This window comes from Lacerta agilis, chromosome 9 (genome assembly GCF_009819535.1).
Source record: "Lacerta agilis isolate rLacAgi1 chromosome 9, rLacAgi1.pri, whole genome shotgun sequence".
Taxonomy (NCBI): Eukaryota; Metazoa; Chordata; class Lepidosauria; order Squamata; family Lacertidae; genus Lacerta; species Lacerta agilis.
The window spans coordinates 73,517,004-73,796,602 of NC_046320.1; the positions used below are offsets into that span (position 1 = coordinate 73,517,004).

The 279,599-nt window shown below is 50.5% G+C and overlaps 2 protein-coding genes across 3 annotated transcripts; both read right to left on the bottom strand.

The window, feature by feature from the left end:
* Positions 1-8,088: 8,088 nt before the first annotated feature.
* EXOC6B (exocyst complex component 6B) lies at positions 8,089-232,053 on the bottom strand. 2 transcript variants are annotated; one of them, XM_033161125.1, is made up of 23 exons: positions 231,941-232,053; positions 203,433-203,598; positions 201,899-201,946; positions 201,114-201,204; positions 200,956-201,001; positions 197,086-197,290; positions 117,218-117,391; positions 113,875-113,943; positions 100,937-101,020; positions 100,753-100,799; positions 98,674-98,794; positions 98,246-98,317; positions 97,197-97,294; positions 96,557-96,662; positions 95,070-95,179; positions 92,269-92,380; positions 89,801-89,935; positions 84,573-84,752; positions 59,792-59,933; positions 52,257-52,330; positions 12,412-12,524; positions 11,278-11,289; positions 8,089-8,521 (listed from the first exon to the last, which is right to left on the bottom strand). In XM_033161125.1, the coding sequence occupies exons 1-23, from the start codon at positions 232,036-232,038 to the stop codon at positions 8,395-8,397; spliced, it is 2,430 nt and encodes an 809-aa protein (XP_033017016.1). In that variant the 5' UTR covers positions 232,039-232,053; the 3' UTR covers positions 8,089-8,394. The 2 variants fall into 2 exon arrangements, with proteins under 2 accessions (XP_033017016.1, XP_033017017.1); XM_033161126.1 differs by lacking the exon at positions 11,278-11,289 and having other exon boundaries at positions 8,090-8,521.
* A 4,913-nt stretch (positions 232,054-236,966) lies between these two features.
* On the bottom strand, positions 236,967-241,166 carry SPR (sepiapterin reductase). The gene is made up of 3 exons (XM_033161127.1): positions 240,842-241,166; positions 238,348-238,638; positions 236,967-238,152 (listed from the first exon to the last, which is right to left on the bottom strand). Exons 1-3 carry the CDS (start codon positions 241,164-241,166, stop codon positions 237,962-237,964), a joined length of 807 nt encoding a protein of 268 aa, XP_033017018.1. The 3' UTR covers positions 236,967-237,961.
* Positions 241,167-279,599: the final 38,433 nt, after the last annotated feature.

Consider the following 279,599-nt stretch of genomic DNA (forward strand, 5'->3'; position numbering starts at 1 on the left):
AATAATTGGTTTTGGGGCTTCGTGAGCAGCCGAGGCTGCAAGGGAGAAAGGCATATTGCTAATTCCTCCTTTATTTCTCATGGGGAAGCAGCCATCCTTGCAGCAAAGGCCACCAAAAGTTTTGCGAATCCCCACACGGGGAAGTTAAGACAGGGTTGCCATATTTCAGCAAACTTCTCCAGCCGTATGGCGAACCTGAGTTAAGATTCCCCCTGGAAGTGGAAGCGCAGCCCAAACACTCTGGGAAAAGCAGTGGCAGCCCTAATGGAAACAAATGGGGCTGAGCTGCCCCTCTGTGGGGTCATTAACACTTCCCTTTGTCACAGCGACGTTGAGCAATAACGCCGCCCGGTCCCAACCGTGGCAAGATCCAATAACCTGTCCCGTCGGCAGAGAGACAGATGAGCATCTAGGAGGGGATGGCGGGACGACAATTTGTCATCCCTGGTGCGGCTTCACCTTGGGCGGAGGAAATGTGATCAGAGCCCAGCGGCCCCTGCCCACCATCCGCTGCGGCCCCCCGTGGCACAACGGGGAGAGTGGCAGTGATTTACAGCCCCGTCGCCCTAATTGCCTCCTGCCCGGCAGGGTAATGGATGGCCTCGTCGTGCTGATGGATGGCTCTCGCGGAGCTTCATTCAGTTAGGGGGCCTAATAAGTGTGGCTCCTTGAGGAGGGAAGGGAAGATGGAGAGCATGTCAGAAAGGAGGGGACCTGTCTAGACCAGGCGAGGCAGGGCGAGAAGTTAGGAGGAGGTCCAGAGGTTGGCCGCAGGACGTGGCGGGGAAGCTGCTGGGCTAGATGGGCAACTCTGAAGGCAGGTGCTCAAGAGGGTTTGATGGTTTTGACCCTCAAGTCAAACTTCATGGGGCTCTTCACCTGGCAGGGCTCTCCAGAGCACACCTTGAGGTCTTGCCACTGGAGACTGAAACCAGAGCAAGTTTCTGCATGAGAAACAGGTGATCTGCCCATAAGCCAGGGTCCCAGATCTTCCATTCCTTGGTGGGGGGGGGGGAGTGAAGGTGGTGGTACACATCATCTTGACTAGACCTCTTCTTCATGAAAGCCCATCACTCTTTGGAGAAGCTCAAGACACCTCTTGACACACAGCTAAAACCATGCTCAAGTTAGAGGACAACGTGTCAAAAATTGCCTAACTACAAACCTAACAATAGTGGTCACAAAAAGGACACGGCTGAATTAAACTTTGTGGTGTTAAATGGTGTGAGGCAGGCAATCGAACACCAGGAAGAAGGCCTTGTCCGCAGTGGCCCCTGCTCCACGGAGGGAACAGCCGTCAACTAGGTGGCCGTTTTGGTGCCAAGTGATGACCCTTTTCTCCCCCCAGGCCTTCCAAATCACCCAGATGCTCTGGGTCTTGGCTTCTTACACAGAGGGTGCCACAAGTTCTGGTCTGTTGCATTTCTGTAGAGTTGTTATTCCCATGCGTTTTAATAGTTTTGTTTCATCTCCTCTTCCATTTGGTTCTTTCATTGCAATAAGTATATGATGGCTACTAGCCATGACGGTCATGTTCCCCCTCTGACTCTGAATACCTGGGAATCGCAGGTGGGCAGAGGGCTGCTGGGCTCACCCCCCCCCCTCAAAGCAGCTGGCTGGCTACTGCGAGATAAGGAGGCTGGCGTCTTAACCCCTCTGCAGTGCCACAAATCCAACTCAATGGTGTAACGTTGGAAAATGTTGATCACTTCTCCTACCTGGGCAGTTATCTTTCCACAAGGGCCGACATTGATGCCAAAATCCAGCATCGCCTGAGCTCTGCAAGTGCAGAGTGTTTGAGGACTGGAACATTTGCAGGGAAACCAAAATCCTTGTTTACAAAGCAATTGTACTACCAACCTTACTATATGCTTGTGAAACATGGACCACTTATAAACGCCATCTCCAACTCCTTGAAAAATTCCATCAACGGTGTCTCTGAAAAGTTTTACACTGGAAGAAGCAAAGATCACCAGTGTCGAAGCAATGCTTCTTCAACATCAACTTCGTTGGACTGGTCATGTTGTGCGGAGGCCTGATTCTCATCTTCCAAAGCAGCTGCTCTATTCTGAATTTGAAAATGGAAAGCGTAATGCTGGTGGTCAACAAAAGAGGTTGAAAGACTCTCTCAAGGCAAACCTTAAAAAGTGTAGCACAAACACCAACAATTGGGAAACACTGGCCTGCGAGCGCTCCAGGTGGAGAACAGCCTTAACCAAAGGTGTCATGGGTGTAGAAAGAACGGAGAAGAAGAAGAAGAAGAAGAAAAAGAAGAAGAAGAAGATGATGATGAAGAAGAAGATGATGAAGATGATGATGAAGAAGAGGAGGAGGAGTTTGGATTTGATATCCCGCTTTTCACTACCCGAAGGAGTCTCCAAGCGGCTCACATTCTCCTTTCCCTTCCTCCCCCGCAACAAACACTCTGTGAGGTGAGTGGGGCTGAGAGACTTCAAAGAAGTGTGACTAGCCCAAGGTCACCCAGCAGCTGCATGTGGAGGAGCGGAGACACGAACCCGGTTCACCAGATTACAAGTCAACCACTCTTAACCACTACACCACACTGGAGCCGACATGGGAGTTGGGGTGCGAGTGAGCTGTGGAGGAGCAAGCTGATGGCTAGCTTAGCAGAGGCTGTTTTTATTCACAAGATATGCAAAACCAGCAAGATACATTCAGGGCTTTGCCCTTTACACTTCTCCAATCCCGAACCCCCAGGTGTTGCCTAGTTATCAACGCAACTTGCTCCACTACGTCATGTTCCCATTACAGGGGGAAATGAGCAATACCTTTGCAAAGGAGGTGAAGGTCAGGACACGGAACACTGCTGAGGAGACAAAAGGTCAAGAAGTGGGCATGGCGGATAGACAGCTGCGGCTTGTCTTATGATGCAGGGGAGGGTGTGCCCCCACCCTGCGACGCCATCCCTACAATGGGCTTTGAAGACACTCAAACTCAGGCCGCAAGGGAGAAACGTGCTAAGAGGAAGGCACGCTTGGCAAACCCTCACCAGGATCAACTCCTGCCTGGAAACCAATGTCCCCACTGTGGAAGGATGTGTGGGTCCAGAATTGGCCTCCACAGTCTCTTACAGACTCATTGTTAAAGCTGTGTTTATGGAAGACAATCTTACGCAGCTACGAGGGATCGCCAAAGAAAGACTGTTGTAGATACTATGTATTTTTGCCATCTTTATTTTTAGAGCTTCTTATGATTTATGAGTTTGGCCAAACTGCGGGAGGCAGTGGAAGACAGGAGGGCCTGGCGTGCTCTGGTCCATGGGGTCACGAAGAGTCGGACACGACTGAACGACTGAACAACAACAATGATTTATGTGAAAATTGTTCAACAACAACATGCTGTAGTATTCTTTACTTCCAATTATGGGTGAAGTGGTGAGGACAGGAGAGGGGAGCCCTGAACCCAGGACTAGACTCAGTTTTATCCAGAGAGGCTGGCAGGGATCCACAAGGGAGGGGCTCTCCCCATCACCTCTCGTTGTTAAGATGTTTGCACACAACTCAGCAAAGGGCAGGCAATGTGCTGGAATACTGTCTCCTACCGGAATGACTGTGATGCATTTTGTGCGGGGGACGTTGATGTTCTGCAAGTTATCGATTACATGTGGGTTGTTCTTTTGTATCTGCAGCATCTCTTATTTCCGCCTCTGAATGACAGGTATTCAAAATATGTGCTATCAGTTCGATTGATTCAGAATTCATACACCAGAGGCGTTTGCTGGGATTATCAAACTACTCTCTGCCCGGATCTTCACACCTTGCCTTGCTCCTACTTTAAGTGAGCTGTTTTTGTTGCTGCCCATCGATTCCACTGGCAGACCCTTGGCCAGGTGGGGGAAAGGGTGGGGTATCTGGAAAGGGGAAGATGGTGACGCTAACTTTTTGCCTTCGTGTTCTTACCTTTTAAAATAACTAATTTGGTTTGCACATGAAGGTACAAATTATTACTCAAATAAAACAAGTGGAAGGGGGGAATAGTTTCTTTAAGAGAGCCACAGGATTTCTCCTGACTATAAAAGCCAGATCCAAGAGGTGGATTTTGTGAGTGAGTGAGAGAGACTTGCGGGCGACCCAGCGAGAGGTGCTCAGACAAAAGCGCACACTCACACTCTTGGATGACATGGTTTTAATAAAAATTACGACAGAATAATAAATGTACAGTTCAAATCAACATGCTAAAATATCTAATGCCATTCAGACAGCAGCCCCATGCAGCCCCCGCTTCCCCTCTTCTTAAGATCAGTAGCCCTCTCCGACAGAAATCCCTTTAAAGTTAAAACTTAAAATGTACTAAACATTTCACCCTTTTTGTGCAATGACTTGTGCAAAAAAGCTGTTTTCCACCACATTAGTTTACAAAATACTCCCCTCAAAATAAAAAACGGAAGACACCCAGAAAATAAAAAAAGCACACAGATAAATGAGCAATTAATAAACGTACTACCGAGAAGCTCGTGTGCTGGGTGTGGTTGTGGTCGTTTCGGGGCCACGAAGTGGTGGTCTGACTGCTTCTAAGACGTGCTATGTGGTTGAGACCCAACGCCTGGTGCAAGCCACTTTTCAAACGATTTCCAGGTTTGTGGCGAATTATGCCGTCGCGGTTGCAGCGCTCAGAAGGCGGCTCCACCAAAAATGGGCCATGAGAGCTGGCTCTTGCGATGGTCTGTGTGTCAAACCAAAAGGACGGGCACTATTTGCTTCCAGAGGCCCCATCGAAACCAGGAGGCCCCAGGAGAGCAGAGGCCAGACTCTCAGATGGTGGCACTAAAGCATTTCTTCGAGATCCACCAGCTTGCTTCCTTACAACCACCCCAGTACAGTCACATTTGCAAGCCCTTAATGGAAACGGTTTCTGCAGGAACAAAGAGCCTGGCTTTTAAAAAAAAAACCAATAACAATTAAAAAATACCTACCTACAAAAGGAATATTTAAAAACAAAAACAAAAAACACGAACAGCAACAATACAATGGAGAGGTTTTTTTTTTCTTTTTTCCCTTGTGAGTTTGAAAAGTGGGGTCAGATTTAACCCAAGTGCAAAAACAGCAAAGAACTTTTGCTTTGATCTCCAGCAAAGTGTCGACAGGAAGGATGTGGGCAGGAGAGGTCCCTGCGAAGGAGGGGGCTGCGGAGGAAAGCCCCCCCCCCCTCTAGAGCAGCTACAAGCCCCTGCAGGCGGCCCAGGGCACTTGCATTTCGCCAGTCCTGAGCAGCCTGGACCAAGGCGCCTTTGCCCCCCTGAGGGGCTGCATGGCAGACTCCAAGAGGGCTGCCCCAGGACCCCCCCCCACCTGCAATTCTGCAGGGAATGCCTGGGCACCACCCTCTAATCCCCCCCCCCCCGGCAGGTTTCTGCTCGGACTGCCTGGGTGGCCAAAGGCTGGCGGCTGTTCTCCACACCCAGCCCTTATTCTCCTATTAATAATGATACTTCTCACCTGTCTCTCTCTCGGTATCAGACAATGAACTGCGGGGGGGGGGGGGCAATTCATTCATGGGAATTTCCTTTTTAAAAAACCAGAAAACGTCCCCCCACTTTGCTTTTTCTAAAGGAAGTCGACACACTCTCGCTCACTCTGCCGCAATGATTAATTCCCTTTTGAAGGGGTGGGACTGCACTGCTTGGAACAAAACGCTAATTGGGAGCAGAGCACCAAAATTCCATTTCTCATCCCCATTATGTGATGGGCGGTTTGGAGAATGGACCCTCCTGAAAGCGGACACTCAGAACAAATATCTCTCCCTGCCCCCCTCATGCCAACCAGCCTTTTCTCCGGACCAGGGCCAGGAGGGGTTCAGTTTGGACTGCTCTGCAGATCCGGCAACCCTCTTTCAATCGAGTACCGTAGAGGCTGGAAGGCGGGCCTGGTCGGAGGTTGCAGGATGTTTGTGGCTGGCTGGGGTCTCCAGCGGGGTCTCCCTTCTGGCTTCTTCTCAGGAAAGCAAAAGGAATGATGGGTTGGCTCCTGGCACAAACCAAGGCCTCACCTGGAAGCAGCCAGCTTGGGAACTGGGAAGCCTTCGAATCACAGGCCTGCCTGCTGTCCGGCTCTCCCCCTTTTCAGTGCTGTAACTACACCCAGGACAGGAGCCCCAGCCACCCCCAGCCCAGGTGAGCTGGTGTCAGTTTTGCAGAGATCTGCTTCACACACCCCCTTGCTCCTCCCATCCCCTGTCGCCGGCTTCACCCCACCCCATGCCAAAGAGACCTGGGCAGAAGTTCACAATGGAACGGAACGAAGACTCAACAATGGAGGGACAAATCTACCTGCACCAAATCAGCTGGAGGGAAAGATGCTCTCGCCGAGATGAGTCCCTTTCGTGCCCCCAAATGTAAGAGGGCGTGGAACACCTGCGGCTGCTGCGTCCAAAAGGAACTTGAGCCGGAAATGGCCATCAAATTCTCCCCCACAGGTGATGTCTGGCTAGAGGGGGGAGTTTCCGGGGGATGCGGGAGAAACATCCAAGTCAAAAACATCGGCTGGACCCAAAGCCACCCCCCCAACCTCTCCTGCCTTTGGCAGTGGAAAGAGCACAGGGACAGCAGCGGACAAGGCAAAATGGTGGTGGGGATTCACGTGGCCCTCTAGCCAGGGAGGTTTTTTGGCATCCACTCCGTCTACAGACATCATCTCACAGCATGCACACAAACAAACGCCTGCTTCTGTTGGGCTTTTGTCTTCCATTGGTGTCCTGACTGACTCCGATGCCTGCAAGGATTGTGCAGAAATTTGGGACCACCAGATATTTTACTTCAGGAGGCCCAGTAAGAAGGCCCCCCCACCCCTTTGAGGGCTCAAGGGAGCTCAGGGCAGGGAGCAACCCCCCCCCCCATGCCACTAGGAACATTTCCTGCATGAGTGTAACTGGATAGGACAGGAATGGTGCCCTGCAATGGGGGGGAGCCCCCCTTCCCATTTTTTCCAACGGGCGCTGCCCCCCTGTGCCACCCATGGCTGGACAAGCTGCCTATTGGCACTCGGCTGGCAACCCACCTTTCCTAGCCTGGTGTAAGCAGAGCTGCCCAGTGGCTCATGCCCCCCAGTTTCCCACTGGGGCCACAAGCTTGGCACAAACCAGCCATCCCCTTTCCCAGGCAGGGAAAGAGAGGGCTCAGGGGGCTGGGAAGGGCCCCTCCTTCTGGCTGTGAGATTTTGCTAGGGTAAGGTTTTATTTTAAAGGAATATTCTTCCACCTCATTCCCACAAGCCCCGTGGCTGCCCCTCCGTAGCTGCAGGCAGCATGGAAGGAAAATGTAGTTTCAAGGCAGACCTGCTTACAAAGTGGGGCTCAGGCACCCCTAATGCAGACAAACCCTTAAAAATGCACCCCTAGGGGACGCTGCTGAACTCACAGGCAAATAAACATTTAAAAATAGGGTCAGGACAAAAGGCCAGGGGAAGCCATTGCCCCGGGTAAGATGGGCAAGGCAGCGGAAGGAAAACAGCACAGCCCCCCAATCTGGGGGCCAGTCTGAGCCACAAAAGCTATATGGGGAAGGGGTTGATCTCAGCAGATCCCCTTGCTTGCAAACAGAGCCTGCACCGAAATTACACTGCTCAAATATCTCCATTCCCCATTCTTAATGAACTGACTGTAGGCCTGCAGTGAGAAGAGAATTGAAATTCAATTTGCAAACAGCCAGAGTTGAAAGGGTGTGTGTGTGTGTGTGTAAGGTGTGTGTCTCTCTGCTCTCCCAGGAAGTGTAAGGGCCAATTCACTCAGCTGTTTCCCTCTGGAGAAGTGACCGCCCCACCCCAGCTGTCAGTAGTGATGTCACAAAGGGATGCTCTGAACATCCCAATGCGCTGCTTTCTGGAAAATACAAAGCAGGCTGTTGGGGGCACAGGTGATGCCAGCTGCCTTGCCAAGATGCCCAGCAATGGAGGCTTCGCGATGCAAACATACCCCATTCACCACCAGCCAGCCATGGGAAGGGACCCTTAGCCGATCCTCCTGCCACAGCCACTCCCCAAACAACCAATTCCACACTGCAGGCAAATTAAACGTCTCTTTGCTGAGGCACGTTTGGAACCCCAACCCTTAAAAAAAAAACAAAGAACGACGCTGTCAGCAAACACCAGACCAATGGACCCACTGGTATTTGGCTCCTGGAAGGAGTTTACGGGGCTTTGGGCTCCTGGATCATGTCCCAGTCTTGACGAAGAGGCCTCAAATCCTGGAAAGGGGACGATGACGCAGGAACAGTTGGTGCCTCGCAGGCCCTTGCCTCTCCTTCCCCTCCAGCGGCCACGTTTGTCCACGAGGAAGGGCTCCACGAGGAGGGCGGGCAGTGCCAGGACAAGCCTCCTCTCCTCTGTGTGCCGCTGGGCATGCCCCACCCAGGCAGCCACGTGGCCCTGCCCGACCCCCACCTCATGAGTGGTGGGTGTTGATGAGGCCTCGCAGCTGCTTGGCCACCGTGTCGATCAGCTTCTGCTTGTCCCGCTCGTTCTTCCGGAACTGCGCAAAGACATTGTTCTTGCGGCTCGTGTCCTTCATCCTGCGCAGGGAGGGAAAGCAAGAGCATCACGGCCTTGCAGGCAGAAAGGCTGCCCAGGTGTCTGGCCTCCAGGGCTCCCACTGCCCAGAGCAATGCCACCTGGTGCCCCTGCTGCATGCCCCTTCTGCTGCTGGGGAAGGGGCACCTGAGAGAGACAGAGTCCCCTTCACCCAGGAAGGGACCATCCAGGTGCCAAAGGGGTCCTATTCTTCTCCCTCCCTCCAAACGTGGGGCCCTGCCACCCATAAAGCTACAGGATTGCCTTTCGCCACGTGCGCCCAATCGACCGCAGATCTGGCTCTGCCACAGGTGCCACAAACACCTGTTCTGCATTTGTAAGAACTCTGTTTTAATAGAAATTTGGAACTCCCTGCCTGTGGACACCAGGCGGGTGCCTTCACTGTGGGATGTGATACATAAGTAGCAGTCAAAGACAACATTCCTTGTTTTCCTAGAGTGGACATGCAAGGGGATGTTTGGTCCAGTCAGTGAAAAACTTCCTGTTTCCTCCTGGACTGGGACATAGTTCCTCTTGCATGTGACTAGAGGTGGGCGTGACCTTATCTGTGCAGGTAACAAAAGCACAAGGCACACAGCCGACCTCCCTTCTTTTCCATCTTCCTTTTGTTGTGTGAACGGCAGTGACTGCCAGTCTACAGCCACTGGGATGAGATCCACATGTATATACTTTGTAACTAAGTCTGCCTTCTGGGATCCAACTGTGAACAGAATGTGAGTAAACTACTTTTATATACTTTACACAAGGTTGTGGCGTGTTTGTTCTTTTAAGAGGGATATAAGGGAACTTACCAGGTCACTAATATTGAGAGGCTTAAACAAGCCTGCAACCAGCCAACCGCTGTGCGTTTAAAAGGGGAATGTTAAAACTTTGCTAAGTTATGGAACTTGCTAGCACAAGTTAGGAAGAATATTAATAAATAATATATCTTCTCCTGCCTCCCTGAACATTCCCACATTCACTGTACTCTTTCTGGCGCCTGCTAAAAGCCTTTCCATTTAAAAAAGCCTACACAGACATTTAGAAAGCTGGTGGAAATATTAATCTGTTTTTAGTGAATCATTATTCTAAATTCCTGAAAGTCATAAATTATTGTTGGTTTTCCTACGGGATAATGCTACAGCTTTACATTTTCTGTAAACCACCGCAAGCTTTTTTTTTTTAAATCAAATGCTGTATAAGTTTTATGAAATAACAATAACACTTCTAATGGACAAAGCAAATCAGGGTCTGCCCCTGTTTCCAGACAGGGGGCTATTCCTGCCCCTGAGGATTCAGCCCTCAGCTCTCTGCACTGCCCAGGACGGGCGGGTGATTTGTGAGGACCTGAGGGTGCAACTGGGTTGTGGTGGCTCTCTGGGCTGTTAAGAGGGAATTGATACCACAAATCAGATCCGCTGCCCTCCAGATCCCATGAATTCAGTAGGGCACCCATTGATGAAAGGTGCACGAGACAGATTTCTGAAGGCATGAAGTGGGCTTCCTTAGAGAAGAGAGAGGGCTCAGGAAAACCTCTTAGGCCAGTGGTTTCCAACCAGTGTGCCGTGGCCCCCTGGGGTGCCTTGAATGCTGGTCGGGGTGCCGTGGGCAACACTGGCCTCTGTCCCTCTTTCCTTCTCTGCCTCCTCTGATGCCCTGTTGCATCTCTGCCCCTCAAAGGTGTGCACAGACGTTTATTGCAGCAGCCCTGGCCATAAGCTCTGCAGGTGAATGGTGCCTGTGTGAGGCACCTCGCTTTGGGGCAGGGTGGGGGGCAGCTCAGAGACCAAGGACAGCAGCAGCAGCAGCAGCAGCAGCAGCAGCAGCAGCAGCTGCCCAGAGGATTCCCGAGGAGAGGGGAGAGGAGAGGAGGGCATACTCTGCAAGGGAAGGTGTTCAAAAAAGGGTGAGAGGCTGCCAGCTCTGCGTGCAAGAGGTGACCTAACTGGGCTCCTGAGCCCCACAGCAGAGCCACAGAAAGAATGTAGTTGGTGAAGGGAGCCGTGGACCCAAGAAGGTTGAAATCCTCAGTCTTAGGCCCTTACTTCGTCTCCAACCACTCAGCAGCTGCAGCCCCCAGAAAAAGGGGTCAACAGCAAACTTCTCTTGAACATATCCATCTTTTATTTGGGTGTGGATTTTTTGACATTAAGTAGTGTGGTCCTGGCTGCCTACTAACGCTCATTTTTAAACTTCTGAGTAGGGAAACTGCCTTCACGCATGGGGTGGGAAATGCCAAGCCTAGCCCAACCCAGCACCTTCCAGACATTTCGGTCAAGCTGACTGTAAGTCATGGGAGTTGAAGGCTCTGGACTGGGCTAGGCGTCCCCACACCAGGCAACCCACCATCGGAACATCAGGAATCAATTATGGGATTGGTGGGGGACATCCGAGTGTGTGCTTGAAGCCTGATGAAAGGGTCTTGGTCCCCAGCTGGGTCTCCCTGTGGGGCTATCGGGCTACAAATAACAGCACAGGTAGGAGGAAATTAATGGCCAGGCGCCTTTGCCAAAACCCTCATCAAACCGCCCCCACGTTTCGTTGGGAGCTCATCTCTAAAGACAGAGCAGCCCTGGTTGAAATTGCTATCCCGCTTGAAACGGCAATTAGTGGGTTGGAGATGATAAAGTTACCAGGAGGGGCTGCTTCTAGAAGGACCTAGCGCCTTTCGGCCACTGAGTGCTCCACTTGAATTGCACCACAAAAGGACTCACAGGGAAGAAAACTAAAGGAGCCCCCAAACGAGCCACATACTTACTCTCGCGATATCCTGTGGAGGTGAGGAAGGAGAAAGAGAGAGAGGGAGAAACCGAGAGAGGAGTTAAGAAGTGGCTTCTCTGGCCATTGGCCGCCTGGGCAAATCTACTCCAGTGACCCTGCAAGCCATTCTGGTCCCGAGAGATGGAGGGAGGGAGGGAGGGAGGTGAGATGACCGAGCAGCAAGGATCCGCCCCCAGCAGCCAAGCCGGGACTTCGACACGCATGCTCTGAGCTGGGCCCCGGAGCAGCTGAGCGAGAGGGGAATGCGGCAAAGGGTCTCTGGGGAGAAGCATGGCGCCATTTTGCCCAGGGCGGCTCCTCTGCCCAAGCCAGGAAGCATCACCGAGGTGGGCTGGCAAAAGGACGAGCAGCACAAAGGAAGGAAGTCGGAGCAGGTTGTCAGGCTCTTGGGAAGTGTTGCCCTTTGAAAGGTGTCCATTATGACTTCTGGGGACTGGCCCAGGGCTTGCCCACCTGCCAAAGTTGGCCGGTGGGACGTGGGGGGAGATAAAGATGTGGTCCACTGGGCCAAAAGTCATACTGGTGCCACTGCAAAGTACCCACCATCCTCCCCAAAACTGATTGGCTGCTGCCCAATCAAAGAGAGAAGGGCAGGGATCCCGTTCCTCAACACCCAGCTGTGTGGAATTGAGAACAACTTTTCAAATCCAGCCTGCCAAACCACCAGGAAAGGCAAAGATGCACCTCCTGGTGACACCGGCAGTGGCGAGAGCGAATTCAGCAGGAGGGGGAGACATTAAATGGTGCCATTAAGAGGGACTTCGTATACTTGGTCAATCTGTACCCTCTCCAAGAACTGGGCATCTCACACACAAGGAAGACGACCAGCGGCGGCAGCGGCGGCGGCAGGGAAATCACCCCTGCGCAAGACACACAGAACAGCACAAACACATCATAGCCGTGGCAAGAGGCAGATGGCAAGGGGTGCTCAGCAGACCAGCAGCCTCAGAGCAAGCAGCAGCAGCAGCAGCAGCAGCCACCCTCCTCCCTCCTGGAAGCACAGGCCAGGCAGCGGAGGCGATGGAAGGAGCCACCAGAGGGAACGCGGCTGCTTGTCAAAGCAGGAGGAGCCAGGACACCATCGGAAGAAAGTCTCAGTCGAGGCACTTACTTTTCCAGCAAGATCAGCGCTGTTGTGGGATTCACGCGAAGGTATTTGCAGGTCGGCTGCCCATAGTCGGCCAGGTATGTAGACCAATCCCACTGGAGAAACAGATCTAAGAGCTGAAACACACAGAGAGAAACAGGTCACAGCTCAGAGCAACACGGGAGGGCACACGTTCGGAGATGAAACACGGCCTCCAGAGGAGGGACTGCTGATGCCCTTGGCTCATGGGCTTCAGACCCTGCCCCCTGCCCCAATGCCTTATCCCCACAGGGCTGTTAGGAGGGTCACTGGCAAGGATGCTTGGAGAACTGGGATATTCCTTTCGGGGAAGGGGGCTGGGCAGGGTCAGCAAGGGTGAGTGTGTGGCCCCCCCACCCCCAATTATGTAATTCTTTCCGACCCAAGGCAGTCTGCACTCACAAAGCGCTGCAGGCAGGGATGCAAAAGGAAAGGAGGATCCGGTTCGGTGTGTTTCTCCTCCCAAGGGGAGCAAGCAGGTGGTCAGGCCTGGGCTGTGGGGTTGGGGCAGTGGAAGGGAAAGATGACTGGCACAGGAAACCAGGGGCAAAGTTGGGCTGAGCGGGAGGAACAGAGGACCAGCAATCCAGGGGGCAAAAAAGGCTCCCTGAAAAGCCAAGCGCCACAGAGGGGGGGTTCCCCTACCCAGAGGCAGCCTGGTGCAGGGAGAGGAACAGAAGCTCTGCATCCTAAAGGAAGTGCACGTCCCTTGGTCTGATGACTTGGGGGGTAAAAGGGCATAGATGAGCAAAGGTGTCTAATTTTCACTTAGAGGAAAGTTTATTTGTGTTTTCAAAGGTTAACTGTTACACCACAAACTGGAAATCTCTACGCATGAGCCTTGGGCTCCTCAGGAAAACACCTTTCCCTCGGGGACAGGGCCCCAAAGAAGAAAAATCAAGCTGGCAATGGCCAGAGCTGTGCAGGTGCCATTTGAGGCACCACCCTGCCCTTCCTTGCTGCAGTCAAACAGCTTTTGCCAAGCTGATGCCTGCCAGGAGTTCCGTACTACAACTCTGTAAGGGCCAATGGGACCTGCAGTATAGCAGGGGGCACCAGGCTTGGGAATGTGGCACTGGAGTTTCTTACAGCACAGTGCGCAGGAGGAGAGGGGGTGGCAGAAAGGGGTGGTGGTGGCACTGCGCAGGGCTGGCGCTCAGTGTGCAGAAGCCCAGAGAACGGGGTGACAGCCTCCAGCCTCCCGGTAACAACTAAGCAGAGTCTAGACATTGCAAGCCGTGCATTTTGGACACCCTCAGATGCGGCTGCAGAGGAGCCAGGGTGAGGCCAATCTGGCGATTGTGGTGTCCCCTGTTCTGCGCCAACAGGCGCCCTCCCCCAGCGCATCCCCCCCCCCAGGAGCAGAGAGCAGCTTCCTCCTCGGGCACGAAGGGGAGAGGCAGTGATGGATGGCCTGTGTGTTTTACAGCCGCTGAGCCCTATCCATCTTGTGGACACGCGGCCTCTGGCGTTGCGATGCCCCCGAGCGAGGGCTCCTTCCTTCCCCTCGCGCAGGGCGGCTGCTGCGCTCGCAGAGCAACCAGAGGGGCGGGAAGTTCTTTCGCCAGGAACTCTGACAATGCAAGACGATTTATCTGTCACATAAATGTGGTTTTATTGGTTTTACTGTTTAAACTTTTCACCTCCGCAACTAAATCGGGTGCAGCGGGGGGGGGGGGGGGAGGAGAGAAGAGCCTTTTGCACAAGGGCATCCCTGAAGCCCAGGCTCCTCCACGCATTCTGGCAGCCGCCTTCTGGGGCAGATTCCAAAATAAAAATATGCAAATACCATTAATTCTTCAAACCAGAGAGTCGGCAGTGCAGCACCATAAATCAAACTTGACAGCCCAGAGCGCACGGGGGGGGGGGGGAGCCGCAGTTTGCAAGTTCAGTGGGGGCTGCGTGGCTCAAGCGCTGCGGCGGAGGCTGCCGGTGTTTCTGCATGCAGAGAGACGTGCAGGAGGGACGGCGGTGACCGTAAACCTGCTGCATGTCAGGGAGACAAGGCGGCTGGGTGGGTGGGTGGGGGACCTGGGATGGGGAAGAGAGGGAGAGGTCCCAGAGAGTTCAAGGTGTTTTCGTTGCCAGATCGTCCGTCAGAAGCTCTTCCAAGACCTGGGATTGCACTCTCAGGGCCAGAGGGCCTTCAATTGCAACCTTCCGTTGCAGCAGACCCCGTCCCTCAAACTGACTGACACCCCCCAACTTTACCCTCCAACTTGGATGTCTTTAAAAGAGGATCGGGTCCATTCATGAAGGAGACTGACGGCTACTAGCCTTGGCGACTATGCTCTGGTTGGAAGCAGCGGTGCTCTTAAACCCAGTTGGTTTTTAAAGCACAGGAGGGGTGAGGGCTCTTATGCTCAGATCCTGCTTGCATCTGGCTGGCTAGCCACTGCGAGAACAAGATGCTGGACTAAATGGGCCACTGGCCCGATCCCGCAAGGCTCTTCGTAGGTCCAGCCCTTCATTGTGCTACAGTCAGGAAACCAGAGCCATCTTCCAGGGGCCAAGCAGCGCAGGTCCCTCCCCACGTCTCCTTATGAGGAGGGGCAAGGGTGTGCCTGGGCCCAATCCCTTGAAAAGCAGCCTCGACACTCACTCACTCACTCGTGGCCCTGAAACACTCCTTCCTCCTGGTCACAGCACACCAACCTCCCTTCCAAAGCCCCCCAGCCTTTGCCCCATCGCTGGCGGCAGGAGCCGATGGCAAAGGGCGGCTTCCCAGAGTCACATGAACATTTGGAAAAGGGGAGAGGGGGGAGGAGGTTTGCATGCGAGTAACAAAGTGCAAGAATCCCATTAAGCACAATGCAATTAGCTTGCATTGAATACATCAATCTCTCTGCCAGCTCGGCACTGGCACATCGATGCAGGTTTGGTTCAAACAGTACCAGCCACAATTAAAAGCTCTCCAGCCCAGAGACATCCCAGGTGGATCTACAATGGCCTTCCAATCGCGGAGCTACTCCCTGCCACGTCATCCCCATCCAGGAGACCACCCACAGCCAGGGAGACCCGTTATTGCCAAATCCACGACTCTAAATCAAGCATCGTTTCAGCCAGAACTGCAAGGAGAAACTCATTGTCCTGCCTGGCCCTGACCTGATCCCAGACATGCAGTCTTTGGAGGGTGAGCCAGCTACCCCACAGCTCGGGGAGCAGACAGGGCTCCCCAGAACCAATGCTGAGGACCCCTGGGAGGTCCTGTCCGGAGAAGGTCGTGGAGCCACACTCCAAGCATGAACGCCGGCATCGAAAGTTCTGGTCCCGACCAAGGAGCGAAGCCACAGCATGTGTCCACAGGCCCAGGGTTGATGTGTGAGGCTCCCATATTAAGGGCCTCCTCATGAGTAAGTGACGCCCTTAAATACCTTCCCCACCAGCAGTTGTGGATTGGGGCACAGTCTAAGAAGCCAGAGGATATGAGGCCTCCCTCTTGAGCCTTCTGTTTGCAGGAAGCAACATGAGTCTTGAGCTCCTTGTTCCGAGGCCGGTCTCATCTCCTTCGACCCCAGACTGTGGCCTGAACTTGACCCTGGATGACGAGTTGGGCCGAGGCCAGTTCTCAGCGCTTGACCTCAGCTTGCCTGGACCCCAGAGCACACTTTGCCCTTGTTGGTGGTGATTTTGGGAAGAGGCTTAATCTATTTGGAACTGGGATCCAGCGCCCCCCCCCCATGACAGCACCCATGGGAGCATGGCGCCCCTGCACAGCAAGTGGGCAGTGAGTCCACACTGGTGAGCCCCCTGCCCAAAACAGGGGTGACTGGTCTCCCAGAGAAAATCACTGGTGGAAAAGAGGATAAATGGAGAGCTTAACCAGAGTGAGGAAGAATGAAAAACCTTGCAACGTGATTCATTGCCAACCACCAGGCCGCCAATTCCAGTCCATTGCAATTAGCAGATGAAAAGGCAGCCTGGAAGCAAACAATTGATCTCTCGGAGGTGAAGCCTTTGGGTCTTTTCTGGTTTCCGTGAAGCTTCCTCCCCAAGGCTGAGCAGACTCGTCCCCAGCTTCATCTTTTGCGGCTCCGGATGCATGTCTGAGACCTCCTTAGGGCCTTGTAAGCCGTCGCTCTTCCCACAACCAGGAGAAGGGACACCCGATTAGCTACGGACACCCTAAAACTCTGGCAACGCCTCCCCACCCCCCACCCACTGGTTGTCCCAAGGGCTTTACAATTAAAGGCCAGTTCGCACATCACACATTTTAGGTGTGCACACTTAGAGAAATGCAATGTGTGAATGAAACAAGCAAATGCCTGGGAGCACAGGAATTGCACAGGGATGATAATAATAATAATAATAATAATAATAATAATAATAATAATAATAATAATAATAATAATTTATTTATACCCCGCCCATCTGGCCGGGTCTCCCCAGCCACTCATCAGAGGCTGGAACAGTGGACCAAACACCAGAAACGCCCTCCTTGGCTATTCTATGATGAACAAAGCATGCCATCTTGGCCTTGGCAGAGTTCATCCCAGCCAGGGTGTCAACCTCAATAAAATATGGGGGGGGCAAGTAAGCCCCACCACACACAATTGATCACATGACGCAGCACGCACACACCATTTAAATACCAATGCTCCTCAATTTGGGGGGGGCAGCCCCTTCAAATATTTTATTGGGAGGCAAAGGGACCTTGGTCTCTAGGAGTTGGTTCCTATGATGCCAGCACTTCACACCCTTCTGTTGTGCTGAGAGGGGGCTGGACATGGAAGGGGGGGATCTCATTGACAGGGCCCTGGTTTGAACCAAGAGCTTGCCGGGCCCCTTCTGCAGCCTCCCCAGGGGTGACTCAGAAGTTCCACGGCCAGGAAATATAGGGGAGAGAGGGGAGATGGGCTGGCACGTGTCCTAGGTGAGCCAGAAAGGGTAGTTGTTGAGGCGTCAGATGACAGCTCCCCGAATTACTGCCTGCTGGTTTTCAAGAGGCCGGATTGTGGCCAAGGACATCTGTTTATATCCTCACACAATCCTCGAAAGGCTCCAAGGAGAAACCTGGAAGGATTCAAGTCGGGGGCAGGAGAGAGAGAGAGACTGAGTTTAACGGCACGAAACCCTCCGTCCAGTCACACTCGTACCTCCCCCCCCCCCAATCTCGATTATTTTTGGATGTCCTCTGCCTGTTTTTAGGCTCCTGTCTTTATTAAATTAGGGTTCCAGCGGATGGAGTCCAGAAACCTTCACATCTGCACTTGCTGCCGACCATTTTTCCATCTGTAAACGCTCATAAATTTATTCCCAGGCATAGCGCTCTGTTTCCAGTAACTCCAAAGTGTTATTGTGAGAAGGCAACCGGAGAGTCTCTTCTGACCACTCTCATTTTCAGGCCTTGGTGTTGAAACGACTCTGAAGGAGGAGAGGCCCGCAGGCTCCTTTGTTCTGCTCGCTTACAGAGCAGGCTGGTCCAGCTCCCAGACATGCCAGCCATCTCCGTCGGCGGCTCCCGTCGTCCTTGCAGGGTGAAGATTTCGACTTGCCACACCGTCGCCTGTTGGCCCCTCCAAAGAGTTGCAGGGCACTGCAACTACCAGTTGCTGGAAACCCCAGGTGGGGAGAGTGGCTCTTGTGCTCAGATCCTGCTCTGGAGCTTCCCATTGGGGCAACTGCTCAGCCACCGGGAGAACAGGATGCTGGACGGTTTAATTTGCTTTTATTTATTAAATCTATATACTGCCCTTCATCCAAAGATCTCAGGACGGTTCACAAGATGGGTGCACAATGACTCCATGGGCCATGGGCCGGATCCAGCAGGCCCTTCTTATGCGCTTATGAGGGGCCCACAGCTCAGTGGCAGAGGGAAGAAGGGTTCCATCCTTGGCATCTCCGGCCGAAAGAAACGCTCGGGGAACAGGCGCTGGCCATGATTGCCCAACCTGGCTCCCCCTCTCCCCTCACAGAGCTCCAATTCCCAGCACCCTTAAGGAACTACAGTTCCCAGGATCCTTTGCAAGAGAGGGAAGTCACATGCTTTAAACGTTTGTTGTGTTTTCCTGCCCAGGGTGCTGGAGAGGCACTGCCAGCCAGGAAGTGATGATGGGCTGGGTGGGGGAATACAGGAGCCCCCCCCCGCCCCCCATCCTAACCCCCTGGAGCCCTAAACCCATGACCAGTTCTAAGCTGGAAGCAGAGTGGCTGGCCTGCCCCTGGCCTGAGGGGGGGGGGCGGACCCCGAGCAGAGGCTCTAGCCAACGGCACCAAAGAGCAAGAGAATCCCAAGGAAGGTCCTCAGGGCCAGGAGTGGGGGAAACTACCTGGAGAGGTAGTTCCCCCACTCTCTGGCTCTCATACTTTGCATTCTTCTCTCCAGACTTCAGGAGCCAAGGAGTTCTCTGGCTCTGTCACCAGCCTCTGCAGCTGAGAGCCGGCAGCCACATTCCACGGGGAGGGTCCCGGGCTCAGCTGCTCCCTCCTGCAATGGGCCCGCTCCGGAGGCAGGCAGGCAGCGTCAGCAAAAGGGCGGGGAGGGTCTGGGAGGACGGAGAACCACATGGAGAGCAAATCTCCCTCCGGCCCTTCAGAATGCCCCTGTCGCTGGTTCAGGGGACTGCGTGTCCTCACTCCCTATATATAGATCACAGAACTGACCCCTGGCTTTTTCTTGGGTTCCTCCCTCTTCCTTGTCTGCTCCCTGCCCAAATTCACTCTGTTGCAAAGCCACAGGTCACCTCTCTGCCTGCAAACACCTAAGAGATGATGGACAGCATCCTATGACCCCTGAATGTTGGAAGATTCAGGACAGATCAAAGACATTCCTTCTTCATGCAGCTAATAGTGAAACGAGGAAACTGGTTCCTGCAGGGGGCAGGGATGGCCACCAACTTGGATGACTTTAAAAGAGGATGGAGGAGGGGAGGGCCATGGAAGGATCCCAGCCAGGATGGCTCTACTCTGCCTCCACAGTTGGGGCAGCAATGCCCCTGGATACCAGTTGCTGGAAGCCACAAGAGGGGAGAGCCACTCCTGTGCTCGAATCCTGCTAGCAGGTTCCTCTTTGGGGCATCTGGTTGGCCCCTTTGAGAAGAGGATGCTGGATGACTAGATGGGCCACTGGCCTGATCCAGCAGGGCTCTTCTCATGCCCTCTCTGCGTGATGTATCAATGAAACGGACCGCGAGGCCTCTGCCTTTTCTCTCCAGGTCATCTCATCTGCCATCAAAACCGAGGCTCCTCCCTTTGTCACCAAGCCCAGTTTGCAGCGACGTCGTTCTCTGCAGCATCAGGTCGGCTGCTAGTGTTGTTGCCATAAATGAGAACCATGAGACTGTGGCACCCCAAAATCGCTGGATCTGTCACGTTCCCCACCCCACCCGGTCACTGGTAAAGGCGCTGGCTCCGGGCAAAGGACCCCAGTGTGGTCGGCAACTATTCCCAGCTCCCGTTTAGCGTGTGCCAAGTTCTCCGTGAACTGCAGGTTCCTTTTGTTTACCCGGCGAGGGTGGGGCAGGAGAGGAAGAGGTGACCTCTCCCTCACCCCCTCCCGTCTGTATGGGACTGACGCTGCTGTCACCTCCCAGTGAACTTTCAGATTATCTCAGAAGAGCTTCACCTTGCCTTGAACTTGTTCGCTGCTCCCCAGCGCAGTCACGTAGCATTGCTTAAACACTCCAGCGCCACGCAGCCAGTGGCTCCGCCAGCTTTAAAGTGGGGGGCGGGGAGGGGAGGGGAGGGGAAACTCGCTCGTCCCCATCGCCATTCCCAAAGCACAACGCTGTGACGTGCGCCGGGGAAGCCAGAGAGAGAGAGAGAGGCAGGCAGGCACCCTGGCACATCCCGGAGTTGGGTGGCAACAAGAGTTAGCCATGGAGGGAGGGGACCCCAGAGCAGGAGCTGGCAATGCAGGAGGCAGTGAGATGGAGGGGGCACCCTGGCTGCCAAACCAGGCCATCATGCCCAGGGCAAGCAGGCCTGGCAAGAGAGACGAGGGCAGCCCACTTGCCCGCTGGAACCCAGCTCACACCAGAAGTGGAGGGGGCGGAAGGGGCAGTTTCAGAGCCAAAGAGGAGCGGCCCCCAAAGTCTCTTTGGGCCAGCTGCTGATTCCCTCACCAAGCTCACTTCTGGGCTAGAACTTGGCCTTGGAGAAAAGCACAGGGGTGGGGTGGGGGTAATGGGGGATACAACAGACTGGAGATAACAGCAGCCGGCAGGACCAAAGCTGCTCCCCCGCCCCACTTCTCCATCCCTGTTATTAAAAAAAGAAAAGAAAAATCCAGACCCCAGAGCCCCCATTTTATGCAAGATTCAGGGAGATCTGAGTTCAATTAAGGCAGTCAGCTGGCGCTACCTTCACAGTTTGGCTGCCATTGACCAAAAGCCTATTGTTTCCAAATAATAATAATAATTATAATTATAATAATAACAACAACTGCAAAGGTGAACTGAAGCTTCCCACTCTATATGCTGTTCAGTATGTAAAATAACCGAGCACAGATCCCTTTCGAATCCATTCCTAGTTCCTGGGGGGTGTGGGGATGCCGAGATCCCAAACCATCACCTTCAGGTTCTGTATTAATTAATCCACCAGAACTGCCAGCAACTGTCTTCCACATGTGCAACTCACGGAAGAGATGCAAAGGACACTCCCCCCCCCCGCCCCCGCCAAATGAAAGGCTGGGGGCCCATCCCTGAGCAATGCCACCACGCTTGCAATCACGGCAGCCAACGAGAAGCCCAGGCAGAGGCCTGAACAATGAGCACTGGCACACGGAACAGTGGACCTCACTGCACAAACTTCATTGCACAAACAGCACCTGCCGGCATATTTCAGGGACATCCTCAAGTTGCACATCAAAGGGCAGGAGAGAGAGAGAGAGGATCCTGGGCACAGACTGGGGGAGGTGTTGGCCTACAGTCCCTCGCCTGCAGCGAAAGCAGCCGCCTGTGCCGCCAGCATCCGGCTCCAAGAAGCCGCCCTCAGGTAACCTGTCAGTGCGTGTCAAAGTGAGTGGCAGAGGGCAGCAGGGTGGGAAGGGAACGCCAAGGGGGGGAGGCAGCCCTGGGTCTTGCCTGACGCGTCGGCAGCCTCAGTGCAAACAAGCTGTGAACTCGAGAGGGCAAGGAGGAGGCGTGCCTGGTGTGAATAAGGTCTGTCACCAGCGGCAGCCCTGGCCAAACACGGGCGCTGCTTGTTGCAGAGCTGTCAGATTTTTTAAAAAGGGAGAGAGAGAGAGCACCACCATTTGCAAATGTTGAAGGCAGGAATGTTTCCGAAACCTGGAATATTTGGCAGCATTTTATCATCACTGCCAACCCTGGAGACGTCCTTTGGGAATCAGAATTAATATGTAAAGTTACCTTGCTACGGAAAAGTCAAGAAGCGAGCTGAAAAGACAAGGGGTCTCTTTAGCTTCTGCAACAAAACTGGCCATTCCCCCAGGACCAGCCGTCTTGCGTGCCAGTCACAAGAACACAGGAGCACAGGACAGACAATTGGTCCATCTAGCTCAGTGCTGTCCACACTGACTGGCAGCAGCTCTCCAGGATTCCAGGCCTGACTCCCTCCCAGCCCTGCCTGGAGATGTCTTTGGGGATTGAACCCAGGACCTGCTGCTTCCAAGGCAGATGCTCTCCCACGGGGGGAGGGAGGGAGAGAGAATATTGGGTGGTTTTTGTTTTCATTCTGTATTTTGTGTTTTTATATTGTGATTTTATGTTGCAACCACTCTACAACAACCACTATATCTGTGGGTATAGGATTGAATACAAATCAAATCAAATCAAATCAAATCAAATAAATAAATAAAAATAAGACGCTTCCTGCCAGCCTGATCACTCTAGGCCAGTTTGAACTTTTTTCAAAGAGGGCCAGATTTGATGAAGTGAAGGGCTGTGAGGGCCGACCAAAGGGCCAACCAACGCTGTTAACCTTTTTTTAGGATTGAAGTTTGTTGACTTCTGGTCCTCAGAGCCCACTCCCTCTGCGCAAACTGGCCTCCGCCTCCACTTGCCTGAAGCTGAAAGAGTGCAGACCCCGCTGCAAAGCCTACTGGAGGGGATTGGCGTGAGCTGAACCTAATCAGGCCTCAAATCTCGCAGGCCACGCTTGGCTGCGAGCGAGACAGCTCCACCTCCAGCACCCGGGGTGAGTTTCAGCTGGAGCCGCGCGAGCAAATGGCGAAGCGTTTAATCCAGATATTGCGTCCGCCGAGGCTTGTTGCAGCAACAGCATCGCCTTTGGCACCGAGAGGAATAACAGGATTTATGGCTGTTTGCTGCAGATTAAGGATACATCTGAAACCGAAGCAGGAACCTGGACTGAAGCAAGAGGCTGTGTCGCCCTGACCCCTGGATGGCCCTGCCGCTGAAACGCGCTCTGAACTCTCGGCGGCGGCAGAAGCAGAAGCAGCAGCAGCGGCAGGAGCAGGAGGAGGCGGCAGCGGCGGCTGCAGAGGCTGCAAAGTGTCCCGCTTTGACCAAGCTGCAAAACACTCACTCCAGTGACTGCCTGGGATTAAACCCTCCTGCTTGGCGACTGCAGGTGGCCAACAAGCAGATTTATGTTTTGCGAAACAGATTTACAACCCAAGCGGTGATTATAAGGATAGCTCCGTTGGCCAGAGCGTGGTGCTGATAACGCCAAGGCTGCAGGTTTGATTCCCGCAGGGGACAGCCGCATATTCCTGCACTGCAGGAGGTTGGACTAGATGATCCCTTCCAACTTTACGATTCTATGATTCTAAGGTCGGATTTGAAAGGGGTGGCACTGGCAAGGCTTAACTCCAAAGCAACCTCAGCCAGGCAATGAGCCCAGTCTTTCCCACACTCCTGGGTATGTAGCTCAACTTCCCAAACTCCAGACACTTCCTCCTTCCCCGTTACTACATTGTGGTGGCACAAAAAAGCCTACAAAGCGACCCAATGACAATCCACACAAAAAACAATGCCAGGATGGATAGATGACTCAAGGGAACAGGCGAGCGGCATCCGGGCTTTCCAGGAAGCTCAGAGGAGAACCAGTTATAGTCTGTCTGGGGCCAGCCCTCCACCCTTCTTCCAAGAAAGTTGGGGGAATCCCAAGGTGGAGCTCTGCCTCCCCAGTCACCTATGCAATAAACACCTTTGCCACACCTTAGAGAAGGTGCCTGGTTTGGGCCGTTCTCCCAGGTGGCAACAGAGCACAGCAAGGGCATTTGTTGTACTTAAAAGACTGGGGGAAGAGAGCTCACGGGCCCACAGCACAAATTTGTGTAATCAGATTATGTACAAATGGGCAGACTTTCAGAGGGGGGGATGGTATTTTCACACATGCAGCCCTTATGAGACTCTGCAAAATGCAGAAAAGCACCACCCCTCTGGACCCACCAGTACGCCTGAATTAGATCCAGTTTTGCCCAGAGACACACGCAACTTTGAAGTTAGGAACACCACAGTGTTTGGGAGTTAGGTGTGTGCAATGTATTGCAACATTGCCTGGTAATGCAATGTAAACCGCTTTGATAATCATTGCAAAAAGTAATGGAGAAATATCAGCAATTATCGACAACATACCTGCAGTCTGCAAATGTAAAAAACAAAAGTGTTCCTTTTAGTGGATATGGAATAGGGCGTTTTACAGTGAAGTTCTCTTAGGAAATTAAACCAGCCCTTAAGACAACATGGAAGCCAACCCAAAAGCAATTTGGTCCTCACAGCTTCAAGTGTCCAAGAGGGAATGAGACGACAGTTGACCTTCAGGTGCACAAACACCAGCATGGAATATTATAGATATGGCTCTAATGCAGACAAAATCAAGTTCCTACTTGCAGGTCCCCAAAGAGGGGCCTGCCACAGGAGCAAAGAAAGTACCAAGTAAAGTTTGGCGGTGGAACGGTCTCACTGGGGAGGCTGCGGACCCTCCTTCCTTGGGAGGTTTTGAAGCAGAGGTTGGGTGGCATGTGTCATGGATGCTTTAGTCAAGATTCCTGCATTGCTGGGGGTTGGACTGGGTGACCCTCAGGGTCCCTTCCAACTCTACAATTCTATGATTCTACCTGTAGAGTCCATCAGAGAGAGGGAAAGAGAGAAGAGGCTGTCAAAGCAGTTCTGAGGATTTTACAGGCTCGTCCAAAATGAACATTCGCAACATAACTAAGTTCAGTTAGGTGTTTGTTTGTTAAAGTTCAAACTGTGCAGCAAACAACTGCCCTCATTCTCCATCAATGTTTTGGGCTGCCTCTCAGTGTTTCCAGGTGCCCTGGTGGTTTCCTCCACACCTTCCTAAAGCCCTGCTTTGCTCCTGTGGCTGTGAGCTGGATTCTGGCTCTGCTGAATTTGAGGAGCTACAACGGCAGGCTCTGCCTTGATCTTGGATGTGCCAAAGAAGACACAACAGCAGTAGAGGAATGGGAGTTGGACCAGTCAGTGGCAAGGAGGAGGAGGAGGAGGAAGAGGACCAACAGAGGGATGGGGGGGGGCAGCAGCTATACATCCCCAACTGCAGGCATGAGCTTCCGCTCTTTGGGGGCAAGGAGAGAAGAGGGCTGATTCTCCTTTTCTCACCCACCTAGGAAGAGAGAGAGAGAGAGAGAATATACAGAGGCTGTGCTGCTGGAGAACCGTGGCAAACTCTAGACTGCAGAGGAGAAGAGTTTGCCCCTGCAGCTGAGCAGAGGTGTTGCGCAGAAGAGACGTGCATGCCACATGGTTTACTCAGTCTTGAAAACCTTTCTATTTATTATTGTTTCTCTCACAGAGCCGGATCCTCCACCGCCACCTTGCAGGCAGGAGAGAGGCGGGCGTGGGTGTGCGGTTGGTTGTAGAGCCTGGCACATTTCTTCTGCCATCTGAAGGTGTAAACCCTTTCGGAGGTCATGAACTTCTTAAAACAAACAGCGCTGAGGTCATTGTGAGTGGGAAACAAGACAAAATGTGAGCCGCTGGAGGAGAGGAAGGGGAGCCAAACGTGGTGGAACAATGAGAGCTCTTAAAAGCTAATGAAATGCCTCGTTAATCATGGGGATGAAGGGACTTGGAAATGGGGGAAACAACAAACTGTGCCGATCCAGCTTGCACCTATCAAACCCCTCATTTCCACCCAACCACTTGGGAAATCAGCGCCGAGGACAGGATTCTACACTTGGACAAAGACCGGGTTTTTGAAGTTAAGAGCACCAGATGTGGAACCCCTCGGAGCACTCAGGGCTCTCCTTTCAAGCACAGCAGGGTCAGCCTCACGCTTTGAGGTCAAACGGGCAACAGGGATCGACTCCTGGGTAGATGCACAGAATCGAAAGAGAGCTTGCCAAAGTCAGAGGCGGATTTGGAGCAGAGCGACCGGTTCCGCTGCGCAGGGCGCCAGGCTAAGGGGGTGCCGCAACTATGATGTAATGAACTGAGTGGAATGGAAGTCAAGGTGGGGGGGGGATTTTGGCCTCGCACAGGGCGCCGCTGAAATCTGAAAGACCAGAGTCTGCCCTTGCCAAAGATACCTCCTACTACTCAAGGCCATGGAGCTGTGATGTGAAGTTTGAGAATCATGGGGAGAATCGGCCCCTTCCTACGCTCTGCACTGCAGCCAGGAGCAATGAGACACAATGGGCCTCTCTGGTAAAACGACTGGGTGCAATGTCGGTGCTGGGTGCAGGCAGCACGCTTAAACTAAGCCCCTTTTATGGGCTGAAGACACATTTATCCCATCCCCTTAGTAGTTCTACACCAAAAACTTAACAATGTATTCTGCAAATGGAGCAACACATCTTGGCTGAGGTTCTTTGGTTGCTCATTCACACCCACATTTGTAAGGCTGATACGGCAAACCCACTGGGGAGTCCAAAACCTGTTTCCATCAATGTGGCCATGAGATTCTTCCCCCATCAGTAATGGTACAAAACACTGGGGCAGCTTTTTTGGAAGGCAGGTAAATGTTCTCACCATTTCAGATTGCACTGCTTATTTAGAGAGACGTTTTAGTGTTCAGTCCGGACTCATACATACAACTTTCTGTGTACGGGGAAGTCTGAACAGAGCCTTAGATCTTGCTGTGCACTGAGGACCAAATCAGTACAGAGCATCCACCTGCTTGAAGGTAGAAGGAAAATCCAAAGACAACCGTGTGAGTAAGAACTTTTCTCCGGGATAGACTCAGCTCTGTCCCAGAAGTCATGTGAGAGCACCAGAGAAGACAAACACCAAATGGGAGGCAGTCGATCGACTGGGACTGAGATGCATAAAACTCTGGGATGGGACCTCACTCTCAAGAAAAGGGCAGCAAAATGGAGCATGAGGCTGAAGCAACTCCCCTGTGATTAAAGGTTGTAACATTTGCTGCTGCTGTTTTCTTTTAGAAAAATGGCAAGTAAGGAGGAGTCATGATAAAGGCGCATGAAAGGGAGCTTTTGCCTCCCTCTCTCACAACACTGGAAGCCAGGGGGGCCGTCCAACAAAAGTGGAAGACCAAGTCCTATCTCCAGGATGGCCCGTCACATCTCTTGCTGAGATTTCGGTTGCAGTAGCCTTCCTATTTGATTGGCCACTGTGAGAACAGGATCCTGAGCTACATAGGCGTTTGGTCTGACCCAGCAGCAACGTTCTTCTTGCGCCCCTTAACACTCTTTGAAAAACACTGCAGGAGAGAGAGATTTGCTTTTCCAGCAGAAACTCGCAGGGGTATTGGGCTGCACAAAGGCCAAGCCAGCCATGTGGAACTGGCCAGGCTGAGCCAGTGAAGGAGGCCGAGGATGGAAAAGGGAATGTCTGTCGTCTGTGAGCTGTCAAAATCCCAGGAGGAGAGAGAATGGGGGCAGCTCGGCATCCTGTTCCTGCCTGGTATTGCAGCCTCAGAGATGGCCAGGCAGACTCGCCTCAACCCATCCTTATTATGCAATCGCTCTTATCCATCAGCGATAGAATTACTTGCACACTTCCCCGAAGGCACCAATGTGCAAGGTTCCATTTCAAACTACCAATGATACTACAATTTCCACTCAGCAGGATTGCTCTCACCCCTTGGTGAACCTGCTCAGAATTTTTTTGGAGAAAAGACCGTCAGGCAGGCACGGGAGACGGATTTGTCCTGCACAGCATCGGATGCCTTTTTAGGAAAGCTGGTGCGCTCTGCTTACGCTGTATTGGGCACCCGGTGCCTCCGGGGGCAAGAGGGCTGCACTCCCAGTGGCCGCCCCAGAGGCTGCGGTGCATGAACTAGACATGGTAGCCACTCGGGAAGGATGCCAAATTCTGGGCAGCAACAGCAACCTGAATTCTCTTTTAAAACCAAACAGACAAGGGATCTTGGGGACGTCCAATGATCTATTTCACGCTAACTATGGATCATGAGTCAAAAGCTCAGCTGGGCCACCAACAAGAAGAGCCTGCAGGGTGAGGGCAATGGCCCACCCAGTCCAACATCCTGTTCTCACAGGGGCCAAATAGGTGTCTCTTCTGGGAAATCTGCAAGCAAGATTTGAGCGCAAGAGCCTTCTCCCCTTGGCCCTTGCTGCAGAGCAGAGTCATCCTGGCTAGTAGCCATTGACCGCCCTCTCCTCCTCCATGAATTTGCCCAATCCTCTTTTAAATCCATCTGGGTTGCTGGCCGTCACAGCCCCCTGTGGGAGCGAGTTTCATAACTTACGGTAATTATGAACTATGTGAATAAGCAATCTATGCCAAAGTACTCCTTTGAGATTTTGCTCCACTCAAGTGGAGTACGGTCAAACCCACGCAGGAGCCTCTGGCTCGTGGAGCATGGTGCGTACACCAAATGTATGGCTCGGCTCATCTCTGTGCGCATGAGGCCTGTCAGCCACAAAGGACAGGTGAGTGAGATGGGCTTTGTGCACCCAATCACACCTTACACTTGGGGAGAGTTTATGAAGGCATGAGACACACCCACCCCACCCACCCGCTTCCCTGAGGAATAGAAAGTAAAGTGAATTAAAATGATGGTAGGTGCAAAATCGCAGTGGAGCTTCTGACTGCAGTATCACAATTCTCCTATACAATTTGAGGGTGAGACCACACTTGGCGAGCCGATGTGAGAAACAGAAACTGGGCGAGATGGTAGGCGATTTTGTCTAACTGGGTTCCACCATAACCAGCAACCTCTCCATCAATGCTGAGCTGAACAAGCACATTGGCCGGGCAGACACAGCAACGCCTCCACTCTCCAAAAGGGTCTGGGAGAAGGTGGTGCTAATGTCCAATGCAATTTACAGCCACCAGGAACGATGCATCAATGCCTTCCATGTGCGCAGCGTCAGGAAGGTTTTTGGCATCACATGGCAAACAGCCTCAAACAAAGATGTGCTCTCCCAAGCGCACATTCCCAGCATGTTCGTGCTCCTGCCTCAGCGATGTCCACAGAATGGAAGATGGCAGGATCCCCAAGGACATGATCTACAGCAGGCATGGGCAAACTCGGCCCTCCAGAGGTTTTGGGACTACAATTCCCATCACCCCTGACCACTGGTCCTGTTAGCTAGGGATGATGGGAGTTGCAGTCCCAAAACACCTGGAGGGCCGAGTTTGCCCATGCTTGATCTTCAGGCACCAGGCAACATTGGAAGACCAGCTCTGCATTGCAAAGATGTCTGCAAACGTGATAGGAAGGCTGGCAACATCAACCCTCGGGGCCACCCTGTTTCTTCATCCTGCAGAGGGTCTGCTCATGCTTTTCGAGGTAGGACCGAGCGCATCAGGATGGGATTGTTGCCAAATAGGGAGGCAGCGCACAGAGTGTCCTCAAAAGGTCTCTGGCTACGTGAACGAGGAGGACACGAACCTGCGCCGGACTGCGCAAGCCGCCTGCTGAACAAGCCTGAATCGGAGTTACTTTCCTTAGGAATTTTTCGGTAAGGAAATGAAAACACATGGGGTTCTCTCCCTCTCCGCCAAATACCACGTTAATTCCGAAAAGGCCTTTTTCATTAGATGATCTATACACAAGGGCTACAGATTACAAAAGCAGAAAATTAAATTGTAAACTGTACAGTGATGCCTCGAAGAGAGAGAAGCGGGAGAAGGGGAGTAACCGGAGACGCCAATTCCTATTCCTCCTCCTCCTCCTCCTCCTCCTCCCGCTGCCCTTCGCGTGGAATGAGCGCCAGGGAAGGCTACAGGGTTTCATAATCTATAAACCACCGCGGATGGGTTAGATCCTTATCGCCTTTAAACTGTAACTCAGCCCCAGCTGAAGTTCCCAGAGTTCAGTTCATTTCGGAGGATGGAAGGGCTTAATGTGAATTAAGGGTTTTTATTCTCCTTCTCTCCCCGCCACCCCCCCCCCATTGTATTTTCCATAGACATTTTTCTGCAGCTCCAAGTGAGCACACCCAGGTTAATAAAAGAATTTCTGTCGGGCTCCAGCATCTCACATGCAAAAAACCCTGTTGTTGCAAAGAAGTTCATTCCCCACCATGAGCTTGCGGAGAACACCTGGCCACCGCACTCACAAGGGTTGCCCACTGTCGGTCTTCATCCCCCAATGACTTCTGTTTATTGCTGCTTAAAGCAAAGCTGTGCTGCTATGGTCTCATCTAGACTCAGTGGGTCTCTGTCTTGGGTGGACCATCCCTCCTCCCTCGCAACGTTCACCCCCCCCCCAACCTGGCTTCATCTTCACTTAGCTCTCCTTAGATGCCCTGCAACATCCACAATGCGGGGGGGACCCATCCGGAACAGGCCCTCTTGCACCACACTGGACAAGCAAGTGGAAGCACAAACAGAAGACGACTCACGGTGCAATTCCCTGCACGTCTACTAAGAGGTTAAGCCCCGATGGCTTCCTCTCAAGGGAAGCAAGCTCAAAACTGCTGCCCTGGTTAGCCAAAGGAAGGATTAGCTTTTCGTAAGCCACCCTGGGAACCTGCTGAAGGGCAGGTATGCATAAAATAAATTCATTAAAGATATTTTGCCCCGGGGGAAGTTGCCAAACGCTGCAAGACTTCAAAGCGAGCCATTTGCAAATGTGTGGCCCTTCTCCACCTCTTTGCGAGATTGAGAAAGGGCTCCGTGAGAGTAGTCCCATGGGATCTCTGCTAATTCACCTTGCATGCCGCCCTGTTCTTCTCGGGCCCTGTGAAAGGTTTCTGATTTGGACACGTCAGGCAGTCGCCTCCCGTGATGCCTGCCATCAGCTTTCTTCCCTTGAGACTGCCCTGCAGGAGGCTGGGCTCTGTGGAGCTGCCAGGGGCAGGGAGAACACAGCAGCAAACTGCTGACACTCACCTGTCTCCAGAGACAATGGAGTGTGCTTCTGGGGGCGAAAATAATTTATCCTAGTTTAAGTCATGCTACAGTGTATTTCATTATCTTGTATTGGGTGCCTTTTGAGAATTAATCTTTTAACATTCTTTTCTTCAGATGACAGTGATAATGTAAACTGTGCATCGTTTGCATGAATTAATAATAATTAATAAAATGTAAAAATATTATCCTACGGCCTTCTAAAAAAATCTGGGTCACTTTTTGGATTCTTTTCATATGATTCTTGCTGCGGGCGTTAATGTTTCCTTACTCGGGAGCAGGGACAGAGGACGGATCTATTTTAAACAGATTTATACATGCGTTCTGAGTTTTGGGCAGAGTTGAGCCAATCAAGCCTTGCCCACAACATAGTGTCTCTTGCATCAAGCACCCATTAGGCTGGAGACACTCACAGGAGGGTTGTTTTTTTTTAAAAAAAAGTTCCTGTGATTAATTATATGCAAAAACCTCACATATAATATATGCATAATAGATATATGAGCCAAGTCCTAGGTAGTATGTTTGCAGCATAATTTCATACATATAATTACACTTTTTTTTAATTTATTGCATTTCAGCCCCACCTTTCCCCCAAGAAGCCCAACGTGGCACACATAGTTCTCTGCCGCCGCCGCCGCCCATTTAATCCTCACAACAGCCCTGTGAGGTAGGGCAGGCTGAGAGTGGGCAACTGGCTGTGGGGGGATTTGAACTCAGTGCTGCATGTATCTGTTTATGTGCCAGTGACTATAGGAAACCTGGAGGGCAGATGCATATGCTATTATATGAATATTAATGCATATAACATGTGGAAATTGTTCTTATTTTTAGTGGAGTTGAAAAGCAACAGCACTCTTTTCTAACTGAGACCAAGGAGCAAGAAGGGAAGGCAAGAGCTGGGCAGTTAAAATGTGCCGTGTGTTGGGAGCCAGGTTCAAATCCAGCAGAGAAGCTCCTTGGGTGGCCTCCTGGGCCACATTAGGCTGCAAAGATAAGGCAAGGAAACAGATGAGCAAATCAGGGTAGGCAGAGTTTGGCTTTTTCCAGTATAAAATTCCAGGATTGCTCCAATCTCTCAGCCTCATTTACAGTCCATGCTTGCTGTCGAGCCTGAAAGATCTGAGTTTTGGTGATGGTTGCAGCAAAAGCTTGCAATGCCAAGCAGAGATATTCCTCAACTCTGCAGCCAAAGCTCACCTACTCTTTGAACCTGTGACAGTGTTGTGGAGCCTGCATACACACAACTGCCTGGCCCAGCAGCACACGAGGAGCTAAAAGTTCAAACACCCCCAGAGCACTGGGAGATCGAAGCATGGAAAACTAATCTTATTTTAACGGTCTCATATACCAAGCAAATTTCTCTGCTGTCCCAGGCTCAATCATTCCTGCCTTAAAGATGTCTTAGCATTTCTCCCTATCATATTTATTGATCCTATCACACTGATAGGGCTGTGGCAAACAGATAACTAAGGCAATTAACCCAGAGGTGAACTCTGGAGCCCAGAAGAATCTGCACGCGAGGCTGAGAGGCGATTGGGTGGGAGATTTCCTGGAGAGAGGCAGCCCACAGGCATGCGGGGCAGAGAAGCAGCAGCCTCCTCCAAACCAGCCAGGATCTTCCAGGAAAACAGCCCTGATCCTGCTGCCAGGACACCAAGCCACAGACCACCATCCCCTCCTGCCTCCCTCTGTGACACTTCTGAACTGTTGCCTTCATGTCTGCTTCATGCCACAGGTCTCAAAGTTTTCACTTTGTTCCATAAAGTGTTTATTATTTGTTATTGGCTATTAAGAGAAAGACCCTACAAAAGTGCTTTAAATTGAGCCAGGACCATTGGGTTCATGCTCAGCACTGCCCAGAATGACTGGCAGAGGCTCCCCTGGATTTCAGGCAGGGACTAGCTCCTGGGTCTACCTGGAGACCCCAGGGCTTGAACCCGGGACCTTCCTGATTGGTTGGTTGGTTTGTTGCCCGTCCTGCATCCTCAGTTCCCAGGTTGTGTTACAGCATTAAAAAAATTTTTTTAAAAAACTTTAAACACCTTCCAAACATCTGCACAAAGAAAATTAGCCTGCAAGGGCTGAGTGGTTAAATTAAGCCAGAGTACCTTCACGAAATTAGAAGACGCCTGCTTCTTGGGAGGAAAGCAATGACAAACCTAGACAGCATCTTAAAAAGCAGAGACATCACCTTGCTGACAAAGGTCCGTAATAATAATAATTTATAATAATAATAATAATAATAATAAATATTTATTTATTTATTTATTTATTTATTTATTTATTTATTTATTTATACATACCCCGCCCATCTGGCTGGGTCTCCCCGGCCACTCCCCGTATTGTTCAAACTATGGTTTTCCTAGTAGTGATGTATGGAAGTGAGAGCTGGACCATAAAGAAGGCTGATCGCTGAAGAATTGATGCTTTTGAATTATGGTGCAGGAGGAGACTCGACTGCAAGAAGATCAAACCTCTCCATTCTTAAGGAAATCAGCCCTGAGTGCTCACTGGAAAGGACAGATCCTGAAGCTGAGGCTCCAAGACTTTGGTCACCTCATGAGAAGAGAAGACTCCCTGGAAAAGATCCCGATGTTTGGAAAGATGGAGGGCACAAGGAGAAGGGGACGACAGAGGACAAGATGGTTGGACAGTGTTCTCAAAGCTACTAACATGAGCCTGACCAAACTGTGGGAGACAGTGGAAGACAGGAGTGCCTGGTGTGCTCTGGTCCATGGGGTCACGAAGAGTCGGACACGACTAAACGACTGAACAACAACAACCACCTTCCAAAAGCTCATCTCATCCCCAAAGCTTTAGTCTTATTCAGCTCAACCTGATGAGTTTATGAAGACAGCAGAACAAGAAGAAATGACTCTCCTGGCTGAGCATCTATCCCGTGTTTTCAAAAGTCTGGAGGTTTAATGCTACTCTTTTCCTTATCTGTCCAATATCCACGCTGGGCATGCCCCATTGGAAGGCCAACGTAGAATCCCAGAACCGGCATTGCGGAGTTGGGACTCCAGGGGTCATCTTGCTCAACCCCCTGCAATGCAGCTATCCAAGCGAAAGGATCCCTGACCGATGGCTATCCAACCTCTGTTTAGAAACCTCCAGGGAAGGGGCACCCACCACCTTTCAAAGGAGTCCCTTCCGCTGCTGGACAGCTCTTACTGTCGGAAAGCTCTTCCTAACGTTTAGCTGGGATCTCCTTTCTTGCCGTTTGAATCCATTGGCGGTCCAGCCAGAATGAGAGTTGGTGGCAGGACCTGGGGGGTGGGGGGCTATGGCTCTTCTGGCAGGAGCTGGCAATGGGAGTACAAGGAAGGGACCCAAAGGGAGAGGGAGAGGGAGAAGGAGAAGGGAGAGGCAAATGGCGAGAATCCTAAAAGCGAGACAGAAACAGAGCCCAGAGTGGAAAGGCAGCGGCTGGGGCGGGGAAGAAGGGAGAGAGGAGCTTTAATGGCCTCGAATAAACTTGTTCTGAAAAGGAACACAAAGTGAAGATCAATTTACAGCAATAACAGCAGCAGCAAATCAATAGCCTGACCCACTTTCAGCTTATCGAGGGCAAACGTGGAGACTTTGCAAGGCGGACGGGGAGAAGAGCACCAGGCCAACAAGGGCAGCCCCTCTGACCAGAGAAGCCTCTTGCTCCACCGACAGAGCTTCTGCGAAAGCTGCTGGGGAAACCACAAGCAACGGAGCTTTCCATTTCTGAGGGTGGGCTTCCCAGGAGAGGAGCTAAATGGCCCCCAGCAAAAGCTCCCCTGGAATCATGGACATACAATGAAGCTGAATGTTGGAAGAATCAGGAAATCGTTAAACTGCGGAACTCCCTCCCACAGGAGGCAGGGGTGGCTCTTAAAGATGATGAGACAAATCCACAGAGGAGGAGAGGGCTCTCAAAGGCCACTAGCCAGGATGGCTCTGCCCTGCCTCCACATTCGGAGACAGCAATGAAGACCACATGCTGGAAACCACAGACGGGGAGAGGACCCTTGTGCTAAGATCCTGCTGGCAGGCATCCCATAATGGGCATCTGTTTGGCCACTGTGAGAAGAGGACGCTGGATGGAGGACCACTGGCCGGATCCAGCCGGGCTCTTCTCATGTTATGTTCTTATGATCCTGTCTGAGCAGCTCCTCTGTCCAGGGGTGTGTGTGTGTGTGTGTGTGTGTGTGACCTCTCAACACATGACAGGAAGCTTCCTCTATCTCCCCACAACTTTAGCTTCAAGAGCTATCAAGACATAAAGATGCAGCTGCAGCCTAGATGAGATAAGGTCTCGGGAAGGGAGCAGGGACTCAGCAGGGCCTTCAAGGAGACGTCCTTCCGGATGAGGAATCCATGCTTTGAAGGCCCCCTGCTTTTGGCGGCTCCAGGTAAGAGAGCAGGAGCCCCTCTGTTGTTTTAATGTTGTGAACCACTTGGGGGATAGAAGACAAGAAGCAGGACGCACATCTGAAAATGCATTCATGCCCTGAGGTTGCCTGGCAGCTCTCTGTGGGCACAATGGAGAACGACACCCACCCACAAGCACCTTTCTCTTCTGAAAAGGAACGGAGCTGGAGGAGAACCACCTGGGAGGAAAAGGTGGGATTGAAATGCAGCATGTAATAAATAATGGTGCAGCTGCTGATTTCTAGGGACAGGGAGAAATGAGGGGACTTTCCTTACGCTACGCCTGGCCTGCAAAGTACTGGGGAACCCAGGACAATCTGGTGCCCTCCAGATGTTTCAGGCAACAACTGGGTGGGGCTGGCAGGAATTGTCATCCAAAACATCTGGAGGGTGCCAGGATGGGGCTCAGCTGGGATAGGGTTTTAGGCAGAAGGATAACCCCAAACACCTTCCTCTGGTCCCAGGACAAGAGAAAGAGGGTTGAGACCAGAGAAAGACGCTCTCACTGTGGCCCTGCCTTCTTGGGCGGAACATGGAATTCTGCCTGAGGCCAAGTTTCCAAAAATCCTCCAAGGGCGGCCCTACATCTCAAGCACATGGAAGGAATCCAAGCTAGGCGGCTCAGAAACCCAAACGAGTAGAAATGGCATTCCTAGCTTGCCTGGCTAAGACACCACCTGACAGCAGAACGGACCCCTCCGGAAGTTGGTGGACTCTCTTCCCTTGGAGGTTTTTAAGCAGAGGTTGGGTGGCCGTCTGTCAGGGATGGTTTAGTTGAGATTCCTGCACTGCAGGGGGTTGGACTAGGTGGCCCTTGGGTCCCTTCCAGCTCTACAACTCTCTAATTCTATGACCCCAGCAAAGGAGGGCCAGGCTGTGTTCCTGGAGGTGTTGGGAGGAGAGGGAATCCCATTGTCCCCCCAAATGACTGACCCAACCACCAATACTTGATTCAGCTTCAGTTTTCTTGACACGGGCAGAAGCAAGAAGAAGAAGAGTTTGGATTTGATATCCCGCTTTTCACTACCCGAAGGAGTCTCAAAGCGGCTCACATTCTCCTTTCAGTCCATTGAACAACAACCCCAAAACAAGGAATTGTCCGTGCGAGGCATGCATGCCCTTCCTTTGGCCTGGCTCTTGCACTTCCCCACCCAGAAGCTTCAGGTTGGGATTCCATGGCAGGAAGGTGAAATTCAGGCTCTGGTTCCAAATCCCGCTCTCCCCCCCCCCCCCCGGCAGCCCAGAGCAACTCGCTTTCCCGCCCGCTCTGGGGTTCAAGGCCGAGACAGCTTTCCTCCAGGCTGGCAAAGGGGGAGCTTGTGGCCTGGCCCCCTGGCGCTCCTCTTTGGGGCCCCTCCCCGCTGCACCCTTCTGCACACACACGGAGCGAGATACAGCCGCACACCGAAGTCTGCGGTCCTGTTATCGGGGCCTTTTCTTTCTGTTTTATCGCCAGCCGCAGCCGAGTTCAGGGAGAGCAGGAAAGGAGGGGGGGTCAGGTGCAGGTCAGGGTGTGGTGTTGCCCCTGCTCCCTTATCAGCAGCTGAAGAAAGTGAATCCACCTGGTTTGTTTCTGGCTGTTAAGTGCGGCAGGGTCAGCCAGCATAGCAGTGGGTCGCCCAGAGTTCACCCTTCCTCCGGCCGCCTCGGTTATCGGCGGCGGCAGCAGCGCTCAGCTCATCAACTTTCTCCACCTTGCAAGCAGCAATTTCCTGGTCCTCCGCGGCTCGCCCCTCCCTGTAATCTAAACAGACAGGGCTCCGCACTCGGTGGCAGCCTTGCGCACTAATGCGCCGGCCACTCCTCCCCACCCCACCCCGTCCTGGTGCTAATGGGATGACAGCCCATGTTAGCCAAGCTCCACTTGCTCTCCTCTGCTCCCCCCCCCCCCGGGTGCAAGGAGTGTCCCCGGAGGAAAGGGCGTTCCCCAGCTGGAGCTGCACCAGCAACTCAACCGGTCGGGGTCTCAGAGGGAGGCCTTTGGATTCGGGAGCGATGCAAGTAGCACCGTGGCCCCAAGACTGGTGTCCTGGGGTGAGATGAACCAACATACTGAGAGAAGAGCAAATTAAAACTTGGGAAGAAGTTCATTCCCTGCAGAGAATTGGGCCTCTATTGTTTCAGGTGGTCTCAGAGGTATGGGGTGCATTGCTGCTGCTGCTGCTGTTGAGCCTGTGGCCGGCCAGAGGTCATAGCTATTTGAGATTCCTACTGCTCTGCTTCACACTAAGGTCCCCGGCAGTCAAAAGAACATTGCTATTGCCAGCAGGCGAGGCAGGGAGATTTGCCACTAGCTGAAAGGTACCCTATACAGGCCAGAAAACAACTCAAAAGGGGCTTCTCTCTATTAATTATAGAGGCAAGTTCAGGATTACACCTAGACCAAGAAAAATTAATTCCAATGCACCCTGCTCCACTTACAGACTTGCACAATTCCACAGGGATGGTGGATTTGAGGGGATGCTCCCTGGCTTCAGTACAATGGCCAAGACAGCACAGCGGGTAGAATTCTGTGTCTGGAATGACAGCACCTTAAGAGTTTGAAGGGACCCCAGGATCATCTAGTCCAACACCCCCCCCAATGCAGGAATCTCCACAAAAGCATCCATGACAGATGGCCATCCAACCTCTAGACACGCAAGACAGAGGTTCAGACATGATACTTTTGCTAAGTGGAATTGGAAGCTGGTGGACTTTCTTTCAACCGTCAGTGTAGGCAATACTGAGCTAAATGGAACAGCGGTCTGACTCGGTGGAAGGTGGAGCACCTGACATTTCCATGTTCCTTTGCTCCCGATAGGCAGGGAATTTGGGTCCGCACCCCAAAGGACTAGCTGGTGAGACGTGACTGGACTGGGTTGAGAAAGTATTGGCCAGTTACTTTGGCAACAGGGACCTGTTCCTGCTCCCCCCTCATGAACATTTCCCTAACCTTTTACAAGGAGGCATTAAAAAAATATTTTAAAAAGCCGAGAGAGAGAGAGGGGCGCTTTTTAGTGGGGGTAGATTGTTGCACACTGAACCCCACCCATGATGCCCCTGAAAACCCATTTCTCAGCTGTCGCCTCGCTCAGTTCCACCAAGTGGGATTTCACCGAGATTCAGCGAAGTTCAACCCGCACGTCTGCAGGAAGTGTGGAGTTCAGGCAACACCTCGCAGCCCTCGTGGAGTAATTACAGCTGCATCCAAACCACAGGGAGATTAAGTGCTATTTTCGGCTCTCCATAATCTTATTGGGCCACCACAAGAACCTCCCCTCTCCTCCTCTCCCCACCCCCCCCACCAGCGCCGACGTCGGAAATCAATTCCGCAAGTGGTCAAGGGGAGTAATTTTCTCTGCGGCTTTTAACAAATTGCTGTGCCTCGTATCGCTGGATGGCACGAGCCAAAGGCCACTTTGTATTTGCCGATTAGCACTGCTCAATTAAATTCCTCTCCTCGCTGGCACGGAGAGCTAATCTGCTCTAAGCGGCCAGTAAGCTCCTTTCCCCGTGTGAAATTGGTCCCAGATTTCAGCCTCTGATTTCCACCTGTTTGGGGTCGTGCCACGCTCAGGAGAGGCAGGTTCAGCCAGAGTGCCAAGGGACCAGGCAGGGTTCAGGCTAACACTTCCACTACCAGTGGGTTAATTATAACTTCATTCTCAAAAACACACACACACACACGGGGCTTGCTTCAACTCCCAGTGACCTTACCTACTTAATTTTTTTTACATCTGCGGAGTAAATTTCTGTCAGCAAAACTGAAAGGCCAAGCAGAGTTCAAAGTAACAATTCACGTTAAAAAAACAAAGGTTGCCCAGAACTAAATCACAGCCTTAAACAGCGAACCTCCCATAAAACACACAGGAGCTTTTAAGGTGAGCAGGGACGTTTCCCTGGAACTGCAAAGCACCCACCTGACAAATGGCTCTCTCCAAAGCAGCCCGAGGAAGGAGCCGCCCGAGCGCATGCCGGCCTCTGAAAATTTACATGCTGCTGATTCCCACGCAAAGCCCGCCTTGTCAGGCTGCCCTTACCAGGAGGAATTTGTGGCAGCATAAACTTCAGCCCAAGGCGTCTCCAGAGCGTGGCTTTCTGGGACCTGGTGCTCAGCACTCCCGTGCTAAACTGGAGGAATGGCAAAGGACACAAAGTGGGCACCTTGTCACTGGGTGGGCGTGGGGCAGAGGGTGGTGCATGTTTGCCCGCGACAAGTGGACCCAGGTGCACCTTGCAGTGGAGATCAGCACAAGGTGAATTCAAAGCAAGGGCAGAAGAGCTGCTTGGTCAGGATCAGGCCCGAGAGCCCACCTTCGAAGCCAACATCTGGCACCCCCACTGCGGCAAGCCAGAGACCTTTGGAAGCTCAAAGGCAGTGGCTTTTGCCCGCCTGGACTTATGCATGCGGGCGCCCATGCAGTGTGATGGTGCCAAGCACCAAGGAATGGAAAAATTGCATCCTGCCATGGGGCAGCTGAGCGGCTGAGGCATCCGGCAAATAAATAAAGGAATATCAGATCCAGGAGAACGCTGGTGAGGGGGGTTGCTGGAGACCCTTCGAATGTCCACACGCTTTGTGTAGGTAGCCTTCTTTGCAGCTGAGTTGAACGGCACCATTTTCCAGAACATGTAAGCAGCAGCATTGCTGGCAAGGGAAGAGGCCCGTGGCCTGGTCTTCAAGCGCTGTGTCAACCTTCCTCTAAGGATTTGGCTCAGAGGACAAAATAATGACAGCCTATACCACCCCGTCTGATATAGGGCACCAACATGCAAGACCGTGGCCGGGAGGATGCACCATTTTAGGGAGCAAAACTTAATTTTGACATATATCTTCAGCGAGGGGCTTAAAATATGTTTTTGGTGTGAGGAATCAAAATCTGCTATTTTTTGGTGATTGGACAACATTTAGCTTGTTAAGTCTGCGTTTGATGGAGAGCCACATGAACTGCTTTCAGAAAACCAAAGAATTTTAATTTTACCTTCTGAAAATGCCAGGTAATGCCAAATAAATAATAAGAATAACAATATATAATATAACTGCAAGCCATTGGCAACCCTTTTTAACAATTTCTATGGAATTTTACACACATTTTACTTACCAATCAAAACTAAATTCTATTAATTTGACCAAAGTATCTTTTGAATTCCCAAGTCAAGTCACATTACAACTTTTTATCACCTCTCATGTTTGGAATTTGGAAGCTGAAAAATTAAACTCTGCTTCCAAGACAAGGATGGGAGTGATCCTATACCCTTTTAAATGGGTCTGTGGGATGGGGTGTGGGGAAGGGGTTATTGTCTCATTTTATTTTTGTTTTTCTTATGCATTTTGTGTTTTGAAACTGCCCTGAGATCTATAGATGAAGGGTGGGCATAGTGAATGAATGAATGAATGAAGGAGTCAAGAACCAAGGGCAGGGAAAGGGTTCGGAGGAGAGAGAAACAGCGCGCCAGCCTAACAGCAGGGAACAAGCAGCCCGTCACCTTTAATGTAAAAATGATATCATGGAGACAAAAGTTGACAAAATCAAAAGTTGAGCAAGGGGCTGATGGGAGATTCTCATCCCTTATGCAACTGCAAGGACCTGAGGGCTATCTCCATCATCATCTCAACTGTTGTTAAACTCCGACCTGCCTTTCACCATCAGGGCCCAGGGAGGGTTACAAGACAGCTGCAGCACCCCACAAGGGCTCTTCCACCTGCAGAAAAGCTCCTCTATCTTTGGTCTCGGGGTATCACTTCAGGCTCAACCTGCTGGTTCCTCTCTCTGCCGCCTTCTGCTCTGTGCAGGCGCCTGACTCGACGGCTCAACCCACCGTCTCAGCTCCAGCACTGCTTCCTCCTAATGCTGCTCCCCTTCCCAGCTGGTCCTGATGCTGCAGGTGTCCATGACAGCCCAACAGGGGTGTGCCTCTCCCTGCCCTCAGCACCCACTGTGCCCCTAAGCGGAGGTCCTTCAAGAGAAGCAGAGAGCAACTGAGTGAACAGGGGAGCCCACCAACCGGCCGCTGGGGCAGGGGCGTTAGGTGGGGACAGGGCCATTCCCCTCAGCAACACACTTGCAAAGCCACAGGGAGTTTGGGAGCTGGAGAGAAGGGGCGGTCCATGTGCCACTCACCGCTTTCATGCATGGAAACTGCACACAGTGTACATTGAGTTGAGCTACTCCGAAAAATCAGATGTTCGCTGCCCTGTCCTTGGAATCCAGCCCATGCCCTTCCTGCAACATACACCCTCTGCTCAGCTCCTGCCTCCACCCCACCAAAGGGGAGAGGAGGGCAGCAGCTGAGTTGCAAACCACGGGCCCATTGCTAGGGCTCCACTCAGGGTTGCTTTGGGTTTTTTCGCAACTGCAGATAGGGTCCTATAACGGCAAAGCTGGCCAGGCTTTTTTGTTGCTTTCCCCTGTGCAGTGGTACCTCGAGTTACAAACGCCTCAGGTTACAAACCCCGCCAACCTGGGAGAGTTACCGCGAATTGAGAACTTTGCCCCAGGATGAGAACGGAAATGGTGTGACGAGGCACAGCGGCAGCAAGAGGCCCCATTAGCGAAAGCACGCCTCTAGTTAAGAACGGAGCCCTGGGACGAATGAAGTTCGTAAGCAGAGGTAGCACGGTATCATGGGCAGAGATGCAGGCTTGCCATGAGTGAGGAGACCTCTGCAAGCAGATGCGAAACATCGGCAGGATGTTGATTTCACTTGCAGGGTAACAAATACCATGGACAATATGGATTGATATCAAAGTTAGAGTATGGAAGAATATGCAGTTGTAAATGTTCAAAATGGGACCCCATGGAGGGGGTGGGGGGAAGTCCTGAGATTTGGAGGAATCTCTGTATATGGATATATTATTTGGATCACCTCATTTGTCTCCTGAGAAATCTCTATGTGGGACAAGAAGCTACAGTTAGAACTGGATATGGAACAACTAATTGGTTCAAAATTGGGAAAGGAGTACGACAAGGCTGTATATTGTCCCCCTGCTTATTTAACTTATATGCAGAATTCATCATGTGAAAGGCTGGACTGGATGAATCCCAAACCGGAATTAAGATTGCCGGAAAAAATATCAACAACCTCAGATATGCTGATGATACTACCTTGATGGCAGAAAGTGAGGAGGAATTAAAGAACCTTTTAATGAGGGTGAAAGAGGAGAGCGCAAAATATGGTCTGAAGCCCAACATCAAAAAAGCTAAGATCATGGCCACTGGTCCCATCACCTCCTGGCAAATAGAAGGGGAAGAAATGGAGGCAGAGAGAGATTTCACTTTCTTGGGTTCCATGATCACTGCAGATGGTGACAGCAGTCATGAAATTAGAAGACGCCTGCTTCTTGGGAGAAAAGCAATGACAAACCTAGACAGCATCTTAAAAAGCAGAGACATCACCTTGCCGACAAAGGTCCGTATAGTTAAAGCTATGGTTTTCCCAGTAGTAATGTACGGAAGTGAGAGCTGGACCATCAAGAAGGCTGATTGCCGAAGAATGGATGCTTTTGAATTATGGTGCTGGAGGAGACTCTTGAGAGTCCCATGGACTGCAAGAAGATCAAACCTATCCATTCTCAAAGAAATCAGCCCTGAGTGCTCACTAGAAGGACAGATCCTGAAGTTGAGGCTCCAGTACTTTGGCCACCTCATGAGAAGAGAAGACTCCCTGGGAAAGACCCTGATGTTGGGAAAGATGGAGGGCACAAGGAGAAGGGGACGACAGAGGATGAGATGGTTGGACAGTGTTCTCGAAGCTACTAACATGAGTTTGGCCAAACTGCGAGAGGCAGTGAAGGATAGGCGTGCCTGGCGTGCTCTGGTCCATGGGGTCACGAAGAGTCGGACACGACTGAACGACTGAACAACAATTTTGTATTTGTAAAACCAGTGGGGGGGGGGTTTCTAAAAAAAAGTTTAGGGGTACTCTCATTTTCCTAAAAGGTAAAGGTAAAGGACCCCTGACAGTTAAGTCCAGTTGTGAACGACTCTGGGGTTGTGGCGCTCATCTTGCTTTACTGGCCGAGGGAGCCGACGTTTGTCCGCAGACAGTTTCTCCAGGTCATGTGGCCACTATGACTAAGTCGCTTCTGGCAAAACCAGAGCAGCGCATGGAAACGCCATTTACCTTCCCGCCAGAGTGGTACCTATTTATCTACTTGCACTTTGACGTGCTTTCGAACTGCTAGGTTGGCAGGAGCTGGGACCGAGCAACGGGAGCTCACCCCGTCATGGGGATTCGAACCGCTGACCTTCCGATCGGCAAGCCCAAGAGGCTCAGTGGTTTAGACCACAGCGCCACCCCCGTCCTTTTCCTACTCATATTGAAATACTTCCCCTCAATGAGTCCAAACTTAGATTCACAAAATGTTTAGGGGTATGCGTCCCCCTGCGTGTGTGTGCCCCCCCCCCCCGGAAAAAGCACTGAGTAAAACCAAATAAAAATGATTTCTTAAAAAAAAGAAAGAGTGAGGCTCCGTGATGGCAATTGCATCTGACAGCAGAGCACCCCCCTCACTGGGCAAGGCAGCTTCTGGGGGATTGTGTTTCTCCTGCATCTGATCGCCCCTGGTTTTTACATGAGTCAGCACATCAGATCTGATCACTCTTTATTCCGGGGGCGAGATCAGGGAGCTTAAGGTTTTGAGGGTGGCTTGGCAGGACCAGCCCAAGATGCTTTGCTGCCTGAGGCAAAGGACAGGATTTGCTCCCCCACCCCCAGAATCCCATGCGCATGGGCAGGTGCTGGGCAGTCTGCCGGCTGAGTCCGCCCCCTCACCCGAGGGCAGCGAGGTTGCCGAGCGCACACAGGACTGTCCCCCAACGCCTGCTTCCTGTCTAACGGCAGGGCTGGCCCCATGGCTTAGGGTGTTTCACGGGACCACACCAGATGAGCCAGTGCAACCAAGCTGCGTCTGCCCAATTCACATGCGATGCAGCAGTGGGGCGGCCAATTCTTTCCCCAATTATAATGATTTAGGAAGAAAAGCAAAAGCAAAACAGAAATGCAAAAAGAAACGTCTATCCAGCCTTCTATGATGGCCTTGCTAATTTCAGTAAGAAATAAAACAAGACCATTCATTATCTGATGAAATCTGGAACTTCTATGAATTGCATCAGTTTATTCATTCACTCTTGAGAGTCCCATGGACTGCAAGAAGATCAAACCTATCCATTCTCAAAGAAATCAGCCCTGAGTGCTCACTAGAAGGACAGATCCTGAAGTTGAGGCTCCAGTACTTTGGCCACCTCATGAGAAGAGAAGACTCCCTGGAAAAGACCCTGAGGTTGGGAAAGATGGAGGGCACAAGGAGAAGGGGACGACAGAGGATGAGATGGTTGGACAGTGTTCTCGAAGCTACTAACATGAGTTTGGCCAAACTGCGAGAGGCAGTGAAGGATAGGCGTGCCTGGCGTGCCCTGGTCCATGGGGTCACGAAGAGTCGGACACGACTGAACGACTGAACAACAACAACATTCATTCATTTCTGGTAAATAAAGACATTTAAATTGCCAGGAAAAGGGAGATCTCCAGAATTGTTTTGCAGAATTCATTAAATCCACTCAGAGGAAAAACATAAAATGTTAGGCACGCCATCTTCCAATACACTGGACCGTGCCATTAACAAAACCCCTCCCCTACGCCCAAAGTGGCTGCACCCCCCAGGATCTCCTGAAGCATCACAAAGGAAGATGGGGTGCAATGATCCACCAGGAAGTCCTCCTGCAAGAGATCTGCTGAGCAAATGGGAGCAAGAGAAGACCCAGAGCGCTAACCCAGCTAATCCTCAAATAAGGAGCAACCAGGAAGAGTTGGGGGGGGGGCACAACAATATGGCAAAGACATGAGATTTCTTTTCCCGGTCTCACAGAACAGCGGTTCTCAGGGTTCCCTGGCAGGAGGGCGGAGGGGCTACTAAACTTGTTGAAGCCTGGAGTGTGGACCAGGCCCCAAAAGGTTCTCCTACCTCAAGGGATCTTGGAGAAGGCTCCATCTCTAGGGTGGCCAGAAGAGATGTGGGAGGTGCACATCAACCCTGCCCATGCCTTTTTTATTCTCTTTCTCTCTTCCCTAGTTCTTCCTGAGCCATAATAGCCCACATTTGGGGCTAGGTCAATCCTTCTGCTCCGGCAGCGCCTTCAAAATGCCACAGTCTTATGCACCTTCTCAGACTAAAGTGGGTTGGGTGTCTCCTCCCCTTCTAGGTTTCCTGAGCCATTAGCCAATGGGGCAGGGGAGATCCCTCAGCAACGGGTGCTGACCAGTCGCATCAGGTGGACGGAAAGAGAGCAACTGTATTCAGCGCCTTGGCATTGGAAGTACTTCCGAGGCAGAATTTCTCGTTCTGATAAGGAATCTTCCGACTTTCCTGTCTGCTGCCTGAACATGTCCCGGTTGGCAGGGCCCCGTGGCTTTCGGATCCCATTGATGTCTAACCCCAAAAGGCTTTGAAGTCCTCTTTTGGCTTCCCACCCCTAACGGTTAAGCAAAGCATCCGAAGGCGGAGAGAGGGAGAGGCAGGGCAGCTCAGAGGACCTTCCAGCAAGGACTCCTCCAGGCTGCAAGGCAGAGCCAAGAGGACACTCAAAAGAGCTCACGTGAAAACAGTGTGTGCCTCAGCCCCAAGGATCGAGGGCCAGCCTCTCCCCTGCTTAGGCTGTTGCCTTCCTTTCCTTCCTGACTCCTGAATGTTAATATTTGAAATATTAAGTGGTCTACTCCTCAAAAGTCCTGCCAATGCAGGAAACCCTTCGCCTCTCCAGGATCGTGGCCATGCAGTCTCTGCTTAAAAATGCCCAATGAAGGAGAGCCCAGCATCTTACAAAGCAGCCTGCTCCATGGTCAAAAGGCCAACGTAGCCAGGAAGTTCTTCTTCCAACGTAATGTTCAAAATCCCCTTTCCTATCACCTCCAAATTGCTTCTTTTCCAGGCTGAACACCCTCCTTCAGTCTTTCCTACGCAACTCCCCACCTCTCATTCACGCACAAGCTTATGAGATCTGCCCTAGAGTGAAAATATAGATTCCTCCAGATCTCTATTTACCAGGCTTTGAAATCGGGAAAAGGCCATTGGCTAATGTTTCATGGGGCAAGGTTCAGAATTGGCGGTTAGAGGGCTGGAAGCTGGTGGAAGTGTGGACATCTCCCGGCCTGCAGAACCCTTCCGGGTCCAAGGTTGATGGAAACCAAGCACAGAGCATTCATTACAGGTGCAATCCTGCCCCAGCACATTCTCCCTGATCAAGGGAGGAGCTGCAGTGCAGGTGAGGAGTGGAAATGGAAAGGATGACACCTGCCTTGCCTGTTTGCTCCTTCTCACTTCATGGAAAACACCACACCAAGGAGACCCACGCTGACTGTCCTTGCCAGACTTTCTCATGCCCCCATCCTGGCCTTGGTTCCAGGAACTCACCTCCAGTGCCCCCTGCATGACCCTATGAAAAGCGCTGTTCAGAATAATGGTTTGCACAATCCACTGAGGTAGATAGTTGGAAGACAAATTCAACAGGGTAACAACTAACTGCACATACACTAAAAACTCAGTTAAAACTATTTAGTTGAATTAATTCTACAAAATTCACAAACTTGATCCAGCGATTGCAGCTTTTCAAAGACTGGTAATCCTTTACGCTGCCAGCACCGCATTGCCACCCCTTGGCTCCTAGTGCCCCCACACCCAGGTGTGTCATCCCACTGCCCACTTTGGGAACCACTGGCCTAGGGGGTCCCAGGAAGACCCCAAAGGGAGAGCTGTTCGGCAGTGGAATTTGCTGCCAAGGAGTGTGGTGGAGTCTCCTTCTTTGGAGGTCTTTAAGCGGAGGCTTGACAGCCATCTGTCAGGAATGCTTTGATGGTGTTTCCTGCTTGGCAGGGGGTTGGACTGGATGGCCCTTGGGGTCTCTTCCAACTCTAGGATTCTAGGATTCTAAGGGGAGCCTTGTCTTCAGTGTGGGGCTCCACAGTTCATCACAACGCTTCAAAGGACGGCTGCAAGTGTGACAAAAGATGTCAGGAAGGAATGCCAGCAAGGAAAAGGAAAGAGAAATCAGGCGAGGAATGTGGTGTTTTCAAATTCAGGCAGAAGATACCTTCCAACTCCACAGTTCTAGGACGCCTCTTCTTCGTTTCTTTGGGCCCCTACACACACACATTTCGTGGGCCACAACCTGTGCCTCTTCTTGCATGTCTTTCCAAAAGGATTCCTCCTCCGTGCCTGGCAGCAGCATCCCTCCGAGCCAGGTGACACATTCGAGACACACACACACCCCTTCTTGAGTAACAGACACCACCTCCTCTCCTTGATAGGACCTGATGAAAAATTCACCATGGCTCCGGCTGCAGCGCAAGGGAAGGAGCTGGCTGGACGGGTCTCTTTTTACCTTCCTCGGGTTACAGCTCTGACCCAAGAGGATGTGGTGCTGCACATTCTCAAGAGCGCTCCATTAATGAGGGACCCCAGACCCGCTGAAAGGGAGCCCTTGGCACTCTCTCGCACCACCGGAGCTGGGAGGGGTCCTGGGTTTCGGCTCCAGGGTCTGCCTGCTTTGATGCTGATGCTGCTCCTGCCACCCCCCCCCCCCATGCTCAAGATGAGGCAGAGGGCTACGGCTGGGTCGCTTCTCCACAAGTCAGGTGTGCTTGCAACAGTAAGGGATGTGATGAAGCTCATATGCAGGCTGTGAGCCAGAAGATATATACATTTAAAAACAAAAACCAAATTCTGAACCAAGGAAATCCAAATCAGCAGTCAGAATAACTGCCTGTAAATTAAACACATCTGGATCCATTTTGCATAATGCGACTTGCTTCCAAGATTTAGCTTTTTTTTTCCTGGTTAAGAGGAGAAATGAAGGTGGCTGCAAGACTCGGCACCGGGTTCAGCGAATCAAGCAGGGCAGAGAAATTTTATCCTGAACTTCCGCAGGGCCACCTGACTCATCTGACTCCACCCCACCCCCACTCCTGAACCATGAGGACTACTCTCATGAACAGTGGATGGGACAGGGGCTCAATTCTGTGCAAGGTCCCCCATTCCAGATTCCTCCTCCAGAGTTACCTTGTGTTATGATTCAGAAAAGAGAGAGAACTTCCCCATTAAATTCTGGTGTCCTCAGCTTCTATTGTTTGTGATTTGTTGTTTTCAGTGATGTTTTTTGTTTTTGTTTTAATTCTCTGGTTGCTCAGAGACTCCGCTTTGGGGTGGAAAAATGGGATATAGGTGGATCCATGAATTACCACCTTAACAGGAGGATGCAGGAACAGGGCCTTTTGTGTGGTGGCACCTCCTGCCCCTTGGACCTCCTGCTCTTCTCTTGTACATCAGTCAGGCACCATTATCAGAGTCTCTTCAGAGCCCACTGAGGACCTTGCCTTTTAAGTGGAGGTTTGTACCTGAACTGGATTTGAAATGGCTTCTTTATGTATGCTCCAGTTGTTAAAACGCTTCAAAATTGTCTCCTGGGAAGCGAGTCCTGCCCATATCCATTAAATCCGAATTAATTAAAAGTCCATTCATCAATCCTCTTGGAAATGGCCAAGCCATTGGCAAAAGCCACCACTTCTCCAAAGTGGAGGGACCCCAAATACAACACACACACACAAAAGTCCACTTCTTGGTCATTTCCATCTGGTCTGCTGAGGGAGGATGCCAACTGGGTTTCTCAACAGAGGACTTTGCTACTGCTGCTGCTTGGTTTCCTTTCCTGGGACACAAGAAAACTTGACACCTGCCTGTGCCCCCCCCCCCTTCTCTCTTACACACACACACACACACACACACAGAGAGAGAGAGAGAGAGAGAGAGAGAGATAGATACACCAAGGCTCACTGGCTCCTGGGGTTGCCTGCTGAGCCATTTGCCAAGTGTTGAAATGTTCCTATGGCTGTGGGTCCGATTGTGCAAATACTTTGCACGCATCCCTCGATATAAGCAAATCAACAGCTCCGACAGCTTTAATTCAAAACGTGCACTTGCTATTAAGGAAGGGAGGGGTTTTTCAGACCTGGAACTTGAGCCCCTTTGGCTGCGAGGCCAAGTTGGACGGGCGGCAGGTCGCATACCCTCTTCCTTGCAAAAAAAAGGAGGGGGGGCGCTGGTTGATACTCCCACAGCACCCCCTACTGGCTGAAGGCCTGGGAAGGGAACCAAGTGCACCTGGGCAAATGTTCTGGAGCAGAAGCAACGGGGGAAGACTTGCCCTCCCCGTGGGGAAAGCGCAGCCCACTTGCTAAAAAAATGAAGAGCAATTCAGAGTCAAGTTGCAGCTCTGAAGCTTAATCGCCTTCATGCAGCAGAAGCTCTCGCAGGATCCAGCCGACTTACTCAGAGGCTGGAATTTGACACTGTATTAAAACTGGCTGTGATTGACTCGAGTATTAAATAATCGTAGCCTGGGCGAATGCAGCCCTACCAGTAAATGTAACTGCAGTCTCTTTCCGGGCTGTGCCAAAATATTCCAGCCATCATCCTCGCTGAGGCCCCTTTTGCAGAACAAAGATGGCACAGAATAAGTGCAGACAGCACCTCGAAAGTGACCGCTAGAGATCCCGTCCCGTCCCTGGGTGTCCTTGGGGCAACAGAGGGGCTGGCAAGCCCACTGTGGGGAATGGGGAAGGGGGCTGGCCTGCTACTTTTCATGCCCTCCCTGCAAAACCACATTTAACAGGGCTCTAATACCTGCAAGACATCAAAATCTCTAAGCGGTTTTCAAAACACTGTTATTGTCAGTTGAACTTATATCCTGCCTTCCTCCCAAACGTTGTGGACTCCCATTCCTAGCAGTCCTAGGAATTATTTTCCAAAGCATCTGGACTTGAAATATGTCGCTGTTTAAGAGGGGTGTAGTGGGAAGAAGGGGTAAGTGAGACTTTTGCGATACGTGTACTGACCTCCTTTTCTTATAAGCAAAGCAACTCCTTGGCATTTTGGACCACCCAGCATCATCGCAGATTCTGGAGCAGACCTAGGCTGCTGTCCTCTGGGGATGCAGGCAGCTACTCAGAAGCCTGTAGTTTTCTACCTCTTTGCTTTTTGCAACTGCTGCCTTGCCACCGTGCCTAGGGCAGGGGGCTGCAGGGCAGGGCATCCTGCTGCTGAAAGCTGGCTGGGTCAGACCAGGCACCTTTGGAGAACAAGGAGAATGGTGTGTATAGAACGGGAAGACCTCACCTGAGCAAGCAAGGAGCAAGCACACCAAGGCCACGAGGAGGGGTCCTGAGAACCAAACCATTGAAATCCTGACTGCAGGTGCCCATTTGTGAGCAGCTTTCCAAAAGGGTTACACACAGAGATGGGTAATAGATCTAATGGTGGTTTAGTAGCAGTAGTAGTAGTAGTAGTAGAAGAAGAAGAAGAAGAAGAAGAAGAAGAAGAAGAAGAAGAAGAAGAAGAAGAGTTTGGATTTGATATCCTGCTTTTCACTACCCGAAAGAGTCTCAAAGCGGCTCACATTCTCCTTTCCCTTCCTCCTCCACAACCAACACTCTGTGAGGTGAGTGAGGCTGAGAGACTTCAGAGAAGTGTGACTAGCCCAAGGTCACCCAGCAGCTGCATGGGGAGGAGCGGAGACGCGAACCCGGTTCCCCAGATTACGAGTCCGCCGCTCTTAACCACTACACCACACTGGCTCTGAGAAGGAAACTGCGTGTTCCAAGACAGTGGGCTGACTATGATCCCAGTGGAACATCACAGGAGTCTGCCCTGCCCTGCTTAGAACCTTCCTTGAAGCATCTCAGTGCTCACGGCCCAAGCTCAGAGCAGTCATAGAATCACAGAATTGGAAGGTAGCCCCAAGGGGCATCTTGTCCCAACCACTGGAATGCAGGAATCCCAGCTCAAGAATCTCTTGACAGATGGCCATTCAGCCTCTGCTTATAACCTCCAAGGAAGGAGAGTCCACCACCTTGACAGTCAGAAAGTACTTCCTGACATTGCCCTAACCTCCTTTCTTGCCATCTGAAGATTCTCACTAAACATTAGGAAGAATTTTGTGGTCAAAGGCACCAGAGCAATCTCAGCTCTTACGTTCTACCTCAAATCTGGGATCTTCTCTTTCTTCCACAGCATTTGGGATCATTTTGTGGAAGCAAAACAGCCACTTCCGACGGGGAAATGAGTCTGCACACCCCAGGATGGAAGGTGTTCTGGGACGGCCTGATCCCTCGGGGCGTAGAGAGGCTGAAAGCCGACTTGGCAGGGAATGGGATTGTGGGGAGGGAAGGAGGGAGGGTTGGGAAGGGAGCAGAGCTGATCAATCCAAGAGAGCCGATGGGGGCTACAGAAACACCCCATGGTCCAGAGAATGCCATTGGGAATGTAAGCCCATGTCAGCCTTGGAAACAAATGGCACTGCATCATCGTGGCAGCTGAGACAAAGCGGGGTGTCTTTTAATGGACAAAGATTGTTTTGATGAAAAAAGGGCATCCGTCATTGCATCTCACTTCATTCAGACTTTCTCCTCTACCACCATCCATCTTCACCGCCAACAGATGACAGAAGCGAGGCCCCCGCCGCCACCCCACACGCCCCCCACACAGACCGGGGTGTCGCCCCCGCTCCGTAACAAATGACTTTGCTGGAAAATGGCCTCTTTGCTCCGTATCTGTGCTTGCCAAAGCCCAGGGGCACCCTATGGCCCACCACAATCAACGAGGCTGCCGTAATGAGGTCCCACTAATGGGCGGAGCCTCTCGCCACCAACGGAAGCGGGAACAGAAGCGCCACAGTTTGGGGCCGGAGGCAGCGCCTGTGAGAAAGAACATTCGCCTCCCCCAGGACGCACCAACGAAACGCGCGCGCACACAAACACCCCTGCGCACGGCGGAATGCAAATCCCTCCAGCCAGGCATTATGCGCAAACAAAAAAGTCATGCCAGCAGGAGCAGCCTCTGAAATGGGGCTCCCTCTGCGAGGAGCAGCAGCATCTGCTCAGGGCCCAGGCAGCCCAGGCCAAGGCCACCTTTCCTCCACTTGGATAGAGTCCAACCCAACCCAACCCACCCATGGCCCCGAGGGCTATCGATGACACCTTGCACCAGGCCACCACCTCTCTCCCATTGCTTCCGCCAGCGCGAGAGGCGTAGGCAACTCCACGCAAACGGTGGCCACGTCCATGAGGGTTGACGTTGGCGATGGCGGCGAGGAACGAGAGGTCTCCGGCCCGGCTCGCCAACCCCGCCCCCTCCTCCCGCCCCCTTCTCCTTCCCTTAAGACCTGATGGTCTTCAGTCACACATCTTAAAAGGAGCACAAAACACCAGAACACAAAGACGTACTTGTCTCAAGTCGATGAAGGCCAACTGCAGTGTGTCCCCTTGGAACCCAGGCACTGGGCCGGATCTGGCAAACTCTGTGGGAAAGAAGAGAGGATAAAAAGCGCTTTTAACTAACCATGGACAGGGAGATTGGCAGACGGATGACAGCGGAGACAACAGCGGCTGGGGGAGAGGAGGACCGCACTTCTAAGGAGCAAGGTCTCCCTCCCTTCCAGCTTTTTGTTCACCCTTCAAAATTTGTGTCATCAAAACACCATTAATTCCACCATCCTGACAGCAAGGAAACTGTACTAATTCGACCTGAAATTTATTCCCATGAGCTTCACTGGGCTCCAGAGTATTTGTTTTGTGAATGGACAAACAATTTGCAAAGAAGAAAAGCATTTGGGGGAATGGAGGGAGAGGACGGGGGGTGGGGGTGGGGGGGTCAATGGAAAAAGTTTTCCTCCCAACACAATAAAATCTTCAGCTGTGAAACCCTTTTCAGTTCCGAAAGCTATTTATATTTGGGGGCACTGAAGGAATTTTCTAATTTCATGCCTGTCACAGTGATCTATGCACATTTGTCAAAAATAAATAAGCCAGGCTGCTCCATTAATTACGCTGGAACAGAATAACATCTCCAACTGATATATCATATCATTGCACAAGGACCAGAAAGTGGGGGAGAACCATCACCGCTGCCATTGCACAAAACAGCCATTTATTCTGAAGGCGGCCATTGGATGAGGCTCAGGGGAAAGATCCTCAGGTCCTTCTCTCTTCTGCGTCACCTGGATTCAAAGTTTCGGGTCTAAATCCATCATGTGGTGCATAATTGTTTAAACATCACATCACAAACAACACAGTATGGATGCTGAAAACCTGTTTGCTGCCTTGCTAATTTCACATACTGAAGGTTAAGCAAGGCTACCCCACCTCCTCTTGTCTACCTTGAGTAAACTAGAAGCATCTCCCTCCTAGGAGACTCACATTTCATCTCCTTAAATTATTCACCTAACATGCTACTAGTTGGTGGAACTGGCCAGGACTTCAGGAAGAGCATCACTACTGAAGATGCTGGAGAAACACACAAGGTTGGTCCAAGGACTTGGGTCCCCTCAGGCAGCTGCTCTACACAAGACGTTGTGTAGCAGCGACGTTGCAGGGGTGAATTTCTCCGATTGTGTTTTGCTTTATGGGTGCCCCAAGTGAAGATGATTTGAGTAGTTGGGCCAGACTCAGCAAAGCAGCACGCCAGCCACTCCGTTGCCCTCTAGGAAGGCCAGGAAGACTGGGCCCCAGTGACTGGTTGCAAGGGGTCACTCAAGAGGCAACATCTTCTAGGCTCTCCCAAAACGTAGCATGGGCAGGTTCCTGGCAAATGATGGCAGAATCCCTACCCTGGTTGAGGAGTTCTTGATCGCTCAAGATGCACATTGAAAATTAATTAACGGACGTCTTTCCCATGTTGAAATTTTCTTACTTGTTAAGATTTATTTGTCGTCGAGACACAATCTAAGGTAGGAATGAAAAATGAAGCCTTGGGAAGCTGGGTGTGTGGCAGAGAGGGAGACTTGTTCTTAGGCTTTTATTCAAAACACAGAATAAAGCACACATTTCGGTGTTGTCCGTGGCAACTAGCTGAACCCACCTGACTAGGGTCTAGAGTCTTTGCAGATTAACTGGCTGTTCGTAACAAATACCAAAGTAGACCTGTTAGCTCAGCAACAATTTCCCGCACAGATAGTGTTTTGAAAATACTATAGTGGGCTTTGGGATATGTTTCATTTAGCTTTGTTAAGTGTGACTTCTGAATATGCTCTGGTCCTCAGAGAGATGCAGGTGCCAGAGTCTTGGGATGAAGCAGGAAGCTAGGTTCAGATTGTGCTGTGTCCTTGAAAACTGGAGGTCATCTTCCGTTGACCTGTGCACTGCAAGGGTAGGGACCCTGCTGAACTACAACTCCTGTCATCCTTGACCTCTGGCCATGGTTTGGTTGCCATGCAGTGTGGCATCAGGAATGGCCAGCCTGAGGGGAGCCGCATTTCATCAGGCTGGCCATTCCTGATGCCACACTGCATGGCATCCAAACCAGGGCACCCTCCGAAGACCTCGCCCTATTAACTAGACTCTCCTTAAGTGCAACTGTGTGCATTTACACCTTCCGCCTTCAAATACCTGCTATCTCCACAGGAACTGGGAGCTTTGCCTTGGCGGGGGGGGGGGGTGTAACCTGGCTCAAGTTCTGATCATTCATGGGGCTGTGATGCAGTAATGATGCCACTTTTCGTGGCTCCTCCTCCTCTGAGTCAGGTCACGGCTAGGTAGGAATTCTTCCAGGACAGGCTGAAGTCCTTTGCTGGAATAACTGGTGATTTCTCAAGCCCTGCTGATGCTTTTGGGTCCTCCTGCCACCTGCACTCTAAGCTGCCAGGCAGCCAGGATGGTGCATGGGGGTGTTAAGATGCTGTGTTAGGACCTAAGCCAGACTCCTTGTGCACTTGGCCCAGAATGATGATGATGATGATAATTTTTTTGTACCCCGCCCATCTGGCTCCATTTCCCCAGCCACTCTGGGTGGCTTCCAACAAAGATTAAAATACATTAAAATGCCACACATTAAAAACTTCCCTAAACAGGGCTGCCTTCAGATGTCTTTTAAAAGTAAAATAGTTGTTTATTTCCTTGACATCTGGTGGGAGGGTGTTCCACAGGGCGGGCGCCACCACCGAGAAGGCCCTCTGCCTGGTTCCCTGTAGCTTTGCTTCTTGCAGTGAGGGAACCGCCAGAAGGCCCTCGGAGCTGGACCTCAGTGTCTGGGCTGAACGATGGGGGTGGAGACGCTCCTTCAAGTATACTGGGCCCAGGAGACTCTATTCCAACCTTTCCCAGCCTGGGGCTTTCCAGATGTTGCTGCATTCCCCTTCCCGCCACTTTGGCTGCCCACCTGAGCTTGCTCATCCTCCTGCAGTTTCAATGGGACCCTGTGGCTGCGGCTTCTGCCTCACCCTGTGTTTGTTCTTAGCCTTCCCTCCTGGAGCTGACCGCTCAGTCTCTGCCCCTCTGCTCTTCCAGATCACTTCTCTGCCCAGATCTCAAGCCTCAGCCCTTCAACCATGAACCAACGGAGCCAGCAACTGCAGGCTAGCCTTGGAGAAGGACACAAGCTCTGGGGTAGAGCGCCTGAGCTATGGCAATGTCCTTGAGCACCTGCTTCCCACACAGAAGGTGCCAGGCTAAATCCTTGCCACCTCCAGGTACAACTGGCAAAGCCCCACCCTTGAGACCCTGGCAACTGACTACCAGCCAGTGCTTCTAATACTGAGCTAGATGGACCAAGGTTCTGACCCTGTGCCAGGCAGATTCCTTGGCTCACCTGCAGTCTGAATGGACGGCATGGGCAACGGTTGATTTACAACTCCATAAATGGCACCATATGGCGATCAACCTGCCAGCCTCAAGATGCCACAAACGGATGAGATGGTTTTCTTAAGATGCACCTTATTATTATTATTAGGAGTCACTTGCCACACAGAGTTCTCCGAGCAACTTGAACAGCCAGAGAGGTCATATTCTGAGCCCAGCTTGCCAGTTGGATGTCAGAGCACAAGTGTGCAAAACCTGCTGTTTAATTCCAGCCACCCCCCAGCCCAGGAGGGCACAGCCAGTTCTTCCATTGAACCTCCTCAGTCAGGTGTCAGGGCAATTAGCACAGAGCAGCCCAACGGCCCAGCGGGAGATTGCCCAGGAAACCATCGGATCCCTGTGCCATGTCGTCAGCAAGGCGAGAGGGGGGTGGGAGCGAGCGGGAGCGAGAGAGCAAGCCCCCTACAGCATGGCCCCCTTGAGCAGAACATGGACCGAGAATAGAGCTGGCCCCGGTACAAAGCCCCGAGGCAGCCGAGAGGGTTGGGAGATGTGTGTTCAGGCCAAAGAAGTGATGTCTCCGCAAGGCCTGCAAGCAGGGGCCACCCACCCGAGGCGGGTTACAGGGGGACTCTAACCTCTTTCCCAAAGCACCCTCCCAAAGGCAGCAGGACAGAGGAATAGGAACTGCTAAGCCTTGGACAAAGGAGAAGCACTAAAGAGAGCCCAAGACAACTGAAGAGTTGGGGATAGAAGCAGAAAGACCCACATGGGTTGATTATATGCAATGGACGTTTTTTCCCTTTCGTTGGCTGTACAACAGAAACAAGACATATACAGAGAGGTCCCTGTACTTTACACACTGAAAAGGGGGGAAATATACCCCCTGCAAATTCCCATTCTTCCGGAAGCACAGAGGGCAGCCTTAATCCATCTGGGATACTGCCACCTCCTGGGTGGGTTCATCTTCCGACTCCCCCCACTGCCGCCGCCACAACTGGAAGAGCTGGAGAACTCGCCCTCCCTCGCTCAACCTTATCAACGGGAACAAAGAGGTCAGTCACTTAGAAGAGCAAAGGACCGTGTGCCTTGCAAGCGCCCGCTGGACCCGGAAGAACCAGCCCAAGCCCATTCCAGGAGCCTTTCACCATTGCTCACTCGCTGGCCCTTCCCAGCCCGTTTTTGGGAGGACTTGTACACACTGCCACACCTGCATGTAAACTGCATGACTTTTGTGCACACTCTTCCCACAAAATCCACATTTTTCCCAATGCACGTTTTCTCTGGATTGCACGTTTTATATGCATTTTTACATAAAATTTGTTATTTTGTGTGTGTGCTGCACCAAAAGGGTGTGTAGTCTGACTGCTGCTTGCAGCTTGGAAAGCAACTAAGTTTGGAAACGTCCAGCTCTCTGTGTCTCTCTCTGCCTCCCTCCCTACCTCACCCACCCAGTCCGAGAGAACAGCAGTTGAGCCCTCCTGCCTGCCAGCTTCAGAGCAGAGGTGAGAGGCACCTCTGGGCTGCCATGGAAAAGGAAGGGGCCTGGCAGGCCCAGCCGCCCCGTCACCTCGCCTGACCTTCAAGAGCAACACTTGGACTCTGTGCGCCTTCCCCAAACTCCTGCCAAGACTTTCCAAGCAGAGTGACTGCCTGCACTTTACTCAACAGCTGCAGGTAATCACTGGGAGGGGAAACAAAAGCGTTTGGAGCAGATCTGGAGGAAGGAGGAGGACATTGTTGCACAGAAGAAAGGGGCCATTATGGAAGCGCCTTGGCTAGGCAGCTGCTCTTCAGGTTTGGAGGGATGGGGGGGGGCTCCCCTCCTTCCATGGCTACGTCCAGACAGGACACGGAAATTGCTCCGCAAATCCCCAAGGTAGGAATGCAGGAGTCTCTAGCCCCAGACAAGCCAGAGACAGGGCCTCCGAGCACACTCCAATCTGCGCTAATGTCTCCCCACAAAGTGCCACAATTTCTTCTGAATGGGCTTTTCATCCACGAAGGTGGCTCTCTGTTAGCACCTGCGGAGAGACGCCCAGGAAACGAAGAGCAGCGGCTAGGGAGCTGGGCCTGACCAGTGGGCCTCTCTCCCTGTCCCCTTCTTACGGCCAAGACTTGAAGCAAGCTGTGCACTGGGGCTTTGCTTTCTCCTCCGTGGCTTATTTCCTCAGGGCTCCTCTCTCATCCATCCCAGCCTTCTTGCAAGCACCCAGCTCCCCCAGGGCAGAACAAGCCTCCCTTCTTCTCCCTCTTTTCGTAATCAATATTCACTTAAAGTTTTCCACATAAGATACTGTAAAAATCACACTAATCTAATAAAGAAAAATTTGGGGGGGGGGGAGATGAGAAAAGGAAGAAAGGGAGGTGGAAATTAGTTGTTTTTCATTTGTTCCCCTTTTGGGGCACAAACCTTGCTGGAATGAATGGGGACACTTCCCAGTATACTGGGCCCTAGATCACCCAGCACTCACCGCTCCCCATTTTTATTCTTCCACAAGCGTCTAATTTTGATGTTCAGCGGAATTCGTTAGGCGGGAAGTGAGCAGCAAAGGCTCGGCAAGTGTGAGATGAGCTACGGACCATGGAAAGCTCATGGAAATCAGCAGCGACCCTCGGGAGGAGACTTATCAGTCAGGCTGTCAGCAAAGATCACCAGGAGATGAAGGGGTTTGGGGGGCAGTGAGCCTGCAAAGCCTTTGGCCGGCATTTGGTGCTCTCAGAGTCTGAAACTGACAGGCAGGAAGGAGAGAGCAAGAGAATGCAGGAGCCTCCCTCTCCCCAGCCCAAGGGGCATTTCAGGCCTGGAGGGAGAGGGTCACCCCCCCCCCCAGGAACAGATAAAGGCCTTAAATCCACTCATCTAGCTTGGCATTGCCCACCCACTGGCCGGGAGCAGTTCCCCAGGGGTCCTGGCAGGGATCTCCCCCAGCTCCATCAGGAGGGGCAGCTGGGGGTGCAAATTTGTTAATAGCGTTCTACAGATTGCAGCTGCTTTACTGCTGATTTCTTAATTGTATGATTGATGCTGTACTTGCGATGTTCTGTTCTGGTCTGAAAACAAAATTAAAAATTAAAAAATTCCTTCCAGTAGCACCTTAGAGACCAACTAAGTTTGTTCTTGGTATGAGCTTTCGTGTGCATGCACACTTCTTCAGATATCTTCAGATATTCTTCAGTATTGGAAGAAGTGTGCATACACACGAAAGCTCATACCAAGAACAAACTTAGTTGGTCTCTAAGGTGCTACTGGAAGGAATTTTTTTAGTTTTTTATTTTGTTTTGACTATGGCAGACCAACACGGCTACCTACCTGTAACTGTTCTGGTCTGGTTATTTATTGTTTGTAAGCTGCTTCCCATGGACTGCAAGAAGATCAAACCTAACAATTCTGAAGGAAACCAGCCCTGAGTGCTCACTGGAAGGACAGATCCTGAAGCTGAGGCTCCAAGACTTTGGCCACCTCCTGAGAAGAGAAGACTCCCTGGAAAAGACCCTGATGTTGGGAAAGATGGAGGCCACAAGGAGAAGGGGACGACAGAGGATGAGATGGTTGGATGGTGTTCTCGAAGCTGCTAACCTGAGTCTGACCAAACTGCAGGAGGCAGTGAAAGACAGGCAGGTGGAAAAGCCTAGTCCGGGGCAAGAAAGGCTGGGAACCCACTCAGGTCAGCACACGGGAAAGAGCAAGGGAACCTAGGAAGTGGCCTTATACAGAGTCAGACCATTGGTCCATCTTGCTCAGTGCTGTCAACACTGACTGGCAGCGGCAGGTCTCCAGCATTTGAGGCTGGAGCCTCTCCAAGCCCTGCCAGGAAATGCCATTGGGGATTGAACCCAGGACGTTTTGCTTGCAAGGCAGGCCCTCTCCCACTGTGCCACGGGGAGCAGCAGCCTCAGAAGGACAAGGACAGAACAGGGGCAGTCCCTGGGGTGAAGGGGAGGAATGGGGACGTTTTATTGTATTTTTAGTATTTTGTTAGGAGTGGTGGGGTATAAATAAATAAAATTATTATTATTATTATTATTATTATTATTATTATTATTATTATTATTATTACCACCACACAGCATGGCCTGAGCCTGCCTTGGGCGCTCCTGGAGCAAAACCCAGCCCTCCTGTCCATCTCCTGGCACACATACCCCAGCGCCCCCCCCCCACCTCGGGCACGCGGAAGAAGCCTTACGTTCACACTCCGCCACGTCCAGGTTGAACTGCTGCAAGGCCCCCAGCGAGAGCTGCCGGACTTCGGCTTCCAAGAGCAGCTGGGTCAGCGAAGTGGCCAAGTGCTTGCAGGCAGACATGCAGGCCGTCTGAGCCACCTTGCCCTGGAAAGCAAAAGGGGGAAGAATGTCAGAAGGGCTGCCGCAAGAGGGTGAGATCTCCAAACGGGGGAATGGGGGAGTTGGGGGGACGCGCACAGCCCTTCCCAACCAGTTCTGGGGGAGACTCACTGGTGGCATCAGCCCCAACTTGGCCTGCAACCACTGGCAGATTCAGCCAAGGCAGATTCGGTTTCTTGACACCAGGCAGGGTTAAAACAAGTTACAAAAAGTGTTTTCTCTCCAGGCCTGAGGACGCAGGAAGAGTTTCTTTCCCTCCTGCATAAAATCCTGGCATGATACAGAACAGGAAATGCTTTATCATACAAATAAGATAATTGTGTAAACCAGCCCAGAGGATGATGGGATCAAAGCGAGATTCCCAAAGTGGGAATCACTATCAGCTTGTATTGAATTGCATTAATAGCTCAAACGATTTGATTTTTCCTGGCTTTATTTAAATGCTACTGTGTTTCTGATATTATCATTATTATAGCAATCACAATGTTTGCTGACTTTTCAATGCAAATGGTGTCAGTAGGAGCCATCCTGAGAGCAACATTTGTTGCTGGAAAAGCAGAATGCGAATATTAAATCAAAATCAACTTGCTAATTTCGTATCAATGTTTAAGATTTCTTAGGCATTCAGGTTTCATTGGAAAGGTCACTATGGTTTGTTTGGGTTTCCCCCCCACTGCAGACTACATTTCCCATCAAGCTGTTGCAGTTAACTCTTGTCAGGAAGGAAGCTGCGCCCTGCAAATTCCAGAACTACTTTTGGCTCTCATCAATATAGCCTGCTATAGAAACGACACCTTCCATTCAAAGCAGGAAAGGGAGCCTAATAGTAAGCTTTGAGAAACATTTAAAATTGCTGAAAATTTAGAGAGAAATGGAGCAAAAGCATGGAAAGTCTGCTGCCTTAAAACATGGAATAGCTAGGACTTATGTTTGGCCCTGCAAGATTTACTGCTCCATTCCACTTCCAGGTACACTCTGGAAAAACCTGCCAGTGAAGCCAGGTAACCCACTCCCCCCCCCCCCCCGAGTTGACAGCATTATTTGGGCAGCTACCCACAAAGTGGCTTGGGAGGCCCTGAGCACCCTCCACTTGCCACAGCGAGTGCCTGAATTCTCCCTGCCCTATCCATCAATCCTCTAAGCCATGGGTAATTAATTAATTGCAAAGCCTGAGGGAAAACAACACGAAGGGAGAGGTAATTATCCCCTTAGAAACCCATGCAAAGAGAAACGCTGGAGGGAAAATACCCAAAGCAAGATGTGCAAAGCTGGCGAGGCTGCTCCCTTTGGCTGCCTTTTCAAGAGCAGCAGATTACAGGCATCCACAGCTAGAGTCTGAATGGGAAAGGATGCACCCTGACCTGTACACACACACACACACACACACACACACACCGCTGAGCATGAGACAGGCTGACACATTCCTGAGATGCGATGCAGAGCTGTCAACTTTCCCTTTTTTTTGCAATGGGAAACAGCGCTGGAATAAGGGAATTTCCCGCAAAAAAGGGAAAGTCGACAGCTATGATGCGATGCCTTTTGGGAACCTCCAAGAAAGGAAGAGCGCACAGCCTCCCTGAGTTTCTGGTCCCTGCCTGGAAAGACCCTTGAGATTTCTGAGGCTCTGAAGCTGGAAGTAGCTCCCTGTGATGGTGACCTCAGCAGCTTTCCCTTCACTCTGCAAGGGAGCAGCGCAAGAGGCCTTCATTTTCTTTATTATTAAATAAGAGAAATGTCCCACTCCTCTGGGTGGACACTTCAGATCAGAGAAAGCCAGAGCAAGTTTTAATCACCGCACACTCTATTACTGCATCTTATGCTCTATTTTGGCCTTTGGACTCTTTTTCAGTAACAAGCATTCAACGGAAACAAAAACAACAAAAAGTAAATAGTAGGCATCTCAGTGAGTTAAAAAAATTAAGCAGAGTGCATTTATCTGTCCCTGTTGGACACATCAGGAGGATGAAATGGATGCCTCTCTTTCACCCTTTCAACCTCTGGTTTTCAGTGGTGGAAGCTCCGTCCCCAATGCAGCTGTCTGCAGAAGGTGGTGGCAGTTGCGGCTTAGCCGGGGTGTAGGAGCCCAAAGCTCCAGAGGTACCTGGCAGCAAGATGCCGGAGAGATCCATCAACCGGAACGGCTGCTTGCTGTTTGCTGTTCCCTGAAACGTTAGAAATAACCCTCAAATAAAGAGGACGCAGAAAGGAGCAGGAGCTGGTTTGTGCCCACCGTGAAACTGGCTTGTCCATATCAGATAAGCAGGCTGCAAAACACACACAGCCTGGTACATTTACAACCCCTGAGATGGTTATCCTTGAAAGAAGCAGGCATTTCCGGCATCTGATGGGCAAGGCTTGGAGGCCACAATATGGCAGCTAGCCTCTCCAAAGGGCCACAAAACTCTTCTGATCTTGTTGCTACAGAATGCCAGAATCCAACTCTTTGAAGTTTATTCTTGATGCTAATGATGCCTTGCGGGAAGATAACAACCACCTTTAATTATCCTTGCTACTTACGACGGTGTTTCGGAGGAACACCCCTTCCCCCGCCTCTTTGCCAGGTAAAATGAACAGTTTATTCTGAAGACGCATAATACTATCTCATCCCAGAAAGGCGGAGAACGCTACGAAGCGAGTTGTTTGGAAAGCAAAAAGGGAAAACGACTCTTTATTCTCTTTCAGCAAAAGGAGACTGTACGTGAACCGAGTAATCCCAAACGTCCCCTGCTGTTCCAATTCAGAACAGGACCGGACAGGCTCGGAGATCAACATGGGAAAAGAAAGCTTTTGGGGGAGGGCAGGAGCTCCGTGTCAGACCCAGGCCAATAAAAGACACGCTAAGAGGGAAGGCTATGGGGCGGCTGGGCTCCAATTCTCACCATATGGGCCCTGCTAGGTGAGGCTGGAGGGAGCGGAGTCCAAGCTCATAAGAAGTCAGGGGTGGCTATTGTGGTGACCTCCAGAAAAAAAATCTGGAGGTCCCCACAATAGCCACCCCTGACTTCTTATGAGCTTTGGGATCTTTGGAGGGGGAGAGGAATCTGGTGACCCTGCAACTCATATCAGTCACCCCAGCTTATTCTCTCCTGTGCTTCAAATCTTTTCACAGACTCCATTTTCCTTATCAAACGCTTTCTCCCGGACCACAACACTAAACAAATCATAGAAGTATGGAGTTCAGAGGGACCCCAAGGGTCATCCAGCCCACCCCCTGCAAAACAGGAGCTGACGCTAAGTAACTCTTGACTAGGCGCAATACTTTTTTGCTGTGTACGGAGGCAGGAGTCTGGCAGAAGGGAGGACAGTGCTTCTAGAGACAAGAAAGGGCACTGGGGGATGGCACGGAGACTGCGGAAATGCTAAGGAACAGGCAGCCTTCGCGATTAACAGAGGAAAAGAAATCCTGGTGGAGAAAATGGCAGGCCCCCCCAAAACCCTGCTTTCTGGTAGCGTATCTGAAGAAATGCATCAAAGGCTGATGTTTTACGACAAATTACAGAAGCCACCAGGTTACTGGGGCTTGATGGCATTGGCCCAAGAGTTTTTAAAAAAATCTCCCATGGACTATTAGCTTAAATCAGCCTCATTAGTATAAGCCTCATTAGCAGAGGACTGGAAGGTAGCTGGCATGGGCATCACTGGAACAAGAATACATACATATTTAGAAGAATCTGGATGGGGGGGTCAGGAAATTCCAATCTTATCACCCTGCATTCTTAAAGGCTAGACTTGTCAAACTGATTGGCAGGACAGGCAGATGAAAGGTCTTCACAAAGTGTGCAGTAAATTCACGGAATCTGCTGCCACAGGATGTGGCGGCGGCTGCTCTAAACCATGGAGGAGAAGGCTCTGAACAACTACCGTGGTTATGGTCGCCATCAACAACCACCAGGTTCAGAAGTTGCATCCTACGCACCCCGACCCCTGCCCAAGTCCCTACAGGAGAGGGTTGTGCCCACCCACAGGGACAAAGCTGGATACAGGAATACCCCAGGACTGTATCCCTGCCCTCATAGGAAGTCAGCCAGGGGAGACTTTCGTTGTCCTCTTATGCCTCTCAACGGCTGTGCAACCGGTGTCTTGAAAGAGGCAGCACATTTCTTCGGACGCCGAGAAGGAGGTGGGGGGATGTTGACAGAAGGATGACATACCCGCCCCAGTTGTGGTTTCTGGCACCCGGAGCACAAATCACTGTGAAAAATCAGGCTGGTGGGCCAGCATTTCTTGCCGTGCGTGGAGTGTTTTATTAGCTTCTGCGTTTGGGACCTTGCTTAGCTTTCTGGCAGGATCCACAGCTGGCCAAATGTTCCACCATGTCTCTGCTTTCTATGCTTTGCAAACATCCACGTGGGCCTATTACTCACCTCGAAGCTTTGGAAGCACAGCGCCCTTGGGCTCAGCATGCGGGGGGGGGGGGGAGGAAGACCCGCGAAGAAGAGGCACCACCTCATCCATCACTCGGGCCCTTATTCCAACAGGCTCCGTTCCTCAAAGCGCTGCTACATTCCATTTCTCGCAGGCAGAGAGAAGGGCAAAGCTATTTCACAGAGTGACAGGATAACATTCCTGGCCGGCTGCTCTGGGCCTGCTCCAGTGCTCCTGTACCAACTCCCATTTCCAGGGCCAGAATAAGGAGGGCAGGCAACAAGTGGCCTGTCCGAGGAGGCGCAAAGGAGATTGAGCTGTGCAGTTGCAGGGTCAAGTGTGGTCGAGGGGGGACACTGTGAAGCCCCAGGGGGGAACGATCCAAGCAAAAGCCGTGGCTCAAACTTGCAGCAACAGTTTTCCTTCTTCATTCACAATCCTACTCTTCATTCTCCATTGACGACTGAGTTACTCACTGCCTTTGCGAGGACTCATAGAGTCACGGAATTGCTGAGTTGGAAGGGACCCAAAGGGTCATCCAGTCCAAACCCCTGCAATGCAGAAATCATAGATAAGGACTCCCTCCTGAGACCACCAGGGACTGGACAGTGTTTCATTTCCCCCAACATCCAGCTCACTTGCATGGCTGGAAAGTCACTCCAAGCCAGTAGTTCCCTAACCTTTTTCAAGCCATTGCAACCTTGGTTCCATAAATTCACCCCCTAACCTACCCTTTAGAAAGCAAACAGCAGTTTGCACGACCCACTAAGGGAGACAATAGCACAATAAATTCAAAACAGTCACAAATACCGGTAATTGCACATTTGTTCAAAATCCAATTTAAACTATTTGATTAATTCAACAAAAATGATAAACTTGATCCAGTGACAGCAGTTTTTCAGAGTCTGATTGCCATTGAGACCTCCAGTGCCCCTCTAAGGAATCCCACTGGCCTCCCCAGGAGGAGGTACCACCCACTTTGGGAACCAAAGGCAAACCTTGCTCCCCTGCTCAGCAGGGCAGGCACCTTTCCAGTCAATAAGCCTTCTGAAGCTCAAGAACCGCTCATCATTTCACAAGGCATTGGCGCACTCTGAAACCTTGCCTTGGCCAATGTGCCCAAGGATGACCGCAGCAGCAACCAGAAGAGCAAAACTGCTGTATTCAAGGAAGCTCCCTGGAAAACCTTCAGGCTGCATCAGCTGTTTATCCAGGATTTTTCGAAACAACACAGAAAACCTAACTAGCTGGACCAGGGTGGAAAATGGCAGCAAGGGCTTATGAGATGCTGCATTGCCAACACCTTGGAGTCTGCGGACGGCGTTCTCTGGCTTCAGCCTGGTTCAGTGCCAAATAAAGCCAAACACCTCGGTGGCACCGGACTTTGCTGGGAAAATGGGACAAGCGTTAAATGAGCTTTGCTTGTTCGAGGAAGCAGGCATTTTGCCCACCCAGTCTAACAATTTCCCATTCTGAGTGGCAGTGCTTTTCCAGGGGGGTGTCAGGCAGAGAGGCCGTTCCCTCCCCATCTCCTGATGCTACCTACCCCCCTCCTCTTTTTAACAGGGGGTGCTGCCAGGGTCAGGGATTGAACCAGGAACCTTCTCCATGCAAACCAGGGCCATCTGCAACTGACCCAGGACCTCTCTGAAGGTGATCTCTCACCTGCCAATGACCAGGTGCCTTTTACCAGGCTGACCCCCAGGAAGTCCTTTGCAGCTGCCGCTCCTCCTTTGCATGGGCCATTTATTCAAGGGGAGCGGGAATCTCCTAACTGTTGCTGCCTGCAGCCAAGTAGTGATTGCTCTTGCACCTGAATCCCGTTTGCGGATTTTCCAGAAGAGGCACCTGGCCAGCCACTGTGAGAACAGGATGTTAAGACCAGGTGGGTCACTGGCCTGATCCAGCAGGCTCTTATTAGGTTCCTACATCCCACCTCTCCTCCACAGAACTCTGGATTCCCAGATTGTCTCTCATCTGGGCACTGACCGGATGCAGAACGGCTCAGCTTCAGTGAGGCTGCTGCTTTAGAAATCTGGTGCTGTGCATGAAAGAGCCACTGCCCAAAGGAGGGTGAAAGGGGATGGGCGAGACTGGGAAGCCCGACATGCCTGGGGGTGGGCCGGGCAAACGCAGAGGGCCAGGAGGGCAGAGACGACTCTCTTCTGAGGCCAAAGTCAAGTGAGGCTGCTCGGACGGCTGCAGTGCACGTGCTCTGGGAAGACTCCCATCTGCTTCAGAAAACTAGGCATGAAATCACCTAATTCCATTTGTGTTTCAGGCCCCGGGCAATGGAGCGAACCCTCGGGGTCCCAGAGGAGGAGTAATCACCTCCGCAAAGAAGGCCAGAGCTGAAAGGCCTGAAAGCCGGCCATCCCCACAACACATTTTTTTGGTGGTGACAAGAAAACACACTCAAATCAAGGAAATGTGTTAACAATTAGAGGATTAGGGGCAGAGCTGAAAGGCTGCCTTGTTAATTAGGGAACCTCGCTATCAAAGGCCTCATTAGGAGCTACTGAAACTCAAAGGCTGTTAAAACAAACATCCATTAATTCCAGTCCACAGTCAGGGTCACATTGGCTGCTACCTACCTCACTGCAAGAGGCAGGGAGGGAAGGAGGGAGGCAGGGAGGGAGGCAGCGGAGAACCTCCAGGCAACCACATCTGGCTGTTCTGCAAGGAGAAAGCAGGACCCTTCCTTGCAGACATGTGGCAAGAGGGGTGGAGCCTGGGGCTGGGGGGGGCACGCCTTCAACATGGGGAAGCTGCAGCCTGGGCCACTCAAGGAAAAGTAGCCCATGGATCTGTGCTAGTTAGCAGGCAAGAAGGAGCAGGGCTCAGGGCAGTCCAAAACACGGGGGGGGGGGCACCAGGTTGGGAAAGGCAGGAGTAGGCTCCAAAGAGTGCCCCCTCCTCCCACCAAAAGCACCCCAAGCGGAGATAACGTGACCTCCTTATTCTGTAGCTTGGGTGAATACGCAACAAAACTCCAAGTAAGGTTCAAATAGTAAGCTTAAGGTGATAGGTGTTGGGGAAAACATATCATGAAGTCGTTCAAGGGATCTAAACTAAAAGGTTGCTAATCGCGAAAGAACTTGTGCTCATGCTAAATGGAAAGGAAGAAAAACATATTCTGTCTTGGGGATTCCTAGGAAAGTGATTCAAAACCAACAGACCAGCTCTCATAGCACTGCTAAGCTGTGGAGGTCCTGCAAGTGTTGCTGGACTGCAAATCTCATCATTCATTGATCACAGAATCATGGAATTGTAGAGTTGGAAGGGAGCCCAAGGGTCAATGCAGGGGGTTGGAGTGGATGACCCTAGATTACTGGACATGCTACCTGGGGCTGATAGGATCTGGAGCCCACCAACATCTACAGGGCTCCCAAAAGATAAGTCACTCCTGGTACAGCTGGAGAAGAAAAACAATGCTGGTTTTTAAAATATGAATGGAGAAGAAAGGTTTGTTTGTTCCCCACTTCTCTCCTTCGGGAACTCAGGATCCCCCAGTGCAGCTGACTGGTGCTAGGTTCAGGGCAGACAGAGTGTGGAATTAACATATGGAATTCTCTGCCACAAGATGTCCTGCTGGCCATGGAGAAAACACTTTCCCCAAGGAGCACCTACTAAGGTGTTGAATGGTACCTACACGGCTCTGAAACGCCCCTGGCACAGCATCATGCCCCGGGTTCTTGGGGATGGTGGGGGCTCTTATTCCAGTGTCCAAATGCTGGCCGCCGCAGAACCTTAAGCTCCTCAAAAAGGGCAGGAACCATGTCCCCCCCAACCCCCCCAGATTGCCCAGCTACCCCAATGCCCAGCGCAGTAGTCATTCCTGAATTTTCCCTTCCTTGGAGGTCACATCCACTTAGGATAGAAGGCAGCTGGCCTTTGCAGGTTATTTTACTTGAATTTGTCCCCCAAATATTATTTACACTGTGACGGGGGCGGGAAGGGAAAAGCTTAGCTGCTTTTTGAGCAGGAGCTGCTGTCTCCTTGCACTAGACGTGGCGAGCGAAGGATTTCAAAGAAGCTGGTGACTTCACAAAGTCAACTGGAAATTAATAGGTTCTTTTCGATTGGAGACTGTGCCCAACTCGGCATTTGATCTGGGTCCATGGGAAACAATCGCAAGTGGCCAACGCTGAGGAAAAGACTTGGACATGGGAAGAGACGGACGGCAGGAGCTAAACTATACAGACAGAGTTTACTTGGGTTTGGAATTCACTGAGAGGAAGAGGATGACGTTTTCAGCCAGTAAATTGGAATCCTTGTTTACTCACCACAAGGGAGTCACTGCAGTCAGAAACAGAAGCTGCCATTTTGCTGGGACCTCCACAGCCCCCTCAGACAGGAGCTGATTCTGCGTGCAGGAGGAGGAGGAGATCCCACTGGATTGGGCCCCTTATCGGATCCATGCTTAGAACAGGGCACCTTTCCAATTCCCACATGCGGCAACTCAATGAAGACAATTATTGCCTCTCCCTCTGCAAGAGCCACATCTCTGCCCAAAAATGCCCAATGAGAGCCAATGTGGTGTAGTGGTTAAGAGCGGTGGACTCGTAATCTGGTGAACCGGGTCCGCGTCTCCGCTCCTCCACATGCAGCTGCTGGGTGACCTTGGGCTAGTCACACTTCTCTGAAGTCTCTCAGCCCCACTCACCTCACAGAGTGTTTGTTGTGGGGGAGGAAGGGAAAGGAGAATGTGAGCCGCTTTCAGACTCCTTCGGGTAGTGAAAAGCGGGATATCAAATCCAAACTCTTCTTCTTCTTCTTCTTCATTGAGAAGAAAGTTACAAGACCCTCCTGTTAACACACCTCAATTCCAAAGCCCCACAGCACTCAGCACCCAACACAATGCACAGCACATGGATGATGTTTGCTACACATGCATTCTTCACAGTTCAGGGTGCAGCACTGCCACGGTGGGTTCTTAAGGTCTGCATTTTTAAGAATTCTCTGTACCCTGAAGTCAGACGAGGAGAGGAACCTCCTGAGTGTCCCTGGGGCTGGTCCCTGGGCGGTAAGAGCTGCTTGGCAGTAGAACAGACTTCCTCAGAAGGTGGTGAGACTCTCCTTTCTTGGAGGTGTTAAAGCAGATGTTGGGTGGCCACCTGCAAAGGATTCTTCTTCAGCTGTGATTCCTGCATTGCAGGGGGTTGGACTAATCGACCCTTAGGGCCCCTTCCAACTCTGCAATTCTATGAGTCTAGAAAACTTCTGCACCTGTCATAGAATCATAGAATCATAGAGTTGGAAGAGACCCCAAGGGCCATCCAGTCCAACCCCCTGCCAAGCAGGAAACACCATCAAAGCATTCCTGACAGGTGGCTGTCAAGCCTCTGCTTAAAGACCTCCAAAGAAGGAGACTCCACCACACTCCTTGGCAGCAAATTCCACTGCTGAACAGCTCTCACTGTCAGGAAGTTCTTCCTAATGTTTAGGTGGAATCTTCTTTCTTGTAGTTTGAATCCATTGCCAAAATACCTACTATCACCTGACTACCTTGTAGCTGATCACTCCCATGACCCAACATCTTTCCCTCCAAAGTAGGAGCTCCCTCCCTGCAGAAACCATCACATCAGGAAGTCCATTCTGCACAAACCGCAGGCAGGAGTAAGCCTTTCAGCGTGGGAGCACTGGCCCTTTGGAACTGCCTCCTGTTGCACATCAGACAGACACCATCTTTCCAACACCGACTGAAGACCTGCCTTTTAAGTGGAGATTTTTATTCCAGACTGCATCTGCGCTGGATTGAAAATTGTTGCTATATTGTCTCTGTTGTTGATGTTTGTATTGCTAAATCACTTTGGGGAAATGACTCAAAAATGTAGTATGGAAAGAATTAAGAGTAGCTGTAACTACAATGAAGATACAGCCATTAGTAGCGTTATAGAAGTAGGAGGGAAATTCTGACTAAAGACTGGGAAGAACTTTCTGACAGCAAGGGCTGTTTGACAGTGGAACAGTCTCCTTTGGGAGGTGGTGGACTCTCCTCCCTTGGAGGTTTTTAAGCCAAGGTGGGGTGGCCATCTGTGATGGAGCTTCAGCTGAGATTCCTGCATTGAAGGGGTTTGGATAATAATAATAATAATAATAATTATTATTATTATTATTATTATTATTATTTATTTATTTATTTACACCCCGCCCATCTGGCTGGGTTTCCCCAGCCACTCTGGGTGGCTTCCAACAGAATATTAAAATACAATAATCTATTAAACATTAAAAAGCTTCCCTAAACAGGGCTGCCTTCAGATGTCTTCTAAAAGTCTGGACTAGATGACTCTTGGGCTCCCTTCCAACTCTACAATTCCATGCTTCCATATTGCCAGGGGGACGTGTGCCACCCTGAGTGCCTTCAGAGAGGGGGCAGGGTACAAACAGATGTAGTAAATAAACCAGATAGCCAAGTGCTAGTATCTCTAATGGCTATTTAAATGGCAGAAATGCACAATACAACATCAAGCATTAAAAACTTCTCTGAACATCAGAGGCAGAGCCCAGCTACTTGAGAGAAACCTTTTGTCTAGCCAGGGCAAAGGTGGGCAACGCCTTGGTCTGCCAGGGATCCCAGCCGCAGCCTCACTGCTACTCGCGAAGCATGACTCAGGAGCGTGTAAATATGTGGTTAGGCACGGACGCTTCTCAGCAGAGCCAAGGGCAACTTTTCTGCCAGGCGGGCGCCAAAAACGCTGCTCAGGCAAACATGGCGCGCTTGGCTCCTGGAGGGATGTGGCCAGGAGAGCAATCTAGCAGCAGCCGACAAAGTCACCTAGAAGAGGGATTGGGAGGAGGGAGCAGGTGCCTTAGACCGAGTCAAAGTCTGGGCAGGAAAGGGTCTCCCTCGTCCCTACCTGGGGAAGCTGCCAGGTGCCAAACCTGGGGCGCTCTGCCCACGGAGCAACAGCCCTCAGGGTCAAGGAGTCGGGCAATTGATCAGCAAGGTTAAGCCACTGGAAACCTTTCAGTCAGCCCAACGTTACTTGTTTCTTAATGCCTATAGAAACCCTGGTGAGGGCAACCATATTTTTAAATTGTTCTTTAAAGGAATCCTTATCAAAGGCACCATCTTCGGAGAGCTATTCCCCGCCCTCTTTCATCACTCTCACAGAAGAGGAAATGCAGGCACCAACTCAAAACAGAGGAGGAATGCTCTCTTCTGATGGAGCTTTGATCAGCTGATTAAAACTCATGTAATTCCTCGGCTAAGATTTCTGCAGTTGGGTGGTTGTTCTAGGTAAGGCCAGTCTAATTTCCTTTTCGGCCATGGCCTCGGCCTGGTGGAAGGCTTTCCCACAAGAGACAGGGCTCTACACGATTTGACATCTTTCTGCAGGGCCTGCAAGACGGAGTTGTTCTGCCAGGCCTTTGGGCAGGATGCAGCTTGACTTACTTTCCTTTGTATAAAACAAGCCCGAAGGAGGCCCCCAACCCACTCCCAGGACCTTGTAGGATCAGTGGAAACAGTTGGTCCTGGCAAGTATTAACCACTCTCAATTCCAACCTGATAACTGCCACCTGCCCAGATTTTAACTTGCCTGAATTAATTTTAAGATGTACCGTATATCCCGGCGTACAAGACGACTTTTTGACCCTTTTTAATCTTCCCCAAAGTCGGGGGTCGTCTTGTACGGTGGGTACTGAAACCGGGGTACTCTCACCCACCCTGTACTGCAGTGCCGCACCGCCGCTTCCGTGTCCCCGCTTGCTCCGTTGGCAGCGCCACTCTCACCCAGCTCTTCTTGGGCTTCGGACGCAGGGGAGGCTGTCGGAGAGCCTCCCGCCAGAGCGGCAGCATGTACTGCAGCCACTTCGGCGCCCCCACCGGCCACGCTGCTGCTTCCGAGTCCCCGCTGGCTCCTTGCACCCAGCGGAGTGCGATTTTGGCGTCACCGCCGGCCGCGCAGCGCCCTCCGGATGCCCACCGCGGCCGGACTTGGAGGTGATGCAGAGCGCTTCAAATGGAGCTGGACGCAGTCAAGGTGATGCGCCAAAGTGGCGTCCGGCCTTCCCCCGGCTGCACATGCTCACATCCCTTCCCCGGCAAGCGAGAAATGAAACTGAAGGTGGCGGGGGAGGGGACTTCGCCTCGTCTTCCTAAAGGAATCTCGGGGCTTCCCTAGGACTTCCTGTTGGACTTTAGGAGAGCGAGGAGGGTTAGGAAGTTGAGCAGGCTTTCAGCAGGTATTGTCTTTTATTGGGGCCTCTGAGCTCCAGAATTGGTTTTCTGCTGTGGTTTAGTGCAAAATCCTTGCAAATATTGGTTTAGCAGGTCTATCTCTTTCTCTTTCTTTCTTCCATACAGTGCAGTATACAGTCAAAACCCCATAATGGCTTCACAGCCTAATGTTTATAAGTGACAGTCATAAGCATTTGCATTAATATTACCATTGAAATCAAATCTGATTTTTTAAAAATTTTATTTGGTGTGAGTTGGAAGAAGGGTAGTCATTTATGGCGAGTATATCCCAAACTCTATATTTTAACTGGAAAAGTTGGGGTCATCTTATACGCCCAGTCGTCTTATATGCCGGAATATATGGTATGTTAATTAATTGATGTCTGTTTTTTATGCATATTGTGTTGTTTTTATTATGTTAGCCGCTCTGAGCCTGGCCTCAGCTGGGGAGGGCGGGATACAAATAAAAAATTATTATTATTATTATTATTATTATTATTATTATTATTATTATTATTATTTGCCAGGAACCTTTCACAAGGGCAAAATGCTTAGTTTAGGCCAAATGTTCCACAGCAGCCTCAAACACAAGTCAAGAAGGTGCACTGAGCCCTGTTCCTGTTTTGCCCCCCAACTCCATCCGTGTCTTGCTGCAAGAGGGCCATTCCACAGGCCAGGTCCATGACCATTTAGTCCATTGAAAAAGTCACATGCAGCTCGGAGGACTCACTGCAAGATAGAGCCTCTGCCTTTTACTAAGCATAAACGCAGTTTGCTGAGGGTGAGTTTTTCAGAAGGGTTGAGGCAGCCCAGTACAGATCTGTCTGTGTGTCGATTAATGACTTCCTTGCCTTGTGAAAAACAGGTTTGTGGCGTTTTCTTTACAAGCCTTTTAAAGGTATTTGTGAGTCTGCCTGGTCCTCATTTTGAGGAGCCTTCTAAGCCTTTGGCTTCTGTTCGGCTTGTAGCAGAAGAGCCACAGGTCAAACATGTGCTGCGCCAAAACCAAGCATTTCCGTTTGTCTGCTTTAAATTTGCTGCCTCTCATTCCTGATGAATGTCCCACGCTCGCCCTTTGTGCTCGGAGAAGGCGATGAGCCCACGGACCGGCTGCTATTTTGCGTCCCATCGCTGGATCCTGCCTGCTGTCCCCTCCTGGAAAAGCCTCAGAGCTTCTCCAGAAACAGAAACAGTTTCTGCAGAGATGATGAAACCACTCAACTGGGTAAACTCAGCCCAATATCTACAGTATATTCCCATCATAGAGTCTGTATTCCAGATTAAGATGGGAGCATCTCTCCAACAAACTTGAGGTCTGAAGAAATACATTCGTCTTCTAGCAATATTGGATGGACATCCAATTTTAAAATGAGTTTTTAGCAACACATTTTGGGGGGTTGTGGGGGGGGGTAAGAACATAAGAAGAGCCTTTGGATCAGGCCCATGGCCCATCTAGTCCAGCATCCTGTTCTCACAGCAAGCAACCAGATGCCCCAACGGGAAGCCTGCAAGCAGGCCCTGAGTTCAAGAGCAACTCTCCCCTCCTGTGGCGTCCCTTGGAGGTGGTGGACTCTGCTTCCTTGGAGGCATTTAAGCAGAGGCTGGATGGCCATGTGTCAGGGATGATTTAGCTGAGGATTCCTGCCTTGCAGGGGGTTGGACTAGATGGCCCCTGGGGTCCCCTTGAATCACGACAAGACAGAAGTACTGTTTTGGGGGGACATGGGGCGGGCGGGTGTGGAGGACTCCCTGGTCCTGAATGGGGTAACTGTGCCCCTGAAGGACCAGGTGCGCAGCCTGGGAGTCATTGTGGACTCAAAGGTGTCCATGGAGGCGCAGGTCAATTCTGTGTCCAGGGCAGCTGTCTACCAGCTCCATCTGGTACGCAGGCTGAGACCCTACCTGCCCACAGTCTCGCCAGAGTAGTGCATGCTCTGGTTATCTCACTACTGCAATGCGCTCTATGTGGGGCTACCTTTGAAGGTGACCCGGAAACTGCAATTAATCCAGAATGCAGCAGCTAGACTGGTGACTGGGAGTGGCTGCCAGGACCACATAACACCGGTCCTGAGAGATCTACATTGGCTCCCAGTACATTTCCGAGCACAATTCAAAGTGTTGGTGCTGACCTTGAAAGCCCTAAACGGCCTCAGTCCTGTATACCTGAAGGAGCGTCTCCACCCCCATCATTCAGCCCGGACACTGAGATCCAGCACCGAGGGCCTTCTGGCGGTTCCCTCACTGCAAGAAGGAAAGCTACAGGGAACCAGGCAGAGGGCCTTCTTGGTAGTGGCGCCCGCCCTGTGGAACGCCCTCCCATCAGGGGTCAGAGAGATAAACAACTACCTGTCATTTAGAAAATACCTGAAGGCAGCCCTGTTTAGGGAAGTTTTTAATGTGTGATATTCTAATGTATTTTAATATTTGTTGGAAGCCACCCAGAGTGGCCAGGGAGACCCAGCCAGATGGGCGGGGTACAAATAATAAATTATTATCATCATCATCACCATCATCATCTCTACCATTCTGTGGTTCTATGCTGCCTCCAGCTGTGGACCTTCTACCTCTGGACTTCCTGCATCCAAAAATGAGTTGGGCTGCAACTTTGAGTTGCTTGGATGATGTCGTGATGCCACAGTGCAAAGAAGTATATTCAAGGGGTAGACTTGAAAACTGAAGGCCAATTTCCTTGTGGGTAAGACTTGCACTTCACCAAACTTTCTACAAAGCTTCTGTGAAAAGCTGGCTGTCCCCTATGAACTTGGAAAAAGGAAAACCTCCCAGGGTGCAAGTGTGCGGTGACGAGGGCGGGCGATGCGCTCCGAAGACAGACGTCAAGCGCCACCCACGGAGAAGGCAGGCTCCCTGGGCCCTGGCCGTGGCAGGCGCAGCATGACGACACCTTCTCGGGCAGCTCTTGTGTGGCTTTTCCTTTCTCCGGGACTTGTTTTCGAAACAACATTCTTTCCGTTGGGCAGATTTCCCATGAAATACAAAGCAGCTGCCATCTTGGTAGGAGGCGGCTGATTCAACACAGATAGCGATCTCTCTCACGCACACACTCAATGGCCTGGAACCTCCGCTGCATTCGTTGCCTCTTCCCGACACACCGTGTTGCCTACAGAGGCCGGAGAGTTGCAGCTGGTTCCCTCGCCCACGCACAGTGCGTGCGCAAGCAGCACAAAGGATGCGCGCACACATGTGCAATCGCAGGAGATCCCAACCAGACGCGGTTGGCAGATGCTTTCCTACACGGAAACCCTCTCTGCACAAGATGTCCATCCTTCCTGAAGCAGATGCACAAGATTTGCTGCTTGGCTCTGAAATAAGACGACCCTTGTGAGCCTTGAGGTTGGCACTGCATCGTGCAACAACCTGGATGAGGCGAGACAGAGTGAAGGCAGAGTGGCCTATGCCGAAGGAGTCGGATAGCCGGCCTGGTCCAAACTGAATGTCTCCTGCCCGCGGACTGTCTCGCCAGAGTGGTGCATGCTCTAGTTATCTTTCACTTGGACTAATGCAATGCACTCTATGTAGGGCTACCTTTGAAGGTGACCCAGAAACTTCAACTAATCCAGAATGTGGCAGCTAGACAGGTGACTGGCAGCGACCACCGAAACCACATAATACCAGTCTTGAAAGACCTACATTGGCTCCCAGTACATTTCCGAGCACAATTCAAAGTGTTGGTGCTGACCTTTAAAGCTCTAAACAGCCTCGGCCCAGTATACCTGAAGGAGCCTCTCCACCTCCATCGTTCAGCCTGGACACTGAGGTCCAGCTCCGAAGGCCTTCTGGCAGTTCCCTCACTGTGGGAAGTGAGATTACAGGGAACCAGGCAGATGGCCTTCTCGGTGGTGGCGCCTGCCCTGTGGAATGCCCTCCTAGCAGATGTCAAGGAAATAAACAATTATCTGACTTTTAGAAGACACCTGAAGGCAGCCCTGTTTAAGGAAGTTTTTTAAGTTTGATGTTTTATTGTGCTTTTAATATTCTGTTGGGAGCTGCCCAGAGCGCCTGGGGAAACGCAGCCAGATGGGCAGGGTATAAATAATAAAAAAGTTGTTGTTGTTGTTGTTGTTGTTGTTGTTGTTGTTGTCATCGTCGTCGTCATCACCACCCTCCTCCAAGTCACAGTAAAGACCCCTGCTTCAAACAACAGTGTCAGACTAGGACCTGGGTTCAAATCCCCCCTTGGCAATGAGCTCACTGGGTATGACCTTGGGGCCAGCCGCTGTTTCTCAGCCTAACCTACCTCACAGGGTTGTTGTGGGGTTTAAATGAGGAGGGGAGAGAACCACATATGCCACTGTGAGCTTCTTGGAGGAAAACGTGGAATGTAAATGCAACTAATAATAATAATACTCAACTCACAGCCAATGGGCGTGCACACACACACACACACACAAGCAGCCCGGTGGAGGCTGCTGCAAACACATCTTACGCAATGACCAATCCATACCAAAAACTGCCTGAGCGCCACGACTTGTTTGCACGCAGCAAAGCTCACTCATCTCCGCCCAAGGAGCTACTGCCTGGCTGCACATCCTGGGAGGGGCAGAGGCAACCCGTCCTTGTGCGCTTCCATTTCTTTGGCTGTTTCTCGTGATGCAACAGTGGCAGCCACAGACCCTGGCAAGGTTAATCTTCATTTGGCTGGAGGGTCCGTTGTTTCACGATTGGATGCTTGGGCACTGCAAAACTCACAGCACCCAATTTTCATAGATGGATTTGTCTGAAGAACGAACACTTAACTTTCTACTGGCTTATTTCTGAGAGAAGGGTGACTTAGTGAGGCAAATGAGGAAAGTTGTCTGGAAACTCTACAGCAATTCTGCTGCTCCAGAGGGCAGGACTCAAACCCATGGATTCAGCAGGAAAGGAGACTCTGACTAAAGCTTAGGAAGAACTTTCTGATGGTGAGAGCGGGTTAATAATGGAATGGTCTCCCTTGGAAGGTGCTGGACTCTCCTGCAATGGAGGTTTTTAAGCCATCTGTGGTGGATGCTTTGGTTGAGATCCCTGCATCACAGGGGGTTGGACTACATGACCCTCAGGGTCCCTTCCAGCTCTACAATTCTCTGTTTCTATGAAATCCTCCGGCTTCTTGCAGGCAGAGCTCAAGAATGAACCCTTCCACCCTGCCCAAGCGTAATCCACCACCCAGTCAATGCCACCTGGGGGAAGGGAGAGAGCCAAGCCCCTTGCATCTGAGGAAGGAATTTGGATGATGCTATAGCAAATTATAGGGACACGGGTGGCTCTGTGGTCTAAACCACAGAGACTAGGGCTTGCCAATCAGAAGGTCAGTGGTTCGAATCCCTGGAACGGGGTGAGCTCCCATTGTTCAGTCCCAGCTCCTGCTCACCTAGCAGTCAAAAGTGCAAGTAGATAAATAGGTGCCGATCCAGCGGGAAGGTAATTGGCATTTCCATGTGCTGCTCTGGTTCGCCAGAAGCGGCTTAGACCCAGCCAGATGGGCGTGATACAAATAAATTATTATTATTGTTGTTGTTGTTGTTATGCTGGCCACATGACCCGGAAGCTGTCTGCGGACAAACGCTGGCTCCCTTGGCCTATAGAGCAAGATGAGCGCCGCAACCCCAGAGTTGTCCGCGACTGGACCTAATGGTCAGGGGTCCCTTTACCTTTATAGCAGATTATTGGTACTATGCTGTAGCCTAGGGGAATTCCTACCTCTCCACAAAAGTGATAGAGACACACTAAGGACCCCAAAATCTCCTGCCCAATGCAGCCTTTGGGGCAGGCGTCAGGAAACTCGATTTGGACCATCTTTGGAAGCAGAATGTGGAACGGACAAAGGGTGCACTCTAACTTTTCTAACATGCCGTCTGGATTAGTGCCCGGCTTGCTCAGTTAGTAGAAACTAACTAGAGAATGCAACGTGAGACTATTTACGTTTTTAAAATGGTGGTAGTTAAGACACACAGCTGGATGGGAAAGCCGAGTCCCTCTCAGACACAGGGTGACGTCACTCGTCCCACGTCCAGCGGAAGGAGCCCTCCAGCCCTGGGCGCCCACCTCTGCAGGCTCCACCACTGCTGCCGCCCGGCTCTTCATCTGGATTCAATGGCCACAGGGCACACAGCCTTCCCTGCCATCCACACTGGCTGCAAACAGCTGCTTATCCTGGACAAGAGCCGGGAGACTGATGGAAAAGTGTGGAGAGCTCCCTCTTGGCTGCTGCCCAGCCCCCTCCTGCAGCCCTTCAAGAAGCCTGTGGGGCAACCTGCCTCGGGTGACCCAAGTGGAGCTACCCTGATGTGGGTGGCAGAGACTGCGGCTGTTTGAAGGCCAAAAGGACTTAAGGCGGAGCTCCCTGGGACACGAGTTCACCAGTGGAAAAAAGCCTTCTCTGTGTCCATCTTTGCATGCCAGAGACTCAAACGCTAGCGGTGGAGCACACGTGGGGTTAATGAGCCTCTTGGAAAGGGGGAGGGGGAGACAGCCAGGACAGACTTGGATGTGCTTCTCTACCAGAGGTGAACCAGGCAGCGATGGAAGCTGTTAGAAGCGTTCGTTGAACCAGAAGGCTGCATTTCTGCCTTGCACTGAGGCGGGGGGGCAGCAGCTCCAAAACAGCCCCGGGGGGAGGGGAGAAGGGAGTCAGGGTTCTTCCTGCACCCCAAGTTGGAAACAGAAAGATTCCCGGGGAGCCCGTGCACATTTCCTGCGGATTCCACAGGGGCTTGCAGAGCAAGACCCGCTTCCCGCTGGATCATGCAGCGGTTGCGTGGCCATCCGTCATGGGTGCTTTCGTTGAGATTCCTGCATTGCAGGGGGCTGGACTAGCAGACCCTTGGGGTCCCTTCCAACTCTCCGATACTCTGATTCTATGCCAGAGGAGAAACTGTCCTCCATGCAAGTCCTCTGACCTGTGAGGAGAGGACAGCGAGCAGGGCTGAATCTTACAGAGAAAATCCCCATTTTGGGGCAGTCCAGACGTGAGCTTTGAAAGGTGAGAAATGTCCTTCCTCAAAGGATTTCAAGGTGAGGCTGGAGAAGACACTTTGGGCACAGGACAGCCTGCTGCAGTTAGTGGAGCTTGGCCCAAGCAGCCCGCCAGCCCTTTTGCTGCTCAACGGTGCCCTGGGTAAGAGCCCGCCTTCTGCTCCCACATCCTCCTGGGGTGGCCTTTGCCCTGCTGATCTCTCACCTTGACACGGGGCAGAGGAACGGGAATGGACAACCTGGGGGATGGAGCCTCAGAGCACGTCTGAACTCGAGTGCCACCCTCTGGCCAAAGGAGGGCACCGCAGGGACAGTGGGTGCTTTGGGAACCACCTGCACCACCCACCCACCCCCTTGCCTTGGGCCATGTCTGGACCATTAAACAGTTATGTCCCCTCTGGACAGCGCCCGTAGCGGCTTAGGAACTGCTGCCTTGCCCCGGAGGGGTCTGACGCCTGGAGCTGTGCTTCTTTTGCTCCCGGGATAAAGGCGCAGGGCTCCCTCCTCTGGCCCCACACCCCGCCGCCTCCTCGGCTGGTTCGAGGAACCTTCTAACAGACAACGGGCAAGCATGGGACGCGGGCAGCGCACTGGGCATACTCACCGGCATGGCTGAGTGGGCATAGGAATCCCCCTACGGAGGGAAGGTCAAGACAGGAAGCTTCAGAAGACACAGACCCACCCGGCTGGCAGGCAGGCAGCAAGCAAGAGGGGGCAGGGGGAGGGGGCAGTCCGGCTCCACGCAGCAGCTGGCACCGTCCTCCTCCGCAGGGAGGAAGGGAGGCACTGCCTGGGCGAGTCCCGGACCGGCTTCTCTTGCGCAGACAGCCTGGCCAAGGACAAGGGAAGCAGTCTGGGGGGACAGGTGGATCCCGGCCCTGAGGTCAGAGGCAGAAGAGCTCCAGGGAGCAGTTGCAGGGGAGGGGAAGGGGGCCAGCCTTGCTTGCTTGCGAGAATTCAGAGGCGCCTGTGGAACTCTCTGCCAACAGAAATCCCGCAGGTGCCTTCTGCTTCTACATCTCGAGGCCTGCTGAAAAGTTGTCTGTTCTGCCAAGGCTAGGCAGACAATTAAGAATACCTCTTTCCACAACAGTTAACTGGTGTCTGTCTTGAGCCTCTTCTATACAGGATGGCCTTTATCACATAGCTTTATGCTTTTATTGCTGCAAATCACTTTGATGGGGGGGGGGGTTATGACACAGTGGTATACAAATATTTCTAGAAATACTTTGTGGGTGTGGGTGTTCATCCTGTAAACTGCCCTGTGATCTTCGGATGAAGGGTGATATATGAATTTAATCACTAATAATAATAAAATCTGGGTGAGGAGGGAGGGAGGGAGGGGAAACTGCCTTTGGGAACAGGTCTCTGGGCCAGATGGAGGACTGCTGTTCATGTCTGGAGGGGGGTTCACAAACTGAGGGGTGTCACCAGCCAAGGGTGTCTGTCTCTGGGGCTCAATAATGTTTGCCAAAGGCACCTTCCCAGCAGATTCTGCTGCTGGGCTCACTAGCTATACCAATGCTGGGGGGGGGGGGGGACTCCATAGTTTAACTCTGTGCTGTGTGAGGAAGGGCTTTCTGTCTGTCCTGAATCTTTCAACATCCAGTTCCTCGAATGTCCACAAGTTCTACGGTTATCGGAGAGGGAGGAAAACTTCCCTCTACCCGCTTTCTCCATGCCGTGCATAATTTTATAAACTTCTGCCATGATGCCTCTCACTCGCCTTTTCTGACAGCAATCTTGCAAGGTAGGCCAGTCTTAGTGCCCACATATTGCAGATGGGGAAGGGGTCTGCAGCTGAGGAGGGAGCCTGGCTTGCTCAAGGGAGCTTATGGTCAAGGCAAGATGTTGGCCAAGGGCTCTGTGGGTCCCAGCTTAGCCTCCCCCTTGCCCCACATATGCGCCCCCCTCCCCCAGCTCCTAGGTCATGATGGGGCTTTTGTATCGGATACTGAGCAGCTGCATTACGGATGCACTGATGAGCCCATCCAAAGGGGCAAATTTCCTTTATGGGGAAATAAACTTTGCAAAGCTCTCCACCACCCAGGGGCAAGCAAAGGCTTTCTGTGCAAGGACGGCGACGGCCAGATCGACACGCAAAGGAGGGCCTGGACCCAAGCAAGACTTTTAAAGATTTTGCACGGTTCCATCTGAAATCTGCGCTCACCATCTGGCCAAAAGTAAACAGCGGAGGGGGGGGAGCGAGGGAGAGGCTGGGGGAGGGAGAGAGAGCACCAGGCTCCCCTTGCAGAGAGTTCAGGCTGAACTGCTGGAGCCGATTACGGCCGGGAGGATTGCTGAAAGATTACTTCCCCTTCCCAGGTCGCCATAACCTCCTGACCTTCCCCGATTACCCCGCACAAGAAGGTTATCAAGATACAAGCCTCCAAGGATTAAAGGAAACTTAAAAATCAAAACAGAAAAACACTCCTTTCCCCAACAAATAAAAAACTTCCTTGCTTTGTTAAGCTGACAGCCCCGCCATAGGTGTTGACATAACCTTCCATCTGCAAAAGGCTTAGAGTCAACAAATCCTCACGCTTGGCGCAGATCTGTCCGGGCGATTTACTCCGACTTGTCTGACATGAAATTAAAATAACAGGCAGCCACCAGGGACAAAGGGGCTCCCTCTCTCTCTCAGCCATGATAGCCATCTCCTGCAACCAGAGACCCGTTCTCAAAAGAGCTGGAGACCATTTTAAAAAAGATATATATATAAAATACTAGCTTGTATTATTTTAGATTTGGGAGAGAGGGAGCAGGGGGTGCTGGGCTTTGCCTCCCATTCCTTTGTGGCAAACCACTACCACCCTGCTCGACTAATGCAGTCGGGGTGGGGTGGGGGGTCCCAGGCCCAGGGTTTCATCCCTGAGCGCGTTCCACTCTTTCGAGGCCAACTGAGTACTCCAAACCACCATGGAAGATATCTGCGTGGCGGCCATCAGGGGCTGGAGGGCCCCACCCTCATGTGCAAACTCTTCACCCTGGGCTTGAGCATTTGACAGCGCAAGGCGAGAGGGTCCCGGCTCCAATTTGCTGCCCTCTTCTCAAGCCAGCACCCAGTGAGGAAGCAGCAGGACGGAGAAGCGTCCGTCAGGACCAGAGGGGTCGTGCCGCCCTCTTTGGGGGAGCATGTCCTGTCCAGACTCTCCAACAGAGCAGCCACCTCCAAGCTCCTCACCAGACCTCTTCTGGGCATGAGAAGAGAAACGACCACCTGAAAGCAGGGGAAACCGTTTCCGCTCGGTCTCTCCTAGCCCCACTTTGAGAATGCCCTGATCAATCTGGGAGAACATCATTAATGGTTTAAGGAAGATTAATCGCTCCAGAGCCATCCCATAAATCATCGCAGACACGTCCTGCATTCCCGCACATCTCCATGTTAGGGATGCTTTATGCTCCGGTGGAAAAGCGTCCCCCGCAGAGCTGAGCTGCTAAAGGAGACCACCAACTGGAGAGCTCTATAAGCCAGACCTCGACTGGGGAGTGGGGCTCTCCCCAAGCCTGTCCCAGGGAAAGCAGGGCAGGGCAGGCGAGACGCGCCCCCTTCAACGTCATGATATACAATGACCAAAACTAAATATCGCGCACAAGATCCGCGAGAGGGTCTCCCAACACTGTGCATGCTCACATCTCACTGAAAGGTAGCCACTGGCAACAGATGCTAATTTCACCCTGCTGTACGTTGCTCACTTCTTCTCCCATTTGCCACTAATGTGAAAGGAGCATCCAAATTACGTGGGTGAGAAAACTGGGGACCTCACCCCCCACACCTCTCTCACACAGAGATCTGAACTCTCTTTTTGCACCATCATCTATTTCTCTCCCCATTTTATTCTGAGGCCTGGATTTGGCGGTGGGGTGAGATTTGGCAGATGGGCGGGGTATAAATAAATTATTATTATTATTATTATTATTATTATTATTATTATTATTATTATTATTATTAGAAATGCACAACAGAGAACCGGAACCCCTGAGATTTCCTAAATACTTCCTGAGCCTGGACTGAAATGAAGGGTGGATAACTTCACCACTGCAGTCTCCACAATCCCCAAAGTATATTCAAAACAACGACAAAAGCTCGAGTCGTTGAGTGGCAGCCAAAGGGAACGACAGTGGGGGAAAGCCCCACCAATGAGATCAGGCTGATCCTGCACAGAGGACGGACTGGGGGTGGGGCAAGGCCAGCAGGTACAATCCTGCTCTCTCATGCACAGTTTAGCCTTGGAAAAATCGTCTGCAGAGAGCTAAGAGCATCTTCAGAATGGCCACAACCTGCTTCTCCAATGGAATACGCCACACCACTAGAAGATGGAAAGCGGGTGCAGAGCTACCCTCAGGCAGTTTCACCTTCCTCCACCCTTTGCCCAGCATTTCAGAGACATACCAAGCACTGAACTGGACCCTTATTGGGTGGCATGATTGCCACTCACTCCTATGATTCAGACAGGCTTGCTCACCTTTGAAAAATGTCTTGCAGTTGTATTATATATATATAATACAGCACTTATGCTCAGTGTTACCAATTCGTTTAAAATGAACAGTTCTTTTAAAGTTGAAAGACTGCTGAGGGGCGTGCAAGACGAGAGGTGCTAGCCAGTCTGCACCAAGCACAGCCTGATTCTGCTGCAGACAGGGAGATCTGGTCTTTCAGAGTTTAATCCTAGAGAGGAAACTGTTCCTGTGAATGACACATGGCAAGCAGGACACAGCAGGACACAGAGAGAAGCCAGGGGCGGAGGAAGGAAGGGCCAGAGGCAGCAGGGTTTTCCCAAGTGGCTTTTGGCATTGAAATGCTTGTGGAGAGACCCATCAAGCACCATGTGAAGAAGAGGCTTGGGTGTCATCCTCCCCCTTCAGCAAAAGCAAAAGCAGTTGCTGACCAGCTCCAGGAGGAGGGGACTGTTGTCCCCAGCTAATGCACTAGGGAGCAGCTCTGGCCCTTGGTTTCGCCTTAACCACCTCTGGGGAGGCTCCTAACATCATCCTCTCCTGCCAGCTGCATCGGTGGTAGCTCAGGAGACGTGCAACTGGATCAGAAGAGAAAGAAGAGGGAGAGGGAGAAGAAGAACCTTCCTGTTCCAAGACATACTTACAGGCAGGTGTGTAAAGACCGCGAAGGTGCTGCGCAGGAAGGCAATGAGGTCCACCAGGTAGTCGCTGGCCTTTGAACCTGCCTCGACGGCCATCCAGTCATAATCTGCAAGCTGCAAGAACTGGTCGATCTTCTGGTTCAAGTTTGTGTAGATCTCCTCCTCTGCAGCATGGCGAGCGTCCTGGGGAAGAAACGCAGGCTCAGCAGGGAACAAAGCATCGCAACTGGAATTCTTTGAGCGAGGTGGACCATCCATGGCTGCCTCCAGGATCCTCCATGGCTGCCGCTTGCTTGTGAGTGTTTGGAAGGCCACTCCCTTCTCCTGCCAATTCCAACTGGCTTGGGGGGCGTGGCCTGCACTCACTGCTGCACTTTTAATTTGTTTTAATGGTGGTTTTTATATCATTTTATTATTTTTTGTTTGGGGTGGGGCAAATGTTTAGTTTTATTTTAGCGTTGTTCTCTGTTTTTTATTTGTATTATTTTGTTAATTTAGTGTATGGTCTTTATTTGTTTTTTAAGGGGATAGGGGTAGGGCTGCCTGGGATTGGGCCTCAGCCAACAGGATGGCTGGGGCAGGTTCCACAGGGCGGGTAGTCTTGGAAAGACACCCGATCTCAGTGATCATGGGCAGGAGGAGGAGTCACGCTAAGACCAGACCATGTCATTACCGAGGAGGCAGGTTTAGTCGTTGTCTGAAGACTATCCCTGCCTCCAGGTCTGGTCCTGACCGGATGGATACTGGAATCAGCAGGAGATACCCACATGACCTGAAAGTGTTGCTGTGTAATGCCAGGTCAATGATTAACAAAACCACTGCCATCCACGACTTGATTGTGGATGGAGGATTTGACCTGGCATGTGTAACAGAGACTTGGTTGGATGAAGCAGATGGGCCTGTCCTTGCCGCTGCTTGTCCACCAGGTTTCTCTTACGCACAGCAACCCAGGCCATCTGGGCGGGGAGGGGGGGTTGCAGTGATTTTTAGGAAGTCATTAGTTTGCACCAGGCGTCCTATTGGGAAGACCCAGTTTTCTGAGTGCATGTTCTGGAAGTTGGGCAATAGGGGCAGTACAGGATTCCTTTTGGTGTACCGACCTCCCCGCTGCACCAAGGATTCCCTGCCCGAGCTGCTTCAGGTCGTGGCGGATATGCTCCTGGAGACACCTAGTTTGGTTGTCTTAGGGGATTTTAACATCCATGCCGACACGACCTTACAAGGGGCCGCTCGGGACTTCGTGGAAAGCATGGCCTCCATGGGGCTGTCCCTGAATAAGTCTGGTCCAACTCATAGCCGCGGACATGCCTTAGACCTGGTGTTTACCTCTATGGATGTTGGTGATCTGACACTAAGTAAAAGTGAAACAAAAGAAGTGCCATGGTCAGATCACTTCCTGGTGCAACTGGACTTCTCTGCGACCCTTCCCCTCTGCAGGGAGGTGGGACCGATTCAGATGGTCCGCCCCCGCTACTTAATGGATCCAATTGGCTTCCAGAGAGTGGTAGGGGATGCATTATCCCATGTTGATGGCCTTTCAGTTGATTCCCTGGTGGCCCGCTGGAATGCGGAGTTAACCAGGGCTATTGACTGTCTGGCTCCGAAGCGTCCTCTCCGATTGCATGGAGCCCGGACAGCTCCGTGGTTTTCCCCGGAGCTGAGGGCGATGAAACAGTCGCTGAGACGGCTAGAGCGCCGGTGGCGGAAAACTCATTCTGAATCAGACCGGACACGGGCTAGAGCTCAACTTCGAGCCTACCAAGTGGCAATGGCGACAGCGAAGAGGACCTTCTTCGCTGTTTCTATTGCATCTGCAGAAAACAGCAGCAGGAGACTCTTCCAGGTGGTTCGCAACCTAGCAGAACCACCTTTGTCACCGGGGTCTGGTAGGGACCCCAAGATCTCCTGCAATGCTTTTGCAAAGTTTTTTGCAGATAAAGTCGCTCAGATTCAGAAGGAGGTAGACTCCACCGTGGGAGCAGGGCCGGGGCGGGAGAGTGCTAGAGCCCTGTCTAGTCATGTTTCATGGGATCAATTCCAATCTGTTACCTCCGAGGATGTGGACAGGCTGCTTGGACGAGTGAAACTGACCACCTGTCTCCTAGATCCTTGCCCATCCTGGCTTATAAAAGCTAGCCGGGAAGGGCTGGGCGATGGGCTCTGCGCGGTGGTGAATGCTTCCCTCTGCGAGGGAATCTTTCCAGACCCGCTGAAAGAGGCGGTCATTAAACCGCTTCTTAAAAAAACATCTCTAGACCCGGCCAATATGGCCAACTATCGCCCAGTCTCAAATTTACCATTCTTGGGCAAGGTGATTGAGCGGGTGGTTGCTGAACAACTCCAAGCACGCCTGGAAGATGCGGACCATTTGGATCCCTTCCAATCAGGATTCAGGCCTCATCATGGGACTGAAACTGCCTTGGTCGCGCTGGTTGATGATCTCCGGCGGGCTAGGGACAAAGGTGAGAGCTGTTTCCTGGTTCTGCTGGATCTCTCAGCGGCCTTTGACACCATCGACCATAACATCCTTCTGGACCGGCTAGAGGGGTTGGGAGCTGGGGGCACTGTTATACAGTGGTTCCGCTCTTTCCTCCTGGGCCGTGTTCAGAAAGTGGTGGTGGGGGATGAGTGTTCAGACCCCTGGGCTCTCACTTGTGGGGTGCCTCAGGGTTCTGTCCTCTCCCCCATGCTTTTTAATATCTATATGAAGCCGCTGGGAGAGATCATCAGGGGGTTTGGGTTGGGTGTTCATCAATATGCAGATGACACCCAGCTCTACCTCTCTTTTAAATCAGAACCAGTGAAGGCGGTGAAGGTCCTGTGTGAGTGCCTGGAGGCTGTTGGAGGATGGATGGCGGCTAACAGATTGAGGCTGAATCCTGACAAGACAGAAGTACTGTTTTTGGGGGACAGGAGGCGGGCGGGTGTGGGGGACTCCCTGGTCCTGAATGGGGTAACTGTGCCCCTGAAGGACCAGGTGCGCAGCCTGGGAGTCATTTTGGACTCACAGCTGTCCATGGAAGCGCAGGTTAATTCTGTGTCCAGGGCGGCTGTCTACCAGCTCCATCTGGTACGCAGGCTGAGACCCTACCTGCCCGCGGACTGTCTTGTCAGAGTGGTGCATGCTCTGGTTATCTCCCGCTTGGACTACTGCAATGCGCTCTACGTGGGGCTACCTTTGAAGGTGACCCGGAAACTGCAATTAATCCAGAATGCGGCAGCTAGACTGGTGACTGGGAGTGGCCGCCGGGACCACATAACACCGGTCCTGAGAGATCTGCATTGGCTCCCAGTACGTTTCCGAGCACAATTCAAAGTGTTGGTGTTGACCTTTAAAGCCCTAAACGGCCTCGGTCCTGTATACCTGAAGGAGCGTCTCCACCCCCATCATTCAGCCCGGACACTGAGATCCAGCGCCGAGGGCCTTCTGGCGGTTCCCTCACTGCGAGAAGCAAAACTACAGGGAACCAGGCAGAGGGCCTTCTCGGTAGTGGCGCCCGCCCTGTGGAACGCCCTCCCGTCAGAAGTCAAGGGAATAAACAACTACCTGACATTCAGAAAACACCTAAAGGCAGCCCTGTTTAGGGAAGTTTTTAATTTGTGATTCTGTATTGTATTTTGATATTTGTTGGAGGCCGCCCAGAGTGGCTGGGGAGACCCGGCCAGATGGGCGGGGTATAAATAATAAATTATTATTATTATTATTATTATCAGGAGGATGTCACCTCCCTGGGGCCTTTTGTGAAGGGCAGGTACTAAATGTAGCTTATGTCATAAATGTATCTGCAAGTAAAAGAAAACCCTTTGACAATGGTGGCAAGCTCTAATGGCCCTAAACAATCTGCTATCATCAGCAAACTTGGCAACTTCTCTGCTCAGCTCTTGGTTGTTCAGTCGTTCAGTCGTATCCGACTCTTCGTGACCCCATGGACCAGAACACGCCAGGTACCCCTATCCTCCACTGCCTCCTGCAGTTTGGCCAAACTCATGCTAGTCGCTTCGAGAACACTGTCCAACCATCTCATCCTCTGTCGTCCCCTTCTCCTTGTGCCCTCCATCTTTCCCAACATCAGGGTCTTTTCTAGGGAGTCTTCTCTTCTCATGAGGTGGCCAAAGTACTGGATCCTCAACTTCAGGATCTGTCCTTCTAGTGAGCACTCAGGGCTGACTTCTTTAAGGATGGATAAGTTTGATCTTGCAGTCCATGGGACTCTCAGCTCTTACTCTAGATCATTTATGCATAAGTTAAAAAGCTCAGGTCCAAATAGCAACCATTCTTGGAAGTCCAAGTATAAGGTTCTGCTCTTGGGCAGGAAGAACCAGATGCACAAATATAGGATGGGCTTACTAGCAGTACCGGTGAAAAAGATCTAGAGGTCTTGGTGGACTACAAGCTTAACGTGAGTCAACAGTGTGAGGCAGCAGCAAAAAAAAGCTAATGCTATTCTGGGCTGTATCAACAGAAGTCCAGTGTCCAGATCAAGGGAAGTCATAGTCCCTCTCTATCCTGCCTTGGTCAGACCACACCTGGAATACTGTGTCCAATTCTGGGCACCACAGTTTAAGAAGGATGTTGACAAGCTGGAACGTGTGCAGAGGAGGGCAGTCAAGATGATCCAGGGTCTGGAAACGAAGCCTTACGAAGAACAGTTAAGGGAATTATACCCAATTTAACCCAGTAAAGAAGAGACTGAGAAGAGATACAATAGCCATCTTCAAATACCTAAAGGGCTGTCACATGGAAGACGGAGCAAGCTTGTTTTCTCCTGCTCTGGAGGGAAGGACCAGAACCAATGGATTCAAGTTACAAGAAAGGAGATTCTCACTAAACAGCAGGAAGAACTTTCTGAAAGTAAGAGCTGTTCAACAGTGGAACGGAATCCCTCAGGAGGTGGGGGACTCTCCTTCATTGGAGGTATTTAAGCAGTAGTTGGACAGCCACCTGTCCTGGATACTTTAGTTGAGATCCCTGCGTTGCAGGGGGTTTAGACTAAATGATGCTCGGGGTCCCTTCCAACTCTACAATTCTATGATCCCATGGCTCTATGTTAACCAAATCGCCTTCATCTATATGCCTGTTAACATTCTCAAAGAACCCTAATAGGTTCATGGCACGGGGTTTGGCTTTGCAGAAGCCATGCTGGCTCTGCTTCAGCGGGGCTCGTTCTTCAATATGCTTGGTTACTGTACCTTTAGCAGAGCTTCCCACCAGCACACAGCACCAGCCTCACCTTGAAGGTGGTCGTTCCATATAGCTTCGTTGTGTGGACAGTTTCTGGCAGGACGTTGGTGATGTTGGTTATGAATTCCTCAAGGAACCTGCAGGACTTTTCCAAGTGTGTAGTGTTGATAATAATCTGGACCAGCTGGAAAAGGAGCAGACACACATTTTACACTTTGGTCTTTCAACAACCAACAGCAGTACAGATAAAACGAAGGCAACCCACAATGGGCACCTGCGGTCATTCAGGCACAGCCTCTGGCAGAACACAATAGGTTTGGACAAAGAGTCAGAAAAACGGGTCTCTTTTCCCCAACAGGTGATGTTTCTAAGCCATTCATGGCTCTCTGAGAAGGAATTTCCCAAGGATTTCTGCTAGAGGCAGAAGAAAAACTCTAATGAATTTTCTAAATTCAGCTCGTCTCCAATCCCATTAAAAGGCAATCTGGCTACAGGAAAAAAAGCAAGACAGTAGATCTGAAGCCCTTTGCCAATAAGTCTTAAGTGACAGGAGCCTGAGTGACAGCTCCTCCCTCCCTCTCCCCAGCTCAGACAAGGCTCTTTAGGAAAACCTGCAGGCACTCTGAGGGGCAATTAAGAAAGAGCCAATTTGGTTGTCTCAGGATTTGAGGGTTTGTGACTGCTGCAAAACATGCCCTGTTATTTTTTCTTGGGCTGGGGGGTGGGAGATAAAAATGCTCCAGTGCCTGACATTAGAGGTGGCTGCAGGTATTTCTAAGGAGGAGCAATACAACAAAAGAAAACCAGAACCTCTTTTTCTCGTCTTGCCTTCCCCTCCCTGCCCCCCCCCATGTGCTGGGAATTTTACACTTTATAGATCAGGAATAGCCAATGTGGTTGATGGACTAATGCTCTCCTCAGCCCCAGCTGTCGACCATAACTAAAGGGCGCATTGTTGGTTATAAGCCTGAAATGGAGAGTTTCATTATTTCTCTTTATGATGCTCTCATGCTAAGGTAAAGGTAAAGGGACCCCTGACCATTAGGTCCAGTCGTGTCCGACTCTGGGGTTGCGGCGCTCATCTCGCTTTACTGGCCGAGGGAGCCGGCATACAGCTTCCGGGTCATGTGGCCAGCATGACTAAGCCGCTTCTGGCGAACCAGAGCAGCGCATGGAAACGCCATTTACCTTCCCGCCGGAGAGGTAACTATTTATCTACTTGCACTTTGACGTGCTTTCGAACTGCTAGGTGGGCAGGAGCTGGGACTGAGCAATGGGAGCTCACCCCTTCGTGGGGCCTCGAACTGCCAACCTTCGGATCAGCAAGCCCAAGAGGCTCAGTGGTTTAACCCACAGCGCCACCCGCGTCCCATGCTCACAGGCTAGTCATGGGCTAAAGAAGGGGGATTCACATCAGTTGTAGGGCTCCCTCTGACCTCCGGAGCCATCTCAGCTACTTTTGATCATCTTTCCGTTTTTTTGAAGCCAACTTGCTTCCATTCCAAGGCCTCTCCCCACTCCTGCCAGGCTTCTTACAAATACAGTGGAACCTTGGTTCCCAAACTTAATCTGTTCCGGGAGTCTGTTCGATTCCCAAAACAGTTCGCGAACCAAGGCGCAGCTTCTGATTGGCTGCAGCAGCTTCCTGAAGCCAATCAGAAGCCACGGAAGCCACGCTGGGCGTTCGGCTTCCAAAGAACGTTCGAAAACTGGAACAATTACTTCCAGTTTTCATTCATTCGGGAGCTGGAACGTTCGGCTCCCAAGGCGTTCGGGAGCCGAGGTTCCACTGTATCTAACTACCCCTTTTGCCACCACCTTATCAAGCCAAGAAGGTTGGCCGTTTGTGGGCTAGTAAGGTTAGGTGAGGCTGGGTGGAGGGTGCAGTGCATGGGTGGAAGATCTCTTGAGGGTGAAGTGCAATCGCAGATCTACTCACGCTTGTTGCATGCAGGCTCTCCCAGACCCCACGTCCCCACTGATCAGTGGGGCCTCACCTTATTTGGCAGGTGCATCACGGAGAGCTTCTTCAAGGAACTGCTAAGAGGACACTTGGACCTTCGGTTTTAGCAAGCATGAGAAGCCACCATCACCACTCCCAGAAACAAAATCAAAAATTCTTTCCAGTAGCACCTTAGAGACCAACTGAGTTTGTTCTTGGTATGAGCTTTCGTGTGCATGCACACTTCTTCAGATACACACTCCCAGATACACACTCCCAGAAACGTCTGTGTTGTGCAGCAGCACAAGGAATGGCCTTAATGGGGAAGGTGGAAATGATGGGGTGTTTGGGATTTGGGCATGAGAGATCTTGTGTCCAAGGCAAGGAAGTAGGTGGGAGGCAGGAGAAGAGATAAATCAAGTGTGTAGAGAGGGGGCTTTCTACAGGACTGCTGGAAATTGCTCTTCCCGTGAAGCTGGGGGGAAGGCGCACAGAATTCATGCTCCCATATCCGAAGTAACTATGAAGGCAGGGGCAAACACCCCCACCCCCACGTCCGAAAGCAGAGCACTTGCCTCCGTCAGGCCGACGTTCCTCCTCTTGATGACGTTCTGCAAGCAGTTGCTCAGCGTTCGAGTCAGCAACAAGTTGGTCGATTTCCGAATCATGTCATCCACTTCGGTGGAGCTGAAAGGCAGAGAGAGACATGAAGAAGAGAAATTGCTTAAAGGGGCAGCGAACCAAACATTGCTTTGGAACCAGATAATCCTAGAGCAGTGGTTGTCAACCTTGGGTCCCCAGATGTTTTTGGCCTACAACTCCCATCAACCCTAGCTAGCAAGACTAGTGGTCAGAGATGATGGGAGTTGTAGTCCAACAACATCTGGGAATCCAAGGTTGAGAAAGGCTGTCCTAGAGGGTCAAGTGGCCCTTTCAAAAACCCAGCATCAACGGCAACATGGTTGCCATCCAGGCAGACTGAGGACCTGAGGGAATTGTGATTTCAGAAAATGGCAATTCTGAATTTTCATGACAGAACGAGTCAGACGAGTCCTGAATGTTTTGCACCCTGAGTGTGCACATGTTGTGTAGTTAAGGGTGGAAAGTTCAGCCTCTCATCACAAAGGAGGTGACATCCTGGCAGAAGCTGATCTGAGCCCACAAGGATGAAGTCCCAAATTGGGGAGGAAGAGAAGGTGAGGAGGAACAGGCGCCTGCGATTCACTCTCTTTTTGTTTGATGTTATACTACTATAAATGGAACCATGCTGAATTTTTGAAAACTGTCATTGATTGTTTCATATAAACTGCCTGGTCAAATTCCAGAACAAATAACATGTATTTCACACATCCAGGAATGGTCCCAAGCCTGAGAGCGTGGGGAAATAAAGGAAGATGTAACAAGCGGAGACCTCAACATGTGTTAATGTACGGCAGCTGCAATCCAGTGGAGCAAATGGTTCCAGAGTGAGGCCCAAGTCATGTTCCCAGAAACAGGAATCAACAGGGGTGTGGTCTGAGTCTGCGTGAGGGCAGCACCCAAAGGGATCCACAAAAGGACCAAAAGGGGCACTAACCCAATTCTCAAGACTCGGAAGGGTGCCCTGTGCCAAGACAAGCCAGACCAGAGTGACAAGCAGCCTGTCAATGTAAGGAAAGAGCATAGGATGAAGCCTGGGAGATTCAGGACAGATCAAAGCCCTTCTTCATGCAGTGCCTGGTCAAACTATGGAACTCCCTGCCACCAGGATCAAGGAGGAGGAGAGGGCTCTGCAATGCTTCTGAATTGCAGTTACTGGAAAGGGCAGGAGGGAAGAGGGCTCTTGTGCTCGGATCCTGCTTGCGGGTTTCTCACTGGGGCATCTGTTTGACCCCTAGGTGGAGCATGGGCCTGATCCAGCAGGCTCCTTAGAGGTTCTTATCTCAAGGGCATCATGACAGACAAACCAGGGAGCAACTCTAAACTCTCCTAGTTTGAGGCAAGGAGTGCCCCCCTCCTCCTCTGCTACCCTCCCCCCCCCCACTCCTTGTACACATTCCTTGTCCTCTCCCCCCCCCCCCACTACTCCCCAAGGGGAGGCATTTGTTGCTTGGAATCCTAATTAACAAAAATCACACTCTGCGTTCTTTGCTGCAGGGTCTGCTCTTTGCGGGTCAGGGAGGTGGGGAGCTGTTGAGTGTGCAGAAAGAAAGACATCTGTGACAGTGACGGCTGGCGGCCCCCGAGTTCCTGCCGCAGCAGCCGTGACCTTCGTGGCGGCTGTGATGGACAGCCTGACCCCAATCACTCCGGGGCGCACCATAAATGACAGGGGAGAAGAGAAAGGCAGAGAGAAAAAACCGCGGCCGCCTTTGCAGGCAAACGTCCTAATAAAAACTAATACAGGCTGTCAAGCTGAAGGGAAGAGTCAACAGTAGCAGCAGCAGCAGCAGGAGCAGGAGGAGGAGGAGGAGCCTGTTTTTCTCAGCTCCCTTGTTGCTCTTGCTGGAAAAAAGCGCCCCGCTAAGTCAAGGCTGGAAATAATAACATTAAAGGCACTTATTTCTAATGAAGGACCAAGGTGGCCTCCAGGCAAGAGGGAATCGCAGAAGGGAAAGCTCTGAACTCCCGAGAATGTCCCTTGGGAGAGAACTCCACCCTGTATCCAAAGCAAGGTGGACATTTTCTGAAAGCATTTGCCCTTGTGGTGTAACACACACTGTTTTTTAAAGGATGGGAATCAAGGTGTGACAGAGGTAGAGGAACCAGAAGGAATCAGAGAAGCAATCCTGAAGATACAATCTTGGCTCTTTGTACCCTGTACCAAAGGTCGAGCCCCCTCCAATTCTAGGTTTGATGGCCAGAGCAAGTGATGCGTTCTACAAGTGTTCATTTTAATCAAAATAAAAAGTTGGCAGAAATGTTTGCAGAAGGTCTTCTTCTGACATGGAAAGGGAAGGGTCACCTAGTTTTGTTCAGGGTTGAAGCTCCTCCCTTGAAAGCTGATGCAACGAACAGTTGGCTAAGACAGCCTTGCCCAACCTGGTGCCCTCCAGATGTTTTGGCCTTCAACTCTCACCTGTTTCACCATCATAGACCTTTCTGAAGGATGCCTGGTTGGGGAAGGTTTCTTTGAAGGGTACCTGTTTCCTTCAGCTAAATTACACATATGTTGATGATTAATATGAATGGCAGATCCTATTATACGGCAGTGTTTTTAATATGACAACAGTCCTAACAGATAATGCTCGCTGTCACTACCTGGTGAGAGGAAGTGGGGTTGCCCAAGCAGAAAGGCAGTCAAAGGGAGAATTGGGTTTTATGCTCCAAAATGCCCTTGGAAAAGGCACTGGTTTTTATCAAGGCAAGAAGAGTCAGTAGAATCTGGTTGTCATACCTGAGATGAAGGTCTTCAGAGAACTTCAGGCAAGCGTAGATAAATTCCTTGATCTGGCTGTAAACTCTAGGCACAAACTCGGAAAAGGGGAACTTCTTGGGGAACGGTTGCTGGAAAAAGGGAGAGGAGAGTGAGAGACCCCCAAGGCAGATCATAGGGCCAGGGCACATGCAAAGCAGCAGGTGCTGCTAATAATAATAATAATAATAATAATAATAATAATAATAATAATAATAATAATAATAATAATATTCCCACAGGTAAGACCTTGGCCCCTTTGCTCCCCCCTCTCCCCCGTCCCCCCTTTCAGGAGTCCTTCTTGGACAAAGCCTTTCCCCACACAGAGCAGCCTGGCTTCTCTTTCTCTGGGCCTTCTAGTCCTAGAATCGATCCCACGCAATGTTGATTTGGGGCAGCTGACAAGCAGACCAGCGTGTTTTGTTCAGCAGCACAGGCCCCCCTTAGGAACAAGCAAAGGGAGGCTGAAAGAGGGGTGCCAGCAAGCTCCCCACTGCCACCTCAACCAACGTGGGTGGCACCGGGCACAGAATTCCTTTGAAGTCAGTTTGATTCTAGCCTTAAAGCTGTGGCAGCCAGGAACCAACGCCCAGGTCCTCAGCGACGTTCCTCTGCCACCAGCCTCGGAACACCTGGTGCTATCCAGCTGTTTTGCAATGGCGACCAACTTGGGTGGCTTTATTGGACAAATTCATGGACGATAAGGCCATCAATGGGCTACTAGTCCGGATGGCTCTGCTCTCCCTCCACGGCATGAGGCAGTGGATGCTTCCAAAAACCAGCTTCTGGGAACCACAGGAGAGAGAGTTGCTCCTGGGCTCAGCTCCTACTTGCAGGTTTCACACAGGCACCGGGTTGGCCACTGCAGGAACAGGAAGCTGGACTACATGGGCCTTTGGCCTGATCCAGCAGGCCATTCTTAGGTCCTTATGCCCTACCAGGTCAGCTCAAGTATATGGAAGTTGTAGTCTAAAGCATCTGATTGGTGAAGACTCCGATGCACAAACCTGCTCGTGTTTGCCAGGGAAAACGTTTATTTCTCTAAAGTCTGACAAAGTTGGAGAGTTTTCCCTCTTGCCTCTGTATGGAGAGGTTCTTCTGAGCAAAGGAGCTGCCCTCTTCCCTGAGGCAGAACATTCTCAGTTTAAAGGACAGTTGCCTGCCCAGCTTTTTCTTGAAAAGTCTCTAAGGGGGAGCAAATGGAAGCTCAGACACACCACCTCAGTCAATCAATCATTTTATTTCCAAGGTCAAAACCATGTTCAAGGCAGATCAAAACCTACAAAAGTTACGTAACCACACACATAACTAAAGTAGTCATATGCAATAAGCTAAACGTTAAAAGTACACAACCAAAGTGGACAATTTCCGCATAAATCATTATCTCCAAAATAAAGATACAAAAAATCAAGAACAACAACATAAAACCCCCACCAGACCCAGACCCCACCTCCCTGCCCCCCACTTACCTTTTCCAGCTCCGGATCATGGAAGGGAAACTGCCCGACCATTTTCTGATACTGCTCTTCATTGGCCACCGGGATGGGACTGTAGTTATCCGAATCCAAAATGTTTCTGTGAAATGCCGCAACGACAATAATGGAGGACAGTAAGAAAGATGGACCTCGCTCTGCTTCAGGTAGGAGCAGGAAGGCCTTGGCCTCCCAGGAAGCCACCACAGGAGCGCTTGAAATAAATGAAATGTAATGAAGCAGTAGAGTGACTCTGACACTGGAGACAGAACATCGCCAGGATCCACCGAGGATCCAGGAACGGTACCAGGGGCAGGTGGGCACCGTCCTGCTTCTCCTGCAGCACATACAGTCAAGTGTGTGGAAGGCAGAGAGGGAACAGATGCCACCATCGGGCCAAATCATAGCAGCCCCTTGCGCAGGCAGCGCCCCCCCCCCCCCGCCCACAAAAACCTCCCTGGGGTGTTTTCTGGAGTCAAGTGAGACCCAGCCCTGCAGCAGGTGTAACCCAGACACACACACACCCCGGGAGGTACAGAAGCATGCTGCCAGGGGAAGAGAAAAGGAGGCAGTCAGCACCTCCGAGGTCCCTGAACGCTTGAGACCAGCACCCGGGGGCTTCTGAAATTAGCCTCACCTGAAGGCTCCTGCCCACTTCTTCAGCAGAGTCTCACTGTACTGATCCCGGATTTCCAGAAGCAAGTCAAAGAGGTGGTTGACAGGAAAGCCGTATCCCTGGGCAGAGACACACAAACATTCACAAACACGGAAGGCACAAAGGGCCACTTCACACGTTACGCAGAGAGAAGGGCAATGCGGCGCATTCACATTTCGCAACCTGAAGGGTCATGTGGAAAGCATCTTTGGTGCTGTGCCGCTCGGCTTCTGGGGGACTCTTGGGGCTTTGAGCAGGGCCCCGGGGAAGCTGCCCTTCTAGGGTGGAGCACACGAAATCGCAGCAGAGAACCTGCTCCAGAGAAGCGGACACAGGGCAATGGATTCAAACTACAAGAAAGAAGAATCCACCTAAACATTAGGAAGAACTTCCTGACAGTAAGAGCTGTTGGACAGTGGAACTGGCTGCCAAGGAGTGTGGTGGAGTCTCCTTCTTTGGAGGTCTTTAAGCGGAGGCTTGACAGCCATCTGTCAGGAATGCTTGGATGGTGTTTCCTGCTTGGCAGGGGGTTGGACTGGATGGCCCTTGGGGTCTCTTCCAACTCTAGGATTCTATGATTCTATGAACCTTTTGGGCAGCCCCTCCCCACAGAATCTTAGAATTGTAGAGTTGGAAGAGACCCCTAGGGTCATCAAGTCCAATCCCCTGTAATGCAGGGATCACAGCTAAGAAAACTGTTCCTATGTGAAGCCCAGAAAGCCCTGGATGGAATTTCAGAACATGAAGGGAAGAGGCAAGTCTCACAGGAGCAGGAAGCAGGGGGACCTCTCAGGGGAACTTTGGCAGCAAGCTACGGCCACTCAAGCAATGGGGAGAGTCAGGTGAGGTTCAGTGTTGTGCAGATTCAGCACTCCTTGGATATAGGGGGTCACCAGCTGCTGCAAGCGGCAAATCGTAGGGCAGCCCCCTTTGAGCAAGGCAAGGGTTGGAGGGCAGAGAGAAGGCTCAGAAGGCTGGCTGAGGAAGTCCTGGGCACATTCCAGTGGGAGCAACAAAGAGGAGCTACACACCTGGAGCGTATCAGCGAAAAGCACAATGAGATTCTTCAAGTCCAAAATCAGGTTGGGGTCAGAGCAGTAGGACTGTAACAGAGGGGAAAGGGTTATTTATTGACATGCTGCTGTTCCACCCCACCTTTCTTCCAGAAGGGCCGCAGCAGGGAGCACACCGGGAGGGTGTGTGAAAAAGAAACAAGGAATGTTCTCCTTTAACTTCGCCTCCCCCCCCCCCCGACTTCAGATGCTATGAAAAACAATAGTAACCAAGGCCCTGCCTTAAAAAATGAGGAATACAGTGAAGGGCTTTCATTGCAGAGAGGGTACTCCTGGAAGCAAATCCAGAGACCCACCCACCCACCCAACTTCTGCAACAGTGTTTTCCAAGGACCAAGGCTGCCTGCCCACCTACAACCACTTCAGACCAAAGGACTGATACTCACGGAATGCGTCCGGAGAGCAGCGATCGTCTTTGACAGCGCCATCTCCCAGAGCTCATCGATGTAGACTCTGTCCACCAAGCCCTGGCTTGTGTGCAGGACGTGGTCCTCAATGACGAAGAAGCTGCCACAAGGGAAAAGAAGGGGAGGCTGTAAGGAGCCGAGCTCAGGTGTCCTTGAGCCTCCAAGGAATTTGATAGAATCCGCAAGCTGGGTGGGCTCCTGCAAGTCCATCTGGCAAGCCTACAAGTCGTGGGGAAGCCCCATCAGCAGCCTTGGTCCAGAGCTCTGGGTCGGACGCGCCGCTGGGAGTTCATGGGTCTCCTCCACTCGCTCCAAGGCAGGGGAAAGCCTCGCCTTGGGAAGCCACAGACAGAGCCGGAAAGCTTAAAAGGGATTCAAAAGAATTCGTAGAGAATAAGGCTCCCATTGGCTGCAAGCTGTGATGCTGTTTTGGAGGTGGGATTTCTCTGGATGCCAGTCGAAGGGAATCACCAAGGGGAGAGTGCTTCTGCACCCAGGTCCCATTAGGGCATCTGCCTGAAGCAAAGATCACCAGTGTGGAAGCAATGATTCTTCAACATCAACTTCACTGGACTGGTCATGTTGTGCGGATGCCTGATTCTCGTCTTCCAAAGCAACTGCTCTACCCCAAACTTAAAAATGGAAAGCGTAATGCTGGTGGCCAACAAAAGAGGTTGAAAGACTGTCTCAGGGCATATCTGAAAAAATGTAGTATAAACACTAACAACTGAGAAACACTGGCCTGCGAGCTCTCCAATGGGAGAACAGCCTTCACCAAAGATGTCATGGGCTTTGAAGACACTCGAACTCAGAACGCAAGGGAGAAACGTGCTAAGAGGAAGGCACGCTTGGCAAACCCTCACCGGGATCAACTCCCGCCCAGAAACCAATGTCCCCACTGTGGAAGGATGTGTGGATCCAGAACTAGCTTCACAGTCATTTACGGACTCACTGTTAAAACTGTATGAGTTATCTACATGATATAAGCATAAGAGTATTTTTTTTCTGTGATACAAATCTTTGTATATATATATAATTCATAAATGTTGTATATCTTTTGTTTAAAGTATAATTATGAGAAAACTTAATAAAAATTATGGGGGGGTAACCGTGTTTATGGAAGACAATCTAACTCGGCTACGAGGGATCGAAGAAGAAGAAGAAGAAGAAGAAGAAGAAGAAGAAGAAGAAGAAGAAGAAGAAGAAGAAGAAGAAGAAAGATCTGCTTGACCACAGTGAAAACAGGGTGCTCGGCTAGGTGGCATGATCCAGCTGCAGGGCTCATCTTTTGTTCTTAGGACCATGTTTCCAGGCAACTTCCTCTAAATTTGCACCTCTACTTAGCATTGCACTTGCAAATGGGCTTCAGACTCGAGTGTGTCCATATGTGTGTGTGTTTGTGTGTGTGTGTGTGTGTGTGTGTGTGTGTGTGTCCCCCTCGAGTCACACACTCGGCTCCTTTGCTCACATCTCCAAGAATTATTTGCTCTGCAGGCCTATTTCCACCAATGACCTGGGAAAGTCTGGTGAATGCACCCTTCTCTGGCATTTGAGAGCTATGCCTCTCCTGATGTCATGGCTTCTGTGAAACCTCAGCTCCATTCTGCTCCACAGCCGGGCCAAGGAATCCTTTGGATCTGCTCCTGCAGGAGCACTGGCTCAGCGCGGCAGCAGAAAGATCCCAAGAACCAGGAAAACCTCTGTGCTCTCATCATTCAGGATGTGGGAAGTCACGCAGGAGGCATCTTGAAGCCCAGGACTCTCTGACAGGCTTCTTCTTGAAAACCTCAAAGAAAAAGAGGTTCCACGGCCCCCCTTCCCATGGCAGCTGAAGACCCAGTTCACTGTACACAAAATCCCTTTCTTCTCCAGCCTGCAAAATGTGCAAGATCTCTCTGCCCTCACATGCTTCATGCGAGGTTTGGGGCATTCGGAGTCACTTAGGAAGCGCTTGGTTCTCTTGCTTCAACCCCCTCCATGCAGGACTCAGAAAACGTCTTTATAAAAGGAGGGTTGTTTGCAGCATCTAAGCAGGTGAACAGAAATAACAATACCTACCCTACAATCTGATTGAAGTATTTCCGGTAGCCGCCCAATGTCTCATGCTGGAGGGGGAGAGAAATGGATCCAGATTAAAAGAGAAGAAAAGAGAGCAACCCCAGGTATCCAGAGGTATGGTGGAGAAACCCTCAACCCCAGCCCAGCTCTGAACCTGAAACCTATTGAAGGGAGCCCCACCTACCATGTTGGAGGGGGGCTGCAGCACCAGCCGGGCCTGCTTTCTCCTCTGCTTCCGGTAGTAGCTCTCAAAGGAATCTCGGGCGCCCTGAGAAGAAGAGACCTGGTCAAGCTCCAGTCCTGAGCGTCACCACCTCCTGCCCAGAGAAAGCAGCTGCTCCCCAAAGGTGAAGAACTGAGACAAATCTCTTTTGAACATGGCCCAAGTAGAGATCTGAGCTCCTGAGTCTCTTGGACCTAGAATCCTAGAATCCTGGAGATGGAAGGGACTCTGAGGGTCATCTGATCCAACCCTCTGCAATGCAGGAATATCATCAAACGCATATTAGAAACATAGAGTACCGGTATATCCAAAGCTGACCATCCCCAAGCCTAGTTGCAGCAGGCAGTCCAGGGAAATGGACTTCCAAGATCCTATCCTGGTCAGTTACCACCAAGTCCACCTCCATGAGTGTATATGTGAAATTCATATTTTTTTGCCCTGACATGCATCACTTTACACTTGCTTATATTGAGCTGTGTTTGCCATTTTACCACTTTGCCACCTAACTGCTCATCGCTAACTCTAGATCGTTTATGAACAAGTTAAAAAGAAACACAGGTCCCGATACTCCTCTTTGGTGGACTCTGCTTTCTACAGCTCTCCATTCGGAGAATTGTCCCTTTCAATTTACTGCAACTCTCTGTTTCCTGCAACTTAACTAATTCCTAATCCACAAAAGGACCTCTCCTCTTATCCCTTGACTATCAAACTTACTCAGAAGTCTTTGGAGAGGTACTTTGTCAAAAGCTTTTTGAAAGTCCAAGTGCACTATGCCGAGTGGATCGCCTCTATCCATATGCATGTTGACGCTCTTTAAAAACTCCAAAAGGTCCATGAGACAGGACATGCCTTTGCAGAAGCCATGCTGGCTCTGCTTCAGCAAGGCTTCTTCTTTTATACGCTTGGTTATTTTATCTGCAACAATACTTTCCACCAGTTTCCCCAAGACGGATGTTAAGTTAAGTGGCCTTCAATTTCCAAGATCCCCCCTGGATCCCTTTTTTAAACTGCCATTACATTGGCTACATTCCAGTCCTCAGATATGAAGGCTGATTTGAGGGACAAGTTACATATTTTCGTAAGAAGATCTGCAATTTTGCTTTTGAGTTCCTTGGGAACTGCTGAATGGATGCCATACAGACATGGCGATTTGCACTTTGTCGTTTTGTCTGTTAGGCCTAGAAGTTCATCTCTCTCCATCCCCACTATCTGCCTCAGCCCCTCGGACTCCCTTCTTGCAAAAGGAAGTTCAGGCACTGGGATCTGCCCTCTACCTTCCGCCATGAAGGCAGCCCCCCAACTTGGAAGCCCTTCCCTGCAGACCCCGCTCTGCCCAGCCCTGCAGCCACCAGAAAGGCAGTCTGGGGTGGGGGGATTTTCCTGCCTCATCCACTGGGAACAGCGGCTCCATGTTTTCCTAATCAATCCAACTCCATGGAACTAAAGGCCTATTTTCCATTTAAATCTCCCTCTCCCTCCCTCCCTCTTTGTGGGTAAGAGAGCAGCGAGAAAGTTCCTTCAAGCCTTTCATTTCCCCTGTCTGGCTGCAGCTGGAGTTCCCCTTTTAACTGCCTGGCCAGGGGAAGTGAAGACAGTTTTATATAGGGGGGAACTCTAAGGGCTGCTTTAATATGTTTGCATGTGAAGAGGGGAGCCCTTTTCATACGGCTCACTAATGAGGGTCAGCGGGATATCACACCTCGCCATCTGGCTCATTTGCACAGCGGGGCAGAGGCTGGCCCTACCCTTGAGCAAGGGCCAGAGCGGAAAGGCTAAAAGGGTGGTCAAGAGATGCCCCCTACTGGCCACATCCTGGAACGGCCACCATCCCGGCATCAGTACAGGGCAGAAGGGTCCCCTGCACCACCTGATGCCAAGGCTGGAAGGGAGATGGGTGTGGAGGGGAGACTGTGGTGAGCATCTGTGCCATGGGAAGAAAGGAAGTCATTGAATTGTAGAGTTGGAAGGGACCCCCAGGGGTCATCTATTCCAACATGGAGCAATGCAGGAATCTCAACTAAAGCATCCTAGCCAGGTGGCCATCCAACCTCTGCTTAAAAACCTCCAGGACCACCTCCTGAGGAGTCCGTCAAGCAGCTCTTACCATCAGAATGCACAGCACATGGATAAGCTATGGAACTCCCTGCCACAGGAGCAGTGATGGTCACCAACAGGGGTGGCTTTGAAAGAGGATTGGACAAATTCATGGAGGAGGAGAGGGCTATCGGTGGGTTTACTAGCCACAGTGGTTCTGCTCCGCCCTCCAGAGTTGGAGGCAACAATGTTTTCGAATCGCAGTTCCTGGAAACCGCAGGAGGGGAGGGGGCTCTTGTGCTTGGACCCCGCTTGCAGATTTCCCATTGGGGCATCCGGTTGGCCTCTGTGAGGACAGGATGGTGGACGATGTGGGTCACTGGCCTGATCCAGTAGCCTCTTCTTATATTCTAATGCAAGAAAGCAAAGCAGCCACACTCAAGCGCCCTTCTGCACTCCCCTTTGGACTGCTGCTGTTCCTCTCTCACTTTGCCTGTTCCCTGGACTCCTCCCCACACATCTCCCACCAGGGTGCTGGGCCAGGACAGCCCCTCCCTCCAGAGTCCTCAACCCACTTGCCCCTTCAAGCTCCCTTTTTCAAGGCCCCACTTTGGAGCACATGACCCAGCCACACAGGCCTTGGGTGGGCAGGGGGAGTAAGGAGCTCAAGGTGGATGGCTGCTCTGGCCAGCATCTCTGGGTCTCCACTGTGCAGTTGTGCCCGTGGGCTTCCTTAAACACCTCTCTCGGCCTCCAAAAAACCAAGCTGCATTGGCCGGGGGTTGGACTGGATGACCCTTGATAGTCTCTCCCCACTCTACGATTCTATGATTCTAAGTCCTGGGAGAGGCCCTTCCCTGCTTGAGGCTGGCAGTCTGGGCCTCTCTGCCGCTCTGTGACAAAGAGGCTTCTCCACTGCTCATTTCACTAGCGGAGCAGCCTGGGTTTGTCTTGGCAAGCCCCAGGCCTGGCCCAGGGGAGCCTCTCCTTGGAGGGCTTGACAGCAGCCAGCAAGGAAGAGGCTGAAGGGGCCTGGGCTTTCAAAGCAGCCAAACGCCACCATTCGTAATGGGTCTAGCCCCTGTTCACAGATGCCCTCCCTCCTCCCTAATGTATAAAATGTATTTAAAAGCCCTCCTTGATGGTCAGTCCTTGTGATCGCCACTTTCCATAAACTTTGAGGCATAAGGCCACATAAGACCATGGGGGAGCCAAGGGGAAAGGTACGTGGCCACCCGGAAACAGTGCATTCTACAACCCAATATGATAAAAAATGTATATGAGGATTATTTGCACATTTTAAAAAATTTAAAAAAAAACACACACACACATTTCGCGCACACTCTTCGTAAACACACACCTTGGCACTGATCTGGAGTGCCCAAGTGAGGAGCTGAAGGCATTTGTCTGAGACGGACATCAGCACCCAAAAGGTGCACTGCATGCACTCTGCTCTGTGATCTGTTGCTCCTGGGCACTGGCAGAAGGCAGTGGGAGACTTCCTCGCTTCTGAAGACAACTAGTTGAAATGCATATTAGACACTGCAATAAAAGTCTATTTTGTGAGCTTTAAGGTCACTTCCGGGTGACCTTTTTACTGAGCCTTCATCCTGATTTGTATGCACAGAGTTTGCAAGGAGGTTAGACCCCACGTCGGCTGTTTACTGAACATTCATTTCCTTGTATCCACATCATCTTCCCCCGGACAAGATGAATCTGGTATTTAAGTCAAGGGTATTACATGCGCTGGAAGGGGGAGGAGGAGAGAAGTCTGGAAACTTTTGTTCTCTTGCCAGAACCTCTGGCGACCCAAGGAACACATTTTATGATTTAAGAGATAACTATGACATACGGTACAAACGATGTGAGGGACAACTCCAATTTCACATGGCAAGCAGGCTGTCCTTTTCCTGTGCAGCCCAAAGCCCAAGAGCTAGTGCAGGAGGTGTGTTTTCCTGCCTCCTGGAGGTCATTTGTTTGGCCCTAAGTCACAGAAATCAGGAGAGTCCCACAGCAACACGCACACACACCCCCACACCCCCCCCCGCTGTGTGCCCACTTCAATTACAAATCACTGCAGGGAAATAGGAGGGGGGGTTAATCTTCCTTCACAAACCTACCCAGGACAACTGAATTAATAAGAAGGCAACATTTTGAAAGCTGTTCTTGAGAGGGGCTGCGAACAAGGCCCCTTTCATCCGGTGATAGGCAGGGTGCCAGCCCTGTCTGCCCTTTCCTTCTTCATTAACGCTCCTCCAAAGAAGTGACTGGGAACAGATGCCCAAAGCCCCCAGAACCTTAAAGTCAAGCACATTCTCGCCCTCAAAGAACAGCAGCCGAAGCAGGAGCCTGAAGGTATCTCCTGCTTCTCTCCTCCAGCCAGAGATAAGAGCACAAGAAGATCAGAGCTGCTCAGTGGCCCACCGGGTTCGGCATCCTGTTCTGACAGTGGCCAACTAGATGCCTCCTATGTGAAATCCGCAAGCAGGACCCGAGTGCGAGGGCAACTCTCCCCTCCTGGGATTCAGAAGCACCGCCACCTCCCAATTGTGAAGGCACAGCATAGCCCCCCCCCCCCTTGGTAGTGGCCACGGCTGACCCTGCCCTCCATGAATTTGTCTAAACCTCTTTTAAACCATCCTGGTTGGTGGCCATCACTGTTTCTTTGGGGAGGAACTTCCATAGTTTACTCTGCACCGTGTGAAGGACTTTGCTTTATTTTTGCTCCGTCTTCCAACATGCAACTTCATTGAATCAAGGCACGGAGGGTGGCCCACGGCCCAAATACACTCCTCTTCTTCTCATGCAGCTGCCCGCAGAGTTTGAGTCAAAAGTCAGAGGGCCATCATTGCCGCGTGGCCTTTCCTCTGCTCATCATCTCTGGAGATACAAACAGCAACTTAGTCTGCGCACACACAACCCATTAATTCTAGCCGTTACAAGGGAATCTGCAACTGGTCCTGCTCCCCAGCGCCTGCTTCGGTGGTTGAAGCAGAAGGGGCTACGTGCCGAACGGTGCCCTAACTTGCCAAGTCAGGATCCAAAAAAGGGATCTGTCCAGCTCAGTTAGGTTTTCGTCACACAGAGGGAAGGAAATCCACAGGCAGAAGTGGGGAACATGTGTGTCTCAGAAGCCATGCAACTAGAACGACAGGGGTTCCCCAGTGGGCACTGAGCCTCATCTTCCCCACTTTTGCACATCTTCAGGCAAGTGACCTCACCTCTGTGACTGCTTCTTTCTGAAGCACTTGGCAAAGCCAGCGGCCAAAACAGCCAAGCTCCACCCCAGCCTCAACACGGAGGGACGAGGCTCACATGAGTCAGGCCAGTGGGCTGCAGCTATCAGATTCCTGGAAGGCCAGACCCCGGCTAAATGCACTTTGCTGAGCAGGCTGCGAAATGTGGCTAATATCTGGCACATATCAGATCAGGAGAGGGACTGCGGTCAAAAGTGTCAGCCATTTTTCAGTTGCTTTGAGTTGGCTGTAAGAAGCACAACCACTGAAAGCTCTGTGCCAGATGGGGCCCCTCCAGATGTTGTCGAACGACAACTCCCGCCAGCCAGGAGACAGGGGTTATGGGAGTTGTGCTTCAGTGACATCTGGAGGGCCAGGGGTTCCCCACACCTGAAAACACCGTTGACTCTTCTCTCCCCATTGCCGAGATATAACTGCTGTCTATCCAGACAGCACAACTGCACACAGAAGTGTGATGTGTCTGTCCACTGTTAGCTGGATGCGCACATCCAAAACCAAGGGCCCTGGAAGAGGGCACATCAGCCAGAAGCAGGCCCCAAGCATTGCTCACCCTCTGCATTGGGAACAGCCTTGAAAAGGAGCGCTGAATACCAATCATTTCTCTGTATTTAGAGAGACGCAGGTGCATCCTGGAGGAAGAATGGCAATCCACAGATAGGAACCACCAGCAACTGCCTGACTCACCGAAACCCAGGAAAGCTGGTTGCGGAAGAGCAGCAATGCACAGCCCACAAAGCGCAGACACAGGCAAGAAGGAAGGAAGGAAGGAAGGAAGGAAGGAAGGAAGGAAGGAAGGAAGGAAGGAAGGAAGGAAGGAAGGAAGGAAGGAAGTGCAGGACACAGAAAGGGCTGAGAACCAGTGAATTAACTGAGAGGAAGAGGCCTTGGGATGGGTTCTGGTGAACCCACATGAGCTTGTCTTTTCTCAAGTCAGAGCACTGACCCATCCAACTCATGACTGTCCAGGCTGAGGGGCAGTTGCTCCCCAGGGTCTCCGATGGGGCTCTTTGCAGCCCATCTTGGGAGACGCTGCCAGAGATTGAACCCAAGTCCTTCTCCATATGACCCATGTGCCCTCCCAATGAGCTGTAGCCCTTGTCATTGGTTCCTTCTCCCTCTTGCCCCGCCCAGCCTGGCCAATCCCACACCTGTTTCTTTTATACCTGAAGCAAAGGAAGAGAAGCCTTCCCTAGAATATCAAGTCATTCTCTGGACACCCCCCTCACTCAGGACATCCTCTCTGACCTCCTTCTGCTCCCTTCCACCCACCGAGATCCCACCAGGGGTGGGCCTTGGAAACAGGGTGCCCTATGCAAGGCCAACATTTGACACACACTCCAGGCCTTCCCAAAGCCGGGTAGGAGAGGCGCTGGGCTTTGGGAAGGAGGTGCAAGGCTCTGGAGCCCCCCAGCCTCCCTCCCAAAGCTTTGCAAGGACTAACTTGGCTTTGGGAAGGAGGCTGGAAGGCTGCCCCTTGGCCCCCTGGTGGGGGAACCAGACACACGGCCCTAAATCCGCCTCTGGCAGGGTGAGAAACCTGTTCAGGTCAACCCAAATTGTTATTTTCAAACTCTTTCCCTGACTGTGCCAAGGAGTGGCTGGTGTTTGGACAGCAGCTGCAGGAGCCGTGGAGCTCTTTTCCCTTTTCCCTGTTCAGCCTTGGGAAGACTCACAGGCTGCAAGGAGGAATTGCAGCCGTCTGCGATGTTACGCCCCTGTGAAAAACCAAGCCACCGGGTTTTGTGAGCAACAGGGCAGGGGCAAACTGGGGGCAGTGGGGGGGGAGAGAGAAATAAAGCTCTGGCGGTGGCTGCTCCCCAGATTCCATTAGCCCCCAGCCCAAAGCGGTTATCGCAGGTCACTGACACTTGTTCATTCTAATGGCTTTTCCTGTGCCCTTATCAACGCAGCACACAAAAGCATCTCCCTTCGGCCGTTCCCTATGATCTCAGCCCCGTGTTTACAGCTATCTAACTCCACCAGGCACTGCTGGGTCAGCCAAGTCAGGACAGGAGGCTCAGAGACAGGCCAGGGCAGGCTGAAGGAGGGGGGGTGGAGAGAGACAGAGAGACAGATGGAGACGGAGAAGGAGGAGAACATAAGGAGGAGAAGCTCTGCTTTCTAGTTTTGCCACTCCAGGGACACAGTTGTCAACAGCCACAATGTCCATAGAACCATTGAATTGCAGAGTTGGAAGGGGCCCAACCTTAGAAAAATGCAGGAAGGAATGGGGTGGGCTAGGGCTGGGCCCCTACAAAAGGAATTGATGGACGGACAGAGAAGGGGTCTTGGGGGGATGTTTGAGCAGAGGCATGCCTGGCAAGAGCCTCCAAGTAGGTCTATCATAGGAACAGGCGGAGGGTGGGAAGAAGAGCGTTACAGATGCTGATCATGAACTGGCTGCCATCTTTCATACGCAAGGCACCCTCCATCCATCCCATGGGTACATATGGGGCAGTTTCATCGCGTGCCTTTGGCATCATCATGCAGTGCTGCTGCCTTCCTGTTCCATGGTATCCCTGCAATACTGGGGGGGGGGAGGGATTAACCCCTCTTGCACACAAGGGGTACCCCACATGCAACACACTACCGTTCCCCAAATGGTACCTACATGTCTGACCCAAACCAACAGATTGCCACTTAAGGACGCAAGAAGAGTCTGTTGGATCAGGCCAGTTGCCCATCTAATCCAGCATCCTGTTCTCACAGGGGAGCAGCAGATGCCTCAATGAGAAACCAGCAAGCAGGACCTGAGCACAAGAGCAGGACTCTTCCCTCCGGTGGTTTCCAGCAACTGAGATTCAGAAGCATTTCTGCCTCCAACCGTGGAGGCAGAGCAGAGCCATCCTAGCTAGGAGCCATGCATAGCCCATGACTTACAAAAAACATGAGGAAGTCTGATCCTCTGGCTTCAACACAAGCATCCTCATGTCACCTATTTTGTCGGAGAAAGGAGCCCCCTGCTCTGAGGCTCACGAGAGACAAAACTTGCTTGCTGGGGACTGGCGGGACCCTGAAAAGTGTGTGCTAGAGGCAGGGGGCCAGAGGAGCAGTCCGGGGGGGGGCAAGATAGGAGGCAGGGCAGGGGGAGGAGGAAGGGTCAGGGCAGTCCAAGATGGAGGCAGGCGTGCAAGATGCGGCAGAGGAAGAAGAGACTGGGCAGGTGAGGGGTGGCCCAATAGACCCTCCACCGTTCCCCATCTTCCAGAACCAGGAGGGGCTTGAAGAGCAAAAATGGCTGTCCTGGAGGTGGAGCCTCAGGTTGTGCATGTGTGCCCCGTCAGATGAGGGTCCATAAGCTGGGGGGGGCATGGTTCCCCTGCTGCTACAACTGCCCCACAGAGCGTAGAGCTGTGGACAGCTGCCTGGAGGCCAGAAGCCTGTGTGCATGTATAACTGGAGCATCGTGGGAGCTGCTGCGAGCGAGTCCTTGGCTGGGGGTGCCCAGCACCCTGCCGCTCACTCGGCTTGTAGGTATTGATAAGGCACATGAGTTGATTTGATTCCCTACGACCGAGAAGATCCTGAGCGAAGATTCTGCACGCACACCCACCGACCAGAAGAGAAAGCGAGAGTCCTTGCTGGAGTCTGTTGTCCCCAGTCCTGCAAGAGTCCACTCTCTGTTCACCACAGCCTGACCCTGGTTTGCTTCTGCGGCCCCCCTCCCGCCCCCGCCGCCTGCCCTTCCTGCCAAAGTTCAGCACTTCCTGGAAAGTCTCCATGCCTGTTTGATATTGTATGTTGCCTCCGCTGGTGAAGGAAGAAGGATTTACAGGTGCCTGGCCCTGCCTCCAAGACCATGACCGAGCGCTGACCTTGTGTTACAATACGTGAACTCCTACCCTGCTGATAAGGAGGACTGGCAGATAGAAGCAGGACTTTTTTTCTTTTTCAAATAATCCTTTGGGAACTTACAAGCTGCTCAGCCATAAAAGTGAGGTGACAGGAAGGTCGGGTTCACTAAAAATAATAAATATTGCAGTATTTATTCAAAGTGGGCCTTTTCAACTGCAGGCTAAGCACTTAGATAACGCTATTGTAAATGACAAATATTTGCATTTCTTAGAACGGTTACGTTATGATCCTTCCGGCTGGAGCCGATGTGAACATTTTCTCTGGTGCCTGCCTGGCCGCTGACACCGCACACTCCGAGAGAACAGCCTCGAAAGCTGCAGAGGAATGAGCCACAGGTCAAGGGAAGTGGACAGCTGCCCTCCCAGGTCGTTCTCAGGCCAGGCTCAATTGCTGTGCGACACACGCCGTGGGGAAGGACCCCTTTGGTTCTCTGCCTTTTGACTGAAAGCAGATTTGTGCACTCTTGACATCCATTCTTTAGAGGCTGTGTCCCAAGGAAGCACCCCCAAACAGGGAGATGTACCCGTTAGTCAGTCTCTAGAAAAACATGCAGAAAAACCTCTGTGGTCCTGTATTCCACGGTGGGCAAGCTACCAGGCCACCTCTGGCACAGGGCTTAAGGCTTCAGGACATTAACAGAGATGCTCAGGAACTTTGGCACCTGCGAGACACACCTTCACCTGCTCAAACGGCAACACAGTCTTACTGTGGTCTAAACCACTGAGCCTCTTGGGCTTGCCGATCAGAAAGTTGGTGGTTCGGATTCCCGCAACGGGGTGAGCTCCCATTGCTCTGTCCCAGCTCCTGCCAACCTAGCAGTTCAAAAGCACGCCAGTGCAAGTAGATAGGTACTGCTGCGACGGGAAGGTAAACGTCATTTCCATGCACTCTGGTTTCCGTCACGGTGTCCCGTTGCCCCAGAAGCAGTTTAGTCATGCTGGTCACATGACCCGGAAAGCTGTCTGCGGACAAACGCCAGCTCCCTTGGCCTGAAAAGCAAGATGAGCGCCACACCCCACAGTCACCTTTGACTGGACTTAACTGTCCAGGGGTCCTTTACCTGTACCTTAAAGGTAAAGGGACCCCTGACCATTAGGTCCAGTCGTGGACGACTCTGGGGTTGCGGCGCTCATCTCACTTTATTGGCCGAGGGAGCCGGTGTACAGCTTCCTGGTCATGTGGCCAGCATGACAAAGCCACTTCTGGCGAACCAGAGCAGTGCACGGAAACGCCGTTTACCTTCCCGCCAGAACGGTACCTATTTATCTACTTGCACTTTGACATGCTTTCTGTTACGGAAATTATGGGGGGTCACCTAAGCAAAGTCTCCTCCTGAGTAAACTCATTTGGGGTATGGAGTGATGCCCTTAAGGGGACCCAACTCTCTGCCATGATCCAGTAGGCGAGAGACCACGTACACAGGGAGATGCCTCATTTCTGTAACATTTCGAACTGCTAGGTTGGCAGGAGCAGGGACCAAGCAATGGGAGCTCACCCCATCATGCACACGAAAGCTCATACCAAGAACAAACTTCGTTGGTCTCTAAGGTGCTACTGGAAGGAATTTATTATTATTATTATTATTATTATTATTATTATTATTATTATTATTATTATTATTATTCCTGAACAGGCACAGCATCCCCCTGTGCAATTTCTGTCATTTCCCTGTTACGAATGCTACTGCTTGGGGATGGGGCACAACAGCAACTGACTTGAACCCGAGTTCCACCCCCCTCCTTCCTCACAAGCACAGGCTTTAAAACTCCGGGGCGACTCTACAGTCTTGCCGTAAAAGTTTCAATGGGTCTTGAGAGGTTGTTTGGCCTAAATTATGCTGGATGAGTCAGACTTGCCTTTGAAGAATGTGTCAGACGCAGAGATGTCTGCCTCCCGGCAGGAATGCAGGACAATAATCAGCATGTTTGCTATAACACAGCAGGGACTTTATGACAGGAGGCAAAAAGGCAATGGCTACTTCTCCTAGAAGCATGACTCTGAGGAAGAGGGGGGCAATCCCTCGGATGGGACCCATTCCCCGGAGGACAAGCAGCCATGCTCTTGTGCATACTTGGAGGGGTCCCGGCAGTGGGTGATTTTTAGGCGGACAAGATAGCTGGGTGTGTGGTGGGCACACAGGCCGCAGGGTGAATTTGCTGCCTAGCAGGAAGACATATTGCTGTGCAGAAGACAGTGCTCCTGGTGCACACTGGCACCAACGACATGGGGAAATGTACTCTAGAGTTCCCGGAAGCCAAATTGAGGTTTCCGGGAAGGATGCTGAAAGCCGGGTGCTCCAAGGTAGCTTTCTCTGAAATGCTGCTGGGTCTGTGTGCAGAACCAGGAAGACAGGGGCAGCTATGGAGTCTCGATGCATGGATAAGACAATGGCATCAGGAGGGGAGGGGTGGGTCTGGATTTGTTTCTGGGGTAAGCCAGGCCTGTGCATAAAGGACGGGCTCCACCTGAACCAGGACGGAGTCAGACTGTTGGCGCTTACAATCCAAAAGGTGGCAGAACAGCTTTTAGGCTCGATTGTGAGGGGTGGAGGGGATAAGAGCTGTGGAGGGTCCAGATCAGAAGAAATCTTGGGATGGAACTGGAAAAAAAAATGAAAATTTGAATGGGGGAGTTGTAGAACTAGGCACTGCGAGTGCAGGGGCCCAAGAGAACAGTAATGCTGCTCTGCAAATCTATGGTGCGGCTGCATTTGGAATGCTGTGTATAGTTCTGGCTGCATCTCTTCGAGAGGATTTGGTGGACCTGGAAAAGGTTCAGAAAAGAGGGACCAAAGGGGTGGAGAATCTCCCCTGCGAGGAAAGGTTATAGCATTTGGGACTTTTCTCTAAACAAAGGTCCCAAGAGACAGCTCAACCAGTAGAACATGAGACTCTTAATCCCAAGGTTGTGGGTTCGAACCCCACATTCGTTGAAAATATTCTGCATTGCCGGGAGTTGGACCAGATGATCCTCATGCTGCCTTCTAAATCTGTAATTCTTTATCCATGATAAAATGTCATGTCAGGGGAGGCATGGTAAGAGTGTACAAAATTATGTGTGCCATGGAGAGAGTGGGCAGAGATAACAGTAGAACTCATGGACATCCGACCAAGTTGTACGTTGGAAGATCCAGGACAGACCAAAAAAGAAAAGACTTTTTTTGACACAGATCATAGTTAATCTATGGAACTGGCTCCCACAGGAGACAGTGATGGCCACTAACCTGGATGGATTTAAAAGAGGATGACACAAATTCCTGGAGAGGGCTATCGAGGGCTACTAGCCAGGGTGGCTGTGCTCTGCCTTCACGGTCAGAGGCAGCGATGCTTCTCAGTGCCAGTTGGTGGAAACCGCAGGAGGGGAGAGTTGCTCTTGTTCCCAAGTCCTGCTTGCAAATTTCCCACTGCGGCATCCGACTGGCCACTGTGAGAAGAGGACACTGAACTAGGTGGGCCACTGACCTCATGCAGCCTCATCTTCTTGGGTTCTTATGCGATCCCAGAAACAGAGCGAACCAAAGGTGATTTGGCTTTACCAAATCTAAAACTAAAAATGCAGCAAACACACACACACACACACACACACACCCAAATCACCCTCTGTTAGGGAAAAAAAATAATGTTTTATGCAAAACACACAGACACACACAAATCTACAAGCAAAAGGTAATCACCTAGCAACTTCTCAAAGATTCCAGACCACCTTTTGACATTTTTCCTCTAACAGGTGGAGGAGAGATGGCAGCTCACTTACCAATACTGAATAGATGTGCAGACAGCGGTAGACGGGGGAGAAGTCCACCAAATCCTGGGCACCGGGCACCTAAGGCGATATTAACAGAAGCACACAGGTCAGCTGAAACGTGGATACATTTCTGGTGACATGTACTAGGCTGAGTGGTGGGGGGAAAGAGAAGGTGAGATGCTGTGGTGGAAGTCAGGAGGGAGGCCGAGGGGTCACAATTCAAGTCCCCCAGAAATGCCCCTATCTGGGGGGTATAGGAAGTCCACCCTACGGATGGTTACATGGTCACCTATCCAGAAAGAAACCTGTGTGTCAAAAGCCCCACAGATTGTCAGGGGTTGCCAAACTTCTCGCCGCTCAGCTCAACCTCCAGTTTGGAGAGGGACAGGACAGGCGGGGGAAACCAGGAGGCATAGCAAGCTCAGGGGATGGCATTCCACAAGGACTGGTCCTCTGAGAAATTACAATGCCGGCCAAACCAAACCTGAAGGAGCGTCTCCACCCCATCGCTCAGCCCGGACACTGAGGTCCAGCTCCGAGGGCCTTCTGGCGGTTCCCTCCCTGCGAGAAGCAAAGCTACAGGGAACCAGGCAGAGGGCTTTCTTGGTAGTGACGCCTGTCCTGTGGAACGCCCTCCCACCAGATGTCAAGGAAATAAACAACTATCTGACTTTTAGAAGACATCTGAAGCAGCCCTGTTTAGGGAAGATTTTAATGTTTGATGTTTTATTGCTATTATTATTATTATTATTATTATTATTATTATTATTATTAACATTCTGTTGGGAGCTGCCCAGAGTGACTAAGGAAACCCAGCTAGATGGGCAGTGTGTAAATTATTATTATTATTATTAGCCAAGTTTGGTCAGCCCAGCAGCTCCCAGGAGGTCATGAGGAAGGATTTTGTCTCTCAGCCTCCAGCACCAGAGAGCTACCTGGAGGTGCCAAGGACTAAACCTGGTCAGGTGGTCTACCAATGGGCTACGGCCCTTCCCCATTGGCACAACACTTCCCAAACCTACTTCGCTCCTGCTCCCCAAAGAACTTCCTCCCTTGCTGACGCACCCTTTCTGCTCCAACGTCAGTTTCATCACCAAGGACAGCACCCACTGCCGGTTCCTGAACAGAGTCGGTCCTTCTCAGGTCCTGTTGCAAGCGCCCTCCTCTCACATGAGTGAAGAGGGTCAGAGACCAGGACCAGCACCCTCTCCGTCGCTGCCCCAGCTCTGTGGGAAACTGCCCACCCCTAAGCCCTGACCTAAGGCACAGGATGAGGCCACCACCTCTCCAGGTCTGGCCAATGCCTGAAGGGAAGGACCTGTTGGGAGCCAGGTGGGTGTTGCCATGGATTCGTGATGGGAAGAAAGGTGGAATGCCAATTTAAACAATTCAGTGAAGTCCATAGTAAAGGTCATCTGCTCATGAAGGTGGCAGGAGAAAGGTGGCTTGACTCTTGACACTGCTGCTGAAACGATAGCTTTGGAGCTTGCCTTTCATGGCATCGCATTATTTTAAACCCACGTTGAGAACCCCCTTTGATGGCTGAGCTCTTTGGGGAAGGGATGCGGCTCAGCAGAAGAGAGTGTGTGTGTTGCATACATATATCCCCCCCCCCAGTTTCAAAAGTGTCAGGGAACACGCAGTGCAAAAGGCTTTTCTCTGCCTGAGACCCCAGAAAGCCACAGCCAGCAATCCCAGGCAGCCTCCTGTGCTTCCAAGGGTGGCACACTTGCTGAGGGTAAAGGGTGCAGCTCAGTGGTTGCCTGGAGAAGGTCCCAAGCCCAATCTCAGGATCTCCGGGGGGGGGGCAGCAAAAGGCCTCTTCTCTGCCTAAGGCCCCAGGCAGCTATGCCAGCTGAGCTCGACCAGCCTTTGCAACCTGCTGCCTTCCACACACAGCTCCTGGAATCTGAAACATCAGCTGAGGTCGACTGGCAGGAGTTGTAGCCAAAAGCCCCTGGGTGGCCCCAGGCTAGCTTGGTATAAGGCAGCTCCCCAGGGCTTGAGAGCTGCAGGTGGGCAGGCATTAAACCACCTCCTTCACAGGTGGCACTCCGAGACAATGCCCGGAAGCAGCTTCTCCCTTTTGGGTCATAAAATAGAATCGGGGAATTGTAGAGTTGGAAGGAGCCCAAAGGGTCATCTACTTCCACCCCCTGAAATGCGTCAAGTGGTGCTTCTTCTGACCAATGGCTTCCACTGCTGTCCAATCTCAGTCTGACCTTTCTCCACCTGGCAACTGATTCCCCCTAGATTCACTGCACCACAGCCAATCCATCCCCACGCCTCTCTTCCTCCTCCTCCTCCTCCTCATCATCATCATAGCTCTATGATTCTATGATTCTTTGATTCTATATGGTGTTTCCTGCTTGGCAGGGGGTTGGACTGGATGGCCCTTGTGGTCTCTTCCAACTCTAGGATTCTATGATTCTATCCCTCCCCCGGCTGGAGAAAATGCTTTGAGTCCAAACCACTTTTCTGATGAGGGGAGAAGCTGTCCTATTTTCAGGAGCACTTTCCCCTCGGGGTGGCGGGGGGGGGGGGCTCCCTGTAGCATTACAACAACCCTCTTTGAAGGCCCCAATCAGCTGGCTGCTACAGAAAGTGCATCTTCAAAGGAGGCTGCTGTAACCGCTAATCAGCTGTCTGTGACACTTCCTCTGGACGATGGCAGGTGCCAATCACCTGGTGCCTCTGTGACTGACCTCTGGGAGTTCCCATCCACTTGTCAGAGTTGGCCTGCAAGGGGTGGGGAAGGGAAGGATCTGACCCACCAGCCAGACCTAGCTCTCCACCCCGCCGTGGGGTCTATCCTCATCTGTACAGGGCTCTGGGTGAGGCAACTCAGCTCTACAGCAACCTGGAAACTGGAGCTTGGTACAGAGAAGGGATTTTTATAAGCAGGGCGATTTTACAGAGACTCAAGTTTTACACTCTGGACAAGCACATGTGCATAGATCCCTTGGTTTTCCATTTTATTTTCTTCAAAAATTACCAGCAAGTGGTTGACTCTGGAAAGAGAAGGGTCTTCCTTTTCCCTGGAAAGGGAGTGTCTCCAGCCATCTTCTGGCTGTCCGAGAGAATTGTGGCTGTCAGGCTGCAATAGGAACAGGGAGCAACTGAAATGGGGAAGGGGCTACTTCCCTCTCGGAACCAAAGTGCTCACTGATAAACCCTGAATGTCCAGGGGGCACAAAGGGCCAGTTTATCAGCCTGGCACTGACAGCCATCCAAGGCGCACCCGGGGGGCCCACACACCCCAAGTCCAAGGGGGTGGCTTCTCTCCTCCCCAGAGGGCTGGCACACCAGGCGAGGCACGTGCCAACCCCACCTCCGCCTGGCAGGCACTTGCCTCCTCCTCCTCCTCTTCGTCTTCGACATCCAAGATCCCAGAATCCTGCTCAAACGTTGGGCTCGTGCTTTTGACCTCTGGCTCCGATCCTGCAGAAGGATCCTTCTTGAACCGCCGACCACCGGCTTTCGAGGGCTGAGACACAACGTTGCCCAGGTTCCTTTGCTGCTGGGCCTAAAAAGCACAAACAGTTGGGAAAATTGAGTCCTGCCGCCATCTTATTTTGGAACGGATGCTTGTGCCCAGAATGCCACGCAACCGAGTCAACTCCTGCTTTTACCTTCCATTTCTAAGGCACCCGGGAGGCTGTGCCGCTGCATCGACGGCGCCTCCTTTCACAAATCATCTTCCTAAGCCCAGCGCCTTGGCCAGACTGATCGGTTTACAGCCAGCTGCCTTGAGGATGGCCCGGCAGCCATGTGGCAGCTGTCACCGGATGCATTAAGGACCAAGAGTTACTTTGCTTTTGGATGTGTTCCCCTTTTCATCCCATGTCAGTAAAAGCCTCCCACATCTGGACCCCAGAGATCCATGGAAGCATTCTTCCCGCGGCACCCTGGGAAATCTGAATTGCGCACAGTTGATTGACGCCGTCTGCAAAATGTATTCCGCCAACATGCTCAGATCAGGATTACCCCAAAGGCTCAGCCTGACGGGGAGGGAGGGCAACCTGGCAGCAAGAGGCCCTCCCCCCTCCTCCCGTTTCCCCAAATTAGTTCGTAATCCTAATGTTTTAATCTGTAGGAAGCACAGGACAAGGGGGAAGGACAAGCCTGCAAGGAGCTGTGGGGGTGGGAAATGTCATGACTTTCCTTCTTTCTTTTTTTTAATGGAGGAGAAACATGCCATTGAGCTCTGCAGCTCAACTGACAGCCTGAAAGGGAGCAGGGATTTTCTCGTTAGATAACACCGTATCCATGACAGAAAGGAAAATCCACCAGCCTCAAATGTGCATGTGTGCACTGACAGAGTCTATATAGATGTGACTGGAAGGGGATTAGGATGCAGAGACAGCCTTCAAAAGCCCAGCTTGGAGGGAGCCGAAGGGGGCAAGCCCCTCTCTTCACTCACATCTGAAACAGCTGGCTGTAGCGCTGCACTTTAGGATGCTGTACAGGGAGAGGGGGGTGGGAGGGAGAGACTTAAAGCTGCGCCCGCAGGAATCCAATGGTTGCAAGGGGCCTCGAGGGTCCAGGACTCCGCTGCCTGACCACCCCATCCCACACAGGGCCATCCTGATGCCTTCATCGCACCTGGGTCATCACAGTAAAATGTTCTCATAAGGGGAGAATGAAGCAGCTTTTGATAATATGTGGGTGGGTGCAAGCAGGTTCATGCAAACCCACAGAGATAACCGACAGCCACAAGATCAGGGAGAAATCACCCAGGGTGGTGCGGGGGGAGGGCATAAGAGCTTTCACTGCAAGGTACTAACGGAGGCAAATCTTTAGCTGTTCCACACGCTGGAGTCCCACTGAAGTCAAAGAGGACTTAAGCATTCCCAAACTCCGCCTGGAAGTCTGCCCAAAATCTAACGGCATTCCCAGAGGTCAAAGCCAGTGCGAGAACACGTCCAGTCCAGATGGGCAGCCAAGTCCCTTGTGCCACGGCATAGCACTGACCTCTAGTGGCAAAACACAGCAGGCTCTCCTGCAACCAATTCTCCTTTAAGCAACACACACACACACACACACACAAGTTCACAAAGACAGGGGTCCTTCTCCCCTGCCTGACCCTGGGCTCACATCTGCAGGGGAGGCCCTTCTTCTGGCCCTGCCAAAGGGGCAAGCACACTGTGCTGTGGGCAGGGACAGGGTCTTTGCTGTGGTGGCACTCCAGCTGCGGATGTCCTTCCTCACCCTCTCCCAATATATGGCAAGCACTGGGGTTGCTGAAGATGCCCCTGTTCACCCAGGCCTTTGTCCACGCTGAATAGAACATCTATGGAGCAATGTCTGGTTTTAAGCATTGTGACACTGGTTTTGATGGTTTTTATTGTATCAATGCAGCCCACCCTGTGTTCATATTCTGATGAATGGAGGGATAGAAATGCAGCTAAATAACTAAAGTCAAACCTCGGTTCCCAAATGCCTCCGTTATCGTACGTTTTGGTTCCTGAATGCTAAAAACCCGGAAGTAAAGGCTCCGGTTTTCGAACGTTTTTCAGAACCCAAACGTCCGGCGCAGCTTCCGCTTGAGTGCAAGAAGCTCTTGCAACCAATCAGAAGCCACGCCTCGGTTATCGAATAAAGGGTTGGACTAGGTGACTCTCAGGGCCTCTTTCAACTCTACAATTCTATGATTCTATTAACCTCTGCTGTCTCCCTTCTGCTCTCATCCCCGACCCAAAATGAAACTCCCAATGACACCCCACCCCCTGCTCACAACTCTTGCTGCTTCCTGTCCTCCCATTGCCATTCCTGGCATTGCTGCCAAAATTCAGACTACAGATAGGTAGCCGTGTTGGTCTGCCTTAGTTGAAACAAAATTTTAAAAAAAATCCTTCCAGTAGCACCTTAGAGACCAACTAAGTTTTTTCTTGGTATGAGTTTTCGTGTGCATGCATCTGAAGAAGTATCTGAAGAAAGCTCATACCAAGAACAAACTTGGTTGGTCTCTAAGGTGCTACTGGGGGGAATATTCAGACTGTGTTACCTCCTCGGGACAGGGTCTGTCTTCACTGCTTGTGCTCCTCTGTAGCAGCCCCGATGCAGGCAATGGACAAGAACAACAACAAGAGCAATGTGCGAAGGGCATCCTATACGCTGCGCTCTTCCAAACGTTTTGAAGGAAATCAGTGCACCTCACCCTAAACCTGATCAGGTAAGGGTTCCTCACCCTCCAGTATTTAGGAATGGCCCAAACTCCACCAGCACCACCACAGTCACACACACGTAATTTTATGTTGTTTTCGGAAACATCCTAAAATTGAAGTGCACTCAATTAGGGGCAAACCAGAAGGGTCTTTGGTATCTACAGATTCCTCTTGAGGAATCCTAATAGGAGCCCCTTGTGAAGCCCTCTGATTACACCCCTCCAGCAGAGAAGGGAACCAGTTCCTTCCTCTGAGACTCAAGCGACTCGGGCAAACCTCTGTCTAAGTGCGGCATTCACAATTTGCACCTCAGCTCTCAGCTTCATGAGCCCCAATGGTGTTTCAGTTTTCCGGAAGTCGGAAGCACTCGGGAAAAGTTTCCTGCCAGTGCACAGGTGGTCAGAGCACCCAAAGCGGGTTGCTCACTATCCTCCTCGTGGGGTTGGGCAGGTCAGTTCTGCATAAGCATCTCTTGTCCATTATGTTTCCATATCGTTCTGCAATTATTTTTCCTGCAGACCAAAATGCTTTGGAGTTAAAGTGTTAGACTATATAGATGGGCAATTGTAACTTTATTGCTATTAAGAGATTTCAAAATTCCAATTTTTAAAAAAAAACAACCAAGACAATTCAAATTATTTTTAAAGATATTTTAAATTCAGTTTAAAATATATATATATATATTTCTTACTGTTCTTTGTTGCCAAAGCAATACGAGGTTACATGAAACTCAGATATAAAATGCACAATGAAATGTTTGATGCCTGCTTAAAAGTTTTTTGTTCAGGGCAGCCTACATAAGCATGTAATTTTATTATGTAAGTTTATTTTTTAAAACCCGTGAGTTTCATCAATATTTTGATAATTTTATTATGTCTATTTTTAAGGTCCGTTTTTATTGCTATTTTAATGAATATTTTATGCTATTTTATGTAAACTGCTTAGAGTTTTTTTATTGTGTACATATTGCTGTTATTTTATTTAGCAGGGTTTTTATACCACAATAAAACTATAATGCAACAAAATATGCATTTTGCTACCTTTTTCAGTGCCAAGAACTGTTTTTGCAAAATTCAGAGAAGAACTTTGTTCAGATCCCCAGGCAAGTCCAGAAAAGACAAATCAAGCTGGTTCAGTTAAAAACGCAGACCAAAGAAACCTTGAGCGTCCCTATGCCCTAGGAATCGTTTTTCGCCAAGTTCTGTCTTTTACATTATCTCCCCTCATTCAAACATTGGAAAGCACAGGTCTAAACTCACTACGGTAGTTAGTTTCCATACCTTCCTTCAGCCTAAGATCGCAGGGTGGTTTAAAGAGAAAAACACAATAATATGCAGCATAAGAACAAACAATAACCCCGTCACACACAGTTTAAAAGCTCAAAGATTGCTTTAGCCCAGGGGTCCTCTAACATTTTCAGCAGGAGGCCGATCCTAGAGATGTAAAATTTCTGGAAATTTTGAAGCTTGGGGAAAAAAACCGTTTTTTCCCGTTTTTTCCAGGGGAAAACGGATTTTTTTTTTGGAAAAATTGGGAAAAAATGCTACATTAGCACTTCTTTTTTCTTTTCCAGATTGAAAGTCATTCTGTTACTTTAGAAACATAAAATATAACTATGGACAATTTTAATGGGCATAAAATTATCACAACTAGCATATCAAAAATACAGTGTATCCAAACAATTAGTACAAACATAATTTACTTTTAAAATAATATTTATTTGTATTTGTAACAAATAGAGCAACAATCTCCTGAACTGTTTACTAGTTTATGTGGAACAAAAAAACTCCACAAAACAATTTTTAAAAATCCAGAAGTAACAATTATTCATATTTCCTCTGCACATTAAAAAAACATTCTCATAAAAAGAACTGAAGAAGGAAGTGGGACTAAGTTTTGATGAATGGGCATGAAATTTAATCAGAATCATTTACTGAGCTGTAATTAAGTATATACTTTCAGGCCCTTTTTGTTGCTCTATATTTTCTTCCAGTGCTTTGAGGCCTAGTGAAGAGGAACAGAACCAATGCATACCACACGCATGCAAAAACAAAACGGAAAACTTTTTCTTTTCTGGTGACAACAGCGCCTCCTAAAGGAAGAAATGTATCTTGTTCTTGCATTGGAGAGTTCAGTTTGTAACCTAGGACTTGCTTGTCCTCACAGAAATTAGAATAATCTGATACCATACATATTTTTTTATAAATGATTTATAAAACATTTGAACCCCTTATCGTAAAATGTTTTATTCATCATGTTAAAATAAAACATTCCATAATCTATTTTTTATTTTTCCAATTTTTCGGGGAAAAACAAAAAAGGCTTCCAGAAAAAAACGGGGGGGAAGCCGTTTCTCCCCCTATTTTTTCCAGTTTTTTTCCAGGCCTTCACATCTCTAGCCGATCCACTGTCCCTCAGACCTTGTGGGGGGCCGGACTATATTTTTTTGGGGGGGATGAATGAGGGGTGATGAGTGGCACGTGAAAGGGCTCCGGAGAGCGGCTGCTTTAAATGGTGGCTGCTCGAGAGGGGCACTCAGCCAAGCGCGGCTCCTGTGTCTTGCGAGCGGCAGAGGGACAATGAGTGGCGCATGAAAGGGCTCCGGAGAGGGGCTGGCAGCAACAAAGCCCAGCCCCCCTTCCTCTTCTAGGCAGGGCGGGCAGAAGGCGGGAGGAGGGAGGGAGGAGGCGGCGCCATCAATGCACGCGCTGGCGATCCATGCGGCAATTCTCAGACCGTCCATGGACCAGATTTAGAAGGCAACTGGGCCTGACCCAGCCCGTGGGCCTTAGTTTGCCAACCCATGCTTTAGCCAAAGGGAAGGGCCTTTGGACCTTTGGACCACACCATGGAGTGAGAACACATGAAGCCTCCCTTGCATTTGTCTCACAGAAGGTGAGCGCCCCACGGGGAGTCACCTCTCCAGCGCCTCATGACCAAGCCCCAGGCGGCAAGCAGCCCACCATCTTGCCTCCCTCCAAAGAGAAGACTTCCCTGCACAACTCGTGGTCTGTGCCCTCCTAACTGAGACCGGGCGACAGATTCCCCTACAGCCATTTCTGGGAAAACGCTCCATGGGAGGAGATTGCAGAGCCCCAGCTAAGTAGATGGAACTGCACAGAACAACCCAGTCTCTAAGCAAGGGCGGGCAGGCAGGCGCTGCTAGTTCCTCCAATTTGGATGGAATTACCAGGGGTTCGGTTTCCCCTCCAGCAAAATCTCAGCCCAGAAGGAAAAGGCTAGTGGAGGTGTGCCGCTCAGCCACAAAAGACCCGCACCCCCACCCCAATCCCTTTACCGTTATGGATTTGGGAAGGAAGCTCTCTGCACTGTAATTGACACTGCACATAAAGAAAGAAAAATGACCTGCCCGGCCGGCACATTTCGATTCTCCACGTTCTGTTTCGCATAAAGGCATCTGCCAGGCGCCCATTGGAGAGGCACACTTGGAAGCCACATCAAAGCCCGGCGATGCTCCACCCCACCCTCAGAAATCAGAGGAACCCCGGGAGGGAGGAGGACCAGAAAACCTTTACCTTTTGGTGTGGTTTACATGAAAGGCAGCCCTTTTTCTTTCTCTTTTCAACTATTGGGTAAAAGCAGCCATCTCACAGAGGGGCAATCAATCTGGAGCAACCCCCCCCACCCCACCCCTTTTATTGTCCTCTGCAAGCGGAGGGTGTCGAGAGAGCCCTGTCTGGTTCCAGCACCTTGAGCAGTAACGCCAAAAGGTGCCTGGGCCACGTACCTCCCATCCCCTCCGTTTATGGCTCTTTCCATTCCCTCGCAAGGCCAGCCGAGGGTCAGTCCTAGTCTGGGAATATAAGCCACAGCACTTGGGGGGGGGGAGTTTGCCATTCACAGGCATCAGGCCCCAGGGTTGGGCCCCCTAAAGGGGAGCTAAAGCGATCCTCCAATGGCCCAAATCACTCCTGGGCCTGACTTCCTAAAGGGCATCTTCAGGGCCATCAGCACTCACTTGAGCCGTGTGGTGTCCAGAGCCAGCTCCCAGTGCTCTCAAAAGAAGAGGGCGAAAGCAGGAGCTTTACACTTGGTTTTAGGGGTGAATAAAAAAAAAAACAAGGGTATGTTGCTGGAAACCCCCAGCCTGCCTCTTGCCGTGGTCCCCCAAACCAGCTGAGCAGGATGCAAATATCTGGAGCCCATTGGGTGAAGCAGGCAGGAGCTCTATTAATTAGGGCAGTGCTGAAAACAGGCCATGAAAGTGTGAGGTGAAGGGGTCTTGGGGACAAAGAGCTCCACTCCCTGAACCATTCTGCTGCAAGACCCCCGTTGGCAGATGACTGCCTCCGGATCGTGCAGCAGAGACGATGCTTTAACACTGCCTGTTTCACCATGCATGAGGAGGAGGAGGAGGAGGAGGAGGAGGAGGAGGAGGAGAAGAAGAAGAAGAAGAAGAAGAAGAAGAAGAAGAAGAAGAAGAAGAAGAAGAAGAAGAAGAAGAAGAAGAAGAGTTTGGATTTGATATCCCGCTTTATCACTACCCGAAGGAGTCTCAAAGCGGCTCACATTCTCCTTTCCCTTCCTCCCCCACAACAAACACTCTGTGAGGTGAGTGGGGCTGAGAGACTTCAGAGAAGTGTGACTAGCCCAAGGTCACCCAGCAGCTGCATGTGGAGGAGCGGAGACGCAAACCCGGTTCACCAGATTATGAGACTACCACTCTTAACCACAACACCACACTGGCTCTCTGCGCTAGGTCTTGCGATGTGCGCTGCTGCTGCTGCTGCCACCACCAACCTCTCCCTGCCACGCTTGGCTGCTGGGCTCCCAACTGGACTCCCTGGTCAAAGGCAGCCACCAGCTCCTTCCCTTATTCTCTTTTGGTGATCTCTCACCAAAAGAAACGGCCTTAACAAGCCGAGCCGGAAGGACTCCTGGTTTATTGCAGCGCTGAGTGCAAGCAAGTGTCTCCGCTCTCCTGTCACTTCCACACGCTGATGCCGCTCCCCCCCCCCCCCCCCCAGCACACACAGAGAGAGTTTACTCTCAATCTGGGCAGCTAATTGGCCCTTTCCTGATGAGCCCAGAGATAAGGCACGGCAGCACTGGAGGACGAGGAAGATTTATTAGGGCTGAAGGCTCTCCGTAGCTCTCATCGGTGGTTTTGATTAGTTCCCGTGAGTCTGCCGCTGCCACAATTGTTTTATAGAGCCCTCTAATGGACTGAGACGCAGAACTTTAAAATACCGTTTCACAATATCCCTCGCAATGGAATACATATTCCTTAAAACAATATTACAGGAAGGAGGCAGGCTGCAGAGGAGAGAGGAGAAAGTTAATAAAAAACGACAGCGCTGTTGGGCCTCTGCCAGAGACGCATTTGAAAGTTATAAAATCCTTCCAAGATCAGATAAGAGGGGTATTATGAAGGCAAGGTGTAAACTCAGCACACTGACATGGCTCCTGGCTCAAGTTCTAACTAAAATCCAGCCACACATCTGGACTATCAGGGACTATTAGCTGGTGATCAAGAAAGGCAATTGGGAGTGGGTGATGCTCCCAATCCACAATGCCGTTGTACTTACAAGTATTTTATAATCATGTTTTTCCATCAAAGAGTGGTTTATAAATATAAACAGGACAGTTTCTGCCCTCAAGCTTACAGCCTAAGAGGCATGACACAAGAGGGAAAAGGAAAGGAGGAGGAAAAAGGATGCCACTCAAGTGGAAGGTGCTCCTGGAGAGAAGGAGCCAGAAGATGCTGGTCCCTCAACACAGCTGATGGAGGGTCTGTCTTGCAGTCCTGTCTCTGCTATGGCCTGAGGGAATAGATGAGGCTTAGATGGTTTGGGGTTCATGTGTGGCGGAGGGTGTCTCTCATGTCTGTTGGGGGAATGGATCCAGAGACACATCTCATGATAAGACAAGCTGGAGGGCAGGGGCAGGGCTTGAGGGAGGGAGTCTCTCCCCACCTGGCCACAACAGCACCAGATATTGCATCTCTTCCAAGAAAGAGTGGGCGGGGGCGCACTGTTTTAACACTGTATTAAGGGGGGGGACCAGTGGCACTAAAGATAAAGCTGCAGTTAATTTTAGGACTATAATAAGCGAAACAGGCAAAGAATATCCCTCACTGTTCAATGTGCTTTTCTTTTCTAGTAAAGCACAGCGCTCCTTTCGTTAATCCGTGCATAATTTGCAAGCTTTGATGGAACTGCATAAACAAACTGGAGCTTTTTTTTTTTGTCAAGGTCGGAATACTATTCATTCCCCCCAACTCTTGCCACTGTTATCATGTATGCCAGCAATTGTTACTGATTGCATAGTATGCTATTTTTAGATGCAGGAAGGTGAGAAGTTTCATATTTAATTCTGTGGTTCTATTTAGAACCAGAGCAAAAAATAAAAAATAAAACCGTTCCCTCTCAGGGGCTTCCCCAACACATGTCCAATAAGGTCTCCGGGATGCCCAGGCATTGCAATGGCAGCATTTGAAATTCTCCTTGGTTTGCTAAATACGTTCTGCGGGAAATAGATCTGCTAAGTGTCAGGCACTACTTAAGTCACATGAAAGGAGAGCACACAGTGGTCTTTTTTAAAAAAGTGGAGTCTTGTGGAAGAGCCGTTCCGTGGGATGGAGGGGCAGTCCTTGGAAGGCTGCAATTCCTCACGCTGGACTGCATTTGCCATTTTCATGCCCACCCGCCAGTCTGCAAATCCCCACAATCCCTTTTTATTCTTGCCCCCCTGCAGAGTTTGGTGTCATCTGCTCATTCCTAACTCCGGATCATATAGGAACAAGTTAAAAAGCACAGGCCCCACGGAAAATGCTTGGGGCATGGGATAAACAGCCTCCTAGAACCAACATGCTGAAGTTGCAAAGAGTAAGTGCCCCAAACCTGGGTCTTGGCACACAGGAATTCTCCTTTTGGTACACCTAGACTGTTCCTTGCCACCAACGTGGGATTCCCAGCTTCTTCCATCCCTCCATTATGAGAATTTCCTACTCTTTGTTTCAACCAACCAGTTACTAAGAAGAGAAGCCCGTGGCTTATCCCATGACATCCGCTTTTCCTCCGATGCCTCCTGTCTCCTCTTGTCTCGTGTTCTTAGACGGAGCGTTAGCAGACAGGAGCTTGTGGTTTGCTTTCTATTTTGCACAGTGTCTAGTATGTATTAGGCACTTGTATAAATAATAAATTTTGTTGATGGATGATGGTGACTGCTAAGTTTACTCAGGAGCCTTTGGTGAGGATCTCTGTCCAAATGCATTTGGAAGTCTGAGTACATAATGGCTACCAGATCACCCTGTCCACGTGTCTGTTCACACTCTCAAAGAACTCCAAAGGCTTGAGGAAGCAGAGCTTCTTTTTGCAAAAGTCACCCTTAATCTCCGCAGCTCTGAATTTGGACCCCAAGAGTTTTCCTACCCCTGTGACCAAAGATCCAAGGAGCTTAGGCATTTGGGAGCTTACGCATTAACAGCAGGGACAGGGAACCTCGGGGGGGGGGCCTCCACAAATCGCTGGACTACAACTCCCATCATCCCTGACCACTGACCACACTGGCTGGGGCTAAGGGAAGCTGAAGTCCAACAACACCTGGAGAGTCTCCACAGGTTCCCCACCTCTGACTGACAGTGCATGCCCTTCTACCACTGAGCTGCGGACCCCTCAAACCCTTCCCATCTGCACTTAATGCTAAGTGCCACATGTCCACCTGCCCTCTAGGCTGGGGGAACTTCCTCTTCGCCAGACATCCCACCTGGCACCTCTTCAGAAGGCCGAGGCTAAGATCACCCCTCCAAGGATCAATGTTCCTCTATACAAGCTCCCTCTCCTTTTCAGTTTCTGCGTTCTTCACCAGCCAGCGGAAGAATCCAGGCCCATTGCTGCTTGTCCTTCCCCTCTTCCTTCTCCCCATTCTGTCAAAGCCTCCTTTGTTCTGCCCTGGTAATCCCATGCTAGAAAAAAATTCCCATATCCACCTGTCACCACTTCCCTTTCATCCTTCAAATTCTCCCTGCCTTTTCCAGCTTGGTGTATCATATCATTTCCCCACATCTTGCTATAAGCTTCCCAGCAAATACTCTCAGCACTTATCTTCCCCATTCCATAGTTGCACTGGCGGGAAACTTTGGCTTGTCTACCTGAGCAAATGCTCTGGAGGTTTTTCAAGCAAAACCCTTGGCGCAGTTACTCTATGGGGCCCAAATCTGGACGGGAAACCATTGTAACGTACTTGAAATGGTCCAGTCTAAATTCTTAAGACAGATTCTAGCCGTCCCACCATGTGCACCAAACGCGGCCCTACGATTGGAGACCGGCCTCCCCTCTGTCGAAATCCGGACCTGGTTAAGAACATTCAACTATTGGATTCGCTTAAATTTAAATCCACCCGGCCTATTGCCCCTAGTTACACGAGATGCACACAAAAGTCTGTGGTCCAAAGCAGTGCATCAAAAACTACTCACATGTGGCCTCCAAGCACAACACCTACTTAAAATGGGTCTTCCCAAGGCAAAAATCCTTATTGACCAGCGCCTGAAGGATATTGAACTGCAGAATAATCTGGCCTCTATCAAGAAATTTAGTGCTTGGTACGCTTATCTGCCCCCCTCCCACTTCGAATCTCGGGCACCATACTTGTCCAACCCAACCATCCCAAAATTTAGGCGGGCCTTTACACTGGCCAGGCTAAATATGTTACCCTCAGCTGTTCTTGAAGGTAGATACCAAAAAATTCCAATCGAGATCCGGCTATGCCCCTGTGGATCCGGCCATGTAGAGACTGTGTCACACGTACTCTTGTCCTGCCCCCTATATAAAGACCTGAGGGATGAGACCATCACGCCACTCCTATCTGCCATCCCGGGCCACTCTTGTGAAGCCAAATTGTTTTCACTTCTAGCCCACCAGAACAGCTCGATAACAGAGAAGGTTGCCAGATTTATCGAGAGAGCAATGAGATTGAGAGCTGCTATCTGAACGACAACAGTGTTGTCATCCGGATTCCCAGCATAGGATTTTATTATTATCATTATTATTATCATTTTACTATTTATGTTAAGTTCCAAGGAGCTATTGCCTTGAGTTTTAATAGGTTATAAGGTTTTATTGGTAACCATATTTGTTGTATTTTTGTTGGTGTTTGTCTTTTAGATGCTATGGCCAGTCGGCTACGCAAATAAAGTTTGAATTTGAAAATTTGAGCAAATGCCTTCCAAAGTTAAACTGTGGAACTCGGTCCCACAGGAGGCAGGGATGGCTACTAAGATATCGATAGCTACAAGCCATGGTGGCTATTGCTCTGCCTCCCCATCTGGTATGCTTCTGAATGCCAGTTTCCGGAGCCCACAGGAGGGGAGAGGGCTCGAATCATAGAATCACAGAGTTGGAAGAGACCCCAAGGGCCATCCAGTCCAACCCCCTGCCAAGCAGGAAACACCATCAAAGCATTCCTGACAGATGGCTGTCAAGCCTCCGCTTCAAGACCTCCAAAGAAGGAGACTCCACCACACTCCTTGGCAGCAAATTCCACTGCCGAACAGCTCTCACTGTCAGGAAGTTCTTCCTAATGTTTAGGTGGAATCTTCTTTCTTGTAGTTTGAATCCATTGCCCCGTGTCCGCTTCTCTGGAGCAGCAGAAAACAACCATTCTCCCTCCTCTACGTGACATCCTTTGATATATTTGAACATGGCTATCATATCACCCCTTAACCTTCTCTTCTCCAGGCTAAACATACCCAGCTCCCTAAGCCGTTCCTCATAAGGCATTGTTTCCAGGCCTTTGACCATTTTGGTTGCCCTCCTCTGGACACGTTCCAGCTTGTCAGTATCCTTCTTGAACTGCAGTGCCCAGAACTGGACACAGTATTCCAGGTGAGGTCTGACCAGAGCGGAATACCGTGGTACTATTACTTCCCTTAATCTAGACGCTATACTCCTATTGATGCAGCCCAGAATTGCATTTGCCTTTTTAACTGCTGCATCACACTGTTGACTCATGTCAAGTTTGTGGTCTACCAAAACTCCTAGATCCTTTTCACATGTACTGCTCTCAAGCCAGGTGTCACCCATCCTGTATTTGTGCCTTTCATTTATTTTATTTTTTGCCCAAGTGTAGTACTTTACATTTCTCCCTGTTAAAATTCATCTTTTTTGCTTTGGCCCAGTTCTCTAATCTGTTAAGGTCATTTTGAAGTGTGATCCTGTCCTCTGGGGTATTAGCCACCCCTCCCAATTTGATGTCATCTGCAAACTTGATCAGGATGCTCTCAAGCCCACCATCCTGCTTGGCCACTGTGAGAGGAGGATGCTGAACTGGAAAGGTCACGGGTCTGATCCTGCAAGCTCTTCTTACATTCTTACTAGCTGGCCAGCAAACGTTGGGGATTACTTCTTTGCACGTTGGGAGTTTCCAATTTTAAACCGAGTGACTGAGTGAATTACTGTGCTGAGAGCACTGTGCTCATGGGCACATTTTTATGCCTGGCTGTGAGATACTTCTTTCCCCTTCTCTCTGCCGTGGGAAACCCATGGGAGAAAATCGAGTCTTCTGCAAAAACCCCACACCCCTATTTCAAGAATGGGTGTGCAGTTCTTTCATACACAATCATCTCAAACCAGACGGCAATATTAAAAACACTCCACATTCTCCATTCAGTAGACAGGGTGCCACAGAAAGACAAAGGGAACTTCTATAGTTAATTATGCTGAACTGTGAGCAGCTAACATGGAACATCTTGTTTCAAGTTAGCTTCATTAGTATTATTATTAGAATCTTTTCCATGTACAGCATGCTTAACAACGCTTATTGAAAGTGGCTCCAGGCAGTTTACAGTCTTTTCTCCTACGTTTTTAGGTATTTATTGCCATTTCTAAATTCTTTTACGAAAGAGAAAATAAAACATATGGTTAGACATAATCAGAAAGCTTGTGTTTCCAAAACATTATGAAGACAGAGTTGCAAAATCCTGCTGCTACCTATTTAGTCCTTATCAAGCTTTAAATATGTCTGTGGTGTGACCTGATATTACTAATGAGCTCCTCCTTGCTCCTGTTTTAAGGCTGCCTCCTCAGTGCACTGACTCTAAGGAACTAGGAAGATGAACAAAGCCGGAGCGAAGGGGAACCAGGACAAGATCCCTGGGGAAATCTTATCCCCACACAACCAGAGTGACTCTCGCTCTCTATGCAAAGCACACAGTTCCAGAATTTACAGGTGCCTTCCTCCTTGCCAAGGTGTGCCCTGAATTCACCTTTCCTAGAGCCCCGGAAAAGGAAATCTCCATGCCTGTGTCAACCACAGGTAAAAACATGAACACCCATCAGTACCCATCAAGGTTTGAGACCCCCCAGATACATTTCCCACACAGAATGGAACCCTTTAAACTGAAAGATTTTGTTGTTGTTATTATTAAATTGAATCTGACAAACAGTCGCTGATCCAGTCTAAATGGCATGTGATTACAGTGGGACCTCGACTTACGAATTACTCGACATACGAATTTTTTGACTTACGAATGAAAAAGGTGCCCGCACGCCTACAATTTTTTTGACAGCCGAAGGACATCTGTTGGCGGTTTTAGATGGGGTTTACACGACTTACGAATTTTAGATGCGGTTTACTCGACTTATGAATTTTTCTGAATTTTTCGTTTCCAATGCATTCCTATGGGAAAATCACTTTTTTCAACTTATGAATTTTTCGACCTACGAATATGCATTCGGAACGGATTAAATTTGTAAGTCGAGGTACCACTGTAATTGACCTTTCTCATTTTGGTGATAAACCACATGAGATTATTTGAATCTTTGGCTCATGTCACATCCCTAATTCCCCATAAGGGACGTGGGTGGCACTGTGGTCTAAACCAGTGAGCCTTTTGGGCTTGCCGATCAGAAGGTCGGTGGTTTGAATCCCCACAATGGAGTGAGCTCCAGCTGCTCTATCCCAGCTCCTGCCAACCTAGCAGTTCGAAAGCATGCCAGTGCAAGTAGATAAATAGGTACCGCTGTGGTGGGAAGGTAAACGGCGTTTCCATGCGCTCTGGTTTCCATCACGGTGTTCCGTTGTGCCAGAAGCAGTTGAGTCCTGCTGGCCACATGACCCGGAAAGCTGTCTGTGGACAAAGGCTGGCTCCCTCGGCCTGAAAGCGAGATGAGCACCGCAACCCATAGTCACCTTTAACTGGACTTAAACATCCAGGGGTCCTTTAAGATAAAAGTGAACGGACCCATGACCATTAGGTCCATTTGTGGACGACTCTGGGGTTGCAGCGCTCATCTCACATTAATGGCCGAGGGAGCCGGCGTACAGCTTCTGGGTCATGTGGCCAGCATGACAAAGCCGCTTCTGGCAAACCAGAGCAGCACACCAAACTGCCGTTTACCTTCCCGCAGGAGTGGTACCTATTTATCTACTTGCACTTTGACGTGCTTTCGAACTGCTAGGTGGGCAGGAGCTGGGACCGAGCAACGGGAGCTCACCCCGTCAAGGGGATTCGAACCGCTGACCTTCTGATCGGCAAGCCCTAGGCTCTGTGGTTTAACCCACAGCGCCACCCGCGTCCCCCAGGGGTCCTTTACCTTTACCTAATTCGCCATATTCGGAATCCCATACATATTTCTGCTGTGCACGACACCTGCTGAACATGTGCCCATCCTCTGCATGTAGAGTCAAGGACATGTGCAGATGGATTCCGCATCGCCTTCAAAGGCAGGCCTCTTGTTTGTCAAGAGCAACAGCACTTCATTTGTGGTCATCAAGTATGGGCTGTTTCGAAAGCCCTCCCTGCTCCTCTCTAGGATGGTTGAAAAGTTAGTCACTTTCCTCCTCAAAAACATGCAAACAACAAACATGCCAATTTCCACCCTCCCCAGTTCTGTGGCTTTCTGCAAACCGAGTAGGAGTCCAAGAGACAATCACCTCTAATGCTGAAGGAAACTAGACTTCAGGCAGAGGTTAAACAGCAGTGTTTCACATATAAAACCAGGTAAGCCTGCATTACTCTGGCCATCAGCCCCACATTCCACAATCAAATATGCTTTCCCCCATGCTCTGCAACCAAGACCATGGATAGGCTACATGCACTCCTTGGGAAACAGAGAATGTGGCTGCCTCCAAACGGACACCCAGGCATGCAAACGAACAGGATCCTTTTCGGAAGCAGGCTGGGTGACTCTCAGGGCTCTAATTCCCTAAACCATAAACGGGGAATAACCACATTCCACACATCCCTAGATAGTGTAGAGGCCTTTTAAGAGTTGTTTGCATGCCTCTTTTTTCTTCCAAAGGAGCAGGTTCATAGCCTATGAGTGTTCCTGGATCCATCTCTGTTGCCAGAGGCCCAGATGACTGCAGTGGCTAGAAGAGTCTTTTACCAGCTTTGGCTTGGAAGACAGCTACAGCCATTTCTGGACCAAGACAGCCTGACCACTGTCACCAATGCACTGGTAACCTCCCAGGTGGATTACTGCAATGCACTTTACGTGGGGCTGCCCTTGAGGTTGGCCTGGAAGCTGCAGCAGGTGCAAAGGGGGGGGCAGCTCAACTGCTCACTGGGGCAGAATATTGCCATCGTATTACCTCTCACCCCTTATAAACCCAACCGAACACTGCACTGCAGGAAAAGGCACCCTGCAGGTACCATCTCATCAGAAGGTCCATTCCACACAAGGTCAGAACGGGGCCTACAGTGTGGTGGCACCTCCCCTTAGGATCTCCCTTCCCATTACATGTCAGGCAGGAACCATCTCCATGGTCTGCTCCCTGCCTGCTGCAAGGCTTCTCTTCTAGCAAGCTTTCCAAGTGGATACTTCTGCCCCACTTGGTATATGTGTTGGATTTGAAATTAATAATAATAATTTATTTATACCCCACCCATCTGGCTGGGTTTCCCCAGCCACTCTGGGCAGCTTCCAACAGAATATTAAAATGCAATTGTCTATATTAAAAGCTTCCCTAAACAGGGCTGCCTTCAGGTGTCTTCAAAAAGTCTGGTAGTTGTTTTTCTCTTTGACATCTGGTGGGAGGGCGTTCCACAGGGCGGGTGCCACTACCGAGAAGGCCCTCTGCCTGGTTCCCTGTAACTTGGCTTCTCGTAATGAGGGAACCGCCAGAAGGCCCTCGGAGCTTGACCTCAGTGTCCGGGCAGAACGATGGGGGTGGAGACGCTCCTTCAGGTATACTGGACCAAGGCCGTTTAGGGCTTTAAAGGTCAGCACACAACTTTGAATTGTGCTCGGAAACGTACTGGGAGCCAATTGTCTGTATGTTATATTGCTTTAGCTGTTTTTTATATATGCACTTGTTTTATTTATGTTTTTACTGTATTGCGAAATCACTTTGAGATGCTTCATAGGAAGCAATCCAGGAATGCAATCATTATAAATAAAAAATAATATCCAGTTTGCCACATGGCACCCCGTGTTTCATAGAACTCTTTACAATGTCAACCGCTTCATGAACTACCAAAAAAAAAACACCACACAGCAGAACTTGTTTCCATTCTGACAGACCAATACATTCCAGGATTTCAAGGAGCTTAGCAAAGGTACATTTGACCTCTCTCACTTTCAAACTCAAAGCATCCAGGTGTTAACTTGCATTTAAAGACTGCAGAACTCTTAACTACATAGAAAATGCCAAAACAAACATCTCCTTCAGAAATTGCCGTTTGAAAATTAGGCCTGCTACTTCTGTCTAGTAAAACTTTTATAACCATCTTACATGTGGCTCTCAGCTATAAAACACGATTGGAAGAGCAACACCACGGACTACATTTCATCAAGTGGAGTTTTCAGCCGGCTTTGCCTGGTTCCTATTATTCTCTTTCTCTCTCTCTCTCTCTCTCCTTCTCCCTCTTTTCAATTTAACTTTACTGGCTAATTTTATGGAAACAAATAAAGAGACCTACACATTATAGATGTAATAAGGACAAAAGCATAACTCTGAAAGTACCACAAGTCAAGCCCCTCCGCTTTTCCAATTTTAATTTATGAGCCATAAACCTCCCGTGCGCTGGCGGTTCTTGCCTTTCTGGATTCCCTCCAGTGAACGGCACAAATGGCGGCCAGGTGTGCGTCTCAAAGGCAGGTGCTGGGCGGCTAAGAGGAGGGGAAAGCTTCGCCCGTAGCCAGAACAAATACCTGCTGCTGCTGATCAACTGGAGGCGGCTTCTCAGCTTCTCAAGCTGGACCTCATGGGGAGAAGCGAAACTTTCCACCTTGGTGCAGAGTTTGCAGCAGTGGCCGTAACCCAGAATGCCTGGCACACTGGAGGCACCATCCAACTCACAGGTAAGCGGGTGCACATGGTGTCCACATAAATATGGTAGGCGGCAGTTCATGCTCATTGCTTGCATGGCATCGTATTATTTGACACATAACATGCAGCCTCCCAGCAGGCCCTGATGGAGCTGCGGATCTTGCCTGCAGAAAGAAGTGCATGGTGGAGCCAGCTAGAGGTCTCCAGCTTCATAGCCTCACTCACAGCAATGCCTACACAGGGCTTTGCCTTCCCTTCCGGATCACAGCCTCAAAGCCACCAAAAATTCTATGTACAAATCTCTTCCCAAAATCTTGATTTTTTTTTTATGTTTAGCTGTCCTATACAGTGAGAGCTGGACCATAAAAAAGACAGATGGCCAAAGAATTGATGCTTTTGAATTATGGTGCTGGAGGAGACTCTTGAGAGTCCCATGGACTGCAGAAAGATCAAACCTCTCCGTTCTGAAGGAAATCAGCCCTGAGCGCTCCCTGGAAGGACAGATCCTGAGGCTCCAAGACTTTGGCCACCTCATGAGAAGAGAAGACTCCCTGGAAAAGACCCTGATGTTGGGAAAGATTGAGGCCACAAGGAGAAGGGGACGACAGAGGACGAGGTGGTGGGACAGTGTTCTCGAAGCTACCAACATGAGTTGGACCAAACTGCGGGAGGCAGTAGAAGACAGGAGTGCCTGGCGTACTCTGGTCCATGGGGTCACAAAGAGTCGGACATGACTGAACGACTGAACAACAACAGTGGTACCTCTGGTTACGGATTTAATTCGTTTCGGGGTGCCATGTGCACCCCAAAAAATCTGTAACTACAGGCGCCACTTCTGCGCATGCGCGAGCGGCGAAAACCAGAAGCAGAGGCAGAGCAAGGGCGGGGCATTGGGGGCGGTCCCCCCAGGTACCGCCGGGGGGTGGCACTCGGGGCCCCACCCCCGTGATCGGCGACTCCAAAGCCGAGCCCAAAACTTCGCTCGGTGGTGGCTGGCTTGCTTGCTGAGCCGGCCAGCGCCTGCTTTCCTTCCCTTTTTTAAAGGGCTTTTTTTTTTGCACTGGGCTGCAGAGCCGCAGCGCGGAGTCAAGGGGCAGGCCAGCGAGGCGTCACGCTTGTGGCTGGTGTGGCGCCTCTCCTCGCTGTCCCACCCCTCGCCTCTGCACGGGCTAGCGCCGAAAAAAGCCCTTTTAAAAGGGGGGGAGCAGCCGCCAGCTGTGCGTCGTATGGCATGCCGCACAACGCATGCGTGCTACAGAGCAATACCCCGCCCCAGGGGTGTGCCTTTGGGTTTGGCGCCCCGGGTGGCCAGGCGGCTTCCTCCACCACTGCCCGGAAGTACACACTTCCGGGTTTGCCGCGGCCGTAACTTGAAGATTCCGTAACCTGGAGGTTACACAACACGAGGTACCACTGTAACTACTTTTATCCCACTATTGCCCAGACCTCAAGCTTCCAGAAGCTTAACTAGGACTCTATCTATCTATCATCTCTCTATCTCCGGCACTTTCCTTCCCTCTCCCTCCTTCCCTCTCTCATTTCTCCTTCCTTTGCTTAGCCTGTTTCTCAACTCATATGCTGAGCCATTTTCAAACAATGGCCTATTTAATATCCTAGGTTTGTACAATGTCAGACAGTGAGATAAACATAATAAAAAAAAATTATTTTCAGGCACATGTGCTCACACACCCAACTTGAACCCACTGCCTGCTTGAAAGAATTTGGATTGCTGAGAATTAGTTCTCCCATCATTCTCTGTCTCTCTCAAGGAGCAAGACAACCCGTTGAAGCACCAAATTTAGCCTGGGTGGACTTAACAGGAGTTTGCGGAAGCATGTCAGAGAAAAACGTCCACTCTTCTATATTTATTTTCTCAAGAACCAGGGTCCCCTCGGCACCTCAAAGATGGTTCTCAAGCATTCCCAGCCAGCATGGCAGACTGGAGCAGCTTCCATAGCAATCTTTGTCTTCTTCCAGAAAAACAAGGCCTCTGGTTCACCCCCAGAACATTCCGTTAGCCGAGGCTCACAAGCCACGCCAGGCTCAACGCCTCTGCCCTCCATGGCATTCCAGAAAAACATCCCTCTTCGTGAGATAATCTGGCCCACATATGGGATCTTCATGAAAGGGGAAAACATCGGCTGTTGCGTAAGGATGGAAACATATTCATTCATCTGAAAACGGCACGGGCGGAAGGATACTGTCCATGTCAGCCGTGGGATGGGAGTCAAAACAAAACAATGTGGTCAAAATGTTCTCCTTTCTTCCACATGCTCTTCGTTTAGAGTCCTGGGGCTGCTAACAATCTGCTCTTGAACGACTGTGACCTCTTCCCGTTCCCACTCATTTTCCTCCAAGTCGTGCCGGGAATTATTTCCATGAGGCATACTTGTCAACCCCAGCAGGTGCGCCATCTGGCACAAAGGTCCTCTGCGCATGCCCTCCCCATGCGCTTGCACGTCTCCCGCTTGGGAAGGGCCATTGTTGCTCCCTGATAAAGCATCTGCTTGGCAGGGGAGCCCTGCCTGGAGAGCTGATATCAGCAAGTGTAGACAATACAGAGCTGGCTGCATCAGCGGAGTGACCTTCCTGTGTTCTTTCCCTTCAAGACAGGAGCCTGGGCACGATACCTTGTGCCATATGGTGCGTAATGTCCATTTAATAGAGAGGCTCCTTGAATGATCCCTAGCTCTGTGGGGTCACTTTTCCTTGAGTAGCACCTGGCAAGCCAGACTGCTCTTTCAAATGACCCATGTAGGCAAAGGTTGGTTCAGCAAATGTTGACTAGGCAACGGGCAGGTCACCCGGCCACAAAGCAGCCACTCAGAAGACAAGCAGCAGCTCCTCACACGGCATGGAGAAAGTAGAGAAAGAGAAGGTTCCCTCCCTGTCTCACAACACCAGCAGCTGTGGACATCCAAGGAAGCTGAATGTCAGGAGGTTCAGGACAGGTCAAAGGAAGTCCTTCACACAGTACAGTTAATCTAGGGAACTCTCTCCGGCAGGAGGCAAGGATGGCCACCAACCTGGACGTCTCTAAGAGAGGATTAGAGAAAACCATGGAAGAGGAGAGGGCTCTCGGTGGCTCCTGGCCAGGATGGCTCTGCTCTGCTGCCACAGCTGAAGGCAGCAATGCTTCTGAAGGCCAGTTGCTGGAAACCACGAGGGTGGGGAGGGCCCTTGTGCTTGGATCCTGCTGGTGGGTTTCGCGCAAGAGTCTGGTTGGCCACTGGGAGAGCAGGATGCTGGACTAGATGGGCCATGGGCCTGATCCAGAGGAGCTCTTCATATGTTCCTATGTTGCTCAGAAAAGCTCTGTGAGCAGGAATGGAATGATCCTGCTCAAGGGTCTTTTTTTGGAGTGGGAGCCCAAATGGAGGACAAACTGCAAGCTGTGGAGGAAAATATTCTATTGGAGTTGATTGGCAGTCAACGCCGGAACTCAAAGGGCGTTGGGAGGACTGGGCAGCACTTTCTCCCATTCCCCCCTCAAATTAATGGGGGTTAGTTCCTCAAAAAGAGGAGAGCACATTACACTTTCTGCTCCAATTGGCCAACACATTATTATATTTTGTTTCTATAAAATCCACCTTTCCGCTCACATGAAAGTTACAGGGAGGTCATTACAAATCAATAGCAAAGACTGAAACACAAGAGAGTAGAATCGTCCCTCCGCACAAAGATGATACAAGGCTAGGGGCACCTTTACCGAGAGCAAGGCATGTGTGCGTGTGTGCGCACTGGAGACCTTTGGCAGAAGCAGCTGGCTGCCTTTGGAGCAGCCCATTTTGTCCTTCTCAAAACAAACACACACACGCACTTTTAAAGGCTGGCTACGGGCTGGACTAGCAGGTGGGAGAGGTAAGGCAGCAGTCTCCAAGGCTGTCCCAGGATGCTCAAGCCACAGAGCTACAGCCTTTGAGTTCCCTGCAAGAAAGAGGCTTGCTCCAGAAGCCAAAGTCCTCTCTCAGTGCATTTGGGCACCTAAGACAAGTCATGCCCTCAACTGCGGCACGAGAATATGCGCACCACATTCCCCATGCATGCGCTCTGAACTGGGGGCGCAAGCATGCGTGGAAAGAGCACACACAAGTTGAAATGTGTACCCACCACGCTGGCCTCTCCCCTTGCGCTGCCTTCCCAACAGGGGACTGAAACAAATAAAAAACAGAAGTGCTCATGATAAATTGTAATGCAGAAGAATTCAGACACCCCTGCAAAGATACTCTTGCCCTCATACACACAGTAGGTTTTAATTATATTGTAATAAAGAGCTAAATGCATGTACATTTTTCTGATTTACTAGATCAGGGTGTGTGTTTTTTTCAAAAAATATATATAAGCCAAGACGTGTATTCTGAATTTTTTTTCTCCTTCAAACCATGTAAATACACACACACACACACACAGAGAGAGAGAGAGATAGAGAGAGAGAGAGAGAGAGAGAGAGAGAGAGAGCACTGTGGCAAAAGCATTTGGAAAAATCTTCACCGTCAATTGTTTATTGGGGCTCCGACCGATTTTAATGAAAAATATGGTTACAATTTGAAAAAAAACAGAGTTCTTTTATGTTTTGCACAATGAAAAGTCTCTACTATGCAACCTTCAGGGCACTTTTCTTTCTGACAAAGTCGCAGTGTGGGCACCGGGCTCTCCGACCAGGAACCCTAATCGAAAGCCCAAAGATGTGGGTTGCAAAGTATGCCAAATATCCACAACAAGTGAAATTGGATGTAGAAAAATATGTTCTCAACATTTACTTCTGTTTAGGATGAAACCAAATCCAGATGCCCTCTGACAATACATTGTGTGAACTTGTAATTAACCATTTGCAGATGGGAGAAAAAGCTCATCCAGACATTTTCGGAGGTGATCATTTCCACCCAGATCCAAAGGTCAGCCAGTGGGCAAGGAGCCCAACCGCCCTCTGAAGACCAAACACCAACTGCAGACAGAAGGGTGACGGAAAGGCTCCATGTGGAGCCAGAGGAACCCTCGCCAGAGGAGGTACATTGCAGCACACTGACACCTTGCACCATGGTCACCCCGGCCCCTCCAGTCACTCTCAGGGCCAACTGTTCTTCAGCACAGTCATCTAGCGCATCCAGAAATTTTACTTTCGTCCTGTCTGCAACCCACTTATGTTCTGAACAATTCGCGGAAGCACACCATCACCGTAAGAATGTCTTTGAAGTCAATGTGTGGCCAGGTATAACCACACCGTTGAGTTCTTTGCCTGGTTCTCTGAAGCCACCTGCCAGAAACATGAGGATGTAAAACCCTGCATGTATGTCCGTTAAGGGATGTGTAGGGATGCGGGTGGCGCTATGGTCTAAACCACTGAGCCTCTTGGGCTTGCAAATCAGAAGGTTGGCGGTTCGAATCTGCACAATGGGGTGAGCTCCTGTTGCTCTGTCCCAGCTCCTGCCAACCTAGCAGTTCGAAAGCATACCAGTGCAAGTAGATAAATAGGTACTGCTGCAGCAGGAAGGTAAACGGTGTTTCTGTGCGCTCTGGTTTCCGGCATGGTGTCCCATTGCACCAAAAGCGGTTTAGTCATGCTGGCCACATGACCTCGGCCTGAAAGTGATATGAGTGCCGCAACCCCATAGTCGCCTTTGACTAGACTTAACCATCCAGGGGTCCTTTACCTTAACCTTTACCATTAAGGCAAGGTGGGCAGATGGGAACCATGGGGAGAAACCTGAACAGGAGCTTGCATTCTGCAAGCAACCTACCAAAGGTTCCAAGCCTAAAATCTTGTCTTTCGAGCAGCCACAAGTGGAAATCCGGGTGCTTCATCAAGGACCAGGTCAAATCCTTTAGTCCACAGCACATTTAGGGACTGTGCCAAATTAACCTGCAGTCGTAAGATAAGACCAAATGAGAAGAATAAAGCAACTGACAAATCACGAGAAGCCCGCTGAAACGAAACAGCTCCTTAAACTATTCAGGCTCCTTGCTTGGTCTCGGTAAAATTACCGGTACTTCTGTTGATTAAAAAATAACAATAATTGCAGGCCATCCTGGAATCCATTTTTGGATGAAAGATGGTTTATCATTTGTTCAAATAAATAAATAAATAAAGGGGTGCCGCTCTTGTGTCCACTCGCATGTCTTAAGTTTACAGCCCAGGCACAGAGGAAAGCAAAGATTTCTAAAAACCAAAGTGGCAGAAAGAATATTGCCTTGTACAAAAAGCTGCATCTTCTTTGTGACTGCTGTCCATTGAAGTCAAAGACTTCATAACACAAGCCTTTTATTAAACTAAAGGAAGAGCAGAAGATAAACATGAGAACAATGAAAGGGGACAAATGGGGGCCAAAAGCATCCCTGGGCAAACTTCTGCAGCCACCAAAGTTGAGCGAATTCAGTTTTCTCCTGCCTTTGAACCAAGAGTCCTGCTCCAACGAGTCAGGCCTTAGTTCATTTTCTTTCAAGCACAGCACGTTTTAATAACATAGGAATGTTGTAGTGTCATCAAAATTCAAACATGCTTCATTGTATCCAGAAGAAAACTGAAATTGCCATGGGAAAATACCACAGCAATGGCCACCATTCAAGAAAAATCCATTACTGGATCTGGAACATCCACGCCCCCCCCCCCCCGGCCATGAACAACTGCATCTCTAATGCAAACAAGCAGATCTGAACAAAATAGGAAATTCTTTCCAGTAGCACCTTAGAGACCAACTGAGTTTGTTCTTGGTATGAGCTTTCGTGTGCATGCACACTTCTTCAGAACAGATCTGAGTCCAGGGTGGGTGCACTTGATGCGGCTCAGCTTTAAAATGCTTCTCAGAATATTTACGGTGTGGCTTACCTGGCCCAGTGGCTCGGCTTGTGTTCTGCGCGTGGCCAAGGCCAAGAATAAGCAGCCCTCTGCGATAATCTCAAGACCACACAACAAGTTTCATCAGAGCCAGAAACACAATCCTGGAATTCCTTACTGCCTCACTTGTGCTGGAACATCATCCCATGGACTCCTCCAAATAAATAAATTCCACCCATAGTCTCTGTCAAATGCTGCCAAACGAATACTGCAGTCAATGCACAGGTTTCTCTTGCAGGGCCAGGCCAGGGCACGACTTGCAAATACAGGCAACCTTGACATTGCCAAAGAAAGGAACGGGGGCATTTTGACAGAGATGCTGCTTCCGTCTTTGGCACATTCCAAGCAGAGGGCTGGTCCGTTCTTGCAGACTGCTCAAATTTTACACCAAAAAGAGATTTCTCACAGACATGTGCTCTTCATATAGGATGTCCTGTGCATGTATTTTGTAGTCTGGCATTGACAAGTGGTATACAAATAATCCCCATGATGTTCTCCCGCTGTTTGTTTTACCTAGATTGGAAGTCCCTAATTCCTTAAGCCTTTTCTTCATCAGGCAGTTGCACCAACCCCAGAATAACTTCTGTTGCCCCTTTTCTGCACCATCTTCACTAGGTCCCCTTAAAAGCCAAACAACCTGAATTCTACACAACTTTACAGAGACAATTCATTGTCTCTATCATTCTTTCTTTTTTTCCTGCTAAATTAAAAAATGTCTACATTATTTGTTGGTTTTTGTTTCTAAATTCCCTCCCCATTCCTGGCACTGAGCTATCTTGCTGCAGCGAAAGAAAGGAATCAGCCTTTGGGGTCTTTTTAGTTTAAAGAACAAGCCGGTAAGAGGTGACATGAGAGAAGTTTATAAAACTATGCCAGGCCAGGAGAAAGCAGGCAAAGTTTTTCTCCTTCACATAACGATGGACTTCATGGTCATCCAAGGAATTTGAACATTGGGAGATGCAGGACAGACGAAAGCACAGAGATGAACAGTGGTGGCAACCAAAGAAGGTTTAGACAAATTCATGGCAGATGAGGCTATCTGTGGCTACTCCATGGTTGAAGGCATAAATGCTCCTGGAAACCACAAGCGGGGAGAGGACTGCTCTTTTGCTCGGATCCTGCTTGCCGGCTTCCCGGTTGGCCATCGCCCTAATCCAGCAGCCTCTTCTGTTCTTATGCTATAAACAGGATTACGACACATTGCTTTTTGTCCCAGCGTGCAACGCTGAATCTCATCTACCATTCTCTTGCCTGGTCACCCAGCTTGCAGAGGTTATCTTCACAGCTTGGAGAACTTTATTACACCGAATAACATGCTGTCCTCTGCAAAACTCCTCCTGACTCTGAACTCAATGCAGAACGTTGCATTTGTCTCATTTGGGTTTCCTTTGATTAGTTTCAAGTGACTTTTTCATTCTGTCAAAGTCATCTGCAAATTCGACGGAGGGGTGGAAGATATCACAGCCGCAGATGAAAAAGCCGAAGGGTGCCAACCCACTCAAGTCCTCCCTCCGATTCTACGAGGAGCCCCTGGTGAGCACCCAAGCATCCTTTCCACATTTAGCAGAACCACTTGCCAAAGGTCGCAAGGAACTTTGCCCAATGCTCTGCTCGGTTTAAGCTAAATTGCATGAGCAGCCGTCCTCACATCCATCGCTGAGAACTCTGGCTTGCAACCCAGCTGGCATGCAAGGCTTAAGGATGCTACAGTAACTGCACAATGCACCAATAACACTTCAGCTGCCACAGAAGGCAGCAGCAAGACTGCAGAGCCGTGGCAGAAATCTGTGGGCCCGTCTTGCAGGTCTCCAGAGAACCAGTAGGAAGAACTGCCTCTCCAGGGACAGGCTTACACTACACTTCTTTCAGCTTTTACGGATGGGCAGATTCCATCTTAATTTATTAGCATCCTAAGTCCCTCCATACCTGCAATCACAAAGCAGAATAGTTTCCAGAAACACGACTGCAATGATTGTGAGTTCAAAGCTTCAATCAACTCTTTTACATAATTGTCTGTATACAAAGTGCCTCCTCGGGCAGCTCACAAATGAACATCAGCTTTTCTTTCCCTCCCTGCCCCGCCACCCCAATTATTGTCCCAGCCAGATATCCAGTTCAAGGAACACTCCTAGCTTCACACAGTCACCGCTCAGCGCAACATCTGGAACGAGGATTTCTCCCCAAGCCTAAGCAGGAGCCAACAAGCAGCAGCCTCTGGAGACCCGGAATGCCATTCATGGGACCACGTGGATGGTCATCGCAGGGCCATCGGAGCCGGTACTGCTGTCCAGGTAGTGCCCTCGCCAGACACAGCTGCCTGACCCACAGCTCACATTTGCTCACCCTTCCCGATAAGGAATCGCTTCCAATGGGTTTCGTTGTGGTTTATGCCACAGCTATAATTTTCCACGTCTTCAAAAGAAACTCTCTCTGAATTTTGGTCCCCCTTCAAAGTTTCACTAAACCCTTTCCCATTCTCCAGCAGCAACCCCCTTTCTTGCCATGCCAGCTCCCATGCAACAACTAAATAGCAGTTTCCACTGCCAAATTTATCCTGGAGATGGGATTAGAACCATGACACAAACCCCAAAACACACACTCCTTATCATTAAAAGGAGATCAGAGAAAGAAATGAGACAGGAAAGCGTTAGGTAAGACTGCCTAGCAAAATCTGTTGCATGACATCACACTCCAAGGTCTCCCAGCCACCATCTCAGGAACGTTTTGCAAGACTGGCATTTCCACTGCAGATCAAGCATAGCCAACAGCTCCCCCCCCCCATGCACATTTAACAGGGTGTTTTTAGACAAACAAAAGCCTTGAAATGTTACAGGAAAAGACAAGGCCAATACTTGGTGGAAACCTGGGGTTGTAGCCAATGCCAGCCCTACACAGAGTAGACCCACTGAAGTTAGCAGGTGTGGCTAACTTAGGTTCATTAATTTCAATGGGTCTACTCTGTGTATGGGGTGTTAGGGAAGGGGTAGTACCTTTGGTGGGGGGCACATCTTGCTCCTTCTGGGGGAGTTTGTCCACCTTTGGTCCCCACCTGGCACTCAACTCTCCCCTGTGGCACCAACATTTTGTTGTTGTTGTTGTTGTTCAGTCGTTCAGTCGTGTCCGACTCTTCGTGACCCCATGGACCAGAGCACGCCAGGCACGCCTATCCTTCACTGCCTCTCGCAGTTTGGCCAGACTCATGTTAGTAGCTTCGAGAACACTGTCCAACCATCTCATCCTCTGTCGTCCCCTTCTCCTTGTGCCCTCCATCTTTCCCAACATCAGGGTCTTTTCTAGGGAGTCTTCTCTTCTCATGAGGTGGCCAAAGTACTGGAGCCTCAACTTCAGGATCTGTCCTTCTAGTGAGCACTCATTTTAGGAGCCCCTAAAGTTTCAGATCAACAAAAGTTTCAGATCAACAACCTCAGATATGCTGATGACACAACCTTGATGGCAGAAAGTGAGGAGGAATTAAAGAGCCTTTTAATGAGGTTGAAAGAGGAGAGCGCAAAATATGGTCTGAAGCTCAACATCAAAAAAACTAAGATCATGGCCACTGGTCCCATCACCTCCTGGCAAATAGAAGGGGAAGAAATGGAGGCAGTGAGAGAATTTACGTTCATGATCACTGCAGATGGTGACAGCAGTCATGAAATTAGAAGACGCCTGCTTCTTGGGAGAAAAGCAATGACAAACCTAGACAGCATCTTAAAAAGCAGAGACATCACCTTGCCAACAAAGGTCCGTATAGTTCAAGCTATGGTTTTCCCAGTAGTAATGTACGGAAGTGAGAGCTGGACCATAAAGAAGACTGATCGCCAAAGAATTGATGCTTTTAAATTATGGTGCTGGAGGAGACTCTTGAGAGTCCCATGGACTGCAAAATTATCAAACTTATCCATCCTTAAAGAAATCAGCCCTGAGTGCTCACTGGAAGGGAAGATCCTGAAGTTGAGGCTCCAGTACTTTGGCCACCTCATGAGAAGAGAAGACTCCCTGGAAAAGACCCTGATGTTGGGAAAGATGGAGGTCACAAGGAGAAGGGGACGAGAGAGGATGAGATGGTTGGACAGTGTTCTCAAAGCAACTAGCATGAGTTTGGCCAAACTGCGGGAGGCAGTGGAAGACAGGAGGGCCTGGTGTGCTCTGGTCCATGGGGTCACGAAGAGTCGGACACAACTGAACGAATGAACAACAACAAAGTTTCAGAATGTGATGTGGCTTTCTTCTCCAACAGCCACTGGCTCCCAGAAGCCTGTTCTGTGGAAGAGACATGGACTCTCACTGACCCTTCCACTCATCCGCAGTGGAAGGCTCTGCAATGACATGGTAGACTCCACATGAGCTATCATCCCTGCCTTCTTGCATGTAAGAAGCTGGTCGAAGAGGGGAAATGTGCTAGTAGCATTTGCATTTGTGTTGTGTTTATCTACAGCTTCAGAGAGGCTTAGCACTTCTCTTGGAGGGGAACGGAAAAATGAGCCTGACACAAGCCAGAGGGAGCTTTGCCCAAGGCCATGCTGTAGAGCTGGCTCCTTCTGCTGTAGCCCTTCAGCTACAGGGCAGAAGACAAGCAAAACAAAATCACAATCCAATGCTTTCAAAACAGAGGGAAGAGAAAGAGATGCTTCTCAACCATGGAAGCCTGTGTGTGACCCCCACTCCCCACCTCGCAAAGCCCTGTTGGCCCCTTCCTCCTCTGCCGCCTTCCTGGGGCCTGCACAACTTCATCGGGATGGAACGCTAAAATCCTCGACATCTGACTTGTTGCAGAATCAGGCGGCGGTTCTCGGCGGGTGTGGAATAAGCTCAGCAAAGGCATTCTTGGCTTGTACCTGGGGCGGCTGAGTTGTTGCAGTAGCTACCACAGGCACAAGCCAAGAATGCCTTTGCTGAGCTTATTCCACGTGGCGTAAGTTCATCGCAGCAGCGAGCTCTCTTCCTTCCCCGCCACCCCAAAGAACCCTCCTGCCAGTGCTCAGAAAGAAATGCAGAGGGAAAGACCACTTCATGAGCAAGGGCTCAGAATGGGGGGCAACAGCCAAAGAGGAAGCAGGGCCTTGTTTGCCTCCAGCTGGTAAAGGAAGGGTGGCACCTTCGCTGTCCTTCATGGTCATGGTCAACAAGCGGCAGCGGCAGCTATAAGCTCACAGCCCACTGCCATGCCAGTTTGGGATCGCTTTCAGGAGTAGGAAAGGAAGAAAGTGCCAAGCAACCATCAGGAGGCTCCTGCCATTTAATGAATACCGTATTTTTCGCTCCATAAGATGCACTTTTTCCCTCCTGAAAAGTAAGGGGAAATGTCTGTGCGTCTTATGGAGCGAATGGTGGTCCCTGGAGCTGAATTGCCTAGGGGCCAAAAGCAGATCCTGCTCTTTTTTTAACAATGAGAGAAGGGGGTGTTGAAAGGAAGCCGCTGAACAGCTGTTCAGCAAGTGATCGGGGAGAGAGATAAGGCTCCCTTTCCAGCCCCGCCCCCTTGCCCAGGCCTCCATTGTTGAATGCAGAGGGAGGCTGTTTGTTTCCCCAGCAACATGGGACTGGCTGATTAGATTATCTGTCTGGAAACTAGAAATGGCTGTAGGACTAGAAACTGCAGAACTGTGAGTTGAAACCCATAAAAACGGGGCTTTTCCTCTTTGCAAAAAAAAGCTGCACCACTTTGAGCCCTGTGAGTTGAAACCCATAAAAACAGGGCTTTCCCCCTTTCCTCCTCTAAAAACTAGGTGTGTCTTATGGAGCGGAAAATACTGTGCTTTGGGTTTCATGACAAACTGATAGAGCCTTTCCTCCTCACTTTACCCACTCAAAGTCCCACTCACACTCCCAGCTAATTTTCTCCCCAAGAGGAAAATGTTCCACGCCTCTGTAACTTCTCTCTGGGAGAAAGCAGCTTTTCCGGGGGGGGGGGGGCAGTGTGACTGACATCTTCCAGAGAGCTGCTGCCAGTCAGAGTAGAGAAGAGTAGGCCCTGATGGACAAACAGCCTGGCCTGGTGGAATACAGGAGCCTCCTAGGTGTTGGGGTGGAGAGGGGGGATCACATGGTGATGCTCCTGGGTGGACAGAGGAAGGGGGAACCTCTCTTAGAAATGTTGGACTGGAAGCTCCTAAAAAACTATGCTCTCCACATATGCCATGCCCTGGGGAAAGGGGGTGGCAGAATCAGAGGCCACTTGACCCCTCTTTTACACACACACACAGTGAAATCCAGGATGCGAGAAAGGGCATGGAAGGAGAGGCGGGGGTGCAGCAGGGCGTTCATGAGGGACCACTGCCCAGTGGCCGATGGCACTCTGCAGGGAGGCATGGCAGACCTGGGCCTCTCCAGATGCAGATGGTCCAGACCCCCACCAGCGCCGGCCAGATTGGCCAATGGTCAGGGAGTGATGGGAGCTGGAGTCCAGAAACACCGAGAGCAACTGGTTAGTCACCCCTAAGATAAAGGGGCAAAGGGTCTTATGTGGCAGCAGAAGGTTGCAGAACCTCACTTGAAAAAGCCAAACAAATCCAAAGATGACTCTTGAATGTACATTTTAGGCTTGCTTAATGGTTTCATGAATATACAAATAAGGGTTTTGCATGAAGGGATTTTGAAAGAAAGAAAGAAAGACCGCAAGACCACAGCTTCCTGATGGTCTGTAGACTTCAGAATTGTTTCTAAGGAGAAGGAAAATATTAGCAAGTATTAAACACTGTCCCCTGCAATACCTCAATTCTAAGCGCAGTTAAAGTCCCATATTAAACCCAGAGGAAAATAATAAAAAGAACTTTGCCCTCATTTCACAACCTAAATGGAACGTTTTGTACTTTCCATTCTTCATTATTTGAACCAGACCAGACACACTTCCTGCTTGAGAAAAAGGGGAGGAGCTCCTGATCCGCAAGTCCGCTCGGAAGGGCACAGGCAATGCCAACAGGAGAGAGTCTGCAGGGCACTCAGGACGGTGCCCAACACAACTCACGCTTTGTGTTCAATTCTACCCATTTACATTCTCTGAGCTAACTTAAAAGGCATGCTTTGGAACAAGGACAGCAATTAATATACCAGGAAGATGGAAGGAAGCCGTGTCGCTCAACGGGCGGAATGGAACACTGCCTCCCTCCAGCCACCCTGCTTCCTTATGGCACGGCACATGAATGCGCATCAGAGGGACGGTGCTGGATTTGCCCCCGAGGGTAGAAACTACAGCTGGTTCAAGATGCAGCAACCCAACTACTGGCTCAGGATCTCAATATTGCCTTCATTTTGGGAAGGAAAAAATGTATTATTTGGTTGCCTGCTATTTCTGTGGAGGTGACCCAATCCCTGATTCATCAGCAAAGGGTAATGCAAAGAGTTTGGTGTGCCAAGCATGGGAACCCAAAGGATCCCAGAGCGCTACAGGATCGTCCCTGGAGCCCCCAACTCTGATCACTAATCTGGCCAACCAGACTCTCTCCAAACATGAACTTGGGGCAGCACTAAGGCAAGGTTTCTCACTGTGTATTTCACCTGTATCGTAAGAGTTTGAAATGCCCACCATGTTTGAGGTTGCCCACCATGGCAGCCTTCAAGGGTTCCTGGAGCTTTGGACATCCGAGTGACCCCAGCGAGCAAAGGAATTCAAGGTGGCCAAGCAAGCCCTCCATGAGCCGTCCCAGGTAGGCAGGTCATGAACCCTCCTCCCAGATCAAACCAGGTTCTTCTCCTGGCCAGCTCCTGCCAAGTAAGCAGGGAAATTGCTGTGGCTGGAAGTAAGAAGAGGTTTGATGGGGCAGCAAGGAAGGAGAGGAGCCCCTTTGTGGCTCAGAAAAAAGCAGGGGGCTTGACCAGGAAGCTCTTAGCAAAGGGCATCCGTTCTGGCTGATGGGAACATGCTGGGGGAGCCTCGCAGGACTATCAGGTCCTCTTGGGGTCCTGCAAGGCTCCCCCAGCATGAAACTCCCCCTTTGGCCAGCCTTTGTGGCAATGCACAGACTGACTCCCCTGCCCGACATGCCGGAGGTCCCAGGCTTAAGACCTGCTCCAGGCTTCAGAGTCCAGACAAGACTTTTATGTGAACCACAACTTCTAGTTGAACCTTCTCTGCAAAAGCTGGTCATCGCTGGTGGCAGGAAGCACACACCTCTGAAAAGACTTACTGCCCATGTCTTTTAAAGGCCTGTTTTCCATTTGAGTGTATACACACACACACCTGGACACATGAGTACTGTGGGGTTCTGTATTCCAAGATGGTAACCACCTGCCTGCCCTGAGCCATAAAGACGCTTCAGAGAGCCCCAAGAATTCCCCAAGATGGGCAGCCGCAGCCCCGGTCCCCAGCCTGTTCCGAGGCAAACAACCAAGCAGCTCCGCTTACCCGTATGTAGCCTCAGCCGCACGGGGAGAGCCAAGCCCTTACAAAATGGTTTGCATTTGCATCTGGCTACCATGCAAGGTCTGGGAAAATGTTATTGTTCAAATTGAGTTTGATTTACTTGTCAAGCTAATTGTTCCAGTATTAATTAAACATGCCTCACTGCAGCTGCAGAGAGAGCACAGAAGACCCGCCGCCCCAGCCTGCTTCCCCAAAGGTCAAGGGCCGCAACTCCCACCAGGGGCCTTTTATAAATATTCATTTTAAAACTCCTAAGCATTTGCTACCACCTTAAGTGACTGTGGGGAGCGTGTTCAGACACAAAATGCACCTTGGGAAACAAAAGAACTGCTTGGGAAGAGAAGCATCTTGCAAACTGAAAGTTGACCCACGTCAGAACCGCATGCCTTGCCCTGTTGCAGGCAGAGAGAGATTGTGAGCATGCCTGAGCAGATTTTGACCCCAAGCAACCAACTAAGCTTTACTCAGAGTAGATCCACTGAAATTAAGGAAGCCAAGGTAGTCGCGCTCATGCCACATGGCTTAAGCTGTGTACAGGTGGGATCACGGCAACTCCCAACAGAAGACATAGCTGTTGAAAATGGGCAGTTCCTCTGACAGGAGAGAGTCGCAGGGCAAGGCAATTCCTTTGGCCGGTTTTGCTTCTGCTCCAGAATGAGAACATCAACATTTCCCCCATTTTTCTCTGCATGCAGTTTGAAGTCCTTCTGGGGCATGAACAGAGAAGTGCTTGTTCCGGGCAAGACACCCAGCAAGACCAGCGGCTAGTTAGCTGCCAAGCCCGACACTTCACTGCACACCTTCTAAATGAGAGACAACCGCTGACAGCACAGCTTGAAATCTGAAGCCTCAGATCTTCCGAGGACACAGCAAGAGCCAACCGTCAGGCGGGGAAGGAATAGCCACGTCCTTCCCTCCCATGCAGGCTCTACAGAGCTGGGAAAGTCTTAATTTAGGCATCAAAAAAGTTCTGGAATAAGGTGCAGGTTCTCACAGCCACATGGTTCCCAAAAGGATAATACCACCAGCATGTCTGGCAGGGAATGGAACTTGGTGGGAGAGTTGAGGGTCCTTCTGAAAGCGGGAAACAATAGCAAACACCACCCAGAGTCCGATAATTACTGTTATTAAGTAAGTTAATAAGCTACATGGATGTCCCTCCAGCCTTAAGTGGGGTCAAGTCTTCCACAGTCTCAGCAGGGGGTTCCACTTTCCCAATGACTCCATTGCTTTTCGACCACCTTCAAGAACATACAACCGCCATCTTTCAAACACAAGAGAAAATACTCAACCCGATATCCCTTTAGGCACAGGCAATTGGCCACATTCTCTTCTCTTCCTTGGGGCAAGGGGCCACTGTGATGAAGAGGAGCCCCAATGCATGTGCCCCCTCTACCTGAAGCTCAAATGAGAGACGGGGCCTTTTTGTAGCGGCTTCCAAGCTATAGAATGGTCTCCCCTAGGGAAGCCCACCTGGTGCTCACAACTGCTGCTTTTCCTGCTCTCACAGGCCTTTCAAGGTCCAGTTCCGAGCCCCTTGCTGTAGCCAGTGAGTGGGGTTAATGCTTTGTTTTGTATACAGCATTCAATTGTGCTGGTTTTATATTTGGGTTTTTGTGCTCTTTGGCTTACTTTGGTTTTATTGCTTCATTTTTATTCTCTTTTTATTTGCATGGCATCAGGAGGATTTATTGTATGAGACATCACATAAATATAATAATTAATGAGGTCAGTCAGGCTTCAAGGGTATCATGCTGCTGGCCAGGATAATCGGCAAAAGATGCCACAGTTCTCAGACAAGGCGTTGGAAAAGCCCCGGTTTTCCTTCTCCGGAGTCCCTGTTGAGTCTCTTGAGTCTGAAACCATGAGATGTCTTCACCACCTTCCAAGGAGCCCCAGGTTTGAGGGTGAGAGTCCTTCTTGCCATTTTCATCTCTGCCTTTCATCCACAACTGTTGCATGCAATTGGGGGGGGGGGGCTGTTTGCTGAGGAAGAGCAAGCGCTGATCTTGAACAGAGCTGATGAAAGCTGTCTGCAAGGCCTAAGACACAGGTTTGAATTATCATGGAAAGGCTGTTTAACTTTTGGCTCCCCAAATGCTTGTAACAATCAAAGCCACAAAAGGATATCTCCATTGACGGCTTCACTGATCGTGATGGTTCCGAAGCCAGTCCTTGCGCATGGTTTAGATAAGAGCTGCAGTTTACACAGGAATGCCCCAAGATGCTTTTGATTTGGGCTTCAGAGGAATGAGCGGCTGCTTGTCTGTTCAGCTGCTTCCCCCCACCCCCCCACCCCACCCTCCGCTTAATATTTGAGGTATATTGTGGAAGAAATTCACACTGTAGCATTTTGTTAGCACTCAACCCAAATCGTGCATTGGCCCTCTTGAGCCTGCTAGGGCAAAGACCAAAGCAGAAAGAGATGGTTCCTGCACACAACCAAGCCAGCTGGTGGCCGCTCTCCAGCTGCCAAGCTTCTAAAGTGGCGCCCTGCCAAGTGCTTTGAACTACAAGTCCCACCCATCACCCTGACCAGGAGCCAAGGCTGATGGGAGTTGCAGTCCAAAACACCTGGGAGAGCACCATGTTGGCTACCCCTGTTCCAAAGGGTAGTAAACCCGGAGCCAGTGTGGTGCAGCATGAGCAGCAGTCAAAGTGTTAAACGGGGACCTGGGGGACCTCGATTTAAATCCCCACTCAGCGCTGGAGCTCACTGGGTGGCTTTGAACCCGTTGCCATCTCCTAGCCTAGCCTACCTGGCAGGGCTGTTAAGGGTGCAATGGAGGAGAAAAGAAGGGGTCTCCTTTGGGGGTGCCCCATGGCTCAGGTGCACAGCTTGCATCTACCAGAAGCCAGGCATTCAGTGGGCCCTCCCCACCTCGGAACTAATAATAATAATAATAATAATAAATATTTATTTATGCCCCGCCCTTCCCTGCCAAACCGGGCTCAAGGCGGCTAACACCAATAAAATCACACCAACAAATTAGACAGGCCCCCTCCTCTTCTGGCAATTGATGACGACCTTTCTGCTTTAGCAGGTATTTTAACGCAGGCTTCTGCTTTTAGGATTCATTTGATTTTATCTATCTATCTTTCTAGACTCCCTAGAAAAGACCCTGATGTTGGGAAAGATGGAGGGCACAAGGAGAAGGGGACGACAGAGGATGAGATGGTTGGACAGTGTTCTCGAAGCTACTAACATGAGTTTGGCCAAACTGCGGGAGGCAGTGAAGGATAGGCGTGCCTGGCGTGCTCTGGTCCATGGGGTCACGAAGAGTCGGACACGACTGAACGACTGAACAATCGTATGCTTTGGGTAATCTTCATGGAGACCCCCATGATGGTGGCATAGAAATAGGTGAGATAAATAAGTAAACCAATAAACTGGAAAGAACAGGCGGAGCTTTGAACCAGGCGCATGAAGCTGTTGTGTATCACAGCCAGCCTCTTGCTCCATCTCCAGCCCAGGGTGCCAGATGACACTGGGGTCTTCGGGGGGCAGAGCCTCTCCCAGCCCTGCTAGCCAAGAGCCTTTCTAAGTACAGTGGCACCTCGGGTTACAGACACTTCGGGTTACAGAATCCGCTAACCCAGAAATAGTATCGGGTTAAGAACTTTGCTTCAGGATGAGAACAGAAATCGTGCAGCAGCGGGACGGCGGCAGCGGGAGGCCCCATTAGCTAAAGTGGTACCTCGGGTTAAGAACAGTTTCAGGTTAAGAACGGACCTCCAGAACGAATTAAGTTCTTAACCCGAGGTACCACTGCAGAGCTTCACCAGGAACTGGACCTGGGACCTTCTCCCACACAGCTATGGCCGCTTTCCTTTGTTAAGGAGAAGTAGGAACATGGCCAGTAACACCCCAGAGCACCTAGAGTCATTTCAGGAACTCCCAGCTCAAGACATCAAGGGGGCTACAAGCAGGGAAGTAACTTGGCGGTCTGTGCCAAGCACATGTGTGTTTTTGATAAGTGCCAAGATGGCAAGGAGGACAAAGCCAGGCCCCACAGCACAGCAGCCACGTTCACCCCCAACCCTCCCTCCCTTAGATTCAAGCTCAGCTTTCGCCCACTCTTCCCCACCGCAGCCAGAGGTCAGAGAGAAACTCCCCGAGATGAATCCTCCCTCAGCTGCATCCCATTCTAGACCCTCCCCACCCCAACTCCCATAAGATCCTTTATCTTGTTATTCTAACGCAAGCCGACTTCTGAAACTTCTTTCACATCCAAAGTTTTACCACGGCAATAACCACAATCCTGGCAGGCTGTCTCTGGACCTGGAAAGAGAGCAAACTTTCAAACTGTTTAGAAATAACCATTTAGGCTTTTCTGCTTTCATCCCCACGAAAAGCAGAGACTTTGCACAGGACCACAAGCTGTCAACTTCCCAGCAACCCCAAAATCCCACTTAGCTCTCTAGTGTAAACAGAGTAGTAGCAAGCTACCACATCAAGGCACCCGGTCCTTGAAGGAATTATTCTGGAGTTCAATTCACATTTGTTCTGCACATGCCACTGAACGCAAGGTATTCTCCTTGTGAAACTTCTAAACCCTCCGCTTTCAAAGGGGCCACAAAAATCAGAAGGGGGAAAGGAGAAGCAATGGACCCCTCCCAAAGAACCACCTCTTTGGGGAAATGGCACAGTTCGGGGAGAGCAGGACTTCGCACAGAGACGCGCAGGCAGGTCACAGAGGCTTTTCAGGAAGTGCAGTTACACACACCTCAATTTTGGGCACACAGGAAGAAGACATTGCCCATAAAATAAACTCAACAACAGTTATGTGGGGTTGTTCCCCAAGTCCCCATTGCCCTTCGCAAGTGCACTCTGTTGCTACTGAGCGCTGCCCACGCCCCAGGACTACAGCCTGGCTTCACTCTGCGCACGGAGTGTGGTGCCATTACAGAGACAGCAGTATCAGCTTCAGTTAATGACCTCCCGAGGCAAGGGACTGTGCATTGGTGACAACACATATGCAAAAGCCTCATTAGTCCCCGGGACTTTTCCACCTCTAATGTGAGCGTGTGCCTCTGTTTGGCTATTAATTAGCGCAGGCAAGAAGGCTTCCATCCAGCAAACACCTTCCACTGGTAATGAGACTGAGTCTCGATTTGCATCTCCTAGGAGGAAAACGCCACTGCCTTTGCTCACCAGGGAGACCCCAAGGGCTCTTGTTCCTGAAGGGCCACGATCCCTCATGGCCACCTTGCAATGGAGAACTTGCAGCAATCTGCCAGGTAACGACAGCCCTTGAGGCAATTAACACTTGATGTTCTTTCTGTCCGGCCCTGTTCCTATGATAATCACCTTTTGATTATCTTAACCACAGAGCCTAGGGCTTGCCGATCAGAAGGTTGGCAGTTCGAATCCCCGCAATGACGGGGTGAGCTCCCGTTGCTCGGTCCCAGCTCCTGCCCACCTAGCAGTTCGAAAGCACATCAAAAAGTGCAAGTAGATAAATAGGTACCGCTCTGGTGGGAAGGTAAACGGCGTTTCCATGCGCTGCTCTGGTTCACCAGAAGCAGCTTAGTCATGACCCGGAAGCTGTCTGCGGACAAATGCCGGCTCCCTCAGCCAGTAAAGCGAGATGAGCGCCGCAACCCCAGAGTAGTTCGCAACTGGACTTAACAGTCAGGGGTCCCTTTACTTTTATGATTATTACAGTTATGATCATAGGATATTTTAATCCTGCTCTGCTCCCAAAGCAGCTTGCAAATATCTAGGAAAGGGCAGGCCGTGAACCTTGGGTGGAATCTACACACATATAAAAACCGTTCTGAAAATGCCTTTTAAAAAACATTTTTAAAAATACATTGAATTTCCCATAGGGCTCACCATCGCCATCTAGTGTCACATTGTATATTGCACTTAAAACAGAATGTTTTATTTGCAGCTGTATGGCTGAGTCCGTAAAGGAGAAAGGGACCAGGAAGGAGGAGGGAGAAAACCACTTCCAGCATTAATTATTCCTTACAACAAGTTTGTAGTTTGTTGCTGCCTAAGGGAGTACGGCTCACTGCCCATCAAGAAACCCGTTTGCTATTAGCAGGCATCCTGCAGATCCAGAAACTGCTGAGCTTTTTGGATACCCAGGGGTCTGATCCATGCCCCCCCCTTCTTCAGGCCTGATCCACCCGGTTGATGCCTACAGGACCAGGCCTCTCTTCAACTTAGCTAGATCCACTAAGTTTGTTCTGGTTTTCGTGTGCATGCACACGTCTTCAGATACCCAAAGAAGCTTATACCCAGAAACAAACTTAGTTGGTCTCTAAAGTGCTACTGGGCAATTTTTTAATTTATTTTGACTGCGTCAGACCAACACGGCTCCCTACCTGAATTTAGCTAGATCCCTTATCTTGCCTTCTCTCTCTCCTTGCCTCTCAGCAGTATTTGTTCTTAGGACCCTTGCAGGAAGCGCAGTCTGTTTTTCAACCAGATTAGTGTTGCTACTGGACTTTGGCTCAAGGGCCACCTCAGGTGTGCCCCCTCCCCATCAATGCATGAACCTTGCAGTTCCTCGATCCCTTGGGAGCCAACTCCTTATCGCTGACAGAATAACCACCCAAGAACTCCAGAATTAGTCTATGCTGAAATCCCAGAAGCCAGCCGTGCCTGCGAACCAGGAAGACACACAAAAATGCTTGGGAAAGGTAATTACAGGCGACTTTCAACCTACATTGGGATCATGTTCCAGGGATAGTGTCTAACGCATGTTCAAAATCAGGCTCAGTGGTGGGTGGGATTGCCAAAGTCTTTTTTCCCAGATACCTGCCTCCTTCCACCGCTTTAAAAAAAAAAAAAAGCCAAGTGTATAAAGCCAAGTTACATGCGCTTAAGTTGCGAGTTACTGCACTGACACTTCATTTCTCCCTCTGATCTCTACCTTCCCAGGTCTCACTGTCTTTCTACCTGCACATAATCCAAACCCCAATCAATGGCACTTGAAAATCCCCCTCTGGTGTGCCTGCAGGGCCTCTGGTTCTGCTGCAGGGCCTCTGGTTCTGCTGCAGGGCCTCTTCTGCAATAGCCACTCTGGCACAAAATTCTACTTCTGCAAATACGTGTAAACAGAAGTACCAGCAATCCTACTGGACTTGATGCAAGTGGCCTTGGGCCAATGCATCAACAGGAAGAAGAAGAAGAAGAGTTTGGATTTGATACCCCGCTTTATCCCTACCCAAAGGAGTCTCAAAGCGGCTCACAATCTCCTTCCCCTTCCTCCCCCACAACAAACACTCTGTGAGGTGAGTGGGGCTGAGAGACTTCAGAGAAGTGTGACTAGCCCAAGGGCACCCAGCAGCTGCACGTGGAGGAGCGGAGACACGAACCCGGTTCCCCAGATTACGAGTCTACCGCTCTTAACCACTGCACCACACTGCTGCAGAGTTTGGACCATTGCAGAGCCAACCGCTGAGCTGAAGGAGAGACATGGGCTGTGCTTCTCTCCAGGGAAACCTTGGGGTGAGACACCATCAAGCTTCTGGGTTAGGAACATGTGGGAAAGCATCTCCTACAGCTAAAAACTAACCTTTTACTTTGGAAGGCATGATTTGGGTCTGGCAGTCCAGCACAGACAGACACTGTAAGCAGAAGGCATGCATTTGTCATTCTGGTTTACCCATTAAAAACATTATGTACTAATCACTCAAGTACAGATCTCACCAGAATCACATCTGTGTATAAAAACTGATTATTTCAGAACGTGCAGCTGATCATAGGGAAAGAGCTGCATATCAGGGATTACTTGCAGGTAAACTGAAATGTCTGACATTCTCACATTGAGAGCACCTAGCAGATGCAACTTCTGAATTAGTCCTGAGAGGGACAGGGTTTTTTATGGGGTTTTTTTCTATACTGGAGTTTGAAGCCAAATGACAGGAAGGGGGAAGATTGTTTTTGGTGTGGGCAGAAATCTGTGCCAAGAAGCCAAGAGCAGACCTAACTAATGGTGTGTTTAGATTAGAGCACTAATTTCTTATATTCCTGGAGTTCTGACCCATGGAAAAACAAACGAATGAAACTTTCTCTCCCCTCAAATTAGAAACATTCACTTCTCAAGAGGAAAAAAAATAACCATTGAACTAAAAGACAAGATGACGGTGTTTATTCTCTTGAACTTCCACATGGGCAGCTGCTTAAACAATCCCTTCAGTTGCCTGATTCTCCGAGGAATTCTAAGGCACTTCAAATGAGACACGGCCCTCTTGGGCAGGGCTTAAACTTAGCCGTGTCTCTTCTGCCTGGCTTTGCTACTCAGGAACCTCTGCAGAAGTGTGGACCCCAGGCAGGAGGAAAGACAGAATGCCCTTAGAAAAAGAGACTTTCCTGGGCCTTTTGTCCTGTTCTCAAACCCAGAATTCAAAACCCACAACTCCAGTTGTTTTGAGTCAATCAGAAATGGTAATGAAAATGGTGACAATTCAAGATGCGGCTTCTGGGGCTGCATGGCTATAATCCTTTGGGTCCTCCCTCTTTCACTCCCAGTGGGATCCAGGAGTCAAACACAAACAGCCCAAGTGCCCAGGCACACCTGCAGCCTGCTCACACCAGATCACAGCCCATGGCCATTCAAGAATCTTACCGGGGTGAATCAAGTTCTCATCTGGATCAGCACACGGATATGTTTAAGATGGAATTCGGCAGTGTACATATGCTCCACCTTTTTGGAAATGTCTACAAGGTGGGTAGACCCTGATGTTGGGAAAGATGGAGGGCACAAGGAGAAGGGGGCGACAGAGGATGAGATGGTTGGACAGTGTTCTCGAAGTGACTGGCATGAGTTTGGCCAAACTGCGGGAGGCAGTGGAGGATAGGCGTGCCTGGCGTGCTCTGGTCCATGGGGTCACGAAGAGTCGGACACGACTGAATGACTGAACAACAACAACAAGGTGGGTGGGACACACTAAGAGCGAGTATTCTGGTGGCGAGGGCCTTCCGGTGGTTCCCTCACTCCAAGAAGCTAAGTTACAGGGAACCAGGCAGAGGGCCTTCTTGGTAGTGGCGCCTTCCCTGTGGAACACCCTCCCATCAGATGTCAAAGAGATAAACAACTACCTGACATTTAGAAGACATCTGAAGGCAGCCCTGTTTAGGGAAGTTTTTAATGTCTGACGTTTTAATGTATTTTTAATCGTTGATGGAAGCTGCCCAGAGTGGCTGGGGAAACCCAGCCAGATGGGTGGGGAAGGAAGGGAGGAAGGAAGGAAGGGAGGAAGGGAGGAAGGGAGGAAAGGGAGGAATGAATGAATGAATGAATGAATGAATGAATAAAATTTCATTGAAGCCACTCTGATGCTTGGTGCAATTAACATGGATGGGCAGAAGAAAGCCATGGCCTCTCCAAGCTGCAATCTTGTTAAACTGACGGTGCGAGGGATTGAGAACAGAAACCACCCCTTCCCACGTAAAAAAATAAATGGCCTCCATAGCTTTGCAAACACCAATTAAAATTATCCACTGTTATGTCTAGATCACCTACACTTACAATTCCATCATAAAAAAACACATGACTTACTCCTAAGTAGAAAGAGTACTTTTGAAGGATCTGTACCGCCCACGGCAATCAAAACATTGCTGTGAACCACCCTGCGATCTGTGGATGAAGGGCAGTATGCAAATTAAAAACTAAATAAATAACGTCAGAGCAGATTTGAGAGTAGAAAGTTGTCCGAGGACAGAAATTGTTCGAACTCTGATACATTATGCCATTGTGCTGTATTGTTTTTAATATTTTGTTGAAAGCCGCCCAGAGTGGCTGGGGAAACCCAGCCAGATGGGCGGGGTATAAATAAAAAAATATTATTATTATTATTATTATTATTATTATTATTATTATTAGCTTTCTGATGCACAAAACATGCATTTCCAATACATGCGCACACTCACACATATACAGACATTCTCGGTGGTCAGAAGGTGTTTTAGTTTGATTGCGTTTAAAATTCTAGCACCTGAAAAGCAGTGGAAGCAAAGCGGGGTTTGTGTTCCCTTATCAGCGGCTCTCTCTTATCACAGACACCTCAAGGATAATTGGGAAAGGTGAAGGCACTCCATACTCAGACACATGTGGGGAAGAGCAAGCAAAGGAGGGAGGAAAGCTTGCTGGAGAAGGTAAGATTTACACTGGGAGGAAGGAGGATTTTGAACACCAGGCGCCCCAAGGGCGGGGGTGGAAACGGAGGTCATTTGGTATTCGCTTCATATATGGCTTTAAAGAAAAACTGGAGAGCCACCAAAAACGTGTGGTAAGAAAAACACCATTAATTTTTAGCATGTTACAACCCATTCCGATATTCTAAAGTCCCGTCTGGCATCTGAACTTTGAATGCACCTTTTAGCCAGACATTAAAAGAATTGCTCCAGCACTACAAAGCACTTCCTTTCGTGAAATGCACTTTAAATGCCTCTCCAAGTGCTCCCCGCTGGATCGAAATGTCAGCAAGACATTCAAAGCACGACCCCGCTGCATACCAAAGAACAATTTCAACCCTCTCCGCACACTTGGATCGGGCAGCACTCGGCTCTGTTGTCTGGCAAAGCCATTTTTCAAACCAGAGGCTTCAATCCTTTATCCCTCAGCACCATACAGCAGAGAACAATCTTTCATGCACGAGGCCTGGACACAATAGGCTTTGTCTTGTTAAATAAAAGAACATGGGCTTCTCTTCAAATCGCTTCCAGCTGCTGGCACATGGCTTCACAGGGTCCCACAGCCACCCAATGCACAGCCTCTGGCTGCCTACGTGCAACGCAGGCAGAGGGAAAACCCTGAAGGGTCTGTGGTCATTAAGCGCTGTTACGGAAAAATCCCAAGTGTGCTTGTCCACCTGGCCCTATGAGAGAAGCCCACGGGTTCTGCGGAGATCAAGGAGGAAGCCAGCCAGGAGCAAAGTAAAGCAAAGAAGCTTTATTGCGCAACAGGAGCAGCCAAGACTGTTCAACGGGGAAAGGGGTGACATGGACTTTTAAAACTTCACAAAACATCCCAGAATACACTTCAGGAACGTCATCATCACATGGGGAAAAACGTCAGATGATTGACAGGAGGAAGGGGGGTTTTCAGGATCTGCATATGGGGAAAACAAGTTTAGCATAACGATCAAGGTGGCAGGAACAGGTAAATGGTTTAAGGGTGGGTACAATACACATGGAGAGTTTCCACCGGGGAAGAACAATAGGGGATCCTTGGGAGGATGTCTGCTACTATGGTAACTGATGGATGGAGCTTGAGTGGATTATTGGGAGGGGTGCATTTCCTCCTACATCTGGATGAGGACGTGACTGCCCGCTGAAAGGATTATGAAGGTCATCGACACAAAGTCCAAAAATTATATATGTTCAAGAAAGTGTACTTCTGATGGTCGGAGGATGGCGGGAACCGAGGGGATGGAGAGTCCATCTCCTGAGGAGAAGATAGACACTCGAACTGAGCAGATTGGACACTGCGTTCAGGAGTTATGGATTTTACAATAATAAACATTTCGAGCTGTCAAAAACAGGCCACCCAGCATCTAAATTGTCCATTTGATACATTGTTGCAAGTTATAATTAATAGTTTCCCCAACTAGATACATTTTGGTTTCGATTCCATTGTTCTCCCAGCAGGGAGCCTGTCAATACCCACTTAGCGTTCAGTCAAGCGTGAAGGTGATGATTGAATCATAGTAGCTGAGCTGAACGTTCCATTTTGCAGGCTGAGTTGAATGCATGCTCCTGATTGGCGGGCCTGCCGCTCATTGAGAAAATGGTGTGTAGCGAAGCGCTTCTGACAGGCGAAGCGGTACGGGTTTTTTAGGCTTTATGTACAGCCTTTTGAAGGGGTTTTGGGGGAAAATCAGTGTGCTGCTTGTGAGACCGTGTGGGGAAACATGCGGAGGGGTTTCGGGGGCCCAGGGGAAGTGTCTTAAAGGCGATCCGGTGACTCCCGGCTGGCCGCCTTGTCAGCAGGTCTCCGGGGGAGAGCGCTCCCCCTGCCGGTTTCCCTATCATATCCCCCATTCGGAGAGAGGGTTGCGGCCCGTTCCGGAGGAACAGCAACCCCTTCTCTCCGCACCTTCACAGTTCGGTGATCTGATATTCCCCTTCCCCCAGGTGCCGCATCTGTACGTATTCGGGGAAGGGAACGGCGGTACGGGAATAGGCTCTAAGGGGAAATACAGCGTTAGGGGCTTTCCGGGAGGGACAACGAAGCAAAGAACAACACGGTCCCCAGCAGTGAGCAACACAACAAAAGGTCACAATGCACACGGTAACGACTAAAACAATCACAACTAGTCCCTTCAGGAGTTGCTTCGCCCAGCCCAGATCAGGCAACCAACCCCACAGGTCGAGCCCCGACAGTCCTTCATGCTGGATGTCACGCAGGGTCCCAGCAAGTCTATGTATGTTGTTTAGGTGTCCCGTTATGTTTAGGGTTTGGTCGGTTACATACGTACAGCACTCTGAACCAATCAGAGCACAAGTCCCGCCCTCTGATGACAGTAAAAAATCGGTAGCAATCCGGTTTTGGATCGATAATTGTCGTACCTGGGAGAGCTCAGTGGTTAGAGCATCGGTGACCTGTTCGGTTTCTCGCATGAATTTGAGGAGGATGTCCGTGAGTTTCAAGATGTCAACGTGATTGGAACCCGCTCCGTAGGCAGGGAACAATGCTCTCCCCCACGTCTCTCCGTTAGCGGCCACATCGGAGAGGTCCGAGAGAGCCTGTTCCTCTCTTTTGTTCCTTTGTCTCCCGGTAGGCAGGTCATGGGTAACTCGGATGCCCGGGACAATATATCCGATATAACAGGAGCCAGACATGTGGGGGCTGACCCACCGGTACCCGCGGTGAGCACAGATCCACCACAGGCCCGCGAGGTAGGACTCCATCCGGCCTGAGGCAAAACTTTGCAAGAGAGCGGGGTTCGGCTTTCCCACGGGTCCAACGACGGTAGTCCAAGCGGCGGAGAGGTCGGAGGCAGTCTGCGTGCCTCTCGGGCTGGTGATGATAACTTGCCCTGTCTCACGGAGTTCCAGGTTGATGTCGCACACACTGACCCCCACGTTAGGTCCTTGTCCAGTGAAGCGGCGGCAAAGGGGGCCCCTGGTTGGACCTGTCAAGTACAGGTATTGGTGGGTGAGATTCAAGGCTGTTAGGTTCCATGAGGCAACGTCCCCTGACCGGAACTGTTCCAGGGTGACGGCCACCGGAACCAGAGGTAGCCCTTGTCTCATATGGGTTGGAGCATGAGCACAGATCCAACAGTCCCGTGTAGTGGTCTCCTTTGCCACCTTGCTGAGGAGTTGGATGAAAGAGTTCTGCTCCCAGGAAGAGAGGAGGTCCGGTTCTATGCCAGACTGGTTCAGTCCTAATCGTCGGGGAGCGGTGCCTATCGGGTGAAGGGGGTCAGTGGAATTAAGGAGGCTGACGCTGGAGGCAATGCCTCCACATCTCGTGGGTCCTGTATGATCCCAAGCAGGAGGATGGGAAGGGGCTACTGGGTGATGCCACCCTTCTAAGTACTCTCTCCCTTTCCAGTTTCCCGTAAGTCCAAGGTCCCAGAGGCAACAAAACCTCCTGAGACATACGCCTTGCAACTGGGATCTATGGGGTCCCGGAACCATACGGAGGCATTGAAATCCAAAGAGGAGACTCTCAGAGGGTTGGTGGGTGTCCGTGTAGGCGTGTGAGGCTCCACCATGCGCCACCTCAGTCCAGTTAGGGAGCCTGGTAACTTCCCCTCGTTCGTAGAGGAGGTAGGACCCATTTATGCATTGCAAACGGTAATGCCCATGGTCCAAGGCAAGGACAGCGGCTCCAATGCGATGGAAGTATTGGGTACGGATAAAGAGTTCCCAATACTGAGAGTCAGAGAGTTGGGGTACTGCAGAGTGACGCAAGAGGGTCCGGGACTCAGGAACACAAAAGTCAAAGTCCCCCATTCGATCCCGGTTGTCCCTACCCCCTAGGTCAACAGCATGGAAGTCCAGGTAACGGTAGTCGGTGTGCAAGTGCACGCAGTAGTTGGCTGCGAAGGTGACAGTCGCAGCAGTTAGAACAAGGGTTAGAGTCCGGGGAGAGCAGAGAAATTGGGGCGGCATGGTGGAAGTTAAAGGTGGAGCTGTCAGATAGCTGTCAGCTGTCAACGAGCTGTCAACGAGCTGTCAGAAGGCGAGGCGAAGCGAAGGACGAGCTGTCAGAAGGCGAGGCGAGCTGTCAACGAGCTGTCAACGAGCTGTCAGAAGGCGAGGCGAAGCGAAGGACGAGCTGTCAGCGAGCTGTCAGAAGGCGAGGCGAAGCGAAGGACGAGCTGTCAGCGAGCTGTCAGAAGGCGAGGCGAGCTGTCAACGAGCTGTCAACGAGCTGTCAGAAGGCGAGGCGAAGCGAAGGACGAGCTGTCAGAAGGCGAGGCGAGCTGTCAACGAGCTGTCAACGAGCTGTCAGAAGGCGGGGCGAGCTGTCAACGAGCTGTCAACGAGCTGTCAGAAGGCGGGGCGAAGCGAAGGACGAGCTGTCAGAAGGCGAGGCGATCTGTCAACGAGCTGTCAGAAGGCGAGGCGAGCTGTCAGTCGCGTTTCAGGCGTAGTTTAATACCGGTGTTGCCGGGAACGATCTCGGAGGTCCAGATGGCGCCCGGTCCGGTCTGTTGGACCCGATCCTGGTCCCGATCCTGATCCGGTGGCGAAGGCTGTTGGACCCGATCCTGGTCCCGATCCTGATCCGGTGGCGAAGGCTGTTGGACCCGATCCTGGTCCCGATCCTGATCCGGTGGCGAAGGCTGTTGGACCCGATCCTGGTCCCGATCCTGATCCTGTGGTGGGGCGATGTGTTCTCCGTCCTCGTCGTCTATATAGGAGGCTGCAGTGGGAGGTGGGTTATCAAAAGTATAATCCTCCCCCCCGCTTTCCTGTGTCTCCTGTGGCGGTTGTGTGGCCTTGCACCTGGTATGGTGAAGCCAGGCATTTTTCTCCCCCACTTTTAGAGCTGTGAGTGAGACGAGGAGGACCTGATATGGACCCTCCCAGGCTGGCTGCAGTGGGAGTTTCTGATAGACCTTCACTAACACCCAGTCTCCTGGTTGGAATGAGTGAACGGGGGCATCTGCTGGCAGGTTCTGGCCTTCTATGGCCGCATATTTATGAAGGCTGCGCAGCTGTTTCTGCAGTTGTATCACATAGCTGGTAAGTTCAGCTTCCCCAATGTCCAATTCTGATAAGGGGAACTGGGTGTTATAGATAGGAGGGGGTCGTCCGAAGAGAAGTTCAAAGGGGGAGAGTTTTAGGGGTCCAGTGGGGGCGCTCCTGATGTTGTGAAGGACTATTGGCAGTGCATTGACCCACTTCAAGCCAGTGGAGCTACAGATTTTCCCCAATTGGACCTTTATTTCTTGATTCATGCGTTCGACTTGCCCTGAGGAAGCGGGGTGGTAGGGGGTGTGCAGTTCCCACTTAATGCCAAGAGCAGATGCCACATGCTGGACCACAGCCGCTGTGAAGTGGCTCCCCCTGTCGGAGTCTAACTTGCGTGGGATTCCAAATCGTGGAATGATCTCATGGAGTAGGGCTCTGGCCACAACCGAGGCTGTAGCCCTTTTAGCAGGAAAAGCCTCAGTCCATGAGGAGAATTTGTCAATTATAACCAGAACATGATGAAAGCCCTGACATGGGGGAAGATCAATAAAGTCCAATTGTAAGTTTTCAAAGGGGACAAAAGCCCATGGTCTAGCCCCTGGTGGCCGCCTGGGCTCACGTTTAGGGTTATAATTTTGGCAAGTGACACAGTTCTTAGTAGCAGCGGCTGCTGCCGTGGCTGTCCCAGGGGCATACCAGGATCTTTGAACAAAGTCTATCAGCTTCCCTTTGCCCCAGTGGGTTTGTTGGTGGAGGACTCTGACAAACTTAGGGGTCCAAGCCCTGGGCATGACGACTCTCCCATCTGGAAGAGTCCATACGCCATTGACCTTTGTCGCACCAATGGTAGTCCACGTGGATTGCTCCTCCTCAGGGGCAGTCCTATACATTAGATCAAAGTCGAAGTCTGCAGGTATTTGAATGCATTGGAAGTCTGCCCCCTCCCGTGGGGTTTGCAAGGCTGCCATTTGGGCGGCGCGATCCGCCCTCCTATTGCCTTTTGAGACCGGGTCCCTCCCTTTGGTGTGGGCCTTACAGTGGACGACAGCGATGGAGGCCGGTAGGTGAATTGCAGACAGCAGTCTTTCCACTAGGGCGGCGTGGGAGATTTGCGATCCTGCCGCCGTTAGGAAGCCCCTTTGGAGCCATATCTGCCCCGTAGTGTGGACCAGACCGAAGCAATATTTGCTGTCGGTGTATATGGTGGTGCGCTTTCCCTCGCTAAGTTCACAGGCTCTGATGAGGGCTACTAGTTCGGCCGCCTGAGCACTGTACTGGGCATGTATGGGACCCGCTTCTAATACTTCGAAATCAGATGCTACCGCATATCCAGTCTTTCTCTCTCCATTCACTATCTTAGAGCTGCCATCTGTGTATAATATGAGATCTGGGTTCTCCAGGGGGAGGTGATCCAAATCCTCTCTAGGTTTTTCAGTTTGTCTGACAATTTGAGCGCAATCGTGATGGGGGGTGCCATCTTCCGGCAGTGGAAGTAGGGTCGCTGGGTTCAAGGAGTTTACTCTCTTGATGACTACGTTTGAGGGAGCCAATAGGAGGGCTTCGTAGCGGTTTAGACGCGGATTGGAAAAATGGTGGGTGCCTTTCATAGATAGGAGGGTGGAGACTGCATGGGGCACATGGATGGTAATTTCATGCCCCAGTACTGTCTCCTGCGCTTTCTGGAGGAGGATTGCTGCAGCGGCTATGGCCCTAAGGCAGCTTACGGCTCCTTTGGCGGTGTTATCGAGCTGCAGACTGTAGTAAGCCACTGGCCTCTGCCGATCCCGAAAGGATTGAGTTAGGACTCCCGAGGCCACCCCCATCTGTTCGTGGACGTATAGATTGAATGGGATGCGGTAATCTGGGAGGCCTAAAGCGGGGGTGGAACGTAATTCCCTCTTGAGGCGCTCAAAGCAGGCAAAAGCCTCCTCGCTCCATATTAACTTATCGGGGTGGTCCTGGCGGGTCATGGCCGACAGGGGCTTCGTTATTTCGCTGTAGGCTGCGACCCATTCTCTACAGAACCCAGCCATCCCGAGCAGCCCACGCAATTGTCGTTTAGTCTGAGGTAGGGGTATCTTCGTGACTGCATCTATTCTGTCGGTCGCCAGGCTCCGGGTGCCCACCCCTAGGACGTGTCCAAGATATCTGACCTCCTGCTTGCAGAATTGTAGCTTTTTGGGGGAAACTTTGTGTCCTTTGTAGGCTAGGGCGACAAGGAGGTGTTTGGTGTCCAATTTGCATGCCTCCTCGCTATTAGAACAAATCAATATATCATCAACGTAAAGCAGATACTTGGATCCAGCAGGCAGTACTACATCCTGTAGATCTTGGTGCAAGATGGCAGAGAAGATGGCCGGCGACTCCACATACCCCTGGGGTAGCCTGGTCCAAGTGAGCTGGCCGGGTCCCCAGGTGAAGGCAAAGAGAAATTGACTTTCAGGGGCCAGGGGTATGCTGAAAAATGCAGAACATAAATCTGCAGCGCTGTACCAGGAGGTGCCCGGTGGTATTGCATTTAGTAGGGAGTTTGGGTTCCCCACCACCGGGTGGCGCGGCACCACGAATTGGTTAACTAATCTCAAGTCCTGTACAAAGCGGTAACGGGTTGGGGCGCCCTCTGTAGCGGCCTTCTTAATGGGGAGGACTGGCGTGTTGCACGGGGAGGCGCAAGGTACTAAAATTCCCTGTTGTAGGAAATCCTCTATCATGGGTGTAAGTCCCTGTATTGCAGCCTGTGGCAGTGGGTACTGCTTAGTACAAGGGTATGGGAGATCTGCTCTATAGGTGATCTTGACAGGCACAGCGGATTTTAAAAGCCCTACAGAGGTGGATTCTGTCCCCCATAGCCAAGGGGGTAGTTCCAATTCAAGGTCCAAGGGGAGATCTGGGAACTGACGCTCCTGGACTGCTTCTTGTACAAGTCCCTGGAATGCAGGTACAGATTCCTCAGGCATGTGCAGATATATGCCGTCCTGTGAGCATTTAATAGTCGCTCTCAGCTTGCAAAGTAGGTCCCTCCCCAAGAGATTCACTGGGCTGCTGGTTAGCAAGAAGGTATGTTCCGCTAATAGGGGTCCCAGGGTGACCTTGGCTGGCTGTGAGAGTGGGCAGGTGCGGGGTATCCCATCCAGTCCCATGACCTTCTTGGTTTCCTGCCCAGGTTCCAGATGGCTGTTGGCCAAGGTGGAATAGGTCGCTCCGGTGTCAAGAAGGCACTCATAAGGGTGCCCATCGATCTCGATGGTGCAGATGGGATCTTCCGGAGAGAGCGCTAGGACTGGGCAAATGGAGTGGGTCTGGTTGGGATCCCCGGCTGATTGTCAATACTGATTTGCTCCATGCGACTGGGGAGGGAGAGTGGCCGGTGGTGCTGCAGGATTCTGGACCCCACTCTGGTGAATCGGGGGGCGCATATTGGACTGGGATGCCTGCGGTGGTCTGGAAGGTGGTTGGGGCCACTGTCCTTGAGTCGCTGGGGTTTGGTTCCCAAACCCTGGGGCAGCCTGTTGGTTAGGTAGGTAGGGCGCATAGCTCGTTCCTCTGTGGTGGGGAGGCCTGTTCTCTTGTGTCCAATTAGTTACCGGATTAAGATATGGACAAAATTTGCGTATGTGCCCTTCCTCCTGGCAATGGAAGCAGCCCCCTCCTGTATAGCCCCAGGGTCGGTTTGTGACTTGTGGCCCCCTTCCTCTTCCTCGTCCTCTTCCCCTGCTTTGATACTGAGCCGGTTCCATGCTGAGGGCGAGCACATGGTCGTCCTCTGGCCTTGGTTCTCTCCTTTTCTTCTCATCCCTAGTGTTGAAGATGGTTTTTGCGATGGAGAGGATTTCGCTGAAACTCTTTCCATCGTATCCTATCTGGAGGCTTAAAGCCTTTCTTATGTCCGGGCTGGATTGATCCTTAAAGAATCCTTTCACTATCACTGAGTGCTGAGGATTGTCGGGGTCTATCCCGCCCCAGGTCTTTATCGCCGATACCAGCCTAGTATAATAATCTGAGGGGTGCTCATTAGGTCCTTGTAGAACCGACTGGACTTTAGTCCAATTCACGGTGCGCTGGCCAGCCGCTTTAATCCCATCTAGGATGGCTTTCTTGAAGATTTTTAGGCGCCACACGCCGCCAGGGGTGTTGTAGTCCCAAGCAGGCTCCGGCTCAATCCTAAGATTTTGGGCTGTCAGCGGTTCAATACCGTCGGGTTTGTTTTGCTGGTAGTTTTCAAGCTCTAGTGCTTCTCCCGCCTTGGCCAAGATATCTGCCTTCTCCGCCTCATTAAAGAGGGCATTAAGGAGAACATGCGTGTCAGCCCAAGTCGGATGGTGTGTGGAGAAGATAGCGCTTATTTGGCGATAACATTTATCAGGGCTATCTCTTAGAGACGGCATCTGGCTTGCCCAGGCCACCAGGTCCGCTGTATGAAACGGTTGGTGGGTGTAAATCATACGGGGTGGGCCATCTGGTTCTGCCGGTGGTATGGGCAGTGCTCTCAAGGGCATCTGTATCTCTGGCTCCCCACTAGGCTTAGATGTGCTGGGGCCCGCGCCTGATGATGGTGGCGGCTGTTTCCCAGATGTGCTGGGGCCCGCGCCTGATGATGGTGGCGCTTGCTTCCCTTTTGTTTTATTCCCGCTACGGAGGGCCATCCCCTCCTCCCCCTCCGACTCCTCATCCTCTGAACTTGTCCCGAGGTCTGAAACGGGTGCTGTTGCGCCCTGGTAGTAGAAGGGGATTAAGGTCCGATCTATGAGTTCTTCATTTGAACGTTCCTCGTAAGGGGGAGGGAGCGACTGGGCTGGTTTTTGGCGCCTCTTCTCGCTGGGCCGCCGATTAGGCTTGATGATGGGAAGTTGCAGTGATGGGGCAGTCTGCAGGGAGCACAGAACCTGCTGGACTGCCTCAAAGGCAGCCAGGTATTCTAGCTGGCGGGGTTTTTCTTCTAATAAGTACTTCTTCAGAGAATTAAGTCGGTCTTTATTGAAAGACCCGTCCGTTGGCCAGCGGAGCTCGGGTTTTAAGGTGGCAGTAGCATTTGGCCATAGATTCCTGCAGAGGTCTCCTAACTTCTGCTTGGATAGTAGTTCGTGCCCTGGTATTTGCTTCCAGTGGGCTAAGACGAACTCAAGAGGGGAGTCGGGGTCCAGCTGAGAAACGGAAGGCTTCCGTGAAGCTTTCCTCTCAGAGGGAGCCCGCTCATGCTTCGAAGCTTTAGTTCCCATCTCGCGACTTCGGGGTTCGGGTTCCTAAGAACGGGAAAAAGGGTAGGGGTTCGGGTTTCTTAATTGGATATCCTTAGTCCTTCCTTTCCTATTCCTAACACTCAACTTCAACTCTGGCGCCTATTTCTTCCACCGTCGGGGTTCCTTCCCCAGACCTTTTCCTTTCCAAACAACCAGGGGTTTCCTCACCACTCTGCCTTGTCTTGCCCCTCAGGCCAAGCTCTCCCTCCTGGCAACCTCCTACCTGACGTTACAACTTGAGAGAGAGGGCCCTACTGGACGCCCACTTAGCGTGGTGCCAGATCAGGTAGCCTCTGGATAGAGTTTTCGTTCCGGAATACCCCCCTTGCGTTTGGAAGCGGGTTCACACGCGACAAGCGCGTACACGTGTCCCGACCAGTGCGGCTAGGGTAACGATAGAAAGGAAGTCCCCCTGCCCCTCGGCTGGTAGGTCACCCGTTTGCGGGGAGGTGGTTGTTTAGGCCGTCCTCCCCGTCTTATTTCTCGGGTTCCACACCAATGAGGAAGACAGAAGTACGAAGAAGAACTCTGGCCCCTTGCGTTCGATAGGGTACCCACAGCGGTGAGGTGGTTGTTTAGGCCGTCCTCCCCGTCTTACGTTCGAGTCCCGTCTCGGTGCGGCTGACCAGAGGTTTAAGGGAAAGAAATAGAGCTCAGGACTCCCCTGTCGAGTTGAGCATGGGTCCACGCGTTGGACCAAGAGAAAGGCAAGAAATAACGATAGGTAAGAGGGCAGAGAATTGGTTGCCAGGAGTCACCACCCCTCTCCCACCGATGCACGGGGATTCAACCTATACTCACGTCTCTGGTCCTGTGATCCCGGGATCAAGAAGGTAGCCGGCGAGCTTTCCCTTTGCTCCCTGGTTGGTCCCTCGGAGACTTGCAATTACCGCCCGGAGGATGGCCGGAGGTCCGGAAAAACTTCCCAGGCAAAAGGGCCCGGTGCCGGCTGAAGGTTTTGGGGTCCCGCGGCCAGCCACACGGGAGCACCGCAAGACTCCCGGGTTTCGGCACCAGCTGTTACGGAAAAATCCCAAGTGTGCTTGTCCACCTGGCCCTATGAGAGAAGCCCACGGGTTCTGCGGAGATCAAGGAGGAAGCCAGCCAGGAGCAAAGTAAAGCAAAGAAGCTTTATTGCGCAACAGGAGCAGCCAAGACTGTTCAACGGGGAAAGGGGTGACATGGACTTTTAAAACTTCACAAAACATCCCAGAATACACTTCAGGAACGTCATCATCACATGGGGAAAAACGTCAGATGATTGACAGGAGGAAGGGGGGTTTTCAGGATCTGCATATGGGGAAAACAAGTTTAGCATAACGATCAAGGTGGCAGGAACAGGTAAATGGTTTAAGGGTGGGTACAATACACATGGAGAGTTTCCACCGGGGAAGAACAATAGGGGATCCTTGGGAGGATGTCTGCTACTATGGTAACTGATGGATGGAGCTTGAGTGGATTATTGGGAGGGGTGCATTTCCTCCTACATCTGGATGAGGACGTGACTGCCCGCTGAAAGGATTATGAAGGTCATCGACACAAAGTCCAAAAATTATATATGTTCAAGAAAGTGTACTTCTGATGGTCGGAGGATGGCGGGAACCGAGGGGATGGAGAGTCCATCTCCTGAGGAGAAGATAGACACTCGAACTGAGCAGATTGGACACTGCGTTCAGGAGTTATGGATTTTACAATAATAAACATTTCGAGCTGTCAAAAACAGGCCACCCAGCATCTAAATTGTCCATTTGATACATTGTTGCAAGTTATAATTAATAGTTTCCCCAACTAGATACATTTTGGTTTCGATTCCATTGTTCTCCCAGCAGGGAGCCTGTCAATACCCACTTAGCGTTCAGTCAAGCGTGAAGGTGATGATTGAATCATAGTAGCTGAGCTGAACGTTCCATTTTGCAGGCTGAGTTGAATGCATGCTCCTGATTGGCGGGCCTGCCGCTCATTGAGAAAATGGTGTGTAGCGAAGCGCTTCTGACAGGCGAAGCGGTACGGGTTTTTTAGGCTTTATGTACAGCCTTTTGAAGGGGTTTTGGGGGAAAATCAGTGTGCTGCTTGTGAGACCGTGTGGGGAAACATGCGGAGGGGTTTCGGGGGCCCAGGGGAAGTGTCTTAAAGGCGATCCGGTGACTCCCGGCTGGCCGCCTTGTCAGCAGGTCTCCGGGGGAGAGCGCTCCCCCTGCCGGTTTCCCTATCAGCGGTGGGCGGCCCAGCTGAGCTGGCCACTGGGCAAGGTCTCCAAGGGCTGCTCAAGACTCTGCGTGGCGCCTCCTAGGCAATCTTTCTCTGCAGGGTGATAAGAGCTTGCGCAAGGGCAGGCTCCCTCTCGCCCGCCATCTGCAAACCCACAGCCCTGGCACCAAGAGAACAAAGAAGCCGGGCTTCCCCATCTGCCCTAAAGACACATTCCAAATAAGTGGGGTGCTCAGACCCCCGTGAGGGTTCATATTACGCTTGCGCAGAGGCAGGGATGTTGAAAGCTCCGCAGACGCATCGCCCTGAGCAGTCGAAACTGAAGTGCGGAGACCTCCACTGCGGTACTTAACATCTTTTTTAGATGCAAAAGTCACAATCTGTTTATCGAAGGAAAAAGCTCGAAAGCCTAGACAGCTCTCCCCTGTCAGTGACCATCCCCGAGATCACCACCATACAAGGGGTCTCTGTGCAACAGCAACCCCCTCGTGCAAAACCAGCAAGCCCACTCTCTGTGAAAACAGAGGAGCTGGGACCGGTCCCCCAATAAAGAAAGGGGGGAACTCAGGAAGCCGAGGGGATGCCAGCAAGCCACTAGCAAGTTGAATAAGTGGAATAACAATCCAGTTGTCTTTATCACTTTCAGACCTGGAGCTTCTGTTTAGAGAGCCAGTGCTTCAGTTGCCGTATGTTTGGGTGACGGCAGTGCTGCTTCTCCAAGCCAGGGAGGGTGAGGCTGTGGAATGTGCGGCCCTCCAGAGATCAGAGATGGGGAACCTGTGGCCCTCCAGGCAATGCTGGACTGCAGCTCCCATCATCCCTGAGCCCTGGCCAAGCAAGTTCCCTGTCCCTGTCCCTGCAGTCATGGATGGAGACTAAATGGAGGATAAAATTTAAAAACTGGGCGAGGGGGAGAGAGTACGAGCTTTTAAAAGCCAAAGTCCCCAAGAGCAATCTCTCGAAAGCCAAAGACAAGCGCCCGTGGCCCGGTGGCTCCTCCGCATCTTCCAAAGCTGGACGTCTCGAATCCTCAAGTCAGGACAGATTCACCTCGAGGGGCAGAAGCCCACACATCTGCCAGCGTTTTAGTCAGGCTTTTCCTGTTAAGGGTAATGAGAAGCATCTAACATTGCCCAACTGTGTTGTCCTACTTCAGGAGATTTATGGAATATGGAAACTATTAAAATACTCACTTTCGCTCTTTAAAGAAAGAACGTAGACCTATAAACAAGGCCTTGGGGGCATTTCGGCAGCTTAATCCGCACAGGGAATGTTTTGTTGTTTAAGTCAATCAGAAACGGTTGGGCCCAGGAAGCCGTGAGTGACAAGAACTTGGCAAGGGTGGCAAAAGCCCAGGTTTTATTGTGCGGTTTCTAAGATGCAAATCGCTCCGTGCTTGTGGAGAGCCTTGTTTGCGATACAGCTCAGATGTACACAAGCTGTCCTGCTGAGCTGCAAGGAACAGAGGGCAGAGGCTGCTTCCCTCAGATACACAACTGGCACCGGGAGACTGCCAGGCCTCAGGATCCGTGCGCAGCCACAGCAGCCCCCGCAGGGGCAGAGGCGTGGGCAGAAGAAGAGGAACGAAACAAGGCCTGAAGTCAAAGGGATGCCCGTCCCCTGTCTAATGCACCATCGAATCTAATGCGCGCCTCAGTTTTCAGAACCTTGAAACCAAAAAAATGTATTTGCTGGCAAATGCAAATGCGCCATCAAATCTAATGTGAACCTTAATTTTTGCAACGTAATTTGGGCAAATAAGGTGAGCGCTAGATTCGCTCCCCTGTGCTGTACCTTCATAAGGTGCAGGGGTGGTTTGATCAAACACACTCAATGGGGAAAGAGCTGGTACTGTGCTGGTTTTTTATAATTATCTGTATGTTTTTAATAGATTTTCTAGATGCAGATGTCGATATATAGATATAGTTTTAACTCTAGCAATGTTTTTTTTTCTTCTCATAATCCTTTTTATTAATTTTTACAAACATACAATATATTTACAATTTATTACATCTGAAGAAGTGTGCATGCACACGAAAGCTCATACCAAGAACAAACTCAGTTGGTCTCTAAGGTGCTACTGGAAAGAATTTCCTATTTTGTTTCCTAATTTATTACATGTTAAACATCGTTTCTTAATAATTGATTTTTCCTGCTCTCATTTTTATCTGTAAGCTGCCTTGAGTCCCTTATCAGGGAAAAAGGTCGGGTATAAATAAATACATTCTTCTTCATCATCATCATCATCTCCTGGCTGCTGAAAGTCACTCGGGAGAGCAAAACTTTCCCACAAAATTGAGATTCCGGCATTGCAGGGGGTCTGGCCCGATTATGCTCAGGGGCCCTTTCCAACTCTACAGTTCTACGAATTGCCAGACAAACCTCCACATTCAGGGGCAGCTTGCTAAATACTGCTGGGGTGGGGGTGGGGGCAAAGGCAGCAAGGGTGACCTGCCACTTCCTTGCCTGGCTTCACGTGGGCTTCACCTCTCTGGCCGCTGTTGGAAATGGGGCCCTCGGCCTGATCCTGCAGACGATGGAAGGGCCACTTAAACAGCATCCTCTGCTCCCTCTTTGTCTCTTCTGAAGCATCGGGTTTATAGGGCCACACAGGTGGCTAATAAAACCTGGGCTTTGACCGACTGCCGCGTCTCGTGCAAACCGAGTTTGCAACCTTTCGACTGTAAGTCAGGAATGGTTTGCTCTCCGGGGCTCGCCCAGTTCTTCCATGACCTCTGCCAGAACCTTCCAGAAATTACGTCCTTGGCCCTCAGTCAACACCCTCCGCCACCCAAGGGGTTAAACCCAACCCCCGAGAGCCTACCAAAAGGGTTATTCACTCTGAGGCAATGCCACCAACCCTGAAATAAGATGAAACAGAAAACAATTGTGTTTGCCAACTTGGCTAGGAACAAGGAAGGTTATTAGAAACATATTCCTATTTGCTGCTAATAGAAACAGGGCAGAAGAAAAACATTTTAAAAACTCCTTTTCGCTCGTTAATATATAAAATTTATAATATACAACAAATTTATTTGATCTGGAGACGCCAAATTCCCTTTTTCTTACAAATACACTCATTAATGTTTTCAGCACCCCACGGTTACACCCTGCTGTCAGCCAAGAAGCAGCGAGACAACCAAAGCCATCCCGGCTTCTTTTGCTCTCGGCGTCGATTCTGGATGGTCCCGAGAGCAGCCGGGGCAAGAGAAGCCTGGCCTGCCACACAGAGAGATCACTCGTCATCCAGAGATCGCAGAGAGCTTCAAAACACCAATTAATGGTGGCTCCACAGCACTCCGGGAGCTGGGTGGTAAGGGCAGAGTCACGGAACGGCGAAGCAACTTGGCCTCTGAAAGTCACGCAGAGAGGCAACGGCAAAGCTGAGAGCAGGAAGCTGAGCCGTGGCAACCCCAAGGCCAGGCCCGCCCACCAGCTCCACCTGGCGAGGAAGGACCTGCAGATTCAGAGCAAGCAACCATCATTGGTGCCCAGGCAACCTCAAGGGGCAGCTGAAATGGGGCTGGTCGTGGGCACTGGATGAGGCAGAAGAGCAGGACTGACTTCGTGTTGGGTGGGATGATGAGAAGGTGCAACCGCAATCTCTGCAAGGACCTCCAATCTTCTCTTCCAGGCCTTTGACATCTCAGGGGTGAGCTTTACGCACCACATGCAAACATGTGAAAGAAGCCCCAGGGGCCTTTTCAATAAAGAAGCGCAGCTTTGGGAGGCTGCAAGTGGGAACGAAGAAGCAGTGTACAGGGAGGGGTGCACTTCACCCCTCCCTTGCCGGCTGTTTTTCTACCTGACATCGCTCACGTCCACACACAGGTGCTTCTCTCCCTCCCCTCCCCTCCGCAAGCTAACACGGCTTCGGGGAAAGGGAGGGGAAGGCATCCCATGCTGCGACCATAACTGCTTTTTGTTTAAGGAGATGGTCACTGACGCTTTCTTCTGCACCAAGCATGTGTTGCGCCCGCCCATGGATAAGGGCAGCCTCATCACCTGCATTCCTGGCAGAAGGATTCAAAGAAACGCTATGCTAAATATCACAAACAAAATAGAAAATTCTTTCCAGTAGCACCTTAGAGACCAACTGAGTTTGTTCTTGGTATGAGCTTTCGTGTGCATGCACACGAAAGCTCATACCAAGAACAAACTCAGTTGGTCTCTAAGGTGCTACTGGAAAGAATTTTCTATTTTGTTTCGACTATGGCAGACCAACACGGCTACCCACCTGTAACTAAATATCACAATCCAAGATAATGGCTTTCCCCTGTTGGATACCCCACTCCTCATTCCTTAAGAAGAAAAGTTCAAAGAGTGCAAACTATGATGTGAATTAGGCATTCAAGAGATTGGAGAACATTAACTCTGCTTCCTTGTTTTCTTCACCATGATTGAAAATATAAATAGCATACAGAAAACCAGTTGTTACATCGTAAGCACAACTCTTACACAACTCCAGTGTGGTGTAGTGGTTAAGAGTGGTAGACTCGTAATCTGGTGAACCGGGTTCGCATCCCCGCTCCTCCACATGCAGCTGCTGGGTGACCTTGGGCTAGTCATACTTCTCTGAAGTCTCTCAGCCCCACTCACCTCACAGAGTGTTTGTTGTGGGGGAGGAAGGGAAAGGAGAATGTGAGCCGCTTTGAGACTCCTTCGGGTAGCGACAGAGCGGGATATCACATCCAAACTCTTCTTCTTCTTCTCTGATTTTGCACTCAGCATCTTACTGGCTTGTGAGGTGCTCAGGTTTGTTTATTTCGCAATGATGTGGCTTCAATATTTCTGCTCCGGTTTTTCTAAATTTAACCTGAACAAACTGTAGAAGGAAGGAGTGAGTGGCCACACAGAAAGCGACAAGAGAGTCCGTGGTGGAGAGCTTCTCGCCATGGAAGGCACAGCCGCCACCACTGTCCAGCCCTCAGCATCTCCACTACCTGCTGGGCCGCCTTCTCGACTAGGGATCCCTTGCACAATGTAGAAACAGCCAAGGGATTCAGGGCCGCCCAAGCTGCAAGAGCTGCTCTTCCTTCAGGTGTCCAGTAGAATTTGAGGCTTGCCATTGTCAGGAAGCAAGGCCTCTTGTGGTCAAGACATTGGGGGGGGGCGTGATCCCACCAGTGTTTTCTTATGAATGTTTGGAGCATGCTTTTATGCATCTGTTTGGAGCTCACGCACCCCACCTTCCAGGCTGAACAATGAACCCCCCAAGGCGGCCAACACAATAAAATCAAAACACAGTCATACCACAACGACTGAAACAGAAAGTGGCACCAAAAAATGAAAGGATAAAAAGGAGGCGGCAATAAGGAAACAACTGTGGCTTGTTTTGAACTTCAGCTTTTCCCTATTTATTGTGGTTTGTCTTTCTCACAATAAAACATCAGAAACCTTCCCTGAGTATTGAGAAGTCAACCACGTTAGAGACCTAAAACCATTCTTGTTCACGACTGGTTGAGGTCTGTAATACAATCAAGCGGCATATAAGTTTTACGAAATAAGCAAATAAACAAAATAATTCTAAGGAGTCAGAAAAGAGGGATTAACTTTATCCATAGGACCAACACAAGCACGAGGTGGAGACGGTCTAAAGTAGCATTTCCTGTCTGACTTGCCCCTCTTCTGCCAGTCTCTGAATTTGGGCTCATCCAAAAAGGTCACATTTCACCCACAGAAGAAGAAATAAGCAGCTCTCAAGACACTTTGATGTCTTCCTCCGAAAAAATTAAGAGGACAACTAGAAGCCACGGTTCAACTCTGGCTCGCCTTCTTCAGAACTATGCAGACTGCATTGTAGGCAGCAAATTTCAGCATCACCACACAGGAGTTAGCAGAAGAAGCCCCAGGGTCCCCCCACTTCTTGAAGGATTTGAGACTCTTTCAAATGCTTCAGAGCATGTTGGTTCTTGGACCACCAGCACTGATGGGGCGGCAAACAGAGCTTGAGTGACACGGGAGGACTTGGAGGGAGAACCCAGCCATGTGAAAGCCAACTGCTCGGATGGTCCACAAGGACCACAAGACTTTTTCACCAGTCCGTCTGCAGGGTCCTGGGGAGGGCTCCTGGTTGAGGAGTATCCCAGGCACCGTGTAAATTGTATTTTGATGAAATGGTATGAGGCAAGCCTATTTTTCATTTCAACCATAGGCCAGCCTTGGTCACAGAAAAATTCAAAACATACGCAACGCCAAAATTCAACAAGAGACCAAATGAAGGAAAGTCACCAGGGTCCTGTGCTCCAGAATGAGGCAAGAATTACAATCAAAAGGAACACCAGGAGGAAATTGTGGCAGGAAAGAGCAGGGGGTATCACAGCTGCCCAACAGGACATCAGCTTTGGGTGCCAAAGGTTCCAAGTCCAACCCCTGGCAGAATCCCCAGTTCAGAAACAGTGGTGGGGAGAGTCTCTCTTTGTGGCATCCTGGAGAGCCAGTTGCAAAGCAGCAGCACCCTCACAAGCACATCCCTAGGCAGACAGGCTGCTCAAACGTCACCTGAACCCTACACAGGTCTTAAGAGAAACTGGGCTCATTTAAAGTCCTCCTTTTTTTCTTTCTTTTTTTACAGCTGCCAAACTGAAAGGCAGAGCAAGTAATACACGATAAAAGGCTCACTATTACTACCATATGGGCTTGCAAAATAAATGGCGCTAAATTAAAATACCATATGAGCAGAGGGCTCACCAAGGCCCATGCAGAACGCCTGTGCGGGCACAGCACGCCTCAAGATGCCTCCGACTGGGTGTCCTTCCCACCCTCCGGCCCCCATTTCATCGCTCGGCGCAGCTCAGGCGAGCCTTTCAGCCCCTCTCGGCTGCAGCAAGACATTTCCTTGCATGTCGTTTGGCAGATGTGGCTGCAGGGCCGCGAGCCAACTCGCCCCCCAGCCCTCCGTTTTAATCAGTATCGCATAAAGTTTAACACATGCTTTGAAATGCGCACCAGATTCAAAGCGCAGCCTCGAGGGGGTCTTGCAGAGTAACACAGACCATCCCAGCCACTGCTCCTCCTCCTGCTAAGCCGCTCTCAACTTTGGCTGAACCACCCGGACTGTCAACGCCAGCGCGCTGCCAACCGGAGGAAAGGTTGCAGGGTCAGAGCCGAAAACAAGCCTCCGAGAGGCTGGAGCGTGCTCAGGACAGGACAGGGTGTTTGTTTATACTGCTGTCTGCTCAGGCGGGGGAGCTCTCGGGAGGCCTGCTTCAGGGCCAGCTCACCTACCAGGAGCACAGAAAGGTGAGCCAGGCAAAGCCACATCAAATGCCCCCGGAGCCACGGCTGGGAGGCCAAGCGCCAGGGGGTGCTGCTGCCATGTCAGAAGCGGCGGCTCTCCCAAAAGACACAAAGCAGAGCTGGAGGACTGGAGCCCCTAGAGGCAAGCTAGATCGTGCACCACTTGGTACAAGACTCTTTAGCTCCTTCCAACCAGCCGCCTCATTTATCCTGCCCGCCCCCCAGGCTGGCAAGGTCACTTTTACTCTCCGGCCGGGCTGGGCAGGGGTGGGGGGGGAGGATGGTCAAAGGCCACAGAAACAAGGGAGGGGAAGCCTGGGCTCCTGCTGGATGTTGCAGGCTGCTCTGGGCCTCCAAATCCCAATGGCAGTGAAGAAGCAGGCATCAAACACAGAGAAAAGAGCTGCCCAGTGGGAGGTCCAACGGTGACTCACCCAGAAATGGCGAGGGGGCATCTCTCACCGTTTGCTACCTCTGTGGCTGAGCTGGATGCTCAGTGCGGACGGCATGCTGCAAAAGCTGGTTTTGTGGCAGCTGCTCCAGACGCTCTGCAGCTCCTGTCCTGGGTCAGGAGCTGAATGAGTGGCAGGAAGCACAAGGCAGGAATGCTATTCATTCCTCTATTATTATTTGTTAAAATTATAGACTGCCCTTCATCCAAAGATGTTGTTGATAATATATGTACTCCTATGTATTTATACGGGATGCGGGTGGCGCTGTAGGTTAAACCACAGAGCCTAGGGCTTGCTGATCAGAAGGTCAGCGGTTCGAATCCCCGCAACAGGGTGAGCTCCCGTTGCTCGGTCCCAGCTCCTGCCAACCTAGCAGTTCAAAAGCATGTCAAAGTGCAAGTAGATAAGTAGGTACCGCTCCGGTGGGAAGGTCAACGGCGTTTCCATGCGCTGCTCTGGTTCGCCAGAAGCGGCTTAGTCGTGCTGGCCACATGACCTGGAAGCTGTACGCTGGCTCCCTCGGCCAATAAAGCGAGATGAGCGCCGCAACCCCAGAGTCGTCCATGACTGGACCTAACGGTCAGGGGTCCCTTTAGCTTTACCTATGTATTTATATACCTGGCCCTTTTCCCTGACAGGACTCAAGGCAGCTTACAGATAAAAATAATAACTGCTAAAAACACAGAAAAGCCTATCATTAAAATAAATGTTGATACAAATTGAACTATATACATCTAGATAATCTGTTTAAAACATACAGATAATTACAATAAAAGCAGAGTGACACCAGCCCTTTCGTTAGAAGCAGTCAGTTCCGAGAGGCCTGTTGGAACAAGGAAGTCTTCACCTGCTGATGGAAAAAGAGCAAGGAGGGAGCCAGTCTGGCTTCTCTTGGGAGGGAGTTGTCGGGGAGGAGCCACCACAGAGAAGGCCCTCTCCCACGTCCCCACCAAGCGTGCCTGTGAGGGCAGCAGGACCAAGAGAAGGGCCTCCCAAAAGATCTCAAAACTTGGGCAGATTCAGACGAGGGAATACAGTCTTTCAGATAGCTTGGACCAAAGCCATGTAGGGCTTTATAGGTCATAACCAGCGCTTTGAACTGTGCCCAGAAACAGACCATGAGAGAGTTGTCTGCTCCCTACAAGCAGCACCAGTCAACACTCTGGCTGCAGCTTTTTGAGACAATTGGAGCTTCTGAGCCCTTTTTAAAGGCAGCCCCGTGTAGAATGCATTACAGTAGTCCAGACGGGATGCAACTCAGGTGTGAATCACTGTGGCTTCAACTCACCCTTTAAGCTTCACTGGAGCAAATCTGGCAACTTGGAGCTTTCCGTGGTGCTGCAACTACCGGCCTGCCTTGCCCCAATCAGGACACAACAGCACCTGAATGACCGTGGGAATAAGATGGCACCCTGGCCACTTCCCAGGGGTACCAAGAAGCAGCGCCAGGCATGGCCTGATTTTCAAAGCGCTCTAGCACTCGCGTTATCGGGAGCAAGGCTGCATGGGAATTAGGGCTCCACTGAATTCAAGGCGAGAAAGGGGGCAGCCCCTCTCCATTCCGTGAAAAATGCAAGATATTCACCAGCTCAGAATAAGTTGTGCGGGGGGGGGCGCTTAGTTATACACTGGCCCTTCTGCTGCAGAATTTCAGCTCAGGTTGGGCACAGCTGAGCAGCACAAGGTAGGCCGTGTTCATGCGCATGTCTCCAATTATAATCCTTGGTGCCAAAGGCATCACTCGCATGCACCTTTGCAGAGGCCTTGATCTCCATAGAAGAGGCCACTGCCTACATAATAAGATTTATGAAAGTGGCCAGCTCCCCTAAGCCTATCCACGTCCACAGCAAACCACACTCAAGGCTTGCAATGGTGGCGTGACTCTTTAATTCAAACACATCCAACTACAGCCGTGAAGAGGGTGTTCCTCCCCCGGCTACAAAACCCACTTTCCTTGGAGAATCAAGAGGAGGGGGGAAGGGGAGGGGGGAACAGAAGCATAGCAGCACCTCCTGAAGAAAATCTGTGCTAATTTCCCCTTGTCTGTGCCATTAAACCATCAAGCCGCGAGGCTTTCCCAAGTCTTAATGTTTCATCTGAATTTTAAAAATCTCCATTTTCCAACAAAATACAAGGTTTGGGCTCACTGCAGTGCTTTGCCACATGGCAGTCATCCTGGCACACGCTGGCAGAGTCAGGCCACATGAATGACATGCTAAGAGTTGCTCTGAAAAGGGCACCCTTTTACACAGTCCTTTTGCAAGCCGTGCAGCAGGTCAATTCATTTTGGATGCACCCACATTTCTCAAGCTGCAAGCCGTCCAGCGACGAGACGACTCCTCAAGCCACACGTGAGACAGAGAGGGGTCCCAAAGAGAACCGGTGAGCTACGTGGGGAGGGGGGAGCAGAGGCTGAGCACCTGTCAAGCAGATTCCTGCTCAGCCATAGCCGGCATTGCTGTGAGGGGCGTCAGAGACAGAAGGTGAAGCCCAGATCCTTGAGTCTCAGCGACATCCACACATTGGCATGTTTTTCTGGGACGTTGGCTGAAATACCCTGGGAGCCAGGAAAGGGTGATATGTGGCTGGGGGTGGAAAGGGCTCCCCTAAAACCAAAAGCAGAGCTGTGGCCACCTTGTGTTTTCTGTTACAAAAGCAGCAATAGTTTGGCCCTTTCTGGCTGAAACAACAACAGGTCATTTGGGGTGGGGTGGGGGTTTCGCAGCACCTGGACCTGCCCAACCATCAAGGGCAGGCATAGGCAAACACGGCCCTCCAGATGTTTTGGGACTACAATTCCCATCATCCCTGACCACTGGTCCTGTTAGCTAGAGATGATGGGAGTTGTAGTCCCAAAACATCGGGAAGGCCGAGTTTGCCTATGCCTGATCCAGGGCCTCATCCCAAGGAAGCTTCACTTTTTATCCCAATGTGCTCCCCATGGGCCAGGGTGTCCAAAAGTGGTTGACAGTGACACAAAGGTCGACGAGACCCTGCAGGGAATGAATGAAGGCCATGGGGTGGGAATGGACTTTGGGAGGAATGGTGTGAGAAATGTCATTAGGAACCATGAGCCTCAGAAGTCAAGGGCCTTGGCCATGTGCAGAGTGGAGCTCCCTCGCCAGTGAGAAGCATCTGTATTGAATCAGATGATTCCACAATACAACAATTTTTCACATTTTATTATTCCTGGTAATGGTAATTGATGGTTAACAAATGTTGGTTATATATTGATATTCCTTTTATATTCGTAAGGATCTGGGTTGGAGGCGGTGGCAACTTCATAAGCTCCCTGAGGGGTCAGTGAACTCAGAAACATGGGGAGCCCTGGGTTAGGCCAACGCTGGGGACCAGCCCCAGAAGGAAGCTTCGGGGGACTCAGAACAAGGGGACTTCCCAGGAGGGTTTCTCGTGGCGAGAGGGGAGGGGAGCAGCCCTACAACCAGATCCTGAACCCAGAAGTGAAACTATTCCCACCTAGGGAAGCACACCTGGAACCACAGCCTTGAAGCGGCGGCTCTGCCATTTGGGAACGTAAGAAAAAGAGCCTGCTGGATCAGGCCAGGGGTCCATCAAGCCCAGCCAGGTGCCTGTGGGAAAGCAGCAAGCAGGATTCAAACTCAAGAGCAGCACTCTCCCCTCCTGTGGTTTCCAGTATACTGTGGCAAGCGGCCATCGATCGCCCTCTCCTCCTCCATGAATTTGTCTCTTCATCTTCCTTTGAAGCCATCCAAGTTGGTGGCCATCGCTGCCTCCTGTGGCAGGGAGTTCCAGAGTTTAATCATGTGCTGCTGTACCTCCTTTTACAAAGAGAGCCTTGTGCTAAAGCCCCCCCCCCCCGAAAAAAGTCACCCTCCCTTCCCTACTCGCTGTCCTCTGCCCATCCCTGCGTTCCACAATATGGGGCCCTTTGGAGCAGATGACTCCTCTGAAGGAGGCCGCCTGCCATGGATGCTTGAGCTGCGATTCCTGCGTTGCAGGGGGTTGGACTAGATGACCCCCGGGTTCCCTTCCAGCTCCACGAGTCTAGGAAGAGAAGCCCACTAGAGCTCGGCCACCAGGGAGCCAGATGCTTGCCGCCCAGGGCAGAGGGTCCCCCCGCAACGTGCCTTCCGCCCGAGCCCATATGGACAGCAGGGGCGTGTGGGTGAGATCAATGGGAGCCTGAGGGTTTTGCAGTTTCTTTTCTGAGGTCATAAAAACAATACGGAGGAGTACCTGTTAATACATTTCTATAAATTATAAGAGTGTTATAAACACAGACTTAAAGGAATAGAATTCCCGTTAAGCAAACATGTGAGGTTTTCCGCAGAAAGCCAAGTAGTGTTCAAATAAAGAGCCTTTATGATAATAAGCACATTTGTGCTCTGATCCTGTGATGTGGAGTGAAATGGAACCGGAGGGAAAACAGAGAGGCACGAAACCCTCCAGCAGCACTGCGTGCCCAGAGATCGGGAACATGTTTGCGTCTGCAAATCTGACGATCACCACCACCTCCCCAGCATCCACCAACACACTCACACACCCGGTCCCCTGGCGCTCGGCTTCCTCTCCTTTCCAGGAATTTCTACCCAGATCCTTCACCGTCTGCTTCCCTTTGTAGAGATGGAACTCGCGCGGCCCCAAGAAGCTGCCCTTCCTGCAAGCCAGACTTTGGCCCAGCTGGCCGAGGGTTGCTTGGTCCACCCAGAGACTTCAAGAGAAGGCCTTTCCAAGCTCTGTTCTCCAAAACCCCTCCAACCCAAGTTCGGCCCAGGGACTGTGGTCTTCTGCATGCAAATGCCATTTGTTTTGCCCCCAGGCAATGCCTTCTTGCCCCCATCTGGAAGCCAAGACCCCACCACCACCACCACCCATGTAGGATGGTTTGTGCAAAACAACCTGCCCCGGCCCAGAGGCACTTGATAGCTAAGAAGCAGCCTAGCTAAGGGGAGAGATCCAAGGTCAGGCAGCTTCAAACCCAGCACTGAAGCTGGGCTTAGAGGGCTCTCTGGTCCAAGGCCCATCCACAGGGAAGGGGCAAGGGCTGCAGGGTCTTGACTAGCTCCCTCATTAACTTACAGCAAGCGGCAAAGCCCTCCTATAAGACCAAGCCAGGCTCTGCTCCTTGTCTATGGCCTGGTGGACCCACCCTTCCTCCAGGTCCAGCCATATGAGGGACTCACAGAAGCCAAGGACCTCCTGAGGAGCAACACGTCCAGATCGGAAGCACTGAGCTGGGAGGCCAGGAAGCAGCCCCTTCGACTCTTCCATGCTTGGGTCTGAGGGGCGAGGCAACGGCTTCCTGCTTCTTTACAGAAGGCATGTTATTCAGCAACGCTCAGGCGATTCAGTTGCTGCTGGTGTGAACGGCCACTGCCCTTATTCTGCATACATTGAAGCACCAAGTGAACTGTCACAAATGGCATCGCCTGCATCCCAACACCTTCTAACTACAACTTTTACCTTTCCCCCGTTACATTCATTTGTAGATATGCATCTGCCCCCCCCCCCTCGGTGCGTCTGAGGAACAGGGCTCTTCAGGGACAACAAGAGACTCTGCTCTGCTGCAACAGGCTCACACTGGAGGTCACCCCACGCTCTGTGCCCTGGCCATGCACACCTGGTGGGAGGGTGTGCCTGTTCACCCCCAGGTGAGGTGCTGACCTACATTTAGGAATGGTGGGAAATGGGGCCACCCAGAAATAGGCAAGGCCTTCTCAGGCACACAGAAGAGAGAGAGAGAGAGAGAGAGAGAGAGAGAGAGAGAGTAAATGTAAAAGGGCAATGTCTTAAAAAGCATGAAAACCCCAACCTGACGAGGATCTGTGGGCTTTTGAGACTGATGGAATGCCGAGGTATCGCTTGAGCGGGGGGGGGGGGAGCGAACTGGAGGGTGGAGAGAAAAGGGGGGTCAGGCTGTTCAAGCGGGGTCAGGGATGGGGAGGGGGTGCATTCCACAAAGTTACAGAACACACAAGAGACAGTAACTCAAAGGAAGGTTCAGGGCGAAAGGGAGACATGACATGTTTTCCCTCTCCCACTGATTGGACACCTCCCTCCCCACCCACCCCCAATATCACCACAAAATGCTCAGGTCTGGGGTGAGAAGCCCTATAGCACAACATGTTCTTCCTTCCCCTTCCCCAGGCCCACAAGGCTTGAGGAGCAGGACATGGCCCCTGACCCAAGCTGTCAGGAGCCCTCCAGAGAAAGCCTCTCTTTAGGGGACAGGAACACACTGCAGCTAAAAGCACAGGTATGTTGCCCCCAAAAAGCCAGCCTCCTTATCTCACCAAACCAAGGCAAGTTCAACATGTAGACACACTCCACCCGCATCCTGTTGGATGAGCGGCAGGGCTTGGCTGACTTTGGGATGCTGCTACTAGGAGGGAAGATTCATGCCCCACCTTCTGAAGCATAGAGGCCAACACGTTTTCCATATTATTCTTGCCTGTATTGGACTGCTTGTGCACCGAAGTTCAACTCTGTTTGGAGAATTTATCGGTCACTTCAAACATGAGCTCCCGGTGATCGAAAACTATACATCATCGCTTCAGCTCCCAAGCAGCTCCCGTTCCTCTCCAAAGAGGGTTGCATGGGAGGCACGGCTGTGCTGAAGACCTCAGCACCTTCTCAGCCTCAGGACATCCATTCACCAGGACTCTACGAGAATGCAGGCGCCCATCTCACAGTCGGCAGCACCCTGTAACTCAGGGGGCCCACAGACTCCCAGCTGCAAAGAGCCAAGCAAAGGGGGGTGAAGGAGCCGCCACGGCCTGCCGGCCTGCCATTGCCGCTGCCAAAAGCCTGACAAACAGTAAGACAAGGATGTCGCCTGCACGAACAGTTAAATCTGATTTTCTACAAAGTATACACAGAAAAGGGGGGGGAGCCCCAACAACTTCCATCTGAATTGCAGGAGATTACACAAGGTTTGAAAATCTTCAGCTTGCGGATAATTAGAAACACCGCCCAAGCGGCACTTTTAAACATTGTTCCGGGCCGCTGAGAGGCCAGCCATCAGCATCTGGAACGCGAGTGGCGTTCAGCGAATGTGTCATTCCATCCACCACATTCTCAAGCGAGGGGTGGGGGGGTGGGATGGCGCACCAGTGGCTCTGCACACATGGCGCTGGGGAGGAAGAGCACAACTGGCCTGGAAACAGAGCCCAAATGGAGCCCAGGACGAGCAACGTGCCACTTGCCAGGGCAGCAGCTGTGGCGACAGCAGGGATTTCAACACACAAGCAGCTGAGGAAAACTTCATTAGCCTCTCCCCAGACACAGGGAAGCCACTGCCAGCAGGCAACGGCACTTCCCCACTCAACATCAAGGCAACTAGCAGCCACCTGACGAGGGGCACAGAGGCATCACCTGGGCACACCTCTCTTAGGCACAAGGGACTGCAATCATCCAGGGGCGGGGTGTTGCTGGGCACCCTCCTGGAAGAAAAATAACCCAGGAAGCTGTTCTCAACTGCAGAGATGGGGAGGAAGAGGAGGCAAGCTGTCCGGAGGTGGGGGACAGAGATGGTGAGGGGCCTAGAGACCCCATGGGGAAAGGCTGCAGGGATTGAGCATGTTTAGAATAGAGAAGAGGCCATTCATTTACTATTTATTTAAAATATATCCCATTCCATAGCCCCAAGAGGTTCCCAAAGCGGCTTACAGAAAGATTCTCCAAATAAAACCACACTAAAATCTAGTACAGGAAAACAGAAATGCCGCGGTGCCCGTAGGTAGCCGTGACTTCCCAGGCAGCATTCCCTGGTCCTTCCCGGGTGTGATGCCCAGCAGCAGTTCCCACCACAATCCTTGGTGGCCAGGGAGTGGGGCTGAGCACCTGAACTCCATGCTGAAAGCAGCCTCGCCCTGCAGGAAGCTGGCACTTGGCAGGAACCTTCCCCCTCCAAGGTCCTCTGGGACAAGGGCGGGGGGCTGGGCAGCTGGATTAGGAGGCAACATGATGACTTTCTTCAAGTATTTGAAGAGCTGCAGCACAGGTGGCGGGGCAAAGTTTTCCTCTGCTGCTCTGGAAGGTAGGACCAAAACCAAAGGGTTTCGAATTAACAAGAAAGGGGATTTCAACTCAATGTTAGAAAGATCTGCCTGACAGCAAGGGCTGCTCAACAGAGGAGAGGGTGGCCTCAGAAAGTGGCTGACTCTGCTTCGTTGCGGGCAAGAGTGTAAGAAGAGCCTGGCTGCTGGATCAGGCCAAGGGGGCCTCCCCAGTCCATCATCCTGTTCGGAAGCCCCGAAACTGGACTTGAGAGCAACCACTCCCTCTCCACTTGCGTTCCCCAGGAAATGACACCCAGAGGGAGGCTGGCCCTGCCAGTGCACAGCCATCATCGCTGGCAGCCCTTACTAGCCTCCTCCTCTTCCTCCATGAATGTTCCCAGTGCTCTTTTAAAAGCCATCCAAGCTGGTGAGCATCACTGTGTCTGCGTGGTTTAGGGTTTGCGTTGGGGAAAACAGGGTTCTTGTGCCTTTAACAGCTGCACCTCCACAATCAGGACTTCCCAGAGTAAGCATGAGATTGTCCAGGAAGCAGAAGCAATTATTGTTCTCCTTCTACTTTCGCCATGTCCCTCTCGAAATTCAAGGTGTGTCCAAAGGTTCTTAAGACACAGATCTTAATACAGTGGTACCTCCAGATACGAACTTAACTCGTTCTGGAGGTCCGTTCTTAACCCAAAACCGTTCTTAACATGAGGCGCGCTTTCGCTAATGGGGCCTCCCGCTGCTGCGCCGCCAGCGCATGACTTCCGCTCGCATCCCAGGGCAAAGTTCACAACAAGGAGTTAGGTTAGCGGAGTTCGTTACCCAAAACGTTCGTCAGGAGGACGGCACGTAACCCGAGGTTCCACTGTATAGAGATATAATATCGTGGGCGGGGGGGGGGGTGTATTGTTTTAGTTTGTTACTATGGCGTGAATTTTGTTTTTTATATTGTAAACTGCCCAGTGATCCTCAGATGAAGGACAGTATAGAAATTTAATAAATAATAGTAATATCTGTGAAGATAACTGTCCCAGTTCCGGGGTTCATGGCTGCCTGAATAATGCACACACAACAACCCTTCCCCGGGCAATCTTGGGGGGGGGGGAGGCAGCATTGCAGGCTTCCAAGCGACCCAGAGGAACTCCGCCATGCAACACCCTGGAAAAGGTTTTACCTTTGGGGCTCTCCGTTGAAAATGATACCAAATGCCTTGCTTTGAGAAAACACTCTACCCACAGGGAAGGAGGAAGGGGGTCCTTCTTTTCATCCTATAACTGCAGTGCAGCCAGGCGAAGGACAGTGAACAAGATCTTGTAGCAGTGCATTTTAAGAGGGCTGGGAAAGCAGCAGGGGAGCGCTTTGGTGCAATCCTCATTCCCGTCTGAGTCGACCTCGGCATCAGTAAACGACAGGAGTCAGTGGTGAATCGAAAAGTGCAAGTGACCCAGAGAGCTCCCCAATGGATGCTACTCAGAGGGAGACAGCGCTCACTCCCATCCGCCTGCCTGAAGAGGCAGAGCGGACAATTTTTGGCCGCGGAAACTAACTTTATCCGATAATGACTTCTGGAGTGGTTATTCTTGGCCTCTGATGCAGGAGCCTTCCTGGAGGCTCATGCTGGATGCTCAGAGGCAGCACTGTTTGGAGCGACCCCGTTCACATGCCTGGCATACCTCAGCTGCTACGCTATATAATAAAAATACATACCGGATACCATCAAGTGTTAAAGAGATGTAACTCACTCCCAACAGCCCTCTCCCGGGCAAGATCTAAGAAACCCAAGGAGGGCAAGGAGGTGAGAGTCCAAGGCAAGTTCAGGACACTCAGGTAAGGCATGTGAAAAATCACGAACATAGTCACGAACAAAACCCCGCATGCATACACACAGAGAGAGACAGACAGACAGACAGTTTAAAAGGCCATAGATTAAATAGCCAAAGGCCTGGGGAGAAGAGGAATATTTTCGCCTGTCGTGTAACAAAGGTGCCAGGCAAGCCTCCCTGGCGAGAGCACCCCAGAAGCGGGGAGCCACCACAGAAAAGGCCCTGTAAAAAACAAGCACATTTACCAGTAGTTCCAGCACTGTTGACAATTGTAAATATTGCCTTGCCCCACCCCCTTAAAAATATTTGTCCTTAATCAATGTTCAAGCCAGTGTCACTTTTTTTTAAAAAAAAACACACACAATTTTAATTGGTTATAAAACTGCTCTGGTAATTGGGAGGAGATGGAATTGCGGCTTCATGGCCACTGGCCAATAAGCCCGGTGCACATGGGCTTCTGCTGCAATTTGGCACAACCAGTTTTCCCCTGAGCTCCACCCTAGAGAGGAACAGATGCGCTTAAGCATAGCAGAGTGCCTGTACCTCCAGAGAGCAGCAACGGCCATTTGAATCTGTGTTTATTTGCACATAGCCTTAAGGAACTGTTTTCATCCAGCGCAGGAAGCAACTCTTTTTTTTATGGGGCAAAGGAAAACCTTCCAATATTCCACAGCACAATTTATCCCACAAGTTGCTACCAGCTTCCATCTCCCAAACACACAAACAATGTCCTGTTTGGAAGGCGGAATGAACACTTGCCCAACACCGCTGAAAGCTGTCCAAAAATGGTGCAAGATGTAGCACTCGGATCACCACAAAACAATTCTTTCAAGTGGCATCAGGGTTCGTGTTAACCAACATTGGCTTGCCTTGGCCTTTTTGAAGAAATCCAGCACAATCCGTGTGGTGCAAGCTGAAATGTGTTGAGCGTTCTCTCCACCACAGCAGCCAGCCTCTGCCAACAGCTGCTTATCGGTGCCAGAAGCTAATTTCAGGGGAAGATGCAATCGTCCAAAGGAGAGAGCTGCCAACTGTTGATGACCAAAAGAGGCCTCCGCCTCGCCATAATTGCATTGCATGCAGGAACTGTTCCTTTGTTCAGTGCCATCAATGGAAGAAATGTGTCCCCACAGAGCTCTAAAAACGTTTCTCCGCAAACGGTTCCAGTCCACGACAGGCAAACCTTCCCTTCGCCTCAATTCAACTGAGCATAATGCTTTTGCCATCTTACTCCAATTCTTGTGGAGTACCTGTGAAATGTCACCTTCAAGTGGCCTTTGTCCCAGACTCCACAGGCTTTCATGGGATTCTAAAGCTAAAGGTTTGGGGGACTCTCTTGCCTGGACTGGAAAAGAAGAATCCCTTCAGTTCGGACATCAAGCCTGCTGTGCTTGTCACAACTGTATATGTCACATTTCCCAGTTCAGTTCTGCACCATGGAATGAAGGGCTATGTTGATTCACAGACAGAGCTGGAAAGGGGGACCAGACGCTTGTGCAATTTACCTTGAAGCAACGATACATTCCGCTCCTCAGTGAAGACCAACCCAAAGCCAACCAAGCAACTGTCAGCCAGGGAAGAAGACAGACAAACGTATGCACAGACTCGTCCTGAGGCTGCCAGTGCTTCAGCGTTTCTGAAAGAGGTGGCATGGGCTGGGGATCAGGGGCACTGGACCTCAGGCCAAGACAGTTTGACAAGTCTGACATATTGATAACCGGAGGAATTGCAGGCAATGAAGCGGGTTGATAATTACAGCACAGGAAACAGAAATCTCACTCAGAGTTTGGTTAGACAGCATACGTTTCCAGGCACAATTCAAAGTGTTGGTGCTGACCTTTAAAGCCCTAAACGGCCTCAGTCCAGTATACCTGAAGGAGCGTCTCCACCCCCATCTTTCAGCCCGGACACTGAGGTCCAGTTCCAAGGGCCTTCTGGCAGTTCCCTCCCTGCGAGAAGCTAAGTTACAGGGAACCAGGCAGAGGACCTTCTCGGTAGTGGCACCCGCCCTGTGGAACGCCCTCCCACCAGATGTCAAGGAAATAAACAACTATCTGACTTTTAGAAGACATCTAAAGGCAGCCCTGTTTAGGGAAGCTGTTAATATTTGATGAATTATTGTATTTTAATATTTTGCTGGAAGCCGCCCAGAATGGCTGAGGAGACCCAGCCAGATGGGTGGGGTATAAATTATTATTATTATTATTATTATTATTATTATTATTATTATTATTACTTGTGCCTAACATGTGACACAGTAAAAGAGGCATACTTTGCTGAATCAACTGCATCCTCAAGTAGCTGTACAGCAGAACCCTTCAGGGCAGTTCGGAGGCTGCTGTCACTGGACCCCTGGAAGGCCTGCTATGACATGTTTGCCCAGCACTTCGAGGATAAAGCCACTCGCCTTTGAAACACTCTTGATGCTATGGATAAGGCAGTTCCTAGAGAGGTGTCCAGTCTTAATCTTGCCCTGTCTGGAAGGACCAGTTTCACTTAATGTGGACTGATGGCACAGCAAGGTGCTTGCAAGTAATGAGCCCAACTAAACGTCCTCTCAATTCCTGGCCCTTATGGCCAATTAAATCTAGCCACCACAGTATGAGAAGCTGGATTCAATGTGTGGGGAAGGAGGGTGAAATGAAATATTCCTATTTATTTATTTATTTATTTATTTATTTATTGACTGATTGATTGATTGCCTTCTACAACACCATCTCAAGGCAATGCACAATTCAAAGAGCAAAGAACAAAAATAATTTCCTGTAATACCACCAGGTCAACCTATTGCTGATCTTAAGCTGGCCACTGTGGAACACTGGAACTTCAACAGAAACGTCTACTGCGAAGCTATCGAATTGCAACATAATAAAAACGGAAATTCTATTCATTTGTATCTGAAGAGAGAGAATAGTTTTCTGTATCACTACAGGTGCTAATATATTCAGCAATTTTAAGATGACTTTGTCATCAATTATTGCTGTTGCAAAGAGTTAATTTGCATACATTTAAAGCGTGGCGCTGTGGGTTAAACCACTGAGCCTAGGGCTTGCTGATCAGAAGGTCGGCGGTTCGAATCCCCGCGACGGGGTGAGCTCCTGTTGCTCGGTCCCTGCTCCTGCCCACCTAGCAGTTCGAAAACACGGCAAAGTGCAAGTAGATAAATAGGGACTGCTCCAGCGGGAAGGTAAACGGCGTTTCCCTGCGCTGCTCTGGTTTCGCCAGAAGTGGCTCAGTCATGCTGGCCACGTGACCCGGAAGCTGTACGCCGGCTCCCTCGGCCAGTAACGCGAGATGAGCGCCTCAACCCCAGAGTCGGACACAACTGGACCTAACGGTCAGGTGTCCCTTTACCTTTACCTAAACTCTAACTGAATTGCCACGGATTGCACCTTTATGCCCGGGTCAACTGAGGATCACACTCCATGCATCTAATAGTCTGCAAAAGATTGTGTCATAATAAAACTAGTCTTCTAAGGTGCTGCAAAGCTCTTCTTAGAGGGAAAAGCTATCTAGGCACTGGCAACAGCTGGTTCAGGTTATTGCAATGTGAACAACCAGCAGCTGCCTTTGACAGTAGCTGAAGATCTTCAACTGAAGAGTGGCTACCTAACAATTTGAATAAATGAATGAAGAGTCCAGTTCATGGTGTGGTTCTCCAACAGGAAGCACAAAGAGGCTGAATTCAAGGCTTCTTTGCCTTGATCACCTAAGCCAAGAAGGGAAACCATTCTGTTAACAAGAGATTTTTAGGGGGCTTGCTCACCCACTGATGAAAAAGCCACCGGAAGAAACAAGCAAACAATACAATGGCAAAACCGAAGTGTTACTGGGAAACCACTTCGGCCGGACAGGCATTGCCTTTGTGGATGCATTCCCTCCCCGCCAGTCGGGCACCAAAAGACAAATGAAAGCTATTAGTACTTTCCATGAGCCCAACACAGAGCGACTTTTCCAGAAACATGGTTGCATTCGTGGCCAAACATTAAATATTTCCATAAACAATCAAGCTTCTAACTGTTTGCATCAGGTAAACCCGGGTCATTTTAATAAGACCAATTTAAATTCCAAGAGACAAAAGGCACTTCCTGGATCTTTAATACCTGCAACAGTTTATGGGCTTTCACAGGCTTGAAAGGATCGCCATGGTCTGTCTTTGATAGAGAAAGCCATTCTGGTGGGCTGGTCCATCAAAAGAGACTATGGAGAACACCTGGGTTATTAATGCACAATGGAAGAATCTATGGGTTGGATTCAACTAAGTACTACTCAGAGTAGATCCATGGAAATTAAGGAGCCTACGTTAGTCATGTCCATTAATCTGAATGAATTAATTATGAGTAGGACCAGCATTTGGGACACGGGTGGCGCTGTGGGTTAAACCACTGAGCCTCTTGGGCTTGCTGATCAGAAGGCAAGCGGTTCAAATCCCACAACGGGGTGAGCTCCCATTGCTGGGTCCCTGCTCCTGCCCACCTAGCAGTTCGAAAGCACGTCAAAGTGCAAGTAGATAAATAGGTACCGCTCCGGCGGGAAGGTAAACGGCGTTTCTATGCGCTGCTCTGGTTTCGCCAGAAGCGACTCAGTCATGCTGGCCACATGACCCGGAAGCTGTATGCCGGCTTCCTTGGCCAGTAAAGCGAGATGAGCGCCGCAACCCCAGAGTCGTCTGCGACTAGACTTAACTGTCGGGGTCCTTTACCTTTTTTTAGGACCAGCATTGACCATCACCCTGTGAGGGAAAGGGATGCTCCTTTCTTTGTTCAGTCATGTGTGGGGTTGGGCAAGGTGCCCCACCTGACATCATGCATGATCAAAGCAACGAAAGCAAAATAAAATAAAAAAAATATTCCTTCCAGTAGCACCTTCCAGAGCTAACGCATCGGCGGCAGCCTGAGAAAGGGCCTTTCCTATTACTATTCACCAGTGAGACTAAAATCTAAGACCACCCCAAAGGAAATTCATACCATGCAAAACCTTACAGGAACCAGTCCAAGACGACTTCCGGGGGGAACGAGTACCAGTGGTTCCTAGCCATCGTGGTCATGATTCTCCCTCCATGGTTGGAGGCAGCATGCCTCAGAGGGCCAACTGATGGGAAGGGAGGGAATAGGTGAGGAGCTCCTGTATTCTCATGCAGAATAAGGCCACCACCTCAAGAGGTTCAGGGCCACTGCTAAGGAAGTGGGATCCTGCCTTTTGTCCCCCAAAAGACTTGCCCAGTTTAACTCTTCTTATGCAAATGGCTAAGTGGTCTGAACTGGTGGGTGTCTCTTTTTCTAACTGAAGTTCAGAACCATTAAGAAGGTGGAACCATCCCCTTAGTAAACGTTTGACTGTAATAAATGAAGCCCCTTCACGGATCACTGCCTTGTCGTGGCGAAGGCGCTTGAATAACTCCAAGAAGCTATGAGCTATGCCGTGCAGGGCCACCCAAGATGGACAGGTCATGGCCAAGAGTTTAGACTAAATGTGATCCACCTGGAGAAGAAACTGGCAAACCACTCCAGTATTTTGCCAAGAAAACTCCATGGACATAAAAAAGGAGATGCTCTGAGAAGAAAGTTACAGGCAGGTAGCTGTGTTGGTCTGAAGAAGTGTGCATGCACACAAAAGCTCATACCAAGAACAAACTTAGTTGGTCTCTAAGGTGATACTGGAAGGAATTTTTTTTATTTTTTATTTTGACTTTGAGAAGAAAGTGAGAGTTTCTGTCAGGGAACTGTCCCCGGTTCAGAGCAAGGTGGTAGAAGGTTCTCGGGAGGCTACAGGGAGCCCCGGCCCCACCTGACCACCAGCACCTCCTCCAGTGGAGGAAGCAGCGAGGTCTCTAGTGGGGAAGGGCAGGAAACCTGGGGCCATGAGCATAGGGGCTCTGGGGATGCTGTAGAGACCCCGCACTCTCCTCGCCCGGGAGGCACGCCACTTCCGTCGCCTGAACCACGCAGAGGGGTGAAACGCAAGGCGGGGAGGCGGAGACTGAGGGTGCTGAAATTCTTATGTTGGGGTCACAACCAGAAGGGGCCACTCCCAGATTCTGCGAGTGATTGATACAGACATGAAATTGTAGCTCTGCACTGTACATAGCATGCAGAATAAACCTGCTAAAAGACAGGCTGGACTCTTGCCTCGTTACTCGTGAGCAACCACCACACGGACCTTACAGTTTCCAAGGCATGCTCTGGTTCATGGGGTCACGGAGAGTCGAACATGACTAAGACGACTAAGCAAAAATAAAGGGAGAGCCTGTTATTTATTCCCTGTCTCAGAATATTTGCATCAGAAATGTAGCTTCTTTGGCCATTGGCTCACACCACACTCCATCTAAGGAAGACGGATGTATTATATTGGCCTCTAACGCCTACGGCAGTGTGAGACGCTCCCACAGTCCCCCGTCCAACCAGTGACATGGGGCAGTCAAAAGCAACGGAAGGAACAGAAAAGTAGCCTCTCCTAACCAAGAGCTCCACAGTGGCATCCATGGCCACCTGCAAGTCACAGGTGCTTCAAACCTTGAAGGCAGACCCCTCCTCGTGACATGGCACCCGCCTAGTGCTCATGGCTCAGCTCACCTGCTTCATTGCTGTCTCGCCAATTTTGTCCGAGTGCTTGCGGATGCTCTCCAGGAAATCTTTGAGGTCGGACATGGAAACTTCCTTGATCTCCTCATGCAGTTTGGGAATGTTGTCCACCATGACCTTGCAAAAGCGATAATGGCTCACTTGAGGCAAGTGCAGGTGCTCCAGGTGCTCCAGAGTCTTCAGGGCAGGATAGTGTCTGGAAGAGAAGAGCAACGCTCATCAGAAGCAGGAAGGGTCACTCAGTTCAGCAGCTTCCCAGAAGGTGATGGTCAACTGGCAAAGCTTTGGCCTTCTAAAACGAGAAAGAGCCGGGTCCCATTCAGCTTCTACAAGCCTACTCACCCCACCCCTGTGTCTACCAGCCTACAAGTGGGAAGACAAACTGTGCAAGTGCCCATGGCTCCTTCTTGGGAAAGGGCTCCGGTTAGCATATGGCCCACTTTGCCAGTGAAGGAGGGCTTGTCACCCACCACCAGGCAAAGCAGCAGCCTTGCTATCAGAACTAGGTTACAGAGGCAGAGGAGGAGCCGAGAGAGAAGTGAAAGTTGCAAGTTGGAGAGAAGGAGCAAAGGCACTGGCATCCTGGACCAGAAAGAGAGGGGGGGCTTCTGGACATAGAAAGGGGGAAGGATTCAAGGAGACACAAAACGTGGACCTAGCAGCAGGCGGGACAATGATTCTAGTCAACACATTTTGAGGGAAAGTGAAGCATATCATGATTGGGCAAAGAATAACTGCAAGCAGGGGACACAATCCAGGAGGACTCTCTTGCACAAATTTCCCTTATAACATGAGCACCGCCCAAGCCCATTTACGATCCATTCTTTTTTGAAGAGAATTCCTCCGAAAGCAACAGTTTCTCAGTTCTCCTGCTGGGCCAAGGCATGCAACAGTTCCTTGCTTGCGAGTCCTGACAATCGGTGCACACAGGTGCATGCAGGTGGGTGGACTAGGAGACTTTGGAGAGCCGGAAAGCAGCCTGCATTTATTTCAGAGGCAAGAAAAGAGATTCTGCTTCTTACCCAACTTTTCAAACCCAGGGGTGAAATCAGTGGAGTTTCTGGGGGTCCTGAGAAAAGGTTTCAGCAGGAATGTAGCACATGCCAAAGATGTTTGGTCAGGACACTCTGGCGTTGACACCCCCTACCACTAAAAATGTGTCTAGTCAGAAAGTGTGCATGCCAGTTGAAAAATGCACACACAGAACTACTCAGATGTCCTTGTCTCCAAACAATGTTTGCATAATGTGCAACTGGAGGAAAGGGAAGTTGTTTTAACTGAAAATTGTAGAGGCCATCAAGAGCAAAAGTCAGTGTGCTGTTTACTCCAGGAATCCAGGCTCTGTTTGTGTTGCCATGAGGTTTAGGTAAAGCTATTTCCAATAAAATGCAGCTCCTCTGGAGAGAAAGCAAAGGTTACACGAGTAGCCAGACAGAACAGACGCAGGCCAGGCTTGCTTCATTTCAAGACACTGTTGTTTGAAGGATGACCAAAGGGACCTGTGGAGTTTGGCTACACTCGCCATCCAGGCCCCCCGATAGCCTGCCAGAGCAGCAAATGTTCTTCCCATTGACAGACATCTCAAGCCAGTGAGGTCATGTGGACCCAAACATGCCCCTGTCACCCGCCCGCCCGCCACCCCTCCGAGTGCAGCTCCCAAGCCAGGCCTCCCAACTGTGCCCTGCTCAGCCTCTCCACAGCCATGGCGCCTCGCCTCCTCCGCTCATGAGAGGAGCCTGGAGGCCAACTCGACATGGTGCCATCTTTCACCCCAAGGGACTTCCGGGACACCGTCCAGAGATGGATTAACGGCAGCAAAAAAGCCTGGAAGACTAACAAAGGCTAAAGACGTTCCGTTTATGCTGCATCAGACCAAAATGGAAGAGAGGGGTGAGGCCTGCTGACACAAACCAGCTGCAAAGACAGGAGGAACAGGCAGGAGAGTCCAAGGCATCCTTCAACTGTTAGAGAGACAGATCTTCTAACTAATTACCTGGCCCCCATCTGGCTGAGCACAGGAGAAAATAGGCTCCAGTCCCACTAACAGCCAAGCAAGTCAGACAGTAGTCAAATATTCTCCAGCCAAAGCGGCCTTTCTGGAAAACTAGTTTTTTTTTGTGGGGGGTGGTATTTCCCCTTGCAGCTTGCTTCGCAGGTGCGAAGAAAATGAAGCTGGCACATCGACAGGGGAACCGATTAAGATATAAATTATCACACGCGCTCTGCCTCAGTAGAAGGAAGGCAAAGTAAGACGATTAAAAAGAGACTTAAAATGGGGAAGATGAACGGCAGTATTATTAGAAGAAACCCTCAAATCCATCTCTACTTGAACATATAGACAAGAGGAGGAGGAAGAGGATGATGATGATGATGATGAAGATAATTTATTACTTATACTCCGCCTGCAGCCACTCTGGCAGGCTTCCAATATAATATAAAACAACAACAAAAACACCAGACATGAAACGCTGCCGGTGCAATGATTTTATGCAAGACACTTGCATCATTTAGAACGTGATTTGTGAGGACCATTGTCAAAATAGGTTTGGAGTGGGGGCGTTACCCCTTCTGCATTGTAGTGGCTGAAGGAGGGGGAAAGACAGATCATGGAAATATGAAACTTGAGTCAGGAGCTCAACTCCAGAAATCTCTGCATTGCACAGGAATATGTGAGAAGCAGCATGGCAAGAAAACCTCAGGAGGTGCTGGATGCCCTCTAGGAACACGAGGCCACAAAGAAGGGCTCTTGCTAGTGAGACACAGGAGCGGGGCATGTCTGGAAAAGGCAAATGCTTTTCTCCGCAGCCTGACCCCTAGCCTAGTGAAGTCCTCCCAGGCCCTTCTTAACCTGGTCATCAAGCAGCCCCGACGGGACAAGACCAGTCCTGCTCAAAAACACCATCACCACTGGCAGAAACACTGGCAAGCCTTACTCAAGATTAGGGGAGCTCCCCACCTGACTAAGTGTGGCAAAACACTTAGAGCCAAGTGGTGCACACAAACCTGGATGCACTCCCAGCACTCTAAATTCTTCTCCTTTGTTCTAGGTAAGCCCCCTCCCCTCTAGGTAGCCTCGTCTTTAAACTGTCTTCCATTCAACTCCACCCCCACCTCGGACTCAGTTTTCTTGACGTCTCTCCTGGGATTGCTCCAAGTCTCATCAGTTTAGGGTGGTGAAAAAGAACCAGATGAAAGATTTTTTTAAAAAAAGATCCAAGTGCAAGATGCTCTGTCTTTGTTGCTTGCAGCAGGAGAAGCAGTGGTATACAGTCGTACCTGGGAAGTCAAACGGAATCCGTTCCAGAAGTCCATTTGACTTCCAAAGTGTTTGAAAACCCAAGGAAGTTCCCGCAGCCAATCGGAAGCCACGGAAGCCCCGTCAGACGTTCGGCTTCCAAAGAACGGTCGAAAACCGGAACAGCCACTTCCGGGTTTTGATCGTTCAGGAGCCAAAACGTTTGAGAACTAGGCTGTTCGAAAACCAAGGTACGATGCATATGCATCATGGCAGCAAGGGACCCAGTCTGCTTTTGGCTGAGCAGCACCAAGGGGCTTCCCAGAGGCAGGCTTTCTGTGGGAAGAAGCCAGGCGGCAGCAAGTTCCGCAGAGTGAGAGGCAAAGATTGAGCCGTGGAGCACGATCCCCTGGGAAATGCCCCACTGAAGCAAGGGGGAAGTGGGCACCCCAATGGGGCTTGCTCTGGGTTGCAGGAAGGGAGCAGCATTCAGGTTTCCGGCCTCAGAGACCAAAGTGCCATTTGCGCTTCCGTTCTTGGGGTGTCTGCCCGTTTGTTTCAGTGAAGCTAAGACTTCCAGACATACGCTGTCACATTGGTCAGGCCGGCCACCGTTATGAGCTTACCTTTTAGATTTCATTTGCTCTCTTAATTTGCTATCCATTTCCAGAACTAGAGCAGGGGAGACATAAGGATACAGAAGTCAGTAAGAGAAGAAATGGGGTTACTGGTGCCCTATCTAGAGCCATGCAGACGTTCTTTGCTTCCATGTCAAGTCTCTCACCAGGAAGGCACTGCGTGAGCTTATCCACTGTGGCGGAAATATTGCGCTGCTGCAGCCGGCACTGTTTCAGCTCTTCCATCGCTCCCACCAGCTGCAAAAGAAACCTCCGTTTAACCACTAGCACTGCATTCCAAGTCAACTTCGCCCTGCTGACAGCAAAGCTTGCTGCATACCAAAGGCTCAAAGGCCACAGGACCATTTTCTGTTCCATCCAACCATCCATTCAGGATCAAGGAATGATGAGGGAAATGGATCAGTGTATTTCTGGCCTATGTGGACTGTAGCTGTTGCTAGCAAGCATGGCCTACATGAGAAGTCGTTTCATACATACAAGGCAGCAAAGGACGAAAGGCAGAGGGAGCAGGAAATCCACTTAAGGCAGGTGCTGCAGGTGGCAGAGGGAAGGTCACCAGCAAGGAACACGTCAGAGGGGGAGAGGGGGGCTGGGCCATGGAGCTTCTCACTCTGGGCTAACTAACTCTTCCCTGTAAGGCGTCCCATAGAGGAGCTCTCTTGCACTCACATTTCCCACGCTCCACAGTCTGAAATCTGGATGTTGGGCATTCTTGTACAGATCTCACCAAGGAGGCACAGAAAATGCACGCAAGGGAATGTGCATCTTCCAGGTGGGAGAAATGGCAGGCAGGCAAGGAAATCACAGCACACACCTCAGAGTCACACTGTTTCCCTGGCACACAAGCCCAACATTTCTGGCACCAATACAATGGCCAGAGCCCACACCTGGTACTTTCCCCCCCCCCCCAACACTAGAACCCTGGGCTTACTTTTTTGCTTTCCATTTGCAGTTTTCTGTTTGTGTCCGTGACTTGGTTCTGCAATGAGAAAACCACATCGTTGTTTCAATTAGCACCTAGTTGAAAATCTTGGGCGTCTGGCTGGAAAAGGAGACGGCATGAACTGGAAGATGCTCCTTGGTTTAACGAGGCCACACGAAATCCTGTTGTGCAAACTGATCCCAGATACCAGGAAAAGTGAGTGCGGTTATGAAATGTCACCAAGGATTGGGAGATGTTTTAACAAAAGCCAAAGCACTGTGACACTTTATTCATGACCGACAACACACCTCTTTGCTGGGCACCAGGGTCACAGAAGAAGGCCTTGGGTGCTCTTCAGCCTCCCCATGCCTCAGAGAGCACACACAAGGCAACCTAGAGGGCAAAAGCAACACAAATGCATCCTACCAAGGCATGCACAGGCCAGCTGAAATCCGTAGGTTTAGTGTGGGAAACGGATGGAAGAGGGCCAATGAAATAGGCCTCTGAAGCAGCCCTAGTGAGCCCAGAAGTGGGGCTCCAACTGGCAGCCACCAGCCCAGACCCAGCGCTGCAACAGACCACAGGCCACAGGGGCGAGCTTCTAGCATGGCAATCCCAACAGAGGAGGCAATTCATCAGCACACAAAGGAGGAACGAACACTGGTGCTTCCCACCATCTGAAGAGGGAAAGGGAGGACTGAGTTTCTCCGACTACACACAGGAGCTGCTCAGCCTGCTACAATATTGAACAATGGTGCTGGTAGCCAAAGGGAAAATGTGGAAGGAAATAACTTTTTGTCTCAGAAGTATGCATGGCCGCAAGGGGAGAGGCTTCAACAGTCAAGTGACGTACATCAGCCTTGAAGCCAGGCATCTCATGGTTAGACTGAATGGGAAGATGCAAGTTGGTCCCCTGGACAGCTGCCACCAAACTCTTGCAAGCCTCTCTAAGGAACCTACTCTTTCCTTGGACAGGGCATGAATTCACAGATCTCACCGGCATAGAATTTGTACCAAGCAACATTTTAAGCAGGCTGAGATAGTGAAGCTTCAAAGCCCACCCACTCACTGGCTCTCCCAGGATCAAGGAGCTTTGATGCTCTACTGTATCTGGGCCTGGGAGACACAATTTGCAACTCAACCAAAACACCCACTCAAGCTTTCAGCTCCAGGGTATGCTACCCTGAGCCAAACAACTGCACCTCTTTGTTCTTGTGGCATAAACTTCAAAACACTTTGTGCACCAAACGCACCAGAGATCAGTGTTATTTGCAGAACGAAATTCTACTTTACTCTCCCACTTTAAGGAAGCTACAGCTATTACTCAAGAGTAAATAGCAAGCAGTAATCCTGCATACCAGCATCCAACCCAGGACTGTGGCACATTCTCTGCTGTTCCAACATAGGTCTGCAGTGAGCCGGCAGTTGGACTTGCGGTTCTCCTTCAGACCAGCACACCGAGGTTGCTGCCTCCTCCAAGGAGCTCATTGCCCCTTCACAGAAACCCTAAGCACTGCCCACAGTGATTTATCCCATTCCTTACCTTGAGCTTCTGGGCTTCTGCCCTGACTTTCAAGAATTCAGTGATGGCATCCACAAAGCCCTGGTAATGGAAGTTGCACATCTTTTCGATTTCACGGTCGTGATTGCGGATGCGGGCGTCGAGTTTCTCCATGAAGCGCCCATGCTCCTCGCCATCGTAGACAGACCTGGATGGAACGCAAGGGGATTGGGCAGAAAGACACCTTCAGAATCCACTCTCAGTCACTGAACTTCACTAAAGGAATCTGAAGGAGAGCTGAGGGTGGGGAGGAATGGGAGGGAGGATGCACTGCAACACCTGGCGATTTTACTGCAAGAGGAAGAGTATGATTCCCACCACAACAAGATCTGCTGCTCGTGTTTTTCCCCCACATCACTTCCCTCGTCACAGAAGTGCAAGGAATTACTCAAGAGATAGGAGCAAAGTGACCTCAGATATTTAGAAGAAAATATGAATTAGTTAAACCATGTCTGCAGCAATTTATTTGGTCTTTAAAAGATTTATATCCTGGCTTTTCATCTAACGGTGCTCAAGGTGGATGACAGCAGAGTGAGAGAGATAGTACTAAGGTCATCACATGGCGATTCACAAATAATCTTTCCATCTGCTATGAGCAACAACCATTCAGAAAAGAGAAGCTGCCAGAGGACCGTTTAGGAAGCGGGAGTCAACACTGCGTCTGCATGGCTGACTTTGCCACCTGCTTGCTCAGCCGCAGAATGCTGAATGGGAGGGCATGGAAGGGAGGGGTGGGAAGCCAAAGGATAAGAGGAGAACAGTCCGAGGATCTAGAACACAGCACCCAGAGCCAGCAATGGGATGAGAGAAGAAGCTGGTAGGTGGACAAGAACATCCTTGGTGCAAAGCTGGACTGCGAGGTCTCAGCATCCAGAAGAAAGCACAATGAAAAGCAGATGCAGAACAAGCAAGAAGCCACTCAAGCAACAGGGGTTCTGCTCCTTCTCCTTCCCCCGTAACTCCACACGCACCCCCAAATCCTAGGGGACTCTTTGGAGCAGATGGGGGGCATGCAGAGGACTGGAGGGTGGAGAAAAGAAACTGGAAATCCCATTGCACAACTGCCCTGAGACCTCCAAGTATAGGGCAGTATATAAATTCAATAAATAAAAAAACAAACAAACAAACAAACAACAACAACAACAGGGCAGAAACCTCTGGGTGCCCAGCAGTGCGTTCAAGCCCTGGTGTGAGGAAACAGAAGAAATGTGCTCTCTTCTAGAATTCTGATTTATTATCTTATACTCCCAACATTTCGGTTTAGGATTGACTAAAGACAGCGCTTGAGCTTTCTCTGCAGTTTGGAATGCAGCTGCTCCTCTGCCTCCCCTCACAACCAGTGCAAATCCCATGCGCACTTACCTGGGAGCAATGACGGGCGCAAATGCCGAATAAACACCTATCTATCTATCTATCTTACCTGGGAGCAAGTCCCACTGAACTTAATAGCATTACCCTCTGAGAAGACATGTATTGGGAGTGCCCTGACAGAGACCCCTCTTCATTACAATGCACCCTAAACAAGGCGGTTACAGTGGTACCTTGGTTTACGAACTTAATCCGTTCCAGAAGTCCATTCTTAAACCAAGGTGTGCTTTCCCATAGCAGCGGGGGAGTCAATTTACAAATGGAACACACTCAACAGGAAGCAGGACATGTTCTGCTTCCAAGGCAAAGTTCAGAAACCAAAATAAAAAATTCCTTCCAGTGGCACCTTAGAGACCAACAAAGTTTGTTCTTGGTATGAGCTTTTGTGTGCATGCACACTTCTTCAGATACACTGAAACAGAAATCACCAGACCATACAGTGAGAGAGTGAGAAGGGGTATTACTCAGAAGGGTGGTGGGAATGGGTGTGGAAAACTTGTTGACGACTCTTAACGATTGCAATTAGTCTTAAAGGAAAAAGCGAGGGGTAAGATGGCTAAAAATAGCTTTATCATGTATAATGAAATAAGAATCCAATGTCTCTATTCAGACCAGGTCTCTCCATGGTTTTAAGTTTGGTAATAAGTTGCAATTCAGCAACTTCTCTTTCCAGTCTATTTCTGAAATTCTTTTGTAATAAGACAGCTACTTTGAGATCTTGTACAGAATGTCCTGGGAGACTGATATGTTCTCCTACTGGTTTCTCTGTCTTGTGGTTCCCAATGTCAGATTTATGTTAACACCTACTTCCAGGTTTGCAGCGTTCTTCATCCAAGTTGTTCATAAACTAAGCTGTTCTTAAACCAAGGTACCACTGTACTGGGGACTTGTCCCATTATCCCTCTATCTTACATCTCCCAGTACTAAATACAACGCTGAACGGCATGGTGCAAAGCCAGAAACCACTAGCAGATCCCCAAGCAGCTTCCTGACTAAAGGTGTAAGATTTAACAGAAATACAGTGGTAGCTCTGGTTACAAACTTAATTCGTTCCGGAGGTCCGTTCTGAAGCTGAAGCTGTTCTTATCCTGAGGCACACTTTCGCTAATGGGGCCTGCCTCTGGCATGCAATTTCCGTTCGCATCCTGGGACAACATTTGCAACCAGGAGCAGCTACTTCCGGGTTAGCGGAGCTTCTAACCTGAAGCGTTCGTAAGCAGAGGTACCACAGAAGTACCACAGCAGTCACGAAATTAGAAGACGCCTGCTTCTTGGGAGAAAAGCAATGACAAACCTAGACAGCATCTTAAAAAGCAGAGACATCACCTTGCCAACAAAGGTCCGTATAGTTCAAGCTATGGTTTTGCCAGTAGTAATGTACGGAAGTGAGAGCTGGAGCATAAAGAAGGCTGATCGCCGAAGAATTGATGCTTTTGAATTATGGTGCTGGAGGAGACTCTTGAGAGTCCCATGGACTGCAAGAAGATCAAACCTATCCATTCTCAAGGAAATCAGCCCTGAGTGCTCACTAGAAGGACAGATCCTGAAGTTGAGGCTCCAGTACTTTGGCCACCTCATGAGAAGAGAAGACTCCCTGGAAAAGACCCTGATGTTGGGAAAGATGGAGGGCACAAGGAGAAGGGGACGGACGACAGAGGAAGAGATGGTTGGACAGTGTTCTCGAAGCTACTAACATGAGTTTGGCCAAACTGCGGGAGGCAGTGAAGGATAGGCGTGCCTGGCGTGCTCTGGTCCATGGGGTCACGAAGAGTCAGACACGACTGAACGACTGAACAACAACAATAGCTTGTTTTACCATCATCTACCATAAAACATTTCTGCTGCAAGGACATGAACAATTCTTGTGGCACCTTTAAGATTCATTGTGGAACAAGCTTTCCTGGGTTATCACGCGCCAGAGTCTATGCCTTCGCTCCAGTGGATGGCAGCTTATGCCTGAATAAAATTTGTTAGTCTGTAAGGTGCTGTGAGTCTCTTTGTTGCTTTTGCTAATATTCTTAGGTTTCGCCGGTTAGGAAAATATGGGATGGAAAGCAGGGTGGGGATAAAACAAGAAGATGAAAACGGAAACCGTCAACATTGTAGTAAAATTTTATCATCTGGTCTTAGAAACAGTATGTAGACCTCAGCATTTTCATGTACAAAGGGAGGAAACTTGTTTTTTATACAGGGGGGAAACAAAAAACAAGCACTCTTGTAATTAATGAAAGGTGATAAATCTGGATATTAGTATGTCTTCATTAAACACAGGCTGCAGCCTGGTGCATTACAACTCTCATCTGAAACTAGCAATGTGCCTTTTTTTAAGAAAGGAGAGCCTGCCACCTAGCGACTGCTTGCGTTAGTCCTAATACACAACTCTCTTCATCGCAAGCTTGCACTGGGGTGAGATGGGCTAAGGGAGAGGAAGCCTACGAAGAGAGGGCATATCCTTCACATTTGTGAAAAGCTGTTCCCCCCGAGCAACCTGCTCACGGCATGCTGGGGTCCCAACCGCAGGTCAGAGGCCGGGGCCGCACAAAGCTTCTGGTCCCTTTGATTAACAGATTAAACTCAGCTCTGCTGACCTGTGAGCTGACAAGTCACCCAAAGCAGCAGCAGCACATCGTTACAGGGAATCACTCACATGCAACCCACTGCTGTTCCCTTTCAGGAGTAGCCCAAGGAGCGAGCCAGGATATGGCAGCATGAGCCACAAACGCAGGAGCCCTGGGCAGGATCAGACCAATTCCCCCTGCCCCCGGGTGGTTGCATGGACGACACACAATTCTCTTCTAGAGTCTACTTAAAGCCCCTTGGAAGACATGTAGAATGCCAATGGGCTTTTCGGTCACCAGAAAGTGTGATGATGAGCATGCGCTGCACCCACTCTGCCTAAGCCGGAGGGTCCGCTGACAGGTGCAGGTCCAAATGTGACCCCTCTGCTTGTTAGCCGCTTTGCTGCCCCTAAATGAGGAGCTCCCAACTGAAATCCATTTAGGCAGGAGGAGCCGGCAGCAGGGAAAACAGAGGACCCCAGGAATTCACATGCCGGGACAGCCTGATCACTTTCTGGGGCACGGAAACGTCTCGCTTTTTGGTTTCAATTAATAAATGGAACGAAAGCCTGGACTTCAATTTAAAAAGGCAAAATATGCCATGGTGGTTTTTAACCTTCAGACATTTTCTTCTCATTAAGCGACATAAAAGCATTAGCATTTTGTTTATTAGAAGAAGTTAAAAATAAAGTGGAACAAAAAGCGAGCTGCTTGCTTAATGCACAAGTATGCAAACAGTCACAGCGTGGGCTGGGAGAGGTCAGCAAGAGTTTGGATGCCCCCTCAGCACCAAGAGCGGGAAGGAAAACGCTCCGTTCTTCATAGAGCAGAGAGCGCTGGCAATCACAGATGAAACAGGCCACACTATTGATCCACAGAGCTCCATCCATGAGCACACGGGAGATGGGGGAGGCAGTTCCCAGCCAAGAGGGCAACAAATGCAGAGTCTAGAGGGAGCTGGAAACCTTCAGACAGCTGCAGATGGTGGAGCTGGAGGATCGCTGGAGGAGACATATCAGAAGTAAGGAGCAGAGTAGCTATGGAAGGCTTTAGAAGTACGGAAGAGGTGTTTCTGCTGGGTCCTGAGGTGTACAGAAAACCAACACGGCAATTGAAAGAAGGGCACAGCAAGCCACCCCCAGGAGAGTTGGGGGGGCTGTTATTACGGCCATTGCTAAGCCAGTTGGCCGCACTGAAATATTCTAAGGCGCAAGGATAGAAAAGAGCCTTCTACGCAGCACAGCTCAGTGATAAGAGTGAAGGGTTCAGAGACCCTGGCTTCAGGGAACAGGATGAGGAGGTTGTGGCCTTGTTGGGGCTTCATGGGGCAAAGCCAGGAAGCGGGCAGTTGGTGGAGGACAGCGAGGAATGGACAAGACTGCCTGCCAATAGCATCATCTTCTGGTTTTAACTGACCACTGTGACCCCGGGCCCCTGCTTTTGCTAACCTCAAAGGGGGAAAGAATATATACACTCTTGGCACTCACTTTCTGGGGTCATCCGGCTGCGTGCAACTTAAACCAGTTCTTTACCCGCAGCCACAACTGTACTGTTCTCAACTAGTGACAGACAATCTGAATTGCATGTGCTTTGGGACTTTGCTGCCAGTCTTTCTTATGGGATTTTCTTAGCGTATTCTTAGAAAAAAGGGCTCCCATCACTCGCTTGACATCTCTCACCTTCACCTTACTACTGGCCATTATCAAAACCAATAGCCCAACTGGTTATTATGGGAACCCACAATCCACCAGGGGCTCAGGAGGGCCAAGAAGGCCAGATCTCAACATTCATGCATGGGATACAAACCAGTTTTGGCTGCAGCAAACACATTCTGCCTGCAGAAATGGACAAGCTAGCAAGCAGACACAAGCAAAGAGCAATTGGAACGAGCCTGTGGTGGAAACTCAGATATATAAGCTAGGTGCCAAATGGCTCTTTAAAGCAGGGTACAGACACCAAAACGGAATGTCTAGTTGCCATTTGGGAGCCAGACAGTTCAAAGGTCCAGTTACAGGTAGGTAGCTGTGTTGGTCTGCCATAGTCAAAACAAAATAAAAATAAAAAAAATCCTTCCAGTAGCACCTTAGAGACCAACTAAGTTTGTTCTTCTTCTGTTTCAGTTTATCTGAAGAAGTGTGCATGGACACAAAAGCTCATACCAAGAACAAAGTTAGTTGGTCTCTAAGGTGCTACTGGAAGGAATTTATTTAGTTCAAAGGTCATATTTTTCAATATGACTTTTTGGTTCCTAACGGATAGAATTCTACAGGATGTGTTGCTAATATGTGAAAACAGCAAGATCCAATTATCCCCAGGCATATATGCACCTCCAGATGGTAGAGATGTCTGGCGCCCAAGTATCTTCACCTGGTTGCACGTGGCCAACAGCCAGGTGCAAAATGCGCCTGGCCAATTTCGAACACCACCAATGAGCCACTTTCAGAGCATGTGCGTGAATAATAGCATTGTTTAGGTCAACATAATATGCAAACTTCATCTAAACAGTCAAGGAAAATCCACAGGATGTGTGGGCTTCAGTCAGTGCACCCCAAGATGACCATCTCCACTGCTAACGTTTTCCGTTCCATATATGCCCAGAGTCTTTGAGCCTGGACCCCTGGCTGACCAGGGAAAAGAAACTGTGAAGCCTCTGCTAAAGGCCAAGCCAATTAGAAGGAATCAACTCAGCCACCCTGGAGCTGCCGAGATCCAGACACAGCTCCATCAGAAAGGAAATAAAGAACAATGACTCCAATTTAAGCTACAGGAGAGCATTTTTGGTTTCAGCGTTCTTATTAGGGAACATGCCTTTTGTCATCTGGGGCTACGAGAGAAAGATGGGGGTTTTTTGCAGGGGGGGGAGCTCGCATATGGCCTCAGCGAATGCCAGGAAATGCAAGGAGCAACCCAGAAGGCAGGCGAGCCAGCCCTGCTCCAGCCAGCACAGATCCCCCCAACTGAGAAATATGGAGAGGGAACTGGCCACAAGCGACACTTTTTGCTTCCCTCCTTGTCGAAGACACAATGGAAACAATTCCCCCCAGAACAAAAGCGGTGCGTCAGCAAGCGAGCCCGCCTCTCCCAGGCCCTTTCAAGTTGGAAGGACAGTTGATTCGCACCATGTGTAGGGTTGATGGGAACAAGCCCTACACCCAGGCGAGATAGATTTTAGCCCCTCCAAGCTGGTTGATATTAAGGGAGGGAGTGAATCATCTTTATGATGCGCTGTAAACAAAACACACTGGCCGTCACAACGGGAGGCATCCAGCAGTGCGCCGCAGCGGGGCTCTGAGCCGCTTGAAAGTGTTCGTGCCGTGTGGGCCATCGCTGGGAAAAGTGTTGGGCTCTAATGAGAGGCAGGCTCAGATGGAGGTGGCTGGGGTACCCTTCCCTCATTTCCGCTTTCCCTTGCACGGTGTTCCAGCACGGCCAGGCCTTCGGGAGGAACAGCGCAGGTGGCCAAACAACCACTGCCCACAACACAGGCTCCCCATACCCGTGGGGCAGCCAGCATGGAAAAAGCGTGAGCTGGAAGCAGCCAGAACCGTGTTGGATCTGGCCCACCCACCTACCCATTTAGGTGAAGGGATCCGCATTTAATCCCCTCTCTGTCTCTCTCTCTCTCACATATACACACCAACCTATGTAATCCAAACCAGGAGGCATCACAAGCGGAGGAGAAGCAATTCAAGTTCCACTACCCTAAGGTGCCTGCGGAACAAATCTTTCCATATGACTCAAGGAAGCCATGCAAAGAACGTCTTGCCAGAGCCGAAAGCAGGACCCATCAGCAAAGCCTTCCCAAAAGCAATTTGGGGCGGGTGCAATTTCCACATGCCAATCTAATCCCGGGGGGGGGGGGGAGTGGGCCGGGGGACCAAATCATCAGGTGAAGAAAATTCCCTTCTGACCCATCCTCATGTGCTTGAACTGGAGCACCGGAGGAAGAGACGGTTTGCCACAGGTCAGAGTGGGAAGCAGTGGGGAAGAGGGGTGAGCGAGGTTGGGAGGCATGCTTGAACTTCCCACCTCCTGCTACTAAGAAGGGTGGAGCCCTTCATTCATCAGCCCTCCAGGTGTCAACTCACACAAAACAAAGCGGTTTTTATGCTACTGTCACTGACAACCGAAAGTCTACAGCACCCGTTGCATTTTCCAGCAATCACCACCCACATCTCATCAGCCCAAGTTTTCTAAGAGCTAAAGGGCTGAAACTTTCAGAGTTTTGATCTTTTGAAAGGTGGCCATTTCTCCCCGGGTACCCATGAAGGCTGCAGTCTAAGTGGCCTTTGTTGCACGCTGCCCATGCTGCGATGCAGCCTGGTCCATTGGCTTGTGCCAAGGGAGTGACGTCTTAGCACAAGGGAGGGAGGAGAGGGAAATCAAGGAATGGGGGAAGGAGAGACAAGAACAGTATCATGGGCATAATCCACAGGGAACAGCTCCTGATCAAGCCCCACTGAAGAGTTGCATAGCAGCACGACCTCAATGCGTCCCATGCAGTGGATCAGTTACAGGTAGGTAGCCATGTTGGTCTGCCATAGTCAAAACAAAATAAAATAAAAAAATTCCTTCCAGTAGCACCTTAGAGACCAACTAAGTTTGTTCTTGGTATGAGCTTTCGTGTGCATGCACACTTCTTCAGATACAGAGGATGCGATGCAGATGATGCAAGCTTCTGAACTATTCATAAGGTTACCCTGAGCTTGGCCTACATAAGCCACAACAGAACCGTCTGTAATAGCCATTGTTAAAACATTTAAGGCTTCGTTAATTACCCGAATTAACTTTAGCCGCAAAATCCACAACTAGAAAAATCCACAACAAGAAAAAGTTGCTAATGAGCCCTAATTATCCTCTTGCCCTTCAGTTTACAGCCTCAGCAAGACATGCAGACTGAGGTAGCCCAGAAGCAAGCTGGCACGCATCCAGCCCTTCCCTTCAGAAGCCTGGTTAAGGCATATTGACTGTACAGGTCACCCTCTCCCTCTGGCAAGCAGACACAGCTGGCTTAACCCCAGAGACTGCGAACAAGAATATCTTAAATGGTCCAATGCCCAGATACCAAGACAGCACTGTGGGCAAGGCATGACTTCCCGGAACCGCAGCACTGCCTGGAGGCTACCTTGTGTGGGCCTGCTCAAGGAGGGCAGCTCAACCAGAGCCCTGGCATAATCCCTCTCCTTCCCCAGATCACTTCTCTGCCGCTCTTCACTGTGCCCAGATCGGAAGGGAAACAGTTTCTGCAGACCAAAGTGCTCCGTTCTTCTGCTCAACAGGGACTGCATCCTTCCTCCTGGCGAAGGAGCCGGCTGTCAATTTGCAGAAACGCTACTATTGATTAATGATCCAGCATCACCAGTATGGAGGGCGGGAGGGAAGAGTATATAAATCTTCCAAATTAATTTAAGCAAGTTAGCAGAACACTGCAACTGCCAGCAACGAGGAACGCAAGAAAGAAGGCCACCCAATCCCAAGTGTTGGAATGCAAAGCTAGCACAGAACCTTTGCCAAGAATGTTCACCTTCCTGCCAGAGAACATATATATGGAGCATGTGAGAAAAGCCCTTAAAGGCAGAGCTTTTTTGCACTGTTGGTCTTTAGCGCTTTCTAGCAAGGCACTCTTTGATTCTTTTTTTTTTTTTTTGCATCCTTCATTGCCTGTGCAAAGAACACATACAAGGGGGAAGTGAGCGCAGGTCCCCCAAGAGGAGAGATCTGGGCAAGCCTGTCCAAGACGATGAATGCAGCATTGCAGGTGAGTTCAGGTCAAGGCAACATGCAGAAGCAAAGCACAGCACTGTTGCTCAAGTAATGTGGAAAGGCACCAGGACACCGCTGCCAGGAATAACCCTTCTCTAGGCAAGGTACAAGGAGCTACAGAAGGGACATTCTGAAATTACATTGCCATCTAGTGCTGCAAAGAATAAATTGCTTCCATTTTAAGCCCCTCCACACCCAACACTGCGGCCAACATTTTGCTAGTTTTCCCAAAGGGACCTGGAAGGCCTCACCCTGACCTGAGCGCAAGAGAAACGGAAGCCAAGCCCGTTCGTCAGGGGCAGATCCAGGTCATAACTCCGCACAGATTTCAGAGCAGGCACAGACCCACAAGGAGGACGGCTTGAATGAAAGTGGAGGGAGGCTTCTGAGCTGCAGGAGCACCATTAAAGCACCAAGAAGTGAGACAAGAGGCAACAGCTGGACGTTTTCACTGTAATAAAAGCATTTGATGTGCCCAAAGGCGAGCTGTGTTTACCCTGAAAGTCCTAAAGACTGCATAGTGTGTGGATCCAAGCAGCTTTTTTCACAGAAGCAGAGAACTGAACATGTGCCTGGCCTGCTTTGCCATCACAGCAGACCCCCAAGGCAACACTTCTGCCACCAGACACAGCTTCAGCTATGTGCCCCAGGGTGGGGATATCGGCAATTTAAGGCATCCCTCAGCTGCTTGAAACTTCCCAGTTTTAAATTCCCAGATTTTAAACTCATTGTTCCAACTTTATCCATGGCATGTAGTCTAAGCAGGCTGCTCTCTTTGCAAAGGCCTTTTCAATACATACCAGTATTTGCAGTTGATTCACATGTTTATATTCTGCTTTTTAAAACCTAAACCGTCTACAGCAGGGGTAGGCAACCTAAGGCCCGTGGGCCGGATGCGGCCCAATCGCCTTCTCTATCCGGCCCACGGACAGTCCGGGAATCAGTGTTTTTTTACATGAGTAGAATGCGTGCTTTTATTTAAAATGCATCTCTGGGTTATTTGTGGGGCCTGCCTGGTGTTTTTACATGAGTAGAATGTGTCCTTTTACTGTATTTAAAATGCATCTCTGGGTTATTTTGGGGGCACAGGAATTTTTTCTTTTTCTTTTTTAAATATAGTCCGGCCCACCACATGGTCTGAGGGACGGTGGACCAGCCCATGGCTGAAAAAGGTTGCTGACCCCTGATCTACAGAGTTAGCAAACAGCATTAAAACATTTTTAAAAATCTGTTTAGGAAAGGCTACAGCTGCTGTACCACCCTAAAATGGTAAAAGCACTTTTGGGCACTGCTGGGACAACCTAGGCGGAGCAACAGATCAAAGAGCACAGCCATGCAGCGCTCCTTAGTCTCCAAGGAAATGCCATCCAAAACTAGTTGGATCCCTACCCTGAAATCAATGACATTTCCAGCCAGCAGTACTCGTGTCTTGCCTGAATTAAGCTTCACACAAGCCACTGCCTGTCTAGGATCAGATGTGGAAAGAGTGTGTGCTCAGCACACACTAATGATACCACAGGCCACCTCACCTCACCGTTTCGCACGGATATTAAGAAGAGACGATGGACCCTTGGGCCAACCCACAAGCCAACAGCCACAAGTTGCTGCAGCAGTCTCCCCACACAACACTCTGGCCTGCAAACACACACACACAAACACAACCTTCGCAGAACAGTGACTTCCTCACCACCACCCAGGCACGTCCCAGGAAGGCAAGGCAGAAGAGTAGCACAGTTGCTCCTATCAAGAGGTGCAGAGAGAGTGGGGAGAACCAAACAGGGACACCAGGGATGCTCTGGGGTGGTTTTCAGCACCTGTTCCTACCAGGCCTTGCCTAAATCCAGCTAGGATAGCACATGAACAAAGTGAGGAAGGAGGCTTTACAGAACATCACTCTTCAATCACGCATTTGGGGTAAGCAGTAGGAGGCATAAAACTCTAAGCTGGAGACCCTAATAGACCAGCCGTCCCCAGCCTGGGGCCCACATCATCTGGGCTGGGCCGGAGAAAAAATGGAGTTCAAGACAACAGGGGAACACCTGCTAAGGACCAGCCAATGCTCCAGTTTGGCAACATGTGCCTCTTAAGCCCAGCAAGCAGTTACTAGAAGAACACCCCTTTATATTCAGTTTATTCCAGTTTATGCTCTTCCTCAGCCGCTGATTAAATTCAAAGGAACTGGCAAACGAAAAGCTTCACAGCAAATGCATCCACTGGCCTTTAGATGGCAGCAAAGCCACAGTTTTCTTCTGAAATCCAGCATTCCTATACCAAGATGCTCCAAGCTTTTCCTCTGTGCTTTCTCTTTCAAAATACTCTTCACAGTAGGCTGAAAAACTCCGATGAACAAGTCTAGCTAGTGGCCTGGATTTATGTAGTTGCTAAAAGGCCAAGTAGTTAAGTTTTGGGTCTCTGGGAAGTCTTCACACATTTCCACTTAAAACTCAGTGTGCACAATTAAGCAGAGGGCAGCAGTGGCCATGTTTATTGCTGCTGCATTGCATTCGAGAGAACAGCACAGATTTGGCCTGGCTAATTTTAAGAGGCTGCTTACAGAGGTTTAATGGGAGACTGGTGACTAGTACGGAAATGAACAAAAAGCCCTGCAAAGACAGTGGCTTGGGGCCGGCAGTGCACCAGGACTGCTGCTGTCCGTTGAGGCTGCGTGTGAGACACAGGAGGTGGCAGCTGCTGCCTCCAAGAGATCCAGAGGCCAAACTGCTTAGACCCCCCCAGAGTTCAAGCTGCCACTTGGAATTCTGATCAAGAGCCAGAAAGTGGCATCTGAAGCACCAATCCTGTTGGCCCGCTCAATGTTTGGTACAGTGGAACAGGATATCCAACAGGAAAACATGGCACAATTGTAGATAGAGCCAGGGCACCAAGCAGCACCAACTCTTAATTACCCTAAGATGCTCTGAGCCAACTGTGGCAATGCAAGGAAGACATCCCTGGCCAGACAAGAGCTTACAGTTAGGATGCTCCTGAGATAGGAGGGGACGTCCCTCTATCTCCAGGGCTGTCTTTACCCAGGGGTGCAAGGGGTGCAAGGCACCCGGGTGCCAAATTCAGGGGGGCACCAGGCACCCGCCACTGAAGCCGCCTAAGCTCTTAACTTTCTATCTGTTATGAAATAGTAATTTTGATCAAGCTAGAAAAACAAAATACATATATACCTAGGTATGACCGAAATGTATACCTACTGTTTCACTAAAGGACTTTCGACTTTGTGCGCTCATTTACCAAAGACGCGCCGCGCTACCAGTGGCACTTGTCATTCACAATGGTGACGCTTGACACAACGACGGCGCTTGTCATCCTCAATGGCGCCGTGCATGTGAAATAACTCTTACATCAAAATATTATGTTATGTGTTGTATTGAGCTGCTATGCGGCAGCGGGGGCAGCGGCAGCTTTGACACGACTGATGTTTCTCCTAAGTAGGTGCCTAATAAGTTTAAGCGTGGTGGTGTTGTATACTTAAGTATAAGTGCATTGTAAATAAATGAGCAAATAAAAAAGTTTCTTTCTTTTTTCCTCCCTTCTTTTGTAAACAAGAGATAAGGCGTAAGCGTGGTGTCTGACATAAGCATAATAAAAGTTAATTTGGGGGCTAAACTAAATTTGGGGGTGCTGGGCAGATCTTTGCACCCTGGCAGCGCATATGCTAAAGACAGCCCTGTCTCTCTCCCCACCCTAACCCACATTTCATACCCCACTTGTGAGGCCTGGGGGAGTCTTGGCACTCCAGACACCCCTGTGACTCTCTGCCTGTCTCTGAATGCCAGATATTGGCATTCAACTACACGGCTCCCGGCATATGACTGTATGCATACTGTTCATATTCTTCTCTTGGGGGGGTTGTCATCTTTTGAACACGGATGGTTACTCCTGGCCATGTTAGGCTGCAACACACATGTTAGGAAGGGAAGTAGCTTAAACCTGCTGTGCATTCCTTTCTAAGGCTCTGCAAATAAGTGGAAAACTAATTAAAAAGTGTTAAGAGCTTGCTATTGCACATTCAGTGGTTGTGAATATTAATCTGTTCAAAGGATGGTGGGTCCATGTGGAAAAAGAAGTTTGGGAGCTCTGGGCTGAGCAGAAATTGGTGAATTGCTCACAACAGCCAGGGGATCCCAGGCACATTTTAAGCCTGCTATACTCAAAAGAACAAATGGACACCCTGTGAGATTGTCAGCGGAAGGAAACCCAGTTCCTCAGCCTCTTTCCTGCTGCATTCATCTTGGAATTCCCAAAAATATAACCTGCTGCAAAATGAAGAGTGTCCAGGTGGGCAGCAATTAGATAACCCCCAAGCTATGGAGATCAAGGTCTAATTATGAGCATCCTTTGAACAAAAATAAAAAAAATGGAAAGAATAGAGGCTTCTTCCTGTACAGGTAGCATACCAGGCTGGGGGGGGGGAGGACACACAGCAGCCCATTTGGCCAATTGAAACACAGGCTGTATAACAATTTCTGATCAGACCAGAAATGCAAATAGGAGCGAGCCCCACCTTCTCTCTGACGGCAGCCAGCCCCGTCTCCATTCTTGCCTGCCCCCTTCCTGCACATCTCCTTTTCTTCCTACAGACACCTTGCATCAAGTAATAAAAGCTCAGAGATTCACCACAAAGCGCCGTCTTTCATTCAGGAAACCCCTTCCAAATCAATGGCCATGTAGTTTCACCATCCACCACCTGAGGCGGCTGATGGGCTCCACGGCAGCAGCTTCCGTCCTTTGTTCCCGGTCCCCCTCCTCCCTCAAGGAAAGAGACTGGGGTGGGGAGAGAGAGACACTTTTACCCTGGAGGGAATCCAGCAGTTGACTCGCTGCATCATAGGAAAAGACCATATGCACTCTGACCGGTCCAGGAATACATGCAAGAACATCATCTTGATGGAAGACAAGGTCTGGCGTGGCTGGATCATAAACCCCGGGGCAGATCCACTTTGTTCACATTTAATTCTGATCCTGAGCAGTAAGCTAAAAGAGCCTCTTAAGAGTATCACCTGTCCTGGATCGCGTTTCTTCCTTTCTTCGTTCCACCTCTCATCTAGCAGCCAGCAATGCTACGGACATAACATTATGATAGCTCAGTAAATTTCAGGGCGATTCACTTAAAGTTCTTCAATTGCTTTTAGCTGCCAGCTCTCTTCTTGTTTAATTTTTTTTATTTTTATTGCAGCTGATGGTTTTCATATTGGCCACCTTGGACTACAAAAGGGGTCCGCCTAGTCCAGCATCCTGTTTCCTACAGTGGACAACAAGATGCCCCAAAGGGAAGCCCACAACACTAAGGAACATCTTTGTAATATCTTCACAGGCTTTCCAGGATATATTTTCACATTATTCCAGCAATTGTATTTAGTGGTGTCAATTGCCTTGTTGATTACTGCCGTTTTATGGCCTATTGTAAACCATCCTGGAAATTTTCTATGATGATGATTATCATCATCATCAACAACAACAACATCCCACCTTTTTCCCTAATAGGGACCCAACGCAGCTCACAGTTGAAGGTGGTAAGAAATATGCAAACCCGCTAGCTTGCCTTGGTCCTGGTAGTGGTGGGATCAGAAGCACGCCACCCAGAGGTGCACTGGGCTTCCCATCAACTCCTGGCAGCCCACCTTGGCACAAGCAGGAAAGGCCTTGGCCGCTCTTTGCCCTTCGCGGATGGGCCATGCCTGACAGCCCCAGCAGAGGGTGTGGCAACCCTCTTCCACTCCTACAGCTGGCGGCTGGGAATGCAGTGGAGCAAAATCAGAGAAAGGCACCTGACTGCCTGACGGAGCAATTTCCAGGATGAGATAGGAGATCTCAATAGATTTAAATGACCCCTGAGGCAGTAGAGAGAGTGCACCTCATAGAGAATCACTTCATGCCTTTAACGTAGATGCAATTGAGCACCAATGTGTTCACCTCAGGAAACCAAAGGCACCAGCAAGAAGGGCGTCGTTATGCTCTTACTCCATGTGAAACATTTAAATGTTTTTTTGAATTTCTATACATTTTTTTAAAAAAAACCACCACTGCCTCTGCAAATTCAAATGCCAACATTTGTTTATCATTTAATGCACTTATGTTCAGCTTATTTCTCCCAAGGGAGTTTGCAATTTTAAAACATCAAAGCGAACAATACTACAAAACACAGATCGGGAGGATTCTCTCAGGCTGACAGATCGTCCCTTCCGGAGCCAGTGGAAGAAGCTCTCTATCTAGCCTGAGCTTTTCACCCCTTCTTGTTTCCTTCCACGTAACGCCTGAAACATGCTTCCTGCAAAAAACTATTTGTTCTGCACAGCTATTTTTTTGTTTTGTTTTGCTGGGGGCCAGACAAGCTCTGAAATCGCGCCTGTGACTCTGCACCCTAAGGGCTCCCTTGTGCAAAGAATCGGTGCAAAACAGAGATGAGCACGCCCTCAGGGTTCCTTACATATTTAAAAGAAAGATATAGGAAGCAACCCAGTCAAAGCCAGCATTCCGCAATGGAGCAAGTGTTTCCATAATTACGCATTTCGGAACCTATTTATAGGAAAGAGAAACCTTGCCCAGTTTTTACAAAGTTGTTAAGCAACCCCACAACCAACCAGCGCTCGTTCTCTGCCATAGCTCAACCCAGAACCGGGTTTCAACACGAGGGTTTAAGCCCCAAACATACAGAGTGTTGTTTTTTTTAAATAAAAAGGCACATACTTTTGAGCCTTCACCTCCCACGTGAAACCGCCCCAACCAGGTCTTGAAGACCTAGAATTCCCCTCCCAAGATAGAAATCATCGTGTCATGACAAGTTTGACAATTCTTGTTTGGAAATTACCGTATTTTTCTGAATATAAGACTAGGTTTTTCCCCTAAAAAATAATGTCAAAAATTAGGGCGTGTCTTATACATGGGGGCATCTTATAGACGGAAAAATACGGTAACCACTGCAAGCCACAAAACTGAAGGATACCTAGTCTAGTCCTGTCTGCACACAAAGCAGGAGACTGTCAAGCTCAGGAAAGAAAAAGCCAAAAGTAGCACCGCCATTTAACTCTGCAGCTTCACGGTCAGTCTCCTGCGTGTCATTAGGCTACAGCCACCCAAAGCAACACATGGGTGTAAGTGGTAAGAGTTTTCCTGAACATGTATGGCAACTAGGGCGATTTTTAAAGAAAAATGTTGTAAATATCCCCCAAAAGCTCAACAACCTCACCACTCACCCCCGAAAAAGGAGCTGGTTTAACCATCAGAGGGGGCCACAAGCTCAGACGCATGCACTACTTTTAAATAAAGACAGAATTTTATTATTTTTATTTATTTTATTTTATTTTTGTTAAGGCAGGCCTCTTTGCCGCTTACAAGTAAACAAGGAATCAAGGCCTGCAAGGGGCATATCCAGTAGGGCGGGTGTTTGTGTGTCTGTAAGACAAATAATAAAGATTTTATTCTTTATATGCCACCCATTGACTGGGTTGCTCCAGCCATTCTGGGTGGCTTCCAGCAAAATATAAAAAAGGCAATAAAACATCAAACATTGAAAACTTTCCCATAGAGGGCTGTCTTCAGATGTCTTCTAAAAGTCATATACTGTAGTTACAGGTAGGTAGCCGTGTTGGTCTGCCATAGTCAAAACAAAATAATAACAATAATAAAATTCCTTCCAGTAGCACCTTAGAGACCAACTAAGTTTGTTCTTGGTATGAGCTTTTGTGTACATGCACACTTCTTCAGATACACTGAAACAGAAGTCACCAGACCCTTAAATATAGCGAGGGAGTGGGGAGGGGTATGACTCAGAAGGGTGGTGGGAATGGGTGACAGACTGATAGGTGTGGAAAACCTGTTGACGACTCTTAACGACTGCAATTGGTCTTACAGGAAAAAGCAAGGGGTGAGATGGCTAAAGATAGCTTTGTCATGTATAATGAGATAAGAATCCAATGTCTTTGTTCAGACCAGGTCTCTCCATGGTTTTAAGTTTGGTAATTAGTTGCAATTCAGCGACTTCTCTTTCCAGTCTATTTCTGAAACTCCTTTGTATTAAGACAGCTACTTTGAGATCTTGTATAGAATGTCCTTGGAGATTGAAGTGTTCTCCTACTGGTTTCTCTGTCTTGTGATTCCCGATATCAGATTTATGTCCATTTATCCTTTGGCGTAGGGTTTGGCCTGTTTGTCCAATATAGAGAGCTGAAGGGCACTGTTGGCATTTGATTGCATACACAACGTTAGTTGCAGTTACAGGTGGGTAGCCGTGTTGGTCTGCCATAGTCAAAACAAAATCGAAAATTCTTTCTAGTAGCACCTTAGAGACCAACTGAGTTTGTTCCTGGTATGAGCTTTCGTGTGCATGCACACTTCTTCAGATACCTAACAACGTTAGTTGTTTATCTCTTTGACATCTGATGGGAGTGCGTTCCACAGGGCGGGTGCCACCACCGAGAAGGCCCTCTGCCTGGTTCCCTGTAACCTCACTTCTCGCAGGGAAGGAACGGCCAAAAGGCCTTCAGAGCTGGACCTCAGTGTGCAGGCTGCATGGAGGAGGTGGAGACGCTCCCAATCAACCCTAATAAAAATGCTAAGCCATTAATGGAGAGTGAGGCCTTCAGACATGACGTTCCACTACCAGATGAGAGAACTCCATATCACCAAGTGAAGAAGCCAACCCAGCTGTCCTACCACAAGGGTGGTCCGACTCCAGTCGCACGGGGTCCCATGACGTGCTTGAAATCTACTGAGCAAGAATGCATTCTCAGGACCAATGTACCCGTTAGGAATAACCTGGAGGATCAAGGTGTGGGATGTGCTAACAAGACCCACGGCCAAGGCCTGCATGTTCCTGCCATTCCACAGGGAATGTTTTGCCCTCTATTCAAGCAGCGCCTGCATGATTTCATCAAGGAGACTCATTTCTCTGAGATTCCCTGTAGGAATCACTAACCTAATTAGAGCTTGCTCATTTCCACTTCCAAGTTGCATCTTGTTTTTGCTCCCAACTCCTCTGCTAAAGCTTAACGCATCAACCAAGGGAAACAGAAGGAGAGGCCTCTATAGAGGAGAGCCATGGCTGCCATTTATTTATATACCACTTAATAACAAGACTATGGTATTACCAGTAAGCAGTTTACAAAAATGAGAGAGAGAGAGAGAGAGAGAGAGAGAGAGAGAGAGAGAGAGAGACTGCACAAGTGACCTGATATGGGGAAGCAGGCGTTGCAGGGGGTTGGGCTAGATGACCCTTCGAGTTACTTCTCACTCTACAATTTGATGATGCTCTGAAACACTTCCATGAGCACATGCAGCTGGGCCACTCCATATCAAGGGATCCAACTTTTTTACTTAGTTTTGATAATTCAACACGTGTACAAAATATCAAGAAAACTGGATGACATGGGGTACAAAAGTTGGATCACTTGATATGGAATGACCCAGTTGCAGAAACCCTCCAGCAGCTGAACCCAGCTCTTTGCATTCAACTGTTAAAAAATGCTAACGCACAACACAACCTGAATTGCGCCTAGAGATGATGGCAGCCGGCCACACCTAGGAAGGCGAGGGACGTCCAACATGCAGAACCTGCCACCCAGCCACACAAGGAAGGTGAAAAGTCAAACGCTTAACCTTTTTCCAGACTGTGAAGTTTATATATATATATATATATATATATATATATATAAACTTCACAGAATTCATCATGCGAAAGGCTGGGCTGGATGAATCCCAAACCGGAATTAAGATTGCCGGAAGAAATATCAACAACCTCAGATATGCTAAGATCATGGCCACTGGTCCCATCACCTCCTGGCAAATAGAAGGGGAAGAAATGGAGGCAGTGAGAGATTTCACTTTCTTGGGTTCCATGATCACTGCAGATGGTGACGGCAGTCACGAAATTAGAAGACGCCTGCTTCTTGGGAGAAAAGCAATGACAAACCAGGACAGCATCTTAAAAAGCAGAGACATCACCTTGCTGACAAAGGTCCGTATAGTTCAAGCTATGGTTTTCCCAGTAGTAATGTACGGAAGTGAGAGCTGGACCATCAAGAAGGCTGATCGCCGAAGAATTGATGCTTTTGAATTATGGTGCTGGAGGAGACTCTTGAGAGTCCCATGGACTGCAAGAAGATCAAACCTATCCATTCTCAAGGAAATCGGCCCTGAGTGCTCACGAGAAGGAGAGATCCTGAAGTTGAGGCTCCAGTACTTTGGCCACCTCATGAGAAGAGAAGACTCCCTGGAAAAGACCCTGATGCTGGGAAAGATGGAGGGCACAAGGAGAAGGGGACAACAGAGGACGAGATGGTTGGACAGTGTTCTCGAAGCTACTAACATGAGTTTGGCCAAACTGTGGGAGGCAGTGAAGGATAGGCGTGCCTGGTGTGCTCTGGTCCATGGGGTCACGAAGAGTCGGACACGACTGAACGACTGAACAACAACAAATATATATATATATATATATATATATATATATATATATATATATATACACTGCTATTTACTTTTTTAAAAAAACCATACATAAACCCATTTTTAATAATTTTAAAATCAGAGATCAACTATTGCAGAAGGATGTTTTCTTAATTGCCGGCAGAAACTTGGCAGCCTAGAAAGGTTTTCAGCCGGCGCTTGAAGGTTAGGGCAGGAGGCGCCTGCTCCATCTCTCTTGGCAGAGCATCCCGCAGAACTGGGCTGGTGACACTCAGCCTTGGTTTCTTGTTGCTGCCAAATGATCCTTGCCTATTCAGGGGGTGGCCAGCGGGGCTGCTGCGGATGATCCCAGGGAGGGAGCTGTTGGGGTGGAAGGGTCCAGGTGGTCTCTGCGGTGCCGTGGAGCCACATTGTTCAGGACCTCTTAAATTCATACAACTCCCTTGACACAAGGCCCTTTTTAGTGCTTAGCTTCCAGGTCAGTTTATGGGGACAGAATGCTGTGCTAATTCCATTCCCCCATCTCCTGAGTAATATCCAAAGCAGAAAGAACCCCTTTGCCCCACACTGATGAACAAACCAGGCCCCCAAGAACTTCTGAGGCCTCTAATGAGCCTTACTGGTTTACAGGGGGAAGCCAAGGAAGGAGTGAGCCAGCCGGCTGGAGCATCAGCATTTTGCATCCCCCCTGGCAGGAGGGCTAATTCTCCTCCAGTTCCGTTGGGTCAGCGACCGGCGACTCCCCTGGCTGAAGAAGCCCTTGTCCAAAAACATTTGCACAAACATTTGCTCTCCTCCGGAGCGCACACAGAATGGCACTGTCTGGACGCCAAGGTAATTTGAGCTCCCTCGAGGACCAGCTCCTGCCTTCCGTTTAGTCATTGTCTGCTTGTGTGTCAGAGGCATTTATGAAGATGGCTCCTATTCCTCGAGCAAAGCCTGCTGCTAGAGGATTCACCCTTCCCACCCCAAGTGAGTCACTGCGAGCAAGCCTATGGGTTCTTCTGATGTCATCCTCCCGTTGGCTGCATTTCCCAACACGGCCCGTTTTCTGCAGCTTCAGCTCCAAGTCTCTCAGAAGCACTGCCATCGGCCACAGCAAGCCACAGTTTTTGGTATCCCCGCTGCACACTTCTTCCGTACGAAACAACATCCACACACAACGTCTTTGGGGTTTTAAGCCCTACGTCTTTGGGGCTTCCAGTGCTGCTCTCTGCGCCAAACAGACTAGATTAGGGGGCTTCAGAAATGACTTATTTAACTTATGAAATCTGCTTCATCAGTTTGCTTGATAGGTGGTTCGTAAGAATGTCTCAGCTCGACTCCTCATCGACCTGAAAGGTTAATCGCTGCCTTTCATTTGCAAAGAGTACATCCGAAGGCTTTCAACAAAATGTCAAGCAGCTGTGTTGCCGCTACCTACTACAGCACCTAAACAAAGGTGACAAAGGTTTCCTTTACTCACAAAGTAGGATCTTCAAATAGCACTTGGCGTTTCACAGAGCTTGGCTCATTCATCCTCACAAGAGTTTCCAGTCACTGGTATTCCCACTTTACAGACGCAGGCCAAGTAGTGACAGACACGCAAGTTAATAATAATAATAATAATAATAATAAATTTTATTCTTTATACCCCACCCATCTGGCTGGGTTTCCCCAGCCACTCTGGGAGGCCTCCTGTAGATATAAAAACACAATAAAATGTCAAACATTAAAAACTACCCAATACAGGGCTGCTTTCCGATGTCTGAAGGGAGGGCCCTCTGCCTGGTTCCCTGTAACCTCACTTCTCGCAGTGAGGGAACTAGCAGAAGACCCTCGGAGGCCATGAACAACTGTTCCCTGGACCCACTCACTCTCAGCCACAGAGCCTGGACAAGCATAGTCATTTGCCCTCCAGATATTTTGGACTACAACTCCCATCAGCCCCAGCCAGCATGGCCAATAGTCAAGGATGATGGGAGTTGTAGTCCAAAATGCCTGGAGGCCACACAGATTCAGGTGGCTGAACTAACGTTTATAAGAACTGAAGTAATTATGTACAGCTTTTGACAAATACAGAACGATTCTTAACTCCATGCAGTACAGGATAATATGCGAACTATCTGTATCCTCACAAGTCATTACAGCCCTGTATGGCAGACCAATCAGTAACTTCTCCCTGTCTTTCTAAATACAAAACTAAGACACTACTTTTCTCAAAGCCATACAGATAAATAGGAAAATGACACCAAGTACAAGCCCAACAGAACCACATACAGTACAACTGTAACTGAAATCCCACCCATGCTGACCCAGAGGTAAGAGCCACTTTGCTTAACCAGACTTACTCCTAGATAAGTGCGCACAGGATTTCAGTCTTCATTCATAATAAGCCTGCAATTTACTCTTGAAGGGAACAGGCAGATGTGAAATCCAACAGGGCAAGTTTTGATCAAGTCCTTCTGATTTTTCGAAGAGCCCAGCCAAAACAGGAGGCCTTCCCTCCTATCCCACCAAAGAGGTGAACAGTCACAATCCAGAATCAAACCGCCCCTGCAGCCCTGAGGCTCGAACTGTAATCGCCAAAGAAGAAGCCACGTCTGAAGATGCCTCCTGCCAAGTCAGACCCATCTAGCAGGGGCAGCTGTCCTCCAGAGGCCTTTGCCACTCCTTTCCCTGGATGCTAGCATCATCTCAGCCGTGGAGCGAAGGGTCCTTCCCAAACGCACTTGCAAAGGTGAGAAAACCTTTTTCGCAGATTTCCACACCCTGAAAAAGGACCATCTCCCCCACCCCACCCCCTGGAAGAAGCTGCCTCTTTGCTAAGAACAGCTGGTGAGCCCGTCTGCTAGAGTCGCCTTGCCCAAACCTGCCTGCAGGCCGATCCCTCCTAGGGAAGAGCCAGATGGCAGGCAGCGAACCTGACCTCCTGGTCTCCTCCGCTACCCTACAATTCTCCAGTTCCATCCAGAAAGGGAAGGGGGAGCTCTGGCGTTGTCTCTCAGGAGCAGTGCTTTGAGAGCAGGAGGAAGCAACTGGGAGACAGAAGCCAAGGAACACCCTGCACGGTGTTTTTGCTCCACACCATTGCTCGGTGGGGCCCAGTTTGAGTTGTGTAGATGATGTGAATACAGGAACAATCATGCAAAAAAAAAAATAATATGGTACAGGCAAAAAGTTTCAAATGCTCAAGCTTTAAGTGAGCAGGTGAGTCAATTTTGTCCCAACCCTACTGAACTCCCACCCACCCACAATAACTGGCAGAGACGAGTCTAATTGAGTTTTGCTGAAAGGGAACCCAGAAAGCTCCCCAAATCAGGTCACCCTCCTTGGGCACGAATGAAGGTCCCAAGCAGCGCAGCAGAAGCAATAGCATCGGCTGCCTCCCCAGCTGTGGTTTTGTTTGCATCTTGGAAGAGGGGAGAGGAGCTGGCAGCTGCACTCCCTAGGCAGAGAAGGGAAGCATCACAAGAAGCACGGGGGAAATGTCTGAGAGAACAAAGAACAGAAGCGTTGACTGATACCACCACACAGCAGCGTAACTGGACCCGTGAACTCTGGCCTCGAAATTAGCTCTGAGACTGCTTTTTTCTGCATCACAAAAAACGTCCCCAAGAGCAACCTCTCGATTCTAGAATCCACTCTGGAAAGATTTGCAAGGAGTGCCTGGCACTTGATCTCCCAGCGTTGTGTTTGCCCGTTATCAAAGAACAGCAGCACATTATATAAATACTTTGGAAGGAGTTGCAACAAGCAGACTTAAGTAGTGGGCACTTAAAAATAAAACAGTCCGACACAAGATAACGTCTCGGAAGTGAGATGGGAATGCGCACGCATGCCAGGGCCTGAAATATGACAGCCAAACTATACGGGTACGAACGCCTAAAGCACATGGGAGGTGGGAGGAGGCAACTGACCCCAGCTCAGTGTTGCAGCGCTCTTGACAGAACCCTGGGTCACTTCTCTGTCTCCTTTCTCCAGTTCAGTGACAAGAACTGGGATGGCTGCTTGGTGAAATCATTATTTACTTTTATTTATTTAGTGTACTTTTATACCATTCTTATGATCTCAGGGCAGATCACAAATCAATAAAAATACAAAAACAGAGCAGGTAAACATATACTGAACATCAGCCGAAGATCAATCCTAAAACACTTTATAGAGCCAACACAACTCCTTACAGCTAGAGAAACTAATGCTAGCAACCTGAAAAAGCCAAGACAAATAGGTTTTGGGCAGGTGCCAAAATGTCTGTGCCAGGTGCACTTCCCAGGGGAGGGCATTCCCTAACTGGGGTGCCACCAGAGAGAAGTCCCTCTCCTCCCGCATCACCTCCAGATGTTCCTCAAAAAGGACCTCCCAGTTCTAAGGGACCGGGCAGGATGATCCAGGGGCCACAGTTCCTTCAGATGCTTGGGAAGGGACTCCGATACTCGCAGAGGGGAAAGCGCAGTTACTGCCCAAAGCCAAAACCTGTCTTTCAGCAGCTCAAAGGACAAGTTGAAAAGGGGGCGAACAAGGTTATTCTCCAGGTCTGTGGGGTGGGGTGGGGGTTAATGCTTTGAGGGTGGTACCAAGGAATTAGAAACTGATTTTCTCCCTCAGCCATCTCCCTCTGGAAAGGAATATCCAGATGAAGACCAAGGCATTTAAGACCCGTTTGCATTTTTCTGCCAGAGTTTCTGCCTGCCCTCTACTGCCTCATGCCTTCATCCTCTCTCCTCCTCCTCCCTTGAAGCCCTGAAGGAAACCTCAGGCACACACACACACACCCCGCCTTGTTACGCTACAAACTAAGTCAGGAATCCAGCCCTGTATAGTTTAAGGAGACTCCCCTCTGGGAATACTGCTCACAATGCCCATGAAATGCTAATGTCTGTTGTCCAGTTTTTCCACAAAAACAATCTCCAGGAGGCATCAGCTGAATCTCCTGGCCTCCTCTCTGGGGGCCGCATGCTGCTGGAGTGTGGGGCCGATTTTGACACACATGAACACCAGGATGCGTACACTAGGACAGCCTCCCTCTCCTCAGCTGGTCTGTGTAGGTCAGCTGAGAAGGGAGACATTATTGCCCCCTCCACACTCATCAAATGAATTATTATTATTATTATTATTTTATGGTCCATCTGATGATCAGCAGTGGGGGCAATTTGCATCCCCATCAGGCACTAGACAGGGTAGAAGCATTTAAACCTCCCTGCCTATTCCAGCACCATGTCAATTTTAAATAAACATTGGTGGGGGCTGCCTGGTGCAAGAGCAGAACAATTTGCTAGCGAGAGGAGTTCTCATCAGGCCCCTGGCCATTAGCTACCTCTGCATTACACTGATATACACTGTGGGGTAAAATGTCACTTTCCCACCTGGGAGTCTCGCATTGCCAATGCCACTCAAGGGGGGCCCTTTCTGTTTCTTGGGCAAGAGAAACCAGGAAGGAGACATTCTTGTGTGGAAAAAGAGCTCAGGGGCAGAAGAACGACTCAGCTGTACAGAAGCACCTACTGTCGTCATAAAGCAGAAAGGCAGCCAAACAGCCAGAAACCAATAGGTTTAGACAGAAAGGATAATCAAGTTATGACTTTGTATTTACACACTTAAATGAGAATAATAGAATGTTTCACAGTCACTGTCTCAATAACCCTTTAAGATGCTTGGAGGTGAGGTAACCAGCAAATTAATGGCTGCCCAGAGCTTTGAGGAGGCGACTTACAAATTCAGATTGCGTTCTTCATCATACCATACCAGCTGCCTGTCACTAAACAGAAAAAGACACCATTCCAAATGAAAGGATGATTAAATCAAGAGAAAATTTGGGAACACAACACCAATCGATATACCATTATCAGATGCTATGACCAAGTAAAATGTGAAGTAATTACTGTAATTCCGTGACTGAGCATGACAAAAGATTAAAGTGTGGTTCTTGTCCGAGTCTTCCAAGGACAACAGAGATCCCTTGTTCCGGATAAGAGCATCTCCTTGGAATTGATTCACTAGGCAACTAGCGGAGTCCTCAAAGGAACGGAGGCAGCCTGGCACTTGCTCCCGAGTCCATCCACTGCTGTGACTACAGGATTAAGACAACCTGCGGGGGGGGGGGGGGGGAGAGAGACTTCCAGTAGTGGGATCCTCTTGACTACTGTGAGGAAAGCATCGATGGAGTGACCAGGGAGGACAGAGACTCACACCGGACATCTTCCTTTGTGGAGCCACAGAAAGTGAAGGAAGGCAGGTGAAAAGATTAAAGGGCACGGTAAAAGTGAGAGCATTCGGAACACACCCAGATTTTAACACCTTCCTCTTCCATACAGTCATCTCCAGGACTCTGCTGACATTTGAATCTACTGGCATTTACTTCCTCTTATAAATCGAGCCAGCCAGCAACAAAAACGCAGGCAGGCAGGCAGGCACACCCTCCAGCACAGAGGAAGAGAAGCCAACGGAAGAAAGCCAGCTTCAAAGCTAAACCTTTGCTACGTGATAAACTCCTTCGTGCAGCACAATTTACATACGGGTTTCTGCCGAAGGGCCTTCTGGAAAGAAACAGGACATCTGAGGCAGCCCAAAGACTCTCCACACAGGTAAGATCCACAGGACAAAGTACCAAGCACAAAATCAAAACAATTGCACAGAGGGTATTTCAGAGCTAAACCCATCTAAAACATGTCACTGACTAAGTCCAACAGGCTGAAGTCTTCTTTAAAAGCACAGGCACTTGAAAAGTTTTGAAAAATTAACACGCGGCACATGGGCTCTCAAAACCCTCATCAAGCAACGAAAAGCACAAACGGAAACCACTTTAGAGCCTTAAGAAGAGTGCAACTGGACCAGACAAAAGGCCAACAACCTGTTAGGCCACAGCAGCCGACCAAGCAGACATCTTTGGGAAGTCTACCAGTAAGACCCAAATGCCCTCTCCCGGTGTCCTGGAGGCAGAAAGTGACCATCCTGAGCAGCAGCTACTGACAACCTTATCCTCCTCTCTGAGTTTCTCTAGACCCTTTTAAGAACCATTCAAGTCAGCGCCATCCAACTGCCTCCTGTGGGAGCAAATTCCAGTTTTAAAATTCTCCCCATTCCAGAGTTTGCTGCAAGCAAAGGCACAAGCACAACGGCAGGGGGGAAGAAGCAGGTGCACAGCTCTTTTGCCCCATAGCTGTGGGGTAAAAGGAAATGGCAGTGTCTAGATATCCCATCTCAGACCATCGGTCCCAGGGTATGGGATGGAGCTAAGCAGATCCCGCTCCGATCAGGGCCTGGATGGAAAACTGCCTGGGAGCCCCACGTAAGCATTAGAACTGGGGTAGAAACGTAATAGACTCTGTAATATGGGAAAGGAAGGTTAACGTGGAGAAGTCGGGGCGGCACCAGGCAGAAAGGAACAGCGCTGCCTGGGCAGCCATCATGGTCAGAGGGCAAAGTGAGGGCACAGCCCTCTCCTCAGAGACCGTGCCACCTCCTCCCACTGGCCCTGAAACAGGCTGCAGGATTCCTTGGTTAGGGTCTTGGCTACTCTGTGGGGGCTAAGCCGTGGGGGCCCTCTAGGTGCTGATGGGCTCCAACTTCCCTCATCCCTGACTGGGGATGAAGGTAGTTGGGAGTCCAACAACACGCCTGATGAGGAACGGTTGAGGGAGTTGGGGATGTTTAGCCTGGGAAAGAAGAGACACGAGAGGTGACACAAGAGGCATCTTCAAGTACCTGCCAACAGGCTTGCTACACAGTTATGGGCGGGGCAAGGAAAGGCAACAGGATCACAGAACCATATGGCTGGAAGGGATCCCAAGGGTCATCTAGCCCACCCAGCCCGCTGCAATGCGGGGGTCAGGGGAGGAGTGGCTTGAAGGGTGCCTCCGAAGGGAACCCCAAAGCAAGGAGGGGCCGGCTCTTGCTCCCAGCTCCCCCTTGGGTCTTCCTGTCCCAGGCACCCAGACTGAGAAGAGGGTGAGGGCCGAAAGGGGGGCTTTGGGCCTGATCCAGCAGTCATGTTCTTTTCTGGAGGAGAACTGCCTCTGGTGTCAGAGGGGACCCAGGCAGCAGGGAATCGGGGGGGGGGGAGAGAGAGAGAGAGAAGCACCTACACGGCGACCCCGAAAGAGGGAGACCCCAGAAGCCCCTTCCTCCCCGACCCCTCCTGCTCCAAGCCCTGCCCGGGCGGGAAAGAGGGGTGACCCTGGGGGGGGGGATGACCCTCTGCCCACCCTCGGGAATTATGATGATGATGGGGGCGGGGGGGGCAAGAGGAGCCCTCGGAATCCCACCTCCCACCCCAACCCCGCGGGGGGAGAGTGTCCTGGGGGCGAGGAGGGGGGGAGACGAGGTCCAGAGAGGGGGAGGGGCTGGAGAGGTTGCCAAGGCGACCGAGCCCCTCCCCCCTCGGCAGGGGGGTAGGCGGGGGGCGGGCACCTGAGGGTGGGCCCGAGGCAGGCCGTGTCCGTGCTGTCCACCTCGCGCAGGATCCGCTCGTGCTCGGCCGCCGTCTCGGGGCTCTCCGGCTCCGCCATCCCGGCAGACGCCGCTCCCTCAGCCCAGCCCAGCCCAGCCGGACACAGGCAAGCAGGCAAGCAGGCAGGCAGCAGGCAGGCCGCCTAGGCCGCGCCCCCCTCCCAGCCGTAGCAATGGCAACGGCGCCGCAGGACACGCCCACCGGCCCTCCCCGACGCCGGCGCGAGGCCTGCCGGGAAGTGTAGTCCTGAAGGGAGGCGGAGCCGACAGAGCGATGCTGCGCGGGAAGTCGCCGGCCGCTCTAGGCCTAGGGGTCTCTGTGGCGGAGCATTAGCGCCGCCTGCTGGGAGGTCCAGAGGGGACTGACCAGGAGACGCCTCTCGGCGGCTCAGCTGGAGGCGCAGTGCGGACGACGCGGGGGGAAAAGCGGGTTTTATGGCGGCTGCTCAGTCCGGATAGAGAGGATAGGAGAGCTGGATGAGTGGCAGGCAGCCCAGGGCAGGAATGCCATAGCTGTCAACTTTTCCCTTTTTTAAAGGGAAATTCCCTTATTCCGAATAGGCTTCCTCGCAAGAAAAGGGAAAAGTTGACAGCTATGGCAGGAATGCCCTTCATTCATTTATTATGATTCATGATTTATAAACCACCCTTCACCCAAAGATGATGACGAAGACTATCTGTTTCCATACCCCGCCTTTTCCCCTGGCTGGCTCACAGATATAAGCAAGGGGGGAACCCAGAAAAAAAATACAATTAAACATGATAGAATGGAAGTGGCATACATAAATCTGTTGAAATCCTACGCTGAAAACACACATAGAAATGCGTAGCTTCAGGTAGGGTCAAAGTGCAAGTAGATAAATAGGTACCTCTCTGGCGGGAAGGTAAATGGCCTTTCCATGCGCTGCTCTGGTTTCAGTGTTCCGTTGCGCCAGAAGCAGCTTAGTCATGCTGGCCACATGACCTGCAAAAACTGTCTATGCACAAACTCCAGCTCCCTCGGCCGGTAAAGCGAGATGAGCACCGCCACAACCCCAGAGTCATCTGCAACTGGACATGCACCTGCTTATAGCAGCTGGGATGAACATCAGCATTTGGGGGGGGGAAGTCTCTGCAGCCCCATAGGAGAGCTGCACCCCAGCAGAGTCTCTGAGCAGGACGAGATTCCAGGGGTTCCAGACATTCTCCCAGGGTTCATGTTCCCTTTGAAAATGAGGGACAGCAGAGGCTGTGGTGTCTTTAGGATATATAGTTTATGCACACATATATCACCAACCTGAGCATAGATCAAACACTGTGGCATTGCAGCAGAGTCCCTCACCTTACCATAATGGCATCAGGTCCGCAAAAGCCAGATGGATTCCAGAACTTTCTGGGGGGGAGGGGACACCTGCACAAGGCTCACATATCCCGTTTCTTGGCCCTCTGCTGCTGGCCTAGCTGAAAGACAGGTGAGTTGGGTCTGCAGGTGGGGAGAATGTTGCTGCTGTTGCACCCGTGGTTGCTTCGGGGCTTCTGGGGGCACCTATCCGACTACTGTGAGAGGAGGGTACTGGAGGGTTCCATTGGCAAGGTAGGTCTTATGTTCTTATAATTTGAAGTTAGGAGGAAGGTGGCGCTGTGGTCTAAACCACTGAGCCTCTTGGGCTTGCCGATCAGATGGTCGGCAGTTGGAATCATAGAATCCTAGAGTTGGAAGAGACCCCAAGGGCCATCCAGTCCAACCCCCTGCCAAGCAGGAAACACCATCAAAGCATTCCTGACAGATGGCTGTCAAGCCTCTGCTTAAAGACCTCCAAAGAAGGAGACTCCACCACACTCCTTGGCAGCAAATCCCACTGTCCAACAGCTCTCACTGTCAGGAAGTTCTTCCTCATGTTTAGGTGGAATCTTCTTTCTTGTAGTTTGAATCCATTGCCCCGTGTCCGCTTCTCTGGAGCAGCAGAAAACAACCTTTCTCCCTCCTCTGTATGACATCCTTTTATATATTTGAACATGGCTATCATATCATATCAGTGCTCACTGGAAGTTGAGGCTCCAGTACTTTGGCCACCTCTTCGTGACCCCATGGACCAGAGCACGCCAGGCACGCCTATCCTTCACTGCCTCTCGTAGTTTGGCCAAACTCATGTTAGTAGCTTCGAGAACACTGTCCAACCATTTCATCCTCCGTTGTCCCCTTCTCCTTGTGCCCTCCATCTTTCCCAACATCAGGGTCTTTTCCAGGGAGTCTTCTCTTCTCATGAGGTGGCCAAAGTACTGGAGCCTCAACTTCAGGATCTGTCCTTCTAGTGAGCACTCAGGGCTGATTTCTTTAAGGATGGATAAGTTTGATCTTCTTGCAGTCCATGGGACTCTCAAGAGTCTCCTCCAGCACCAGAATTCAAAAGCATCAATTCTTCAGCGATCTGCCTTCTTGATGGTCCAGCTCTCACTTCCGTACATTACTACTGGAAAAACCATAGCTTTAACTATACGGACCTTTGTCGGCAAGGTGATGTCTCTGCCTTTTAAGATGCTGTCTATGTTTGTCATTTCTTTCCTCCCAAGAAGCAGGCGTCTTCTAATTTCGTGACTGCTGTCACCATCTGCAGTGATCATGGAGCCCAAGAAAGTAAAATCTCTCACTGCCTCCATTTCTTCCCCTTCTATTTGCCAGGAGGTGATGGGACCAGTGGCCATGATCTTAGTTTTTTTGATGTTGAGCTTCAGACCATATTTTGCGCTCTCCTCTTTCACCCGCATTAAAAGGTTCTTTAATTCCTCCTCACTTTCTCCCATCAAGGTTGTGTCATCAGCATATCTGAGGTTGTTGATATTTCTTCCGGCAATCTTAATTCCGGCTTGGGATTCATCCAGTCCAGCCTTTCGCATGATGAATTCTGCATATAAGTTAAATAAGCAGGGAGACAATATACAGCCTTGTCGTACTCCTCTCCCAATCAGTTGCTCCATATCCAGTTCTAACTGTAGCTTCCCACATAGAGATTTCTCAGGAGACAAATGAGGTGATCCGGCACTCCCATTTCTTTAAGAACTTGCCATAGTTTGCTGTGGTCGGCACAGTCAAATGCTTTTGCGTAGTCAATGAAGCAGAAGTAAATGTTTTTCTGGAACTCTCTAGCTTTCTCCATAATCCAGCACATGTTCGCAATTTGGTCTCTGGTTCCTCTGCCCCTTCGAAATCCAGCTTGCACTTCTGGGAGTTCTCGGTCCACATACGGCTTAAGCCTGCCTTGTAGAATTTTAAGCATAACCTTGCTAGCATGTGAAATGAGCACAATTCATTACTACTGCTTGAAGTTGTGCTTTTAATATCTCCATTTTAACAAACTCCCATCCATCATGAACTCCCTTCTCTTTTAGTATTACTGACCATGGGATCACACCCAGTGTTCCCCTAAGTTTTCTGATGAGCTCATTGCTCCGTCCCTGCTCCTGCCAACCTAGCAGTACAAGAGAATGCCCCAAAGTGCAGGTAGATAAATAAGAACCACTCTGGCGGGAAGGTAAATGGCATTTCCGTGCGCTGCTCTGGTTTCGGTGTTCCGTTGCGCCAGAAGCGGCTTAGTCCAGCTGGCCACATGACCTGGAAAAACTGTCTGCAGACAAACGCTGGTTCCCTTGGCCAGTAAAGCGAGATGAGCGCCGCAACCCCAGAGTCGTCCGCAACTGGACCTAACGGTCAGGGGTACCTTTATCTTTACCTTTTTAAGCTTGATGATGGTACTAAATTATTGAGGGTCATTAAAACAAAAAGAGAAAGGGAAGAGATCCAAAAGGACTTCTGTTGGCTGCTGTGGACGAGGGGGGGCCCCTTTGGCCTCATACAACTGCAGGGCTCTTCGTAAGACAGGGCTTCCCAAGCTTGCGTCTCCAGCTGATTTTGGACTACAAATCCCATCATGCCTAGCTAGCAGGGCCAGTGGTCAGGGATGATGGGAACTGCAGTCCAAAAAAAAAGCTGGAGACCCAAGCTTGGGAAACCCTGACATAAGGTATTTCCTTAAACATGACCAAGGCGAGAGGTAGACAACCCAGCACAATCTCACACACACCAGTTTATAGTAAGCCAAGAGATGATTTTATTAAGGAAGACGGGATGAGAAGAGAGAAGGAATGACTGGGTTACACGACCCAGAAAACAGAAAGACATTTAGAAAACGTAGCATCTATCTTGACGGCTAGTAGTATCTTGCCAACCGACTGAGCTCAGAATAGTCTCACCCGTGACAATGACCCTGAACGTCCAGCACGGCTCTGGACATGTGGCCAAGGGAGGTCCTTCTCAGTTGCTCGTGACCACAAGGCAGAGTGAGAGAGGCAGTGGCGGCTGCTGGTTTCCTGGACATAAACAACCATCTGACTGTGTTTGCCAGTCAAAGAGCTCTTTGACAGGCAAACACAGTCGGGCATCCCTCTTAAAGCATTAAACAGGCAATTTGCACAGCTAACGTGGTCAGCCTGAAATGCAACATGTTCCTCAGGAAAAGCCCAAATAAGCGTTGCAGCTGGCGGAAGCAGGCGTGAAATCGGTAGCAATACTGAACCAATGAATGCTGAACGCAAAACGAAGTCGTGGGGGGCCAAACGCCGTCGTTCTCTCAGTAAGGTGGGCAAGCTGCCTCCGGGATCTACAGGAGTCAATGCGCTTCTATACGTGGCCACCCCCCACCCCCACCCCGGTGGAACGCCCTCCCTTCGGATCTCAAGGAAATAAACAACTATCTGACTTCTAGAAGACATCTGAAGGCAGGCCTGTATCGGGAAGATTTTAATGTTTGGTGTTTTAGTATGTTCTGATATATGCCATGAGTCACCCAGAGTGGCTGGGGAAGCCCACCCAGATGGGCAGGGTATAAATATTATTACTACTACTACTACTACTACTAATGCTTTGATGGTGTTTCCTGCTTGGCAGGGGGTTGTACTGGATGGCCCTTGTGGTCTCTTCCAGCACTATGATTCTATGATACTACCACTACTACTACTCAAACCATGTAGAAAAGGCCCAGAGAAGCCCAAATGCTTGCTATGGCAGCTTGACCTCCCCACTGAGCTGGCCCCACCTTTATCCTTGTAGCTGAGGCCCCCTTCCTTGTTGGGCCCAAGGGAGCCACCACTAGGCAGCACCACCACCCCAGCAGCACAGAGCCCCACATGTTCCATTCCCCTGCGAGGCTGCAGTGACCATGCACCGTCTCCACGGTCAGCAGCAGTCATGCCTCCTGGGAACCACTAGTGGGGAGAGGGGTGTTACACACCTCTGAGAACAGGGCGGGTCCCTTTTGGCCTCATCCAGCAGGGCTTGGCTTCCTTCACCTCACAACGGTCTCAACCTTTCAACAGAAAGGCCTCAGGAGGACCACAGATGGGCTTCCGCTTCCAAGGAGGGGTCCTACACAGCCACACGCTCCTGCTTCTCTGCAAAGGTGGCAGAACCCCAGCAGGTGCACTGGGCAGTGGGAAGCTCACGGAATGGCTCAGGTAGACTGACCAGAGACAATCGAAACAAGAGTGGAGCCCAAGAGCAGCTCTGCCCAGAATGAGTGCCTTTCATTGCAACCCTCTGGGCTCCTCAGAGCTGCAGAACCATTTCTTCGGCTGAACTTTCTTTCCTTTCAGATCACAGCCCAACCGGTTCCACCTTGTGGAAGGACTATGTTGGGTTCCTTGATGCTTGCGACACCAAGGTTACAGGGAAACCTTCCACACACCCCTACCTCCCTGTGTGTGAAGTGCAAACACTTCCCAGGTGTTCCTCCCACCCCTTCCCTCTTCCTGAGCTTGGATCCCTCCTCTCCTTCCACACAGCCCAGGCTCAGAACTTTGCGGATGCTTCCACAATATGCAAGGCTCTGAGTGGCAGGCCATGGTTGCTGCGTCAAGAGAGAAAGCTGAACACAACTCCTACAGAGGTACAGTAGAGAGTAGCAAAAGCCTAGGAGGTGCCGGGAGAAGAAGGAGGGTCGGTGCTTTTTTTCAGATATCGTAGAAGTCAACATGAGCCCCCGATTCAAAGGTGTTTGCCAGAAGAAGATCCAACAGCTTCTGGGAGGAGATGTCACAATCCAGCAGTTCCCCGTGTTCCTTCATGTGCAGGAACCTCTTCCGCAGCTCCAGGTCTCCCGATCTGGTGCGAGCCTCTTCCTGCATATCCGTGTCCAGGGGACCTGGAAGAGAAGCCAAGAGGCGATTACTGCATTGCAGGGGGTTGGGCAGAACGGGTTCCTTCCAACTCTTCAGTTCTATGGTTTTACGATTCATGGGGAGGGGAGTGAAGGGCCCATCGGCGGACTGCCAGCGAGAGATGATGGAAGGGCTGGAGAAGCCGGAAGCCAGACCAGCTGGCAGACCCCCCGACTCACCTGGCGCATAGCTGAGCACCCTGACGCCTGGCTCTTCTGCCGCTAGGACCTGGAACATCATGTCCCGGGCAGCTTTCCCAGTGCAGTAGAGGGTCCAGGTCCGGAAGGGTTTCAGAGCGCAGAGCGAGGAGACATTGACCACCGTTCGGCACAAGCCAGGCTGAGCAGGAAAGGCCTTCAGGAGGGAGGAGGTGAGGCACAGCGCAGAGGTGATGTTGAAGGCCAGGTAGGCATTGACTTCGCCCGGGCTGGTGAAGTCCAAGAAGGATTTGGAAACATCGCCAAGAGAAGCTAGAAGAGAAAAAAGACCACTGTTTGTTTATCCTTAAGTGCTTCTTCAGACTCCAGATGACCTAGTTACAGGTGGGTAGCCGTGTTGGTCTGCCATAGTCAAAACAAAATCGAAAATTCTTTCTAGTAGCACCTTAGAGACCAACTGAGTTTGTTCCTGGTATGAGCTTTCGTGTGCATGCACACTTCTTCAGATACACTGAAACAGAAGTCACCAGATCCTTAAATATAGTGAGGGAGTGGGGAGGGGTATTGCTCAGAAGGGTGGTGGGAATGGGTGATCAGTTGATAGGTGTGGAAAACCTGTTGACGACTCTTAACGGCTGTAATTAGTCTTGCAGGGAAAGGCAAGAGGTGAGATGGCTAAAGATAGCTTTGTTATGTATAATGAGATAAGAATCCAATGTCTTTGTTCAGACCAGGTTTCTCCGTGGATTTAAGTTTGGTGATTAGTTGTAATTCAGCCACTTCTCTTTCCAGTCTATTTCTGAAATTTCTTTGTATTAAGACAGCTACTTTGAGATCTTTTATAGAATGTCCTGGGAGATTGAAGTGTTCTCCTACTGTTCCCGAAGCGGGCACTGGGATTCTCTAGGGGGGCACAAGACGACAAGGCGTGACAGGGTGAGGGCGTTGGAAGTGTAAATGTGTATCAGACTCTGAAAAGCTGTCACCACAGGATCAAGTTCATCCAGTCTGTTGAATTAATTAAACAAAATACAGTGGTACCTCAGGTTACATACGCTTCAGGTTACACACTCCGCTCACAGAAATCGTGCTCTGGCGGCACAGCGTCAGCGGGAGGCCCCATCAGCTAAAGTGGTGCTTCAGGTTAAGAACGGACCTCCAGAACGGATTAAGTTCTTAACCCGAGGTACCACTGTAGTTTTAACTGAGATTTGAATAAATATGCAATTGTCACTGTTTGAAATTTAATTGGGTTATCTGTCCTAGTGGGCCATGCAAAGCGCTGTTCTGACTGATGCTTTTTATAGGATAGGGTAAGGAGGAACTGGAGGATGGGGACAGCCTCACAGGCAGCAGAAGCTCCCCATATCTGAGATAAGCCAAGCGGCTCAAAAGCAAAGCTTTTCAGGTCATGCTGTGAGTGAGGAAAAGGCATAAATTGGGGAGGAGAGCAGAAAGAGAGGGAGGGAGAAAGGGCACATTGGGGGCACCACCCTAAACAGGTTCACACAGAAACCTCACCCAGTAGTACAGTATATACAGTACTGGCTATGGAGCTGCGAGACCTGTGGCTCAGAGATTAAGGTTCTCAAAGGTGGGGTGGGGGCCAACTGCTATGGGCAAGGCAAGCTCTGAAAGTATTCTGAACATGGAGGAAGACCTGGCTGAGAAGGACTAACCATTGCAGGAAGGGGGGCGCCACTCCTTCTATGGAGCCACCATTAAGAGACAGCGCAAAAGCAAAAGGATGTTTAGCACACACATACAAACACCATGCTTATGGGTGAAAAGAGGAGAGGGTGGGTGTTTTCGTCTCCAAAGGGGCTTTCCTTGCAGTCGGCGCCTACACAGCCAGGTGTGGTATATATCCCAGCACAAAGGGGCCGAGATGATCCGCCGCGGAAGAGGGCGCAGTCTGACACCAGCAACTAGGTGGCGAGGGTGCCCAACGATCCCCCTGGCTTGGAAGTTCCCAAGCGCTACACTTCCTCGTTTTTCTTCCCAGGAGCTGCAAACGGAAGTACTCCGAAGTGGGGGCGCTTGAATCCGCGCTCTTCTCATCTCCGCTGCATTCCCACAGCAACAACCCCAAAGTCATGTTTGCTGCGGACCTCCAAACTAATGCACAAGGCTCACACATCCCGTTTCAGCCTTCTCTTCCGCCCTCGGTGTCCCCCTGGCCCTTTAGGAAGCAGAAAAGGCCGCTGCCACCAGGAACTTACAATCTCCCTTCCACGCGGAGGAAGAAAAAGAGGGAGGGGATGCAGAAATAAACAAGGAAGGGGGGAAGCAAGGACACCCGTTTAGTGTGCGTTACGGCAGCGCCCGTGGATTTGGGGTCTTTGCCCAAGACGGCCACTGCTTAGCCCTTTCCCCGGGAACTGGCCTTTCTAAGGATGCAGAGCAGCCCCTGCAGGAAGCCGCCGTGCAAGCCGGTCCCGCAGCTGCCTCCGGACCCGGAGGAGGAGCGCACTCTGCACGCGCTCAGGAGCGCGTCTCGGCGCCGCCCGCTCACCGGCGTTGTTGACGAGCAGCAGCCGCTCCATCGGCCCGTCCCCGCGGAGCTCCCGGGCGGCGTGCACCACGCGCTGCAGCCCGTCTTCTGAGGCCAGGTCGGCGGGCAGGCCGCGCACGCGGAGCGTCGGGCAGGCGGCGCGCAGCTCGCCCTCCAGCTGCTCCAGCGCGGCCGCAGAGCGCGCCACCAGCAGCAGCGCCGAGCCGGGCGCCAGGCGCGGGGCCAGCAGGCGCGCCAAGCTCCGGCCGAAGCCTCGCGAGGCGCCCGTCACGATGCCCACGGCGCGGCCCAGACCCGCCGCCCGCCCGCCGGCCTCTCCGTCCATGGCAGCAGCTCGGTAAGCCGGGCGCGACACTCGTGCGCTTTTACGCAGCGGCGCTCCGAGGCGGGACCGAGCCCCGAGGGGGCGGCGCGTCCGCTGCAGAGACCCCGCCCAGCCGGGTGTTTTTATGCCCGCCGCCTAGAAATGCGAATACTGTAATTAAGCTGTGTAGAAAATACAGTAAATAAACGCCCCATTGAGCTCTGGCTAGGCCAGAATGTGTTTATTCTCCTTGGCATCCTAAAATGAAACCAAGGGTGCTGGTGGGCGACGGGTCCTCCGTGCCCTGGTGCAAATCCCTGGCCCGGCTTCTCTTTCTTCCTGGCTTTGGCCTCCTATCAGCAGCCTTTGATATGGTCGACCACGATCTTTTGGACCACCGCCTTGCCGTGGGAATTCAGGGCACAGTCCGACAATGGCTGCGTTCCTTTATCTCAGGTCGGGGACTGTTACGGAAAAATCCCAAGTGTGCTTGTCCACCTGGCCCTATGAGAGAAGCCCACGGGTTCTGCGGAGATCAAGGAGGAAGCCAGCCAGGAGCAAAGTAAAGCAAAGAAGCTTTATTGCGCAACAGGAGCAGCCAAGACTGTTCAACGGGGAAAGGGGTGACATGGACTTTTAAAACTTCACAAAACATCCCAGAATACCCTTCAGGAACGTCATCATCACATGGGGAAAACGTCAGATGATTGACAGGAGGAAGGGGGGGGTTTTCAGGATCTACATATGGGGAAAACAAGTTTAGCATAACGATCAAGGTGGCAGGAACAGGTAAATGGTTTAAGGGTGGGTACAATACACATAGAGAGTTTCCACTGGGGAAGAACAATAGGGGATCCTTGGGAGGATGTCTGCTACTATGGTAACTGATGGATGAGGATTGAGTGGATTATTGGGAGGGGTGCATTTCCTGGATGAGGACGTGACTGCCTGCTGAAAGGATTATGAAGGTCATCGACACAAAGTCCAAAAATTATATATGTTCAAGAAAGTGTACTTCTGATGGTCGGAGGATGGCGGGAACCGAGGGGATGGAGAGTCCATCTCCTGAGGAGAAGATAGACACTCGAACTGAGCAGATTGGACACTGCGTTCAGGAGTTACGGATTTTACAATAATAAACATTTCGAGCTGTCAAAAACAGGCCACCCAGTCTTTAAATTGTCCATTTGATACATTGTTGCAAGTTATAATTAATAGTTTCCCCAACTGGATACATTTTGGTTTCGATTCCATTGTTCTCCCAGCAGGGAGCCTGTCAATACCCACTTAGCGTTCAGTCAAGCGTGAAGGTGATGATTGAATCATAGTATCCGAGCTGAACGTTCCATTTTGCAGGCTGAGCTGGATGCATGCTCCTGATTGGCGGGCCTGCCGCTCATTGAGAAAATGGTGTGTAGCGAAGCGCTTCTGACAGGCGAAGCGGTACGGGTTTTTAGGCTTTATGTACAGCCTTTTGAAGGGGGTTATTGGGGAAAATCAGTGTGCTGCTTGTGAGACCGTGTGGGGAAACATGTGGAGGGGTTCTCGGGGCCCAGGGGAAGTGTCCTAAAGGCGATCCGGTGAGTCCCGGCTGGCCGCCTTGTCAGCAGGCCTCCGGGAAGAGCGCTCCCCCTGCCGGTTTCCCTATCATATCCCCCATTCGGAGAGAGGGTTGCGGCCCGTTCCGGAGGAACAGCAACCCCTTCTCTCCGCACCTTCACAGTTCGGTGATCTGATATTCCCCTTCCCCCAGGTGCCGCATCTGTACGTATTCAGGGAAGGGAATGGCGGTACGGGAATAGGCTCTAAGGGGAAATATAGCGTTAGGGGCTTTCCGGGAGGGACAACGAAGCAAAGAACAACACGGTCCCCAGCAGTGAGCAACACAACAAAAGGTCACAATGCATACGGTAACGACTAAAACAATCACAACTAGTCCCTTCAGGAGTTGCTTCGCCCAGCCCAAATCAGGCAGCCAACCCCACAGGTCGAGCCCCGACAGTCCTTCATGCTGGATGTCACGCAGGGTCCCAGCAAGTCTATGTATGTTGTTTAGGTGTCCCGTTATGTTTAGGGTTTGGTCGGTTACATACGTACAGCACTCTGAACCAATCAGAGCACAAGTCCCGCCCTCCGATGACAGTAAAAAATCGGTAGCAATCCGGTTTTGGATCGATAATTGTCGTACCTGGGAGAGCTCAGTGGTTAGAGCATCGGTGACCTGTTCGGTTTCTCGCATGAATTTGAGGAGGATGTCCGTGAGTTTCAAGATGTCAACGTGATTGGAACCCGCTCCGTAGGCAGGGAACAATGCTCTCCCCCACGTCTCTCCGTTAGCGGCCACATCGGAGAGGTCCGAGAGAGCCTGTTCCTCTCTTTTGTTCCTTTGTCTCCCGGTAGGCAGGTCATGGGTGACTCGGATGCCCGGGACAATATATCCGATATAACAGGAGCCAGACATGTGGGGGCTGACCCACCGGTACCCGCGGTGAGCACAGATCCACCACAGGCCCGCGAGGTAGGACTCCATCCGGCCTGAGGCAAAACTCTGTAGGAGAGCGGGGTTCGGCTTTCCCACAGGTCCAACAACGGTAGTCCAAGCGGCGGAGAGGTCGGAGGTAGTCTGTGTGCCTCTCGGGCTGGTGATGATAACTTGCCCTGTCTCACGGAGTTCCAGGTTGATGTCGCACACACTGACCCCCACGTTAGGTCCTTGTCCAGTGAAGCGGCGGCAAAGGGGGCCCCTGGTTGGACCTGTCAAGTACAGGTATTGGTGGGTGAGATTCAAGGCGGTTAGGTTCCATGAGGCAACGTCCCCTGACCGGAACTGCTCCAGGGTGACGGCCACCGGAACCAGAGGTAGTCCTTGTCTCATATGGGTTGGGGCATGAGCACAGATCCAACAGTCCCGAGTAGTGGTCTCCTTTGCCACCTTGCTGAGGAGTTGGATGAAAGAGTTCTGCTCCCAGGAGGAGAGGAGGTCCGGTTCTATGCCAGACCGGTTCAGTCCTAATTGTCGGGGAGCGGTGCCTATCGGGTGAAGGGGGTCAGTGGAATTAAGGAGGCTGACGTTGGAGGCAATGCCTCCACATCTCATAGGTCCTGTATGGTCCCAAGCAGGAGGATGGGAAGGGGCTACTGGGTGATGCCACCCTTCTAAGTACTCTCTCCCCTGCCAGTTTCCCGTAAGTCCAAGGTCCCAGAGGCAACAAAACCTCCGGAGACATACGCCTTGCAACTGGGATCTATGGGGTCCCGGAGCCATACGGAGGCATTGAAATCCAAAGAGGAGACTCTCAGAGGGTTGGTGGGTGTCCGTGTAGGCGTGTGAGGCTCCACCAAGCGCCACCTCAGTCCAGTTGGGAAGCCTGGTAACTTCCCCTCGTTCATAGAGGAGGTAGGACCCATTCACGCATTGCAAACGGTAATGCCCATGGTCCAAGGCGAGGACAGCGGCTCCAATGCGATGGAAGTATTGGGTACGGATAAAGAGTTCCCAATACTGAGAGTCAGAGAGTTGGGGTACTGCAGAGTGACGCAAGAGGGTCCGGGACTCAGGAACACAAAAGTCAAAGTCCCCCATTCGATCCTGGTTGTCCCTACCCCCTAGGTCAACAGCATGGAAGTCCAGGTAACGGTAGTCGGTGTGCAAGTGCACGCAGTAGTTGGCTGCGAAGGTGATAGTCGCAGCAGTTAGAACAAGGGATAGAGTCCGGGGAGGGCAGAGAAATTGGGGCGGCATGGTAGAAGTTGAAGGTGGAGCTGTCAGATAGCTGTCAGCTGTCAACGAGCTGTCAGAAGGCGAGGCGAAGCGAAGGACGAGCTGTCAGCGAGCTGTCAGAAGGCGAGGCGAGCTGTCAACGAGCTGTCAGAAGGCGAGGCGAAGCGAAGGACGAGCTGTCAGCGAGCTGTCAGAAGGCTAGGCGAGCTGTCAACGAGCTGTCAGCGAGCTGTCAGAAGGCGAGGCGAAGCGAAGGACGAGCTGTCAGCGAGCTGTCAGAAGGCGAGGCGAGCTGTCAACGAGCTGTCAGAAGGCGAGGCGAAGCGAAGGACGAGCTGTCAGCGAGCTGTCAGAAGGCGAGGCGAAGCGAAGGACGAGCTGTCAGTCGCGTTTCAGGCGTAGTTTGATACCGGTGTTGCCGGGAACGATCTCGGAGGTCCAGATGGCGCCCGGTCCGGTCTGTTGGACCCGATCCTGGTCCCGATCCTGGTCCGGTGGCGAAGGCTGTTGGACCCGATCCTGGTCCCGATCCTGATCCGGTGGCGAAGGCTGTTGGACCCGATCCTGGTCCCGATCCTGATCCGGTGGCGAAGGCTGTTGGACCCGATCCTGGTCCCGATCCTGATCCGGTGGCGAAGGCTGTTGGACCCGATCCTGGTCCCGATCCTGATCCGGTGGCGAAGGCTGTCGGACCCGATCCTGGTCCCGATCCTGATCCTGTGGTGGGGCGATATGTTCTCCGTCCTCGTCGTCTATATAGGAGGCTGCAGTGGGAGGTGGGTTATCAAAAGTATAATCCTCCCCCCCGCTTTCCTGTGTCTCCTGTGGCGGTTGTGTGGCCTTGCACCTGGTATGGTGAAGCCAGGCATTTTTCTCCCCCACTTTTAGAGCTGTGAGTGAGACGAGGAGGACCTGATATGGACCCTCCCAGGCTGGCTGCAGTGGGAGTTTCTGATAGACCTTCACTAACACCCAGTCTCCTGGTTGGAATGAGTGAACGGGGGCATCTGCTGGCAGGTTCTGGCCTTCTATGGCCGCATATTTATGGAGGCTGCGCAGCTGTTTCTGCAGTTGTATCACATAGCTGGTAAGTTCAGCTTCCCCAATGTCCAATTCTGATAAGGGGAACTGGGTGTTATAGATAGGAGGGGGTCGTCCGAAGAGAAGTTCAAAGGGGGAGAGTTTTAGGGGTCCAGTGGGGGCGCTCCTGATGTTGTGAAGGACTATTGGCAGTGCATTGACCCACTTCAAACCAGTGGAGCTACAGATTTTCCCCAATTGGACCTTTATTTCCTGATTCATGCGTTCGACTTGCCCTGAGGAAGCGGGGTGGTAGGGGGTGTGCAGTTCCCACTTAATGCCAAGAGCAGATGCCACATGCTGGACCACAGCCGCTGTGAAGTGGCTCCCCCTGTCAGAGTCTAACTTGCGTGGGATTCCAAATCGTGGAATGATCTCATGGAGTAGGGCTCTGGCCACAACCGAGGCTGTAGCCCTTTTAGCAGGAAAGCCCTCAGTCCATGAGGAGAATTTGTCAATTATAACCAGAACATGATGAAAGCCCTGACACGGGGGAAGATCAATAAAGTCCAATTGTAAGTTTTCAAAGGGGACAAAAGCCCATGGTCTAGCCCCTGGTGGCCGCCTGGGCTCACGTTTAGGGTTATAATTTTGGCAAGTGACACAGTTCTTAGTAGCAGCGGCTGCTGCCGTGGCTGTCCCAGGGGCATACCAGGATCTTTGAACAAAGTCTATCAGCTTCCCTTTGCCCCAGTGGGTTTGTTGGTGGAGGACTCTGACAAACTTAGGGGTCCAAGCCCTGGGCATGACGACTCTCCCATCTGGAAGAGTCCATACGCCATTGACCTTTGTCGCACCAATGGTAGTCCACGAGGATTGCTCCTCTTCAGGGGCAGTCCTATACATTAGATCAAAGTCGAAGTCTGCAGGTATTTGAATGCATTGGAAGTCTGCCCCCTCCCGCGGGGTTTGCAAGGCTGCCATTTGGGCGGCGCGATCCGCCCTCCTATTGCCTTTTGAGACCGGGTCCCTCCCTTTGGTGTGGGCCTTACAGTGGACGACAGCGATGGAGGCCGGTAGGTGAATTGCAGACAGCAGTCTTTCCACTAGGGCGGCGTGGGAGATTTGCGATCCTGCAGCCGTTAGGAAGCCCCTTTGGAGCCATATCTGCCCCGTAGTGTGGACCAGACCGAAGCAATATTTGCTGTCGGTGTATATGGTGGTGCGCTTTCCTTCGCTAAGTTCACAGGCTCTGATGAGGGCTACTAGTTCGGCCGCCTGAGCACTGTACTGGGCATGTATGGGACCCGCTTCTAATACTTCGAAATCAGATGCTACCGCATACCCAGTCTTTCTCTCTCCATTCACTATCTTAGAGCTGCCATCTGTGTATAATATAAGATCTGGGTTCTCCAGGGGGAGGTGATCCAAATCTTCTCTAGGTTTTTCAGTTTGTCTGACAATTTGAGCACAATCGTGATGGGGGGTGCCATCTTCCGGCAGTGGAAGTAGGGTCGCCGGGTTCAAGGAGTTTACTCTCTTGATGACTACGTTTGAGGGAGCCAGTAGGAGGGCTTCGTAGCGGTTTAGACGCGGATTGGAAAAATGGTGGGTGCCTTTCATAGATAGGAGGGTGGAGACTGCATGGGGCACATGGATGGTAATTTCATGCCCCAGTACTGTCTCCTGCGCTTTCTGGAGGAGTATTGCTGCAGCGGCTATGGCCCTAAGGCAGCTTACGGCTCCTTTGGCGGTGTTATCGAGCTGCAGACTGTAGTAAGCCACTGGCCTCTGCCGGTCCCGAAAGGATTGAGTTAGGACTCCCGAGGCCACCCCCATCTGTTCGTGGACGTATAGATTGAATGGGATGCGGTAATCTGGGAGGCCTAAAGCGGGGGTGGAACGTAATTCCCTCTTCAGGCGCTCAAAGCAGGCAAAAGCCTCCTCGCTCCATATTAACTTATCGGGGTGGTCCTGGCGGGTCATGGCCGACAGGGGCTTCGTTATTTCGCTGTAGGCGGCGACCCATTCTCTACAGAACCCAGCCATCCCGAGCAGCCCACGCAATTGTCGTTTAGTCTGAGGTAGGGGTATTTTCGTGACTGCATCTATTCTGTCGGTTGCCAGGCTCCGGGTGCCCACCCCTAGGACGTGTCCAAGATATCTGACCTCCTGCTTGCAGAATTGTAGCTTTTTGGGGGAAACTTTGTGTCCTTTGTAGGCTAGGGCGACAAGGAGGTGTTTGGTGTCCAATTTGCATGCCTCCTCGCTATTAGAACAAATCAATATATCATCAACGTAAAGCAGATACTTGGATCCAGCAGGCAGTACTACATCCTGTAGATCTTGGTGCAAGATGGCAGAGAAGATGGCCGGCGACTCCACATACCCCTGGGGTAGCCTGGTCCAAGTGAGCTGGCCGGGTCCCCAGGTGAAGGCAAAGAGAAATTGACTTTCAGGGGCCAGGGGTATGCTGAAAAATGCAGAACATAAATCTGCAGCGCTGTACCAGGAGGTGCCCGGTGGTATTGCATTTAGTAGGGAGTTTGGGTTCCCCACCACCGGGTGGCGCGGCACCACGAATTGGTTAACTAATCTCAAGTCTTGTACAAAACGGTAACGGGTTGGGGCGCCCTCTGTAGCGGCCTTCTTAATGGGGAGGACTGGCGTGTTGCACGGGGAGGCGCAAGGTACTAAAATTCCCTGTTGTAGGAAATCCTCTATCATGGGTGTAAGTCCCTGTATTGCAGCCTGTGGCAGTGGGTACTGCTTAGTACAAGGGTATGGGAGATCTGCTCTATAGGTGATCTTGACAGGCACAGCGGATTTTAAAAGCCCTACAGAGGTGGATTCTGTCCCCCATAGCCAAGGGGGTAGTTCCAATTCAAGGTCCAAGGGGAGATCTGGGAACTGACGCTCCTGGACTGCTTCTTGTACAAGTCCCTGGAATGCAGGTACAGATTCCTCAGGCATGTGCAGATATATGCCGTCCTGTGAGCATTTAATAGTCGCTCTCAGCTTGCAAAGTAGGTCCCTCCCCAAGAGATTCACTGGGCTGCTGGTTAGCAAGAAGGTATGTTCCGCTAATAGGGGTCCCAGGGTGACCTTGGCTGGCTGTGAGAGCGGGCAGGTGCGGGGTATCCCATCCAGTCCCATGACCTTCTTGGTTTCCTGCCCAGGTTCCAGATGGCTGTTGGCCAAGGTGGAATAGGTCGCTCCGGTGTCGAGAAGGCACTCATAAGGGTGCCCATCGATCTCAATGGTGCAGATGGGATCTTCCGGAGAGAGCGCTAGGACTGGGCAAATGGAGTGGGTCTGGTTGGGATCCCCGGCTGATTGTCAATACTGATTTGCTCCATGCGGCTGGGGAGGTAGAGTGGCCGGTGGTGCTGCAGGATTCTGGACCCCACTCTGGTGAATCGGGGGGCGCATATTGGACTGGGATGCCTGCGGTGGTCTGGAAGGTGGTTGGGGCCACTGTCCTTGAGTCGCTGGGGTTTGGTTCCCAAACCCTGGGGCAGCCTGTTGGTTAGGTAGGTAGGGCGCATAGCTCGTTCCTCTGTGGTGGGGAGGCCTGTTCTCTTGTGTCCAATTAGTTACTGGATTAAGATATGGACAAAATTTGTGTATGTGCCCTTCCTCCTGGCAATGGAAGCAGCCCCCTCCTGTATAGCCCCAGGGTCGGTTTGTGACTTGTGGCCCCCTTCCTCTTCCTCGTCCTCTTCCCCTGCTTTGATACTGAGCCGGTTCCATGCTGAGGGCGAGCACATGGTCGTCCTCTGGCCTTGGTTCTCTCCTTTTCTTCTCATCCCTAGTGTTGAAGATGGTTTTTGCGATGGAGAGGATTTCACTGAAACTCTTTCCATCGTATCCTATCTGGAGGCTTAGAGCCTTTCTTATGTCCGGGCTGGATTGATCCTTAAAGAATCCTTTCACTATCACTGAGTGCTGAGGATTGTCGGGGTCTATCCCGCCCCAGGTCTTTATCGCCGATACCAGCCTAGTATAATAATCTGAGGGGTGCTCATTAGGTCCTTGTAGAACCGACTGGACTTTAGTCCAATTCACGGTGCGCTGGCCAGCCGCTTTAATCCCATCTAGGATGGCTTTCTTGAAGATTTTTAGGCGCCACACGCCGCCAGGGGTGTTGTAGTCCCAAGCAGGCTCCGGCTCAATCCTAAGATTTTGGGCTGTCAGCGGTTCAATACCGTCGGGTTTGTTTTGCTGGTAGTTTTCAAGCTCTAGTGCTTCTCCCGCCTTGGCCAAGATATCTGCCTTCTCCGCCTCATTGAAGAGGGCATTAAGGAGAACATGCGTGTCAGCCCAAGTCGGATGGTGTGTGGAGAAGATAGCGCTTATTTGGCGATAACATTTATCAGGGCTATCTCTTAGAGACGGCATCTGGCTTGCCCAGGCCACCAGGTCCGCTGTATGAAACGGTTGGTGGGTGTAAATCATACGGGGTGGGCCATCTGGTTCCGCCGGTGGTATGGGCAGTGCTCTCAAGGGCATCTGTATCTCTGGCTCCCCACTAGGCTTAGATGTGCTGGGGTCCGCGCCTGATGATGGTGGCGGCGGTTTCCCAGATGTGCTGGGGCCCGCGCCTGATGATGGTGGCGCTTGCTTCCCTTTTGTTTTATTCCCGCTACGAAGGGCCATCCCCTCCTCCCCCTCCGACTCCTCATCCTCTGAACTTGTCCCGAGGTCTGAAACGGGTGCTGTTGCGCCCTGGTAGTAGAAGGGGATTAAGGTCCGATCTATGAGCTCTTCATTTGAACGTTCCTCGTAAGGGGGAGGGAGCGACTGGGCTGGTTTTTGGCGCCTCTTCTCGCTGGGCTTCCGATTAGGCTTGATGATGGGAAGTTGCAGCGATGGGGCAGTCTGCAGGGAGCACAGAACCTGCTGGACTGCCTCAAAGGTAGCCAGGTATTCTAGCTGGCGGGGTTTTTCTTCTAATAAGTACTTCTTCAGAGAATTGAGTCGGTCTTTATTGAAAGACCCGTCCGTTGGCCAGCGGAGCTCGGGTTTTAAGGTGGCAGTAGCATTTGGCCATAGATTCCTGCAGAGGTCTCCTAACTTCTGCTTGGATAGCAGTTCGTGCCCTGGTATTTGCTTCCAGTGGGCTAAGACGAACTCAAGAGGGGAGTCGGGGTCCAGCTGAGAAACGGAAGGCTTCCGTGAAGCTTTCCTCTCAGAGGGAGCCCGCTCATGCTTCGAAGCTTTAGTTCCCATCTCGCGACTTCGGGGTTCGGGTTCCTAAGAACGGGAAAAAAGGGGTAGGGGTTCGGGTTTCTTAATTGGATATCCTTAGTCCTCCCTTTCCTATTCCTAACACTTCAACTTCAACTCTGGCGCCTATTTCTTACTCCGTCGGGGTTCCTTCCCCAGACCTCTTCCTTTCCAAACAACCAGGGGTTTCCTCACCACTCTGCCTTGTCTTGCCCCTCAGGCCAAGCTCTCCCTCCTGGCAACCTCCTACCTGACGTTACAACTTGAGAGAGAGGGCCCTACTGGACGCCCACTTAGCGTGGTGCCAGATCAGGTAGCCTCTGGATAGAGTTTTCGTTCCGGAATACCCCCCTTGCGTTTGGAAGCGGGCTCACACGCGACAATCGCGTACACGTGTCCCGACCAGTGCGGCTAGGGTAACGATAGAAAGGAAGTCCCCCTGCCCCTCGGCTGGTAGGTCACCCGTTTGCGGGGAGGTGGTTGTTTAGGCCGTCCTCCCCGTCTTATTTCTCGGGTTCCACACCAATGAGGAAGACAGAGGTACGAAGAAGAACTCTGGCCCCTTGCGTTCGATAGGGTACCCACAGCGGAGAGGTGGTTGTTTAGGCCGTCCTCCCCGTCTTACGTTCGAGTCCCGTCTCGGTGCGGCTGACCAGAGGTTTAAGAGAAAGAAATAGAGCTCAGGACTCCCCTGTCGAGTTGAGCATGGGTCCACGCGTTGGACCAAGAGAAAGGCAAGAAATAACGATAGGTAAGAGGGCAGAGAATTGGTTGCCAGGAGTCACCACCCCTCTCCCACCGATGCACGGGGATTCAACCTATACTCACGTCTCTGGTCCTGTGATCCCGGGATCAAGAAGGTAGCCGGCGAGCTTTCCCTTTGCTCCCTGGTTGGTCCCTCGGAGACTTGCAATTACCGCCCGGAGGATGGCCGGAGGTCCGGAAAAACTTCCCAGGCAAAAGGGCCCGGTGCCGGCTGAAGGTTTTGGGGTCCCGCGGCCAGCCACACGGGAGCACCGCAAGACTCCCGGGTTTCGGCACCAGCTGTTACGGAAAAATCCCAAGTGTGCTTGTCCACCTGGCCCTATGAGAGAAGCCCACGGGTTCTGCGGAGATCAAGGAGGAAGCCAGCCAGGAGCAAAGTAAAGCAAAGAAGCTTTATTGCGCAACAGGAGCAGCCAAGACTGTTCAACGGGGAAAGGGGTGACATGGACTTTTAAAACTTCACAAAACATCCCAGAATACCCTTCAGGAACGTCATCATCACATGGGGAAAACGTCAGATGATTGACAGGAGGAAGGGGGGGGTTTTCAGGATCTACATATGGGGAAAACAAGTTTAGCATAACGATCAAGGTGGCAGGAACAGGTAAATGGTTTAAGGGTGGGTACAATACACATAGAGAGTTTCCACTGGGGAAGAACAATAGGGGATCCTTGGGAGGATGTCTGCTACTATGGTAACTGATGGATGAGGATTGAGTGGATTATTGGGAGGGGTGCATTTCCTGGATGAGGACGTGACTGCCTGCTGAAAGGATTATGAAGGTCATCGACACAAAGTCCAAAAATTATATATGTTCAAGAAAGTGTACTTCTGATGGTCGGAGGATGGCGGGAACCGAGGGGATGGAGAGTCCATCTCCTGAGGAGAAGATAGACACTCGAACTGAGCAGATTGGACACTGCGTTCAGGAGTTACGGATTTTACAATAATAAACATTTCGAGCTGTCAAAAACAGGCCACCCAGTCTTTAAATTGTCCATTTGATACATTGTTGCAAGTTATAATTAATAGTTTCCCCAACTGGATACATTTTGGTTTCGATTCCATTGTTCTCCCAGCAGGGAGCCTGTCAATACCCACTTAGCGTTCAGTCAAGCGTGAAGGTGATGATTGAATCATAGTATCCGAGCTGAACGTTCCATTTTGCAGGCTGAGCTGGATGCATGCTCCTGATTGGCGGGCCTGCCGCTCATTGAGAAAATGGTGTGTAGCGAAGCGCTTCTGACAGGCGAAGCGGTACGGGTTTTTAGGCTTTATGTACAGCCTTTTGAAGGGGGTTATTGGGGAAAATCAGTGTGCTGCTTGTGAGACCGTGTGGGGAAACATGTGGAGGGGTTCTCGGGGCCCAGGGGAAGTGTCCTAAAGGCGATCCGGTGAGTCCCGGCTGGCCGCCTTGTCAGCAGGCCTCCGGGAAGAGCGCTCCCCCTGCCGGTTTCCCTATCAGGGACAGAGAGTGGCGCTAGGGAGGGAGTTGTCGCCGTGACACTCCTTGGTGTGTGGAGTTCCGCAGGGCACAATCCTTTCCCCGATGCTTTTTAATATCTTTATGCGCCCTCTTGCCCAGATTGTCCGGAGTTTCGGGCTGGGCTGTCATCAATATGCTGATGACACCCAGCTTTTTCTGTTGATGGACGGCCGCCCTGACTCGGTCCCGGACACACTGGCCAGATGCTTGGAGGCTGTGGCTGCATGGATGCGTGGGAGCTGGTTGAAGTTAAACCCTTCGAAGACAGAGGTGCTCTGGCTGGGTCGAGATGACATGGGGTCGGGGGGCCAACTCCCATCTCTTGCAGGGGTGCAATTAGTGCCAGCACCTTCTGTCAGGAGTTTGGGTGTAACCTTCGACGCCTCACTTTCTATGGAGGCGCAGGTTACAGCTACAGCAAAGGTGGCATTTTTCCATCTCCGCCGTATTAAGCAGTTGACCCCCTACCTCTCTCGCCCTGATCTGGCCACAGTGATCCATGCGACGGTCACCTCCAGACTTGATTATTGTAACTCGCTCTACGCGGGTCTGCCCCTAAAGCTGACCCAGAAACTCCAGTTGGTGCAGAATGCCACGGCGAGGCTCCTTACCGGGTCTTTGCCGCGGGACCACATTCATCCAGTGCTTTACCAGCTGCACTGGCTCCCGGTGGAGTACAGGGTCAGGTTTAAGGTGCTGGTTTTGACCTTTAAAGCCCTATGCGGCTTAGGACCCTCGGACCTAAGGGACCGCCTCTCCTGATATGTCCCGGGTAGGACCTTAAGGTCCTCAAATAATAACTTTTTTGGAGGTCCCGAGCCACAAGGATGCTAGGTTGGCTTCAACTAGGGCCAGGGCCTTCTCAGTACTGGCCCCGACTTGGTGGAACAGTCTGTCACAAGAGACCAGGGCCCTGCGGGATTTGGCATCTTTCCATAGGGCCTGCAAGATGGAGCTGTTCCACCCGGACTTTGGGTTGGTTTCAGTTTAACCCTGATGTTTCATTATTTTGGTGTTATTGGTGGGCTACTTAAAAATGAGGCTGCAGTCTAAATTAAATTTAAATTGTATTTTAATCTATATTTTAATGAATTGTTTTATGTTTTTGTTGTGATTTCATTGGTGTTAGCTGCCCTGAGCCCGGTTGTGGCGGTTCGCTCAACCTGCACAGGACCCCCAGACGTTTAACGGTCCGTTGATACCTGCGCTCACCACTTTGTTAATTCACCACTACCACCAATCAGTCTGTCTGGTATTTACTTCACTCAGTTCAAACAAGGAGAATGTTGGAACAAACTGTTCTTATTGAAGTTTAGTACATAAGCATGTGGTTTCTGGATAAACAGTTCTTTCTTGGTTGTGTTCTTGTTAACAACAGGGCCCAACAATTTCTCCCGCCCTTGTTCCTACTCCTTCCCTTGCCACCCTCCTTCCAGCCTCTCAATACCCACAACAAGCCCCAAGACCCTCTTCCTTCACCGGGAGGGGTTTATATAGCCCACTTAACTCCGCCCCTCTTAATCATAGAATCATAGAGTTGGAAGAGACCCCAAGGGCCATCCAGTCCAACCCCCTGCCAAGCAGGAAACACCATCAAAGCATTCCTGACAGATGGCTGTCAAGCCTCTGCTTAAAGACCTCCAAAGAAGGAGACTCCACCACACTCCTTGGCAGCAAATTCCACTGTCCAACAGCTCTTACTGTCAGGAAGTTCTTCCTAATGTTTAGGTGGAATCTTCTTTCTTGTAGTTTGAATCCATTGCCCCGTGTCCGCTTCTCTGGAGCAGCAGAAAACAACCTTTCACCCTCCTCTAAGGTTCTTACTGGTTAATCCTTTTAACTCCTTCTATGCCATTCCTAAGTTTGGGTGATTGTCACACCGGTTTGGTGGGGAAGGGCGGGGTATGAATAAAATATTATTATTATTATTATTATTATTATTATTATTATTAGAATACACAGAGCAAATATACCAGAAACATATGGAGGTCTCATACACCCCAGGTAATGTGGTTGCTGACCTTGAGCCAGACATCCTGGAGAGTGAAGTCAAATGGGCCTTAGAAAGCCTTGCTAACAACAAGGCCAGTGGAAGTGATGATATTCCAGCTGAACTATTTAAAATCCTAAAAGATGGTGCTGTTAAGGTGCTACACTCAATATGCCAGCAAGTTTGGAAAACTCAGCAATGGCCAGAGGATTGGAGAAGATCAGTCTACATCCCAATCCCAAAGAAGGGCAGTGCAAAAGAATGCTCCAACTACCGCACAATTGCACTCATTTCACACACTAGCAAGGTTATGCTTAAAATTCTACAAGGCAGGCTTAAGCAGTATGTGGACCGAGAACTCCCAGAAGTCCAAGCTGGATTTCGAAGGGGCAGAGGAACCAGAGACCAAATTGCAAACATGCGCTGGATTATGGAGAAAGCTAGAGAGTTCCAGAAAAACATCTACTTCTGCGTCATTGACTACGCAAAAGCATTTGACTGTGTCAACCACAGCAAACTATGGCAAGTTTTTAAAGAAATGGGAGTGCCTGATTACCTTATCTATCTCCTGAGAAATCTCTATGTGGGACAAGAAGTTACAGTTAGAACTGTATGTACAATTTTGAACTGATTGGTTCAAAATTGGGAAAGGAGTATGACAGGCCTGCCTTCAGATGTCTTCTAGAAGTCAGATAGTTGTTTATTTCCTTGAGATCCGAAGGGAGGGCGTTCCACCGGAGGGGTGGCCACGTATAGAAGCGCATTGACTCCTGTAGATCCCGGAGGCAGCTTGCCCACCTTACTGAGAGAACGACGGCGTTTGGCCCCCCACGACTTCGTTTTGCGTTCAGCATTCATTGGTTCAGTATTGCTACCGATTTCACGCCTGCTTCCGCCAGCTGCAACGCTTATTTGGGCTTTTCCTGAGGAACATGTTGCATTTCAGGCTGACCACGTTAGCTGTGCAAATTGCCTGTTTAATGCTTTAAGAGGGATGCCCGACTGTGTTTGCCGGTCAAAGACCTCTTTGACTAGCAAACACAGTCAGATGGTTGTTTATGTCCAGGAAACCAGCAGCCGTCACTGCCTCTCTCACTCTGCCTTGTGGTCACGAGCAACTGAGAAGGACCTCCCTTGGCCACATGTCCAGAGCCGTGCTGGACGTTCAGGGTCATTGTCACGGGTGAGACTACTCTGAGCTCAGTCGGTTGGCAAGATACTACTGGCCGTCAATATAGATGCTACATTTTCCAAATGTCTTTCGGTTTTCTGGGTCGTGTAACCCAGTCATTCCTTCTCTCTTCTCATCTCATCTCTTCTCATCCCGTCTTCCTTAATAAAATCATCCCTTGGCTTACTATAAACTGGTGTGTATGAGATTGTGCTGGGTTGTCTACCTCTCGACTCGGTCATGTTTAAGGAAATAACTTAAGTCAGGGTTTCCCAAGCTTGGGTCTCCAGCTTTTTTTGCACTACAGTTCCCATCATCCCTGACCACTGGCCCTGCTAGCTAGGCATGATGGGAATTGTAGTCCAAAAACAGCTGGAGACCCAAGTTTGGGAAGCCCTGTCTTACGAAGAGCCCTGCAGTTGTATGAGGCCAAAGGGGGGGGGGGGCTCGTCCACAGCAGCCAACAGAAGTCCTTTTAGTACCATTAGGAAGCTTGCTTACTCCTAACTTTAGATCATAAAGACATCAGACCTACCTTGCCAATGGCTTGTCTAGTCCAGCAACCTCTTCTCTCAGCGGCCAGCTAGGTGCCCCGAAAGGAAGACCCCAAGCAGGCCCTGGGTTCAACAGCAGCAACATTCTCCCCACCTGCAGCTCCAACTCGGCTGTCTTTCAGCTAGGCCAGCAGCAGGGGGTCAAGAAGACCGGCTGGTGTGTGTCTCCCCCCCCCTCCCCGAAATTCTGGAATCCATCTGGCTTTTGTAGACCAACCAACATTGTCCTGATGCCATCGTGGTAAGGCGAGGGACTCTGCTGCGATGCCGCAGAGGGCTGGAGATGGGGATTGGGTGGGATTGCATTGTATGCATGTTGTTGGCTTCCGTTGAAATCTACAAGAGGCAAAGGAGAGGAGCTCCTTCAGGGGTGAAGTCAAACTGCTGGGAGGTTGCAGCGCCTGCTGTGGCTGTAGAGACCAATGTGGGAGAGACATGTGTTGTTGCAGCTGGGGCTGGTGAGGGCGCCCGGTTGTGCTGCTGCAGATGCGCCAGGGCGTCTCTTCTCTCCTCGCTCCTCCCAGCGGCCATTCCTCCTCTGGTCACTACTGTGGATGCACAACTTGACTGTTTGCAGGCACTGCAAGGGATTCCCACATGGCGGGGTTGATGTGCTCAGCCGCCATGTCTCGTTTGCAGACGTTTTTGTAACGCAGGATGAGTCTACCAATGGGCCGGGTGCCTGAAGCCAGCAGGCACTTCTACCCGACTTTTCTGATTCAAAGAGTGACCTGAGCTCAGGTTGACAAACAGCAGATAAGGCCAAAGCAAACAAAGCTGATGCATAGAAGGTCAAGGACACATGGGAGGCCTTGGGAGCCAGCCGTGCAATGGTGCTGCCTCCTTGTGGTGACCATGGGCGCTTCAAGGCAGTCAATGTTTTCTGAGTTTGATTCTGTCGCATCCCAGCAAATTCAGGTTGTGCAATTATAGTTGACTGGGAGTTATTGCAGAACAAACCCACTTCCCCAAAACATCCTGAAATAAATACACTGGCTCCCAGTACATTTCCGAGCACAATTCAAAATGTTGGTGCTGACCTTTAAAGCCCTAAACGGCCTCAGCCCAGTATACCTGAAGGAGTGTCTTCACCCCCATTGTTCTGCCCAGACACTGAGGTCCAGTGCTGAGGGCCTTCTGGCAGTTCCCTCACTGTGGGAAGTGAGGTTACAGGGAACCAGGCAGTTTTATTGTGTTTTTTATTCTGTTGGGGGCCACCCAGAGTGGATGGGAAAACCCAGCCAGATGGGCAGGGTATAAATATTATTATTATTATTATTATTATTATTATTATTATTATTATTATTAAGCGGCTTTTAAAATATGGGAAGTAACAAGAAAATGTACTGGAAGGTGTGGGACAATAACTTGCAGCGGCACACCTTCGAATCTCGCCACAAGCAAATCAGGGTGAATGCTCATTAAACAGATTGCCTGGAAGTGATGAAAGAAACCCAACGTCTCCTTGAAAGGCAGAGGGGAAGCTGTGTGAATGGATCCACAACTGGAGGCAGCAATGCTTCTGAATCCCAGTTGCTGGACATCTGCTTGTGGGTTGGGACATCTGGTGGGCCATTGTGAGAACAGGATGGTGGACCAGATGGGCCACTGGCCTCATCCAGCAGGACTCTTCTCATGATCCAGTACTGAGCTGGGTGGACCAGTCGTCTGGAGAAGAGAAGGTTAAGGGGTGATATGATAGCCATGTTCAAATATATAAAAGGATGTCATAATGAGGAGGGTGAAAGATTGTTTTCTGCTGCTCCGGAGAAGCGGACACGGAGCAATGGATTCAAACTGCAAGAAAGAAGATTCCACCTAAACCTTAGGAAGAACTTCCTGACAGTGAGAGCTGTTCGGCAGTGGGATTTGCTACCAAGGAGTGTGGTGGAGTCTCCTTCTTTGGAGGTCTTTAAGCGGAAGCTTGACAGCCATCTGTCAGGAATGCTTTGATGGTGTTTCCTGCCTGGCAGGGGGTTGGACTGGATGGCCCTTGGGGTCTCTTCCAACTCTAGGATTCTATGATTCAGTATAAGGCAGCTTCCTATGAATGGCAGAAAGAAGCACACGTTGAAATCTGAAGGAGACCGGAGTGTGCTTAGTTTTAGTGAAACATGCCACATGTCACTGTAACATACTAAAAGAACGAGGCATGGTGTGGCATCATATATAAAATGAATTCAGCTACTGTATTCCAAATGCCCCAACTATTTCCAGATGATGGAAATCATTTTTATCTCCTGTAGCCAACAGAGGGCGCCAAGAGACCAGCCAAGTTCCTCTTGAAGCAGATGCCCGTTTCTGGCTCCAGCTGGTTTTCCAGCTAAGGCCAGTCTGGGACAGAGAGGAATTGGCCACCCCAGATTGGACTACTTCAGCCTGCTCTTTGTGGGGCTGTGCTTGACCCAGAAAATTCGTTGCCAGCCTTCCTCCCACCAGAGCCCAGGGTGGCACCAAAGGAATAAGATTAAATATTATTGATTAAATGTGATTTAAAAAAATCTTTTTTAAATCCAAAGGAAAGTGTTGTGATCTGCTGATTAAGATGCAGCCTCCCTTTTTGCAAGCATGGGGGCCAGGCAGGCAAAGAGTCTTTAGCGATGTGCAATGGGTCAAGATCAGTTGGGAAAGACCAGAAAAGTGGGGCAGGCATGGCTCCTTCCTTGTAAAGAATGTGGGGTGTAACATAAGCAGCCAAGTTCAACACTTCCTGTTTGCCCAGAGTGGACACGCAGGGGGATGTTACTCCAGCCAGGAAGACTTCCTGTGACACCTGGTCTGGAGCATCCTCCCTCTGCGTGTGACCAGGTAGATGGGCGTGGCCCTGGGAGACCCCATAAAAGGGCTGGTCACACAGCCATCTTCCCTTCTCCTTCCTTTTATTCCATCTTTATGCTTTTGCTATGTGCTGGCTCTGAGCCAGCAGCACATGGGCTCATTCCTATATACTTACGGGACCGCCTCTCCTGGCCTGCCCCACAGAGAACCTTAAGGTCCACAAATAACAATAGTTTAAGGGTCCCAGGCCCAAAAGAAGCCAGATTATGCTCCTTTTTCAGTGTTGGCTCCGACCTGGTGGAATACTCTGTCCCACGAGACTAGGGCCCTGGAGGACCTGACCTCCTTCCGCAGGGCCCATAAGTTATTCTGCCTGGCCTTTAATCTAGCCCGATCCCCTATTCCTTTTCCCCTTCCCTTTTTTCTGAAGAAACCCTTCTGGGTCCCCACATTAAAATTCCTCCCTGGTCTCCCTGCTGGCCTAGCATGACTAACCTGGCCAGTTAGCCCTGGGGGTCCCACTGGTGTTTGTTTTTATGCTGTTTTTTAGCTGTTTTTTAAGTTGTTTTAATCATTGTCTTATATTTGTTGTTAGCTGCCCTGAGCCCGGTCTTTGGATTGGGAAGGGGAGGGTAGAAATAAAAATTGATTATTATTATTATTATTATTATTATTATTAAATGGGATGAACCCACACTCTCTTCTGTAACTACAAGCTAAAGTCTGCTTTCAGGGAACCTACTATAAACTGAATGTGAGTAAACTTCTCATTACTTTTAAGAAAAGACTGTTGTGTCTTTATTCTTCTTAGGAGGGATAAATGGGGAATTTACCAGGAACAAAACCCAGTCTGGACAAGCCAGATTGGATTGCTTAAGTAAAGAGATTCTAACGAATCTACCAACTAGCTCCCTGCTATATACTGGGGAATGTGCTACTGACTCACTAGCATGAGTGAGGAAGGATAATATTTAATCAATATACCCTCTCCTGCTATCCACAACATTCCCACAATGAGGAGGGAGCCTTTGGGTGCTTCTCCGCAGCTGCTTTAGTGTGCTTTCAGCTGGGCTAGTCCAGTTGCTGACCAAGGGGGCAGCGAGAGTGAGTGTCCCAGTCCTCACTCAGCCATGAAGCTCCTTGGGTGACCTTAGGCCAGACAAGCTCTCTTAGCCGGGTCTCCCTCACAGGGTTGTTGTGAGGATAACATGGAGGGGGAGGGAGTGGGAGAGACCATGTGCACCCCTCAGGTGTGGGGATATAAATAAATATGCTGAGCTGCTGATGGGTGTCAGAAAACTCTTTCTCCTTTGGCGATCCCTCGTAGCCGAATAAGATTGTCTTCCATAAACACAGTTTTAAAAGTGAGTCCATAAGTGACTGTGGAGGCCAATTCTGAATCCACACATCCTTCCACAGTGGGGACATAGGTTTCCGGGTGGGAGTTGATCCTGGTGAGGGTTTGCCAATCTTGCTTTCCTCTTAGCTCGTTTCTCCCTTTCGTCCTGAGTTTGAGCATCTTCAAAGCCCATGACATCTTTGGTGAAGGCTGTTCTTCAACTGGAGCACTCGCAGACCAGTGTTTCCCAGTTGTTGGTGTTTATACTACATTTTTTAAGATTTGCCTTGAGGCAGTCTTTCAACCTCTTTTGTTGACCACCAGCATTACGCTTTCCATTTTTAAGTTCGGAATACAGTAGTTGCTTCGGAAGACGTGAATCAGGGGCATCTGAACAATACGACCAGTCCAACAAAGTTGATGTTGAAGAAGCATTGCTTCCACACTGGTGATCTTTGCTTCTTCCAGTACACTGGCATTAGTTCGCCTGTCTTCCCAAGTGATGTGTAAAAATTTTCAGAAACACCATTGATGGAATCTTTCGAGGAGTTGGAGATGGCGTTTGTAAGTGCTGCTGTCCCCGCTCTCAGCACCAGAGGGTGATCTTGCCTCACGCCTGCCCTGTCTTCCGGCACCTGCAAAAGCAGCCAGGTGACCAGAAATTGGGGGAGGGGGGCTGGAATGGCTTTCCCATGACCCATCCTCATGACTCCCGTGCCCCATTGGCGAGGCCTGCCCTCTTCCCACCCTTTGGGGATCCGTGAGTGCTTGAGAGAAGAGCAGCTGCTTGCAGCTGCTTGAAGAAGCTCTTCTCCAATATAATGTGGGGGAGAGATTTATCTTCCTTGGGGGAGCGAAAAGAACGAGGTGTCTGGGGTGGCTGCCTCTGGTGGGAATGGCAATGCATGTCCCCTGCCCCGGCCAGTCTTTGATCTCCCCACCCTGCCTCATCTCTGCTTAATCAATCGGCGGAGCTGGTTTAGCTTGGAGGACGGAAGAAGAAGAAAAGTCTGCTAGATCAGGCCAGTGGCCCACCTAGTCCAGTGTCCTGGAATGGCTGGAGGCAGCGGAATGGAGGCACCAGCTGGGGAACTGCCAAGGGAAGAAGGCTCAGAGCCTGGGGAGCGGTGGTGGGACAACGATGAGTGGTCAGAGGGAGAAGACTGGGGAGAGGAGATGTTGGAAGATGAAGAGATAACAGGGCTTAGTGAGTTGTGGCAGAGAGAAGTCCAGAATCAGAGGCAGAAGCAGAAACAAGAAAGGAGATGCTGACTAAACACCAGGAGAAACTTTCTGATGCTCCAAACAAAATAAAATAAAAAAATTCCTTCCAGTAGCACCTTAGAGACCAACTAAGTTTGTTCTTGGTATGAGCTTTCGTGTGCATGCACACTTCTTCAGATACCATACCAAGAACAAACTTAGTTGGTCTCTAAGGTGCTGCTGGAAGGAATTTTTTATTTTATTTTGTTTTGACTATGGCAGACCAACACGGCTACCTACATGTAACTTTCTGGTGCTGTTTGACAGTGGAACAGTCTCCCTTGGGAGGTTGCGGGCTCTCCCCTTCCTTGGAGGCTTTTAAGCAGAGGTTGGGTGTCTAATCTGTCATGGATGCTTTAGCTAAGATTCCTGCATGACAGGGGGTTGGACTAGAAAACCTATGAAGGTCTCTTCCAACTCTGTAATTCTATGATTCCATGTTAAAGCAAAGTTTGTGATCGTCAGGGATCAGGTCAGATCACTAGGCACCAGGTCGAAACTATTTCCAGAATGGCAGCTGTGTTAGTTGGGCACAAGAAAAAACAATGCAGAGTGTTACAGTCCCTTAAAGACTGAAAACTTACTATGCCATAAGTTTTCATGGGCTTATCCTCTTTTTCAGATGCATGAAGCGTTTTGCTGGGTTGCAGGTACATTTCTACATTGTTGTGGGGAAGGAATTGTAAAAAGTGGTCTCCATAAAGGGACATGAGTTGCAGAAAAGTACAGGTGGTAGCCCTTACATCATGCTTAAAAGAAGTAACTTGTGCAACATACCAGCCCCTCCTCCCACCCCCTACCCCCACCCCCAGTTGAAAACTGCCATTTTCTTGCATGGTCTCATCGGTGCAGTGAGCCCATGTTCTTGCTGTGCACCAGGGGTGGTCCTGCCTGCTATGGAGTCACCTTATCCAAGGTGTTGAGGACACCTGTTGCCTCATTGCCCCTTTGGTGAGATTCCAGAGTCATTTGGCCGGCCACTGTGGAGGTTTTGCATCCTGGGCTGGAGACAAGTCACACGCCTCTGATCCATCTGGAAGTCTACAAACCCTTCAGCCCTCTGCTGGTGAAGGAAGGCGCTGCAGTAGCCAAATCCTGGGGCGCCGTGGCTGCCCCCCCCCCCAAGAGACCAACTAAGTTTGTTATTGGCATGAGCTTTCGTGTGCATGCACACTTCTTCAGATACACACATCTGAATGCATGCACACGAAAGCTCATACCAATAACAAACTTAGTTGGTCTCTAAGGTGCTACTGGAAGGGAAAATTTTTTTTCTTTTGTTTCGACTACACTCCCCAAGTGATGGACAGAGCTTGCCCTCTATGATTTTTTTTGGGAGGGGTGTGCATGCGTCTAGCCTACAATAGTCTCCTTTTCCAGCCCCTTTCCTTAAGACCCTTTTAATTTGCTGCAAGGGGGAGCTCCATGACCTGAGGTCAAGCTGGGTCAGGTCTTGGATTTGGAAACTCGCTTCGGAGCTCTCTTTTTAATTTGGAGGGCTTTGCGTGGCTTCGCTGGAGATTTTGAGCCTTGTCAGCAAATTGGCGAAGGGCACCCAGGCTCCCGAGAGCAGGAAGGAGCTCAGGCTCCGCTCGGAAACAGACGCACCGGGCTGATACCCTGCAGGGATGGCAGGGCGCTGTGGGTGGAGGTGACAGAAACCGTTGCTCCACCCCAAAGATGCATGGAAAGGGTGCCTGAGTCAGTGGCTGCTGCCATGGTCCCCTAAGCCCAGGTCTGAAATTAGCCCCGGAAGGCCGTAGAAAGTGCCATAATAATCATTAATTAGAATAGCATTCTCACCAGTGACCACCCAGATCTCCCTTGCGTTGGCCGCAGCCGTGCCTTTACCCCTGTCCACAAGAGTCCCTCGTGGCAGGCACCCCACTCTTGGAAATGGCTGCGTGGAAAGGAGCCCTCCCTCCCTCCCCCCCCCCCCATCCCGAGCAAAGGAAGGAGAAGAAAGAGACCCAGGAGGAAATGTGTAGCCATCCTGGGAGGAGTTGGGGGGCATGTCAAATATTTACCCTGTGGCTGGTCAGCAAAGCGGGGAGAGGGAACTGATTAACCAGCTCTGCTGCCAAGGGGCACCGAGACGGCTGGTAAACTGTCCTGCCCCCCCGGGGCTCCAAGTGCCTTTTAATGAGTGATGATTTAGGCGGCTCAATGGAGGTTAATGGAGGCTCCGATCAAATATGTTCTGTTATTAATTAAGCTGTCGCAAGGCCAATTGCTCCGGAGCTGCTCTCCTATGAGACAGTATTCCTGTGGGGAACGTGCGGGGGGGGGGGCCAAATGCCGCCGAATCAAAGGCTTGCCCTCCCCCTCCATTCCCCTTATTATGGGGCAGCGCGGGGCTGGGGTGATGGGAAAAGGTGGGTCTCGTTTCTCATTAATGCAGCCCCCTCGGTGGGCCTGAGAGAGTGCAAGGGGGGAGAATCCCAGTCTCAGGAGGGTGGGAGGTGCCAGCCCACCTCTGCCACCTACCTGGACTTTGTCTCAGTTCCCCCAAAGGACATTTTTGCAGCATGGACATTATATCTCCCCTGCTTTCTGTTCCATACTTGAAATGCCCCCATTATGGTACACAATTTGAAAAACAGCCAGATTAATATTCTAAAAGGAAACCCAATGAAAACACCATAGCACAATAGACAGATCGGCCTTTGCCAACCTGGTGCCCTCCCTATGTTTTTGGAGCCCAATTACAATCCGCACCAGCCATCACTGCCCTTAGGGGTCCCTCCAGGCAACCTGCTTATTGAGCGTTCATCCTGAGCTGCTTGCAGAAAGCTTATGCGGAGGTTAGATTATATCTGGTGTTTGTTGAGGATGGTTTCTGATTGCTTTATGGGACGGTTATAAGACAATGAGCCTTAGTCTGATGGCATTCATCTTGATTTGCTTGCAGGCTGTTTACAAACCTTTCTGTTTCCCTTTCTTCCACACCCAACTTTCCAAACTGCAAAAAAGCCTGGTTCCTTTTTAAAGTGGGTTTGCTGTGCCCTGGAACGACCAAGCCTTCTGGACCACTTGGACTTCACAAACAGAGTTCCAGCGGGTGCTTGAATCCCTTCTGACGCTCTGGAGGCACCCTAAGAAATGTTGTAGGCAGAACAGCCGGCCCTGAGGAGGATTAAAGTGCTGGGATGGGGGGCAGGGTGGGGGGCAGGGAGTTTTCCAGTTGCCCAGAGCAGCTCTTTGAAGGGCTTGGCTAGTCTTCTGAATGCTGACCAAAGAAAGCCAAGAGTTCAAAGAAGGACTCAACTCTCTGGTGCTTCCCGCACCTCCCGCCAACCTCCACCTGCTTGACGTTAGCTCATCACTATGTAACCAACAGGACAATGAGCAAATGAGAGAAATAATTACAGATCTGGGGCCCTGCAGGGAACAGGACAGAGAAGGGTCAGCGACTTGGCCAACCTGCGACAGGCATCAATATGTAAGCAGCCCTCCCTTGGACTTTCCTCTCTCCCTGCAACCTGTTAATGAGAACCCCACATTACAAACTCTGGAGTTAATTGCTGGAAGCCTCCCTCCCTCCCTCCCTCCCTCCCTGATCAAGCAGCCAGATCCTTGCTTGGTGCCTGGATATGTGTGCATTGTCAAAGGCTCCTTGGAAACAAACTCAGGAAGATTTCCTCTGTCACGGTCACCCCTTGACACCTGAGGTGCACCGTATATAGCAGCCTTCTGTTGCTGCTCCCTTAAATCCCAAAGCCCAGATTGGATAGTGTCCAGATCCCCAGCTGGGCAGGATCAGGAAACCAGGGGCTCACCTACTCAGGTATGAACATTCAGAAGATAAACTGGGGAGAGCCCGGCTGCTGCTGCTGCTCCTGCATCAGACCGAAAGGAGCCAATCTAGACCAGTGTTTTTCAACCTTTTTTGGGCAAGGGCACGCTTGTTTTATGAAAAAAATCACGAGGCACACCACCATTAGAAAATGTTTAAAAAATTAACTCTGTGCCTATATTGACTATATATAAAGTAATTCTCTTGAATAGGAATCAAATAAACACAATTTTTCCCACGGCACACCAGGCAACATCTCGCAGCACACTAGTGTGCCGCGGAACAGTGGTTGAAAAACACTGATCTAGACCAATGTTTGGTTCTTCCAGTGACCACCCAGATGTTCAAACAGCCGAGCATGGGCACACCACCACACTGCCAAGACAGGAGGAGGCAGGTGTGCTTATTGTGCTCCCACGGCACCTTCCCCAGAGACCTCTGCTGCAACTTTTTGGGTTTCCTTGTGGTTTGATATAGGGCCCACCCATTCCCCATGACCGCTCTGAACACATTGCCTGGGTGTCAAAATTGCTGTGGTCCTCAAGGACAAGTGGAGGCCTGTTTCAGTCCGTGTGGGGGGAGGCAGTTGGTGGAGCTCCCCTAGACCTGGGTGCCAAAGGTAGGATCAAGTACGCAATGCACTTGCTAGTCTGGACAGCTGCAGCCTCGTCACTCCTTGCTGGAGGAGCGCTCATTTGCTCCCGCTCTCAGGCTGCTTGTATATTTTGTAAATTAATAGATATTACAGAGACGCCACAACTTTCCAGTGCTCCCAGAACATGGCAATTGTGTGTGTGTTTTCACCCCACTTCACAGCCTGATGAGTCATTCCAGGGGTGCAGCTGTTCCCTGGGCTTGAAGGCAGTCCCTGGAGGCTTGTGGTGATATTTGGCTGTGCACAAACGTGAAGGTTGGTTTTAGGCAGTGGAGCAGCTTAAACATTCCAGCAAAGAGCCATCTCCACTGCCCCACATCACCCTCAGACCCCAAGAGGCCTGCCTCCCTCTCCCTCTGTGCCCACTCAACAACTACAGTCTATCCTCTTTATTTCCTCTCAGGGAGACCTATTTAGCTTAGTTAGTTTAATTTATAAACCTGGCCTTCTTCATCATCCTAATCCCAGGGCAAGCTACAACAATATACTAACATTAAAAAAACAGGTCTGTACCTAAAACATGTTTCCTCCTCGCTTTCCCCCTCTTCCTTTCTTCTCTTCTGTATACCATTGTCTTTTCCTCGCTGCTTATGATTTTCTGTTTATTAGTGTATAAATATGCTCTCCATCAACACCCACCAGGGTTTCTCTTCATTTTTAATAACTTCTAGGGTTTATCTTTTTAGAATTTCTATTCTGTATATTCTTTTCTAAGAACGTTGTTTCCAATGCATGCAAATCAAGATGTTTCGTTACTGCCTTTGCCCTTCAAAAATTAATATAAAGGGTATTTACCAAAAAAACCAACAACCCAAAAACAGTTCAGTACCAGGCATGTTAACCAATTTCCATTTTAAAATAGTTAAAAACCTATGTCTCGGATTGCGGGACACAATCTGCTTTTGCCCCATTCAGAAAACTTAAGAAGATGTCTAACAATTAGTTCCCATGGAAACACAACCCTGGAATATCCCAAGTTATTAGCACTTTCTTTGTCAAGTCCAAGGCTCTCGCCAGGTATTGTCTTGAGGAAAACCACAATTACAGTCCCATCCACAGAAATCTGATAGGAAACCCAGACTTCCTTCCTGTTGGGGAAAACCTCAGCCAAGGACTTCCTGCTGCCTCCTGGCTGACCGTCTGCCTCATGGGCCTCTCTTGCTTCTCTTCCAGCTAACCAGAGCAGCTTCTCTGTGTGGCTAATGTCGCCCGTGGCAGTCCTGTGGGGGACCCCTGCCAGTGGTGGGGTGTGTGGTCATTCTCTGCCATACAGAGGAAACACAGCTAATCTGTGCAGGTTACCCACCCACTTAGCTGTGATTCCAGCATTGCAGGGGGTTGGACCAGATGACCCTTCGGGTCCCTTCCGACTCTATAATTCTAGGATTCTCCACTCTTCAAATGACTTTTCTGGCGATGCCTGTCAGGCTGAAAGTGGGGGCTCTGCCCATCTCAGCACTCAGACTGTTGGATTTTTTTTATCACTACTACCACTAAGGGATGCACTGTGGTCTAAACCACTGATTGCTGATCAGAAGGTCATCAGTTCGAATCCCCGCGACGGGGTGAGCTCCCGTTGCTCGGTCCCAGCTCCTGCCCACCTAGCAGTTCAAAAGCACGTCAAAGTGCAAGTAGATAAATAGGTACCGCTCCGGCGGGAAGGTAAACGGCGTTTCCGTGCGCTGCTCTGGTTCGCCAGAAGCAGCTTAGTCATGCTGGCCACATGACCCGGAAGCTGGACGCCGGCTCCCTCAGCCAGTAAAGCGAGATGAGCGCCGCAACCCCAAGAGTCGGACACGACTGGACCTAATGGTCAGGGGTCCCTTTACCTTTACCACTAGGGGATGTTAGGGGAGGGGTAGTAGCTATGGATGAAGACATTTTGTGCTCCTTCTAGGGTACTTTCTCTACCAGTGGTCCACCCCCCCACCCCCCATAATCAGCTCTCACCTGTGGCTCCAACAATCTGTCAGCATGCAACAGATGCCACATCCCAGGAATGGCTTCACCAGATCGGTGAAGCCAAGGGGTCTCCAGCCCCTGATGAGTCAGGGACTTCACCTGCAGTTGAAGACAGGCTCCAGAGGATTGAGGAAAGGAAGCCAAGAGTGAATCCAATGGTGAAGAAGGCAGTTTCTGCATGTGCTGTAAAGGGAAGTGAGGGGCAGGTGGGGCTCATCCACCTGGGAAGGTAGTTAGGAGAAAGAAAACTCTGATCCTAAGCCTCTGCTGCCTCGAGTAACATATTTGGGAGAAGAAAAGTCTCAGGAGTAAAACCTACACAAATCCAGCGTGGAGTCTCTAAAAGCGGGGTTAGCAAACTTTTCCAGCAGGGGGCTGGTCCACTGTCCTTCAGACCTTGTGGGGGGCTGCACTATATATTGAAGGGGGGACGAATTCCTATGCCCCACAAATAACCCAGAGATGCATTTTAAATAAAAGGACACATTCTACTCATGTAAAAGCATGCTGATTCCCAGACCATCCGCGGGCCGGATTGCGATTGGGCTGGATCCAGCCCCCGGGCCTTAGGTTGCCTACCCATGCCTAAGACATTTGGATTGAGCCTTGTACGCCTCCTTCCAGCAGCTCCTGCCACCAAGCTGGTGTCAGAGGTCCTGCCCTGCTTTTCTTCGGAGCCTCGTCTGGGGTCTTGTCATCTGGGCAGCCCAGGCTTGTGCCATGGGGTTTCGCTTTTGTGGTTTAATTTCACCCCCTGGAGACTCACTCTGTTGTTTCTTAAGACGACTGAAGGACAACAATTTGCCACCCCCACCAAAATTGGGAGGGTCTTTGGTACAGTGGTGGTTGTTGTGGGTGTTTGATGAGGCCCCCTTTGCCTAGTCCCTGGGATGCCTACAGCGCGCACACACACACACACACACACACACACACACACACATGTACACACATGTACACACTGAATCTGAGAGAGAAGTTTGTGGAGTATGAGGAAGTTGTAGCCAGGATGCAACCTGAGAATTTAAGTCTCACATCAACGAGATAGTAGAGAGCTGAGCTCAAGAGGGATAGTCTGGGGATCTGGAGGTCTCTCTCAGTCTTTCTTCTGAACCCCGTGCAAACCCCTTGTGTGCAAACTGAGCTGCCCCCCCCCCCCAAAGTTCCTCCCCTCTCAGTCAGGGCTGGGTATTTATTTCATTTCATTTATTTCATAAAATGTGCACACCGCTGGATTGTAGCAAAAAACCACAAAGCGATTTACAAAATAAAAAGATAGAACGATAAAACTATCACTTAATTTTTTTTTTTACAGGAGTAATTTAAAACATACAAAAAGTTGAGACAACAACAGACCGAAGCAAATTAAAACTCACACCAACTTTGTAAACCTGGTTGCTGGCTAATACGATCCTGCAGAAATGCCGAAAAGGCAGTCTCGGTGGTCCTGGCCTGGGTGCAGAATTCCACTTCTTCAACTTCCTTCCCCTTTTTGGCTCTTCTAGTCCGAAAGCGAACCGAGCCTGAAATCAGGCTTGGTTTGTAACCGGGCACTGAATTCTGCATTTTCCTGGCTGGGAATCTGAGCACGGGATTGCATTTGCTTTTAGCTCAGAATGGCGGGCGGCAGCCCTGATCTTTGCCACCCCCACAAAGGCAGGCGCTCGAGCCCTTCGGCAAACAGGGGTGGGGGCTTTTTGGACGCGTCCTCCCCTCTCCGGAGACGTCCAGCAAGACGTCGGCCAGGCTGCAGATAAGGCCACTGGATCGTAAGGAGACGCGCGCAAGAAGGGCGCACGCACCGACAGGAATGTCCTACAGGGCACGGAAGAAGACACTGCGCGGCGTCTGGGGGGGGGGGGCAGTGACCCAGGCACCCCTTTCCTTCGCCCTTTTTGGAGCAAGGCTGATTTACAGGCCTGCCGCTGAGCTCGAGAGGAGGACGGTTTGCTTTTTCTACAGTCGCCTGCCCGCTTCCCCGCGTCCTGCTAGGAATCTCTGGAAACGTTTTCTTGACCCCAAACGACGTGTTGCGAATCGCAACTCGTCATCGAAAGTGTTTTTCTAAATCCTGAGGACTAGCCGCTTGTTTCTCTGTGCAAAAGACATGCTAACTAGCCGCGAGGCAACGTTGGCGCCACCTGCTGGCTGTAAGGGGCATCTTCCCCTGCCTGGTCACCTGCCAGGTGAGCTCGGGGAAGACAGCGAAGCTGCGCCTGGACGGGGTCAAGCCTCCCTCCCTCCCCAAGTGATTGCTGTTATCCCTGCGGACCGCACTGATCACCTGGCAGGCAACCCCGCCTCTTTTTTAAAAAAAGCCATTTTGCTTTGCTGCTATTGATAACTCAAAAAATATTTTAAAAACAAACAAACAACCAGGTCCAGACATAGTAGAAACCTCTTTAGGTGCCAGTGGTTGCCTAGTGGTTAGAGTGTCAGACTAGGACCTAGGAGAGACCAGGGTTCAAATCCCCCACTCAGCCATGAAGCTCACTGGCTGACCTGGGGGAAGGCAGTCACTTCTTCTCTCAGCCCAACCTCCCTCACAGGGTTGCTGCTGTGGGGATTAAAAGGAGAGGGAGAGATCCGCGCCAGCTACATTCAGCTCCTTGAAGGAAAAGGGCCGAAATTAAGCCGGCACTCGTTGTATTTTTATTCCTACTAGTAAATGCAGTTCCTTTGCGTGTAATCCGAAACAAAATCCAGAAGCAAAGCTTGCATATCTGGGGGTTCGCAGCTCGCAGGGATTTTTTTCCGGGGTGGGGAGGGAAATAAAAAAACAGAGAAAGAGCAGGGTGGTTTATCAACAAAGAGGGCAGGGGGCGAAATCGTGCCCGGACATTTATCGAAATACTGTATCTCAGGTTCTGCAAATGCTACAAACTTCCTGTTCCCCCCTAAAAACGAACACTGGGTATATAGGGGTGGTGGTGGGGTGGGGGGCTGCCCTCTTGCCTCCCCCTCTTGCGGACGTCCATGCCTGCAGAGTTTCCTATCCAAATCATCTCAAGCCCCCCAATTCGTGATTTTTTCACTCTGCTGCAAGTGGCTCGACTAATTCCTGCACCCGGGCCCGATCCATGGGGGATGGGGGGGATAGGGGGAGACTTTGGCGCCCAGTGATGCATCTGTGGGTCGTCAGAAATTCAAGCTGCTGTTTTCTGAATACACCCCATGAACTGCGTGAGCAAGAAGCGGCGCGATCCCGGGCTTCTTTACGCGGGAGTGAGACCCGCTGTGTACATTTGGATTTATTTCTAGGATCGCAGCCTTATTTCCTAATAAATGGGGCAACTCAACAAGTCATGGGGTTAATCTTCGATGGATAATCTCCGCAGATCAAAAACTTTTCGCTGCTATTTTTTTCCTACCGCTGAATCGCCTGTTTTAAATATTTTTTATTTTGTGTTTAAAGTATTTTTATGTGTGAATTAATGTAAGGGGGGGCGTTTAACCGAAAGCATAATCGCACCGGCAACAACAGCTGCAGCAGCTTGTGGGATGTGAAACACCGGAGAAGTCAAGTACAACATCCCTAGAGTGGACATAAAAGGGGATGTTTGGTCCAGCCAGTGGGAACTTCCTGTTTCTCCTGGGCTGGGACAGACTTCCTCTGCATGTGACTGGAGGTGGGTGTGGCCTCACCTGTGCAGGTAAAAAGAAAGCAAAGGGGCCAGAGGCCATCTTCCCCTTCTGACTTCGTTCTTCAAGCAATCAACATCTGCTTAGCTAAAGATGCTCTCTTGGCCTCCAGCTAAGAGAGGACAAAAGGAGCTATCTCCGCTATGGAATAAAGGGGAATATAAACTCTGCTGATATTGTTGAACTTGTTAATACAAGTTGGAATAGGATATAGTAAACAATATATCCTCTCCTGCATCCCTGAACATTCCCACACAACTGAAGAAGCTACAGGCATTCAAATATATCAAAGGATGTCATATGGAGGAGGGAGAAAGGTTGTTTTCTGCTGCTCCAGAGAAGCGGACACGGGGCAATGGATTCAAACTACAAGAAAGAAGATTCCACCTAAACATTAGAAAGAACTTCCTGACAGTAAGAGCTGTTGGACAGTGGAATTTGCTACCAAGGAGTGTGGTGGAGTCTCCTTCTTTGGAGGTCTTTAAGCGGAGGCTTGACAGCCATCTGTCAGGAATGCTTGGATGGTGTTTCCTGCTTGGCAGGGGGTTGGACTGGATGGCCCTTGGGGTCTCTTCCAACTCTAGGATTCTAGGATTCTATCCCGGGACCAGAAAAGTCTCGGAGAGAAGCGCCTGGGAGGAAACTCTCTAAGGAAGAGGTGCAGGGCAGCGTGGCGGTCAGAATGCCTGGCTATTAGCTGCCAGAGACCAGGGTTCAAGTCCCCACAGGGCCAGGAATCTCACTGGGTGTCCTCGGGGACCTGTCGGCAGCTCTCAGCCTGACCTACCTCGCAGGATTCTTGTGAGGATAAAACTGAGGAGGGAGAGAACCATGTACTCCGCCTTGGGCTCCTTAGACGAAAGGCGGAATATAACTGTTAACAACAAATAAATAAGTGATCAGGGTTTGAGTTAAATTGGGTTTTGGCGGTGCAGCCAATGCGATGGTGAAGCCACGAGGGGGGCAGCATTTTCCCCTGGAGGTTCTCGGGTGGGGGGATTCCCCCCACCACCACCACCACTCTCTCCACCTTCAAGCTATTGAGCCGCTGGAGTTCCTCGGCTGCGGACTGAGAACGGGTGGGGGGTGGGGTCGACCTGCTGGACAGCTCCGCTGCTGCAAAAGCAACGCAGAAACAAATCACCCCCCCCCCTTTCGTTTATCAAAAACCTAAGAAGAGCCTGCTGGATCGGGCCCGGCCCATCTAGTCCAGCATCCTCTTCTCACAATGAGTGGCCAGCCAGATGCTTGTGGGAATAAATCCTTTCTCCTCTCTTGCGCTTTCCATCAGCCGTGGTTCAGAAGCACGCCTGCCTCTGACTGTGGGGTGCAGGGCAGAGCCAGGGCGGCTAATAGACAGCCCTCGCTTCCACGAATTTGCCTAATTCTCTATTAAAGCCATCTAGATTCCTGCGTGAGGGAGTTCCCCAGTTTAACTGTGCGCTGCTCGAAGAAGGGCTTCCTTTGATGCGTCCTGCATCTTCCAGCCTTGTGCGTCACCGGATGTCCGTGAGTTCTAGTCTAGTGTTGAGCGAGAGAGATAGAATAGGAGAGAGAGATTGAGAAACTTTTCTCTTTCAACTTTTTCAAGGCCACGCAGAATCTCACAAAAGTCTACCAATGCCGCCTCCTCCTCTTACTCGCCTTTTCTCTGAGCCAAGCCATCCTGAAGCCTCTGCTGTGGAAACGTCTGCAACTGAGCCAGAGTGTTATTGCGAGCATTTCGCCTGAAATAACTTCTCTCTCTTTTCTTTTCTCTCTCTCTCTCTCTCTCTCTCTCTCTCTCTCTCTCTCTCTCTCTCTCTCTCTTTCTCTTTCTTTCTCCCCCCTTTCAACAATCCCAGCCGCCGAGGCGTCTCGCTCCGCTCCCGGAGTTGCAGCTCATCTCACACCTCAGCGCGACTGTGTGTTGCCGACGAGCCTTTCAGCTGTTTTTTCTCAGTCCTCCTCCTCCTCCTCCTCCCCCCTCTCTCATTCTGAATTCAGTCACTTGCTATAGGTATGTTTTAATCCCCAGCATGGTAGATTTTAATTAGTCTTTGTACAGATGGCCAATTAACATTCATTACTTTTGCCTTGAGCGATTAATTATGAGTTTGGATAGAAAAAGGAGAAGAAGATGGGGGAGGCGAGATGGGCAGGTGAAATTTTCTTTTAAAAAAAGAAGAAGAGGGGATTTAAATCCGAGATGGTGATTGGCTTAGCTCGGGATTTCTGTGGGATAGAGAGAGGGGGGGGGTCTCCCCGCTCTCAACCCCAAGGACTCTTATTTGGGGATGTGGGGCGTGGGGGGGGGGGCTCTTAAAGAGAAGGCCAGCCAAACTTCCTCCAGTGCTGGGAAGGGGCTCCGGGATGTGCTTGCTCCTCTCCACCACTCCATGTTTTACAAAATAATCCCATTTAAATGCTAATTGTTTCCCTGAGTCTACAGCAGGAGGGTCACTGAGACCTGTGTGTGTGACAGACAGACAGACAAGGTAGCCTGTCCTCTTGCCTAGAGTGAAATGTTCCTCTCGGTTGTGCTTTTGAGGACCACAACCCTTCCGCAATGCCCTCAGCCCTCTCCATCCTAGGAAGCCACCTTATTGTAAATCCAACCCACTGGTCCAGGGGGCTCCAGAGCTTCAGGCAGGGAGTCTCTCCCAGCCGGACCAAAAGATGCTGGTGGGGACTGAATCCAGGACCTTCTGGTGCTCTGCCACTGATCCAAGGCCCTCCTGGGTCCAACTCAGCACCAGCTCAGCTCAGAATGGGGAGGCGGGAAATCCCAATCCAGAGAAACAATAAAATGAGTCCCCGATACACATGGAACTGGGTGTGTGGGATTTCCAGTCAAAATCACAAATGCATGATTGCCAGACAGACACATGAGGGACTGACACTCATAGAATCCTAGAGTTGGAAGAGACCCCAAGGGCCATCCAGTCCAACCCCCTGCCAAGCAGGAAACACCATCAAAGCATTCCTGACAGATGGCTGCCAAGCCTCCGCTTAAAGACCTCCAAAGAAGGAGACTCCACCACCACCACACTCCTTGGTAGCAAATTCCACTGCCGAACAGCTCTCATAGAGTTTCTGAATCAATATAGAAGGAAATGCATGAGGTCACTTTCTTAATGCTTTGGCGGGAATTTCTAACAAAAGAGACTTCCTGTCTGAGCTCTCTCTCTCTCACTCTCCTTTCAAGCCAGTGGTGTGACCAGACATACACGCCTGGGCTCTACTCAGAGCCCAGACTCCATTTCAGAAACTAATTTTGTAATTTGTAACTAAGAAGTGTTTTTACCTGCATACTACTTTGATGTATCTGCGGCCTGCATTGAAATGTAAGTAAACTGTGTTTTTTTTTAATTCCTAAAACATGTGGTTCATTGTTAGCAATGAGGATAAAGAAGGGAAGGTCATCAGACCACAAATAAACTGGGATAAAAAGGTGCAATTTCCTAATTCCTAGCTTCTAGCAAGCTGCAAAAGCACATAAGTGTTTTTATTTTGCTAAAAGGGCTTCACAGCCTGTTTACTCTCAGGGGAGTGCAACAGGAGGTTTAAATTTACATTTGCAGAGTTAACCCTCAATCCGTACATCCCCTGTGCATGAAAATGGCACATCTCTCATGCCACAGCGCCCCAAGTTCGGAAAGCATGATGCGTTGTAGCTTCCAAACATGTGTGACTTTGGCAAAAGAGAGACAATGGCCCTGTTTTCACGGGATTTTTGTCCCTGGATGTTTCTAAAGCAGCTGCAGGGAAAACATCCTGTGTCAAGAAAGCTGCCCAGGATAATGCAGACAAGAAGATGTGGAGGTAATCCATGGGGCGGCTGACTGCCCTGGCCAGCTGCAAAACACCCCGAAATCGACACATTCCGCTGTCTGATGCGCCCAGAGGAGCAAAGGCACTCAGATTTGTTGCTATGTCCAAGACTCGGCTGCTCCTATTTGCTGTCACCCCCCACAACCTTTTACCCATCTCTGTTGATGATGCCTGCATTTTCCACTGACCAGGCTCAAAATTTCGACTTTAATTTTGTTTCTGTTGTTTTAAAGGTGTTTTTATCCTTTTATCTGCTGTTGTTTGCAGCCCTAGGCTCCTTTGGGAGAAAGTGTGGGAAATAAATTGTAATAAGGACAATTCTTGTTCTGGGCACTTCTAGGGCTTCTGCCCATCTCACCCACTGTAGAGTCTAGAAGCAAGGACCTTTGTCTTCTACTACTCTGTAAAACTGTGGTATATTTCATCCTTCTTATTACTAATATTGCAGCAGAAGTTTGAATTTTGGAATTCCTCTTGAAAGGCCTTTGTGCAGCCTTCAGAAATAGCATCAATAACGAGGGTAAAGTCCATTTGGCAGGTTCCTCCATGTGCCCCCTCCCCACCGCTGCCTTTGCTTGGGCACCATTAGCCAGGAAGGCTGGCTGCACTTGTGTCCCCCTGGACTAGAGGGAGGCCCTGGTCCTGCGTCTCCTATGACTGCACTTCCTACCTATGAAGTATGATGGCAGGATATGGCCCTCGGTGAGTCTCTGCCTTTCAAATGTGCACATTTCCTGAAAGCAATATGGAGTGTCTAAATATATGGAGCAAAAATCTGTTTACCCTAATCAGGGGCTGGGAGACTGCCATCCATATGACTGCTAGGAATTGTAAATTCAACATAAATTAACTTGTGCGTGAGAGAGGGAGAGAAAGAAGAGAGAGAATTAACAGTGACATATTTTCTTGTATTTACCACTCTGAGATGAGGATGCATGCAGGGAGCCAGCGAGCGATGGTGCCGGAGGTTCTTGACATTCCCCTGGCAGGCACATGCACACAGGCACACACACACCTACGTTGGAGCAGGGAGGAGGGACTTGATCGCTGCACAGATCTCTCCTGCTGCTCAATGGCTGGGCCACTGCAAAGTCTCCATCCTTTGCTCATGGCCTGTGCATCCCGCCTCGGACACCCCCAGTCTCAGAATGGGGGGCTTACAGCTCATTCGGTCCTGCAGGATGCAGATGCAGAACAGAAGCAGCTTTTATTGGACCAACTGATTACCTTAAGATTTGCAAACATCACTGAAGGCATGGATAGGAAGACCTGCCTGATCACTGTAGTCCATCCGCAGGGAACTTCAAGGCTGGATTACTGCAATGTGCTGTTTGTGGGGCAGTCCTTGAACCTGGTTCGGAAGCTGCAGCTGGTGCAGAGTGAGGTGGCCAGAAAGCTTATAGGGGAACATAACCGGCAACATTTTATTTAGTAATTATTCTTCCTCTTTCTCACTTGTGTGAGAATGCAAATATTTATTTCAGCAGAGTTAAAATCACCATCCATGAGCAGCTTATCTCTAGAAGCTATATCAGGGCAAGGTTGCATAACCTTCTAGAACAATAATGATACCCAAAGATGGTTTAGGCAGACTTGGATTATCTTCTCCCATTTATGTTTCCCTCTTAACAAAGAAATCACTCTCAGACTGTTAAGTAAATAAGAAAATCCAATGTTTACTCACATCACAATCTTGCCAGGATTCAACATATACAGTGATGAAAAACCAGGCAGTTGGTAATCCTTACAAATATTCATAGTCCAGGTCAAAATGGAGATTACTCTCTGGAACATCCTCCCCCCACCAGGTAGGAAAAAGAGTGTGTAGTGGCAGGAAGAAGGAGAGATCAAGTTTCTATTGTTCCCCTTCCCACCACAAAAGTTTAGAGGATACAGTATTGCATCATATACAGTCCCCTGTTTGTGACTATCTAGCCATTATGCAATCTGTAATCTGCCCAACTACTAATGAGCCACATTCAAGGTCCATTTACATCACCCTCCACTCCAGAGTACCAGTTACAGGTAGGTAGCCGTGTTGGTCTGCCATAGTCAAAACAAAACAAAATAAAAAATTCCTTCCAGTAGCACCTTAGAGACCAACTAAGTTTGTTCTTGGTATGAGCTTTCGTGTGCATGCACACTTCTTCAGATACTGAAGACGTATCCTCTAGAGTACCTTAGGGCTCACCTAAACCCTTCTATCCCAGCTCAGCTACTGAGGTCATCTGCTGGTGAGGTTCACCTGACAGCAACAAGAAGCTATTCCTTTAGTGCCACCGCCCCAGTCCTGTGCAATGCTCTGCCCATAGAGATTCAGCAGGTGTCTCCTGTTTCAACCTGCCACATCCATCTGAAACTCCAGCAGGTGAGGAGAGCTCTAGGGATTGCATTATCCAGAAGAACACGGGAGCGGAAGGAGGATCACCCTGAATTTTCCACCATTGGGAGAGGGAGGGCAAAATAATATTTTGTATTGGTCCAAAGAGTTGTTTTGAATCCTGCCAACTTCCAACCCTTTGGATAGTTGTCTTCAGGAGCAGCTGAAGATAAGTGTCCATATAGACAACTCCCTCATGTAGACCAGACACATGCCAAGGTTGGCCCAGAGCACCCTGGTGCCCCATATGTTGCTCTGCGCAACGCAAGCCAGTATTTTGGAGAATGCTGGAGTGCCCCTCCAGGCTCACGTGCGGCGCCCTGGGACACCTCTCAGGTTGCACCTGCTTCCTGGTGCGTCTCAGAATGCACCTGCCCAGGGATTGATGGAGTTCCTTGACAGTTGTGCAGACCCTGAATCTTGCCACCACTGTGAATAACCAGCAGGTTCAATAACTTATATAATTCAAGGTTTTCCTTTTGGGACGGGCTTGTTGTTGTTTTTAAATTCCATGCAATTTGGAGCATGCAGGATTTCTCCCTTCCTGGAAAAAAGAGGTGAAGTTGCTGCACTCGCCCCTAGTCCTAAAGTCAGCCTTCACCAACCTGGTGCCCTCCAAACGAACTGCACCTCCCTCCAGCTCCAGCCAGTATAAATAAGGCTATTTTATCCACCACCCTTTCCCAGCCTACCTTTCAGGCCTAGTGGTTAGAGTTGGGGCAGTCATGATCTCTCAGTCTAACCTGCCCCATAGGGTTGTTGTGGGGATACAATAGGGAGGGAGCCTCGTGTGCCACCTTGAACTCCTTGTGGGAAATTAGCAACAGAGTTCTGTACTGCTCAAAAGCTTGCTTCACTTTCAACACTCTTTGTCCAATGAAAAGTGACACCC

Coding starts and splice junctions, on each gene's coding strand:
- EXOC6B (XM_033161125.1), bottom strand. CDS start 232,038: ATGGCGGAGCCGGAGAGCCCCGAGACGGCGGCCGAGCACGAGCGGATC. Junction 84,753..89,800: donor ATGGAACGACCACCTTCAAG/GTGAGGCTGGTG, acceptor TTTCTTCCCCAG/GACGCTCGCCATGCTGCAGA. Junction 52,331..59,791: donor GGACGTGGCGGAGTGTGAAC/GTAAGGCTTCTT, acceptor TCTTTCCCACAG/AGTTTGCCAGATCCGGCCCA.
- SPR (XM_033161127.1), bottom strand. CDS start 241,166: ATGGACGGAGAGGCCGGCGGGCGGGCGGCGGGTCTGGGCCGCGCCGTG. Junction 238,639..240,841: donor GCTGCTCGTCAACAACGCCG/GTGAGCGGGCGG, acceptor TTTCTCTTCTAG/CTTCTCTTGGCGATGTTTCC. Junction 238,153..238,347: donor GGTGCTCAGCTATGCGCCAG/GTGAGTCGGGGG, acceptor CTTCTCTTCCAG/GTCCCCTGGACACGGATATG.